Below are 248,223 nucleotides of genomic sequence, written 5' to 3' on the forward strand. Positions count from 1 at the left end.
TTTAAGTTCCTGGGAACCATCATCTCCAAGGACCTTAAATGGGGGGGGGGGGGGCTACCATCAACTCCACGGTCAAAAAGGCACAACAGAGGATGTACTTCCTACAAGCTGGGGAAGCACAATCTACCACAAGCAATGATGGTCCAATTCTATAGGGCCATTGTAGATGTCCTCACCTTCTCCATCCTGGTCTGGTTTGGCTCAGCCACCAAGCACGACACCTGGAGGCTGCAGCAAATCGTCCAATCAGCAGAGAAGATTATTGGCTGTAACATTCCCTCTATTGATGAACTATACACTGCAAGGGCCAGGAAGTGAGCGGGCAAGATCATCTCTGGCCCCTCTCACCCTGGCCACAAACTCTTTGAATCACTTCCCTCTGGAAGGCAACTCCGGACTGTCAAAGCTGCCACAGTCAGACATAAAAACAGCTTTTTCCCACGAGTAGATGCTCTATTCAACAACCAAAATTCTGTAGCCTCCTTTTACTGTGGTATTTTATTTAATTCACATGTTTAATCAACAATGTTTCATTATTAATGTTTAGTTAATGTATCATTCTTAACTGTCACTGTATGTCATGTTGTCACTTGTGGGCGGAGCATCAAGGCAAATTTCTTGTATGTGAATACTTGGCCAATAAACTTATTCATTCATTCATATCATCATCAGCATCTCCTGGTCCACCCATATTGAAGCTACGACCAAGGAAGCACACCAACGCCTCTACTTCCTTGGAAGGCTGAGGAAGTTGGAATGGCCCCTACATCTCTCACCAACTTCTACAGATGCACCACAGAAAGCATTTTATCAGCATATCAGCATCACAGCACGGTTTGGGAACAGCTCCATCCAAGACGGCAAGAAATTGCAGTGAATTGTGGACGCAGCCCAGACCATCACACAAACCAACCTCCCTTCCATCGACTCCATCCACTCCTCATGCTGCCTCGGCAAGGCCAGCAGCATCATCAAGGACCAGTCGCACCCTGGTCGCTCCCCCTTCTCCCCCTCTCCCCTCGGACAAAACGCACACCTCCAGATTCAGGGACAGTTTCTTCCCAGCTGTTATCAGACAACTGAATCATCCTACCACAACTAGAGAGCAGTCCTGAACCACTATCTACCTCATTGGTGACATTCGGATTATCCTTGATCGGACTGTGCTGGCTTTACCTTGCACTAAACGTTATTCCCTTATCATGTATCGATACACTGTAAAAGGCTCGATTGTAATCATATATTGTCTTTCTGATGACTGGATAGCACACATCAACAATGCATGTGATAATAAACTAAACTGAAGTCATGGAAGGTATTGGTGCCCAAGATAGGCTTAAAGGGTCTGTCCCACTAACGTGACTTTTCAGCGACTCTCTTCGACCTTCAAGCTTGAGGGCACTCGACTGAAAAACCTTGGGGTGGATCGACTGCCAGCGATGAAACCGCGAGCGGATCGACCGTGTGCATACGCACACACACGCACAAACAGATCGCAAAGGCGGGGGCCAGGGAAAGCGGGGGAACACTAACTGAAATTCACACCCGTGATGAACAGGAAGGCAAAAGATGGCTGGCACAGTTACGGTAAGTCCTTTAGAGAGGGGGGTGCGTAGAGAACAGGAGAGAAGGGGAGGAGAAGGAGTGGAGACTCTTTTATGAAGCCAGATAACCTGCAATAAAGTTTAGCGGGCATTTAACATTACCGGACAATTTACTTACTCTTTTTTTTCCTCCTTCGAGCTTTACCTTCGACTACCTTTGATTGCCTTCGATTTCCTACGATAGCATTTCGACTTACAATGACCTACCTCGACTAAACCTACAAGTAAAAAAATATCGATTTTTTCCATGGCAACCTTTTTTGCTCGGGCATTTTTCAGCATGTTGAAAAAAACGCCGCGACCTAGCTGAGACCTCGAGTACGCGGGGACTACTCTCGAGCATGAAGGAGAGTTACAAAGACCTCCTAGGACCTCGTGTCAACCATGCTACGAGTATGAGTCAAGGGCAAACTCCTCTAAACTCACCAATTAGGTCGCCGCAGTGGGACAGGCCCTTAAGACTCAGTCCGGACTAAAGGGTGTTGTCGCAGAGAATTTCGCAGTTTTTTTTTTTTTTTTTTTTTTTTTTAAAGAAGTTAGATAGTAAAGGATAGAAAGATGTGAAATATATAGTGTGTGAAGAAAGAGAACGAGTAAATGAAGAAAGTTAAGAGAGAAAATAGTGAAAAGAAAATAAAACAAAAAAGAAAAGGAGATCATTATTTATAATCTTGACCAACCCTCGTCCAGTCCTGAAACAGTTATTTTTTACAATTGTGTTGCACCATATGATTCCAAAAAAACGACGAATGGAGACCAACTCGTTATGAATTGGTCTGATTTATCCATTAGGAGGAATTGCATTTCCTCAAGATGAGCGGTGTCCAACATATTTCGCAGTTAACATGAGGATAAAAATCCACAGACCTAACCACACATTGTGACATTTAAGTTACTTTTGGATAGTCACATGGATATACAGAGAATGGGAGGGGTGTGGATTATCTGCAGGCAGATAAGAGTTGGTCATGTCATCATGTTCGGCACAGACATTGTGGGCTGAAGGGCCTGTTCCTGTTCTATATTCTCCTATACATGGGAACGGCCAACCTGCGACTCGCCGATCGTTTCGCTGAACGCTCACACTCAGCCTGACTTAGCCAACACGATCTCCCAGTTGCCAAACACTTCAACTCCCCCGTGTAGGAAGGAACTGCAGATGCTGGTTTAAATCGAAGATAGACAAAAAATGCTGGAGTAACTCAGCGGGCCAGGCAGCATCTCTGGAGAGAAGGAATGGGTGACATTTTGGGTCGAGACCCTTCTTCAGACTTTAACTCCTCCTTCCCATTCCCACACTCACCTTATCTGGCCTGAGCCTCCTCCACTGTCAGAGTGAGGCCACACACACAATGGAGGGAAAGTACCTTCTATATTTCCCTTGGGCAGCTCACAGTCCAGCAGTGTACACGTCGATTTCTCCAATCTCAAGTAACTCCTCTATTCCTTAACCCTCTATTTCCACCCTCCTCCACCCTAGACATCCAACTAGTTCCACTGTCTGCATCCTTACACCCCTGTTAGAAACTTAGAAACATAGAAACATAGACAATAGGTGCAGGAGGAGGCCATTCGGCCCTTCGAGCCAACACCGCCATTCATTGTGACCATGGCTGATCATCCCCAATCAGTACCCCGTGTTGTTAGCACATCCTCCCCAGCCAACAATGGACCATTATGGACTCCACCCTTCCTGCAGCCACCTGTTGCCAGTCCTGTTTTGTTCTGGCCTATCTTTCAGTCTGAAGAAGAGTTCTGACCCAAAACTTCACCTAGTCCGTTTTCCCCAGAGATGCTGCCTACCCCGCTGAGTTACTCCAGCACTTTGTGTCTATCCTTTGGTATAAACCAGCATCTGCAGTTCCTTCCTATATGTGGCTCGGCCTCACATCAGTAGCACCATCCACCACAGGAGATATCGTGCTGTGAACAGCCAGCTCATCAACTCACCAGTCCTTGAGGGCATCTGAACTGCAACCCCGCAGCAGGCCAGGAATCAATGTGAAGCAAGGTGGCGCAGCGGGTAAAGCCACTGCCTCATGGCGCCAGAGACCCGGGTTCAATCCTGACCTCGGGTGCTGTCCATGTGGAGTTTGCATGTTCTCACTGTGACCGTGTGGGTTTCCTCCATGTGCTCTGGTTTCCTCCAACATCCCAAAGATGCGGCTTTGTAAGTCAGCTGGACCTCTGCATGTTGCTCCTGGTGTGTAGGGAGTGGAGGGTCCACTTCTCCGAGGATTGTCACCTTGTTGTGGTGGAGAAGCTTGTGTGGACCTGAGATCCTGAGAGCGATGCCGTCTGGAGCTGTGCTCCTGGTAGGGCCACACATGGCGGTAAGGTCAAGGGGGAGGTCTCTGACAAAGAGCCAATCCAACCAAGACCTCAACGGTGGAACAGGCGGAGGACGATGGCTGACCTTAGTGGAGCGTCACAACGGCTGGGAAGGCGGATGAAGGCTGCGGCAGTAAAGGGTCTCCGGTCGTCTTGGACTCCAACCACTGGATCCTGACCCAGATCTGTCAAGGACCGTGGGGTGGCTGTCTGTGCACCAGTCTCCCCACGTTAAACAAAGTCACGCACAGGCGTCCTCCATATAGGGAATAGCACCCTGGAGACACCCATGGTCAGCCACGACCGGCGGGGACCTAAGAAGAAGTAGGGAGTGGATGAGGAAGTGGGATAATGTAGAACTAGTGTGTACTGCTGTGGATGATCGATGGTCGGCACGGACTCGCCTGTTTGCCCGCTGTATCTCTAAACGAAACTAAATCTAAACCACGTCAAGCAGATCCCTTCCCACCATCAAAGGCATTGACATCAGGCACCGCCTCAAGATGGCGGCATCTACCATCAAGGATGCCCACCATCGGGCCGCGCCCTCTTCTCACTGCTACCACCAGGCAGGAGGTACAGGAGCCTGAAGTCCCACACCCACCATATTCCTTTCCTCCAGAGATGTTGCCTGTGTTACTCCAGCATTTTGCGTCCATCTTCTGTTCCATGTTACACTCTTGCTCACCAACCATTGCAGTTGCGGGGAAGACCAGTGATTACCAACGGGACGGGGAGCGTATGCTCCTGCCTGAACAAAACATCCTCTCAGTACCTCCCAGGCTGTAGAAGGCACGGTGGCGTAGCAGTAGAGTTGCTGCCTCACGGCACCAGAGACCTGGGTTCGATCCTGACTGGGGGCGTTATTAGTTTTAGTTTTATTCTATCAGATATGCAATGCGGAAACAGGCCCTTTGGCCCACCGAGTCTGCGCGCACACTAACACTATCCTACACACACAAGGGACAATTTACAATTATACCGAAGCCAATTAACCTACAAACCTGTACGTCTTTAGAGTGTGGGGGGAAACCAGAGCACCCGGAGAAAACCCACGCAGGTCACGGGGAGAACGTACAAACTCCGTAAAGACAGCGCCCGATTGATTGATATGTGGCGATGTTTGCTCGATCACCCTGATACCATACGTGACAAATCCAGCAGGTTAATGAAACCATTCTGTCATTCTCATAGAAGTACACGTAGATGTAATTGTAAGTTGCACAGATAGGGTAGACAGTCACAACCTTCTCCCCACGATGGAAATATCAGATTCTAGAGGGCCTTAAATTCTCTAAGGTGAGAGGGGAGAAGTTTAAAGGCTAGTTTATTTTTACACACAGGGTGGTGAGTGCCTGGAACGCGCTGCCAGGGGTGGTGGTGGTGGCAGATACGATAGTTTAAGACACTTTTGATAGGCACATGGATATGCAGGGAATGGAGGGATTGCAGGCAGACAAGGGTTTGGCTTGGCATCATGTTCGGCACAGACATTGTGGGCCGAAGGGCCTCCTCCCTGTGCTGTACTGTTCTATGTTCTACATTCTATTCTGTTATATTGCTGCAGAAACAGGCTTATGGCAACAGGCAGTTGTTCTGTGATAGAGAGTGACAGAGAGCGGCCAATGTTAGTTTAGGTTATCATCATCTGATGTAGCGAGGTACAGTGAAAAGCTTTTGTTGTTGCGTGCTGTCCAACCAGCAGGAAGACAACACAATAAGACTATTGGGCAAGTTGGGCTGAAGGGCCTGTTTCCACGCTGTATTACTCCATACATGATTACAATCAAGCCTTCCACGGTTTACAGATGCAGGATAAAGGGGATAATGTTTAGTGCCAGATAGTGTCCAGTGAAGTCTGATTAAAGAAACATATAGAAACATAGAAAATAGGTGAAGGAGGAGGCCATTCGGCCCTTCGAGCCAGTGCCGCCATTCATTGTGATCATGGCTGATCGTCCCCTATCAATAACCCGTGCCTGTCTTCTCCCCATATCCCTTGACTCCACTAGCCCCTTGAGCTCTATCTAAGGATATTCAGGACTGCTCTCTAGTTGGTGAGAGGATGGTTCAGGTATCTGATGGGGCATCTTGTTCAGCATGGACTATGTGGGCCAAAGGGCCTTTTTCTGTGCTGTGTGACTCTTTCACTATGCGGAGTAATCTCAATGAAGCTATTCCACCACGGTAAGTCTGGATTCAAAGTCCGACACCCCACAAAGTCCCAAGTCTATTTCATGTTGCCACTCCCTGTCTGGGCTATGTGGCGAGGCAGCATTGTATGTAAAAGAGGAACTAGCTGCTAAGGAACTTACTCCCAACTTCAAGGATGTTTTTGGAAGGAGGAATTTATCACATTTCTTACAAATATCAAATGTTTCTCACAGAAGTCGAACCGCTACGATGATCTGGGTAAACATTAAAAAGAAAAATTCAGCTGCTTTGCTGTGGAATCCTGCTTTATATAGTCATAGTCATGCAGCACGTAAACAGGCCCTTCAGTCCAACTCATCCATGCTGACCAAGTTACACCATCCCATTTGCCTGCGTTTGGCCCATCTATCTATCTATATACTTTTAAAACTCTGTGTGTGTATGGCATTTTTTTGCCCTTTGATTCGTTAATCCGCCAAAACCACACGCAAAAACGCCGAGATTTTTACCATTTCGCTAGCGATTTCACTTTTACATTCGCTCATCCACTCGTCATCAAATTTCGTCATTTGTCTGTACACATTTTTAATAAAATCCTTTCCCCCCACTCACTAATTTTTTCGCCTCCTGCTGGCCAGCGACCACAACGTCTGCTGTCGCCCCGCTCTCCTCCATAAACGCCGACATTTCTCTCATTTCGCTAGCGATTTCACTTCCTCCCCTTCCCCCCCCCCCCCCCCCCCCCCCCCCCCCCCCGGCCCGGCTCTGTCATGCTGGCCGAAGCCAAAGATTGCCTGCTCCCCCCGCTGCTTTTTCCATGATGTCAGGCCGCCCCCCCCTTGCAACCGTGCGTTGCGGGAACAGACCCAACGGGTCTGCACTTGGTCTAGTCTTACAATAAATATCTATTGTAGATATCCGGTACCTCTCTTGTATTTAGCTTCTCCAAGCTCTATCACCAAGATTAAGGAGTTGAATCGAGGATTGGGTGTGATTGTTCTCTTCTCTTCTTCTTTTTATCTTTTCTTCTAAGCTTCTTCTTCTCTCTCTTTTCTTCTTCTTCTTTCGTTCTTCTTTCTTTCTTTCAGCTTCTTCTCTTCTTCTCTAGAAATAAAGAACTGCCTCTCTCTTGTATTTAGCTTCTCCAAGCTCTATCACCAAGATTAAGGAGTTGAATCGAGGATGGTGTGATTGTAGAAATAAAGAACTGCAGATGCTAGTTTATACCAAAGATAGACACAAAGTGATGGAATCTACAAGAAAAATTATTCACCAGAATCACTGTTTCAACAAGGCAGCCAGCATCATCAGAGACCCACACCACCCTGACCATGCACTCATTTCACCCCTGCCATCGGGTAGAAGGTCCAGGAGCCTGAAAACTGTAACGTCCAGGTTCAGGAACAGCTTCTTCCCGACAGCCATCAGGCTGTTAAACACAACAACCTCCAAATAGGGTCTGAACTATATTAACCTGGGGACATATTTACTTGTTTTACTTTTTACATTTATATTTGCACTATTATTGTCTATTTATTTGTCCGTTTAATTTTATATACACTGAACTTTTTTCTTATTTATTGTGGGTTTTATGGAGTATAGCAGTTGGACTGCTGCAAGTAAGAATTGTATTGTTTCTTACAATACGATACGATAGAACTGTATTTATCCCAGGAGGGAAATTGATCTGTCAACCGTCATAAAACACAAGATCCATAAAACGTGAAATTAAAGTGATAAGTGGAAAAGGATTGGGATATGCAAAGATTGGGGGGGGGGGGGGGGGGGGGGGGGGGGGGGGGCAGGGGGAGGGGGGGGGGAGAGTCAGTCTACCCCACGACAGAAGAAGGAGCAGTTATAAACTGACTTCAATTTATAGAAGCCAATGAATCTACAAACCTGCACGTCTTTGGAGTGTGGGAGGAAACCGGAGCACCCGGAGAACGGGGTCACACGGAGAATGTACAAACTCCGTGCTGACAGCACCCGTAGTCAGGATCGAACCTGGGCCTTCGGCGCTGTAAAGGGACTGTCCCATTTTCACGACCTAATTCACGACCTCAGCCGAGTTTGCCCTTGACTCATACTCGCTGCATGGTCGTCACGAGGTCGTAGGAGGTCGTAGGTAGGTCGTGATGCTAGTCGTAGGTACTGGTGGCATCAAGTACGTCGCGGCGTTTTTTCTAGCCTGATGAAAAATGTCCACGAGTAAAAAAGGTCGTGAATTAGGTTGTGTAAGTGGGACAGGCCCTTAAGGCAACAGCTCCACCGCTACAAGGTCACAACTCCAAGGTTGGCAAAAATACAGCAGAACAAACACATTTATAACTTATTACATGTTAAAAACATGTATAACTTGTTTATATGTTATACTATATATATGGGGTTTTTTAAGTGTTAGTTAATATATAGGTAGCTGCTTTTTGCATGCAGAGATATTTATTGTAAGTTGGTATATTTAGTTAGATAGCTGGATAATACTTTGGCTTTGGGCTTGGATTTCAGAGTTGAGCGCTTGTAGCACAAGTACTATGTGTTTTAATTGTAATTTAAACATATTTCCTGATATGACTCACCCTTTTTGGTACTCAGATCTTGCATCCATATGATTGGCATTCAAACCGACCAAATGAAGAGAATGAGACTTTAATCATTTGTCCAGATGCTCTACCTTAATTCCAATAGGTTTCCTGTGTTTAGTTTTACGGTACAGCAGGAAAGTAAGCGTGCAGGTACAGCAGGCAGTGCAGAAAGCTAATGGCATGTTGGCCTTCATTACGAGAGGATTTAAGTATAGGAGTAAAGAGGTCCTTCTGCAGTTGAACAGGGCCATGGTGAGACCACATCTGGTGTATTGTGTGCAGTTTTGGTCTCCTAATTTGAGGAAGGACATTCTTGCGATTGAGGCAGTGCAGCGTAGGTTCAAGAGGTTAATCCCCGTGATGGCGGGACTGTCACATGAGGAAAGATTGAAAAGACTGGGCTTGTATTCACTGGAATTATGAAGGATTAGGGGGGATCTTATAGAAACATATACAATTATAAAAGGACTGGACAAGCTAGATGCAGGAAAAATGTTCCCAAAATGTGGGGGGAGTCCATAACCAGGGGCCACAGTCTTGGAATCAGGGGTAGGCCATTTAAAAGTGAGATGAGAAAAAGCTTTTTCACCCAGAGAGTTGTGAATTTGTGGAAGGCAGTAGTGGCCAAATCCTTGGATTAATTTAAAAGAGAGTTAGATAGAGCTCTGGGGGTTAGCGGAATCAAGGGATATGGGGAGAAGGCAGGCACGGGTTATTGATTGTGGACAATCAGGCATGATCACAATGAATGGCGGTGCTGGCTCGAAGGGCCGAATGACCTTCTCCTGCACCTATTTTCTATTTTTCTATGTTTCTATGTACAGTGGCTTGCAAAAGTGTTCATACCCCTTGAACATTTCCACATTTTGTCACGTTACAACCACAAACGTAAATGTATTTTATTGGGATTTTATGTGATAGACCAACACAAAGTGGTGCATAATTGTGAAGTGGAAGGAAAATGATACATGGTTTTCAAATTTTTTTACAAATAAAAAACTGAAAAGTGTGGCGTGCAAAAGTACTCAGCCCCCTTTACTCTGATACCCCTAAATAAAATCCAGTGCAACCAATTGCCTTCAGAAGTCACCTAATTAGTAAATAGAGTCCACTTGTGTGTAATCTAATCTCAGTATAAATACAGCTGTTCTGTGAAGGCCTCAGAGGTTTGTTAGAGAACATTAGTGACAAACAGCATCATGAAGCCCAAGGAACACACCAGACAGGTCAGGGATAAAGTTGTGGAGAAGTTTAAAGCAGGGTTAACTGACAGGCCGGGCAAGGAGAACATTGATCAGAGAAGCAGCCAAGAGGCCCATGGTAACTCTGGAGGAGCTGCAGAGATCCACAGCTCAGGTGGGAGAATCTGTCCACAGGACAACTATTAGTCGTGCACTCCACAAATCGGGCCTTTATGGAAGAGTGGCAAGAAGAAAGCCATTGTTGAAAAAAAGCCATAAGAAGTCCAGTTTGCAGTTTGCCACAAGCCATGTGGGGGACACAGCAAATATGTGGAGGAAGGTGCTCTGGTCAGATGAGACCAAAATTGAATTTTTTGGCCTAAATGCAAAACGCTATGTGTGGCGGAAAACTAACACTGCACATCACCCTGAACACACCATCCCCACTGTGAAACATGGTGGTGGCAGCATCATGCTGTGGGGATGGTTTTCTTCAGCAGGGACAGGGAAGCTGGTCAGAGTTGATGGGAAGATGGATGGAGCCAAATACAGGGCAATCTTGGAAGAAAACCTGTTAGAGTCTGCAAAAGACTTGAGACTGGGGCGGAGGTTCACCTTCCAGCAGGACAACGACCCTAAACATACAGCCAGAGCTACAATGGAATGGTTTAGATCAAAGCATATTCATGTGTTAGAATGGCTCAGTCAAAGTCGAGACCTAAATCCAATTGAGAATCTCTGGCAAGACTTGAAAATTGCTGTTCACAGACACTCTCCATCCAATCTGACTGATTTTGAGCTATTTTGCAAAGAAGAATGGGCAAACATTTCAGTCTCTAGATGTGCAAAGCTGGTAGCGACATACCCCAAAAAGACTTGCAGCTGTAATTGCAGCGAAAGGTGGTTCTACAAAGTATTGACTCAGGGGGGCTGAATACTTTTGCACGCCACACTTTGCAGTTTTTTATTTGTAAAAAAATGTGAAAACCGTGTATCATTTTCCTTCCACTTCACAATTATGCACCACTTTGTGTTGGTCTATCACATAAAATCCCAATAAAATACATTTACGTTTGTGGTTGTAACGTGACAAAATGTGGAAAAGTTCAAGGGGTATGAAAACTTTTGCAAGCCACTGTAAGATACTGCTTCAAAACAGGCCCTTCGGCCCACCGAGTTCGTGAAGACCATCGATCACCCGTTCACACTAGTTTTTCCGTGATCCCACTTTCCCCACACACTGGGCTGTGTTTTGAACTAAAGTCAAACTTCAAGGCTCACACTGGGGTGAACCTGCTGTTTTTTGTGATGACAGGTGAACTGAGACTAATCTTTAATATAATTTCTCTCTCTTTAAACAGTCTTTGACGCCACATTAGTCAGAGAGAATTTCAAAACTCTCAACAATGTGGCGGTGAGTGTGGAGTCAGGAATGAATGAGAAAATCGAGGTCAACAGTTTGAATTTTCCTCATTTCCTGCCTCTTTTCCATTCTCATTTTCCTTTCTATTGTGAATACTGCCTCTTCAGGACCGGCACGGTGGCGCAGAGGTAGAGTTACTGCCTTACAGCGCCAGAGGCCGGATGCTGTCTGTACGGAGTTTGTACGTTCTCCCCGTTGCTTCGGTTTCCTCCCACATCCTAGAGGTTAATTGGCCTCAGTAAAATTTACAAATTGTCCCCAGTGTGTAGGATAGTGTTAGTGTGCGGGGATCGCTGGTCAGCATGGACTCGGTGGGCCGAAGGGCCTGGTTGCGTGCTGTATCTCTAAACTAAACTAAACTAAGCTAAACTAAACCATAACGCATTGTGTACTGAGGAACTGCAGGTGCTGGTTTAAATCGAAGACACAAAATGCTGGAGTAACTCAGCGGGACGGGCAGCATCTCTGGAGAGAAGGAATGGGTGACGTTTTCAGTCGAGACCCTTCTTCAGACTGATGTCAGGGGACTGGGCGGGGCAGAGACCCATTAATAATATTCATTAATGTCCTATTCGTTACAATCAATAGACAATAGACAATAGCTGCAGGAGCAGGCCATTCGGCCCTTCGAGCCAGCACCACCATTCAATGTGATCATGGCTGATCATCTCCAATCAGTACCCCATTTCATTTAAATTAATTTAATTCCATGAATTTATCATCCTGCATCCCAGCAACTCTGTACTCTAACAATTTGTCATGGGAAAACTACAGAACAGGTGACAATGGAGACTATTTGGGATTCTGGCACCAGTCTGAAGAAGGGTCTCAACCCGAAATGTCACCTATTCCTTTTCTCCAGAGATGCTGCCTGACCCGTTGAGCATTTTGTGTCTATCTTCAGCTATCCACATGGCGTTTACCCAATTCATTAGCTCCACTGATCGAGATGACTCACTTCACAAAAACTTTTCCGAGATAGTGGAATTAGTCAGAGTATCTCCAAACCATCAATACATCAGGCCAACAGTCTTCCAAATCCAAAATGCATCACAAAAAGGCCACAAGTCATAGAGGCAGAATCAGGCCATTCGGCCCATCGAGTCTACTCCGTCATCAATCACGGTTGAAGGTAGACAAAAATTGCTGGAGAAACTCAGCGGGTGCAGCAGCATCTAGGGAGCGAAGGAAATAGGAAATATTTCCTTCCTATTTCTCGCTCCATAGATGCTGCCGCACCCGCTGAGTTTCTCCAGCAATTTTTGTCTACCTTCCATTCTCCAGCATCTGCAGTTCCTTCTTGAACGTCAAATCACGGTCGATCTATTTTACCTTCTCAACCCCGTTCTCCTGCGTACTCCCCTTGTGACGAAAGCTAGCGGTTGTCAATAACAACAATCTGCATCCTTGGAGTTTGCTGCGCCATCTAAAGTCATCCACCTTACCTTCAGAAGACCCCGACCCACTTTACTCACTCCAGGGTCCAGCATTAGCCTAGGGAGCAAAGCAGACAAACCGACACCTTCCTCTGCACTTGTTACATGCCAGTAGCAATGTTTTCAAGCCCTTGCGAGTGTAGAATCAATAAAAGAAGTTGAAAGATATAATCACCTGGTTAACAAATAACAGTAACATCTACTCATTACCTTGTGTGAGCTTAATATTAATCATTTGTAATTGGCAGGTTCCAGAGTTACTGGCGGGCATTCATCACGGAACACACTGATCGATCTTTTATTTTTGTTCATTCTCTGGGCTAGCATACGATGAGCGTTTGTCGGCACTGGGCCTCGACTCGCTGGAGTTTAAAAGGACGAGGGGACACCTCATTAAAACTCACCGAATAGTGAAAGGCTCGGATGGAGTGGATGTGGAGAGGATGTTTCCGTTAGTGGGAGTGTCTAGGACCAGAGGGCACAGCCTCAGAATTAAAGGATGTTCCTTTAGGAAGGAGATGAGGAGGAATTTCTTTAGTCAGAGGGTGGTGAATCTTGTGGAATTCATTGCCACAGAAGGCAGTGGAGGCCAAATCAATGAATATTTTAAAGGCAGAGAGAGATAGATTCTTGATTAGAACGGGTGTCAGGGCAGGACCGGATTTAGATGAAGAGAGGCCACCCACCCCTTCCCCCCCCCCCAGAGGCCCCAACCCCCCCCCCTTCCCAATCCCCCCCCCTTCCCAATCCCCCCCCCCTTCCCCAATCCCCACCCCCCCCCCCCCCCCCCGCCCCCTTCCCACCCCCCACCCCTTCCCAATCCCCACCCCCTCCCACCCCCCCCCCTACCCCACCCCTTCCCAATCCCCCCCCCCTTCCAAACCCCCCACCCCTTCCCAATCCCCCCCCCTTCCCAACCCCCCCCCCTCCCCCCACCACGACGAGTACCAGGACTACCAGACAGCGACAATGTGAAACTTTTAGATCCTACTGTATGTTGTCATTAAACAGTTGGTTTTAAAATACATATTGGATTCATCACGGAGTGGGCGATGCCTTACCTGGATCAGTTTGAGGCTCTGGAGTGTTGGGCCTGCAGCAGGGATGGGGGTTGGGGCAGGTGAGTGGACTGAGGCCGAGGCGATGTCTGGTGGAGGGGTGGTGGGTGGTCAGGGGGGAGGGGGGTATGAGGACTGTAGTGTGGGTGGGGAAGAGCTGGGGTCACATGGTTTGTGGGGAATGGGGAAGACCCAGTGGAGCAGCCACTGAGGGGGACTGGCACTAGGACCCAGCGCAGTCAAACCCAGGGGAGTGGGAATCTGCAGCGTGGAAACTTCAGGCCCGGTGCTGAGTCCAGGCTGCAGGTAAGGCGACAGCTGCGGGCTGTTGGAGGGCGGTGGAGTGGCCAGGGTCAACGGGCAAAGAGTAGGAGGTCCCGGTGGGCGGATGGTCGGTGAGGCAGCGAGGTGAGTGGGGCCCCCCTAGATCTCGAGGCCCTAAGCTTAAGCTTGTCTATCTTATACGTAAATCCGACCCTGTGTCAGAGGTTATGGGGAGAAGGCAGGAGAATGGGGTTAAGAGGGAAAGATAGATTGGACGATGGGCCGAATGGAGTAATACTGCTCCTGAACATGAACCTGGTGCTGAGCAGTTAGTCATAGAGTTATACAGCACGGAAACAGGCCCTTCGGCCCAGCTTGCCGATGCTGACCAAGATGCCCCATCTACACTAGTCCAACTTGCCCGGGTTTGGCTCACATCCCTCAGAACCATTCCCATCCCTCACGATACTCTCCAGTAACTTGCCTCCCACAGAGGTTCGGCTCCACTGGTCTATAGTTCCCAGGGTTTTGCTCCAGCACTTGTTAAATAGAGGCACCACATTAGTCACCCTCCAGTCTCCAGTCTCCCATACGATACGCTAGAACCGTATTTATCCCAGGAGGGAAATTGATCTGCCAACAGTCATAAAACACCAGATACATGAAACATGAAATTAAAGTGACGAGTTGAATTCCAGCGTACCGGTGAGCTGCTGCCTGCAGGCGGGAAGCTCGGGAGCCGCCGAACTTGGCCCCCGAAGACGGCAGATCGGTGGAGGAAGGAGCCGCTAGCGATGGTGGGTGCGAGGAGTGGGCCGGCAGGAAAGCGAGCGGGGATAAAGCCCCCACGCCTTCACGGTTAGCGGCAAGAGGCGCCCCGTGACACAGTGCCGTCGGCCATGTTTTGCGGGCTGGAAGAGTCTGTGTTCTACGTGTACATGGAGTGTGTGAGGCTGCAGGGGCTGCTCCTTGCCTTCTGGCTGTACTTCACACCCACCATCCTCATCTTTGGACACCCTGTGCGTAGGGGAGGGGGTGGGCTGAAGATGTCCTGGTTGGGTTGCTCCTGGGCCTGGCCAAGCTGGCCATCCGTGAGTCACGGCGCCAGGCGGTGGAGGGCTCTGCCCGAGCCGGGTTCCCGCCCCTTTCCGGGGTTGCGTCCCGCGGCGGGTGGTGTTAGAGAGGGACAAGGCGCTGTCCACAGGCACCCTGGGGGATTTCCGGGACCGCTGGGCACCGCGGGGGTTAAATGCATCCCTGACAACGATTGTAACATAGTTGTATAGGAGTGTAACATTTAAGAATATTTGTTTTAGACAATTGGGTGATTTTGTATTGTGGTGGTGAGTTTGTTTTGTATTGTATATATTATTGCAATCATTGATTACATTTATTTTATTTTCTTAAAAGAGGCTCCAGCGAGGAGAGGGACATCTGTTTGCGGGCCGGGCTGGTCGAGGGCGACTGGAGGGGCCGCAGCTTATGTGGGCATGTCTGGATCAGGGGTGCTCCAGTACATCCAGCATGTGGACAGGACTTTGGACTTTCTCTATGTCTTATTAAAATGGCGCCAGAATATGGCGATGGGCGCAGTGCACACGTGACAATAAAGAACCATTGAATCTTTGCTCCAACATTATGCTCCACACGCATTTCTCCCACAATCCCGCCCTTCCTCGCATCCCCTTCCACCCACCCTCCCATCCTCCAGCTTCACAATTCACACCGCTGCCCTCCCAATCCCCTTTTGGCTCCTTCTCATCTCCAACCTTTGTCCAACCATCTGCCCCTCGAGCCTGAACACAATGCTACGATCCATCCACCACTCGCCGGGCTTTGTCTGATTCCCAGCTCTCCCCCCCCCCCCCCCCCCCTGGGGTGGCACGGTGGCGCAGCGATAGAGTTGCTGCCTCACACCCCAGGGAGCTGCGGTCGATCCTGACTGCGCCTGCTGTCTGTACGGAGTTTGTACCTTATCCCCCATGTAACCGCAAGGGTTTCCTCCCACACTACAAAGGATGTTTCCACTGGTGAGAGAGTCTGGGACCAGAGGTCGTAGCCTCAGAATTAAAGGGCGCTCTTTTAGAAAGGAGGTGAGGAGGAACTTCTTTAGTCAGAGGGTAGTTAATCTGTGGAACTCATTGTCGCAGAGGGCTGTGGAGGCCAAGTCAGTGGATATTTTTAAGGCAGAGATAGACAAATCCTTGAATTCTTTGAACGGGTGTCTAGGGTTATGGGGATAAGGCAGGAAAATGGGAATAGATAGATAGATAGATAGATAGATAGATAGATAGATAGATAGATAGATAGATAGATAGATAGATAGATAGATAGATAGATAGATAGATAGATAGATAGATAGATAGATAGATAGATAGATAGATAGATAGATAGATAGATAGATAGATAGAATTTATTTGCCACACAACCAGGGTCGGTGGAATTTGGGTTGTCAGCAGCGACACAATAATAAAGAACACACAATACACAATAAAACTGTAACACAAACATCTACCACAGCATTCATCACTGTGGTGGAAGGCACAACACTTGGCCAGTCCTCCTCCATTTCCCCCCCCGTGTACAGGACCAGAGTCCAGAGTCAGTCCAGGATCGGCTCTTCCTCACCGGAGACCGCGGCTTTAAGTTGGTGTAGGCCGCAGGCTGGCGGTCGGGATTTAAAGTCCCCGCCGCAGCCAGAAGCACCGTAGACTGCAGGGCCGGCGGTCGAAGCTCCCCTCCAGGGGTGATGGTGAGTCCATGCCGGCCCCGCGGTAGAAGTTGGCCGCGGGCCGGCAGTGGTGGCTTCTTCTTCCCCCCTTCCCCTGGTCCCCCACGAGGGATCCCGGGCTGTAGACGCCACACCAGCTGGAGCTCTGCAGACCGCGGCTTCAGGCTGCCGGCTGCCCCGGGCCAGCGAAACGGAGCGCTCCCCTCCAGCGAGCCCCAGCGAGGGCTCACCCCGCCACACCGAGAGTCCACGCTGCCCGCCCGCTGAAGCCCCGAGTGCGTCTCCGGGGCCATCCTTGATGTTAGGCCTGGAAAAACCTGTAAGCAGTTTCCCCCCCCCTACCCCCCCCCGCACCACCCCCACACAAAACACACCGAGAAACACCAAACACATTGGGGAAAGTCCAGGACAAGGGGTCACAGCTTAAGGATAAGGGGGAAATCCTTTAAAACCGAGATGAGAAGAACTTTTTTCACACAGAGAGTGGTGAATCTCTGGAATTCTCTGCCACAGAGGGTAGTCAAGGCCAGTTCATTGGCTATATTTAAGAGGGAGTTAGATGTGGCCATTGTGGCAAAGGGGATCAGAGGGTATGGAGAGAAGGCAGGTACGGGATACTGAGTTGGAAATAAACTTGACTTGACTTGACTTGACTTGACTTGGATGATCAGCCATGATCATATTGAATGGCGGTGCAGGCTCGAAGGGCCGAATGGCCTACTCCTGCACCTAATTTCTATGTTTCTATGTTTCTATACTTTAAAACATACTAAAAAAAATTAAAAAGTTGAAAAAACTAACGTGCTGCTGACATGGCTGACATGACAGCGCCCCCTACATAGGAGGTAGTGATCAGCCATGATTGAATGGCGGAGTGGACTCAATGGGCCGAATGGCATAATTCTCCTCCTATAACTTGTTAACATGTGAACAACACTGGAGTAACTCAGCGGGACGGGCAGCATCTTTGGATAAAAAGAATGGGTGACATTTTGGGTCGAGGCCCTTCTTCAGACTGAGTCAGGGGAGAGAGAGAGAGACGCAGAGATGAGGAAGTGTAAGGTGTGAAAGCAAGACATCAAAGGGGAAGCTGCGCAAGGAAAATGTAGAATAGATCATTATTAGCTCGGAGAAGGTGACGTCGAAGCAGCAGGGAAAATTCAATCAGGGGGCAATGAGACTGGTGGGTGGAAGGGGGAGGGGGGTATGGAGAGTGAGGGAAAGAAAGGGTTACTTGATGTTAGAGAGTCAATGTTCATACCGCTGGGGTGTAAGTTGTAAGGTGAGGTGCTGTTCCTCCAGTTTGTGCTAGGCTTCAGGCCCAGGACAGAAAGGCCAGTGTGGGAATGGGAGGGGGAGTTAAAGTGTTTGGCAACCGGGAGATCAGGTAAGATTGTGACGGAGAAACATGTATCCTTGACAAAAAGTACGGTTCCGTGTTTACAACGACGCAGTCCAATCCTGAAACGCCGCACGTTCCTCCCTCTGCAGTTGCTGCTCCACTGCAATCCTTCCAGCTGCTTGTTTTTTGCTCCAGATTCCTGCATTTTAGTTTAGTTTAGTTTAGTTTAGTTTATTGTCATGTGTACTGAGGTACAGTGAAAAGCTTTTTGTTGCGGGCTAACCAGTCAGCGTAAAGACTACACATGGTTACATTCGAGCCGTCCACAGTGGACAGATACAGGATAACGTTTAGTTCAAGATAAAGTCTGAAGAGGGCCCTGACCCAAGACGTCACCCATCCTTTTTCTCCAGAGATGCTGCCTGACCCATTGAGTTACTCCAGTACTTTGTCTCTAAGTTCGATTTAAGATAGTTCGAAGGACTCCATTAAGGTACAGTGAAAAGCTTCTGTTTGCTTGCTATCCAGACAGAGAAAAGACTATATATGAATCAACCATCCACGGTGTAGAGATCTAGGACAAAGGATACAACATTCAGTGTACGATACAACATTGGAGTCTGATGAAGTCCGATTAAAGATAGATCAGTGGTCTCCCATGAGCTTGTTGGGAGGTCAGGAACACACTGTAGCTGGTGAGAGGATGGTTCAGTTGCCTGATAACAGCTGGGAAGAAACTGTCCCTGAATCTGGAGGTGTGCGTTTTCACACTTCTGTACCTCTTGCCTGATGGGGCAGGGAGGAGGGAGTGACCGGGGTGAGACTGGTCCTTGATTATGCTGCTGGTGGCCTTGCCGAGGCAGCGTGAGGTGTAGATGGAGTCAATGGAAGGGAGGTTGGGTTGTGTGATGGTCTGGGCTGCGTCCACAATTCTCTGCAATTCCTACAGCGCATCTGTAGAAGTTGGGGAGAGTTGTTGCTGAACAAAGGAAATGCTTTCTTGGCCTTCGACTCAATACGAGTGGTCCAGGAAAAGTCGTTGGTGATATTTACTCCTTGGAATTGGAAGTTTGCAACCGTCAATGCAAACATTATCCCCGCCCCCCACGCCCCACCGCCACCTTTCCAATCCCCCCAAATAGAACAATTGACCTGCATTTCCTAAGCACAGCCGTCAGTGAAGGTTGTGACCCAGTTGTGAAGGGCCTGTCCCACTGTACGAGTTCACCCAAGAGCTCTCCCGAGTTTAAAAAAAAATCAAACTCGCGGTAAGTACGTAGAATGTACGTAGCGGGTACGTCGGAGCTCGGGACGTCCCTTAACGGCTCATAACGCTAACGGCCGGTACTCGGGAAACGCGGTAAGCTCGGGAAGACTCGTGAAGATTTTTCAACATGTTCAAAAAATGTCCACGAGAGCCCCGAGTACCTACGAGCGGCTATTACAGTAATTCTCCGAGTTCAAGTCAGGGGAAACTCGGGAGAACTCTTGAATTACCCCGTACAGTGGGACAGGCCCCTTACATTGTGTTGAGCGACACAAGCTGAGCTTTCTCCCGCACAAGCCAATACTTTGAGTGGGTTGCAAGGTTTGTATCGTGTGTGAGCTGGTGAGAGGTTGGTGAGAGTTGGCAGGGACATGCCGAATTTCCTGAGAAAGGTCGGAGAGAGACAATGCGGAGAGTATTGGGTGAGACACAAAACGAGGATTCACCCACATGCTCATGGATGTTGCAAATCGACTGATTATTTGATGATGTGGAAGAAAATCGCCCAGTGTCTGAGATAAGGAACGAAATTGGGCACAAGCATCATTCATCTCATGGTTGATTGATGACTAGACACATGTTGGAAACAGGCCCTTCGGCCCACCGAGTCCATGCCGACCATCGATCGCCCGTTCACACTAGTTCCACATTATCCCACTTTCTCATCCACTAACCTACACACTCGGGCAATTTACAAAGGGCCAATTAACCTGAAGAAGGGTCTCGACCCAAAACGTCACCCATTCCTTCTCTCCAGAGATGCCACCTGTCCCGCTGAGTTACTCCAGCATTTTGTGTCTATCGTCAACCTACAAACCTGCACGTCTTTGGGCTGTGGGAGGAAACCGGAGCACCCGGAGGCAACCCACCAGGTCACGGGGAGAACGTGCAAACTCCACACAGAGACGGCACTCCGAGAGTTCGGATGGAACCCGGGTCTCCGGCGCTGAGAGGCAGTGGCTTTACCCACTGTAAAGCCGCGCGGGGATTTGACTGTATGATAAGTGACTGCTATTATTGACACCAGTGTTGAGTCATTGCAGATGGAATGCTTTGGAATTCCCCAAACAGAATTAGTGGCCGATAAAACACAAACTTTGGATTAAACCCAATGTTAGAACTGTTTCCATGTAACATTCTACATTGATCTAATAGAGGTGTATAAAATCAGAAGAGGAATAGATCGGGTAGACGCACCAAGTCTCTTGCCCAGGGTAGGTGAATCGAAAACCAGAGGACATAGGTTTAAGGTGAAGGGGAAAAGATTTAATAGGAGTCAGAGGGGTAACTTTTTCACACAAAGGGCGGTGGGTGTGTGGAACGAGCTGCCGGAGGAGGTAGTTGGGGCAGGAACTATCGCAACGTTTAAGAAACATTTAGACATGTACATGGACAGGACAGGACAGGTTTAGAGGGATATGGGCCAAACACAAGCGGGTGGGACTAGTGTAGCTGGGACATGTTGGCCTGTGTGGGCAAGTTGGGCTGAAGGGCCCGTTTCCATGCTGTATCACTCTATGACTCTATGATTGTTAAGGGCTTGGACACGCTAGAGGCTTGAAACATGTTCTCGATGTTGGGGGAGTCCAAAACCAGGGGCCACAGTTTAAGTCAAAGTAAGTCAAAGTCAAAGTAGCCTTTATTGTCATTCAGACCTTTTGTTGCCTTGCAGTCATACATATAATAAAAATGAGATAAACACACAATAAACACAAATTTAACATCCACCACAGTGAGTTTACCAGGCACCTCCTCACTGTGATGGAAGGCAAAAATATTAAAGTCCTTGTCTGTTCCCTCCTTGTTCTCCCTCTGCTCCGAGGCGACCTGAGCTGCCGATCCTCCGCCGATCCTCCCCCACTGCCGCCGGAACCCACAACTGCCGCCGCCAGCTCCGCTGTTAGGCCTGAGCGCAGACGGAGACGGACACGGGGGTAAGGACAAGAGGAGTCGCATCCCCCCGAATGAAGAGACCAAAAACACGTTTCTCCCCCTCCCCCACCCACCCCCCACATACACAACATAATAAAATAAAACCAAAAATTAACTAAAACAGGACAAAAGAACAAACAAAAAAAGAAAAAACAAACGGACTGCAGGCGAACCGCAGCTGCTAAGGCAGCGCCGCCATCTTGGAATAAGGAGAATAAGGGGGAAGCCATTTAGAACGGAGACAAGGAAACACTTTTTCTCACAGAGAGTGGTGAGTCTGTGGAATTCTCTGCCGGAGGCCGGTTCTCTGGATGCTTTCAAGAGAGAGCTAGATAGGGCTCTTAAAGATAGTGGAGTCAGGGGATTTGGGGAGAAGGCAGGAACGGGGTACTGATTGGGGACGATCAGCCATGATCACATTGAATGGCGGTGCTGGCTCGAAGGGCCAAAGGGCCGACTCCTGCACCTATTGTCTATTGACTATTGGTAAAGCAGCAGTAGCTCGATTACTAGGGCAGAACAGTGCACACTGAGTGCTGTGACTACAGCTAACGAACCTCTCTACCTCCATATCAGCCCAGTTTTCCCATTGACCCTGTTGAGAAACATTGTGCAACGACAAATATAAACTGCACAAGGACTATTTCAAAATAAGCTTGATTTATTGCCTTTGTTCTGCTTTGTGGCACTGATTAGATAAGATAGGTTTCTAAGGTCAATTAAAAGCATTCCTGATACGAGTGCTCGTTGCCAGCCCGTTTGCTTCATTTTATTATTCTGAGATTCTTTTGATTTTTCACATTTTTTCCTTCACCGCCTGCCTTTGCAAATCACTGATTCCACAGACACCAAATCGCCACCCAAGCCCAGACCATGACTCGTATGGGGCCCAGCTATGTCTGAAGAAGGGTCTCGACCCGAAACCTCACCTACTCCTGTTCGCCAGAGATGCTGCCTAGCCCGCTGAGTTCTCCAGGTTTTTGAGTCTACCTTCAGTGCAAACCAGCGTCTGCAGTTCCTTCCTCCACATTATTTGAAACATATAAGATTGTTAAGGGTTTGGACACACCAAAGGCAGGAAACATGTTCCCGATGTTGGGGGAGTCCAGAACCAGGGGCCACAGTTTAAGAATAAGGAGTAAGCCATTTAGAACGGAGACGAGGAAACACTTTTTCTCGCAGAGACCTTTTCCCACAGACTCACCATCCAGAGTGGTGAGTCTGTGGAATTCTCTGCCTCACAACTCCCCGTTCACTCATCCCACCCCCTCCACAGGTACCTTCCCCTGCAACCGCAGGTGATGGAATTATTATGTACCTGGGAATCGATCTGACGAAGGGTCCCACCCCGAAACATCAGCTGCCCGTGTTGGTCAGAGGAGCTACCTGACCCGCTCAGTTACTCCAGCATTTTGTGCCTTTCTGTTCCTTTAAAGCTGCATCATGGTTTCCTGACCATTTCCGTTGTCGCCTAGTTTTAGAGATACAGTGTGGATAGACAATAGACAATAGGTGCAGGAGTCGGCCATTCGGCCCTTCGAGCCAGCACTACCATTCAATGTGATCATGGCTGATCATCCCCAATCAGTACCACGTTCCTGCCTTCTCCCCATATCCCCTGACTCCGCTATCTTTAAGAGCCCTATCTAGCTCTCTCTTGAAAGTATCCAGAGAACCTGCCACCACCGCCCTCTGAGGCAGAGAATTCCACAGACTCACAACTCTCTGTGAGAAAAAGTGTTTCCTCGCCTCCGTTCTAAATGGCTTACTCCTTATTCGTAAACTGTGGCCCCTGGTTCTGGACTCCCCCAACATCGGGAACATGTTCCCTGCCTCTAGTGTGTCCAACACAGTCCCGCCACCCCGGGAATTAACCTCGTAAACCTACGCTGCACTCCCTCAATAGCAAGAATGTCCTTCCTCAAATTAGGGGACCAAAACTGCACACAATACTCCAGATGTGGTCCCGCTAGGGCCCTGTACAACTGCAGAAGGACCTCTTTGCTCCTATACTCGACTCCTCTTGTTATAATGGCCAGCGTCATTTGATTTCTTCACTGCCTGCTGTACATCCCCTTTTCCCAACTTGACGCAATTTAGATAGTAACCTGCCTTCCTTTTTTTGATACCAAAGTGGATAACCTAGCATTTATCCACACTAAACTTCATCTGCCCATGCTTCTGCCCACTCCCCACAACCTGTCCTAGTCACCCTGCATGCTCATAGCATCCACCTCACAGTTCACACTGCCACCCAGCTTTGTGTCATCTACAAATTTGCTAATGTTACTTTGAATCCCTTCATCCAAATAATTGATGTATATTGTAAATAGCTGCGGTCCCACATAAGGGCCGAACATGGGCAGGTGGGACTAGACGGGGCATTTTGGCTAGCAAGGGCAAGTTGGGCTGAAGGGCCTGTTTCCGTGCTGTGTTACTGAATAAGAGAATGCTGGTCTGAATCATTCGCAGTACCTTGTAGTTAGATACACAGTCTAACATTGTCTACAAACACTCATCAGCCCTGAAGTAACGGCAACATCTTTGTGGTTGAGAACAGCATTGGAACCGCAATATCTGTGAAACAAAATCAATTCTGCAGCAAGGCACCAGCATCCACCAAGGTGGCAACACCACACTGACTAAAGAATTTCAGCAACGCTACAGACCTGGAGATAAGTATCGTGTGTGTGTGTGTGTGTGTACTGCGGCAAGCACTCCGATCTCAAGGCGGAAAATGGTGCAAATAGCAATAAATTCCCAAACTTTGACATTATTGATCCCTCTTAGTTGGAGCTGAGATCTAAACTATCGCTGAGCACAAGCCCGCAACAAGATCGTTTTATTTTCTCTAGCCGAGCCATCCACATATTCAACAATCTAATAACCGGTCTCGATCCAAAACGTCACCCAGTCCTTCTCTCCGGAAATGCTGCCTGTCCCGCTCAGCTACTGTGTCTATCTTCCAAATGAGAGTTCAGCTTAGTTTAGAGATGCATTGAAGTTTAGGGAACAGGCCCTTCGGCCCGCCGAGTCCATGCTGACCGACATTAGCAATCAACCTACGTCTTTGAGATGTGGGAGGGAACCAGAGCACCCAAAGGAACCCCACGCGGTCACAGGGAGAACCTGCAAACTCCACACTGACAGCAGTAAAGGTCAGGGTTGATCCTGGATCTCTGGCGCTGGCTCCTGCAGCTTAAAAACCCTGGAGAAATGGGGAAGATGCACAAGCAGTGATTCCTGTTCAAAAGACTCAATAGTCAAGAGAGTGATTTATTGTCATGTCCCAAAACAGAGCAATTCAATTCTTCCTTCCTCGCAGCAGCAGAACAGATATGTGAACATCGTATGAGCAGGAAGGAACTGCAGATGCTGGTTTACACTTAACATGGACACAAAGTGCTGGAATAACTCAGCGGGTAAGGCAGCAACTCTGGGGAGAAGGAATAGGTGACGTTTCGGGTCGAGACCCTTCTTCAGACTGAAAGTCAGGGGAGAGGGAGTCTAGAGATATGGAAGGGTAAGGTGTGAACATGGTACTCTGTCATTTATTGTCCCAAGATTGCTATAAAAAATGACGTCTTGGAACGTCGGATAAAGGAACAAATTGCTCCAATGTGATGCGCTATATGGTGATACAGTGTGGAAACAGGCCCTTCGGCCCAACTTGCCCACACCAGCCAACAATGTCCCAGCTACACTAGTCCCACCTGCCTGCGCTTGGTCCATATCCCTCCAAACCTGTCCTATCCATGTACCTGTCTAACTGTTTCTTAAATGATGGGATAGTCCCAGCCTCAACTACCTCCACCGGCAGCTTGTTCCATACACCCTTTGAAAAAGTTACCCCTTGGATTCCTATTAAATATTTTCCCCTTCACCTGAACCTATGTCCTCTGGTCCTCGATTCCCGTACTCTGGGCAAGAGACTCTATGCATCTACCCGATCTATTCCTCTCATGATTTTATACACCTCTATAAGATCCCTTTCATCCTCCTGCGCTTCAAGGAATATAGACCCAGCCTACTCAACCTCTCCCTGTTGCTCACACCCTGTAACCCTGGCAACATCCTCATAAATCTTTTCTGAACCCTTTCCAGCTTGACAATATCTTTCCTATAACATGGTGCCCAGAACTGAACACAATATTCTGAATGCGGTCTCACCAGCGTCTTGTACAACTGCAACGTGACCTCCCTTCTATGCTCAATACTCTGACTGATGAAGGCAAATGTGCCAAAAGCCTTTTTGACCACCTTATCTACCTGCGACTCGACCTTCAAGGAACCAAGTCCTAGATCCCCCTGCTCTACAACACAACCCAGAGGCCTACCATTCACTGTGTAGGTCCTGCCCTTGTTCGACGTCGCAAAACGTAACACCTATATGGTACAATAATCTGGCAAAACGCAACTTTCCAACTTGAAGTCACCTCGTCGAGCCACTGTAAGTGTTCCCGCTGCCATGCTGCAAGAGTCAACACCCACGTCTCATGGAGGAAGAAAATTAGTGACTCAAACAGAAAAAAAAACGCATTCCATTATTAGTCATGGACTATTCTACCTATAGAAACATAGAAAATAGAAATTAGGTGCAGGAGTAGGCCATGAGCCTTCACCGCCATTCATTATGATCATGGCTGATCATCCAACTCAGACCCGTACCTGCCTTCTACCTCTGATCCCCTTAACAAGGGCCACATCTAACTTTCTTAAATATAGCCAATGAACTGGCCTCGACTTTTGCGGCAGAGAGTTCCAGAGATTTCACTGTCTGTGTGCAAAGTTTTTTTTTTTAAAGATGCCATTATCCTTAAGCTGTGACCCCTTGTCCTGGACTTCCCCAACTATAAAAATTTTATCTAGGTCATTTTCTTTTAACTCAATTTTGTTGGCTGCATTTTTTTTTAAATTGCATTATAAGTGGGTTGAGTTTGTCCATCCGGACATCGCTGGGCACAGCAGTAGAGTTGCTGCCTTACAGCACCACAGAGCCTGGGTTCCATCCTGACTGTGGGCGTTTGTACGTTTGTATCAATCCCCAGGGCCTGATGGTCTGCATCCCAGGGTACTCAAGTAGATGGCTCTAGTAATCATGGACACATTGGTGATCATTTTCCAATGTTCGATATATTCTGGATCAGTTCCTGTGGATGTTATCCCACTTTTTAAAAAAGGAGGGCAAGAGAAAGCAGGGAATTATAGACAGGTTAGCTTGACATCGGTGGTGGGGAAGATGCTGGAGTCGATCATTAAAGATGTAATAGCGGCACATATGGATAGCGGTGACGGGATCGGTCCGAGTCAGCATGGATTTATGAAGGGGATATATTGCTTGCCTAATATTCTGGAATGTTTTGAGTATGTAACAAGTAAAATGGATAAGGGAGAGCCAGTGGATGTCGTGCATCTGGACTTTCAGAAAACCTTTGATAAGATCCCACACAGAGATTTGTGGGCAAAATTAGAATACATGGTATTGGGGGTAGAGTGCTCACCCCATCGACCAGAGGGGAGGGAGTTAGAGTCAGAGGGCCGGCGGGCAGACCAGCTGCGGGAGGGAGTGCACGGCCTCGACGGGGGAGTGGCCGCTGGAAGCCCTGCAGCAAAATGGCGGTGGCACGGGCACATCGCGACGCCCCGCGTCTCCCAAGAATTGGAGAAATAGCGACAATTCCCCTACCTGTCTCAAGGCTGCTCACACGGAGCAGTCTTGTATCCCTTTCATACAGCCGACAGGAACTTCTGGACTTCGGTTCCTGCGGCTGCAACAACTTTCTGGGCGATCTCCGTCTCGCTCCTGAGCTCGTCAGAGCACGGAGCACCGGAGCCGCGGGGCTGGAGAACGCCAGCGGAGCAACCTGGGGCTCGGCTGAACCGGGGACAAGAGGCCGAGCAGGTGGACCGCACGCGGCCTGTAGTGGCAGAGGGCACAAGGCGACGCTTGGCTAAGCTGACTCGGCAATGTTGCCTGGACAACAGGCCTTCACGGCCAGATTAAGAACTCTGCAACTATAGCAACTAGAACTTAAAAATGGCGTCAAACCTGCGACTCCGTATGCTCAGCGCATCACCACCATGCACGTGTACTGTATCTGAGGTGCACGTGACTCTGGGAGGGGTCGTGTTTTCTCGTGGTTTCTGGGCTCTGCCCTTCACTCGTTGTGAGACCACCGTTGTGGTCAGTTGCGTTTCAATGACAGAGTGTCTAATTGGTGAATCCGATTCTGAATAAATTTGATTTGAACCCACCGACGATTGTTTTTGATTCTCAGTTCTCCCCGGCGGGAGTCCCCGCTACTTCCTGCATTCCAGAGTCTGTCCAACATCAACCCTGTAGACAACACCCCTCTAATCCATGCACCATTGTGGTCATCCTCCTCTCCAAAGCCTCTGTGTCTTTCCTGTAATGGGGTGACCAGACCTGCACACAATACTCCAGATGCTGCCTAACTGAAGTCCTATAAAGTTGCATTATGACTTCCTGATTCTTACACTCAATACCCTGAACTCTGAGAGCACACATTCCATATGCCTTCTTTACCACTTTATTGTAATTGTAATTGTAATTGTAAATCTTTATTGTCATTTCCTGAGTATTCGCATACTCAGAGGAAACAAAAAAACGTTTCTCAACCAGTGTCCATTCAGTTTTCGTTACAAAATAAATAGCAATTAAAATTAAAATACATGTCATGAACAATTTAACCCTCTAATAACATTCAATAACATTCAACAGCCGGTCCAAGAATTGGAGAAATAGCGACAATTCCCCTACCTGTCTCAAGGCTGCTCACACGGAGCAGTCTTGTATCCTTTTCATACAGCCGACAGGAACTTCTGGACTTCAGTTCCTGCGGCTGCAACAACTTTCTGGGCGATCTCCGTCTCGCTCCTGTGCTCATCAGAGCACGGAGCGCCGGAGCCGCGGGGCTGGAGAACGCCAGCGGAGCAACCTGGGGCTCGGCTGAACCGGGGACAAGAGGCCGAGCAGGTGGACCGCACGCGGCCTGTAGTGGCAGAGGACACAAGGCGACGCTTGGCTAAGCTGACTCGGTAATGTCGCCAGGACACTCTACTTAGACCAGGGGTCGGCAACCTATGGCCCCAGGGCCAAATGCGGCCCATAACCCGAAACCACCCGGCCCGCAGGCGCATTTTGTTTCCCGTAAACATCCGGCCCGTCGATCGCCTGCCCCGAGCGCGGCCGAGCTCCGTCTGTACCGCGTCCTGCGTTGCCGCCGGCACGGCTGGACACCTTCTGTGAATACGTTTAAAAAAGAACAGATGCTCGAAAAATCAAGGGGAGACAAAAATGCTGGAGAAACTCAGCGGTTGAGACATGCAAGGATTGCACGAGGCTGCCTCACCCGCTGAGTTTCTCCAGCATTTGTGTCTACCTTCTGTGGACACGTGATTTGATGCCAGCCATCCGGGGCGGGATCCATGTGTACACGTGATAGATGTGGCCCGCCATCCGCTCACAGACATGTGTCCGGGCCCCTGTGCAGAACAAGGTTGCCCACCCCTGACTTAAGGGCCGGTCCCACGCGCATGCGACTGCATGCGGCAAGCGTGACCTAACATGGTCGCTAGAGCTATACGGCCTCGCGAGGCCGGTCCCACTTCAATCGCCGGAGCCGTATGGAGTTGTGCGGAGCTGGTCAACGTCGCGCGGGGCTCCGGAAAACTGACAGTGTTCAAAAATTCCGCGCAGCAACGGCCTGCCGGCCTGCAACCGCATTGAGGCCGTACGCACCGCCTCGACGGGCATACGTCATGCGCGAACTTCTCGCGGACTTCGCTCGAACTTCACGTCACTCACTCGACCTCTGCGCGGCCCCCACTTCTGGTTTGGTCGCGCTTGCCGCATGCAGGTCGCATGCTCGTGGGACAGGCCCTTAAGACTCTGTAAAACTAGTCTAAAACCCATTCTTAGTCACGTGTGTGACCACAAATATGAAAGATTGTGGCATACATCTCTTCTAATTCTGAAAGCATTACAGGTATACTGTTTTGTACTGTATTTATGATTCATATTTTTTTGAAGATTATCGTGAAATGTTTATGTTATGCCGACAAATGTTTGTTTTCGGTCGTGCGATCTCACACGGAAGTATTTTTGTCAGAGCTCAGTTTTATCTTACAAACTGTGAATTTTCAAAAGCTAGAATGGTCATATCTTTAGCAGACACACATTATAGTTCTGTGGGTGGGGAAAATAGCAATGAATAAGATTAGTCTCTCACAAGAGTTTTTAAAAACGTTATTACATTCTGTGATGCCGTCTGGTCACGTGTGTGACATTTCGGTTCACTTTGCAAACAATGTCCCACATATTGTCTCCGTGTACGACTCCTATGCACTTGTACTGTATCTGACATGCTTATCTAAGATGTATCTAATGCTCAGATGCATCTAAGTATATATTGTAATACTTGTACTGAACTGGATACAAAAGTGAATTTCACTGTACGTCGATACATGTGTGAAATAAAGTATCAGTAAAAAACCTTGTTGCACCTGCTGGCCAGTCAAATCATGCCGTACATGAGGACGACGAGGAGTGCAAAAAGAGATAAGAGAAAAGAGTGCAGAATACAGTGTTACTGCTACAAAGAAAGTGCAGGCAAAACAAAGATGCAAATGTTGGGCCAAAGGAGGTTGGGAGATCAGGAATAGTCATACAGGACCTTGGAGAGACCACATGTGGTGTCTTAAGGGCCTGTCCCACTTGGGCGTCATTTGTGCGTCATTTACGTCACATCATTTACGTGTCACAACGCACGATGCGTGCATGGTGTGCATTACGTGCGCATGGTGCGTGGTGACGTAGGCAGTGACGTGCAGGCGCGCACGTCCGCCCCAGGAATTTGGGATGTACAAAATCTTTGCGCGCCATCTGCCCAAGTGGGACAGGCCCTTTAGGTACACTTTAGTTCCTCATACTCAAGGGAGGATACACTTGTCTTGGAATCGGTTACAGCATGGACTCTAGATTTCTGGGAGAAGGAGTGTTTGACCAAGATTGGTAAAAGATTTAAAAGCAGTGATCTCACACCAGCCTTCATCACAAGGGTCATGGAGTTAAAAGATTGAACAATTTGGCAAGACCTCACCTGGAATACAGCAAGTGGTTTTGGTTTTCATTTGTAACAAATAATATTATTGCATTGGAGGCAGTGCAGAGAATATTCCTCGAGTTGTTTTCAGGGATGGAGAGTCAGTCGTTGTCATCCAGCACGGAAACAGGCCCTTTGGCCCAGCTTTCCCCTGCCAACCAAGATGCCCGATCTATGCTAGTCCCACCTGCCTTGTGTTTAACCCACATCCCTCTAAACCTCTTCTACCCATGTACCTGTCCAAATGGTCCAAATTCAAATGATAGTACCTGCATCAACTACCCCTCTGACATCTAGTTCCATTTACCCACCAGCCTCTACATGAAAGAGGTGCCCTTCAGGGTCCTATTCAATATTTCCCCTTTTACCTTACTATGCAATCACGACTGATCTTATAACACGTGGGGGATGCAGGTGGTGGAGGTAGGTGGGACTAGTGTAGATGGGACATGTTGGTCGGCGTGGGCAAGTTGGGCTGAAGGACCTGTTTCCACACTGCAGGACTCTATGATGGAGCAACATGCTGAACAACTAAATATTCAATCCCGATTCTATGCTCTGGGTCAAAAGAAACCTAGCTTTGTTATAAAGTTGGTCTGATGGTCCACCCAGTGGCATTAGGAGGAAGAGCAACTTCAAAATCAAATTTCAAACTTCAGTCCAAACTATTGTCCATTCACATGTATGGTATTCCTCTCCTATTTTACTTCGGAGTGTGAGTGACTACGTGAAGAACCCGCCGGGACGCATGCGTGTCATATCGCTACACGCATTGCGAAACGACAGGCGGGGTGGAACGACGTTCCCCCGCAGCGGCAAGTTTAAAAGCCGGGACCGACAGGTAAGTGGTTACTCTGTGGTCATTATTGTTCCCACACTGTTTCATACTTGCTCCAACTTGACAGACTCCAGGAGATGGAGTCTAGTCACTATGGGTCATACATAACACCCACAGCAGCACCTTACGTAGGGCTGCACAGTGCATCTCCCTCGTCAGAGGGGAGTACTGGGGGTCAATTCTGGGCTGACCCCGAAGAGGGGTTTGCCGAACAAACTACAAGTGTGCATGGGGTGCAGGAAGGAGAAAATCTACTGGACATGGTGTATAAACTACATACAGCCGGATCAGACTGGAAGAAACCTAGAACAGAAACTAGCTGCCAGCATTGATTTCCTGTCATTCAAGCAACTACAGGAACAGGCTGCGATGGACACCACTGCCAAATATCTGGCACCAGGAAATTGCGTATCCCTGAATGTTCCAGTCGTGAATAATTGTATCTGGAAACACGTCGGAGCAGGAGTTAGAAGCCTGGATGTCAAGCTCCAGAAAATACTAAAACTACTAACAGCAGGGATCACAGCATTCGCTCGCACAGTGAATGGGAAGGAAATGTCGCAAGAACAACAGGATGCACTGGCACTATTCTACAATACGCAGTATGAAATCAATAGTATCAGAAAGAGTGCCATCCGACCTGCCTTAAATCCAAAATTTGCAGGCCTGTGCAAACCTGGAGACACAAAGCCACCAATATTATTATTTGGGGGAAACCTGTCCAAGCAGGTTAAGGAGCTCGATGAGGAGGCAAAAACCCTGGGGCTCATAAAGGCGACAACAGCAAGGACCTCCCACAGCCAAAGACAGCACCCTTACGCACCCACCAGCAGAACAAGAGAAGCTGGTGAAAGCTCAAAGGCCGGGTACACAGGACAGCGGTCTTTTTTTGGCCATGGCCCAGACCTTTGTGGAAAATGCGCAAACCCCAAACCAAAACCCAAACCCAAACACCGGCGCCTCAACCTCCTTGAAGACAACACAGGAAGAAGTAAACCTTCCACTGGTAACCATGGAGGTAGGTGGGTCTGGTCCCTTACAAATTATAGGAAGTGTGGATAATACACATATCGGTGGAAGATTACACTTCTTTTGGGATGCATGGAGTACATTAATTACAGACACTTATATCCTAAACAGTATCCAGGGATATACCATTGAAATTGTGCACAAAAATAGCCCCCCAGTTCAGCATGTAACGAACCGAACGTTCGTACTTTCACGAAAAGAAAAATTAGAAGCACATGCTGAACTGGTGAGACTTCACGCAAAGGGGGTAATTGAAAAAACCCAACATGATTCTCTGGAATTTGTGTCTAATATCTTTACCAAAAACAAAAAAGATGGTGGTTGTCGCATCATCATAGATTTGACCAAATGGAATACATATGTGCAATATATTCATTTCAAAATGGAACCCTTTGTTACTGCCAAACAATTGATTTCCAAAGGCTACTTCATGGCTAGCATCGACTTAAAAGATGCTTACTATTCAGTGCCTATACGGACTGACCACAGACGTTATTTAAAATTCAACTGGATGGGGCAGCACTGGCAGTATAGAGCTCTACCAAATGGATTAACATCAGGCCCCAGGCTGTTTACAAAAATTTTGAAACCAACCCTAGCGTTTCTTCGGAAACAAAAACATATGATCATGGCCTATCTAGGTACTGATTGTAGATGATCAGCCATGATCACAGTGAATGGCGGTGCTGGCTCGAAGGGTCGAATGACCTACTCCTGCACCTATTGTCTATTGTTAATTGTACCTCGCCACACGTAACAAAAAAATCAAACTAAATATTGACAATCCACAATTTTGATGTTCTGCCCTCCTTTGAGAAAATAAAAGAGAACAAGGTTATTCTTCATTAAAATAATCTCAAAAATCTTACAGGTGGGGATTAGTGATTAAATGTTGCAGTGCATTGTTCTACGGACCAGGAAGATCTTATTTCTAATCAGTGACTTGAATTGAAATTGAGACACAGTGTGGAAACAGGCCCTTCAGCCCACCGAGTCCATACCGATCCCCGCAACCTAACACTATCCTACATACACTAGGGACAATGTACAGTTTTACCAAGCCAATTAGCCTACAAACCATTACGTCTTTGGAGTGTGGGAGGAAACCGTAGCACCCGGAGAAAACCCATGCAGGTCACGGGGAGAACGTACAAACTCCGTACTAATAGCACCCGTGGTCAGGATGGAACCCGGGTCTCTGGCGCTGTGCCAACGTGCCCACCCTCGCCATCTCTTTGCTGACCAGGGAAATCACTGGCAAGGTTTGGATTTATTTTCACTTTTATAAATGCATGAAGCAAACAACCACTTTATTGAAAGAAATAATCTCATTTAATTAGTAACATAAATATAGAATTAAATTGAAAAGTGGCAAACATTACATTATGCGCATAAACTGAATGCAACCAAGATGGTGTGGAGTTACATTAAAATGTTACCAGTAGATCAGACAGGTAGATAAAATGTTACCAGTGAATCAGGCATAGAACAGAATTTGGATGAAGCATCAAAGTGCAAGGAATAATGTTTGGGCAGCTTTGAATCCACTGGTATTTCTGTGCAACAAATTAGGTGGCTTGTGATCTCTTTTTCATAAGAGAATTTAATTAATGCGCTGTCATCTGTACTTGACTGTCATGGAACACATTGAACCTTCAAATCCACACTAAAAATATATTAATTGACATTGCTTTTTTTTTTCACACCTCAGAATATCCCAAAAACGCTTTGTAGCCGAACTGTTTTAAAAGTGTGGAGACTCAAGAAACTGCAGATGCTGTAATCTTGAGCAAAGCACTAAACGCTGGAGGAACTAAGGGGGGGGGGGGGGGGGGGGGCAGGCAGCACCTGAAGAAGAGTCCCAGCCCAAATCGTCGCCCGTCCATTTCCCACCCCAGATGCTGCCTGACCCGCTGAGTTCCTCCAACACTTTGAGTTTTAGTTCAGAAGTGTGCTCAATGTTGAAATCTACAAAAGGCAGTGATTAAATTCATAAACAGAAAGGACTCGTAAAGAGCAACAATGACGTTGATAGGTATTCTGCCTCATGGATAAATATTAGGCAAAGACCTCCAATGTTTCCTAAATTACAATCAATACATATATTGCAAAGAATAACTACACAATTGGACCCCTGCCCAAACTCAAATTATATAGCTCGAGGCAAGTACTAAAGCACAAAGATATCATTGTGCGTTATGTTGTAAACATGTTATTTGAAAACCACAAAACGATGGTGATGATAATTCATACTGCAGTCAATATTAGGATTCCTGGTGATATAGTTTGGTCCAAAGATAAGCTTTTGCACGTTGCAAAAGCTTAGTCCTTTTCAGCCAAAGAGTTGAATGAGTAAACTCATTGGAAAAGTGACTAGTTAAAGGCATTGTTTCCACTACTTGAGAAATTGGGAGGCGATTCCTCATCAACTTGCTGGAAAATGGAGGGAGATTCCGCTCATCCTTGTCTTGCCAAACTACACACACAGGAGAAGTCGATCGGAAAGTTTCAACGGATTTAGGTCAATTTTCAAGAGAGATTTATCCAGGAACTCTTGTTGGCACAGGAGATGCAATGGGTCTACTCTGTCATGTCTTCTGCATAATCTCCCCTCCACCACAGAGCTTTGCTCAGTAACTTTCGAGGATTCTTCCGCAAGCTTTAATCTCAACGTTCCTGATGCTTGTTGGGGAAGGGGGTAGTGGGAATTGTGTTGTAGCTGCAGTTGATGCTGGAGACCACATATATGTAATATTACTGTATTGCTGTTAACAGATGAATATGGTTTGGAATCCAGAATTGTTCAGGGGGGAACAAGAGCAGAAAGACCAGAAGCTTTCTCACAGGGTGGGTATGTGAAGGATGAAAAGATTTAGTGGTCCTGATCAGACACACAACTGGAATTGTCAGCTCTATCATGTGAAGAACCTGCTTAACTCGATGATGCCATTTCCCTGGTATGCAGCCCCATCAAAGTAAACATGACATCGGAACAGTTTGGAGCTCGAGGTGGTTTTTATGAAATTTGATGATACTTAAGCAAAATGCCTTGAGGATGTCTTTGCTACATTGGATGCGCAATGTCAAATGGTACAGCAGTAAGTAGTTTTGACCAGAAATTGTGAAGTTTCACGATTTTTTCCAATTCAGAGAAAGTGCCCATAAGAAAATAAATCACTGGCTAAAACAGAGAGAGTAAAAACAAGGAACTGCAGATTCTGGTTTACGAAACAAAAGGCATCAACATGCTGAAGTGCTGCAGCTCAGCAGGTGAGGCAGCATCCATGGAGAACATGTATAGATGATGTTTTGGGTCGGGACTCTTCTTCAGACTTGGTCTTCATCTTCTGCAGATTCAAGGGTCCCGACCCAAAATGTCATTTGTACATTTTCTCCGGAGATGCTGCCTGACCCGCTAAGTTACTCCAGCACTTTGTGTCTTTTTTTCCACTGGAAAAAACAAGTGTGCATAAGAGATTGATCAGTTGGTCTGTCACAAGTTGCTGGAACTATAGATGTTGTGGGCTTGACTGTTGAGGTTTATCGTGAGGAGTAGAGATAGTGCAGATAGCTGCAGTCTTTTCTTCAGGGATGTCATTCTAAAGCTAGAGGCCTAGGTTGAAGGTGGATGGGGAGAGATTTAAAGGAGAGGTGAGGGTCAAGTATTTCACGCCGAGGATGGTAAGCATACGGAACAAGCGGCATGGGGAAGTGGTGGAGACGGCTACAATTACAATTAAAAAAAAACCTTTTAGACATGTATGCATATATAGAAGAGATTTGGAGTGATTTGCGAGACTGCTCAGACAGGCACTGACCGAGTTGGGCTGAAGGGATGGTTTGTGTGTTGTATAACTCCATGTCTAAAACTCTACATCTGTGAAAAAGGAACGTGGTTTAACTCTGCCTCAACTCTCAATATCTGTCATCTCCTAAAAGTTGTGAGTTGTTGGTCAGTGTTGGTCCAAAATTGGGACTCTCTCGTGACAGAAATCTGTTTTTGTTGGGCTGAACACGCCAAGTAGCTAACACTGACACTGGATTGCAATCTTGGATTTGGATCAGTATAGATGAGAGCAAGTTGCAGCTGCTGAGAGCCCTCTACAACAGGTACTACTTTATAGAGTTCAAGAGCAGCTCTTCTTATGTACATCGGACATTTGGCTTCAACCTTCCTATGGCAGAAACCCATGTGGAGCTACAACCTGGCTTCTGAAAGAGATCTACAACAAACATTGATTGAAAAACAAGGATGAAAAATGGCACCAAGTGCTGGAGTAACTCAGCGGGTCAGGCAACATCTCTGGAGGACATGAATAGGTTTCTGTCGCCAGTTCATGTTGTATTCTGAACGTCCTAACCCAAAAACGTCATCTATCCATGTCCTCCTGAGATGATGCCTGACCCAGTGTTACTCCAGCACTTCGTGTCTTTTTTTTTTTTGCAAGCCGCCAGCATCTGCAGTCCCTTGAGTCTACGATGCAAAGTTGAATGTGCTTTCAATACTCACATGCAATTTGAGTGCAAATTTATTTTCATTTCCTTTAATCCGACTTTTAGGTTTGAAGAACGCCTACTTTCCAAAAGAGACAAGGATTCAGCTTACTGTACGACTGAAATCCTAGTGTTTGTTATAGTGGGAGTGAAAGGGCAGTGTTGATCCAATAGGGGTGACAAAAACAAACATAAATAGAAATGCAAACTGACCCGTAGCCTAACAATAATGAGGACAGAGCTTAGATACACAATGAAAATATTCCATTCCACAGTACACCCACCTACTCTGAATACACTGTGGCACTTCAAAAGACATTTCAGTTTATTCTGTACTCCACCCACACTTAAAAAAAAAAAAATTGTCAAGGAGGTGTTATTACTAATGACGGTGTCATGTCCATCTCAGAGACCCTGTGTGACATTGAGCACACCCACATCAGCTTAGGCAGAAAGTGAACTGACCTCTATTTGGTTTATAACATTAGAAGCCGACCACCAACTGCACAGGTTCAGCTTTGCTCCTCTTTCTCAGTCAGGCCGACAGTAGTTCTGAGTCAATTTCCATCGGGGGGGGGGGATGGGGGGGATGGGGGAGTACACTTACTGGAACCTAGCGAGGAGTGATCGCCTCTGGGAGACTTGGAAAGAAATCTGGAAGAAACATGGACAAATCTGGAACAAACACAAGGGTGAAAAAAGACACAAAGTGCTGGAGTATCTCAGCGGGTCAGGCATCATCTCAGGCGAACATGGATAGGTGACATTAGGTGTCGGCACCCTTCTTTAAACACAATGCTTACAAATGTCATCTAAATATTTGACCGAAGGTTGGCCTATTCATGTCGTGGTCTGCAGAAATGTGATGACCCAAAACGTCACCTATCCACGTCCTCCAGAGGTGATGCCTGACCCGCTGAGTTACTCCAGTGTCTTTTGCGTTTGTAAACCAGCATCTGGTTGACCAAGGTCACTCTTGGCTTTCAATCCAGCCACCAGCTAACACAATCCCAAATCCTCAGTGGTTAGAAGTGGAGGAACCATTGTTATATCCAATCCCACCACGTGTCGTTAAAATACAAGCTAATATCAGGCATTGCTGTTGAAATAATGCAATGCAAATTACATCCAGCATATAAGCAGGCATAAAGTGGTGATAGCCCTTAAAGGAAGCAATTCTCACGCCTCGGTAATTTTTGGACCAGTCTCTGTCTGCATGGGTTCCACACAATGTTTAAAAATGTCATCTAAATATTTGACAATCATCTCCCTCTCGTCAAGAGCCACGTCTTGCAGGCTGTTTATATTCTGGACGGCTTCCTGCAGCATCCTGGCTCTATCCTGTGGGTCTGACTGAGTCATCGTTTCATCCGCCTCCACAGCCGACGTCATGAAGCGCTGAACAAAAACTCGCATTAAGTTGCCTTTGACCGACAGAGTCTTGTGGATGCAGGGCATGTCTTCGGCAGAGACGAGTCGCAGGAGGTGGAGCAGGGTCTGGCAGATCTGAGTCCGCAGGCTGGCGCAGTATTTAAACTCCAGGAAGTCCTCCGTCTCCTCGCTCTTCTCCAAGGCCAGCACCAGGGCGCTCCAGATCTCGCAGAACTGCTTGGTGTCGCCGTAGCGCTGGCGGGAGTCCGGGATGGCAAGCGCCGTGGCTGACTTGATGCGCACTTTGAAGTTTTTGCAGGTTTTTACCACCGACGTCAAAGCACAGAATGCCTGCGGTGCCCAAGAGGCAGAATCTGTAAAGAAGAATCACAATGAGGCAACAGCAACACACTGGTTTATGTTCATAAATGATAGGAGCAGAATTAGGCTCTTCAGCCCATCGAGTCTATTCAATTATGGCTGATCTATCTCTCCTCTTGAGGGAATGCGAGCAGCCGGAAGTAGTTGTGCATGTAGGCACAAACGACGTGGGTAGGAAGAGGAAGGAGGTTCTCCAACGTGAGTACAGAGAACTAGGTAGGAGGCTGAAAAGCAGGACTTCTAGGGTGGTCATCTCTGGGTTACTTACCATATAACCATATAACCATATAACAATTACAGCACGGAAACAGGCCATCTCGACCCTTCTAGTCCGTGCCGAACACATAATCTCCCCTAGTCCCATATACCTGCGCTCAGACCATAACCCTCCATTCCCTTCCCATCCATATAACTATCCAATTTATTTTTAAATGATAAAAACGAACCTGCCTCCACCACCTTCACTGGAAGCTCATTCCACACAGCTACCACTGAGTAAAGAAGTTCCCCCTCATGTTTCCACGTCAACTCTGTCTATCCCTCTCATCATTTTAAAAACCTCTATCAAGTCCCCCCTTAACCTTCTGCGCTCCAAAGAATAAAGCCCTAACTTGTTCAACCTTTCTCTGTAACTTAGTTGCTGAAACCCAGGCAACATTCTAGTACATCTCCTCTGTACTCTCTCTATTTTGTTGACATCCTTCCTATAATTAGGCAACCAAAATTGTACACCATACTCCAGAATTGGCCTCACCAATGCCTTGTACAATTTTAACATTACATCCCAACTTCTATGCACTTCCAGTACCTCGTGCTAGTGAGGGTAGGAACAGGGAGATAGGGGATCTGAATGTGTGGCTGAGGAGTTGGTGCAGGGGGCAGGGATTTAGATTTCTAGATCACTGGGATCTCTTCTGGGTTGGCCTGTACAAAAGGGACGGGTTGCACCTTAATTGGAGGGGGACCCACATTCTGCAGGCAGGTTCGCTAGTGCTACACGTGTGGGTTTCAGCTAAACAGTGGGGGGGGGGGGGTGGAGTCAACAACGTGGAAGCGTTAACAACGTGCAGTTAACGGGGAAGAGAGTGTAGGAAAGGTCACGTTTAAACTAACAGGGCAGGGAGATGGGAACCAATGCAGGAGACAGAGGGCCATAAAAGGAGTACAGAAGCAAAAGGTAGAAGGGAGAGAAGAAAAACAAACCTGAAAGCTTTGTGCCTTAATGCGAGGAGCATTCGTAATAAGGTGGATAAATTGAATGTGCAGTTAGTTGTTGACGGATATGATATAGTTGGGATTACGGAGACATAGCTCCAGGGTGTGACCAAGGCTGGGAGCTAAACATTCAATATTCAGGAAGGATAGACAGAAAGGAAGAGGATGTGGGGTGGCATTGCTGGTTAAAGAGGAGATTAATGCAATAGCAAGGAGAAACATTAGCTTGGATGCTGTAGAATCTGTACGGGTAGAACTGTGAAACAGACAAGGGCAAAAAACGCTTGTTGCAGTTGTGGACAGACCACCAAGCAGCAGTAGGGAGGTTGAGGATAGCATCAAGCAGGAAATTAGGGATGTGTGTAGCAAAGGTTCACCAGTTATCATGGGTGACTTTAATCTACATATAGATTAGGCCAACCAATAGGTAGCAGCGCTGAGGAGGAGGATTTCCTGGAATGTATAAGGGATGAGTTTTTAAACCAATATGTAGAAGAACTGACTAGAGGACAGGTCATCCTAGACGGGGTATTGTGTAATGAGGAGGGATTAGTTAGCGATCTTGTTGTGCAAAGCTCCTTGGGCAACGGTGACCATAATATGGTGGAATTCTGCATTAGGATGGAGAGGGACATGGTTAATTCAGAGACTAGGGTCCTGAATTTAAAGAAAGGAGACTTTGAAAGTATGAGACAGGAATTGGCTAGGATAGGCTGGAAAATTATACTTAAAGGGTTGACGATGGAGATGCAATGGTAAAGATTTAAAGACCTCCAAAAATTCATCATCTGGTGAAAAAATAAAACGGGAAAGGCGGCTCAACCGTAGCTATCCAGGGAAATCGAGGATAGTGTTAAATCCAAGGAAAAGGCATATAAATTGGTCAGAGGAAGCAGCAAACCGGAGGACGGAGAAATTTAGAATTCAACAGAGTGGTTAATTAAGAGGGGTGGAAAGAGCATGAAAGAAAACTTGCTGGGAATATAAAAACATGACTCTAAAAGCTTCTTTAGATATGGAAAAAGATTAGTGAAGACAAATGTAGGTCCCTTACAATCATAGACAGTTGAATTTATAATGGGGGGAAAAAAGGAAGTTAAACGAGTATTTCATTATGGAAGACATATACAATCTCCCAGAAATACTAGGGGAACGATGATCTAATTGGAGGGAGGAACTGAAGGGAATCCACATTAGTAAGGAAATGGTGTTAGGTAAACTGTTGTGACTGAAGGCAGATAAATCCCCAGGGTCTGATGGATCTCAAGGAGATGGCCCGAGAAATTGTGGATGCATTGGTGATCATTTTCCAATGTTCTCTCGACACTGGATCAGTTCCTGTGGACTGGAGGGTCGCCAATGTAACCCCACTTTTTAAAAAAGGAGGGAGAGAGAAAACGGGGAATTATAGACCAGTTAGCCTTACATCGATAGTGGGGAAGATGCTCGAGTCGATTGTTAAAGATGTTATTGCAGCGCATTTGGAAAGTAGTGACAGGATCGGTCAAAGTCAGCATCGATTTATGAAGGGGAAATCGTGCTTGGCTAATATTCTGGAATGTTTTGAGGATATAACAAGTAGAATGGATAAGGGAGAGCCAGTGGGTGTGGTGTATCTGGACTTTCAATAAACCTTTGACAAGGTCCCACATAAGAAATTAGTGTGCAAAATTAGAGCACATGGTATGGGGGGAGGGTATTGACATGGATAGAGAACTGGTTGGCAGACAGGAAGCAAAGAGTAGGAATTAACGGGTCCTTTTCAGAATGGCAGGCAGTGACTAGTGGGGTGCCGCAAGGCTCGGTGCTGGGACCCCAGTTGTTTACAATATATATTAAAGATTTAGACAAGGGAATTAAATGTAACATCTCCAAGTTTGTGTATGACACAAAGCTAGGTGGCAGTGTGAGCTATGAGGATGATGGTATGAGGCTGCAGGGTGACTTGGATAGGTTGGGTGAGTGGGCAGATGCATTATAAGGATAAATGTGAGGTTATCCATTTTGGTGGCAAGAACAGGAAGGCAGATTATTATCTGAATTATGTCAGATTAGGAAAAGGGGAGGTGCAATGAGACCTGGGTGTCCTTGTACATCAGTCACGGAAAGTAAGCCTGCAGGTACAGCAGGCAGTGAAGAAAGCTAATGGCATGTTGGCCTTCACTGCGAGAGGATTTGAGTTTTGGAGCAAGGAGGTCCTACTGCAGTTGTACTGGGCCCTGGTGAGACCACACCTGGAGTATTGTGTGCAGTTTAGGTTTCTTAATTTGAGGGAGGACATTCTTGCTATTGAGGGAGTGCAGCGTAGGTTCACCAGGTTAATTCCCAGGATGGCGGGACTGACATATGATGAAAGAATGGGTTGACTGGGCTTGTATTCACTGGAATTTAGAAGGATGAGAGGATATCTTATAGAAACATATACAATTCTTAAGGGTTTGGACAGGCTTGATGCAGGAAAAATGTTCCCGATGTTGGGGGAGTCCAGAACCAGGGGTCATGGTTTAAGAATCAGGGGTAGGTCATTTAGGACTGAGATGAGGAAAGACTTTTCTCCCAGAGAGTTGTGAATCTATGGAATTCTCTGCCAGAAAACGGTGGAGGCCAATTCACTGTTAGCTGGATTTAGAAGTTAGATTTTGCTAACTAGAAGCTAGATTTAGAAGTTAGATTTAGCCAATTCGCTGTTAGAAGTTAGATTTAGCTCTTAGGGCTAAAGGAATCAAGGGATATGGGGGAAAAGCAGGAACGGGGTACTGATTTTAAATGATCAGCCATGATCATATTGAATGGCGGTGCTGGCTCAATGGGCTGAATGGCCTACTCCTGCACCTATTTTTTCTATGTTTCCCTCTCAACCTCATTCTCCTGCCTTCTCCCCTTGACACCCGTACAAATCAAGAATCTAACAATCTCTGCCTTAAAAATAACCATTGACTTGGCCTCCACAGCCTTCTATGACAATGAATTCCAACAGATTCACCATCCTCTGACTAAATAAATTCCTCCTCATTTCCTTCCTAAAGGCACATCATTTTATTCTGAAGCTCTGGCCTCTGGTCCTAGACTCTCCTGCTAATGGAAGCATCCTCTCCACATCCACTCGATCCAGTCCTTTCACTATTCGAGAAAGACCTTGACTTTAGATGTTAGATCTTTAGACTTTTGAGATGCAGTGAGGAAACAGGCACTTTGGCCCAACAAATCTACGCCAACCAGCGACCACCCTGTATACTAACAATATGCTAAACAGCAGGGACAATTTACAATTTTACCAAAGCCAATGAACCTATAAACCTGTACGTCTTTGGGATGTGGGAGGAAACCGGAGCACCCGGAGAAAACCCACGAGGTCACAGGGAGAACGTACAAGCTCTGTACAACCAGCACCCGCGGTCAGGATCCAACCTGGATCTCTGGCACTGTGTGGCAGCAATTCTATCGCTGCACTGGAAAGAGGGGAAAGCTCAAGAGAAGGGGAAAGAGAATTGCGTAGGCAATGTACTGAGTTAACAGCTGAACATCCAGTGATTACAACATGACTTGCAGTTGGCCAAAAGTTGCATTATTTACAACGTCACTTCAAAGATAATTTTTTTTTAAAGACGCCACGAGATGGAGCAGTCCTTAAACAGTCTGAACAAGGGTCTCGACCCAAAACACCATCCATTCCTGCTCTCCAGAGATGCTGCCTGTCCCGCTGAGTTACTCCAGCTTTTTGTGTCTATCTTCGGTTTAAACCAGCACCTGCAGTTCATTCTTACACACTAGATGGAGCAGTTCAATGCAGTACCCTGTCATTGTCTTTTCAACCTCTCCAACTCTACCAGATTCCTTCAACTGGATCAAAATAAAGCCACTGATGTGCAATATCTTTGTGACACCACATATCCCATGGTGTAACTTTGAAGAACACATCAACATTTGGACAGGTACATGGACATGAAAAGGTTTGGAGGGATATGGACTAAATGCGGGGATATGGTCCAAATGCGGGCAAATGGAACTAACTTAGGCATCGTGATCGGCATGGACGAGTTGGGCCAAAGGGGCTGTTTCCGTGCTGTATGGCTTTATGACTCTCTCCCACGGGGGAAGTTATTCCAGATGATCTGACCAATATTTATTCATCAATCAATGTCAGTGAAACAGATTATCTGACCATGAATGATTTGTGGGAGCTTGCACTGTGCAAATTGGCTCACGCATTGCCTACAATTAAGCAGAGTCTACATTTCAAAGGTACTTCCTTGGCTATAAAGCAACTTAGAATATCATGAAACTAATATGAGGGGCACCATAGACATTTAATTTAGATATTTCACTATAATTAAGTACTCATTTCATCTCCTTCATGTTATGGACGTGACTATTATATAGAGTCATTGAGACATACAGCACGGGAACAGCCCATGATGACCAAGCTGCTTCATCTACATCCTCATCAATATTCATACCACTGGGTTACAAGCTGCCCAAGCAAGGAACAGAATCTCAAATTTTGTTTGGGTAACTTACAACCCAGTGGTATGATTATTGATTTTAACTTCAAGTAACCCGAACACTCCCTCTTTCCATCCCTCCCCCATCTAAGTCACACCAGATTCCCGTTCACATCTAGCACACAGCTAACAATGGCCGGCTTCCGTTATTATCGTTACTTTTTTGCAGATCTTTCATTTCATCAGTTCTATATCTCAACACATCACTGTCAATATCTCTCGTTTCCCTTTACCCTGACTAGTCTGAAGAAGGGTCTCGACCCGAAACATCACCCATTCCTTCTCTCCAGAGATGCTGCCTGTCCCGCTGAGTTACTCCAGCATTTTGTGTCTATCTTCTATAAGGTCACCCCTCATCCTCCTTTGCTCCGAGGAATAAAGTCCTAGCTGCTCAACTGACTTCCACAATTAATCCTGTAGCAACTTAAAATTAATTTACGTCTACTTGCTAACTTGCTAATCTTGTAGCAACTTAAAACTAACTAACTGAACTCTTTCCGGTTCAGCTGCACGGTTAGAGTCACAGGCTTTTACAACAGGGAAACAGGCCCTTCAGCCCAATTCGCCCATGCCAACCATGATGCCTCCATCTAAGCTAGACCGATTTGCCGCATTTGGCTCAAATCCCTCTAAACCTTTCCTATCTATTAACCCGTCCAAGTGCGTTTCAAATGTTGTCATGGTACTTGCCTCAATTACCTCCTCTGGCAGCTCGTTCCATATACTCACCACCAGAGTGAAAACGTTTCCTCTCAGTTTCCTATGAAATCTTGCCCCTCTCACCTTAATGACATGCACTCTCGTTCTTGATTCCCCCACCCAGGGTAAAAGACTCGGTGTATTCCCCCTTTCTATTCCCCTCATGATTGGAAACACCTCTATAACACCTCTTCCTCCTGTGGTCCCAGGAACAAAGTCCCAGCCCGCCCATCCTCTCCAGTCCTGATAGCTCAGGACCTCAAGTCCTGGCAACATCCGCGTAAATATGAAGAAGGTCACTTGGATTCTCAGTAAATTGTTATGATCTCGAATTCTATGCCTGACCGCATGGTGGAAGCAGACAATTAGATGTTTTCAAAAAGGAATTCAGTAAATACTTGAAAGGGGAATAAAAGTGTATGGTTTATTGGTAAATGGGGACAAGTTGGAAATCTTTTTCAGAATAATTTTCACAGGCACAGTGGTGGGAATAGATTTCTTCTGTGCTATAATGAAGCTATTCACTATTCTACAATGCCGTTTGCTCCACAGGACATCACTAACATTTACCTTTGCTGTTGGAAAGTCTGCCTGGGAGTTGCACTGAAAACCACATCAAACAATTGTCAGCTGCAGAGTTTTAGAACGAGGCGAAGAGCGTTAAGGTCAAAGCCGGTACAGACAGAGTACATACCGAGCGGAATAGCTGGATTTTTGAACATATTCCCCAGAGCGTAGCATGCGTTCCATCGCACTTTCATGGTAGCCTCACTCAGAACAGTGCGGATCAAGGCTTGGATTGATTCTTCAATGCCGGGCTTGAACTGGGTCTTGGAGATGTGGTGAGGCTGAAGGAAATGCAGCAGGTTTCCCAAAGCCCTCACTGCGTTGCTTTTTACCTGGATCGTGGAAGCAGATTAACATTCAGTACATAGAGATTCACGAGGTGCTAACTCACGCCATCAGTACCGTATATCATGCAAGGAACAGTGAAATGAGGCAGAGATAGAGTAGATGGTCACATTTATCGCTTTATCCAAGAGTGGAAATATCAAATACTAGAATGCATAGCTTTAAGGTGAGAAGATGGGCAAAATTTAAAAATGATGTGCAGGACAAAGTGACTGCTAGGAACACACTTTGGGGAGAGGTGGTGGTGGTGGCAGATATGATAGTGGCATTTAAGAGGCTTTTGGATAGGCACGGGGATATGCAGGGAATGGAGGGAAATGGATCTACTTCTTGCGTATGGCAGGCAAGGCAAGGCAAGTAGCACCTTTCAAACAACAATGTAATTCAAAGTGCTTTACATAAAACATTATAAGCATTGGAAAGAAACACATAGGAAATGACATTTAGATGTAAAACGATTATTAGATTATTCAGATAAAATAATTACAAAATTAAATAAAATATTTAAAATAGAATAAAACCAGGAATAGAAGTTACAGTGCAATATAGGTAATTAATAAATTGTATTGTTTGCTGAAAGGCAGCGGCAAACAGAAAAGTCTTCAGTCTAGATTTAAAAGAGCTGAGAGTTGCAGCAGACCTGCAGTTTTCTGGGAGTTTGTTCCAGATATGTGGTGCATAAAAACTAAATGCTGCCTCTCCATGTTTAGTTCTGACTCTGGGGACACAGAGCAGACCTGTCCCAGACGATCCGAGAGGTCTGGGTGGTTCGTAGCTAAGCAGAAGATCAGAAATGTATTTTGGCCCTAAACCATTCAGCTTTGTAAACCAACAGTAGTATTTTGAAATCAATTCTTTGAAAGACAGGAAGCCAGTGTAAAGACCTCAGGACTGGAGTAATGTGATCTACTTTTTTGGTCTTAGTGAGGACTCGAGCAGCAGCATTCTGAATTAACTGCAGCTGTCTGATCGACTTTTTAGGGAGACCTGTAAAGACACTGTTACAGTAGTCGAGCCTGCTGAAGATAAATGCATGGACAAGTTTTTCCAAATCCTGCTGAGACATAAGTCCTTTAATCCTTGATATATTCTTTAGGTGATAGTAGGCTGACTTTATGACTGTTTTTATGTGGCTGTTGAAGTTCAGGTCTGAGTCCATGACATTAAAGTTGTTCGGCACGGACTTGTAGGGCCGAGATGGCCTGTTTCCGTGCTGTAATTGTTATATGGTTACTCCTAAGTTTCTGGCTTGGTTTGTTGTTGCACAGCCTAACGTTGAAGAGCAACTTGTTCTATTTGATCTTATTTGATTGTGCACGCCGGGTTGATTGCATTCGTCAAAACAGGGCGGGCCAGTGAAGGTTGCAATCTCCCACCCCGATATGGATCATGTGCAGGCAGATAAGAGTTGGCCTTGGCATCATGTTTGGCACAGACATTGTGGGCCTGTTCCTGTCCTATGCTGTGTAGGAAGGAACTACAGATGGTGATTTACACCAAAGATAGACACAAAATGATGGAGTAACTCAGTGGGTCAGGCAGCATTTCTGGAGAAAAGGAATAGACCTGAAGAAAGGTTCTTACCCAGATTGTCACCTGTTCCTTTTCTCCAGAGATGCTGCCTGGCCCGCTGAGTTATTCCAGCACCTTGTGTCTATTTCCTATCAACAACTAGAGCGCAGTCCTGTACTCTATAAGTTCTATGTTGAAAGGAGGGAATTTCTACACTGGTTCTTGAGTACTTTGGACTGATTGGTTGGATGTGCAAAGCTGAATCAAGAATGAGGCAACTGCCAAAACAAAGACCCATCACTTCTGGTAGAGCTGTATTGCCAAATATTGCCAGAGACCCCGGTTCGGGTGCTGTCTGTGTGGAGTTTGCACCATTCTCCCTGTGGCCGCATGGGTTTCCTCCCACATCCCTACAAAGTGTTGGTCTGTGGGCCAATTGGCCTCTGCCCCTAGTGTGTAGTGAGTGGATGAGAAAGTGGGATAGCATAGAACCAGTGTGAGTATGTGATCGATGGGCTGAATGGCCTGTTTCCATGCTGTTTCTTCCAATAAATCAGTGCTCCCAGATTCTCAGCCCTCCTATTAGTTGAAACAGTTACACCCGACCTATAGCACAAAGCCTTACTTCACCACTTTTCCTGCCTGAACTGAACCATCTTATCAACAACTAGAAAGCGGTTCAAAACTACTATCTATCTTATTGGAGACCCTCAGACTATCTATAATAGGACTTTACCTTGCACTAAACGTTATTCCCTTTATCTTATATCTGTACACTGTGGACGGCTCAATTGCAATCTTTTCGCTGACCGGATAACACATAACAAAAAAGCTTTTCACTGTACCTCGGTATACGTAACAATAATAAACTAAACTAAATCGCAGCGGTAGAGTTGCTGCCTTACAGCGCCAGAGACCGGGTTCGGTCTTGACTACGGGTGCTGTCTATACGGAGTTTGTTCGTTCAGCCCGTGAGCTGCATAGGTGTTCTCTGGGATCTCTGGTTTCCTTCCACATTCTAAAGATGTACAGGTTTGTAGGTTAATTGGAGAGGTATAATTGTAAATTGTCCCTGGTGTGTGTGTAGGATAGTGTAAGTCTATGGGGATCGCTGGTCGGCACGGATAATGTGGGCCGAAGGGCTGTTTCGCGGTACCCTAAACTAAACTATATAACCATATAACCATATAACAATTACAGCACGGAAACAGGCCATCTCGGCCCTACAAGTCCGTGCCGAACAACTTATTTTCCCTTAGTCCCACCTGCCTGCACTCATACCATAACCCTCCATTCCCTTCTCATCCAGATGCCTATCCAATTTATTTTTAAATGATACCAATGAACCTGCCTCCACCACTTCCACTGGAAGCTCATTCCACACCGCTACCACTCTCTGAGTAAAGAAGTTCCCGCTCATATTACCCCTAAACTTCTGTCCCTTAATTCTGAAGTCATGTCCTCTTGTTTGAATCCTCCCTATTCTCAAAGGGAAAAGCTTGTCCACATCAACTCTGTCTATCCCTCTCATCATTTTAAAGACCTCTATCAAGTCCCCCCTTAACCTTCTGCGCTCCAGAGAATAAAGACCTAACTTATTCAACCTATCTCTGTAACTTAGTTGTTGAAACCCAGGCAACATTCTAGTAAATCTAAACTAAACTAAACCTTTTTTTTTAAATCAATCCTTTACCTTCTTTTGTCTACATTAACATTTATGGAATATTTGTCTCACATTTTATGATACCAAGTTCAAGGAATTTGCTTAATTTCATCATGATGGATTTTCTTACTCTGATGATACTGCCTGATCTGCTGAGTATGTCCAGCATTTTGTGTGCACATTTCAGATTCCCAGCATCGGCAATTTATTGATTTTCTTTTACTGTAGTAAATCTTGCTCATAAAAAAGCACTAAATGCCTTTAAGCAGTCTATTATAATCTGTCTGTTCCGACAGTGTGTTCAAGAAATCTTGCAAATTTGTAACATGCTCCTCAATTTGGAGCTAAAAAGGGAAATTGTGCAATTGAAGACTGTTTTGCAGCACCAACAATGAGTATGACTTCAGGGCAGCACAGTGGCCAGCGGTAGTGCCGTTGCCTCACAGCGCCACAGACCCGGCTTTCATCCTTGACCTGGGTGCTGTCTGTGTGGGGTTTGCACGCTCTCCCTGTGACCGTGCGGGTTTCCTCCGGGTTCCTCCCACATCCCTACGACGTGCAGGTTTGTAGGTTAATTGGCCTCTGCAAATTGCTCCCTGCTATGAGAATGCAGGGTGATTAAAATAAGCGGAGTCAGGGGATATGGGGAGAAGGCAGGAACGGGGCACTGATTGTGGATGATCAGCCATGATCACATTGAATGGCGGTACTGGCTCGAAGGGCAAAATGGCCTACTCCTGCACCTATTATCTATTGTCTATAGTGTGTAGGAAGTGGATGAGAGTGGGAATAACATAGAACTAGTGTGAATGAGTGATCCATGGGCCAAAGGGCCTGTTTCCACGCTGTATCTCGATACTAAAACTAAACAAAAATGGTCTCATCTCTAAGCACATTCTTAAATCAATGTTAATACACAGCTGGTAGTTTGCCCTCGGCAGTGATCCTGGTGAAGGTATTGTTTTAGAATACCAAGAATGGTTTTAAGACTGCAAAGTGAAGAGTGAGAATTAGACTACATGAATACTACACACACAAATATCAATGATAAAGAATCATACAGATAGACACTGAATAAATACCAGCAGATTAAAGAGCGATTAGTCATAGAGTACCACACTGTGGAAGCAGGTGCTTCTGCCCAACATGTCGACCAACATGCTCCATCTACACTAGTTCCACCTGACTACATTTGGCCCATAACCCTCTAAACTTACCCTATCCATGTACCTGTTTAAATGTTTATTAAACGTTGCAATAGTACTTACCCCAACCACCTCCTCCGGCAGCTTTTTCCATACACCCACCACCCTGTAGAAAAGTTACCCCTCAGTTTCTCATCAAATCTTTCCCCCCCTCACCTGTGTCCTCTGGTTCTCGATTCCCCTACTCTTGGCAAAATACTGTGTTTACCCATTCTGCTCCTCTCCTGACTTTGTACACCTCTACGAGGTTACCCCTCACCCTCCTGTGCTCCAAGGAATAAAGCCCTAGCCTGCTCAACGTCTCCCTATAGCTCAGGCCCTCGAGTCGAGACTGTGCAACAGTTTCCCACCTTGTCTTTATCGTGGGATGCATGAGTTGCTGATTTCAACATTTTAAGAAGTAGGACATCGGAGAGCTCTTCCTGAAAGTCTCGGCCCATGGTCTCCCTGCGAAGGCGGAAAGTGATATTAGTGAATCCCTACAGTACAACCCATAAATATTAATATGCCAAATTATCCAGAATAACATTCACAAGACCAACTGTTGTTGGTTATACTAGACATGCACTATATATTTTAATCTTTAAACTTTAGAGATACAGTGCAGAAACAGGCCCTTTGGCCCACCAGGCCCATGCCGACCAACATCAGTCCGTCCACTAGCAATAACCAACGCATTAAGGAGAATTTTACATCTTACCAAAACCAATTAACCTGTACATCGCTGGAGTGTGGGGGGGGGAAACAGAAGCACCCAGAGAAAATCCACGTGGTCAGGGGGAGAAAGTACAGACTCCATACAGACAGCACCCGTAGCCAGGATCGAACTCGGGTAATCTCCTTACTTTGGCAAACATCCTAGCTACATTTCAAAAGCAGAATTGTACAGCACAAGAAACAGGCCCTTTCCCGCACCGAGTCTGCACTGACCAACAAACACCCATTAACGCTCATCATTTTTTCAATGTTTGTATCAGGAGCTTAACTAAACATGGAACCCTAATTCTGAACACTCGAGAATATCAATGATCTAGGTAATTACAGTTTCACTACATCATCCCAGGGCTATGTTTTCATTAAAAACCTTTAGGCTTCCCATGGCAGGGTGGTGCAGCGGTAGAGGTGCTGCCTCACAGTGCCGGAGACCCAGTTTCGTTCCCGACTACGGGTGCTGTCTTGCACATTCTCCCCGTGTCCGCGTGAGTGTTCTCCGGGTGCTCCAGTTTCCTCCACATTCCAAAGGCATCTGAGACATATGACAATAAAACACTCTTGACTCTTGTAGGTTCATTGACTTCTATAAATTGTCCCTCGTGTATAGGATAGAACTGGTGTATGGGAGATCGCTGGTCGGTGTGGACTGGGTGGGACAAAGGGCCTTTTACCATGCTGTACATCTAAACTAAACTAAACTAAACATCCAGGTTCTCCATTCTCACTTAACATGCACCAGCCAAGAGACTTTGAACTTCCTACAATCAGATACCGGCAGGTGAGCAATGGGGATTGAGTGTGTGATTATTTTTATATATTGATTTTTAAATATTGTGGGTCGCCTACCAGAGTAGCTTTTATTGTTTATTATTAATTACCTCTAAACCGAGGAGGTAGCTAAGAATCGACCAAGATGGCAGTCTGAATTTGTGGCTTATCTTTGACTCAGATTTCCTTCTCGAGTCACGGTACTTAAGTTCCATCTTCACGTGATGCTGCTGCTTAATTCAGCAAACCCACGATTTGGAATACTTTGGACTTCAGAAAAATAGCATGAGAACAGGCCCTTCGGCCCACTGAGTCCAGGCCGACCAGCAATCACCCCGTACACAAGGGACAATTTACCGAAGCCAATTAACTTACAAACCCGCACATCTTTAGAATGTGGGAGGAAACCGGAGCACCCGGAAAAAGCCCACGCGGTCACAGAGAGAACATACAAACTCTGTACAGGCAGCACCCGTGGTCTGAATCAAACCCGGGTCCCTGACGCTGTAAGGCAGCAACACTGTGTTGCTCCACTGTGCTGCTCCACTGTGCTGAGCACCGCTGGTATACACTCCAACCTCTAACACAGCCCTAACACAGTGGGGATATACAGTGGGTAGACAAAAATGCTGGAGAAACTCAGCGGGTGCGGCAGCATCTATGGAACAAAGGAAATAGGCAATGTTTCAGGCCGAAATCTTTCCTCAGACTCTGCCGGGGCTGAGTTTCTGTCCACCTGCTGTTTCCAACAATTTATGCAAGCGATTTACAGGTAAGGAATGCATGTCGGATACATACATGTTAGCGATCAAGGTGTCAGTGAGATTGGCCAGCGACCAGGCTGCCTTGGTGCGAACATTCAAGGACTTGTCATCCAAGGAAGTCAGGATGGCATTTGCAGTGTCAGCGACAAACATCACATCCTGTTGCACAAAGAAAGTAAAAACGTTGTTTCTAAAGTGAAAAGGTGTTAGTTTGCTTTCATTTATACCTTTAAAGAACTGAACACAAAGTAAAGTAACCCTTCATTATGACAGACCATTGGGGAAGGAAGTGGTGTCCGTTATAGCCGGTTGCCCGCTGTAACTCGTAAGGGATAATCGATTCAAAGTAGTGGGAAGAAACAACAGCAGTTGGTTAATACACCACAGGACACAGTGCTGGAGTAACCCAGCGGCTCAGGCAGCATCTCTAGAGAACAAGGATAGGTGACATTTAACACAGTGCTGCAGTAACTCAGCAGGTCAGGCAGCATCTCTAGAGAACATGGATAGGCAACGTTTCACACAGTGCTGGAGTAACTCAGCAGGTCAGGCAGCATCTCTAGAGAACATGGATAGGTGACGACGTTTCAAACAGTGCTGGAGTAACTCAGCAGGTCAGGCAGCATCTCTAGAGAACATGGATAGGTGACGTTTGGGTCGGAATTCTTCTTCAGATTCTGGGATTAGACCTGGAATCCGGGTGAATTGATGGCCCCGGCCTGCTGATGGCTGGGGACAGACGAGGATCGGCGGAGTCATTGGTCGCGGCCCGCAGGTGGCTGGAATGTGTAAGGGTCGGTGGCGGGCGTGGTCTGGAAGCAGCCAGAGAGGAGCTGGCAGAAAGTTGGTAGGTCGGTCCACTATAACCAAAATCCGTTATAAAGAGGTCCGTAAAAACGAGGGTTTACTGTTTGACAGGCAATCCCCAGATAACATGCCAGATTGCATCCAATCCTGTCAACCATTTGCACTTGCCCACTTAATTTTCCAGGGTCCCTGCTCAACTTTGTGATTCCATGGATCTAGAAGTACAGGTGCATGGTTCCTTGAAGGTCGAGTCGCAGGTAGATAAGGTGGTCAAAAAGGCTTTTGGCACATTGGACTTCATCGGTTGGAGTACTAAGTATAGCAGTTGGGAGGTCATGTTTCAGTTGTATAAGATGTTGGTGAGGCCGCATTTAGAGTATTGTGTTCAGTTCTGGGCACCATGTCATAGGAAAGCTGTTGTCAAGCTGGAAAGAGTGCAGAGAAGATTTTCGAGGATGTTGCCAGGACTAGAGGGTGTGAGCTATAGGGAGAGGTTGTGTGGGCTGGGACTTTATTCCTCAAAGCACAGGAGGATGAGGGGAGATCTTATAGAGGTGTATAATGAGAGGAACAGATCGGGTAGATGCACAGTCTCTTGCCCAGAGTATGGGGAATCGAGGACTAGAGGACATAGGTTTAAGGTGATGGGAAAAAGGAATCTGAGGGGTAACTTTTTCCACACAAAAGGTGGTGGGTGTATGGAACCAGCTGCCAGTGGAGGTAGCTCAGGAATGGCGTAGAACATGCCATTCCTGTTACCAGCGTGCTGGCTGCAGAATCTTGCAGTGTGCAAATTGACTGCGACATTCACCACATTACAACAGTGATTCAAATACATTGGCTGCTTCGTGACAACCTAAGCTGCGAACAATGCAGTATAAATAGAAGATGTTTGTTTGCTCTACCAACTCAAATCCATTAGGGCATGGACTGGATTATTAACAATGCATTTGGAATAACTAAAGTAGGAAATAGCATTTGTATTTTCACAGGGGAGGTTGATGGCCTTCATTATACCTAATCCAGTATGTTTATGTGTCACACAGAAACAGTTTATTACTCACTGTGTAGAAACACGTTGAAGAGTCAAGTATTTGCCAGCAGGAATATGCATTGAAACACATTATTCTGCAATATTTGAAACTGATTATCCAGTTATATAGCAGCAGATATTTTATGCACGATTCTTATAATAATCCTATCCCTTGTCATGCATTGCAAATTTTTCATTAAATCAATGATCCAGATTTTAGCTGGATTTCTTCGACTATTGATGAAGCTCTCACCAGGGTCTCCTCTATATCCCGTGACTCTGTTCTCACTCCCCACCCCCCCACTCATAACAAGGACAGTCCCCCGTGTCCTCACCTTCCACCCTGCCAGCCGTCACATACAACAGATAAGCCACCGACATTTTCGCCACCTCCAACGGGATCCCACCACTGGCCACATCTTCCCATCTCCTCCCCTTTTGGCTTTCCGCAGAGACCCCTCCGTAACTCCCTGGTCAATTCGCCCCTTCCCACTCAAACCACCCCCTCCCCTACTACTTTCCCTTGTAACCGCAGGAAATGCTACACTTGCGCTTTACCTCCCCCCTCGACTCCATCCAAGGAGCCAAGCCGTCTTTCCAGGTGAGGCAGAGGTTCACCTGCACCTCCTTCAGCCACATTTATTGCATCCGCTGTTCAAGGTGTCAGCTGCTCTACATCAGTGAGAACAACAACTCCACTCAATTAACGTTAACCAACCTGATCTCCCGGTGGCCCAGCACTTCAACTCCCCCTCCCTTTTCCGAATCGGACCTTTCTATCCTGGGCCTCCTCCATGGCAGAGTGAATCCCACTGCACATTGGAGGAGCAGCACCTCAAATTTCGCTTGGGCAGTTTACACCCCAGCGGTATGAACATTGACTTCTCCAATTTTAGGTAGTCCTTGCTTTCTCCCTGCTTCCCCTCCCCTTCCCAGCTCTCCCACAGCCTACTGTTTCCGCCTCTTCCTGCTCCCCACCCCCACATCAGTCCGAAGAAGGGTCTCGACCTGAAACTTTACTTATTCCTTCGCTCCATAGATGCTGCCTCACCCGCTGAGTTTCTCCAGCATTTTTATCTGCCTTCGATTTTTCCAGCATCTGCAGTTCTTTCTTAAACATTTTGTCTACCTCAGATTTTAGCTACATCACTTCCCCTTTTCCATTGGAAAGTGGTTAAAGTCAGCTGTGGCAAAGCTGCTGCCTTACAGCACCAGAGATCAGGTTCAATCCCGAACTTGGGCGCTGTCCATTTGGAGTTTGCAGGTTCTCCCTACGAGGTTTCCTCTGGGTGCTCTGGTCCATGCTTTAAACTAAAAACTTTTTTCAGAGATACAGCATGAAAACAAGTCCTTTGGCCCACCGAGTCTGCACTGACCAACTATCACCCCATACAATAACACTATCCTACACACGAGAAACAGTTAAGCTATTTTACCGAAGCCAAATTACCTACAAATTTGCACGTCTTTCTAATGTGGGATAAAACTGGAGCACCCAGAGAAAAGCCACGTGGTCACGGGGAGAAAGTACAAACTCCATACTGACAGCACCCGCAGTCAGTGTTGAATCCCGGTCTCTAGTGTTGTAAGGCAGCAATACTATCGCTGCACCACTGCGGTGCCAAACTCTAAAACCTCTCCCAGTTTTCATGAGGCCAGTTTTACCAAGAATATCTGAATCGTTCGATCTACAACATCTGCTGTTTTTCTTGAGTCTGGATTTGCATGAAATATCGGGAAACATATTTCGGGAGTTGGGAGGTCATACGGTACCATACTATAGAACTGTCTTTATCCCAGGAGGGAAATTGATCTGCCAACAGTCATAAAACACAAGATACATTAAACATGACATTAAAGTGGCGTGGCAAGTCCAGGATTGGGGATGTGCAAAGATTGCGAAGGGGGTGGGGGGTAGTGAGAGGGGATGGGGAGTCAGTCTACCCCACGACAGAAGGGGGAGGTGCTGTACAGTTTGAAAGCCACAGGGAAAAATGACCTCTTGTGGCGTTCGGTTGCAGTTGGATAAGATGTTGGTGAAGCAGCGTTTAGAGTATTGTGTTCAGTTCTGGGCACCGTGTTATAGGAAAGATGTAGACAAGTTGGAAAGGGTACAGAGAAGATTGACGCGGATGCTGCCACGACTCGAGTCTGATCTATAGGGAGAGGTTGAGCAGGCTGGGACTCTATTCCTTGGAGCGCAGGAGGATGGGGGCGATCTTATAGACATGTATAAAATCATGAGGGGAATGAATCAGGTAGACGCACAGAGTCTCTTCCCCAGAGAGGGGGAATCGAGAACAAGAGGACCTAGGTTGAAGGTGAAGGAGGAGAGATTTTAATAGGAATCTGAGGGGTAACATTTTCACACAAAGGGTGGTGGGTGTATGGAACGAGCTGCCGGAGGAGGTAGTTGAGGCTGGGACTATCGCAACATTTAAGAAGCAATCTATGAAGAAGTACATGGATAGGTCAGGTTTGGAGGGATATGGGCCAAATGCAGGCAGGTGGGGTGAATGTAGATGGAGCATGTTGGTCGGTGTGGGCAAGTTGGGCCGAAGGACCTGATTCTATGAGTGTATTTGTGTCTGTAGGAATCAGTGGCCTGAATCACTCTATGCTCCACCCTGCAACTTGCTGTGTATGGGGGAACTTCCAACAATTAATATGTACACATTATAACGCATTACCTACTAATATATACATAGAATTAAATGTACAAGAGGGATGGTTTGCTGACCTGTCGGAGCGAGGGGAAGAGGATGTAAACGCCCAAAGCTCGCACCGCAGCTGCTTTGACCAAGGGGTGCTCGCTGTGATTAAGTCCGAGCAGCACTGTGATGCACAGGATCTGATTTTCATTCTAAACAAAAAGGATTTGGTTAGATCAAAAGCTGAAACCTGGAGTTACACAGGCCCACTCTTGGGGAAACCCATCAATAATCATTGACCAAAGGTAGACAAAAATGCTGGAGAAACTCAGCGGGCGCAGCAGCATCTATGGAGCGAAGGAAATAGGCAACGTTTCGTCCCGAAACGTTGCCTATTTCCTTCGCTCCATAGATGCTGCTGCACCCGCTGAGTTTCTCCAGCATTTTTGTCTACCTTCGATTTTCCAGCATCTGCAGTTCCTTCTTAAATAATCATTGACCACTCGTCATAGAACGTAGAACAGTACAGCACAGGAACAGGCCCTTCGGCCCACAACGTCTGGGCGAATAAGATGCCAGTTTAAACTCTTCTCCTCTGCCTGCACATGATCCATATCACTCCATTCCCTGCATATCCATGTAGAAATCCGAAAATCTCTCACACATCACCATCGTGTTTGCCTCCACCTCCACCACCACCACCCCCGGCAGCACATTCCAGGCACTCACCACCCTCTGTGTTAAAATACTTGCCTCGCAGTGTGGTGGGTGCCTGGAACGCAGGTTAGTAAAAAAAAAACTCACAGAAGGACACACACACACACAAAAATTTACCACACACCACACCTTATCTAAACACAATGGAGCTAGATTGATCAACCATTCTTACTGGCAGGCTGTTGAAGGCTTCTGGCAAAATTGAGGAGATGGCATCGCAGGTGCTGGTCTGGAGCGTAGAATGTTCATCATTTTGTAAAGCCCCAGGCAAAGGACCATTCAACATCCTGGACCAGAAGGTCACAACCTGCAATGACAGAGATCAGCTTCATATGGAAAGTCGTTACAAGACCAGTGAGGAAGACAAGTCCGCAGAATCCCTGCAGCATTTCTTTAGTTTAGTTTAGTTTAGAGATAAAGCGCGAAAACAGGCCCTTCAGCCCATCGAGTCTGCACTGGCCAGCGGCCCCCACACATTACCTCTATCCTACACAAGCTAGGAACAATTTACATTCGCATTTACACCAAGCCAATGAACCTACAAACCTGTACGTCTTTGGAGTGTGGGAGGAAACCGGAAATCTCAGATGATTTTAAAATCATGAGTGGAATAGATGCCATTTAGGGGTAGAGGGATACATGCTCAGAGTCTCTTGCCCAGGGTAGGTGAATCGAGGACCAGACGACATAGGTTTAAGGTGAAGGGGGAAAGATTTAATAGGAATCAGAGGGGTAACGTTTTCACACAAAGGGTGGTTGGTGGGTGTATAACAAGCTGCCTGAGGACGTAGTTGAGGCAGGGACTATACCATCGTTTAAGACACAGTTCAAAGGTAGACACAAAATGCTGGAGTAACTCAGCGGGACAGGCAGCATCTCTGGAGAGAATGAATGGGTGACATTTCGGGTCGGGAACCTTCTTCAGACTGATGTCAAGGGAGTGTGCAGGACAGAGATAGAATGTAGTTGGGGACAGTAAGACTAGTGGGAGGACTGGGAAGGGGGAGGGGATGGAGAGAGGGGGAAAGCAAGAGCTATTTGAAGTTAGAGAGGTCAATGTTCATACCGCTGGGGTGTAAGCTGCCCAAGCAAAATACGAGGTGCTGTTCTTCCAATTTGCACTGGGCCTCACTCTGACAATTGAGGAGGCCCAGGACAGAAAGGTCAGATTGGGAATGTGAAGGGGGAGTTAAAGTGCTGAGCAACTGGGGGATCGGGTAGGTTAAGGCGGACTGAGCGGGGGTGTTCAGCAAAACGATCGCCGAGCCTGCGCTTGGTTTTGCCAATGCAGAGAAGTTGACAACTGGAACAGCGGATACTGTAGATGAGGTTGGAGGAGGTGCAAGTGAACCTCTGCCTCACCTGGCAAGATTGTCGGGATCCTTGGATGGAGTCGAGGGGGGAGGTAAAGGGACAGGTGTTGCATCTCCTGTGGTTGCAGGGTAAGTACCTGGGGAGGGGGTGGTTTGGGTGGGAAAGGACGGGTTGACCAGGGAGTTCTGGAGGGAATGGTCTCTGCGGAAAGCAGAAATGGGTGGAGATGGAAAGATGTGGTCAGTAGTGGGATCCCGTTGGAGGCGGCAAAAGTGTTGGAGGGTTACAGGGGCTTGCAAAAGTGTTCATACCCCTTGAACTTTTCCACATTTTGTCACGTTACAACCACAAACGTAAATGTATTTTATTGGGATTTTATGTGATAGACCAACACAAAGTGGCGCATAATTGTGAAGTGGAAGGAAAATGATACATGGTTTTCAAATTTTTTTACAAATAAAAAACTGAAAAGTGTGGCGTGCAAAAGTATTCAGCCCCCTTTACTCTGATACCCCTAAATAAAATCCAGTGCAACCAATTGCCTTCAGAAGTCATCTAATTACTAAATAGAGTCCACTTGTGTGTAATCTAATCTCAGTATAAATACAGCTGTTCTGTGAAGGCCTCAGAGGTTTGTTAGAGAACAATAGTGAACAAACAGCATCATGAAGCCCAAGGAACACACCAGACAGGTCAGGGATAAAGTTGTGGAGAAGTTTAAAGCAGGGTTAGGTTATAAAAAAATATCCCAAGCTTTGAACATCTCACGGAGCACTGTTCAATCCATCATCCAAAAATGGAAAGAGTATGGCACAACTGCAAACCTACCGAGACATGGCCGTCCACCTAAACTGACAGGCCGGGCAAGGAGAGCATTGATCAGAGAAGCAGCCAAGAGGCCCATGGTAACTCTGGAGGAGCTGCAGAGATCCACAGCTCAGGTGGGAGAATCTGTCCACAGGACAACTATTAGTCGTGCACTCCACAAATCGGGCCTTTATGGAATAGTGGCAAGAAGAAGCCATTGTTGAAAAAAAGTCATAAGAAGTCCCGTTTGCAGTTTGCCACAAGCCATGTGGGGGACACAGCAAACATGTGGAGGAAGGTGCTCTGGTCAGATGAGACCAAAATTGAAGTTTTTGGCCTAAATGCAAAACGCTATGTGTGGCGGAAAACTAAAACTGCACATCCCCCTGAACACACCATCCCCACTGTGAAACATGGTGGTGGCAGCATCATGCTGTGGGGATGCTTTTCTTCAGCAGGGACAGGGAAGCTGGTCAGAGTTGATGGGAAGATGGATGGAGCCAAATACAGGGCAATCTTGGAAGAAAACCTGTGCAGAGGTTCATCTTCCAGCAGGACAACGACCCTAAACATACAGCCAGAGCTACAATGGAATGGTTTAGATCAAAGCATATTTAGATGTTAGAATGGCCCAGTCAAAGTCCAGACCTAAATCCTATTGAGAATCTCTGGCAAGACTTGAAAATTGCTGTTCATAGATGCACTCCATCAAATCTGACTGAGCTTGAGCTATTTTGCAAAGAAGAATGGGCAAAAGTTTCAGTCCCAAGATGTGCAAAGCTGGTAGAGACATACCCCAAAAGACTTGCCGCTGTAATTGCAGCGAAAGGTGGTTCTACAAAGTATTGTCTCAGGGGGGCTGAATACTTTTGCACGCCACACTTTTCAGTTTTTAATTTGTAAAAAAATTTGAAAACCATATATCATTTTCCTTCCACTTCACAATTATGCGCCACTTTGTGTTGGTCTATCACATAAAATCCCAATAAAATACATTTACGTTTGTGGTTGTAACGTGACAAAATGTGGAAAAGTTCAAGGGGTATGAAAACTTTTGCAAGCCACTGTATATGCTGTATGTGACGGCTGATGGGGTGGAAAGTGAGGAAAAGGGGAACTCTGTCCTTGTTGCAAATGGGGAGAGGGGGAGCAAGAGCGGAGCTGCGGGATATCGAGGAGACCCTAGTGAGAGCCTCCTTTATAATGGAAGAGGGGAACCCTCGTTTCCTAAAGAATGAGGATATTTGTATGGAAAACCTCATCCTGGGCGCAGATGCGGCGTAGACAGAGGAATTGGCAGTAGGGGATACAGGAAGCAGGGTGGGAAGAAGTGTAGTCTAGATAGCTATGGGAGCCAGGAGGTTTGTAGTAGATTCCGGTCAATAGTCTGTCTCCTGTGATGAGTAAAGAAGTTCCCCCCTCATGATACCCCTAAACTTCAGTGAGATGTCCCCTTGTTTGAATCTTCCCTACTCTCAGTGGGAAAAAGCTTTTCCACGTCAACTCTGTCTATCCAGGTTTTTACAAACTCTATCAAGTCCCCCTTTACCTTCGAATAAAGCCCTAACTTGTTCAACTCTGTCGTAGTCTAGATAGCTATGGTCCCAAGTTTGTAGTAGATTTGATCCAGTGCAGATGGAATTTGAGTGCAATGGAAATTAGTGGTGAAGTTGATGAAGTTGGTGAGTTCTGCATGGGTGCAGGAGGCAGCACCGATGCAGTCATCAATGTAGCAAAGGAAGAATTTTGGGAAAGGGCCAGTGTATGTCTGGAACCGTGATAGTTCAACATACCCTACAAAGAGGCAGGCTTGGCTGGGGCCCATACGAGTGCCCATAGCTACGCTTTGGATTTAGAGGAGTTGAAGGAGAAGTTGTTACAGGTAAGGACCAGTTCTGCTTAAGAAACAGTTCGACAGGTACATGGATAGGACAGGTTTGGATGGATGGGGACCAAACACGGGCAGGTGGGACTAGTGCAGCTGGGACATGTTGGCTGGTGTGGGCAAGTTGGGTCGAAGGGCCTGTTTCCAAACTGTGTCATTCTATGACTCTATAAAACCCACGCAGGTCACGGGTAGAACGTACAAACTACGTACAGACAGCACCCGTGGTCGGGATTGAACCCGGGTCTCTGGCGCTGAAAGCTATGTAAGACAGCAACTCTACCGATGCACCCCTATGTTGGACAAGAGCATTGGGGTTTCATGGGTCCCCCTCCAGTGAGGTCAGTCCTACGAGGGTGGGTGCTAGGAAAAACATTGTAAGAAAAAAATACGTTCAATGTGGTCAAATCCATTGTAACATGTCACGAAGCAGTCAACTTTTCTATTACATTGTCACAGCAAATTGTCACGGGAAAATGGTACCTTGTTTCAACAGCCATTTAAAGGATAGTAAATTATGTCAGATATGACATGAGCTGACATATTTGACAGTAACGGAGCAAGTGAGAGATAGATAATGGAAACAAGGAACAACAGATGCTGGTTCACCAAAAGAAGACACAAAGTGCTGGAGTAACTCAGCAGGTCAGGCAGCATCTCTGGGGAAAAGGACTGTTAAGACTGAAGATGGGTTTTGAGTCTGGACATCCTTTTTCTCAAGAGATGCTGGACGTTAGTCTCCAGTTATCTTCGGTATAAACCAGCATCTGCAGTTCCTTTCTACCCGTGATAGGTGGATACAAATGCGGGGGGGGGGGGGGGGGGGGGGGGGGGGGGGGGGGGTGAGGTGATTGGCAGATGATTGGACAAAGAACAGAGATGAACAGACAAATGACTGGGAGAGAAGGAGAGAACTTGCCTGAAATGTGAAGCTAGCCAAAAGGATAGAGATAGACAAAAAATGCTGGAGAAGCTCAGCGGGTGAGGCAGCATCCATGGAGCGAAGCAATTGGTGACGTTTCGGGTCGAGATCCTTCTTGAAGAAGAGTCTCCACCCGAAACGTCGCCAATTCCTTCTCTCCATGGATGCTGCCTCGCCCACTGAGTTTCTCCAGCATTTTTTTATCTACCTTCGATTTTTCCAGCATCTGCAGTTCCTTCTTAAACAAAGGGATAGAGGTGGCAGGGGACAGTGGGGAGAGGGGAAGGGGAAAGAAGGGGCAGAATTATGGGAGGGGCACTGAGTGAGGAAAAAGCTGGAGGGGGGGGGGGGGGATGGGAGGGAGGGAGGGGGAAGGTATGTGTTTGTAGGTTAATCATCTAAAATTGGAGAATTCAATGTTCTTGTTCCGTGGGTTGTAAACTACCCAAGCGGCATATAAGGTGTCGTTTGCATGTCGCCTCTCCCTGGCAATGGAGGAAGCCCAGGACAGAAAGGTCAGAATGGGTAGATAGACACAAAATGCTGGAGTAACTCAGCGGGACAGGCAGCATCACTGGAGAGAAGGAATGGGTGATGTTTCGGGTTGAGACCCTTCTGTGGGAATGGGTAGGGGAATTAAAATGGTTAGCAACCGGGAAAACCCCCTAACGAATCGAGCACAGGCGTTTGGCAAAACGGTTATCTAGTCTATGCTTAGTCTTGCCTTAGTCTTAGTCATTGGCAGCCACATCGGGAGGGTCCCTGGATGGCTGTGAGGAGGAGGGATAGGTTTTACATCTCCTGTGGTTGCAGGGGAAAATACCTGGAGAAGCTGTGTTTGGGTGGGAAGGAATGAGTGAACTGAAGAGTTGTGGAGGAAGCGGTTTGTATGGAAAGCAAAAAGGGGCGAGGATGGTAGATGTGACTGGTGGTGGGATTACGTTAAACACCAGGCCATCGTCTCCCAGATCTTTACCAATCTCATCACCTCTGACAATCTCTCTCCACAGCCTCCACCTTTATTGTTCCACAGCCCCTGTCTATCTGCTCGTGCCCTATAGAACTCATCTCCAAATATATAATTCCAGCCTATCCTCCCCACTTGTCCAGTCTCTTGCAACCTACATATGAGGTACCTCACATTCCCTTTAAATGTTCAATTGCTTTCTATTTCTAGGCCCCCATAGCTTCATCCTTACCATGGACATCCAGCCCCTTTAGACCTCCATGCCCCACCAGGAAGGTCTCAAGCCTTCCTGTCCTTCCTTGAACACAGATCCAGTCCGCTCCCTACTAACACTCTCCTCCAACTTGCAGAACTTATCCTCACCCTCAACAACTCTCTTTTGTCTCCTTTCTTTCTTCAAGTTAAAAGTGTAGCCTTGGGCACTTGCATGGGCCACAGCTATGCCTGCCTTGTTGTTGGTTACAGTCCTTGTTCTAAATGTACACTGACACCAACTCCCAACTCTATCTCCGCTACATCTACAACTTCATTGGGGCTGCCTCCTGCACCCGTGCAGAACTCGTTGATTTCATTAACTTCACCATGAATTTTCACCCCTTGCCCTCACATTCATCTGGACTATATCTGACACCTCTCCCCTTTCTTGATCTCTCCGTCTCCACCACAGGGGTCAGACAATCGTTGACTTCTATTATAAACCCACCGACTTGCAAAAATGCTATCCCCTACTCTCAATTTCTCCATCTCTGTGGCATGTGCTCCCAGAAGTTTATCATTCTAGGACATCCAAGATACCCATTTCTTTAGTAAGCATGATTTTTTCCCTCCTGCTGTCATAGATGGATCCTTCACCCTCGCCTACTCTGTGTCCCGTAGTTCTGCTTTCGTTCTCCTTCCCCAGACTGAACAAGAACAGATTTCCTCTGGTCCCTAGCTTTCACCCCACTAGCCTCCGCATCCAACATATCCTTATCTGACATTTCCGTCACCTTCAATGTGAACCCACCACCAGTGCCTTCCCGCCCTTCTCTTCTTCTGCAGAGACTGCTCCCTCCACAACCCCTTGGTTCACTTACCCCTTCCCATCCAAATTACCCTCTCCCTAGGTACTTTCTCCAGCAACTTTCTCCTCACACCTCACCATTTCCCCATTCCCCGACCCCCCCCCACCTCATCCATCTGAAGCAGGGTCCGGACTCGAAACATTACCGATCCACGTTCTCCAGAGATGCTGCCAGACCCCTGAGTTACTCCAGCACTTTGTGTCTATCTTTGGTATGAACCAGCACCTGCAGTTCTTTGTTTCTACATCAATACCATCCTCGATTCATTTCCTTACTTGTCTAGGTGATAAAGCTTGGGGAGGTCAAAATAAGGACAGATGCTGGAATTGTGAAACAAAAATAGTATGCTGGAAACACTCAGTGGGTCGGGCAGCATCAGTGGGCTGGGAGCCGAGGGTCTTTATCCTTGAAATGTGAACTCTACTTCCCACAGATGCTGCCTGCTCCTTTTATAGATAATGACATACCTGGGTAACGGGCACTCGTTGACACTGGGGTGTAGGTGAGTCTGGTTTGTGTTGTTGGACAATCCCTGAGCCAATCTCCTCCACTAGCTGAAACGACACAAGGTATTCATCAAAAGACTATAGGCAATGTGTTGCAGTTTTGCCTCCGTGTGGGGAAGGTATCACACTTTAAAACCATTGATGCACTGTCTCCTTCAAATGTGATGCGTTGATTTTCTCAGCAGAACTGAAGGTATTGATACTCATGGGCACTGAACATCAGCAGATACGTGGAGAGAAGGAATGGATGACGTTTTGGGTCGAGACCCTTCTTCGGAGACTGAAGAAGGGTCTCGACCCAAAACGTCACCCATTCCTTCCCTCCAGAGACACCGCCTGCCCCGCTGAGTTACTCCAGCATTTTGTTTAAATCAGCATCCTTCTTACACATCAGCAGATACATAATAGCCAAACCTAATGCCAACCCCAGAGCACTTTACCAATAATCACGGGGTAGCTATTACTTGGTAATCACAAGTAAAATATGTAGTCCATTTCCTCTCTCCCAACAGTGCTCTGCGATCAATTTTACATCCCAATTATTGTTCAGCTAATGACCAAGAGCTGTCGGGATCTCAAGTCCAGTCCAATTTTAGTCGGGTCCTATCTCAAGGTCAAGTTTCAGGCTGTTGAGCCAATGGCTTGAATTGTACTTCATTGCCCCACATACCGAGATACAGAGAAATTCCTTTTTTTTGCATGACAATTCAGTAAAATCTTACTAGACATAAGCACAATGATACTAAGTATAAGAGGGCAAATATCGTAGATTAGACTTGGAATAGGTGTACAAAATCATGAGAGGAATAGATCAGGTAAACACTCAGAGTCTCTTGCCCAGAGTAGGGGAATCAAGAACCAGAGGACATAGGTTTAAAGTGAGGGGGGGGAAGGATTTATTAAGAACTTGAGGGGCAAGTTTATTCACACAAAGTGTGGAGGATGTATGGAACGAGCTGCTGGAGGAGGTAGTTGAGGCATGTACTATCGCAATGTTTAAAAAACATTTAGATAGGAATACGGATAGGATAGGTTTAGAGGGATTATGGGCCAAATGCAAGCAGGTAGGTCTAGTATGGATGGAACATGTTGGTTAGTGTGGGCAAGTTGGGCCAAAGGGCCTGTTTCCACGCTGTATGCCACTGTGACTCTAACATGGTGGTGGAAAAGACTCGAATGAAGTGTTCTTCCCTTGCTCTCATTGTGCCATGCAGTCCTAATGAATAGATCATCATTAAATTATTTCCATTCTGCATATTCTCATATCCCTACAATATGCATAGGTAATGCCACTGAGTCTCGGCTCAGACAAGTAGCCGATAATTTTCTCAAAGGGCCAATTGGCCTCTTCCTGCACCTATTTTCTATAAAGGGTGAAAGCTGTTTGCTCTTTGTCAGGGTCCTACACGAAATTAGAGTTTAACCCGTCAATCACTTCCAGGCCAGCAAGGACATTGCTAAAAGCTTGCAGTAAATCCAGCACTCTGGTTAAAAGATGTGTGATGTTTATAAAACAGACTGAAAGTAGAAGGGTGATGGTGACACAAAATGCTGGAGAAACTCAGCCGGTGATGCAGCGTCAATGGAGAGAAGGGATTGTGTCTACATTTTGTGTCCACCTTCAATTTTACCGGCATCTGCAGTTCTTTCTTAAACATGCCAAAAGTGATGCTGATTTTACACTGATCCGCTGTGGAAAATCATCGGGCAATCTTGCAATTCTTCCACAATTATTATTAGTTTGTGCTGAAGTTACAACAGTTGTGCAAGTCCATGAGATTTATTGGGAACCTGAGGAGTAATGTTTTTTTACACAAGTCAAGTCAAGTCAAGTCTATTTGTCACATACACATACGAGATGTGCAGTGAAATGAAAGTGGCAATGCTCGCAGACTTTGTGCAAAAAGCAAACAAACAAACAACCAAACAAACTATAAACACAATCATAAACACACACATATTCTTTTACATATTAAATATTGGAAGGAAAAACGTTCAGTAAGGTTAGTCCCTGGTGAGATGGGAGTTTACAGTCTGAATTGCCTCTGGGAAGAAACTTCTTCTCAACCTCTCCGTTCTCACAGCATGGCAACGGAGGCGTTTGCCTGACCGTAGCAGCTGGAACAGTCCGTTGCATGGGTGGAAGGGGTCTCCCATGATTTTATTGGCTCTGGAGTTGCACCTCCTGATGTATAGTTCCTTCAGAGGGGCGAGTGAAGTTCCCATAGTGCGTTCGGCCGAACGCACTACTCTCTGCAGAGCCTTCTTGTCCTGGGTAGAGCAATTCCCAAACCAGATGGTAATATTTCCGAACAAGATGCTTTCCACAGTCGCTGAGTAGAAGTGTATAGAATGAACTGCTGGAGGAGGTAGTTGAGGCACGTACTATCGCAATGTTTAAGAAACATTTCGACAGGTACATGGATATGATTAGAGGGATATGGGTCAATGCAGGCAGGTGGGGGTAGATAAGATGGGGCATGATGTTCGGTGGGGCAGATTGGGCCGAAGGGCTGTATGATTATCTGACATGTGAGGGTTGTTTAAAGACCAATTCATGGAAGTTCAGAACCAGCAAGTTCCGCTAAGGAGGAGGGATAAGGATGGCAAAGTAAGGGAACTTTGGATGACCAAATTTAAGAATAAGGAGTAAACCATTTAGAACGGAGATGAGGAAACACTTTTTCTCACAGAGAGTGATGAGTCTGTGGAGATCTCTGCCTCAGAGGGCGGTGGAGGCAGGTTCTCTGGATGCTTTCAAGAGAGAGCTAGATAGGGCTCTTAAAAATAGCGGAGTCAGTGGATATGGGGAAAAGGCAGGAACGGGGTACTGATTGGGGATGATCAGCCATGATCACATTGAATGGCGGTGCTGTCTCGAAGGGCTGAATGGCCTACTCCTGCACCTATTGTCTATTGTCTATTGTCAAAGAGGTCGTAAATTTGGTCAAAAAGAACAAGAAAGCACATGCAAAGTTTAAGAGGAAGTCTGAAGAAGGGTCACAATCCAAAACATCACCCATTCCTTCTCTCCAGAGATGCTGCCCGATCTGCTGAGGTACTCCTGCATTTTGTGTGCCTACCTTCGGTGTAAACCTGCATCTGCTGTTCCTTCCTGCAAGTTTTAAGGAGGTATGTGAGGCAAGTTATTTTTATATACGGAGGGCAGATAGTGGGAGCCTAGAACACACGACCGGGGATGATGGTTGAGGCACACACGCTAGTGGCTTTTGGATAGACATGTGGATATGTGAGAATGGGGGGATATGCATTACATACGGGCAGATAAGTAAGGGTGCCAAAGGTCATGGGGAGAAGGCTGGAGAATGGGGTTGAGAGGGGAAAATAAATCAGCTATGAACAAATGGCCGAATGGGCCGAATGTACTAATTCTGCTTTGATCTCATGATTTGATCTTGGCATCAAGTTCCGCACAAACATTGTGTGCCAAAGGGCCTGCTGTTATGCTGTGCTGTACTGTTCTATGTTCTTCCATGTTCTAAATGATGCAGACATTTTCGCAAAAAGTCTCTGCATTCAGTATCATGTCGCATACTTTAAAAAAATGAATGAAACAATTATCAACCCTCATCCATAAAGAAAAGACAGGCAAAGTTAGCCTTTGTGTCCTCCTTACCCGGGCTCCATGCAATTGAATAGATGGATCCTGTTCTTCCATGCATAGGCAAGCAACTTCCTCCAGCTCCAGCAAGCTGGTCTGGGCCATTGTGAAATATCCCTTGACAAGCAGTGCCAACACCTTCAATCAACAAATAGAGAAAGCAGTCATATTTTCATCTCTATGCGTCATTGACAAGCCAAGGCAGACAATGCAGGAACAATAAACACTGTGTATCCACATAGCACCACGTTTAAGCTCTCTTGGATACAATGAACTGCAGACACTGGTTTACAAAAAAAAGTCAATGTGCTGGAGTAACTCAGCTGGTCAAGCAGCATCTTTAGACTTTAGACTTGAGATACAATTCAGAATCAGACCCTTCGACCCACAGAGTCTGCGGCGACCAGCAATCACCCCGTACACTAACACTACCTTACACACGAGGGACAATTGAACTATTTTACCAAAGCCAATTAAGCTATTAACATGCACATCTTTGGATTGAGGCAGTAAACTGGAGCACCCGGAGAAAACCCACGCGGTCATGGGGAGAATGTACTAATTCCATGCAGACAGCACCTGTAGTCAGGATCAAAACCTGGCGCTGTAGAGTCAAGAGTGTTTTATTGTCATGTGTCCCAGATAGGACAATGACATTCTTGCTTGCTGCAGCACAACAGAATGTGTAAACATAGTACATAACGGGAGATAAAAAACATTCAGTGTGTGTATACACACACGCACACATACTAAATAAATAAACAAATATAGTGCAATAATAATAATAATCTGTTATAGTTCAGAGCTTATTTGCTGTCGAGTTTAATAGCCTGATGGCTGCAGGGGAAGAAGCTGTTCCTGAACCTGGATGTTACAGTTTTCAGGCTCCTGTACCTTCTTCCCGATGGCAACGGTGAGATGAGTGTGTGGCCAGGTTGGTGTGGGTCCTTGATGATTTTGGTTGCCTTTTTGAGGCAGCAACTTCAATAGATCCCTTCGACGGTGGGGAGGTCAAAGCCGGCGATTGGCTGGGCAGTGTTTACAACTTTTTGCAGTTTTTTCCGCTCCTGGACGTTCAAGTTGCCGAACCAGGCCACGATGCAGCCAGTCAGTATGCTCCCTACTGTGCACCTGTAGAAGTTCAAGAGATTCCTCCTTGACATACCGATTCACCGTAATCTACTCAGGAAGTAGCTACCACTGTGCCACCCTTTCTGGAGGGCATGGACGGGCATTCAAGTTCTCTTGTTACTTCTCTTCGCAAGGATCCCATTGCCTTCTCCGTTTAGCTACAAGATGATATCGCAAAATATATGCTCTCTAAAAGTAATTTATACTGTATGACTGATACAAGTGCCTCCTTGTACATGGCAACGTGTCCTTCCCCCACACCGATGAAAATAACTCTACATCCACCCTCAGGGTCTGATATATTTGGATAAGGTCATCCCTCCTTCTCAAGGGAACATCTGCAACGTGTCCTTTCCCCAGAATTGAATTTATCAGAGAGAATATGACACGGGCAAACAGAAGAAAGAGCTAAAGATTTCATTCATAATGAACTTACGTTTAAAACTAATAGCCAGTTCTTTACGATTGTGTTGAGAGTTAATATTGTCACAAGTAGCAAGGCACAGTGGAAAGCCTAGTTTTGCATGCTGTCCAACCAGATCAGATAATACTACGCAGATAAACCTCATTATAAGGGATCGTGGAGGGGAGGGTGGCATCTGTTATTATCGATTGTCCATTATAACCGAGCAAGGGAGGGGGTTGGGGGGTAAATCTGTATATTATTGAAAAAATATCCAATAAACATACACTAAAGATAGACACAAAGTGCTGGAGTAACTCAGCAGGTCAGGCAGCAGCTCTGGAACAAAAGGAAGGGTGACATTTCGGGTCGAGACATTTTCTTCAGTCTGAAGAAGGGACCCAACACGAGACGTCACCCATCCTTTTTCTCCAGAGATGCTGCCTGACCTGCTGAGTTACACCAGCATTTTGTGTCCATCTTTGGTATAAACCAGCATCTGCACTTCATTGTTTCTAACACACACTGAACAAGACATACAATAAACAGGAAAGTTAATAAGTTAAAACATAAAGGCTACCATGATCTGGTAACGGGGGGTATAAAATAAACTTTTAAAACCAATAAAAACACGGTTGGTGTATCCTTTTTTGCGGAGTTTTGTGTTACAATAGAGCGATTGATTTTCCTTTCTTCTTTTTTTTCTTTTCTTTCTAGGGTCTTATTTATTTTCTTTACTTCCTTCTCTAATTCCTTCCCTAAGGGGTTCTCTTCTCCCAACACTTTCCTGCACCTTCACGATTCTTGCTTACTTTCCTTACTTCTTTTATTTCTATCTTTTTTAAAGCTCAAAAAATGAAGTGGTACAACATAATGTAATAAGATATATGCGATGTATTAATGTAATTTACTGTACTGCTAATAAAAATAAAATGTTTAAAAAAAAAATAAAAATAAACAGGAAAGGACACAAAATACATCATACTTCAAACATTGTAAATACATTTTAAATAGTTAACGTACAGTAATTTAATTTACAAAGACTCAGTCTGAGACTGAGACAAGGGTCGCTGCAATACCTTAGTGGTCACTCTGTAAAGCAAATAACTTGGTCCTTTGTTCCCGAATCGAATGGACACCTCGGTCACTATAGATTCCATAGAGATGTAGGGTCGTACAGCATGGAAACATGCCCTTTGGCCCAACTTGCCCATACCGACCAACATGTGCCATCTACACTAGTCCCACCAGCCAGTGTTTGGCACATACCCCTATAAACCTGCCCTTGTGGCGTCAACTGATGGTGAGACCACTTGCGGTCGAACCCTCGCCCGTGGTTACGAGGGCTGTCATGTGATGCGTTGGGTTAAGGGGAGTGTCCTGCTATACAAGCAGATCTCACCTGGAGATCATCAGTGTACAGGTAGCTGAGCTCGAGACAACACCCTCGCTCAGCAACAGCAGCAATTACAATATGCTAGAGGATCAAACATCCATGTACACCAACCATGTAATGTCTGATTGGTGCCGCTACACCCTATCCATATACCAATGTTTCTTAAACGGTGCGATAGTATCTGCCTCAACTACCTCCTCTGGCAGCTCGTTCCATATATCCACCACCCTTTGTGTGAAAAGGTTACCCCTCAGGATGCTATTAGAAACATAGAAAATAGAAAATAGGTGCAGGAGTAGGCCATTCTGCCCTTCGAGCCTGCACCGCCATTCAATATGATCATGGCTGATCATCCAACTCAGTATCCCATCCCTGCCTTCTCTCCATACCCCCTGATCCCTTTAGCCACAAGGGCCACATCTAATTCCCTCTTAAATATAGCCAATGAACTGGCCTCAACTACCTTCTGTGGCAGAAAATTACACAGATTCACCACTCTCTGTGTAAAAAATGATTTTCTCATCTCAGTCTTAAAAGACTTCCCTCTTATCCTTAAACTGTGACCCCTAGTTCTGGACTTCCCCAACATCGGGAATAATCTTCCTGCATCTAGCCTGTCCAACTGCTTAAGAATTTTGTAAGTTTCTATAAGATCCCCCCTCAATCTTCCAAATTCTAGCATGTACAAACAGAGTCTATCCAGTCTTTCTTCATATGAAAGTCCTGCCATCCCAGGAATCAGTCTGGTGAACCTTCTCTGTACTCCCTCTATGGCAAGAATGTCTTTCCTCAGATTAGGAGACCAAAACTGTACGCAATACTCCAGGTGTGGTCTCACCAAGACCCTGTACAACTGCAGTAGAACCTCCCTGCTCATATACTCAAATTAAAGTTTCCCCGGGCATCATTCGTCCACTATAACTGAAATCCGTTGTAAATAGGTCCGTAATAACAATAGACAATAGGCAATAGGTGCAGGAGTAGGCCATTCGGCCCTTCAATACAGCACCGCCATTCAATGTGATCATGGCTGATCATCCCCAATCAGTACCCCGTTCCTGCCTTCTTCCCATATGCCCTGATCCGCCATCTTTAAGAGCCCTATCTAGCTCGCTCTTGAAAGTATCCAGAGAACCAGCCTCCACTGCCCTCTGAGGCAGAGAATTCCACAGACTCACAACTATCTGTGAGAAAAAGTGTTTCCTTGTCACCGTTCTAAATGGCTTACCCCTTATTCTTCAACTGTGACCCCTGGTTCTGGACTCCCCCAACATCGGGAACATGTTTCCTGCCTCTAGTGTGTCCAACACAGTCCCGCTACCCCGGAAATTAACCTCGTAAACCTACACTGCACTCCCTCAAAAGCAAGAATGTCCTTCCTCAAATTAGGGGACCAAAACTGCACACGATACTCCAGGTGTGGTCCTACTAAGGCCCAGTACAACTGCAGAAGTACCTCTTTGCTCCTATCCTTGACTCCTCTTGTTATAAAGAGCCCAATCTAGCTCTCTCTTGAAAGCATCCAGAGAACTTGCCTCCACCGCCCTTTGAGGCAGAGAATCCCACAGACTCACAACTCTGTGAGAAAAAAGTGTTTTTTCATCTCCGTTCTAAATGGCTTACTCTTTATTCTTAAACTGTGGCCCCTGGTTCTGGACTCCCCCAACATCAGGAACATGTTTCCTGCCTCTAGCGTGTCCAAACCCTTAACAATCCTATATGTTTCAATGAGATCCCATCTCATCCTTCTAAACTCCAGAGTGTACAAGCCCAGCTGCTCCATTCTCTCAGGGTAGGTTGTACATAAATACAGTCCAGTCAAACTCAAGTACAAGAGATGAGGCGCAGAGGGAGAGACAGCTCTCTACGTAATGCGCTGTGAACGGGTCTCACCTGCAGTGCCTCCACTCGTACTGGAGAAGCTTCATACGAGTTGCTTGCTGTTCCCGTGCCAGTGTCACTGTCGGAGTAAGGCTCGTACTTCGGCACGGTGATGATGGAAACGCACAACTGGATCAGCCAGCAGAGCTCCTGCACTGGGCTTTCCGGGACCTCCTTCTCCCGTTCACGGTTTGCACCTTGCGAGGGTTTTCTCCAGGACTCGGCATCACTGAGGCGGTGGGGGGTCCCCGACCCGCTGCTGGAAAGGCCGGGGGAGCTGGGCTGCTGCAGGAGCAGCTGCACCTCAGGGAGAGGGGCCTGGACGGAGAGGATCGCCCCGAGCAAGGTCAGGCTGCACACACGCACGTTCACATCTGAGGTTCAAGGAGGGAAAAGGGCAAGGTCATTCTTATGGTCAAAGGCGTGGGTCTCAGATAGCGGGTTACACAGCATCTCTGGAGAAAAAAAAGTGGTGACGTTTCAGCTCAGGATCCTTCTTCAGACTCATTGTAGTGGTGGAGGGTGCTGTCTGTATGGAGTTTGCACGTTCTCCCTGTGAGCGTGCTGGTTTCCACCGGGTGCTCTGGTTTCCTCCCTCATCCCAAAGACGTGTGGGTTTGTGAGTTAATTGGCCCTCCGTATATTGCCCCTAGTGTGTAGGGAGTGGATGAGAAAGTGGGATAACACTGGACTGTTTTGAATGGGTGACTGACAGCCAGGTGTGCATTCAGTCGGCTAAAGGACCTGTTTATACGCAGTCTACCAATCTACCAAACCCAACGATTATAAAAACGTCAATACTTTCAACTACTATAACAATTGCCCCGTTGTGTATTATAACAAAAACTACATTCATAATTAAACAGCTGCGACATGCTTTCTAATATCCAGAGGGCAGTGGCTGTGGTACAACAGTAGATTTGCTGCCTTACAACGCCAGACACCCTGATCCTGACTGCGAGTGCTGTCTGTACAGAGTTTGTATGTTCTCTCCATGACCACGTGGGTCTTCCCTGGGTGCTCCAGTTTCCTCCCACACTCCAAATAAGTGCAGGTTTGTAGGTTAATTGGCTTCGGTAAAAATTGTAAATTATTCCTCGGGTGTAGGATAGCGTTCATGTACGGGGATCGCTGGTCGGACCTACACACACACACACGAGGGACAATTTACAATGACACCAAGCCAATTAGCCTACAAACCTGTATGTCTTTTGGGTGCGGGAGGAAACTAGAGATCGTGGAGAAACCTCACACAGGTCACGGGGAGAACGTACAAACTCTGCACAGACAGCACCCATAGTCAGGATCAAACCCGGGTCTTGGGCACTGTAAGGCAGCAACTCTACCACTGTGCCACCGTGACGCCCTGCCATTTCAATTCGCTGTCCTTCCTCAGCCTTCTCCACTGCACAGTATAGTAGAGGACATAGATTTAGGGTGAAGGGGCAAAAATTGAAGAGATGTGTAGAGCAAGTTTTTTTTTTTTTTTTTTTAAACAGAGTGCCTGGAACGCATTGATGGGGGTCCGTTGCTGGAGATCCGTATGTATGTATTGAAATAAACAGACGCACATACCTCTGAAGCAGGTGTGGGGTTTAATCTGGTTCCAAACACGGGTAAGAAGTCCTGGTTTGAGGCGATTGTAGGGCACATTGGTTACCAAATTAGCAAGACACTGGTTAAAAAATAACAAGGAAAATTGAAGATCACTTCACTGAAATGAAGCCTCAGCAAAATAAATTGTAAAGATTAACCTTCTCAATACTGCATTTTGATTGTCGCACCAAACCCCCAGATCACACTCTGAACATGACTCTTCTTCAGGCTGTGGGGTGGTGGGGGGGTTGAGGGGAAGTAAGGTGGGAGAGAAGTGGAAGAGGACAAAGCTCGGCAAGCGATAGGTGGAGGGGGATGCGTAGATGGTTGGTCAAAGACCAGAGATGCAAAGATAAAAGTGTGAAATAAGGAGCTAAGGCTGGAAGAGTTGTAAAATGTGAAGCCAGAGGGAGATGAAATGGGACGGGGAGAGGGGGAAGGGAAGGAATGAGCATGATACCAGGTGGGGCACAGGGAAGAAAGAATTGGAGAGGGTGGGGGCAAGGGGGCAATAGAAGGGGTGTGGGTGGTTGTTTGTCGATTAGTTACCTAAAATTGGAAAATTCAATGGTAACACCATTGGGTTGTAAGATGCCCAAACAGGTAAGTTTTTCCCGGTTTGAATGGCGCCTCGCTCTGGCAATGGAGGAGGCCCAGGACAGAAAGGTCAATTTGGGAATGGGAGGCGGAGTTAAAATGGTTAACAAACGCAAGTGTTCAGTGGAATGGTTGCTCAGCCTACGCTTGGGCTCAGGGAGGCCAAGGAGGCCACATCGGGAATACCAAACGCAGTCGGAAAAGTTAGAGGAGGTGCACATGAAACCACTGTCTTAATTGGAAGGAAAGCTGGATCCCCCTGGATGGAGGCGAGGGAAGATGGACAGGTGTTACATCTCCGGCAGTTGCAGGAGAAAGTACCTGGGGAGGGGGAGGTTTGAGCGGGGAGGGATGGGAGAATGTGAAAGGACTGGCAAAGAAGGAAACTACACTGGACTGACACATTAACACAGGGCACACATCGATTGATAAGCCGCCACGTTTTACATGGTGGAAGGGACGTTTCAAACCAAAGAGTGAAACATATGCTCCGTTTCCTACAGTCAAAACCAGCTCGACAACCGATGAATCAATTGATCAATAATGGGATGGAATACTTTGTCACCTGTGACTAGGCATAGTGAGATTCTTTGCTGCATCCCCAATGCAGCTACCTGCGGCACTGACAAAGTTACAAAGCACGCCGGTTCCCCCATTTGTTCCCCCCCCACTACCCTGATAGCGGTTCCCACACGCCGGATCCCCAATTGTCCATTGTTCTCCGCCCACCTCCCTCACGGCAGAAATAATCACTTCAGGCTGCTGTAAGAATAGATATCGTTTACCTTGATTATCTGTGTGAGCGTCTGTGGGGAGGATTCCGCCACCAAGGCGAGCAACAAGCATCTGTGAAGCTCACGGATGCTGGAGGCCAAGGTGGCCGAGAAAGGTGTGAAGGCTCTGCGATGATCATTGGTGTCTTCTGCGACAGACAGGAAGTGCTTCGACCCTTCCAAGATGGCCGACAAGACTTGGAGGGATCCAGCGCGGACCTAACCAACATAAATTTAACATTTTCAACAGCTCGTTCTTCTACTTGGTCCTCAGCACTTATCTGCAAGCCATACAGAAATACAAAGTAACGTTTCGGGTGGAACCCTTCGTATAGTCCAAAACGTCACCTGTTCCTTTTCCCCAGAGACCCTGCCTGACCCGCTGAGTCACGCCAGCATTTTGTAAACGATACAAGATATATTTATTTGTCACATGTACCAGTTGGCATAGTGAAATATGATCACCATACAGCAATACAATAAAATAAAGAACACAACACACAATAGAGTTCAACATAAAACATCCCCACACAGCAGAATCAAAAGTTTCCCACTGTGAGGGAAGGCACCAAAGTCAGTCATCTTCCTCTGGTGTTCACCCATGGTCGGGGCCTCTGGAGCCCTCCGCAGTCGCCGCTACGGGCAGCCCGCCGCTCAGGCCCGCTCGCCGGGATATTGGAACTCCGACGTCGGATCGGGAGGCCAACCTCAGCGGCTTGGACCTCCAAATCGGCCGCATCCCACTGGAGTCCGCAGTTCCCGACGTCCCCAGGCCGCGCCGGGCAGAGATTCACGCTGGCGGCCCTCGACAAAGGGCCCCAGGGGCTCCGCGATGTCAGTCAGCGCTGGTCGCGCTGGGAGCTTCGCGAACCACAGCTCCGCGATGTTGGAGCAGCGGGTCCAATGCTCCGGAGCTTCAAACGGCGATCCAGGTAGGTATCGCCCGCTCCACGGTGAATCCAGCGCCACGCCGCCGCTGCCGAAGCTCTGGTCCGGTTCCCGGTCTCTGGTAGGAAAGGCCGCTCCGATCCAGCTGGTAGGCCGCGAGGTGAGGGGCGAGGACGCGACTCGGAGAAATAGTCGCATCATCGCCAGGAAGCGACTGGAAAGCGGTTTGCCCCTTACCCCTCCCCCACATAGAAAAACGAAAGAATCCCCAAACAAAACTATTTTGACAAACTAAAATTTAAAAAAAGATAGAAAAAACGGACAGGCTATTGGCAGATGGGGCCTTCAATGCAACACCCCTAGTGTCTATTTGCAATATGTATATACATTGAGGGCACAGATCATCCAGTCATACAGCACGGAAACAGGCCATTTGGCCCAACTTGTCCATGCCAACCAAAATGCTCCATCTGAGTGAGTCCATTTGCCTGTGTTTGGTCCTACGTCTAAACCTTTTCTACCCATGTACCTGTCTGAGTGTCTTTTAAATGCGATTATGTTATCTGCCTCATCTACCGCAACGTATAAGGTTTAAAATGTTAATCCGCATGCATCTCAAATTGCTGATAATTAGAGAAACATTGGTTCACGACCCACAAAAAGGCCAGAATTCCACAAACTCAGTTTTTGTGTGGGTTATCGCTGACTAACTGAACCCTGTCAAGAAGGGTACCCCCGTAGTTAGAGAATAGTGGCAGCATGGTGGTGCAGCTGGTAGAGTTGCTACCTCACAACGCTAGAGATCCAGGTGCTGTCTGTGTGGAGTTTGCACATTCCCCCAGTGACCGTGTGGGATTTCCCCAGATGCTTCTGGAGATTAGAGGCACATTTGGTTAGCAGGAACAGGATCGGTCCGAGTCATGGATTTACGAAGGGGAAATCATGCTTGACTAATCTTCTGGAATTCTTTGAGGATGTAACTAGGAAAATGGGAAAAGGAGAGCCAGTGGATGTAGTGTACCTGGACTTTCAGAAAGTCCCTCACAGGTGATTAGTGGGTAAAATTAGAGCACATGGTATTGGGGGTAGAGTGTTGACATGGATAGAAAATTGGTTGGCAGACAGGAAACAAAGGGTAGGGATTAACGGGTCCCTTTCAGAATGGCAGGCAGTGACTAGTGGGGTACCGCAAGGCTCAGTGCTGGGACCGCAGGTATTTACAATATATTAATGATTTAGCTGAAGGGATTACAAGTAACATTAACAAATTTGCAGATGACACAATGCTGGGTGGCAGTGTGAATTGTGAGCGTGGGCGGAAATCCCGGGGTGGCCAGGGTGTCACGTCCCCCTCATGTTTTGAGAGGTGGGGGACGATCCCCCCCATGTTTTGTAATCCGGATTTTAAAACTCGGTGAAATCTCCACTTTCCGCGAGACAGTGAGGTCTATGGGGCTGATTGGACGAGAGAGACGTCAGTCAGCAGGCAGTGGGGGGGGGAGGGACCATGATGATTCAGCGCGAGGTTTGGAGGAGGGAGATGGCAGTCAGAGGCGGAAGTAGGGGGTAGGACTGAGGATAGAGCGCGGTGATTGAAGGAGGGAGACGTCCTGGTGGAGCAAAGATCATAGAGCGGAGCTTGAATCGGCCCGTTTGCGGGGACTTTCATCGCCCAGCCTGGTGCGGCTTAAAATCGGCCGCGGGATCTTCCACCGCCTCGCGGTCAAATTGCTGCGTCGAGGCGATCGAGGCTCCTGATGTTGAAGCCCCCGCCGGGTGATGAAAGGCCCCACGAACGGGCTGATTGAAGCCCCACGATTCGGGGCAGACAAAGCTGCTGTTGCTGGAGTTCGGAGTCGGTCACCAACCAGGTAGGATTCCGATGTTACCGTCCACAGGGCCCATGGCCGAAGCCTCGCGTGTGTGTGGGAGCGCGCAGTGCGCATGCACGCATTCAGCCGCCAATAAATTGTGCCCCCACCCCCATGTTTTGATAGTGATTTCCATGCCTGACTGTGAGGAGGATGCTATGAGGATGCAAGGTGACTTGGACAGGTTGGGTGAGTGGGCAGATGCATGGCAGATGCAATTTAAAGTGGATAAATGTGAGGTTATCCACTTTGGTAGCAAAAACAAGAAGGCAGATTATTATCTAAATTGTGTCAAGTTGGGAAAAGGGGAAGCACAATGGGATCTGGGGGCCCTTATTCATCAGTCAATGAAAGTAAGCATGCATGTACAGTAGGCAGTGAAGAAAGCGAATGGCATATTGGCCTTCATAGCAAGAGGAGTTGAGTATAGGAACAAAGAGGTCTTTCCGCAGTTGTACAGGGCCCTAGCGAGACCACACCTGGAGTATTGTGTGCAGTTTTGGTCTCCAAATTTGAGGAAGGACATTCTTGCTATTGAGGGAGTGCAGCGTAGGTTCACAAGGTTAATTTCTGGGATGGCGGGACTGTCATATACTGAGTGAATGAAGCGGCTGGGCTTGTATACTATGGAATTTAGAAGGATGAGGGGATCATTGAAACATATAAGATTATTAATGGTTTGGACACACTAGAGGCAGAAAATATGTTCCCGATGTTGGGGGAGTCCAGAACCAGGGGCCACAGTTTAAGAATAAGGGGTAAGCTATTTAGAACGGAGACGAGGAAACACTTTTTCACACGGAGAGTTGTGAGTCTGTGGAATTCTCTGCCTCAGAAAGCGGTGGAGGCCGGTTCTCTGGATACTTTCAAGAGAGAGCTAGATAGAGCTCTTAAAGACAGCGGAGACAGGAGACATGGGGAGAAGGCAGGAACGGGGTACTGATTGTGGATGATCAGCCATGATCTCATTGAATGACGGTGCTGGCTCGAAGGGCCGAATGGTCTACTCCTGCACATATTGTCTATTGTCTATTGCTTTGATTTCTTCCCACATCACCAAGGCGTGTGGGTTTGTAGGTTATTTGGCCTCTCTAAATTGCCCTCAGTGTCTAGGGAACAGATGTGAAAGTGGGATAACATTCAAATGAATGTGATTAGATAGATAGCTAGATACTTTATTGCCACATGTACCTAGGAGCAGTGAAAGGCTTTGTTTTGCATACAACCTAGTCAGTACACAAGTGTCACCATGTTTTGTAGCCGTCAAAGTTACTAAAGTAGCAAACAGTCCCGCCGCATGTGACTGCCTCCTCCCCCATCTGGTTCCCCCTTGCTCCTTGTTGCACCCTTCTCCCACTGGTCTTGGCCACTCCCACATCCCACCCGGTCCAACTTTGTTCTGTTAGTTCTCGGCGACCCTCCCCCCGCCAGATCCCCCATTGCTCTCGGCGGCCCACTGCCGGGTCCGGCTGATCGAAGAACTTGTCACCGCGCTGTATCTTTCATTCAATCAATCAACAAACTCCCACAGTTTCCACTCGTGATGATTATACACTGTTGTTTAACTTGCCCTGCAGGCAAACACAGCTAGATAACTGATGCATAGAGTCATGGGGGAATAGAGCATGGAAATAAGCCCAGTAGCCCAACAAATCTATGCCAAACACTTCTTTTCACTTATATACACGGGTCACATTTTAAATTCTCCCATTCTTATGAATTTCCCCCAGTTTCTACCAATTACCTGGAAGAAAGGTAATTTATAGTTTACAGAGTGATTTAGGCCATTTGGAAAAATGGGCTGAAAGATGGTAGATGGAGTTTAATGCTGATAAATGTGAGGTGCTATACCTTGGCAGGACAAATCAAAATAGGATGTACATGGTAAATGGTAAGGAATTGAAGAATACAGTTGAACAGAGGGATCTGGGAATAACCGTGCATAGTTCCTTGAAGGTGGAATCTCATATAGATAGGGTGGTAAAGAAAGCTTTTGGTATGCTAGCCTTTATAAATCAGAGCATTGACTATAGAAGCTGGGATGTAATGTTAAAATTGTATAAGGCATTGGTGAGACCAAATCTGGAGTATGGTGTACAATTTTGGTCGCCCAATTATAGGAAGGATGTCAACAAAATAGAGAGTACAGAGGAGATTTACTAGAATGTTGCCTGGGTTTCAACAACTAAGTTACAGAGATAGGTTGAATAAGTTAGGTCTTTATTCTCTGGAGCGCAGAAGGTTAAGGGGGGACTTGATAGAGGTCTTTAAAATGATGAGAGGGATAGACAGAGTTGATGTGGACAAGCTTTTCCCTTTGAGAATAGGGAAGATTCAAACAAGAGGACATGACTTCAGAATTAAGGGACAGAAAGTTAGGGGTAACATGAGGGGGAACTTCTTTACTGGTAGCGGTGTGGAATGAGCTTCCAGTGGAAGTGGTGGCAGCAGGTTCGTTGGTATCATTTAAAAATAAATTGGATAGGCATATGGATGAGAAGGGAATGGAGGGTTATGGTATGAGTACAGGCAGGTGGGACTAAGGGAAAAAAGTTGTTCGGCACGGACTTGTAGGGCCGAGATGGCCTGTTTCCGTGCTGTAATTGTTATATGGTTATATGGTTATAGTTGCCAATAAACTTACAAACCCGCACGTCTTTGGAATGTGGGAGAAACCCGAGCATCCAGAGGAAGCCTATTCACAGAGAGAATATGCAAACTCAACACAGACAGCACCCCAGGTCAGGATCGAACCTGGGTCCCTGGCGCTGTGAGGAAACAGCTCTATCAGCTGCACCACCATGCTGCCCTTCTTTAATCTTCCTTCTTTCTTTATTATCCAATTTAATTTGAAACTAGATTCAAACTACAAGATGTAAAGACAATATAAAAACTCGTAAAGTAAGAGATCAAATTAATGTCCAATGAAGGAGTAATTAATAGGAATTAATTCCAGGCTGACAAGTCTCCGATCGACTAAATCTCTATAATACTACAAGTCGTTGTGTGTGAGAGAGTGTGTGAGAGAGTTAGAGTGTGAATGAGAGTGTGAGTGAGAGTGAGAGTGAGTGAGAGTGAGAGTGAGAGTGAGAGTGAGAGTGAGAGTGAGAGTGAGAGTGAGAGTGAGTGTGAGAGAGTGTGAGAGAGAGGGAGAATCTGGTTAATTCCTATTTTCTTCCAAACACTAGGCCGCAGCCTTCCCATTTTCACACATCCTACTCACATTTTTCCTGTCGAGTCGATAAACATCTTCCCGTCGCATTCCCACCAATAATTCCGGTTATTAATCGTGTAAAGTTTTATAAACAGCCCGAAAACTCACCCATTTCAGAAAAAAAACCCCCGAGTGATGTCACAATGCACTCGCATGGCAGGACGGGACACTCCAGGAGGGAGGAGTACTCCAGCGCTCGCGGTGAACGAGGAGTGGTGGCAGCTGCCGGCGCCCGACTGCCTGGTGGGGAGGGCGGTGCTGTAGCTGGGGTGAAGGTTGAGCACGGGGCTTGGGATGGGGCCGTGTCTGGGGCCGAGAAAGAAGCCGCCGCTGTAACCAAGGACGAGCTTGGATCCGGGGTCAGGGACGAGCCCGGAGATTAATTCGGGGCCTGGACTGGAGCCCAGGCGGTGGCCGAGCTGACAGCTGGCGTCTACAGCCGGGCCCAGTCCTGGGGCAGGGAATGGAAGTGAGGGGAGTATGAGGGAAATGAGGAGGTAGCGGGAGATGGGGAGGGATGGGAGAGGGAGATGCCCCCTCCCTATTACCCTCACCCCCACCCTCTCTACCCACCCCCACCCTCTCTGCCCCCCCCTCCCTCTCTACCGCCCCTCCCTCTCTAGGGACTGAAGAGGGAGGTTGAAGAGGAGGAGGAGGGAGTGCTGGGGGATGATGAGAAATGGGCCGCGCCTGCGCAGTTGGAGGCTATGCGTGAGTGGTGCAGTATTGCGTTGGGGGAAACGGGTGAGTGGTGGAACCTTGCGTTGGGGGAGCACTTGGTCTTGTAGTAATTCTAAGACACTGCTTGCCTTACAGTCAGGGGAATCACTTTGAAGGAGCAGTTCCTTACCTTTGGTGATGGATCTTTTAAAGCAATGGTCATCAAGGACACAGCTTGTGGGCTTCCGATGCCAGGAACATCTGCAATGAATGCCGACCAGTAGCCGTGAAGAACTTTCTTCTCTATTGATTTTATAGTTGAAAGGAAGCAGGCTAAAGCACCCTGGCGGACCTTTCCCTGAAGTGATCTAGAAAGACAAAACAAAGATTTTGAGAATCTGCTTTTATTCCCTCCTTCCAGTATTTCTCCTTTTATTTTTAACAGTTTAATTTATTGTCACGTGTACCGAGGTTCAATGAAAAGCTTTTGTTGCGTGCTAACCAGCCAGCGGAAAGACGAGGCGTGATTACAATCGAGCCATTCACAGTGCAGAGATACATGATATGTTTGGTGCAAGGTAAAGCCAATAAAGTCCAATCAAGGGCAGTCGAGGGTCCCCGATGAGGTAGATTGTAGTTCAGGACCGCACTGGTTGTGGTAGGATGGTTCAGTTGCCTCATAACAGTTGGGAAGAAATGTCCTTTTCTGTCCTCTTCCACTAAAGACGCAGATCAACAGAAACACCACAGCGCACACATTGAGAATGTAAGCACAAAATGAACTTGTGTGTTTAGACACGTGTTTAGCAAGCCAAGCTACTTGGCAGGAATGTCCCACTGGTAGAACATAGAAGAGTACAGCACAAGAACAGGCCCTTCGGCCCACAATGTCAGTGCTGAACATGATGCTAAGATCCACACGATGAGCCTGCACATGATCCACATCCCTCCATTCCCTGTATATCCGTGAGCCTATTCAAAAGTCTCTTAAACGCCACTATTGTATCTGCCTCCACCACCACCCTTGGCAGCGCGTTCCAGATACTGACCACAATCTGTGTAAAAAAAACAAAAAAAACTTGCCCTGACATCTCCTTAAACTTTGTCCCTCTCACCTTAAAGCTGAGCCCTCTAGTATTTAATTTTTCAATCGTGGAAAAAGATCCTGATCATAATTTTATACACTTTAATCAGGTCCCCTGCAATCAATGCCGTTGAAAATTCAAAGTCAGCCGTATTGCCATTAAAGGCAATAAACCTGTCCAACCCTGGTCATTCCTTCATCCTGCATCCGTCCAACAGAAGGTACAAAGGCCTGAAATCGCGCACCACCAGACTCAGGAACAGCTGATCAGGCTTCTGAACGGTCCCTCCATAACCTAGGGTACTGTCCAATTCACCTCTAACCCTTTGTCCAAGGAACTGAGGCGCTACAATGCCAAGAACTATATTCTTCACTCTGCATCTTGCTCTTTGCTCTATCTATTGTTCACATTCACAAGTCATGGGAGTACAATTAGGCCATTCGGCCCATCGAACCTACTCCGCCATTCAATCATGGCTGATCTCTGCCTCCTAATCCCATTTTCCTGGTTTCTCCCCATAATCCTTGACACCCAATCTAATCAAGAATTAGTCTGTCTCTGCCTTAAAAATATCCACCGCCTTGGCCTCCATAGCCCTCTGTGGCAATGAGTTCCACAGATTAACTACCCTCTGACTAAAGAGATTCCTCCTCACCTCCTTTCTAAAAGAGCGCCTTTTAATAGTAAGATTAAACGAGAACTTACCAGTTTGAAGTTTGATCTGTATTTTATGAGGAGTTACGATGAGGGATTACGTGAAGAACCCGTCCAGCACGCATGCGCGACATACTTCAAAGCAGCGGTGTGGAATCACAGGAAACACAATAATTGAAATAAACATAGCAAAGAAAAGGAGAACTAAAAATACCAGTTGATCTCTATAATTGAGGGTAGGAGCGGAGGGCACGTAATCCCTCATTGTAACTCCTCATAAAATACAGATCAAACCGCAAACTGGTAAGTTCTCGTTTAATCTTACTATTTTACTTTGGAGTCACGTGAGTGACTACATGAAGATTTTAAAGCTCTGTGATTTCAAACCGTGTAACAGTTCATTCTTCACTCGCTGCTGAAGTCATTCGAGGGAGGAAGTATGTTATCGTAATCAACCATGAATCTGTTTGTAAAACAATAATGGTGTTATTAACAATAACAAGACCAAAATGCTTCCCCGAGCTTAAATTATATATTTGCAGATTCTAATACTTTTTCTGCAAACAATACAGGTTCTGCCAGCGGTTTGTTATAAAAGTTTGGAACGTATACTCCCTAGACCACCCCGCTGTAGCCAGGATGTGGTCCATAGGCACGTCCATCCTCTTAGTCACCAATGTGGATGCTGCCCTGGTGGAGTAAGATTTATACACGTTAGTATTTACTCCAGCAACTCCCAGTACCTGCTTGAGCCATCTTGAAATAGTTTGGCTCGTCACCCGACCATGAGGTTTCTTGTGGCTGACCCATAAGGCTTTTTCTCTCCCTCGGGGATTTCTTATTGTGTCGATGTAATTCAATAAGTGGGTCATGACACATAACCGTGGTTCAGGTGGGTATGCCCAGAATTCCATGACTGGACCTGATGTTCCTGGTCTGCTCTGTTTGACCAGCCCCTGAATGGTAAATGTGACACGGTCTGGTGTTATAACCATATTGTCCAATCGTAGTAGATGGAGGACTGGACACTTTGTGCTGAGACAAGGCCATCAGCATGACAGTCTTCAGGGTAGGCTGTTCCAGGGTGAGGGTCCTGGCTGGTGACCATCCCCTAAGGTACGTCAGGACCACACTGACATCCCAGATTTGGGTGTACCTAGGTCTGGGTGATTAAGAGTTGAATATGCCTCTCCTGAGTTTGATCACCGGCGGATGGTACCCTATGGCCTGTTGTCCTGGTGCCTGAGTTAAGTAGGCTGACAGAGCACTTCTGGCTGTATTGATGGCGCAGTAGCCGAGTCCTTCATATGGTGAAGACCTGCCAGGAACTCCAGTACAGGTTTTGTTGTAGTTGAATATGTAGTTCCTGTATTTGAACAGTATCTTCCCACTTCTTGATGTTCGCCAAGTATGTTCCCTAGTGGATATGCGATGGGATGCTGTCATCGTGTCGATAGTGCTGTCTGACAATCCACGCCCAGCAGTGGTCTTCCCAATTCTGCAACCCAGGCCCAGCAGTGTTTTTTTTCAAATCTGCAACACAGTAGTTTAATTTATCGTGGCATGGGTGGCTTATGCCTGAAACTGGGTGAGTTGATAAGTCTGGGCTACTGGGAAAATCATTAGGGTTTTAATGACCATGTCGAGGAACACTGGGAGCCATGACTGTGGGTTTAGTCGGGTACTATCAAAATACCTGAAGAAGAGTCCATCTGTATTTTGTGCAGTACCTGACTGATGAGGTCGTAGTACCTGACTGATGAGGTAGAAAAGGGGAGAACATAGAGATTAGATTCCCCCCCCCCCCAGTTCAGCGGGAATGTATCCATTGCCGCTGCTTCAAAGTCTGGTTTCATGCGACATACATCAGTATGTGGTGATTCAATTGGAATACAAGGAAATCGATATCTGGTGTTCCATATTGCTTTGTATTTTCAGCAAATACTTTGGTTTAATACATCTGTTTACAGTATATAGCTCACCTGGTAGGTAAGTTGCTGATGGTCAAATATGTTTGACAACATACAGTTACCAATTGTTAAATAAATTGTCACATGATATCGATTTTATTCCAGCCAAGTGGTTTGGTATATGTCACCACTGTGATGTTGTTAATTTATAAACGAACATGCAAAATGGTCACTACTGAACAATATGCTTTTACCAATAGAACGTACTCAATATTTCCAACTAGGTTTTATGCCCAGTGTCTATGGTGATGACGACTCCAGATTAGTCCATTTGCCACCATGTTCTGGGTATGGGTTATTTTATTTAAACACTAGCACCTTAGCTGTAATGGAAAGGTTCAAGTAGCTGGTAATGCTGCTACTAATTCCCAATTACTCTTGCCACTTTGTTGAATGGTTGGTTGATTGTTACCATTCATTGTTACAGGTTGTGCCATATGCTGACTCCTTTTGGCAATGTTATAGATGAGTGGGTAGAGTTAATTGAATACCAGATAGTCAATAGTTGTGGATGGTGTCAACGTAGATTTATCTGGATTGTTTGACAGAGCCCAGGCTAAATAAGTTTTAGTAGCCAATGCTGCTGATTTAGCTATTTCCATGGATTTGTCTATCTTTAATATCATAGAGACATGCCATGACGATATGTTCCTTAATAGTGTCAGGGCTGGTTTGAATATCTGGAAACAGTTTTGGCTCATATTAGGCATTGTCAATAATTTATACTGCCATAGTTGCCCCATCCAGGTAAATTGTGGTATCTCCGAAAATCTTTTATGAATGGGTACGGAATAGTATGTATCTTTTAAGTCGATGTCTACCATAAAGTATCCTAGGAAATCCATGGTTAGCAGTTACAAGTTTCCATTAAGTGTGTATACCTGGTGAAAATACTCAAGTGGTTAAGTCAATGATGGTGCGACATTCACCATCTTTGGGTTTTTTGGTACCAAAGGTTCATATTAGACTTCTTTATGACCCCTTTGTATATCTTCTCCAGTTAGCTAGTCCCTCATGTTCTTTTTTTTAGTGGAAGGGTAGACCCCTTTGGGGTGCATGCTGAACTGGTGGCAAGTTTCTTAATTCAATTTTTATCCTTGAATATTTTTGGTATATAACTACCAAGTGTGATAGTTCTTCATGCTTCCAACCCAGGTGTGATTCCCCCCCCCCCCCCCCCCCCGTTAGTACAAACCCTTCACCTTTTATGTGATGGTAGGAACCATACTTATCTGTCTTCACTGTTGTTTAGTGGTGTGTTCATTTCTTCGGTTTCTGGTTCCTTGTCTGTAGGGATGGTGTTGTTGGGGGGTGGCACATTTTCCATGGGGCCCGCTCTGGACCCTGGCCTGAAAAGGCTTACGGGGGCTGGCATGCGGGCCCTGAGCTTTCACCAGTACCATTAAGTAGACGCCTCTGCTGGACTAGTGGACGCACTGCTGTCTGGTTTTGTGTGGTTTGCTCATTCCAGGCCCTGCCCTCTTGATGCCGAATATCTTGGACACTTCGTCCAGTTTTTAGGCTTGGTTTGGTAACTTTGCCAGATAGCAGGATCTGTGGTTGTGAGGTCGGCGTTCTCACAGTCCTGTGAATTTTTTAGGTTGAGAACAGGTTTTATGACTTCCTTCGAGAAGTTGCGGAGAATACTGTGAACAGTAGGGTCAGGTGTTTTGCCATACTACCCTGCCCCTCTGGAATGAGCATGCGAAAATGATAGCCGACGTCAGGGGTATCAAATGCAATTTAAGATATTTGGGTTTTTAAATGCCCTGCTCAATGTACCCCCCAATAATGGTGGGCCCCTTGAGTAAATGCAATTTTGGGGAGGCGTGATAAAATCCAACGCCTCATGACTACCTGTCTTGGAGAGGTTTTTTGGAAAAAACGGGTAGTAAGCTGGCCGTCAGTTTAGACTGAAAAGGCCATCTCGCTCGTGGTGTAGCCACGTAGCGGCCACACCCAGCAGCTCTTCCTGATCCTGTACCTCAAGCATACTCCCGATGTTGTTCAGCCAGTGACCCCTCTTCTTGACCAGCCCAGCCCTGGTCGCCATCGATCCCTCGATAAGGGAGATGGCCAGTGCTGTTAGTGCACTGGAGCGGGAGTGTTATGCTCCCTTGGCGAGCTTGCCCCAGCTCCCGAGGCAAGTCTCGCTGGAGTTTTTTACTCCATGACCTTACTCTAGGCTTGGAGAACAGACACTTACTTGCTCTCGGGCGGTAGTTTGAAGTGCCGGTTCCATCTTCCGTGTCTGTCTCCAGCCCGAGGTTTGGTTGCTGACTTTGCTCTAGAGGCTGCCTGCCGTTTTCGGGCGGCATTTCTGCGGTTCTCGGGCGGCGAGTCTCCTTGTCGGGAGTATGCAGGGGTTACCGGCCGGTTTTTGAGTTTCCCTCCAGTCCGCTGCTGTTGGTCAGACAGCTGTTAGCGGACTGGGCATCAGCTCAGTACCCTGACTGTGGACCGCAGCGTGTGCGGTCCAGGTGCCGCCTCTCCCCCCTCCACTGACGGAACGCTCCTTCCCTGGAGTCGAACGGGGGCCGCTTCCCTCTGTTCTGCTTTGCTCTCTCCAGTTTCCCCTGGAGCAACAAAGAGGAGCAAAGTTGTAAATTCGAACCTGTGGGTAAGTACTTACCTAACGGTCCATTCTTTCAGGCTTGTAGCCCGTACGCCCGTACTCCCGTTCGTCGCTATTGCATCTGCGTGAACGCTCATGTCGCGCATGCGTGCTGGACGGGTTCTTCACGTAGTCACTCATGTGACTCCGAAGTAAAATTCTACGAGTTTGAACTGATTGATTTCCCTCAATAACACGGGGAAAATCTGGACGTCTCGGATGTCTAAGGGTCTCAAACTGAGATTCTTCCATGCAACTGTAGAGACCATATTATTGTAGGGGTGTGAGGCATGGACTCTCACTCGAGCACTGTCCAAGTCCCTCGATGGTACCTACACCCGAATGCTCAGAAAAGTTCACAATGTCAGTTGGAGGGAACACATCACCAACGCCCAGCTCTATGGGGAGATTCCACCTCTGACGGAGAAGATCAGCTGGAGAAGGATGAGGCTCGCTGGTCACTGCCACCACCACCAGAAATGCCAGCTATGGGAACCCACCCATGGAAGACGTGACCCGGGATGGCCAATCAAGACGATGCTGAAGACATTGATGGAAGATGTATGTGTAGAGACAAAAGGGGAGCTTGCCAGCTGCATGGAGTACAGAGCTGTGTGGCGCATCCGTCACCGTGCCCGTCGGAAACCAGCGCCACTGCGTCGCTAATGATTTCAACGATGATGAATGAGTGAATTTCTATGCATGGGATATCTGAATTGTTTGGAGAGCATTCAAAACAAAGCTTTTCACTGTACATGTACGTGACAATAAACTTGAACCTAAGACAAGTTCAATGACTTTATTCGAGCTAAATATTCAAATTATGCACGCTTTTATTAAATTAGGAATAGGCATTATTTTTAATTTAGCTATATTCTTAGTCCCAGAAATGTATGCCACCTTTTATAGATGATTGACAGCATTTGGCTTAACTATGTGCTGAAAACTCACAAAATTGTTAAAGAACTTGGCAGATGCCATTGAAAGCATTTTATCGGGATGCATCACAGCATGGTTTGGGAACAACTCCATCTGAGGCCGTAAGAATTGTGGACGCAGCCCAGGCCATCACAAAAACCAACCTCCCTTCTATTGACTCCATTCACTTCACGCTGCCTCGGAAAGGCCACCAGCATAATCAAGGAGCAGTTTCACCCTGGTCACTCCCTATTCTGCCCACCCCACCATCAGACAAAGACACAGAAATGTGAAAACGCACACGTCAGGATTCAGGGACAGTTTCTTCACAGCTGTTATCAGGCAACTAGAGAACGGTCCTCAGCTACTATCTACCTCACTGCAGACCCCCGGATTATCTTTAATTGGACTTTATCTTGAACTAAACGTTATTGTCGTTATCATATATCTGTACACTGTGGGTGGCTCAATTGTAATCATGTAAAGTCTTCCCATTGACAGGTTAGCATGCAGCAAAGGTATTTCACTGTACCTCAGTACACATGACTATAAACTAAGCTAAACTACACTAAACTAGACCAGACGCGAGGCAGATATTTCCACGACCAGGGTACACACTGTCAGGATGAGGCCCGACCATCTAAGACTGAGACCGGGTGAAATTTCCTCACTCAGATGAAGGCGAACCTTTGAAATTCTCCATGCGGATTAGCTGTGGAATTCTAAATCCAGTTCAATTGTGTTTATTCACAGCATCAAGTTATTGATCTCTGGGCAGTTTGGGAAATGAGGAACATGGAGATTGTGCTGGAGAACGGCACTACGGCAGAAAGATCAGCCGCAATTTTGATGGATGACACAGCATACCTGAAGGGCTAGATGTTCTAATCCTGCTCCTATGTCATATATTCATAACTGATAGGAGAAGAATTAGGCCATTCAGCCCATCAAGTCTACTCCACCATTCTATCAATGGCTGATCAAACTCTCCCTCCTAACCCCATTCTCCTGCCTTCTCCCCATAACCCTTGACACCTGTACTAATCAAGAATCTGCCTATCTCTGCATTAAAAATATCCATTGACTTGGCCTCCTGACAACGAATTCCACAGATTCACCTCCATCCGACTAGAGAAATTCCTCCTCTTCTCCTTCCCAAAGGAACGTCCTTTAATTATGAGGCTATGACCTCCAATCCTTGGCTCTCCCATTAGTGGAAACATTCGCTCCACATCCACTCTATCCAAGTCTTTCATTATTCGGTACATTTCAATGAGGCCCCACAGTCACACTTCTAAACTCCAGCCAGTACAGACCCAGTGCTGTGAAATGCTCATCCATATGCTAACCCACTCGTTCCGGAGATAATTCTCGTAAACCTTCTCTGGACCCTCTCCAGCGGCAGCACATCATTCCTCAGATACGGGGCCCAAAATTGCTCACAATACGCCAAATGCGGCCTGACCAGCACCTTATAAAGCCTCAGCATTACATCCCTGGTTTTCTATTCTTCAAATAACACAGGAAACTTAATGCACTAACATTTCAAATTGCTAAACACTTACCGCAGTTTGCTCTGGATTCCACCCTCGGTATCGGAATACTCAGAGTCAGAACTATTTATTTTTTTCCAGGCAGGGTAGAAGGAATTTGAAGTCTCTTTTCCATCCAAGGATGGCACGATGTTATCGGTGAGGCTTAACGTATTGTTTTCTCCTCTCGGTGTCCCATTCTCTGGTTGTTGGAGCGGTTCTGGCTGGGCTTTGTTACTGTGGACTTCCTTTTCATCTTCTGGTTGTTCCTTCTTATTTTTAGATCGAGATTTCTTTTTTTTATGCTTGTTGAGAACAAAAAAAACATAGGAGTGTATTTTCATTTTTAAACAACACCTTTTACTTTTAAGGGGGGGGGGGGGGGGGAGCCTTGAGGGCATCTGCAGCGGCTGGCCTTGCTCACAACTGCGAGAAGAAGATAAGATTGCAGGTAGACACAAATTGCTGGAGTAACCCAGCGGGTGAGGCAGCATCTCTGGAGAGAAGGAATGGATGACGTTTCGGGTCGAGACCCTTCTTCAGACTGATTGTTCGATTAACCTTGTCGATGCCAGAAACATGGCACCTCTTTATGTGCTGCCTCGGTGAGGTCTGCTGTGTGATTTTACTGGATTACATCCAAAACAAAGAATTTCACTGTACCTAGGTACATGTGGCAATGAAGTGTCATTGAATCATTCTGATCGTCCCATCGTCCTCAGACGGAGTTTGGACGTTCTCCCCGTGACTGCGTGGGTTTACTCCGAGATCTTCGGTTTCCTCCTACACTCCAAAGACATACTGGTTTGTAGGTTAATTGGCTTGGTAAACTTTAAAAATTGTCCCCAGAGTGTGTAGGATAGTGATAATGTGCAGGGATCATTGGTCGGCATGGACCCGGTGGGCCGAAGGGCCTGTTACTGCTCTGTATCTCTAAATTAAAAACATTTCCTCATCAGATTTCTCATCTTCAGATGGAATGGAAAACTCAGGGGTGCTTCTTGTTCTAACACTCACCCCCTCCAATCTAAACGATGGGAAATGGATTTGTAAAACACTCCTCCAAAAGGTAATTCTTTCTTCTGACTCCAGACTTTAGACTTTGAAGATACAACATAGAAACTGACCCTTCGGCCCACTGAGTCTACACCTACCCAGCGATCAACCCGTACCCTAGGGACAATTTACAATTTTACTGAAGCCTACAAGCCTGCACGTCTTTGGAGTGTGGGAGGAAACCGAAGCACCTGGAGGAAGCCCAAGTGGTCACAGGAAGAGCGTACAAACTCCGTGTAGACAGCACCCGTAGTCAGGATTGAACCCGGTTCTCTGGCGCTGCAAGGCAGCAACTCTACCACTGTGCCAATGTGCAGCACTGACAGCGTATAATAGCTCTGACGGTGAATATCAGACATGTTAGAGCTGTGAGATTCCAGCTAGATACTGCTCTCTGAAAGAATATCCTAGTTGATTCCACTCATTCTCAGCACAGCCTTTCCAAAGGCAATTTCTAATGGCTTTGTGGGCAACTCAGTTGATTTAACAGCAATCTTGCATCTTCTTGACAGCTATTGATCAAATGAGCACTTGCTAGCTCACCTAGCCACTGAACCATTGATCGAATTCCATCACTATTCTGGACCTCAACACCAATGTCTTGCACACAAGTTCATCTGTTAATGTGTGCATGTGTCTATAAAGATGATCTAATTTAATCAATTCTCCATTAATCTACCAACAGGCGACTTAAATACCAGACACAATGGCTGCTGGTGTGGTCACACCTCACTAATCAGGAACTTAAATCACCCAAGATGAAAATCAAAGATGACAGTTTAAGTCTTCCACCTATTTATCTAATGAAAAATTGATGGATGGGGTAAGTAAATGAACCACAGTTATATTCTGCATGAAAACTAAGGATCATCGCCGACTGGAATAAAATAAGAAAACTAGAGCGTGCTGATACTTAAACCCCTTTGTTGCTCATCTGTGCTTCTCCCCACAATGACTCCATCTCCACTTCACGATATCTCAGGAAGGCAGCCATCATAATCAAAGGCTTGTCCCACCCTGGTCATTCCGTCTCCTTGCTCTTATCTGGCAGAAGATAGAGAAGCTTGAAAGCGCACACCATCAGCCTCTTCCCCTCTGGTATCAGGTTTCTGAACGGCCCTTCCACAAGCCAGCATACAGTCCGATTCACCTCTACCCCATTGCGGACATTGGACTTTGTCTCTGGAACTGGTGCACTACAATGCTGAGAACAATATTCTGCACTCTGTATCTTCCCCTCTACTCTACCTATTGTACTTGTGTTGGACGTGATTGTGCAGGCCCACCAGTGATTTTCCGGCATCCTTGGTTCCACGGCCTTTCCGGATTATCCGTTTCACCGAAACAGCAGAGGTGGTGAGGAGACCAACGGTACTGGAACGGAGCTGAGATACCGGCACATAAAGTCTGCCAGCCCCGGGGGCAAATTGGACCCGCCAATCAGCGAGGGGGGATTTCATGTGCGTTCTCGTAATTCTGTCCGGATTAAAGGAGGTTGATCCTTTGAACTACCACTTGCCAGAAAATCGATGGCGGGCCTATATTTATGTAACGTATTATTTGATCTGTTTAAGAAGGAACTGCAGATGCTGGAAAATCGAAGGTAGACAAAAGTGCTGGAAAACGTTGCCTATTTCCTTCGCTCCATAGATGCTGCTTCACCTGCTGAGTTTCTCCAGCACTTTCAAGTTCAATTTCAAGTTCAAGTGAGTTTATTGTCATGTGTCCCTGTATAGGACAATGAAATTCTTGCTTTGCTTAAGCACACAGAAAATAGTAGGCATTTACTGCAAAACAGATAAATGTGTCCATATACCATGATATAAATATATACACACATGAATAAATAAACTGATAAAGTGCAAATAGCAGAAAGTGGTTATTAATAATCAGAGTCTACCTATTATTTGATCTGATTGGATAATGTGCAAAACAAAACTTTTCACTGTACCTCGGTACACGTGACGATAATAAATCTAAACTCGAGGATAGAGAAGACTCCTTGGTCTATTTGATCACAGTCTTAAGGAATAGAAACTCTGCTGCAGTATATACAAACAGCATCCCGCTGTTTCAGAACGGAATCCAACCACCTATCATGACCAGATTCGTAACTTCAGTGCAGAGAGGGAGGTATTTCCTGGGATGTGTCCTGAACCTGCCCATTTTAGAAATATTAACAGTGATTTAGAGGAAGCTTCTTTCCAGTCAATTAAAAGCGGACCAGACAATAGGACTGTGGCTCTACTGTGAGACTACCAACTGGAAGTTAATTTGTGAAGTGCTCTTCTGCACAAATTTTGCATCATATATACGCTGGCTCAAAGAAATTGCTCATTGATCAGTCAAGTAAATAAATGTCTAATTGTGTTTCTCAAAAATGTCTCAGTGTACATTTGTTTTAGTTATAGAGGTAGAGTGCAGAAACAGGCCCTTAGGCCGACCAGCAATCACCCTGTACACCAGCACTATCCTACACACTAGGGACAATTTACAATTTGACATCTTTGGAACGTGGGAGGAAAGCAGAGCACCCAGAGAAAACCCACACGGTGACAGGGAGAATGTACAAACTCCGTACAGAGAGCATCTGTGGTCAGGATCGTACCCGTGTCTCTGGCGTTGGAAGGCAGCAACTTTACTTACCGCTGCGCCACTTTGCTGCCACTTTACACATTGCAGAACTGAGGCTAGACAAAAAAGATGGAGAAACTCAGAGGGTGAGGCAGCATCCATGGAGCGAAGGAATAGGCGACGTTTCGGGCTGAGACCCTTTTTCAGACTGAACTGTCTTCAGTCTTCAGACTGAAGAAGGGTTTCGATCCAAAACGTTGCCTATTCCTTCCCTCCATAGACGCTGCCTCACCCGCTGAGTTTCTCCAGCTTTTTTGTCTACCTTCCATTTTTCCAACATCTGCAGTTCTTTCTTAAACAGTACTGAGGCTGTAATGTTTTATCCTATAGACAAGCACAACAGTCGCATTCACACCACAAATCTTACTACCAGCATTGGAATGAATAATTATTTAAACTTCATTTCATTTGGTATGTTTCAATTTATGGCAGCATCTGAATATTTAGCTGGACGTTTCATTGTGTGCAGTGCTAGAGAGGGGAACTAACATTCAGTCCACATTTTAATCAATTTTACTATTCCATTGAAGAAAGTGGAAAAGCAAACCAACGGGCTTTGTAATGGGAGGCCAAACCGATATCGAATTTTACAACTTCTCCTGGAGATTATATATTACCTGGTTGGCAAATTACTGCTTTAAAACACTCAACTCTGTGGCACCAAAGACTACTTAAGCTATAAGAAATAAGATTTATGACAAACTATATTTTTAGCATTTTAATGACTATTACTATAGATTACTACTCTGGATCGTAGGATTATAACCGAGAGGTAGAACTTTTCTCCATAGAAGCCCAGGAATACAAATTCTGTTATGTGCGCCCAAGTGGATGACTTCAGGAGGCGAGGGACATCGGTTTGTGGGATGAGCCGGTCGAGGGGTTGAGGCTTACCTGGGCTTATCTGGAACAGCAGTGCTCCAGTACATCCAGCATGTGGACCTTATCTTTTTATAAATGGTGCCATAATATGGCAACTCATGCATGTGTGAGCCATGCAAAAATAATTTCACTGCGCAGTGCATATGTGACAATAAAGAACCATTGAACCACTGAAAATGGAAGGCAATAGAATACAAAGTGTTGCAGTAACTCAGCGGGACAGGCAGCATGAGCTGCCAGGGGAGGTAGTTGAGGCAGGGACTATCGCAATGTTTAAGAAACATTAAGCAGGCACATGGACAGGTTTAGAGGGATATGGGCCAAACGCAGGCAAGTAGGACTAGTGTAGATGGGATATGTTGGTTGGTGTGGGAAAGTTGGGCTGAAGGGCCTGTTTCCACGCTGTCTGACACTATGATTAATTTTGATACATCCAACTACAGGTTTTATATTATTTTGAAACTAAGTAATTACCCCAACTTGTTTCGATGTGTTTGTTGCACTTCCCGTCTGATCTTTAATGGAGGAACTACCTTCATACTGGGGCAGAGGAGCTGGATACAGAACTACAGGAACTTCAATGTTCACGCCAGGGAAACCATAAAACATGTATGTCTGAAAAGAAATGAACAAAGAAAAAATAATACACTTAGTTGAGGAGGTACAGTAAATGTGGATTGCACATCAAGCTAAACATTATCTTCTTAACATAAAATAAAAGGTTGAATGTTAAACAAACTGCCAACAATTACAATTTCCAGGACCAATCAAAGTCCTGGAACAATATTTCAGAAGCTTTAGTTTAGTTTAGAGATACAGCGTGGACACAGGCCCTTCAGCCCACCGAGCCGGTGCCAATCAGCGATCCCCGTACATCAACATTATCCTACACACTAGGGACAATTTACAGATACCAAGTCAATTAGCCTACAAACCTGTACATTTTGGAGTGTGGGAGGTAACTGAAGATCTCGGAGAAAACACACACGGTCACAGGGGGAATGTACAAATTCCGTATAGACAGCATCCGTAGTCGGGATCGAACCCGGGTCTCTGGCGTTGTAAGGCAGCAACTCTACTGCTGCGCCACTGTGCAAGTGACCAGCCTTCAGGAATCCATCATACCCCAGGTAACACAATATGTTCATTCATCAGTGAAACCAAGGGCATATGAATCATCATTTTCATTGTGGATGGCAGGGCTCTGAGGGATGCTGTCGGGTAGAGGGATCTTGGAGGGCAGGTACGTAGATCCCTGAAAGTGGCGTCACAGGTAGATAGGGTGGTCAAGATAGTGTTCAGCACATTGGCCTTCATCAGTCAGCACATTGAGTATAGAAGTTGAGATCGAAGATAGACACAAAATGCTGGAGTAACTCAGCGGGACAGGCAGCATCTCTGGAGAGAAGGAACGGGTGACTTTTCGAATCGAGACCCTTCTTCAGACTCGACCCAAAATGTCACCTATTCCTCTTCAGAGATGCTGCCTGTCTCGCTGAGTTACTCCAGCATTTTGTGTCTATCTTCGATTTAAACCAGTATCTGCAGTTCCTCCAGACACATAGAAGTTGGGATGTTATGCAGGGCTGCCAACTCTCACGCTTTGAGCGTGAGAATCACGCCCTCAAGCAAACTCTCACGCCCTCACGCTGATCAGAAATATCTCACGCTCTGAAGTGAGAAATTCTGTGATCAACGAAAATTGTAAAACTCGGATAAACTGCATGGTGTTGGAGAGCCGGGGCTGAGGGAGGGATGGGAGCAGAACCAGCGGTGGGAACAGATGCTGGGAGCCGGGACTGGCGATGTGTTTGCGGGGCTGGCGTGTTGCTCGCTGAAGCTCTGGCCATGGGGCACTCTGGACAGTGCAAATCCCGGGCCGTCGGGGGCATCGGAGGCGGAGAGGGAGAGAGAGCGGAAGAGAGGGAGGAGAGAGAGAGTCTCTGTGCCGAATTCGCCCAGGTGACCGGCATGGATCAGGCTGTGACTCGGTGCATCCTGGAGGACAACCAGTGGCTGCTGGAAGTAAGTACCAAGCACTGGGTAGATACGGTGGAAGGTAGTGGACTTCAAATGGGGGTGGTTGGAGAAAGCATCCTGCTTGCCTGCTAAATTTTCACTTACTGTAACTGCAGGGAAAATGTTCCCGATGTTGGGGGCGTTCAGAACCATAGGTCACAGTTTAAGAATAAAGGGGGGGGGGGGGGGGGGGGGGGGGGGGGGTTAGGACTGAGATGAGGACAAACTTTCTTCACGTAGAGAGTTGTGAATCTGTGGAATTCTCTGCCACAGAATGCAGTGCAGGCCAATTCACTGGATGTTTTCAAGAGAGAGTTACATTTAGTTTTTGGGGCTAACAACATCAAGGGATATGGGGAAAAAACAGGAAAGAGGTACTGATTTTAGATGAATAGCCATGATCATACTGAATGGCAGTGCTGGCTCGAAGGGCCGATGGCCTATTCCTGCACCTGTTTTCTAAGTTTCTATGCTTGAGTATGTGGCAATAAAACTCGATCACTTGATTTTGAAGCATTCATGCATGGTGGAGGTATAATGTAGTCATAGAGTGATACAGTGTGAAAACAGGCCCTTCGGTGCAACTTGCCCACACCCGCCAACATGTCCCAGCTACGCCACCTGCTTTTGGTCCATACCTCCAAACCTGTCCTATCCATGTATCAGTCTAACGTTTTCTTAAATGTTGGGATGGTCCCTGCCTCAACTACCTCCTCTGGCAGCTTGTTCCATACACCCATCACCCTTTGTGTGGATAAAGTTACCCCTTAAAAAGTTACCTCTTAAAAATACTTCATACAAAAAACATTGAAATCATACTTCTACAGTGCACTAAAACATGATTTTAATACATCAAATTTCAAATAGTTCCTACCCTTCTTCCACACCCTATCCCCACTCGGTTGCTCCACTCCCTCAGGTACCCCAAAGGCCAGTGATCAGTGATCGCACAGCCTCCCCCCTTTCAAAATTGCTCCAATCCAATTTAAAGCATATATATTGCATTCAAGTGTAAGTTAAAAGACTCGCTACAGTATGCACCATATTGCACAATTTCAAGCTGAAAAATGCAAATGTTCCGTACCAATGGGAGGGGGACACCTCCACATGTGTAGAACTGAGTAGGCAAACACTGGCCATTATTTGTCTTTCCCAAAGATTCACTTTCACTGTTGATAAGTCAGTTGGCATGAAATCAGACCAAGAAAACAATTTATTATGAACTTACAGTTATTTACCTTTAGGGCTGCCAGGAGAGTCCCCAGTTGGTCAGCTTGGGTCAAATTAATTCTTCCTGCATTCAGGATGGAATGGATTCCTTTCAGCGCATTCTGCAACAACTGAAACAAAAATTGCAACCAAATCAATTGTCCAGCAAAGACTATATGGATTCAGAATCTGCTTGAAGGCACGAAGATGTGAGAAATAGAGAGAGTGCTTGAGTGAAAGGTGGCCATGGTTCCAGGGCGATGGCGAATGCAGGTTTAAGGCCAACGTTGCTTCAAGCCAAGTCTCTGTCCTGCTCTTGTGACAGATACCAGGCACCCCACAAAGAAGGGAGGGTGCTAGAATGGAGTGGGGGTGTATGTGAAGAAGGGCAGCACAGTAGCGCTGCGGGTAGAGCTGCTGCCTCACAGCGCCAGACACCCGGGTTTGATCCTGACCTCGAGTGTTGTCCTTGTGGAGTTTGCACATTCTCCCTGTGACTGCCTGCATTTCCTCTGGGTGCTCTGGTTTCCTCCAACATCCCAAAGACATATGGGTTAGTAGATTAATTGGCCTCTGTAAATTGTCCCTGGTGTTTAGGGAGTGGATGAGAAAGTGGGATAACATAGAACTAGTGTGAACGGGTGACCGATGGACTTGGTGGACCGAAGGCCTGATTCCATGCTGTATCTCTAAACTGAACTAAAGAACAAGAATTATTCCCTCAGCCATCATGTCCTGGGACTGTCAAGGGTCAGTGGACTTCGGACAAGAAAAAAAAAAGACTATTTTTGATTACTCCAAATCTTCATTAAAAGGTAAAACTATGTTATTTTTTTTTTTTTTTAATATTTTTATTAGATGTTAAAACTCAAGACTGTTTTTATCTCTTTCCGTTCCTTTCTTGTCCACTGGAAAGTCAGGTCATGGAGATTAGTAAAAGTCATTCATTAATTCTGCCGAACTTTCCCTTCTTTAGTTTTTAGTTTTTAGTTTTAGAGATACAGCATTGAAACAGGCCTGTCGGCTCACCAGGTCCCCACCGACCAGCGACCCCCCACACAATACACCAACTAGGGACAATTTTTACATTTACCAAGCCAAGTAACCTGTACGTCTTGGACTGTGGGAGAAAGCCGAAGATCTCCTAGAAAACCCACGCAGGTCACGGGCAGAATGTACAAACTCCGTAGACAGCACCGGAAGTCGGGATTGAAACTGGGTCTCCAACGCTGCATTCGCTGTAATAATGGATGGGATTTATATAGCGCCTTTCTAGATACTCAAGGCGCTTTACATCGCATTATTCATTCACTCCTCAGTCACACTCGGTAGTGGTGAGCTACTTCTGTAGCCACAGCTGCCCTGCGGCAAACTGACGGAAGCGTGGCTACTAATCTGCGCCTACGGCCCCTCCGACCACCACCAATCATTCACACACATTCACACACATTCACATGCAGGCAAAGGTGGGTGAAGTGTCTTGCCCAAGGACACAACGACAGTATGCACTCCAAGTGGGATTCGAACCGGCTACCTTCCGGTCGCCAGCTGAACACTTAGCCCATCGCGCCATCTGTCGACCCTGCTGTAAGGCAGCAACTCTACCGCTGCGCCACCGTGAACGCCCAGGAAAAACTGACTGGATACAATTCACAGTAGTTCTATGTTGTCCCACATTCTCATCCACTCCCTACACACCAGGGGATACATTTCAATTAGTCCCAGACACTTACAAGTTTGTTTCTGTTAATTTTCTTGTAACTTTGTGCATGTGCCCGACAAAGGCAAACACATTCACTAACTGAGCCTTTTTCCACCAGAATGATTTAATTAGTTTAATTTATCGTCACATGGACCGAGGTATAGTGAAAAGCTTTTTTGTTGCGTGCTATCCAGTCAGCAGAAGGACAAAGGGTCTCCACCCGAAACGCCACCCATTCCTTCTCTCCAGATATGCTGCCTGTCCCGCTGAGTTACTCCAGCATGTTGTGTCTATCTTTGGTTTAAACCAGCATCTGCAGTTCCTTCCTACACAGCAGAAAGACTATACATGATTACAATCAAGCCAGTGTACAGATGCAGGATAAAGGGAATGTGTAGGAAGGAACTGCAGAAGCTAGTTTACACTGAAGAGAGACATGAAGTGCTGGAGCAACTCAGCAGGTCAGGCAGCATCTCTGGAGAAAAGGGACAGGTGACATTGCGGGTCGGGATAAAGCGAATAACGTTAGTGCAAGATAAAGTCCAGAAAAGTCAGATTAAAGATGATCCAAGATTAAAGATGATCCAATAAGGTAGGTGGGAGGTTAGGACCATTCTCCAGTTGGTGTTAGGATGGCTCAGTTGTCTGATAACAGCCGGAAATAAACCGTCCCCAAATCTGGAGGTATACGTCTTCACACTTCTGCACCTCTTACCTGATGGGGGAGAGAAGAGGGAGTGACCGGGGTGAGACTGGTCTTTGAGAAGAGGGAGTGACCGGGGTGAGACTGGTCTTTGATTATGCTAGTGGCCTTGCCGAGGCAGCATGAAGTGTAGATGGAGTCAATGGAAGGGAGGTTGGTTTGAGTGATCTAGGGTTGAGTTGAGTTGATCTTGCGGTCTTAGATGGAGCTGTTCCCAAACGTTTACAAACTGTAGCTGGTTACACCTCTGTTGCAGCACAACTAATCTATTCTTCACAGGTTTTGAAAGATGAATTGATTGAAAGATGCAGCATGGAAATAGGTCCTTCAGCCTACCGAGTGTAGAGCTGAGGAGCTACAAGGCGCTGGTCAGGCCGCATTTGGAATATTGTGAGCAATTTTAGGCAGCATATCTGAGGAAGGATGTGCTGGCTCTGGAGAAGGTCCAGAGGAGATTTACAAGAATGATACCAGGAATGAGTAGGTTAACATATGATGAGCGTTTGATGGCACTGGGCCTGTACTCGGTGGAGTTTAGAAGAATGAGCGGGGACATTGAAACATACAGAATAGTGAAAGGCTTCGATAGAATGGATGAGGAGAGGATGTTTCCACTAGTAGGAGAGTCTAGGACTAGAGGTAATAGCCTCAGAATTAAATGATGTTCTTTTAGGAAGGTGATGTGGAGGAATTTCTTTAGTCAGAGGGTGGTGAATCTGTGAAGGCCGTCAGTGGATATATTTAAGGCAGAGATAGATAGATTTTTGATTGGTACAGGTGTCAGAAGTTATGGGGAGAAGGCAGGAGAATGGGGTTAGGAGGGAGAGATTGATTAGTCATGATTGAATGGCGGAGCAGACTTGATTGGCCAAATGGCTTAATTCTGCTCCTATCACATGATGTTATGAGTCCTCACCAACCATCGATCACCCCTTCACACACTGAATCAATGTAATTCCACTTTCTCATCCACTACCTACACACTGGGGGGTAATATTTACAGCGGCCATTTACCCTACAAACCTATACGTCTTTGGAAACCAGAGCATCCGGAGGAAACCCACACAGTCACAGGGAGAACGTGCAAACTCCACACACACAGCACCCGAGGTCAGGATTGAACCTGGGTCTCTGGCGCTGAGGCAGCAGCTCTACCAGCTGCCCCACTGTGCCACAGGTATCCTGAAAGTTTGGAAATTGGACAAAAGATGTCACGAGCACCACTGCATTCATCTCAGACGGTCTTATATTTAATTGTAGAATGACCCATTAATTAAGGCATAACTTAACTCGTCACCATTTTAACACAGGTCAGTCTCACTGCTCGAAATGAGTTACTATTACAGTCAACCCATATTGCTGTAAAAATATTTCATATCAAATTCCAGTTAAAGTCCTTGTGCATATCGACAGACAGATGATACACTTTGGAAGATTATTAATACAGAGAAAGCTTTTCATCGCATCTTGGGTACTTCCCTCAATCTATGAGAACAGAAACATTGTGAACTGTTTGCTGAGTAGAGGTGAAATCAGAGCAACGGAGTCAACTCAGAAGACGCCTGGCTGTTGATATTGTAAATCTAAGGTGCTGCAACATTGCCATGACCCAGGATTTCTCACATCTCAGCAAATCACCAAAAAGACAATGAATGGAAGTCAGACAGAAATGCTGGAGAAACTCAGCGGGTGCGGCAGGATCTATGGAGCGAAGGAAATAGGCAACGTTTCAGGCCGAAACCAAGGGTTTCGGCCCGAAACGTTGCCTATTTCCTTCGGAGTCTGAAGAAGGGTTTCAGCCCGAAACGTTGCCTATTTCCTTCGCTCCTTAGATGCTGCCTCACCCGCTGAGTTTCTCCAGCGTTTTTGTCTACCTTCGATTTTCTAGCATCTGCAGTTCCTTCTTAAACATGAATGGAAGTCACGTAGCTTTCTATAAAATGGTGGTAATGACAGCAGAATTAACAAAAATGCTACGCATTCATAAGTACTAGGAGCAGAATTAAGCCAACTGTGCCAGCGTGCCATCCCATTACTTTTACATACATTTTTAAAAAGAAAATCAGAGCAACAAGCTTAATTTTCTGTAATTTAGGACTTGCGACTGATAGGTGCTGAATATAACTCACAGCTAGCAATACACATTGCACGGATTAAGAATCATTATTTGGTGGTGCGCACTTTCTAACTTCTGCAACTTCAGCTGGATAGGAGCAGGGTGAGGAAGGAATGACCAGGTTGGGACAAGTCTTTGATTAGTGGCTGCTTGGCTGTGGCAGCGTGAAGTGTGTTTAGGGTCACAGGTGGGAAGTCTAGTCTGGTTATAAGTGATAGGAGTAGAATTAGGCTATTCGGCCCATCAAGTCGACTCTGCCATTCAATCGTGGCTGATCTATCTTTCCCTCTTAACCCTATCCTCCTGCCTACTCCCCATAACTCCTGACACCCGCAGTAATCAAAATGTGATGTGCGTGATGGGCTTGGCAACCTTTCAAGTGTATCTTAGTGGTGGAAACAATAATAAAATGTAAGAAACAATACCTGCCATAATGGGAAGACATTCATTTGAAGCCTTCTATTTAACCAGGTGAGAAACCCTGCCTTGTTTAAGTGTTATCATCATGCTAAAGGTAGTTTCAAGGCAATATGGACAAGTGGGTGGGGAGGAAGTGGGCAGATGGAATGTAATATGGAGAGAAGACATCCATTTGGTGCACATAACAAATCTGTCATAAGTCACTGTGTTCAAGAAGGAACTGCAGATGCTGGAAGGTCGAAGGTACACAAAAATGCTGGAGAAACTCAGCGGGTGCAGCAGCATCTATGGAGCAAAGGAAATAGGCGACGTTTCGGGCCGAAACCCTTCTACAGTCTGAAGAAGTGTTTTGGCCCGAAACTTCGCCTATAGATGCTGCTGCACCCGCTGAGTTTCTCCAGCATTTTTGTGTACCCGTCATAAGTCATTGACTGTCCACATACAGGTTAGACAAGCAATTAAGAAGGTAAATAGTATGTTACCCTTTACTACGGAGGGTTTGAATACAGAAATAAGCACACCTCATTGCAATTGTCTAGGGCCTTGGTGAGATGGCACCTGGAGTACCATTTACAATTTTGGTCTTCTTATGAACTTGCCACAGGGAGAGTTTAGCACATAGTGTTTAAGGATCTAGAAACCTATATCTTCTATACATCCTCTCTCATCTCCATCCAGGGACACCAGCAGTCCTTCCAGGTGAGGCAGAGGTTCATGTGCACCTCCTCTAACCTCATCTACTGCATCTAGTGTTCCTGATGTGGCCTGCTGTACATCGGCGAGGCCAAGCGTAGACTCAGTAACCGCGTCACTGAACACTCGCTCGGTCATCTAGTTGCTCAACATTTTAATTCCTCTTCCCATCCTATACTGACATTTCTGTCCTGGACCTCCTCCAATGCCAGAGGGAGGCCATAGGCAAACTGGAGGAACAACTCTTTATTTGTGTTCATTCAAAGAGATTAACAGATCTCTGAACTTGTAAGGGAATCAGAGGGTGTGGGGAATCTATTGCCGCTGAGGTAACCCGGCCTTGACCTTAATAAAAGGCATCGCTTGAAGGGATGATGGCCTACTCCTGCTCCTATGTTTTGTCCTACACAAATGCCAACTAATACAACTTAAACATAAATACATAATTGAATCTTAAAACATACGACTTGTTTACCTTACAAACTGTAACATCATCAACATCAGGAGTCTTTGGGTTCCTCAATACATTCAAAAACGTCTGCAGAGACACTACTTTGTACTGTTCCTCCAGGTAAGCCTGTCCAGGTACACTATCAACAAGTGATGGAAGAAAATTGTAAAGATTATTGCTGGGGTGTGGATCTTCTGAATGTTTTGTTCCTAGAACATAGAACAGTACAGCACAGGAAGAGGCCTTTCAGCACACAATGTCTGTGCCAAACATGATGCCAAGACCAGCTTGCACATAATTCATATTCTTGCATATTCGCGTGCCTATCCAAACGTCTTTTAAATACTTAATGTTTAAGAAGGAACTGCAGATGCTGGAAAATCGAAGATAGACAAAACTGCTGGAGAAACTCAGCGGGTGAGGCAGCATCTATGGAGCGAAGGAAATAGGCAACGTTTCGTGCCGAAACCTTCTTCAGACGAAGAAGAAGAAGAAGAAGAAGGGTTTCGGCCCAAAATGTTGCCTATTTCCTTTGCTTCATAGATGCTGCCGCACCCGTTGAGTTACTCCAGCATTTTTGTCTACCGTCTTTTAAATACTACTGTCACATCTGCGTCCACCACCACCTCTGGCTGTGTGCTTCAGGCACCTACCACCCTGTGGGAAAGCATCTTCTTTAAACTTTACCCCTCGCACTTTAAAGTTTTATCCTTTACTATTTCCATCCTGGAAAAAAGGTTCTGACTGTCTACCCTATCTATGGGTCTCACAATTTTATATACTTCTATCAGGTCACCTTGCAACCTCCGGCATCCCAAAGAAAACAATCAACGTCAAACCAAACTCTCCTTGTAGCTAAAACCCCCTAATCCAGGCATCATTGTGGTACCCTCTCCAAAGCCTCCACAACCTTCCTATATTGGGGCAACCAAACTGCATGCAATACTCCAAATGCAGCCTAACCAAAGCCCTATAAACCTATATCATGACTTTCGGATACCTATGGGCCTGTCCCACTTAGGCAATTTTTTCGTAGTCATAGCAGGTCACCGAAAAACCGGTGACTGGACCCCCCCTACGACACTGTCCAAGACAATGTCTACAATAACCTACCACCTGGTCGACATCAAGCTACGGCAAGCTACCAACAACCGGCGACCCATTAGGACGACCACACCTACGACAACCTACGTCGGCCACAACTGAAGACAACTGAAGACAATTCAGTCGCCGATACCCGTCGCCAGTTGACGTAGGTTGGAATTCACCAAAGTCAGCACCGGTGACAACCTACGACACCTGGCAACAACCTGCGTCACCCGGCGACAGCACCAACGTCAGGCTACGATCCTTGGCATGAAGCCCACGGGCGCCGACCATCACCGAAAAGTTTTGAACATTTCAACATCCAGTGGCGACCAGAAAAAAGGTACAACTCTTTGGGCGACTGAGGAGACCATACAGGCGACACCCCGGCGACCATGTGGCAACAGCCTGTAGTCGCCTAAAAAAATCTAAGTGGGACGGGCCCATTATACTTGATTTCCTGCCAAATACAGGCAAGCATATTCCATCCCTTCTTTACCACTCTATCTACTTGTGTTGCCTTTTTCATTACTATAATAAAGCTAGTGCAATTAAAGTTTATTCCTTTTTCATTAAAGTAAGAGAACTCTTCAACAATGGTTATATTATGATTGCGTTTTTGACATAGTAGTTTGAAGTGAATCAGCTAAGGCTGTAGTATTGGTGAGAGGCTTGGAGATGGGTTGGGTTAGTATCTGAGGCAGCACTATTGTCCATCTGATTTCTGGACTATCACATAAGCAAAACTAAGCTTAACGTCACCTACAACCATCCTTTAAACACAACACTCCCTTCCCCATCAACAAAAAATGCAGAGGGTGAAATCACCCTCCACCATCAGTGCAGCGAGGCCCAGTAAATGTGCAGGACAAATTACCAACAGTTTTTCCTAAATCAACATGGATGCAACAGCCAAAAAGGCATACCATGACTCTACTTCCTCAAAGGCTAAGGAAGTTCAGCATGTCTTCAATAACTCTTTCCAAACCACTACAGATGTGCCATAGAAACATCCTATTGGAATGCATCACAGCTTTCTTTTGGCAATATAGTTGAATGTAGCCCAGGCCATCACACAGACCAAAGATCGACACAAAATGGTGGAGTAACTCAGATGGTCAGACAGCATAGAAACATAGAGTGCGAGAGTAGACCACCAGGTCCGTCGAGCCCGCACCGCCATTCGCTCATGGCTGAACACTAAACAGACACACTTACCCACAAACAGTAGACACAAGACACAGAACACAAGACACTACCCTCCCCTTTATACCGCTATCACCCCTCTCCACCCCAAGAACCTCGTGATCTCCTGGGGGAGGCAAAAAACCGGATAAAAACCCAGGTCCAATTCGGGAAAAAAAATCCGGGAAATTCCTCTCCGACCCCAATCCAGGCGATCGACACTTGTCCAGGAGATCACTCAGGTCTTACTATACTAACCATACCTAGGTCCATATCCCTGCCCTCTCCCCGTAGCCCCTTATCCCCTTGGCAGCTAAAAAACCATCTATTTTAGTCTTAAATATATTTAAAGTTTCTGCTTCCACTGCTCCCTGGGGCAGTGAATTCCATAAATTAACCACCCTCTGGGTGAAGAAGTTCTTCCTCATCTCAGTTTTAAAAGAGCCCCCCCTTATTCTGCAACTATGTCCCCTAGTTCTAGTTTCCCCGATCATCGGGAACATCCTCGGTGCATCCACCCGATCAAGGCCCCTCACGATCTTCAGCATCTCTGACAAAGTGGACCATCCTCCCCACTATCGACACAGTTATAGTCAAGGACCTTTTTCACCCAGTCATAGAGTGATACAGTGTGGAACAGGCCCACACCGGCCAACATGTCCCAACTACACTACGCATTTGGCACATATCCCTCCAAATCCATCCCATCCACGTAGGTCATTTGAATGAGCAGATGCAAGGCAGATGCAGTATAATGTGGATAAATGTGAGGTTATCCACTTTGCTGGCAAGAACAGGAAGGCAGGTTATTATCTGAATGGTGTCAGGTGATGAAAAGGGGTAGTACAATGATCCCTGGGTGTCTTTGTACATCAGTCACTGAAAGTAAGCATGCAGGTACAGCAGGCAGCGAAGAAAGCTAATGGTATGTTGGCCTTCATAATGAGAGGAGTTGAGTATAGGAGCAAAGTGGTCCTTCTGCAGTTATACAGGGTCCTGGTGAGACCACACCTGGAGTATTGTGTACAGTTTTAGTCCCCTAATTTGAGGAAGGACATTCTTGCTATTGAGGGGGTGCAGCGTAGGTTCACGAGGTTAATTCCCAGGATGGCGGGACTGTTATATGATGAAAGAATGGAGCGACTGGGCTTATATTCACTGGAATTTAGAAGGATGAGAGGATATCTTATAGAAACATATACAATTGTTAAGGGATTGGACACGCTAGATGCAGGAAACATGTTCCCGATGTTGGGGGAGTCCTGAACCAGGGGCCACAGTTTAAGAATAAGGGGTAGGCCATTTAAAACTGAGATGAGGAAAAACCTTTTCACCCAGAGAGTTGTGAATTTGTGGAATTCTCTGGCTCAGAAGGCAGTGGAGGCCGATTCATTGGATGCATTCAAAAGAGAGTTAGATAGAGCTCTTAGGGCTATCAAAATTAAGGGATATGGGGAGAAGGCAGGAACGGGGTACTGATTGTGGATGATCAGCCATGATCACATTGAATGACGGTGCTAGCTCAAAGGGCAGAATGGCCTACTCCTGCACCTATTGTCTATGTATCTATGATATATTTTTCTCTCATATTTTTCTTTTTACATTACCTGTTGTACACTTTACACTGCCTGTCATACTTGCGTATCATCTGATTCTCCTTAGAAACATAAAAAATAGGTGCAGGAGGAAGCCATTTGCCCCTTCGAGCCTGCACCGCCGTTCATTGTGATTATGGCTCTTCATCCACAATCAGTAACCCATGCCTGCCTTCTCCCCGTAACCCTTGATTCCGCTAGCCCCTAGAGCTCTATCTAACTCTCTTTTAAATTCATCCAGTGAATTAGCCTACACTGCCTTCTGTGGAAGAGAAGGCAGTGGAGGCCAAATTCATCCACAAATTCACAACTCTCTGGGTGAAAAAGTTTTTCTCATCTCGTTAGTATAGTATGATTTGACTGGGCAGTATGCAACCACAATGATAAACCAATGCCATTGGCAATACCTCTCCAACCACTCGCATAGGAAAACCTGCCCATTCCAGGCAACCTGCTATTCTTTCTCTGCACTACTTCCAGGGCATTTACACCCTTTCTTAAATAAAGACAGTTATACAAAGTGCCCCTGATATTATCTCTACAATGTCCTATATAACTGAGGCATAACCCCCTTGCTCATTATCCAATTCCCCAAGCAATATACAAGAATCTTCTTTTCGCTTTTCTTTTACAATGGTGGCGCGTCGGTAGAGTTGCTGCCTTACAGCGCTGTGCCAGAGATCCGGGTTCAATCTGCACGGAATTTCTACATTCTCTCCCGTGACCTGCATGGGTTTTCCCCGAGAACGTCAGTTTCCTCCCTCACTCCAAAGATGTACAGGTTTGTAGGTTAATTAGCTGGGTATAAATGTAACAATCGTCCCCAGTGTAGGAGATTGTTAATGTGCGGGGATCGCTGGTCGGTGCGGACTCCGTGTGCGCCGGAGGGCCTGTTTCCGCGCTGTGGCTCAAAAGTAAACTAAACTACTTCCATCTCGTCTTCAGCGACTTGCGAATAGCACGCTAGGATAGCTAACACTCTCTGCATATCAGACCTATGCAATTGCTCACCAGTTAGATAATATGATTTTGTTAGTCTTCTTTCCAAAATGAACAATTCTGCAGTTCCTTCCTACACAAATTTCACATTTTCCCACATTATATTTTACTCCTCTTGCCCATCTTTGCCAACTCAGTGTAACCTTTTTAATGTCTTCTTCACAACTTACTTTCTTATCTACCTTGGTGCCATTAGACATGTTAACAACCATGCCTTTGGTTTCTATCCAAGTTTAGTTTAGTTTAGAGATAGAACGCAAAAACAGGCCCTTCCGCCCACCGGGTCACACCAACCCCGCACACTAAGACTACCCTACACACACGAGGGAAATCTATATTTATACCAAGCCAATTATCCTGCTTTGAAAAAAGTGAGTCCAGGAGTCGACAACATCGCCCGCGTGCCCCGGAACTGGCTGCAGTTCCCATATCCCTCGCTTCCCCGGGACTGGGAGAGACAAAGACACAGAGAGACACAGAGAGAGAGAGAGACAGAGAGAGAGAGAGAGACAGAGAGAGAGACAGAGAGAGAGAGAGAGAGAGAGAGAGACAGAGAGAGAGAGAGAGAGAGAGCAGAGAGAGAGAGAGAGAGAGAGAGAGAGAGAGACAGAGAGAGAGACAGAGAGAGATCCCCGCACAACATCCAAATTCCAATTAAAATCTGGCTTAATATATTTGACAGTATAATCCAGCCTATTGCGCTTTATGGTAGTGAAGTATGGGGTCACCATAGTTATAGTAAATGGGAAAAACATACAACGGAGGCCCTGCATGCGGAATTTTGTTGGAACATCCTCCGTATCCAAAGGAAAACACCAACAAACGCATGTAGGGCGGAACTAGGCAGATACCCACTGATAATAAATATCCAGAAAAGAGCACTACATTTTTGGAATCACCTTAAATCTAGCCCCCCAGATATCCTCCAGTTTAAAGCCCTTCAAACACAAGAGGGGAACCCAGAAAAGAGCTCCCTGTCAGTTGGTACTGAGACTAACTACCCCTATTCAGTTAAACCCTATCCAGTTAAACCCTGACCGGCCTCAGATCAATACTGACCCCCAATCACCAGTTAGAGTGAACCAAATTATCAAACAATGTAAAGAAACGTATTTGGAACATTGGGATAAAGAAACTAAAAGCCAAAGCAGATTAGAATGTTACGATTATAAATTGGCAGACTACCTCTCAACTGTTAGAGACATAGAGCAGAGACAGACCCTCACCAAATACAGGTTAAGTGACCACTATTTGGCAATTGAAAAAGGAAGACAGAAGAGATTCTGGCAACCAAGAGAAAACAGAATATGCAGCCACTGTTTGACAGATGAGGTTGAAACAGAGGTGCACTTCCTCCTAAAATGCAAAAAATTTGACAAAACAAGGAAAGCATACTTTGACAAACTCAGTGTGGCAACCCCTGATTTTAAAGAACTAGATGATACGTCAAAACTAAGAATAATCCTTGGCGAAGGAAATACGGCACATCTTGGTGCACAATACGTAACAGCATGCCATAACCTGAGAGATGGTGAATGACAAACATGCACATATGTACGCACACACTAATTGATATTAACTAACAGTAAGAAATTAACATTGAATTGCTAAACTTGCTATTGTGTTGAGCTGCTTACAGCGCAAGAACGTGTATGTACAGGGACATATCTATCCATGCACTGTAGACTTGTATTTATACTTATGCATTTTAAATATGTATGTCATGTTTTATACTTTGGCAATATAACAATGTTTTTTTATCATGCCAATAAAATTTTTTTGAAAAGAGAATTGAATTGAGAGAGAGAGACAGAGAGAGAGAGAGGGGGAGAGAGAGACAGAGAGAGAGAGAGAGAGAGAGAGAGAGAGAGAGAGAGAGAGAGAGAGAGACAGAGAGACAGAGAGACAGACAGAGAGAGACAGAGACAGAGAGAGAGAGACAGAGACAGACAGAGACAGACAGAGAGAGAGAGGAGAGAGACGGAGAGAGACGGAGGCCGAGAGAGAGGTGGAGAGAGAGTAGAGGGGAGAAAGGGGGGGAGAGAGGGGGAGAGAGAGAGAGGGGGAGAGAGAGGGGGGAGAGAGAGGGGGAGAGAGGGGGGAGAGAGAGAGAGAGTTGCTGGCATGATCCCCCCCTCCTCCCCCTCCCCGCAGCTCCTGCCCTTTGTGCAGCCCAGGTCGTGCTGACCTGGGCCAGACTCCCCACTGTGAAAGGAAACTCCCCCCCCAGAGAGGCGCTGTAGATAGGAAGCAATTGGGATGGACGGATATTGCTGATGTGCCCGCTATAACTGAGTAAAAGGTGAAGCGATCACTCAGCAAAACTAGTTGTTTTCAAATACAACATTATTTTTTAACAGCTGAAAATGTATTTTTGTTACTATAGCTAAAAATACCAAAGGCTGTTTGTTACATTGTTTAAGGGAGTATCATTGCACAAGTGTCGATAGAAGCGGTTGCTTGTGAATTTCGATGGCCTCCTGCAGTGCAACTAGCAGCCGGTATTCTTCAAGAGGCAGTGGTGTGTGATTATGGTGGGGGAACTCAATCCACTATAGCCTGACATTTTCACATGCCCATTTTAGCTGTTTTGTTTTATTCACCCTGGTCATCCCAGGTCAACAGGCTTTTATTGGCATATCTTTCATTTTCGTGGAAGATACCTAGAGTGCACTTGAACCATCTCTTCCTTAAAGGCTAGCTTGGTTCCGTTACTTTTAATTTACCCAGTCCTATTAATTTACCCCGTTGAGACTGTCCCTTCTCCAGCTGACTATTTTTTACCTTTTCAGTCCAACAATTTTCATACCTATTCTAAACGTTATGATACGATGATCTACCGCTGCGCCAACATGCCACCCGGCTCAGTAAATCTGCTCAGTAGAAAACACCTTTCAAATTCTGCATCAGACAACACATATTTCAGCAGGGACTATAGGCCTGCAGTTGTCAAGGAGCAACATCAAAATGTAATCATAACTTGAAACAAAACAGAAATAATGTGTTTGATATGTCCAGGTTACAAACCAATAGTATGAACATTGAATTCTCCCATTTTAGGTAACTAACCTAAAACAACCGTTTCCCTTTCACTGCCAACATCTCTTCCTCTGGCCTCACATTCCGTGCCTCTTCTCTCCTTTGCCTTTGTCCACCCATTCAACAGTTAAACCACAACCATCTGTTCTGAGAGACTTCCGAGGACAGCACACTGGTGTAGTTGGTAGAGCTGCTGCCTCACAGCACCAGAGACCTGGGTTTGTTCCTGACTTTGACTGCTGTATGGGTGGCGTTTGTACATTCGTCCTGTGACCACATGGGTTTCCTCGTGGTGCTGTGGTTTCCTCCCACATCCTGAAGACAAGCAGGTTTGTAGGTTAATTGGCCCTCTGTAAATTACCCCCTAGTGTGTAGAGAATGGATGAGTATGTGGAATAACATAGAACTAGTGCAAAATGGCAATGGATGGTCAGTGTGGACATGATGTAGAAACAAAGAGCAGCTGATGCTGATTTACACCAAAGATAGAAATAAAGTGTATGAGTAACTCAACGGATCAAGCATCATCTCTGGAGATACTGTCTGACCCATTGAGTTACTCCAGCACTTTGTGTCCATCGTCAGGGTGGATTTGGTGGGCCGAAGAACCTGTTTCCACGGTGTATCTGTAAACAAAACAAAACTCAGGTATATGTCTGAGATAACTTTCAAAATGCATTGTGTCCAGCCTGATCATCAGATGGAATATTGCATTTTGACAGGTTGAAACAGTGCATGGGAGGGACATAAACAATTTCATTCTTTAGTTTTCAATTTAGAGTTACGGAGCAGAAAAAAGCTCTAAGGCCCACCAAGTCCACACCGACCATCGACCCCTGTACACTAACTCGATCCTACACACTAGGAATAGTTTTCAATTTTTACCAAAACCAATTAACCTGCAAACCTGTAGGTCTTTGGAGTGCGGGAGAAATCCGGAGCACCCGGAGAAAACCCATGCGGTCAAGAGGAGAACATACAAACTCCGTACAGTCAGCAGCCGTAGTCAGGGTCAAACCCGCATCTCTGCCGCTGTAAGACAGCAACTCTACCACTGCGCCACCGCGCCGTTCTGCTATGAATGCATCTCCCACGAGCCAACAATAAAGAAGGTTTAATAAAAATGATTAAATATAGATGTCCCTGAAATTCTAATTTTCTTTCTGCCCATCCATCAATGAAAATAAATCACTGGCCAATGAGAGAGAAAAAAAAAATAGGGCTGAAGGATTTGGTTTCGGTTTAATAATTCTACGAAAAGAGCAGGAGGTCTACCTGAGACAGAGATTAGCCATGCAGTACACAGCTGCCCTCCGCAGGTCCACATCTGACTCTGTCGGTGCACTCAGTTGCAGTAAGATGCCATTTTTTCCAAGTAGGTCTGGAAGGAACTAGAAAAAAACATTTTAAAATACATCTCACATTTATCATCAACCTTAACTATTACAGGTTTGTGTTGAAGGTCTTCAAAGTAAAAGGAAAAAAAGTCCAACACCAATTTTCCAGCAACTGGTGGTCCGGCACCTCCTAATCTGGACAAAATTATGAGAGCGCACCTGAAATCCCCCCTGGGACCGGGGACTCTGGTGCCGACGACTCACCTCACCGTCGCGGAGCTGGCCGAGTCCGGAGCGGGTGGAGCGGTGGTGGAGCACTGCTTGTGCTGCGGCCCGACCTCCGGAGATTTGGAGGCTGCAACTGCGGGTCTGGCGGACGGCGGCACCGGGAGCCCGCGGGTCCCTGGAGGAAGACCACTTTTCAGGGCTCCTGCAACGGCGACTTCTCCCGCCCAAGTTGCGGGGTTGAAGAGCTCTTGGAGCGGGGCCTGACGTCACCGCCCCGCGCGGCTTGGAATGGCCGCGGGACTCTGCGAGCGCCCGCCGAGGGCTCTAACACCAAGACCCAGTGTGCGACCTCGCACCACCCGGCGTGGCTTTAATGGCCGCGGGACAATCGCCATCGCCAGCCGGGGGCTTTGACTTTGACTCTGACATTGGGGGGGGGGGGGGAGAGTGCAGTGGAGAGATAAGTTTTTTTGGCCTTCCATCACAGCGATGTGATGGATGTTTATGTAAATTATGTTGTGTCTTGGGTCTATTTGTTTGTAATGTATGGCTGCAGAAACGGCATTTCGTTCGGACCTCAAGGGGTCCAAATGACAAATAAATTGAATCTTGAATCTTGAAAGTCCCCCCGAAAATGTGGCACCTAGGCCGGGGGAGGCGGCTGATCTCACCCTCATTGGGACTTCTGCAGCCGATCAGCGGGTGGAATATGCCCCCTGCCACCGGGGCACTAGAACTCTGACCAATCCAGAGCCGGCGGATCCATTCCCATAGCCGAAATCCTAGGGCGACTTTGCTGCCGGTATCTCAGCTCCCCGGCAGCCTAGATCAGAGCTGCCAAGTTTTGTCAGAGCATTTCAGTATTCTAGTACCTGAAAATCAGTATTTTGCTGAGGAAATCAGTATTTTTACGCGGTGCCATTTTGCTGAAATTTTTTTTTTATATAATGGGCAGTCATACCCATGTAAGAGTACAAGAATGCATAACTTTGCTACCGTAGAACATAGAACATAGATAATAGGTGCAGGAGGAGGCCATTCAGCCCTTAGAGCCAACACCGCCATTCATTGTGATCATGGCTGATCGTCCCCTATTAATAACCCGTGCCTGCCTTCTCCCCAAATTCCTTGACTCCACTAGCCCCTAGAGCTCTATCTAACTCTCTCTTAAATCCATCCAGTGATTTGGCCTCCACTGGCCTCTGTGGCAGGGAATTCCGTAAATTCACAACTCTCTGGGTGAAAACGTCTTTTCTCACCTCAGTCTTAAATGACCTCCCCTTTATTCTAAGATTGACATCTTCTACACACCGTACTTGACAGTACAGTCACTGCCATCTCTTTGTATACAGCTGTTTGAACGGATGCTTCCTGCTTTTAGCACCAGATGATAATGTAGAAGCCATTTTGGAAGCCTCCCTCTCCCTCCCTCACTCTCTCTGCCCCCTCTCCTCCCCCCTCTCTCCCTCTCTTCCTTCCCTCTTTCCCTCCCATCCTCCCTCTCTCCCTCCCTCATGGCTTCCTTTTTTTCACCCTCCCTGTCTTATTCCCTCCCTCCCTCTCACTCCCTCTCTCCTTCTCCCAGTCTCCCTCCCTGAACAGTCTGTGACCCATAGCGCTGTGGCCATAGCGCTATGCGTAAAGCCCATAGTGCTATGTTTAAAGCCCATAGCGTTCCAGCTGGTAACGTTATATTTAGAACCCGACAACTCTGTTTAAATTCCCATGCGTTAAACTGACAGCGCTGTTTAAACCTGGAGCGGGACAGGCAGATCAAAGCTTACAAAAATAATCATCCAGATCTTGAAATTTAAAGAACTAATAGATTTAATCTGCTATCATTTTTAGAGGTACAGCATGACTTTTTATATCCTTGCATTTTTTAAGCAGCAAGATGAAATTCAGCAGGACTATTTTTAAAAAATCTGTATTTAACAACGCAAAATCGTACATCCGCATTCTTATCGCATTTCCGTACAAAATACGGAAAATTCGTACTACTTGGCAGCTCTGCTAGATGCACCGATCCAGGATTCTACTCAGAGGCCCACATCAGACGGCGGGCGTACCCGTCCAACCACATTTGTGTCAGATTTGGCAAATCTCGGGTCAACGGGGTCTGGCCCGGTAGTCCAGCCAGGAAATTGTGACCTTGACCCCGCGGGCGGTGCCGATCACACTCTCATCGAGACTGCCGAGGGCAACTCGTTAACCGGTGCCCAGGCTGCCCTTGCAACAAATGCAAGTTTTGCTGTAAAATTAATTGACACTAAATGTATGTTTTATTTAAGTTTCTAGCATTCCATGGCGCTTTAGAGACACGGGAGTGGCATATTTAGTGGGTTAGAGGTGCATTGTAGTAGCATTATTACGTGACCTCTGTTGGTCTGGCTAAACGGATATTAAGGCCCTGGAACCAAGGGTGCCGGAGAATTGGTGGTGGACCTTTACAAGCGCCAGTCGGCATTACCACAGATTTTGAGCATTTTCAATGTTTTTCTCAATCTTGAAAACTGGCTGATGAGGAGTTCGATGACATTCATTATGATGAGCAGGTGAACGCGGCAACGGTTTTATTTAAACTGAAACCGAATGTCTTTGTTTCCCATTTTTGCTGAATGTCCGTGTGCCGGCTCTTTGATGCTTCTATCAATCAGTCCCCACGCCCTTATGTTCCCCGTCGTTGTGGATTTACTTTTACTTTTCTCAAATAAAACAGCTTTCACAATCCTTTCACATTACTGATATATTTCGCTGTGCAAGGTAATTTCTCCACATCTCAGCAGGTGGCTGAGGGGTGATCTTATAGAGGTGTAAAAAATCATGAGAGGAATAGATTGGGTAGATACACAGAGTCTCTTGCCCGGAGTAGGTGAATCGAGGGCTAGAAGACGTAGGTTTAAGGTGAAGGGGAAAAGATTTAATAGGAATCTGAGGGGTAACTTTTTCCACACAAAGGGTGGTTGCAGTATGGAACAAGCTGCTAGATAAGGTAGTTGAGGCAGGGACCATCACAACATTTAAAACACAGTTAGACAGGTACATAGATAGGACAGATTTGGAGGGATATAGGCCAAATGCTGGCAGGGGGGACTAGTGTGATGGGGACATGTTGGCCAGAGTGGGCATATTGGGCTGAAGGGCCTGTTTCCACCCCGTATGACTCTATGACTCCACTTCTGTGCCACTGCATGACGATGACTTTATACACATTCAACAGATCAGGATACTCGCCTGCAATTTCCCTCATCCAGATAGATCTCCTTTACACCACCTTAAACATAACAGGAGATCTGCAACATATCTTTGATCCTAATTCAAAAGCACGAACATACCTTCTGGCAGCGTGGCCCATTGCCGTAGACGAGAGCAGCCACCGCCTGCAGTATTTCAACATGAGTCCAGGAGTTGCACTGCTGTAGGGCTCGGATGCAGTAGGAGAGGAGTAATTCCAAGCTCTGTTCATCCACTGTTACCTGAGAGAAGAACAACCATACATCTCACATCTTGGCCAATATTCGGCCTCAAATGAAAATAGCTGACCATCCGTGTTACACACAAAGGTAGACAAAAGTGCTGGAGAAACTCAGCGGGTGAGGCAGCATCTATGGAGCGAAGGAATAGGTGACGTTTCGGGTCGAGACCCTTCTTCAGACTGATGTGGGGGCGGGGGAGGGCAGGAAGAAGAAAGCAAGAGGCGGAGACAGTGGGCCGTGGAAGAGCTGGGTAGGGAAGAGGAAAGAGGGAGAAAGCAAGGACTACCTGAAAGTGGAGGTCAATATTCATACCGCTGGGGTGTAAACTACCATCCATTACACACATCCATTATCCATTACACAAATGATAGTTTCCCGAAAGAGATACACCTACTCCATAATTATCCTATTTACTATTTACAGCAGAAAACTGCTGAATCGTAGATAGATCTTGGGATCCGTGTGCAGAATTCGTTAAATACAAGTTCAGTTTAGTTTCGAGATACAGCGCGGAAACAAGCCCTTCGGCCCACCAAGTCTGCGCCGACCAGCGATCCCTGCACATTTTATACAATCCAACACACACTAGGGACAATTTACAATTCTATCAAGCCAATTAACCTACAAATCTGTCTGTCTTCAGAGTGTGGGAGGAAACAGGAGAACCCGGAGAAAACCCATGCAGGTCAAGTGAAGACTCCGTATAGACAGCACCCATGGTCAGGATGGAACCCGGGTCTCTGGCGCAGTAAGGCAGCAACTCTACCGCTGTGCTACCATGCCCCCCTGTTATTAAAGATTGTTCTTCTTCCATTCTTTCTTGAATATTAAGTCTTAACAACCACTAACACTAAAGTTGGTCCTGAAGGAGGGTCTCAACCAAAAATGTCACCTGTTCTCTAGAGACACTGCCTGTCCTGCTGAGTTACCCCAACACTTTATGTCCTTTTTGTAAACCAGCATATGCATTTTCTTAGTTCAACAAGTTGGTTTCTCAGTTTGATCTTGGGGGATAATCCTAATTTGGTGACCTCTATTTATCATTACTACTTGGAAAAATATGACCAGTAACCTTTGAGCTGTAAAGGCAGCTTATGTCGAACTAACTGAGTTGTTCTTCTTGTGGTGATTACTATTATGGTGGACAAGGAACGAGTCTATGGATGTTATTCATATTTTGTTTAGTTTAGTTTAGAGATACAGTGCAGAAACAGGCCCTTCGGCCCACAGAGTCTGTGCCGACCAGCGATCACCCTGTAGACTAGCACTATCCCACACACACTAGGGACAATTTACAATTTTTACCAAGCCAATTACCCCTAAAATCCAGTACGTCTTTAGAGTGTGGGAGAAAACCAAAGCTCCCGGAGAAAACCCATGCAGGTCACGGGGAGAAAGCAGACAGCAGCCGTAGTCAAGATCGAACCCGGGTCTCTGGCGCTGTAAGGCATCAACTCTACCAGTCGGCCACCATGCCGCCATGAAGTTTCAGGAGGCAATCAATAAAGTTCCACATGTGAGATGGTCTCAAAATTGAGAGCATTTTGAAGTGGAGACAACCCGCTGGCCTACGCTGCGAACAGATTAGGAGTTAGAAAACGGTGGCATAATGTGATGGCTGCTTTCATCCCCAGATTTAGTGAGGGGATTCCAATTTTCATTGTATTTAATACCGAACCACACATCAAAGTTAAATGTCACTGCAAGCAAGCAGATCAACAAATATACGGTTGCAAGGAAAGGATATTGATGGATCAAGTAAAATTATGGCAGATGGAAGGTGATATGATATGAAGAAATCTGAGGTCACCCACTTCAAACCTAAAGATGGATTAGAGTAATTTATAATTGAAAGAGGCTTGAGAATTGCTGAATAGCAGAAAGATCGTGGGGTCCGTGTACAGAATTCATTAAGTTCAAGATATCATTAAAAAGGTTTGTGCTACTCCTTGCTTCTGGGAGAAAGCTACGCTACAAACGTGCAAAGCTGATTCTTCGACCACATTTGCAATGGTACTGGGTACTTCTTCTTCTTTCGTGTGGCGTGCACAGCCTAAAGTTGTTGGACAACTTGTTCTATTTGATCTTCCGTTTGTGCACGTCGAGTTGATTGCATTAGTCAAAACGGGGCGAACCTGGTGAAGGTTGCAATTTTCCACCCCGTACTGGGTACTGCATCCTCAGTAAAGAAATATTGGCCATGGAGGGAGTGCAGTGCCATAATATTGGAATAATGCAAGAACTAAAGGGGGTCGCATTATAAAAAGAGATTGCATATCTACTGTGTCCGCTGTTCAAGATGTGGACTCCTATATATTGGCGAGACCAAACACAGGCTCGGCGATCGTTCCAATGAACACCTCCACTCAGTTGGCCTAGGCCTACGTAATCTCCCGGTTGCTAAACACTTGAACTCCCCCTCCCACTCTCATCCTTACCTTTCTGTCCTGGGCCTCCTCTACTGTCAGAGTGAGGTCACACACAAATTGGTGGAACATCATCTCATATTTTGCTTGGGCAGCTTACAACCCAGCGGTATGAACATTGATTTCCCTACCTTCGTAACCATAGAGAGGCACAAAAAGCTGGAGTAACTCAGCGGGACAGGCAGCATCTCTGGAGAGAAGGAATGGGTGGCGTTTCAGGGGGAGACCCTTCTTCAGGTTAGAGATAAGGGAACTGGAAGATATAGGTGATAATGTAGAGAGATAAAGAATAATGAACGAGAGATATGCAAAAAAGTAACGAAAAAGGCCATTGTTAGCTGTTTGTTAGGTCTGCTTCTTATCGAGTCCACACACAAGATTAGAAGTTGTTCAGCCAGAGCTGAACACACTTCTCGGCATCTGTACACAATGGTGTCTGTCTTGTCGCTTCTTGTGCATCTTGTGTGTGGTGATGGAAAGATTGGCGGAAACAGGGCCGCGACGTGAATGCTCTTTCCTTGACCCCGTTTGTTAGGTGAAAAGGAGAAGCTAGTGCGACTTGGGTGGCGGAGGGATAGAGAGAGAGGGAATGTCGGGGCTTCCTGAAGTTAGAGATATCAATATTCATACCACTGGACTGTAATCTACCCAGGCGAAATATGAGATGCTGTTCCTCCAAATAGCGTTTAGCTTCACTCTGACAATGGAGGAGAACTAGGACAGAAAGGTCTGTGTGGGAATGGGAAGGAGAATTAAAGTGTTTAGCAATCGGGAGATCAGGTAGGTTCAGGCAGACTGAGCGAAACGATCGCCCAGTGTACGTTTGGTCAAGCCGATTTATGAGTGTCCACATCTGGAACATCGGATGCAGTAGATGAGGTTGGAGGAGATGCGTGAACCTCTGCCTAACCTGAAAGGACTGACGGGGTCCCTGGACAGAGTTGAGGGAGGAGGCTTTTCCTCTCTCTGTCCCTCCCCCGTCCTAGTTCTCCGATTAAATATTACTGATTAAATATCTCTGAGGATATGACATGGGCATCACACGCCTCAGCACTCGTGAGTAAGGCAAGGCAGCGCCTGTACCACCTCAGGCAATTGAGGAAATTCAGAGTGTCTCTGAGGATCCTCCAGTGCTTCTACGCAGCGACGGTGGAAAGCATCTTGTCCGGGAACATTACCATCTGGTTTGGGAATTGCTCTGCCAAGGACAAGAAGGCTCTGCAGAGAGTAGTGCGTTCGGCCGAACGCACTATGGGAACTTCACTCACCCCCCTGCAGGAACTATACAACAGGAGGTGCAACTCCAGAGCAAACAAAATCATGGGAGACCCCTTCCACCCCTGCAACGGACTGTTCCAGCTGCTACGGTCAGGCAAATGCCTCCGTGGCCATGCAGTGAGAACTGAGAGGTTGAGAAGGAGTTTCTTCCCAGAGGCCATTCGGACTGTAAACGCCTATCTCACCAGGGACTAACTCTACTGAACGTTTTTCCTTCCATCATTTATTATGTAAAAGAATATGTGTGTTATGATTGTGTTTATAATTTGTTTGGTTGTTTTGTTGTTTGTCTTTTGCACAAAAGTCCGCGAGCATTGCCACTTTAATTTCACTGCACATCTCGCATGTGTATGTGACAAATAAACTTGACTTGACTTGACTTGTCATATTCCCCTCAGCTAACAATGAACCATTCTACATTTCCTTATCAGCATCTGCTTAGATCTGTCGTTTTCACACAGCCTTCCGACTCTCGACTCCCTCTTGGTCTGAAGAAGGGTCTCGGCCTGAAACATCACCCGTTCCATCTCTCCAGAGATGCTGCTGTCCCGCAAAGTTATTCCAGCATTTTGTGTCTATATTCTTTTGGATATTTCTAAAGATGTATTCCCGTCAGAACATAAACTTAAAGGGTCATCAACTTAAAGTCCTTATAGGGCCTGTCCCACTTGGGCGTAATTTGCGAGTCATGCAGGTGGCGCGCGATGATATTGTGAAACCCATAATCCTGGGGATGTCATGTAAATGACGTGCAAATGACGCCCAAGTGGACAGGCCCTTTAGCTGATTAATGTATTACAAAGAACAGTTCCCCTTTCAAAGAGATAAACCATTTCTTCTGGTGGTGGGGGGGGTTGCTTAAAAATCAGGTGTAGGAATGAACTGCAGACGTTGGTTTATACCAAAGATTGACACAAAGTGCTAGAGTAACTCAGCAGGCCAGGCAGCATCTCTGGAGAGAAAGACGTTTCGGGTCGGAACCCTATTTCAGACCTTGTCTAGAAATCAGATGCTTACATATCAGAGCTTGTCCATTTACATTCTAGTGACATCAGAAATCTCTTCTTCACACAATAGATAATGTTATGAATTTTGTTCCTCCAGAAGCCAGACGTTGATGATTGTTTGTTAGAAATGGGATATTATGAACATAGACAAAGCGAGTAATTAAAGCCAAGATACAGAACAGCTATAATTTAGACACAAAATGCTGGAGTAACTCAGCAGGACAGGCCGCATTAAGTGTCTATCTTCGGTTTAAACCAGCATCTGCAGCTAAAATTTTTCTTCCTACAGCTAAAATTTAGTTTAGTTTAGTTTAGAGGTACAGCATGGAAACAGGCCCTTCGGCCCACCGAGTCCACGCCAACCAGCAATCCCCGCACACTTTTCTACACAAATTAGGGACATGTTTTACCAAACCAATTAACCTACAAACCTTTGGAGTGTGGTAGGAAACTGACCCTGGGAAAATGCACGCAGGTCACAGGGAGAACGTACAAACTCCGTAAAGACAGCACCCATAATCAGGATTGAACCTGGGTTTCTGGCTCTAGAAGGCAGCTACTCTACCACTGCGCCACCGTGTATGGTGGAACACTCTTAAGGGGCTGAACGGCCCACCTTCTTGTGTTCAATGCCTCTCCACATGGTAGAAATGACTTTTCTCATTCCAATTTAGTTTATGAGTTACTCCTTGACTTCCAGAACATAAAAGTCTAAGATCACAATTAAGGCCAGTAGCTCGCATACATTTACAGATCTTATATCTCCAATTTGAATACATAGGAACACTGAATTTATGTTTTACAGTATTGTCCTGAATGCATATTCCAATGCCATCAGATTCTGTGCCTCCCTTTCCATGGCCTTCTTATAAAACTGTTTACTGTAATCTCTTTGGTGATGGCTGATAAGTTGCAAATGTCCACGTGACAGGTATTTCAAGCAGGTGGCCATTATTCAACCACAGAGTCACACTCATATTGTGCCATACATTCATGTTCAAACATTTCCAGGAGAATTCACCGGACCAGAACCGGATCTGTTTCCTCTTCATCGGTTGACAGAGTTATTAATACCAATTCAACATTTTATTTAAGTTCATACCTGCAAGCGGTTGAGCAAATGATGGATTAGTTGGCACATTTTGCTCACCAGATGCTCCTGGTTTAACTGGACAAGTCGACAGGCTTGGACAAGCAGCGAACACACATCCTACAAGTGGAAAGTAAATTAATGAGACTTCTTTCTGCAGACATTGAATTAGTTTTCATTGTTGATAGGTCATTTATAATTGGTACATTTGCCAATTCAAAAATCCATTAGAACATTATTAAGGCAGCATGATGAACTACCTATCCTACGCATTACTCTTGTATTGAGGGGCTTCTTACAGTTTCACCTTATATTTAGCCGTCAGCATATCAATAGATTTCATACATTTTTCAGCAGCTGGATCCAACTTATCTCCGTCAGAATTTAAACTGGAGTTTTCCAGTTTTAAACTTCTCTACCAGTTGCTATCTTATGCACTGCTTAACATGTCTTCTTAACTATCTCCTTTACATTGGAGACAACAAGCATAGACTAGGCGGTTGTTTTGCTGAACATGTGCTCGGCCCGCCAAGGCCTGCTGGATTTTCCAGTTGCCGACCATTTCCATTCCCATTCCCACATTGAACTTTCTGTTCTGGGCCTCCTTCATTGTCAAAGTGAGGCCACACACAACCTGGAGGAACAGTATCTCATTCCGCTAGGGTATCTTACTACCCAATAGTGTGAACATTGAATTCTCCAATTTTAGGTGACTATAATGAACAAACACATCAACACCTCCGCCCAGCTCTTCCCTATGTCTCACGTGGATATGCACCTTTTTCACTACGATCCTGCCCACTTTCACCTACTCCCCTTCTACCCATACTCTTTCCTCTGGCTTCACATTTCACGCATCTTATCTCCTTATCTCACAGCCTTTTGTCTTTTCATCTCTGGCAATTGTCCAATGATCTGCCAATGAAACCCCTCCTCCACCCCCTTCACCTGCCTGGCTGGGTTTGTCCCGTCCCCCCTCCCCCCCCCCCCCCCCCCACCACCTTTTCCACCTCCCCCCCACCCCCACACAATCAGCCTGATAAGGGTCCCGACCCAAAATACCACTTATTCATGCAGAATTAAAGAACAGCTGGTTTATACCAAAGATAGACATAACATGCTGGAGTAACTCAGCGGGACAAGGAGAATGGGTGGGGTGCAGCGGGAAGGGGGTAAGAGGTACTATTTGACATTGGAGAATTCAATGTTCATATTGTTGGATTGCCAGCAACCCAAGCGGAATATGAGGATTGACAATAGACACAAAATGCTGGAGTGACTCAGCGGGACAGGCAGCAAGTCAAGAGTCAAGAGTCAAGAGTCAATTTAATTGTCATTTGGACCCCTTGAGGTCCAAACGAAATGCCGTTTCTGCAGCCATACATTACACACAAATAGACCCCAGACACAACATAATTACATTTTACATAAACATCCATCACATAGCTGTGATGGAAGGCCAAAAAAAACTTATCTCTCCACTGCACTCTCCCCCCCCCGATGTCAGAGTCAAAGTCAAAGCCCCCGGCTGGCGATGGCGATTGTCCCGCGGCCATTAAAGCCACGCCGGGTGGTGCGAGGTCGCACACCGGGTCTTGGTGTTGGAGCCCCCGGTGTGCGCTCGCAAAGTCCCGCGGCCATTCCAGCCGCGCGGGGCAGTGGTGTCAGGCCCCGCTCCAGGAGCTCTTCAACCCCGCAACACGGGCGGGAGAATTCGCCGTTGCAGGAGCCCCGAAAAGCGGTCTCCCTCCAGGGATCCGCGGGCTCCCGGTGCCGCCGTCCGCAGACCCGCAGTAGCAGCCTCCGACTCAGCAGCAGCAGCGGCATCGGCAGCAGCAGCAGCAGCAGCAGCAGCAGCGGCAGCGGCAGCAGCAGCGCTCCTCCACCGCTCCACCCGCTCCGGTCTCGGCCAGCTCCGCGACGGCAACGGTGAGTCGGCACCAGAGTCCCCGGCTTCTTCCCGTTGGAGGCCGCTCCTCGTTGCGGCCCCAACGACAACGGAAACCCGACGAGAAAAGGTCGGGTCTCCAGTGCAGGGAGAGATTCAAAAGTTCCCCACCCCCCCCCCATCCCCATCCCCCCACACCCACACCCCCCAACATAAAATAACAAAAACTACATAAAAACACAGACAAAAAATAATAAAACGCGGACAGGCTGCAGAGGCCGCTGCTGACCAGAGTCGCGCCGCCTACCAGCATCTCTGGGGAGAAGGAATGTGTGACGTTTCAGGTCTAGACCCTTCTTTTGGAGATTAGAAGGTGAAAGGGGGGGACCTCATTGAAACTTAGAGAATAATGATACAGATATAGATAGAGAGGATGTGGAAAGGATGGGAGAATCTAGGACCAGAGGTCATAGCCTCAGAATTAAAGGGCCTTCTTTTAGAAACGAGGTAAAGAGGAACTTCTTTAGAGGGTAGTTAATCTGTGGAACTCATTGCCACAGAGAGCTGTGGAGGCCGTCAGTGGATATTTTTAAGGAAGAGATAGGCACATTTTTGATTAGAACAAGTCAAGGGTTACGGGGAGAAGGCAGGAAAATGGGATTACGAGGCAGAGATCAGCCGTGAATGAATAGCAGAGTAGACTCGATGGGCCGAATGCCCTTATTCTACTCCTATAACTTGTGTGTATGCTCCTTTCCCCTCCTTCGTACACTCAACGTTTGTGTTAAATTTTTATTGCGTATTGTGTGTTCTTTTTTATTGTACCACTGCTGCAAGTTCATTTCATTTAACTTTATTGTGCACGTGACGAATAAATCTGACTTGAAACTTGAAACTTGAAACCCATTTACGACTCCCTCATTTTCCTTTTACTCCCCGCTCAAACCTCTCCCACCCCCCGTTCCCTTCCATTTATATCCCTCTCGTTGGCTTCACCTTTCACTCCTCTTCTCCCCGCATCTGACACTCTTCGTCTCCTTTTCACCTCTAGCCTTTATCACTACTTACTCCACACATCCGTCAATCACAACAAAACCTCACCCGTATCCACCTAACACTTGTGTCCACGAAGGAACTGCTGATGCTGGTTTACACCAAAGATTGACATAAAATACTCAGCGAGTCAGGCAGCATCTCTGGAGATAAGGAGTTGGAGACGTTTTGGGTTGAGACCCTTCTTCAGACAGAGTCAGGGGAGAGGGAAACTAGAGGCATGAAGTGGTTCAGAACAAATCAGAGCCGGCACCTATGACCAAGGAAAGGTGGAGCCCACAATGGTTCATTGTTGGCTGTGGAAAAAGTGATAACAAAGGGATATATGGATGCAAATCGCTTATCCACTTAGCACTTGCCAGGCTTTGACCCACCCCACCACTCATTTCCACCTTTCTCCTCCACACCACTGTCTGAAAAAGGTTCCCGACCCAAAACGTTATCTGTCCATTTACTCCACAGATGTTGCCTGACCCCCTGAGTTCCTCCCACACTTTCTGATTTTGCTGGCACTACAAGTACCCGACCGTTAACCATACTCTTGGTTTCCTGCTCTTCAGCTAACTCCCTGATCAGATCAATAACTTGGCCCTTGTGTTAGGTATGTTACAAAACCTACCTGAATCGTTGCTGAGAATCTGCCCCAGGCCGTGTGTGTGATTTTGGCGCTGTTTTGAGGGGGCGGGTTTCAAACGTGATTTTTACTAGGCTGTTGCAATCGAAAATGTTCAGCCTAGTAAATCGTTAACGAAAAATCGCTGAAAGACCCCGTCGCAAAAGGTATTATTAGTTTTTATGGCCTTGTATAATAGTTATAGTAGTTTAAAAATCACTCTCTCAACCCGCAACTTCTCGCAGCCCCAGGGTTTTATAAAGCAAACAATTAAAGGTATGTATCTTATTTTTACATTAAAGGGCCTTCTTAAGAACCCTGTATATAAAGTTTTCTATAGCGAGTAGCTCATTTTGGGTCTCTTTATATCCCGCAGAATTTTCTGGGCATTTAAGGGCACAAATCCAGCGCAATGTGAACGATCTAAACCAGCGCGTTCACAGGAACCCACTAGAAAGCCGATTTAAAATGGACTTTAATTTACAGCAATTGAACACTAAATTCCTTCCATTTGGCCTATAAATTGATGTAAATGAGATTTAAAAATCATGTTTTATGGTGAAATATTTGTGAATATTATTTTGACACTTAGGCTATTTAAAAATGTTAATCATTTATTAAGAAATGGATAGATGTTTACATCTAGTAATTGAAGTTTGAAATTAGCTACAATTGGGTAACTAACTAATTATATGCTTTAATTTCAGGTCATCCAAGTAAGATTATTTTATATTTGTTTCAGAATGCTTCAATCTATGATAACTGAACATTTCATTCAGTTCTCTTAATTTTTAAGAAGGTTATGGGCTTTTGACTGTCCATGATCACAGCTTTTTTGTTATGTCCATAGAAAATCAATAGGGAACAAGATGCTAATTTCCGAGTATGAAAATGGACATAACTTTTTTATTACTTGAGATATGAAAGTGAATTAGGTGTCAAATTAAACTTTTTTTATGCTTTATCTGATGGGATAAATTGCAGACTTGATTTTTTAAATCTCAAAATGTTGTAACATTGCTACTTGTTTATGAATGATCCACAGCAACACACACATTATGAAGATTATTCTTTACTCCATAGGCAAACAGGAACATTCAAACAGCCAGCCATTCTCATCTAGCTCCGCTGGCTTGTGAGAGAGAGCGAGCTGGCTGACCTTGCTAGTGTATGGCTGTGTAGTACCGAAATACCATGTAAAGGGTGGCATGCAAATATGCGTAGTGGAGATTATAAACGGTATGAATTAATAAGGGTTCCAATGTAGGTTTCATCCATTAATTTTACTTCGGAGTCACGCGAGTGACTACGTGAAGAACCCGTCCAGCACGCATGCGCGACATGAGCGTTCACGCAGATGCAATAGCGACGAAACGGGAGTACGAGCGCTCCCGCTACAAGCCTGAAGGAATGGACCGTTAGGTAAGTACTTACCCACAGGTTCGAATTTACAACTTTGCTCCTCTTTGTTGCTCCAGGGGAAACTGGAGAGAGCAAAGCAGAACAGAGGGAAGCGGCCCCCGTTTGACTCCAGGGAAGGAGCGTTCCGTCAGTGGAGGGGGGAGAGGCGGCACCTGGACCGCACACGCTGCTGTCCAGTCAGGGTACTGAGCCGATGCCCAGTCCGCTAACAGCTGTCTGACCAACAGCAGCGGACTGGAGGGAAACTCAAAAACCGGCCGGTAACCCCTGCATACTCCCGACAAGGAGACTCGCCGCCCGAGAACCGCAGAAATGCCGCCCGAAAATGGCAGGCAGCCTCTAGAGCAAAGTCAGCAACCAAACCTCGGGCTGGAGACAGACACGGAAGATGGAACCGGTACTTCAAGAGCACTACCGCCCGAGAGCAAGGAAGTGTCTGTTCTCCAAGCCTAGAGTAAGGTCATAGAGTAAAAATCTCCAGCGAGACTTGCCTCGGGAGCTGGGGCAAGCTCGCCAAGGGAGCATAACACTCCCGCTCCAGTTATCGAGGGATCGATGGCGAACAGGGCTGGGCTGATCAAGAAGAGGGGTCACTGGCTGAACAACATCGAGAGTATGCTTGCGGTACAGGATCAGGAAGAGCTGCTGGGTGTGGCCGCTACGTGGCTACACCACGAGCGAGATGGCCTTTAAACTGACGGCCAGCTTACTACCCGTTTTTTCCAAAAAAAAACAACAAAAAAAACCTCTCCAAGACAGGTAGTCGTGAGGCGTTGGATTTTATCACGCCTCCCCAAAATTGCGTTTACTCAAGGGGCCCACCATTATTGGGGGGTACATTGAGCAGGGCATTTAAAAACCCAAATATCTTAAATTGCATTTGATACCCCTGACGTCGGCTATCATTTTCGCATGCTCATTCCAGAGGGGCAGGGTAGTATGGCAAAACACCTGACCCTACTGTTCACAGTATGCTCCGCAACTTCTCGAAGGAAGTCATAAAACCTGCCCTCAACCTAAAAAATTCACAGGACTGTGAGAACGCCGACCTCACAACCACAGATCCTGCTATCTGGCAAAGTTACCAAACCAAGCCTAAAAAACTGGACAAAGTGTCCAAGATATTCGGCATCAAGAGGGCAGGGCCTGGAATGAGCAAACCACACAAAACCAGACAGCAGTATCTCCACGCGTCCATCAGTAGGTGTCTACTTAATGGTACTGGTGAAAGCTCGGGGCCCGCATGCCAGCCCCCGTAAGCCTTCTCAGGCCAGGGTCCAGAGCGGGCCCCATGGAAAATGCGCCACCCCCCAACAACACCATCCCTACAGACAAGGAACCAGAAACCGAAGAAATGAACACACCACTAAACAACAGTGAAGACAGATAAGTATCGTTCCTACCATCATATAAAAGGTGAAGGGTTTGTACTAACGGGGGGGGGGTGGGGGGGGGGGGAATCACACCTGGGTTGGAAGCATGAAGAACTATCACACTTGGTAGTTATATACCAAAAGTATTCAAGGATAAAAATTGAATTAAGAAACTTGCCACCAGTTCAGCATGCACCCCAAAGGGGTCTACCCTCCCACTAAAAAAAAGAACATGAGGGACTAGCTAACTGGAGAAGATATACAAAGGGGTCATAAAGAAGTCTAATGTGAACCTTTGGTACCAAAAAACCCAAAGATGGTGAATGTCGCACCATCATTGACTTAACCACTTGAGTATTTTCACCAGGTATACACACTTTATGGAAACTTGTAACTGCTAACCATGGATTTCCTAGGATACTTTATGGTAGACATCGACTTAAAAGATGCATACTATTCAGTACCCATTCATAAAAGATTTTCGGAGATACCACAATTTACCTGGATGGGGTAACTATGGCAGTATAAATTATTGACAATGGCTAATATGAGCCAAAACTGTTTCCAGATATTCAAACCAGCCCTGACACTATTAAGGAACATATCGTCATGGCATGTCTCTATGATATTAACGACAGACAAATCCATGGAAATAGCTAAATCAGCAGCATTAGCTACTAAAACTTATTTAGCCTGGGCTCTGTCATACAATCCAGATAAATCTACGTTGACACCATCCACAACTATTGACTATCTGGTATTCAATTAACTCTACCCACTCATCTATAACATTGCCATAAGGAGAGTCAGCGTATGGCACAACCTGTAACAATTAATGGTAACAATCAACCAACCATTCAACAAAGTGGCAAGAGTAATTGGGAATTAGTAGCAGCATTACCAGCTACTTAACTTGAACCTTTCCATTAGAGCTAAGGTGCTAGTGTTTAAATAAAATAACCCATACCCAGAACATGGTGGCAAATGGACTAATCTGGAGTCGTCATCACTATAGACACTGGGCATAAAACCTAGTTGGAAATATTGAGTACGTTCTATTGGTAAAAGCATATTGTTCAGTAGTGCACCATTTTGCATGTTCGTTTATAAATTAACAACATCACAGTGGTGGCATATACCAAACCACTTGGGCGGAATAAAATCGATATCATGTGACAATTTATTTAACAATTGGTAACCGTATGTCGTCAAACATATTTGACCATCAGCAACTTACCTACCAGGTGAGCTAAATACTGTAAACAGACATATTAAACCAAAGTATTTGCTGAAAATACAAAGCAATATGGAACACCAGATATCGATTTCCTTGTATTCCAATTGAATCACCACGTACCGATGTATGTCGCATGAAACCAAACTTTGAGGCAGCGGCAATGGATACATTCCCGCTGAACTGGGGGGGGAATCTAATCTCTATGTTCTCCCCTTTTCTACCTCATCAGTCAGGTACTACGGCCTCATCAGTCAGGTACTACACAAAATACAGATGGACTCTGCTTCAGGTATTTTGATAGTACCCGACTAAACCCACAGTCATGGTTCCCAGTGGTCCTCGACATGGTCATTAAAACCCTAATGATTTTCCCAGTAGCCCAGACTTATCAACTCACCCAGTTTCAGGCATAAGCCACCCATGCCACGATAAATTAAACTACTGGGTTGCAGATTTGAAAAAACCACTGCTGGGCCTGGGTTGCAGAATTGGGAAGACCACTGCTGGGCCTGGATTGTCAGACAGCACTATCGACACGATGACAGCATCCCATCGCATATACACTAGGGAACATACTTGGCGAACATCAAGAAGTGGGAAGATACTGTTCAAATACAGGAACTACATATTCAACTACAACAAAACCTGTACTGGAGTTCCTGGCAGGTCTTCACCACAATGAAGGACTCGGCTACTGCGCCATCAATACAGCCAGAAGTGCTCTGTCAGCCTACTTAACTCAGGCACCAGGACAACAGGCCATAGGGTACCACCCACTGGTGATCAAACTCAGGAGAGGCATATTCAACTCTAATCCCCCAGACCTAGGTACACCCAAATCTGGGATGTCAGTGTGGTCCTGACGTACCTTAGGGGATGGTCACCAGCCAGGTCCCTCAACCTGGAACAGCCTACCCTGAAGACTGTCATGCTGATGGCCTTGTCTCAGCACAAAGAGTCCAGTTCCTCCATCTACTACGATTGGACAATATGGTTATAACACCAGACCGTGTCACATTTACCATTCAGGGGCTGGTCAAACAGAGCAGACCAGGAACATCAGGTCCAGTCATGGAATTCTGGGCATACCCACCTGAACCACGGTTATGTGTCATGACCCACTTATTGAACTACATCGACACAATAAGAAATCCCTGAGGGAGAGAAAAAGCCTTATGGGTCAGCCACAAGAAACCTCATGGTCGGGTGACGAGCCAAACTATCTCAAGTGGCCCAAGCAGGTACTGGGAGTTGCTGGAGTAAATACTAACGTGTATAAATCTTACTCCACCAGGGCCGCATCCACATCGGTGACTAAGAGGATGGACGTGCCTATGGACCACATCCTGGTTACAGCGGGGTGGTCTAGGGAGTATACGTTCCAAACTTTTATAACAAGCCGCTGGCAGAACCTGTATCGTTTGCAGAAAAAGTATTAGAATCTGCAAATATATAATTTAAGCCAGGGGGAGCATTTTGGTCTTGTTATTGTTAATAACACCATTATTGTTTTACAAACAGATTCATGGTTGATTACGATAACATACTTCCTCCCTCGAATGACTTCGGCAGCGAGTGAAGTATGAACTGTTACACGGTTTGAAATCACAGAGCTTTAAAATCTTCACGTAGTCACTCACGTGACTCCAAAGTAAAATAATAAGATTAAACGAGAACTTACCAGTTTGAAGTTTGATCTGTATTTTATGAGGAGTTACGATGAGGGATTACGTGCCCTCCGCTCCCACCCTCAATTATAGAGATCAACTGGTATTTTTAGTTCTCCTTTTCTTTACTATGTTTATTTCAATTATTGTGTTTCCTGTGATTCCACACCACTGCTTTGAAGTATGTCGCGCATGCGTGCTGGACGGGTTCTTCACGTAATCCCTCATCGTAACTCCTCATAAAATACAGATCAAACTTCAAACTGGTAAGTTCTCGTTTTAATCTTACTATTAATAAGGATTCCACAAGCTTCCAGTTTGGCTAAGAGTGAATGGAAAACAAAATGAAAGCTGCAGTTGTTGGAAATCTGAAATAAAAAAAGCAAATGTTAAAAATATTCAAGTGACATCCTTGGAGAAAGAATATAGATAATGTTTCAGGTTGATAATTCTTCATCAGAACTTATGGACTTTATTTATTGCCTTCTAGAAATTCATTCTTATTCCACTGTCCACTACTTTAGTCACTGAGAACATAGCATACAACAGCACAAGAGCAGGCCCTTCGGCCCATAGTGTCTGTGCCAAACATGACGGCAAAATTAACTCTTAGCTACCTGCACATAATCCATATCCCTCCATTTCCTGTGCATCCACATGCCTATCCAAAAGTCTATAAAATGCCACTATCATATCTGTCTCAACCACCACCCCCGGCAGCACGTTCCAGGTACTCACCACTCTTTATGTAAAAAACCTGCCCCCGCACATCTCTTTTAAACTTTGCCCTCTAGTATTTGATTTTCCAGGAAAAAAGGTTCTGACTGTGTACCCTGCATTTGCCTCTCATAATTGTCTTCAAAGAAATTATTTGGGGTTATCAGGCCTTACCTACTGTTACCTAATCCATGCTGGCTCTCCTTGAATAACTTAACATTTCAAGGGATTTATACTCTTTTAATAGTAATATCCTGATCATGAATGTTGTAGAGTCATAGAGCAATACAGTGTGGAAACAGGCCCTTCGGCCCAACTTGCCCACATCGGCCAACATGTCCCAGGTGCACTAGTCCCACCTGCCTGTGTTTGGTCCAAACCTGTCCTATCCATGTACCTGTCTAACTGTTTTTTAAACATTGGGATTCCTATTAAATCTTTTCCCCTGCACCTTAAACCTGTGTCCTCTGGTCCTCGAGTCACCTCCTCTGGGCAATAGACTGTGAATCTACCCAATCTATTCCTCTCCTGATTTTATACACCTCTAGAAGATCTTCTCTCATCCTCCTGCACTCCAAGGAATAATGTCGCAGCCTACTCAATCTCTCCCTATAGCTCAGACCATCTAGTCCTGGCAACATCCTTGTAAATCTTCTCTAAACCCTTTCCAGCTTGACAACATATTTCATATAACATGGTGCCCAGAACTGAACACAATACTCTAAATGCGGCCTTACCAATGTCTTATACAACTGCAACTACAACTTCCCATTGAGGTCATGTTAACTGAGTAGTTTCTCTCACAGAGAAGGCAGGAGAGAGACTCCTCCTTCTAAAAAAAAAATGGAAAGACAATGGCAATTTTTTCAAAGCATGCACTTACTCCAACCTTTCATTCGGTGCTCTCCATGTGGCCTCATTTATATTGGCGAGACTAAGTGTAGCATAGGCGACCATTTTGCTAGATATTTGCACTTGGTCAGCCTCAGCCTGCTGCATCTCCTAGCTGCTAACTATTGTGGACACAAAATGCTGGAGTAACTCAGCGGGACAGGCAGCATCTCTAGAGAGAAGGTATGGGTGACATTTCGGGTCGAGACCCTTCTTCAAACTGATGTCAGGGGAGAGGGAGATACATAGATAAGGAAGTGTAAGGTGTGAAAACAGGACAAAGTGGATGATATCAAGGAAAATGTAGAGTAGATCATTGTTAGCTGGGAGAAGGAAACAACAAAGCAAACAGAGATAAAATGTAGTTGGAGACAGTCAGACCTGGTTGGAGAACTAGGAAGTGGAAGAGATGGAGAGAGAGGGAAAGCAAGGGCTACTTGAAGTTAGAGAAGTCAATGCAAACCATTGTAACAACCCTTCCCATTCCTATGGCAATCTCTCTGCCCTGGGCCTCCTCCATTGTCAGAGTGAGGCCACACATCAACTGGAGGAACAGCACCTCATATTCTGCTTGGATAACATAAAATGGTATGAACATTGAATTCTCTCCAATTTACACCTCCCCCCCTCCCCCCCCCCCCCCCCCCCATTTTACCAGCCTCCCTTGCATTGCCCCACCACAGGTCACACCCATTTCTCCAACTATCCTGCTACACTTCCTCCCTGTCCTTTCCACCTATATCCCCCCCTCTGGCTTTGCTTCTCACTCCTCTTGTCTCCTAACACTCTTTTCTCTCCTTTTCATCTCAACTTCTTCTCTCCTTATCTCCCCATCTTCTTCCCATCTCTGACCTTTGTCCTCACATTTGTCAATTAAACACCCCCTCACCAGTACCCACCCATCACTTGCCGAGCTGTTCCCGCCTGCACCTCTTTTCTAGCTTTCTTCCCCCACTACAATCAGTCTGAAGAAGGGTTCAGACCCGAAAACATTACTAATCCATGTTCTCGAGAAATGCTCCCTTTTTGGGGGGGTTTTCAGTTCCTGTATAAACTGCGCAGTGCCAACTCACGTGGAAATTATGGGTTAACTCGTAAAATTGTGTCAATACTATTTTGGAAAGTAAATAAATTAGGCCTAAGCCAGTCCATATTAATGAGCTGCAACGCCTTTGTACGTGTGATGCCTTCATCAATCATAACACCGTGTCCAACTTGCATGATCTGGGAAACAGTTTGTTCTTGTATTATTGATTTTAAACTGCAGAATCACAGTGCAATTGAGATTTTCACTTTTAAACAGAGATTTCAGCTGCTCATCCGGCCACCAATTTTCCAGCACCCTTGTTTCTAGAGCCTTGCCAGATTATCCAATTGTCCAAACCAACAGAGGTCACGGCCTCCGAGAGGAGTCCGACGGTAACGGAACGGTCTGCCTCGGCCGTCGTGAAGCCGAGATACTGTCCTCAAAGTCGGCCACAGAAGTCAGCTATGGGAACAGATCTAGCGGCCCAGGCCGGCTAGAGTTCCAAAGTTATCTGGCCGCAGGGGGCAAATCCAACCCGCCGATCGGCCGCGGAAGTCCTGATGAGGTCGAGATTGACCTTCAATCAATCAATCAATTAACTTTATTTTTCTGTTAGGAACTTTGTTTTCTGCAGCCATACAACAAAAAGAAACTTTTACAAGACACACAACCAACCCAATTCATGCGGACATCCATCACAGTGAGCATCTTCCCCACTGTGATGGAAGGCTAAGTCTTCTCTCTCCCCTGCTCTCCATCCTCTCCCGATGTTAAAGCCCACGGCGGGCGATGACAAGTTCCACAGCCTTTAAAGCCGCGCTGGGCGACCTTCTCACCGGCCTAGGCGCCACATTTTCGGGGGGGGGGGGGGGGGATCCTGGGGGGGGATGTATTCCCTCCTATCTTGCGACTTCCAGGGGGTGTTTCGTGCGCCCTCCCATAATTATGTCCGGATTAAAGTATCAGTTGTCGGAAAATCAGTGGTGGATCTGTACTAAATTCCTTGTGAAAACATTCTTGTTCCCGACAACATATGTTCTATACATTGTGTGATTTGTCACATGTATAGTTGAAAAGTTCTAAGAATATTCTAACAATTAAGGTGTTGGTCTTTTTTCAACTTAACTCCAATTCAAAACCTGCTGACTTGACTGTTGCAATATTGGCACATAACTGACCTCTAATAACATTCTGTAAGAAATGAAACTTTAATTAATTTTGACGGGCTATGCAGCCAGTCTAATTTTTGTTTTGAGATCTGGGTAAGTACAGTGAGAATGGTTCAAATCAAAGGAATCCAACAGATATATTTTAGTTTAGTTGCACTCATGACTTACACTGTGAAAAAGCCTCAGGCTAGTCAAGTCAAGAGAGTTTATTGTCATGTGTCCCAGATAGGACAATGAAATTCTTGTTTGCTGCAGCACAACAGAATAGAGTATGCATAAATACAGAACAGTTCAGTGTGTCTATATAGCATAGATCATACATATACACATAAATAAACAGATAAAGTGCAATAGGCTGTTATAGTTCAGGGTTTGTTTGATGGCGAGTTTAATAGCCTGCTGGCTGTGGGGAAGTAGCTGTTCCTGAACCTGGATGTTGCAGATTTCAGGCTCCTGTACCTTCTACCTGATGGCAGCGGGGAGATGAGTGTGTGGCCAGGATGGTGTGGGTCCTTGATGATGCAGGCAGCCTTTTTGAGGCAGCGACTCCGATAGACCCCCTCGATGGTGGGGAGGACAGAGCCGATGATGGACTGGGCAGTGGTCACAAATTTCTGCATTCTTTTCCGCTCCTGGACGCTCAAGTTGCCGAACCAAGCCATGATGCAACCTGTCAGCATGCTCTCTGCTGTGCATCTGTAGAAGTTCGAGAGAGTCCTCTTTGACATACCTACTCTCCGTAATCTTCTCAGGAAGTAGAGGCGCTGATGTGCTTTCATTATAATTGCATCAGTGTGCTGGGACCAGGAAAGATCTTCGGAAATATGCACGCACAGGAATTTGAAGTTCTTGACCCTTTCCACGTTGATATAAACGGGATTGTGGGTCCCTATCCTACTCCTTCCAAAGTCCACAATCAGTTCCTTGGTTTTGCTGGTGTTGAGGGCCAGGTTATTGTGCTGGCACCATTTGGTCAATCGGTCGATCTCACTTCTATACTCTGACTCGTCACCATCAGTGATTTGTCCCACAACAGTGGTGTCGTCGGCGAACTTGATGATGGAGTTCACACTATGACCGGCTACGCAGTCATGAGTATAGAGTGAGTACAGCAGGGGGCTGAGCACGCAGCCTTGAGGCGCTCCCGTGCTGATTGTTATCAAGGATGACCCATTTCCACCAATAAGGACAGACAACGGTCTGTGGATGAGGAAGTCGAGGATCCAATTGCAGAGGGATGCGCAGAGACCCAGATCTGAGAGCTTGGTAACCAGCTTGGAGGAGATGATTATATTAAATGCTGAGCTGTAGTCAATGAATAACAGCCTGACATATGAGTTTTTGTTGTCCAAGTGGCCCAGAGCGGAGTCTTGACACTTTCTCATGTTGGGCGAAGGGTCGCTTTCCATGCTGCATCTCTAAACTAAATTAAACAACCACCCTACCAGGAAACTATTTTTATACGACTGCAATTGCAAGCTTGGTTTAGTTTACTTTAGAGATACAGCATAGTGCCAGCAGTACTTGTCACACCAAACTTTGAATTACCATGGACCCCTCATAGTTTCTGCCTGTGATCATAATAGTCATGTGATTTAGTTTAATTTAGTTAATTTAGACATACAGCAATAGACACGTGCCCTTCGGCCCACCAAGTCTGCGCCAACCATTGATCACCCGCACACTGGTTCCATGTTATCCTACTTTTGCATCCTACACACTAGGGGCAATTTATAAAAGGCAATTAACCTGCAGATCTTTGGAATATGGCAGGAAACCAGAGCACCCAGAGAAAACCCACGCGGTCATAGGGAGAATGCACAAACTCCACACAGGCAGCACCCCTAGTCAAGATCGAATCTGGGTCCCTGGAGCCGTGAGGCAGCAGCTCTACCAGCTGCACCGCTGTGTTTCCAGTGCTGCATGTTTATCGTGGTGTGTACAATAGATCTTCTGCAATTTGCTGGCTTATTAGTTATGTAGCACCTGCTCCTCTGCTCTGGGTACAAGAGACAGACAACGTATGTGCGCCAACATGTTGTGTCAGTATGGTAAAGTATAGGATGCAGCAATTACCCAGAGCAAATTTCTGACTACAGGTTTACTTCACATCATTCCAAGTACAACCCAAGTCTGAAGGCAGGGCCCATATAGAATGAAAACAGAATTGCTACTGTAGGATATCACCAAAGTCAGATCATTCATGTGCTGGCAAATGTCACCAGAAACTGTCCAGTTGTGTAAATGTTTTATTGTCTTTGCTCAATAAAATGAATACGGAGCACAAAATGCTTTGAGATATTTTGACTTGAAAGGCATTATACAAATGCAAGGTAGACAAAAATGCTGGAGAAACTCAGCGGGTGAGGCAGCATCTATGGAGTGAAGGAAATAGGCAACGTTTCGGGTCGAGACCCGAAACGTTGCCTATTTCCTTCGCTCCATAGATGCTGCCTCACCCGCTGAATTTCTCCAGCATTTTTGTCTACCTTCAATATTCCAGCATCTGCAGTTCCTTCTTAAACATACAAATGTAAGTGCTATTATAATCTAACCACCATAATAAAATCTCCGAAATGAATGGAGAAAAATCTCATTTTTTTAATATTTGGATGGGCACATGGATATGTCAGGAATGGATTGGTATGGATCATGCACAGGCAGATGAGATTAGTTTATCTTGGCATTATGTTTGGTACTGATATTGTAGGCCAAAGGGCCTATTTCTGCGATATAACTTTCTATGTTCTATAAGGTTCCGAATTTGGAAAAATAAAAGCTAAAATATCACTGAATACAATCCTCCTTCCTAACCCTCTTCCAAGGACAAATGCACACCATCTTGGGAAAATATTAGATTGGATGTCAACTCAATGAACTCTGTTGACTGGATATCTTGCAAGATCGCAGCAGGCTCCATTGAAATAATAGCATCAAGGCTGCATCTTAGAGTACAGATAATTAGATTAGAACGAGCAAACATTGCAATTTCTGAACAGCAATCATGTTGCTGAACAATGTTTAACGATAACACCAAATGTTTGCATGTTATGCCTGTAATTATTTAAAAAAAGTCTCCAAACACTTTATAGAAACATAGAAACATAGAAAATAGGTGCAGGAGGAGGCCATTCGGCCCTTCGAGCCAGCACTGCCATTCATTGTGATCATGGCGACCGTCCCCAATCAATAACCCGTGCCTGCCTTCTCCCATATCCCTTGATTCCACCAGCCCCTAGAGCTCTATCTAACTCCCTGTTAAATCCATCCAGTGATTTGGCCTCCACTGCCCTCTGTGGCAGGGAATTCCACAAATTCACAACTCACTGGGTGAAAACGTTTTTTCTCACCTCAGTCTTAAATGGCATCCCCTCTATTCTAAGACGGTGGCCCCTGGTTCTGGACTCGCCCAACATTGGGAATTTATAACAGCAGAATCAAATATTAATTCTGAGTCAGTAAAATTACAGTTCCAAGACAAAAAGGATTAATACTGTCAAGTTGGCAAAAAATGTTTTTAAATTATAATTTTCATGCACAGAAGGTGTCTATTTGCCCATTAGTCCATGCTAGCTTCCCGTACAGCAATCCCTTCAGTTTAGACTTTTGGACTTTATAGGTACAGTGTGGAAACAGGCCCATCAGCCCACCGAGTCCGCACCGACCATCAATTACTATACCTAGCACACTAGCACTAGCACCACCCTACACACTAGGGACAATTTACGATTTTACCAAAGCCAATTAACCTTCAAACCAGTGCGTCTTTGGAGTGTGGCAGGAAACTGGAGAACCTGGAGAAGACCCACACAGTCGCCGGGAGAACGTACAAATTCTGTACAGACAGCACCTGTAGTAACAAACTCGGGTCTCCAGCACTGTATGGCAGTAACTCTACCGCTGCGCCAATGTGTCGCCCTTGCCCCATTCCATTGCCCCATTCTCTCCCAAGTGCAATCAACTTTTCTCCCTTTAGATGCCTATTCAATTCCCTTTTGAAGCCACCAAACAAAGTATGTTTCTGAAACTCTACAGGCAAGTTAGCATTATCAAGCTCTAATACGTTGTGTATGTTTGACAATCTAAACCCAGTTACTCGGAATAGCCTGCAACATATTTATGCAAAAGGGACCACGATCCAGAAAGAAACATAAATAATAAAATCAGGAAAATAAGAACTATCTTAGCAAATTGATAGTCGGGTCTGCAAATGGACCACGAGCCCATTCTATTCACATGAAAGTGTGTGATATGAGGGAAGCTCTGAATGCAAGAAAAAAAAAATGGGAGAACTGCAAGAAAATTGACCCGTCTAAATTGCCCCATTATATAAATGAGTAGTTGAATCTGACGAAGATGTTGGGAGAATAAAAAGTAGGATTAACATGGAATTGGTATCAATGGGCAAATTATGAAAATTAAATGAAAACTTAAAAATAAATCTCCACACAGAAAGGTAAAAACAGATTTATATATTAAAAACAAATGACAATGTTCACCCCATTAACTACTAATTTTCAGCATGTCAGCATCAAGGGTAGTTGCCAACTGATATGGACTCAGTGGGCTTGTTTCCATGCTGCACCTCTCTACGATTCCATCATTCTAAAATTTACACACATAAACAAGAGATAAAAAAAAGATAATGCAGAGCACACATTACCCTCTGCACTAATTAAACCGTTCAATCATCGAGAAATACATGATGAAACCAAATAACTACACTTCCACCATAGCTGTGTATGACTATATAAACTCTGCTACAAGGCCACATGGTCATATAGCTATTCTAGCAGTAACACAAGTGCAACCTTGCAAAGAAAACTAACAAGAACAAACTAAAACTATTTGTTTTTATTTCTCACAGATGCACGATATCTAAACTTACAAACATGTAGATAAAATTATAGATTTATTGGTGCAAATATTAAGCAGCCTGGAATCATTAGCTAATCATAAGGTTTTCCAGCATGTCAGCCTCGGCTTATCAGAACTAATTAAAGTTACCAATCCACCTACTGTTGCTACTTTAAGACCCACTTTAAAACTTAAGTCTTTGAAGAAGCTCCTTATGTCTATTATTATGAACCATGATGCCCAGTTAAACTAATCTCCTCTGCCTCATATGATCCATATCCTTCCACCCCGCATATCTAAGTGCCTATCTAAATGCCTAAATGTCTCTATCTAAATACCTAAATGTCACTATCGTATCACCACCACCTCCGCCACCTCCCCTGGCAACACATTCCAGGCACTCACCACTTTCTGTGTAGAAAAACTGCCCTGCATATTTCATTTAAATGTTCCCCTTCTGACCTGAAAGCCAAGATTCAAGATTGAAGATTCAAGAGAGTTTATTGTCATGTGTCCCAGATAGGACAATAAAATTCTTGCTTTGCTTCACCACAACAGAATATAGTAGGCATGAATACAGAACAGATCAGTGTGTCCATATACCATTATATAAATATATACACACATGAATAAATAAACAGATAATGGGCTATAATGTTCAGAGTTTTGTTTGAGTTGAGTTTAATAGCCTGATGGCTGTGTAGCTATTCCTGAAGCTGGACGTTGCAGTGGGGGGGAGGAGAGGAGGAGAAGAGGGAGGGGGGGGTGAGAGGGGGAAGGTGGGGGAGGGGGGGAGGAGGGATAGAGGGTGAGAGTGAGGGGAGGAGAGAGAGGGGTGCTGAGAGGGGGTGAGGGGGGAGGGGGTGAGGGGGGGTGGGGAGAGAGGGAGGGGGGATGGTGGAGGGAAGAGGGTAGGGGGTGTGGAGGGGAGGGGGGAGAGAGGGGGGAGGAGGAGGAGAGGGGGGGAGGAGGGAGGGGGAGGGAGGAGAGGGGAGGGGGGGGAGAGGAGGGGGGAGGGGGGGGGAGGGGAGGAGAGGAGAGGAGAGGAGGAAGAGGTGGGAGGAGAGAGGGGAAGAGGAGAGGGGGGAAGAGGAGAGGGGGGAAGAGAGGAGAGGGGGGAGGGAGAGGAGAGGAGGGGGGGGGGAGGGGAGAGGGGGGAGAGGAGGGGGGGGGGGGGAGAGGGAGGGTGTGAGAGGAAAAAGGGAGAGAGAGAGAGAGAAATAGAGGAGACGAGGCGGCGACAACAACTCCTTACCGTCTGTCGCCGACAGGATGGGTCGTGTGGTCCAGAATACAACGCGGGATAGAGGGGAGGAGTGAGGGGGAGAGGGGGGGTGCTGACAGGGGGGTGAGGTGAGGGGAGGGGGAGAGAGGGGGGGAGCAGGAAGGGGGGAGGGGGGGGCGGACGGAAGGGGGGAGGGGGTGAGGAGGGGAGGGGGGTTTAGGGGAGGGAGGAGGGGAGGGGAGAGGAGAGGGGGAGGAGGGGAGGAGGGAGGGGGGGGGGGGGGGGGAGGGAGGGGGGGAGGAGAGGGGGGGGAGGAGGGAGAGGGGGGAGGAGGGAGGGGGGGGGGAGAGAGAGGGGGGAGAGGGGGGAGGAGGGGGGGAGAGGAGGGGAGAGGAGAGGAGGGGAGGGGGGGAGGAGGAGAGAGGGGAGAGAGAGAGAGAGGGGATAGAGAGAGAGAGAGAGAGAGTGTGAGAGAGAGGGAGGGAGAGAAGGGGGGAGAGAGAGGGGGAGAGGGGGAGAGAGGAGGGGGGGGGAGGGGGGAGATGGGGGGGAGGAGGAGGGGGGGAGAGGAGGGGGGGAGAGAGAGAAGGGGGGAGGAGAAGGGGAGAGAGGGAAGGAGAGAGGGAGGTGGAGAGGGGGAGAGGGAGAGGGGGAGGGAGAGGGGGGAGGGGGGGGGGGGGAGTGAGAGGAAGAGGGGGGGATAGAGAGGAGAGAGAGAGAGTGGGGGGGAGAGAGAGAAAGAGAGAGCGATAGGGAGAGAGAGAGGTGGGGAGAGAGTATTTTCATTTTCAAACCACATTAACGGTACTTACTCACAGTTGTGTAGACGTTTGTGCAGTGTCATTCAGAGCTCAGAGTGCCTCCAGCTTGCAGAGACTGATTGAGGCACACCACTTCCTGGTTTTATAGTCCCTCCCCCTCCCTCCAGCAGGGGCAGCAGAGACAATGGTGATTTTTTTAAAAACATTAATTTCTCTCTGATTTTTCATTGATGGGAAAAATACTCTGGTCCAGGAAGGCAGACGTGGGCTCTGATCGAGGTGGCCAAAAATGACGGCCGTAGGTGGCGGCGTTCTCTCGGAAATCGCAGCACAGTGGGCCAAAAGCGGTCAAGATCAGACTTTTAGTAACATAGATAACTGAAACTTTTCTCTACCTTACAGTGAAATTGTTTGAGATAAACCATCCCATTTTATACTTAATCCATTTAATTATTTGTTATTCTTGAAAGATGAGGTGTGATCTCTGAAGTCAACCTCACTGGTGCATATAATTTGATTGATTGAAAGATAGAGCATGGAAACGTGCCCATCGTCCCGCTGAGTTTACAGCGCTCATCGATCACCCATTCACACTAGTTCTATGTAATAAGTTGCTACTGACGGCAAAGGATCTTTCTCAGTGCATCTGACCACCACAAATTTGTTGTACTCGGAGTAAAAACATGTCATGTTCACTCCAACAATTACATTTTGCCTTTTTTACCCAAACAACTGGCCCTGCCTTACTTGAACAAACCCTAAACAAACAGAAGGTGATTAACGGAAAACTCGAGGTATGGAAATTAGGATTGGATTTTACTTTTCTGAAAGAAATGTTGAGAAACTTTGCATACCCGAGGCACAGAGATCAACAAAACTTGCTGAATTTTCTTGCTGTAATGAATCCAAATGTATGTTCAAGTTTTACATATCCATAAAGCAGACTACCTATTTTAATGAAAACCAAACAATACAACTAAAAATTCAATTGATGCTAGAAATCAGATATAAGAAAAGAAAATGCTGAACATACTCAGCATTACTGAGGCAATACAGGTAGAAAGGACAAAAAGAAAAGATGCAATTACTCCAATGGGATTATAATAGAGCCCCCCCCCCCAATAGCCAGCAGATGGAGGAGAAGAAATATAGACAGGTTACTGAAAGATGCAAAATCAACAAGGTTGTCGTAGTGGTGACCTTAATTTCTGCAATATTGTCTGGGTCCTACTTAGACATGGACGGAGCATCATTTATTTAGTTTAGTTTAGTTTATTATTATCACGTGCTTCGAGGTACAGTGAAAAGTTATTGTTTGCGTGCTATCCTGTCAGAAAAATGACTGTACATGAATACAGTCAAGCCGTCCACATAGTACAGATAAAGGCTATAACATTCAGCGTAAGATATAACACCGAAGTCCGATTGAAGATAGGTCAAAGGTCTCCAATGGACAATTAGAAGGGCCAAAACGTGCCGTGGAATATCATTGGCAAATCAAATTTTAAAAATCCCAACGCTTTTTATATATAAATTAAAAACCAAAAGGTAACCAGAGAGAAATTAGGGAATTTGTGCATAGAATCAGGGGATGTAGCTGGGGTACCAAATGCGTACTTTGCATCTGTATTATCCAAGGAGAAGGACATCGAGGAGAGTGAAGGTAGACACAAAATGCTGGAGTAACTCTGCGGGTGAGGCAGCATGGAGGAGAATCAGATCAGCGTGGGGAATACTAATGTGCTATGCCAGAGAATTGAAAATCAAGAAGGAGATGGCGTTGCGACCATTAAGGTGGTTACATTCCAGGTTATTAAGAGAGGCAAGAGAAAAGATTGCAAGGGACTTAATGAGGATCTTTGTATTTTCTCTTGTCACAGGCAAAGTCTCAGAGAACTGGAGAGTAGCTATTTTTTAAATTTTGTATAAGGAAAGTAAAGATAATCCCGGAAATTATAATATAGTGAGGCCCATGTGAGGAGTGCAGGTGGATGAGGGGTGATCGTATAGAGGTGTATAAAATGGTGAGAGGAATAGATCAGGTGATGCACTGTCTCTTGCCCAGAGTAGGTGAATCGAGGACCAGAGGACATAGGTTTAAGGTGAAGAGGAAGAGATTTAATAGGGATCTGAGGGGTAACTTTTTCACACAAATGGTGGTGGGTGAATGGAAGAAGCTGCCAGAGGAGGTACTTGAGGCAGGGAGTAAGCCAACATTTAAGAAACAGTTAGACAGGTACATGGGTAGGACCGGTTTGGAGGGATATGGACCAAACACAGGCAGGTGGGACTAGTGTAGCTGGGACATGTTGGCCAGCGTGGGTAAGTAGAGCTGAAGGCCTATTTCCACGCTGCATCACTCTATGGCTCTATAACTCGATGGTGGAGATAAAGATAGCTACATAAAATGGGTAGTGAATTGGCAGATGTAGTTTAATCTGAGCAAGCGTGAAATGTTGAATTTCAGGAATTCGGAAAAGTATACAATTAATACATTATTAATTCCTTATGAAATACCTCATTAATTAACCCTGAAATTGGCAACACATGTAGCTGGAGTGGTAAAGAAGGCGTATGGAATATTTGCCTTCATCGGTCGTGATGTTCGGTATAAGAGTTACAAAGTAATGTTGCAACTTTATACGACTGCATTTGGGGCATTATGCGCATTTCTGGTTGCCATCTTACATTAGCATAGTGAAAGGCTTGGATAGAGTGGATGTGGATGTGGAGAGGATGTTTCCACTAGTGGGAGGGTCTAGGACTAGAAATCATGGCCTCAGAAGGACGTTCTTTTAGGAAGGAGATGAGGAGAAATGTCTTCAGTCAGGGAGTGGAATTATTTGCCACAGAAAGCTGTGGAGGCCAAGTCAGTGGATATTTTTTAAAGCAGTGATAGATAGATTCTTGATTAGTACAGGTGTCCGTTTATGGTGAGAAGGCAGCAGAATGGGATTAGGAGGGAGAGATAATGGATGGGATTTATATAGCGCCTTTCTAGATACTCAAGGCGCTTTACATCGCATTATTCATTCACTCCTCAGTCACACTCGGTGGTGGTGAGCTACTTCTCTAGCCACAGCTGCCCTGGGGCAGGCTGACGGAAGCGTGGCTGCTAATCTGTGCCTACGGCCCCTCCGACCACCCACCAATCATTCACACACATTCACACGCAGGCAAAGGTGGGTGAAGTGTCACCCTGGGTAAAGGTTCTGACTGTTTCCTCTATCTAGGCCTCTCATAATTTTATATACTTTTATCAGGTCTCCCCTCAATCCCTGGTGTTTCTGGCGAAGTGTCTTGCCCAAGGACACAACGACAGTATGCACTCCAAGCAGGATTCGAACCGGCTACCTTCCGGTCGCCAGCCGAACACTTAGACCATTGCGCCATCTGTCGCCCAAGATAGATCAGCCATGATCGAATGGCGGAATAAACTTGATTGGCCGAATGGCCTAATTCTATTCTTTATGACCTTATGATTACAGGAAGGATATTGAGGCTTTGGCGAGGGAGCAGAAGAGGTTTACCAGAATGCTGTCTTGAATTGGGAATGTTAGTTATAAGGGGAGGTTGGACAAACTTGGATTGTTTTTTTCTGAAACACCAGGGATTGAGGGGAGACCTGATAAAAGTGTATAAAATTATGAGAGGCATAGATAGAGGAAACAGTCAGAACCTTTACCCAGGGTGGAAATGCCAAAGACTCGAGGGCACAGCTTTAAAGTAAGGTGAGCAAATTTTGAAGGAGATGTCCGGGGCAGGTTTTGTTTTATATAAAGAGTGGTGGATACCAAGAACATACTGACAGGTTATGTTGGTGGCATTTAAGATCCTTTTATAGATAGGTATATGGATAAGCAGGGAATGGAGGAATATGGGTCACGAGCTGTCAGAGATTAGTTTAACCTGGCATCATGTTCGGAATGGATATTGTGGGCCAAGGGGCCTGTTCCTATGCTATACGTTCTTTGAGCTCAGGAGGCAGCATTTGGAGAAAGAGAAACAAAAATTTGTCAGGTAGGAGAGTCTTTGTTCTGAAACGTAAACCATTTATGGTTCATGGAAAATTTATGGCCTAGTTTAGCATTGAGGTACATAGAATAAGTAGAATAAATATACCTAGGATAGAACATCTGGAGTATTGTGTACAGTTTTGGTCTCCTAATTTGAGGAAGGACATCCTTGTGATTGAGGCAGTGCAGCGTAGGTTCACGAGATTGATCCCTGGGATGGCGGGACTGTCTTATGAGGAAAGATTGAAAAGACTAGGCTTGTATTCACTGGAGTTTAGAAGGAGGAGGGGGGATCTTATAGAAACATATAAAATTATAAAAGGGCTGGACAAGCTAGATGCAGGAAAAATGTTCCCAATGTTGGGCGAGTCCAGAACCAGGGGCCACAGTCTTAGAATAAAGGGGAGGTCATTTAAGACTGAGGTGAGAAAAAACCTTTTCACCCAGAGAGTTGTGAATTTATGCAATTCCCTGCCACAGAGGGCAGTAGAGGCCAAGTCACAGGATGGATTTAAGAGAGAGTTAGAAAGAGCTCTAGGGGCTAGTGGAGTCAAGGGATATGGGGAGAAGGCACTCATGGATTATTGATAGGAGATTATCAGCCATGATCACAATGAATGGCGGTGCTGACTCGAAGGGCCAAATGGCCTCCTCCTGCACCTATTTTCTATGTTTCTATGTAGCATTGAGCACAATTCTGTATTCCAGATTTCTGGAATAAAATGAAAACTTTGCAACCCTGCTAGACGTTGACTGGGCCACATGTGTTGGGCCATGAGTAAGCAGCCAATTGTCACCAAATTCACAGGTTCACATATGAAGAGCGGCAGTCACATGGAATCCCATAAGGCCATGATTCAAGAGCTTCAGTATGTAAGTGGCATGGGTGGCACAGTGGCGCAGCGGTAGAGCTGCTGCCTTACAGCACCAGAGACCCGGGTTCGATCCTGACTACGGGTGCTGTTTGCACGGAGTTTGTACATTCTCCCTATGACTGCGTGGATTTTCTCTGGGAGCACTGGTTTCCTCCCACACTCCAAAGACGTGCAGGGGTGTAGTAGAAGGGTCTGAAGAAGGGTCTCTACCCGAAACGTCACCTATTCCTTCTCTCCCGAGATACTGCCTGTCCTGCTGAATTACTCCAGCTTATTGTGTCTACCTTCAGGTGTGCAGGATAATTGGCTTTGGTTAATTGTAAATTGTCTCCCGTGTTTAGGGTATGGGGATAACCGGTCTGCGAGGACTCAATGGGCCGAAGGGCCTGTTTCCAGGCTGTATCGCGAAAGTCTAAGATCTAAGCCAAAGGGAATGCAATAAACTTTTTCCCAGACAGAGGACTGAAAGATAAGTCATCTCAAGTTTGCAAATCACTGAGATCTGTGTGGAATGCTTCCAGTGAAGGTGGTGGAGGAAGGTTCGTTGTTATCATTTAAAAATAAATTGGATAGTTATATGGATGGGAAGGGAGTGGAGGGTTATGGTCTGGGCGCAGGTATATGGGACTAGGGGAGATTATGTGTTCGGCACGGACTAGAAGGGTCGAGATGGCCTGTTTCCGTGCTGTAATTGTTATATGGTTATATGGTTATATGATAAGTCATCTCAAGTTTGTAAATCACTGCTCCATTGGCTGCATTTGATCATACTGATGTACAGGAATTATTGGGGGGGGGGGAAATTGATGTCTGCATGGCTGCAAATCTATTGCACTAACGCTATGCAAACATCAGCTACATACAAGGCAAGATCTGGCATGCCACTGATTCAGTGAAATTTAAAGGCTTGTTTATCCTTTGAGATGATCTATAAGATCAGTATAAACTGCAATACCAACAGGATATTTCAACTCAATATTAACCTAACTTTATGGCTGATTTATCGCCATTAGTGAAGTAATGGGCCAGTCCCACTTAGGCTACTTTTAGGCGACTGGCGACGACTGCCATAGTCGTAGCAGGTAGCCGAAAAACCGGCGACTGGACCCCCATTCGACATAAAATTTGAAATGGAATCATTACTTTAACAACAAAAAAAAACCGAGTCAGCACCGGCGACAACCTACATTAACCTGGCGACAACTACGTCAGAAGTGTTGGTGGATACCGATGGTGGCATACAGGCGACACCCCGGCAACCATGTGGCGACAGCCTAGTCGTCTAAAAAATCGCCTAAGTGGGACAGGCCCATAATGGTTTCTGAGACACAGATTAGAAGGCATTCGACAATGCAGTCAACCTGAGAGGTTACATAATGTAGTCAATTCCTCTGGAACTGTAGTTAGTTTGCATTGTGTAGAAAGGAACTGCAGATGCTGGTATATACCATAGATAGGCATACGGTGCTGGAGTAACTCAGTGGGTTAGGCAGTCTCTCTGGAGAAAAAGGATGGGTGACGTCAAGAGTCAACATTGTCATTTGTCCCAGATAGAACAATGAAACTCGTACTTGCAGCAACACAACAGAATATGTAAACATAGTACACTGTCAACAATATGATAAATGAGGAATAAAGTTCAGTGTGTGTATATTTGCACATACACACACATAAAAAACAATCAATAATAGTGCAAAAAGACAAAACCTATGCCCCAGTTCGATGATGTTTCAGGTCGGGACCCTTCTTATTGCTCAATACCGCCATTCTCACATCTGGAACTGAACAAAATTCACATTAACTACCAGATAACAGAGAGAAGGGTACCATGGAACTGCCGGTCACCAGGAATCAATATATAATTTTATTTATAAATTTTCCTCCAAAAGGATATAAATATTTGCAATGACCCTGATGTTTTTGATTCCTCTCAGAGTGCTGTGATCCACATATATGTTTTCATTTGATATAAGGACCAAGAGAAAATGAGTCCTTGTGTAGGAAAGAACTGCAGATGCTGATTTAAATCGAAGGAAGACACAAAATACTGGAGTAAAGGGCCTGTCCCACCAGCATGCGACCGCATGCGGCGGGCGCGACCAAACGTGGTGGCTTGAGGCGTACGGCCTCGCGGGGCCGGTCCCACTTCCAACCGCGGAACCGTCTGAAGCTGGTCGCGACATCATACTCACCAATCAGCTGGGCAGGAGGTGGGCCGACTGAATTTGGACGTCGCACGGCGTTGGGTGGTTACGTCATTACGCAACGGCACGCCGGGCGGTAACGTCATCGCGCCACGCCACGCGCTCGGCGTACACCGTCAAGACGCTGCGTACGGCCTCAATGCGGCTGCGGGCCGACGGGCCGTTGCCGCGCAGGATTTTTGGACAGTGTCCGTTTTTCGGAGCCCCGCGCGATGTCCGGACCAGCCCCGCACAACTCCATACGGCTCCAGCGATCGAAGTGGGACCGGCCCCGCGAGGCCGTACGGCTCAAGCGACCACGTTAGGTCGCGCTCGCCGCATGCCGTCGCATGCTGGTGGGACAGGCCCTTAACTCAGCGGGACAAGGCAGCATTTTTGGGGAGAAGGAATGGGTGACGTTTTGGGTCGAGACCCTTCTTCAGTCTGAGTCCTTGTTTGGAACTGCACAAACCGCAGTAAACACATTTAAATTAATCTTTGGGGAAAAAAGACAAATAAGAGCAATACCCACAATTATAATCTGATTGATTGCAGGCTGCAGTTTTAAAGGCAACCTGAAGATCAGAGGTTCAAATCATGACAGAAAGCTATGAAATTAATTCAATTCAATTCAATTCAACTTTATTGTCATTGCACAAATACGAGTACAGGTATAACGAAATGCAGTTTAGCGTCTGGTCATAATGCAAGATAGTAGAAATAAAAATACTGGTTAACAATGTGTGGACTGTGGATGAATTAAACTGGTACATAGGCAAATAAATGTATACAAATGGGAGAGTCTAAAGATAGCTAGCGACGGGACTGTGAGTTCAGCAGTGTGATGGTGTTGTTGAAAAAGCTGTTCCTCAGCCTGCTTGTGCGAGACCTGAGGCTCCTGTACCGCCTCCCTGATGGGAAGAGGGCAAACAGTCCATGGTTAGGGTGAGAGGGGTCCTTGATGATTTTCCCGGCCCGTCTCAGACACAGTTTGCGGTGGAGGGCATCCATGGCAGGGAGCAGGGCACCGATAATGTGCTGAGCGGTTTTCACCACCCGTTGCAGTGCCTTCCTGTCAGCTGTGGTGCAGCTGCTGTACCATAACGTGAAGCAGGTGGTCAGGATGCTTTTGATGGTACAATGGTAGAAGTTGGACAGGATCTGGGGGGACAGGTGAGCTTTCTTAAGCCTCCTCAGAAAGTAAAGGCGCTGCTGCCCCTTTTTGATGAGTTTGGTGGTATTGAGGGACCAGGACAGATCCTCTGAGATGTGTACCCCGAGGAATTTGTAGTTGGAGACGCGCTCCACCTCAGTCCCGTTTATGTGGATGGGGGTATGTCTGCCACCTCTGGTCTTCCTGAAGTCAACGATGATTTCCTTCGTCTTCTTAGAGTTGAGGACGAGATTATTATTGGTACACCAGGGTGCCAGGTTCTGGACCTCCTCCCTGTAGGCTGATTCGTTGTTGTCCCTGATCAGTCCTACCACCGTGGTGTCATCGGCAAATTTTATGATGGCGTTGGAGCCATACTTAGGGATGCAGTCATGGGTGAAGAGGGAGTAGAGGAGAGGGCTGAGCACACAGCCCTGTGGCACGCCGGTGTTCAGTGTTAGAGTGGAGGAGGTGAGGTTGTTGATCCTAACAGACTGTGGTCTGTTGGTGAGGAAATCCAGTGTCCAATTGCAGAGGGAGGTGGTGATGCCAAGTCCGCTGAGTTTGGTGATCAAGCTGGCGGGGATGACATTATTGAATGCGGAGCTGAAGTCGATGAACAACAACCTGATGTAGAAGTTGTTGTTGTCCAGGTGGGTCAGGGCACAGTGTAGGGCCGCAGATATGGCATCCTCTGTAGACCTGTTGGGCCAGTAGGCAAACTGATGGGGGTCCAGTGTGGGGGGGAGGCTGGCTTTGAGGTGAGCCAAGATCAGCCGCTCAAAGCACTTCACGATGACGGGGGTGAGTGCCACTGGGCGGAAGTCATTGAGATTCCCTGAAGCTGACTGTTTGGGCACTGGCACAATGGTTGAGGTCTTGAGGCAAGTAGGGACGACACCCTGGGCCAGTGACAGATTGAAAATGTCAGTGAAGACCAGGCATAGTTGTCCAGCACATGCCCTGAGCACACGCCCGGGGATGCCGTCGGGGCCGGCAGCTTTGTGCTCATTCACTTTGCTCAGTGCGCCTTGTACAGCAGAGGTGGAGAGACTGAGGGGTTGTTCGTTCGGGGGTGGGGCAGCTTTGATGGCTGGTGTTTTGTTGTCCCGGTCAAAACGAGCATAGAAGTTTTTGATTATTTCAATAAATCAAAAGAATATGGAATAGAACAGGTGATTCTCAAAGAAATGACAGCACTAATGGTCAAGGAAAATGGTGAACCTTTAGAGTTTAGAGATACAGCCGGGAACTGGCCCTTCAGCCCACCAAATCCACGCCGACCAGTGATCCCCGTAAACTAGCACTATCCTACACACTGGGGACAATTTACAAATTTTCCAATTAACCTACAAACCTGAACGTCTTTGGAGCGGAAACCTGTATGCTTGAGGGAAGCAGAGCACTCGGAGAAAACCCACGCGGTCACAGGCAGAACATATAAACTCCGTACAGACAACACCCGTAGTCAGGATTGAACCTGGGTCTCTGGCGCTGTAAGGCAGCAACTCTACCGCTGTCACTGTATGTCGTTGTCACTTGCGGGCGGAGCACAAAGACAAATTCCTTGTATGTGAATACTTGGCCAATAAACTTATTCATTCATTCATTCATTCACCGCCATGCTGCCCCAAAGCTGGTGGGCTACGTGTGTTTATTTCGATGCAAGGAGTATCGTGGGTGAAGCAGATTAATTTAGACCCTGGATTAATGCTTGGGACTATGATGATGTGGCCATTACGGAGATGAGGCAGCAAGCGGGACACAACTGGCAGTTCTACGCTCCAGAGTTTCAATGTTTCAGATGTGATAGAGGGAGGTAAAAGAGGTGAAGATCTGCACTACTATTCAGGGACAATGTTCTGGACCAGCCATATTAAACCAACGACCAAAAAAGCACACCATGTATTGTCTTTCCGCTGACTGGTTAGCACGCAACAAAAGCTTTTTACTGTTCCTCAGTACACGTGACAATACACTAAATTCAAACTCAAAGCGGTGCTCAAAGAGGTTCATCCATATCATCTCATATGGAAAAATCTCAAAGCTAACAAAGGTGCAAGCGCTCTAATGGGAGCGTACTATAGCCCCCCCCCCCCCCCCCCCCCCCCCCCCATAAGCCAGGGGGGAGATAGAGGGACAAATATGTAGACAAATTGCCGGAAGATGCAAAAGCAACAGGGTTGCCATAGTGGGTGATGTTATCTGACGAGGACCAACAGTGCAAAAGGCTTAGATGGGCCAGAATTTGTTGGGTGGATCGAAGATGCTTTTCTAAAACAATATGTGGATATCCAATTCATGGAGGGTCCATACTGGATATAGTGATGGGAAACAAGCCTGGCCAGGTGACTGGTGTTTCAGTGGAAGAGCATTTTGTGGTTAGTGATCACAATCCCCTGTTTTAAGATTACTTTGAACAGATAAATCTGGGCCTTGTGGGAAGGTATTAAATTGGAATAAGGCAGAATACAACGCTATTCGGCAGAAGTTAAGAAGAGTAACTTGGGAGCAGTTGTTACTGACCTAGTCCACATCCGACATGTGGGGGTTGTTTAAAGGTCAGTTGAACAGTTTAGGACCAGCATGTTCCAGTAAGGAGGAGGGATAAGTAGGGTATATTAAGAGAACCTTGGATGACTGAAGAGGTTGCAAATTTGGTCAAAGCATGCAGAGCATGCAAGGTTTAAGATGATGAAATCAGGCAGTGCCTTTGAGGAATATAAAATGAGTAGGAAATAACAAATGTATGCTATTAAAAGGGCCAAAATGGACCATTTTATTCGGCCATTATTTGACAAGTCAGATTAAGGACAATCCTAGGGCTTCTTATACCTACATTAAAACAAGAGTAACCAGGGTGAATATAGGACCACTCAAGGATAAAGGAAGAATTTGTAGTTTGAGTTTGGAGATGTAGGTTAGCTACTAACGAGTATTTTGCATCTGATTCACCAGTGAGAAGGACATGAAGGGTAGGGAGATTAGATGTGGCCCTTGTGGCTAAGGGGGATCAGAGGGTATGGAGAGAAGGCAGGTACGGGATACTGAGTTGGATGATCAGCCATGGTCATATTGAATGGCGGTGCAGGCTCGAAGGGCCGAATGGCCTACTCCTGCACCTAATTTCTATGTTTCTATGTTTCTATTGTGGAGAATACTAATATGCAAGGGCAGTTTGAAATCAAGGAGGAGGTGGTGTTGAGGCTCTCGAAGAGCATTAAGATGGATAAATCCCCAGTTAAGTTGGTTAGTAAGTTTGCAGATTGCTGGAGTTGCGGACTGCAAAGGCTGCCAAATTATAAAGTAGGATATAGATCGATATAGATCGACTACAAAAATGGATGGATAAAAATGGCAGATGGAGTTTAATCTGAGCAAGTGTGAGGTGTTGCACTTTGGGAGGCCAAATGTAAGAGTAGAGTAATGGCAAGACCCATAACAGCATTAATGTATGGAGATATTTTGGGGATTCAAGTCCATAGGTCCCTGAAAGTAGCAACACAAGTAGACAGAGTGGTAAAGGCAGTCTATGGTATGCTTGCCCTCACCGGTCGGGGCATTGAATACAAGAGTCAGGAAGTCATCATGCAGCTTTATACAACTTTGTTTAGAGGTCATTTGGAATATTGGAATGCAGACGGTGTAGAAGAGATTTACCAGAATGCTGCCTGGATTAGAGGGTATTAGCTACAAGCAGAGGTTGGTTAAGTTTGGATTGTTTTCTCTGGAGCATAGGAGGCTGAGAGACCACATAGAAATATATAAAATTATTAAAGTCATAAATAGGATAGACAATCAGAACCTTTTTTCACAGGCTGTAAATGTCAAAGACTAGAAGGCACAACTTTAAAGTGAAAAGAACAAAGTTTAAATATGATGTGCGGGTCAAGTTTTTTTTTAAATTAGTGTGATCTGGAACCCCACTGCCAAGGGCGTCGGTGGAGGCAAATAAGAGAGTGGTGTTTAATAAGATTTTAAATAGGCACATGGATATGCAAGGAATGGAGGAGTGTGGATCCTGTGTAGGCAGACAAGATTAGTTGAGCTTGCAATCATGTTTGGCACGGATATTTATGAGCCAAAGGGCCTGTTCCTGTCCTGAACTTTATATGTTCTATCTACAAATCAACTATTTTACTCTCATCTGCAAATTTACTAATCGTGCCTTGTCCATTCACATTCAAATCATTGTAATAGTTGACAAATTACAAGATAGATGACAAATAGCACTGACCTCTGAGGCATTCCACTATCACCACTGGCCTTCCTAGCCATTTTATTGACAGGTTTAGTTTTAGTTTAGTTTAGTTTAGAGATACAGCATGGAAACAGGCCCTTCAGCCCACCGAGTCCGCACCGACCAGCGATACCCGCACATTAACCCAAGCCTACACACGCTAGGGGAAATTTACACTTATACCAAGTATACAAACCCAAGCCAATTAACCTACAAACCTGAACATCTATGGAGTGTGGGAGGAAATCCCCCACACATTCACGGGGAGAACGTACAAACTCCGTACAGTCAACACCCGTACTCAGGATCGAACCCGGATCTCCGGCGTTGCAAGTGCTGTAAGGCAGCAACTCTACCGCTGCGCCACCGTGCAATCTCTGGATTAAAAAGTCAGTTGTTCAAGTCAGAGATGAGAAAATTTTCACTTTGGATTCTCTTCATGAGCGGACAGTGAATGCTGTCTTGTTGAGTGCATTCAAGGCTGAGATCAATAGTTTTTTCAGCAGGGAACTGGAGAACATGGGGATTGAGTGGAAACGTTGATTTGGAAGCACAGAATTAATCATGACCTCACTGAATAGTGCAGCAATTTGCCTGCTCATATTTCTATTTATTTAGTTAAGTTTAGAGATACAGAGCGGAAACAGGCCCTTCGGCCCACCGGGTCCGCGCCAACCAGCGATCCCCGCACATTAATACTATCCTACACCCACTAGGGACAATTTTTACATTTACCAAGGCAATTAACCTACAAACCTGTTCGTCTTTGCAGTGTGGGAGAAAACCGAAGATCTCTGAGAAAACCCACGCAGGTCACAGGGAGAGCGTACAAACTCCATACAGACAGCACCCGTAGACGGGATCGTACCCGGGTCTCCGGCGCTGCATTTGCTGTAAGGCAGCAACTTTTTGTGGGAGAGCAGAGTTACAGAAAGTTTGAGGAAAGAGAACATCAAAATAACAGCATGGACTGATGGCCACACACCATCAGAAAGAAAAGAAAAATAAACCAGGATAACAAGCAGATGTGCAAAATCAAGTGATGGAAGCATGAAAAGCATCGTAATTTCGAAAGGATTAGAAAAAATGGAAGCAGATAAAGATCAGTGGCTCTTTCCCAGTGACATATTGTTCTGATCTCTTGCAGCCTACATATTGCACACTAGCACAGCAGTCCCATTTCACGGGTTTTGCTAATGGTACAGAGCAGGCGTATAAATAAAATCTTGAGGTGTTGGAAACTATGGAATATTTACTGTAATATACCAAATTGTTCTTTTTGGGGAGCATCATCATTGAAAACATTGGTGTATTTATGATCAAAATTAGTACAAGAACCATCCAGAGTCAGGGAATCATAGAGATATACAGCATGGAAACAGGCCCTTCGCCCCACCTTGACTATGTTATCCAGGTTATAAAATATTATCTTTTTCACCAGGACAAGCCCCAATGTTATCCTCTCCAAACTGTATTTTAATTTCTTCCTGTTACATTTTCTCAAGACAGTGATTACACGACATATAGTGTATGCAACTCTATAGGACTTTGGTTAGGCCACATTTAGAGCATTACATGCAGTTCAGTTTAGTTTAGAGATACAGCGTGCTAATCGGCCCTTTGGACCACCAAGTCCGCACCAACCAGTGATTCCCGTACACTTACAAAATTTATAATTGTACCAAGGCAATTAACCTACAAACCTGTACTTCTTTGGAGAGTGGGAGGAAACGGGGTGAATTGGAGAAAACCCACGCAGGTCATGGGGAGAACGTAGAAACTCTGTACAAACAGCACTCGTAGACAGGATCGAACCAGGGTCCCTGGTGCTGTAAGGCAGCAACTCTACTACTGCACCAGCGTGTCATCCTTTTCCGGTTGCTCCATTACAGGAAACTTGTGTGGCTTTGGAAAAGGGGGGTGCGGAGGAAGGTTACCAGAATGCCACCTGGTTGAGAGGATTTCAGCTACAGGGAAAGGTTGGATAGACTTAGATTGTTTTCTCTGGAACGGCAGAGGTTGAGGGGAGACTAAAGATAGACATAAAAAGCTGGAGTAACTCAGCAGGTCAGACAGCATCTCTGCAGAAAAGGAATCGGTAACAATTCGGGTCGAGACCCTTGTTCAGACTGAGAGTCAGGGGAAAGGGAAACGAGAGATATAGCCCACCAGCAGGCCGGAGCGTTCTCTCAGCTGAGTTCCAGGCCCACAGTCTAGATAGCTATATAAAATTATGAGAGGCATAGATAGAGAGGCATAGATAGCGTAGACAGTCAGGAAACTTTTCCCAGGATGGAAATGTCCAACACTAGAGGACATGGATATAAGATGAGAGGAGGAAACTTTGATGGAGATGTGCAGGGCAAGCTTTTTTTACATTCTTTTGTGGTATTAAGAGGCTTTTATTTAGGCACATGGAAATGCAGAGAATAAAGAGATATTGATCATGATCAGGCAGATCAGATCAGTTTCACTTGGCATATGTTTGTCACAAACATTATGGCTCGTTCCTGTGCCATACTGCTCTATCTCTATACTTATAAAACTCTGATCTTGGATACTGGCAGAAGCCATGGTGAGCTTAGAGTGCACGGCTGGCAGTTCAAAAGCTCCATATTTCTGAATGGAATAAAGACTTATGTTTCAATATGTATGTTGTAGTGGATCATTTACAAACATGTATTTATTGTGTGTGTGTTTGTGTGTAATCACATCTACGCGGTAACGGTAAAATTTTTACATAGACATTTTACGTAGACATTTTTCCCCTGAAGTCCAAAATCACCTTATCTGAAAATGTCATGCTTTATTTCTCGAGTTATTAATGAAAATGTTCAAAAATCTGACAAAACGTTGAATTTAAAAACGACTGTCTTTCGCTGATGATGTCACAATGGGTCTGTGTGCCTTCTTCCTCTCGCTGCGAGTGACGTCACCCCCCCCCAACCCCCCTCCTCCCCCCCCCAACCCCCTCCCCCCCTCCTCCCCCCCCCCCCCCCCCCCCTCCCCCCCCACCCCTCCCTCCCCCCCCCCCCCCCCCCACCCACCCTCCTCCTCCCCCCCCCGTTATTCAAAAGACGCCACCGCAGATGATGTCGGGCCCTGGACTGAAGACCAAAGATCATAGCTGAAGACTGCTGCGGCCCAACTCGCAGTTCTTTGGTCGACGCATGCCCGCCCACCGCCACGCTCAGGGTCGTGTCAGCACATGGTGGGGAGGTTGCTGCCTCTCTCTGCCTCTGTCCTCTCTCTGCCTCTGCCTCCGCCTCCGCCCTCTGTCCGCGCCCCCTGCCCTCAGCCTCTGCCCTCTGTCTCTGCCCCTGCCCTCTCTACCCCCCTCCCTCTCCTTCTCTAGCCGCGCCTACAAGTTGGGGGCTATGCGTCAGTGGCTAAGGCGGGGATGGGGTAAAAGGAGGGAATGAATACTATTAATATATTATCAAGGGGTTGGTTAGTGTGTGTGTGTGGGGGGGGGGGGTTGTTAGCATGTGTGTGACGCCGCAGGCCGCCCCCCCCCCCTCCTTGATAATATATTGAAGGGACAGGACCCAACGGGTCCCACTTGGTCTAGTGGTCTATAAGTTTCACGAGGCCAAAAACTAATTTTCTCTAGAGAAATTGATATTCGAAATACATATCTCTAATTCTCCATAAATTATTCATTCCATTATATTCCTTAAATAGTTATTTCTTTACATAAAATGGAAGGCCATTCCTCCCCTTATGTCCACGCTAGTTTCTCTTTTTCCAATCTGTTCTTATGATTCTTGATTTTAGATGACTGTCTGATCCATCATCAAACTCCTATTTTCCAAGTTGCACAATAATCAACCATCCAGTTGTGCCGGTGCCAATGTTTTATGAGGGCTCGTCATGACCTCTTTGCTTTTGTACTCTATTTATAGAGCGTGGGATGAATGCCTATGCTTTTTAAAATCACTTTCTGAATCTATCCCCTTCTCCCAATTCCTTCGTCTACGCCGCATCTGCACCCAGGATGAGGTGTTCCAAACCAGGGCATCGGAGATGTCCTCATTCTTTAGTGAACGGGGGTTCCCCTGTTCTACTATAGAGGAGGCTCTCACCAGGGTCTCCTCTATATCCCGCAGCTCCGCTCTCACTTGCCATCCCCCTACTCGTAACAAGTACAGAGCCCCCTTGTCCTCACCTTCCACCTTTCCAGCCGTCGCATGCAACAGATAATCCTCCGACATTTTCGCCACCTCCAACGGGATCCCACCACTAGCCACATCTTCCCATCTCCTCCCCTTTCTGCTTTCCGCAGAGACCGTTCCCTCGGTAACTCACTGGTCAATTTGTCCCTTCTCACCCAAACCACCCCCTGGTACTTTCCCTTGCAACCGCAGGAAATGCCACACTTGTCGCTTTACCTCCAACCTCGACTCCATCCAAGGACCCAAGCAGTCTTTCCAGGTGAGGCAGAGGTTCACCTGCACATCCAACAACCTCATCTATAGCATCCGCTGTTCCAGGGGTCAACTCCTCTACGTCGGTGAGACCAAGCGCAGGCTTGGCGTTCGCTTCACCCAACACCTCCGCTCAGTTTGCAATAACCAACCTGATTTCCCGGTGGCTCAGCACTTCAACTCCCCCTCCCATTCCGAATTCGACCTTTCTGTCCTGGGCCTCCTCCATGGCCAGAGTGAGTCCCACAACAAATTGGAGGAGCAACTCCTCATATTTCACTTGGACAGTTTATACCTCAGTGCGGTGAACATTGACTTCTCCAATTTCAGGTAGTCCTTACTTTCTCTTTCCTTCGCCTCCCCTTCCCAGCTCTCCCACAGCCTACTGTCTCCGGCTCTTCCTTTCATTTTGCCGTCCTCCCCCCTGACATCAGTCTGAAGAAGGTTCTCGACCCGAAACGTCACCTATTCCTTCGCTCCATAGATGCTGCCTCACCCGCTGAGTTTCTCCAGCTTTTTTGTCCATCTTCTGAATGTAGCCTGCCACTTTAAACCAACTATGCACACGCCCCCTAGATATTAATGATCTTGTAACCCTTTCAGTTTTTTGTTCTCTAGTTTAAATGCGTGTTCATATTTTTCCCCGCACACATAACACGTGACAATTCTCAGCATTAAATTTAATCTGCCATCAACCCATTCCACCAGTCTGTCTACATCTCCTTGTCGATAATTATTCCGTTTATTGTACGTTATTTACCTTAGCATCAGTTTTAGTTTAGTTTAGTTTAGTTCAGACTTATGGCACGGAAACAGGCCCTGCGGCCCACTGAGTCCGCGTAGACCAACAATCCGCATATACTAATGCTATACTACACACATTGAAGACAATTTACAACCTTTGTACAATCCTGTACGTCTTTGGAATGTGGGAGGAAACCGGAGCACCGGGAGAAAAAAACCCATTCGGTCCTGGGGAGAACGTACAAACTCCGTAGAGGCTGCACCCATAATCAGGATAGAACCCGGATCTCTGGCGCTGTAAGGCAGCAACTCTACCGCTGAAGGTTTTGAAGTGACCCAACGAATGAGATAAAGCAATTGTACACCATGCATATCCCAATATCAAAAAAACTAATTGGTTCATTATCTCCTTAAATGGGCAAACTTGCATTAACTTCCTTTTAAATTACTCAAGCACGTTACATCACATGTCACAGCACTGAGATATTTCACCAGGTTACAATTATAACTTAACTGTACTTACTGCTGCTACTGAAACAAATGCCACAGCCTAGAAGACAATTTGATCGAAAGGTCATGTTCCAAATTCATGAACAGAATGTACAATTCACTTTCCATATCCTTTCATGTTGAGATCTTATTTCCCAGTTGTTAACCACCCTCCAATCATTTAGATTCATAAAGTCATACAGCATGGAAACTGCCCTTCAGCCGACCAAAAGTCCCTATCTAAGCTAGTTCCCTTTGCCTGCATTTGGTCCATATCCCTCTGAAACATTCCTATCCATGCATCCCTCCAAGTGTCTTTCAAGTGCTGTTAGTGTACTTGCCTCAATTACCTCCTCTGGCAGCTCGTTCCATATGCCCACCACCCTCTGAGTGAAAAAAGGTGCTGCTCAGTTTCCTATTAAAACTTTCCATCTTAAACCTATGTCCTCTGGCTCTTGGTAAAGTACTCTATGCATTCACCATATCAATTCCTCACACGATTTATACACCCATTGCCCAAGTTACTATGTTTCATCCAACTGATAAATCAAACCATTTTAACATACTACACATGGATTGAAGCATTTGCTGATAACTTCAGTGTAATCACTTAAAAGCAGCAGGAATTGTAACATGGCAAGACATCTCACAACACTATAATTTTATGCAATTTCTATCTTATTAACACCATCATTTGTTGAGAAGTTTGACACATCCACAGTAGCTTTACAATAAGATTAAGTCTTCCAAATAAACAAAATAAAAGCAACAAATTGTTAACCAGCAGTTATGCAGAGAAGACATGGGTGTCTTGTTTATAATGTTTAATAGTTTACAATCATTGCTAGGTTAAGGGAGGAGGAGATATACTATGTAATATAGTATAATATAATAGAGGAGGATATTTACTAGGGATCCCACTACTAAAGACCATGCAGCAGACTACATTTGAAAATGGATTTGTTTGTAGCATTGGTTATACTATAAATATTCAGCACAGTAGCGCAGTTGGTAGAGCTGCTTCCTCACAGCGCCAGAGAAGGTCCAATCCTGACCTTGGGTGCTGTCTGTGTTCACTTTATGCGATTTCCCTGTGACCGTGTGGGTTTCCTCCGGGTGTACCAGATTTGTCCAACATCCCAAAAATGTGAAGGTTTGTAGGTTAATCAGCGTCTGTAAATTGCCCGTAGTGTGTAGGGAGTGAATGAGAAAATGTGATAACATAGAACTAGTGTGAGCAGGTGATGAAATGGTTGGTGTGGACTCAGTGAGCCGAATGACTTGTTTCCATGCTGTCTCTCCAAACTCGTATATAGTAACCCTCGTTATTATAAACCTCTTTATAATGAATTTTGGTTATAGCGGACGGACATACCAACCCTCACCGCCAGGCCGGGCTGTCAAAGCCGCCTCCCCGACCGCTATATGGCTGGACTGCTGACATAAACACCGGCCAGCACTGCCACACGGGCCGCATCCAGGCCGGATCTACCAACCTTCATCACGAGGACAGGCTGCCGACGCAGGTCTTCACCGCTTCTCCATCAGATTCCAGGCCAGATCTACTGCCGCCACCTCCTCACCCACTTCCAGGCTGCGCCTGTCTCCGCCACTGTCGATCCTTACCCATACTCCAGCTGCCTGCAGGCCACGACAAATAATTCCACCCATCCTCGCTTCTCCCACAGCCACCAGCAGGCAGCGGGTGTCAACTCACCTGGATTCCAGGCCCAGTTCCAGATCGAGAGTCTGAGGAATGGGTCTCTACCCAAACCATCCATGTTCTCCAAAGATACTACCTGACCTGCTCCAGCACTGTGTCCTTTTGTGTATTAGTTTAGATTAGTGATACAGTGCGGAAACAGGCCCTTTAGCCCACCGTGTCCGCAAACCAGCGATCTCCGTACACTAACACTAACCTACACACACCAGGGACAAATTACAATGTTATCAAGCTAATTAGAATGCAAACCTGTACGTCTTTGGAGTGTGGGAGGAAACCAGAGATGCCGGTGAAAACCCACAAAGGGGAGAATGTACAAACTCCGTACCGACAGCACCAGTAGTCAGGATCAAACCCAGGTCTCTGGCGCTGTAAGGCAACAACTCTGCGCCAACATGCCGCCCTTAACCAGCATCTGCAGTTCTTTGTTTCTTCTACATGCAATGAAACTCTATACTGGAACTGGATAATCCCTTACTTTGTTATAGCGGACAATCAGCAATAACGGACACCATTCTCCTCTCCTACGGTCCATTATAATGTTTACTATGTTCAAGAATTAAAATCAGATTGAGCCCACCAAATCTATGCCAATACCTTAGTGGATATATTTAGTTGAGCTTATTGTCACAGTGAAAATGCTTTTTGTCGCGTGCTAACTAGTCAGCAGAAAGGCCATATATGATTACAATTGGGCCGTCCACAGTGCACAGATAGAAATTCTTACTTACAGCAGCACAACATGGTACTTTGTAAAATCCATAATAAACAACAAAATTCAGTATATACAGATTTAAAAAATAGACAAATGAATAACCAAACCAATCTCTGTCCAACTTCCAATTGAAACCCCTGATGGATTCTGTTTTTTAAACCAATTCTGTCAACAATCGCTTCCTCGCGATTCCAAGGACTTTATGTTAAGACCTGTGTTATTATTTTTTTTTAAACGTCTTTCGTGGCCTTAGGGCGATCTAGACGGCTTAACCAATAATGTTGAAAGGTGAAGTTAGACACAAGTGCTGGAGAAACTCCACGGAGCGAATGTTTCGGCCCGAAACGTTGCCTATTTCCTTCGCTCCATAGATGCTGCTGCACCCGCTGAGTTTCTCCAGCACTTGTATCCACCTTCGCATCTGCAGTTCCTTCTTAAACACAATGTTGAAAGGTGTTCAGGAGTCTCACCTTCAAGCAGGTAAGAAACTCCTGGATGAGGATCGCGAGTTTGGGATTGGGGGATAATGTCCACACTAGGTCCTATTTCTCGGACCAACCCAAGTAGTCATATATTTGACTGCGGCAATGAAGCACATCCATAACTGCAGCAGGAGGTGAGTAGGTGGTTATATTTAGCCGCTGCCTGTCACACACGCTGTCAGCCGGGCCCTTACCTCGCGGCTTATGCTGGAATGGCTGAGGTAATTCTCCGAGATGAGCTGATCGAAGACCAGGTTCACCTCGGTTTTGAAGTTCTCGCTCTCCGAGGCCCTGATGGTGAAGAGTTTGTTGCGGAAGCGGTTGAAGTCGCTGCTGGGGTGGGTGGTCACGCCAGCCGCCGCCGCCGCCGCCGGCTCCCCGTGGCCCCGCTCGGCAGCCATGGCTCGGCGCCGCTTCCGGCAAGCAGGCCTGATCTCCATGGCAACGGCGCACGCTGCACGCTTTCCGAAAGGACTCTTTCCGGGCCCCTCAAAGCCAAGAGGGGGTCCTTTTCAGCTAGCATAATAATAATAATAATGTTTATTTATATAGCACTTTTCAACAAAACCAGTATTTGAACCAAAGTGCTTTACAGAGATTGATTAAATTAATTGAACAGATCAAATGTCAATAAATCCATACAAAACAAAAAAGAGAAAAATAAAAAAAGACACAGAACAGTACACTATAGAAATCAACATGAAACGTCCCCTCACAGCAGAATTCACTGTGAGGGAAGGCACTAAAAATATCCAGTTTGTAAACACAGTACCCTCGGCGAAGCTGGATCACGGCGTCAACATTCTTCAGATGAACATAATAAAAACAAAAAAATCATTATTTATTTTTTTAAAACACAATTTAGTGCAAAAAAGCTCCAAATCCCCAGTGCAGCCAAAGATGGGTTGCATTGCATAGTTCAGTTTCAGTTTAGTTTATTGTCACGTGTACCGAGGTACAGTAAAAAGCTTTTGTCGCGTGCTAACCAGTCCGCAGAAAAACAATACATGATTACAATCGTGTGCATACAATTGTAAATACAGTGAGTACAGATACAGGATAAGGCAATAAAGCCAGCAAAGTTCAATCAAAGATAGTGTGAGGGTCACCAATGAGGTATATAGTAGTTCAGCATTGCCTCTCTGGTTGTGGGAGGATGGTTCATTTGCCTGATAACAGCTGGATAGAAACTGTCACTGAATCTGGAGGTGTGCGTTTTCACACTTCTATACCTTTTGCCCGATGGGAGAGGGGAGAAGAGGGAGTGGCCAGGGCACGACTATACCTTGATTATGCTGCTGGCCTTGCCGAGGCAGCGTGAGGTATAAATGGAGTCAATAGAAGAGAGGAGGTTGGTTTGTGTGATGGTCTGGGCTTCATTCACAATTTGCTGTAATTTCATGTGGTCTTGGATGGAGCTGGTCCCAAACCAACATGTGTTGCTTCCTGATAAAATGCTTTCTATGGCGCATCTGTAGAAGTTAATGAGAGTTGTAGGAGATACCGAACTTCCTAAGCCTTCTAAGGACATTTGGACAGGTACATGGAGAGGAAAGGATTGGTGGATATGGGCCAAACAAGGGCAAATTGGAATGGCGTATTTGGGGCACTTTGGTCGGCATGTACAAGATGGGCCAAAGGCCCTGTTTTCTGCTGTATGACTATGACATCTTGGTATGCTGGGACAACACAGTTGCCCACCTCTTCACAAAATGTGGGTCCTTGTCATGGTTCATCACAAACAGTTTGGTTACAGAAAACACTCCAATCCAAGCTGTACCTTGGGACACACTCGGAGACTAACATCACGTGCTGCTGGAAGACCATCAACTAAGTCAAAGATGCTCTCTGGTCTGCCTGAAACTTGCCAATCAGGGAATGTCACGGACTGGGCACTCCAGACTGCAGGAGTATGTGCTGAGGGACACATTTAAGCTTGGTGCAGCCAACAGCAAGATTCTTTGGGGAGGACTACAGTCTCGGGTTGTTCCACACCTGAGCATCGAGTCAAGAGTGTATTATTGTCATATGTGCCAGATAGGACAATGAAATTCTTACTTGCTGCAGCACAACAGAATATGTGAATATGTAAACATAGTACATAACGGGGGAAGAGAAAAAAAAGTTCAATAAATAACAAATATGGTGCAGTAATAATATAGTCTTTTGCAGTTCAGAGCTCAGAGCATATTCGTTGATGTATTTAATAGCCTGATGGCTGAAGGGAAGAAGCTGTTCCTGAACCTGGATGTTACAGTTTACAGGCTTCTTCCTGATGGCAATGGTGAAATGAGTGTGTGGCCAGGATGGTGTGGGTCTTTGATGATTTTGGCTGCCATTTTGAGGCAGTGACTATGATAGATCCCTTTGACGGTAGGGAGGTCAAAGCTGGTCATGGACTGGGCAGTGGTCACAACTTTTTGCAGTCTTTTTTGCTCCTGGACGTTCAAGTTGCCGAACCAGGCCATGATGCAACCAGATCAACCACCTATTCACACTAGTTCCATGTTATCCCACTTTTTCATCCACTCCCTACAACTAGGGGAACAGAGGCCAATTAACCTCCAACCCTGTAATTATTTGGGATGTGGGGGGAAACCAGAGCACCCAGGGAGAAACCCACGTTGTTACAGGGAGAACACTCAAACTCCATACAGACAGCACCCGAGGTCAAGATGGAACCCGAGTCACTGGCACTGTGAGGCAGCAGCTCTACCAACTGTGCCACTGTGCCATGAACTATGTCATCAAGAACTGAGTTACTCCAGCACTTTGTGTCTTTCTTTGGTATAGACCAACATTCACAGTTCCTTGTTTCTACTGACTATGCTGTTTACTAGAATGGTATAGAATAAAAACACTAATTCATAGGAAGCCAGCGATAGCATCTATAATTTAAAATTGTTCCCGTTCTCAATACAAATTATTTTCTGCCTGTACAACTTTTATTTCCCACAACATATGTATTTCTTTTTTATTACAGTTATTTTTTGGGTTGCAAGAAATGAACGCAAGCACATTCACCTAATATTTTCATAATCATAATCATAATACTTTATTAGCCAAGTACGTTTTACAACATACGAGGAATTTCATTTGCCATACAGTCATACCAATAAAAAGCAGCAGAACACACAAAATACATTTTAACATGAACATCCACCACAGTGACTGGAAAGGCGAAAAAACGTTTAATCTCTTCTCTTCTTTGTTCTCCCACGGTCGGGGGCCTCAAGCTTTCCGTTGACGGGACGATCTTGGCTCCCATAGCCGGCGGTCGGGGTGATCAAGCTGCTGCATCGGGGGGGGGGGGGGGGGGGAAATCCCAGCTCCCCTGCACCAGGCAATTTGACCCCGGGTCGGGGCTGGTCGAAATGGTCGAAATCTTCTGTGCCATTTGGAGCTCCGATGGTAAGTCCACGTCCCCACGGTGAGGCTCAAAGTCAGTCCCGAGCAAGGCCGCCAGCTCCATGGTAATAGGCCACAGAGTGATCGGGGATACGATCCGGAAAACAATCGCATCTCGGACAAGGTTTCTTTGGTGATGTGAGTTCAGTGGTACTTTATTGTCACATGTCATAGAGTAAACCGCATGGAGACAGGCACCTTGCCCATACCATTCAAGATTCCCCATTTACGATAGTCCCACCTCCCCACGTTTGGCTTCTATTCCTCTAAATCCTTCCCATCCATGTACCTGTCCAAATGTTTTGATTCTAGTCCCTGCCTCATCCACCTCTGGCATCTCATTCCATACACTCACCACCCACTGTGTGAAAAGATTGCCCCTCAGTTTCCTATTAAATATTTCCCCTCTCCCATTGAACCTATGTCCTCTGGTGTAGGAAAGAACTGCAGATGCTGGTTTAAAATCGAAGATGGACACAAAATGCTGGAGTAACTCTGCAGGACAGGCACCATCTCTGGAGAGAAGGAATGGGTGACGTTTCGGTTCGAGACCCTTCTTCAGACTTCATTTTGTGTCTATGTCCTCTGGTTCTTGATTCCCCTATTCTGGGTAAAGGACTCTGTACATTCACCCTATCTGTTCCCTCCAGTTTTTATACACCTCTATAAGATCACCCCTCAGCCTCCTGTGTTCCAACAAATAAAGTCCTAGCCTGTGTAACCTCTCTCTATAGCTCAAGCCCTCAAGTCCTGGCAATACCCTTGTACATGTACCAAGGTACAGTGAAATTCTTCTTTTGCATACAGTTCAGTAACAATCTTACGATACATTGTTTAAGTGAGAACTGTAGATGCTGGAAAAATCAAAGGTAGATAGAAATGCTGGGGAAACTCAGCGGGTGAGACAGCATCTATGGAGCGATGGAATAGGTGACGTTTCGGGTCGAGAAGAAGGGTCTGAAGAAGGGTCTCGACCCGAAAGATCACCTTATCCTTCGCTCCACAAATGCTGCCTCACCCGCTGAGTTTCTCCAGCATTTCTATCTATCTTACGATACATAGTCACAATCATACTTAAGCACAAGACTGTAAGACAGTAGGTTACAATGAGGCAGTACACAAGAGTTGCCACATTTCTGGCACCATCTTGTCAAGTCGAGTCACATTTATTTATTTGGCACATTTAAAAAAAAATTCTCGTTGACCAAAGTGCTTTACATTTGTTATAAGAATAGTATACTCAAGCAAGCTACATACATATATACACATAGCCCTCGCTCAAAGGACGTCAGGAAAGGCTTGGGGGCTTCTTGTACCTTCAGAATTGTTTAAAAATATTAGAGTTTTAACTTGGCCATAAAGGCTGTTTTATTCACTGACTGAGATTGTGAATGATTTTGCATGCTCCCAAAAGGAGACTCTGATTTTTTTTTTAAACAATACTTTATTCATAATATACATAGTAAATACTACTGGGCCATTTCTTTCTGTGCATTATTTGTAGCATTGATTCAATGCACTCTCTTCCAATGCGTCCACGCCATTCATGTTTCCACCTTGAACAATGCACCCATAAAGCATTTGAGACCAAGATTTTAATGTTATTTTTCGCCTGCTGTTACATTGGACCTGGTAATATGGTCATTGGTAATATGGTTTAGGTTTATTATTGTCGTGTATACCAAAGTACAGTGAAAAAATGTGTTTTCTATTCTATCCTATCAAATCAGACAATATTATACATAAATGCAATCAAGCTAAACTCAAGCATAATAGGTAGAGCAAGGGGGAAGATACAGAGTGCAGAATGCAGTTTCATCATTGTGTGCACCAGTTCCAGAGACATAGTCCAATGTCCGCCATGGGGTAGAGGTGAATCGGACACCACTCTAGCTTATGGATGGACCGTTCAGAAGCCTGATAACAGAGGGGAAGAAGCTGTTCTTGAGTCTGGTGTTGTGCTTGCAAGTTTGTATCTTCTGTTCAACGGGAGTGGGGAGAAGGCGGGACAAGTCTTTGATTTTATAGTGGCAGCTTTTCTAAGGCAGTGTGAAGTGCAGATGGTGTTAATGGCAGAGAGTCTGGTCTGTGTGATGGACGAGGCTACTAACTGCAATTTTTTGTGGTTTTGGACTGTTCCCAAATCGAGCTGTGATGCAACCTCACAGTATGCTTGCTGTGATGCACACTTTCAAGCTTCTTTCAAGCAGCTGATGATCGAAGCCCCCCCCGTCGGGGTGATCGAAACTCCCGCATCGGGGCGGTTGAAACTCTCTCCGCGGCATGGAGCCCCTGAGTCGGCCTCTTCTTACCAGAGACCGCGGGCTTCACGATGTGAAAGTCCACAGGCCCCGCGGTTGGAGCTTCGAACCCCGGCAAAGGGATCGCAAGCTCCGTGATGTTAAAGTCCCGCAAACCCCGGCATCTTGGAGCGCCCAATCAGTCTCCAGGAAAAGGCCGCCAACTCCACGATGTTAGGCCGCAGTGCGGACGGAAATACGATACGGAAAAAAATTGCATCTCTTTCGAGGTAAGAGATTGAAAAAAACAGTTTCCCCCAACCCCCTCCCCCCACCATAAAACAAACCAAGGAACACTAAAACATACTTTTAACACATACTAAAAATAACAAAATGAAGAAAGAACAGACAGATTGTTGGCGAGGAAGCCACTGCTGTTGGCGCCACCCGGTGACACCAGGTAACAGCCTTTGGTGCTGTCTGTGTGGAGTTTGCACATTCTTGCTTTAACTATGTCTACTTCCTCCGGGTGCTCTGGTTTCCTCCTCCATCCCAAAGATGTACAGGTGTGAAGGTTAATTAACGTCTGTAAGTTGCCTCCTCAGGTGCAGGGAGTGGATCAGAAAGTGGAATAACAGAGAACTAGTGTGAACGGGTGATAAATAGTCAGCATGGACTCGGTGGGTTGAAGAGCCTGTGTCCATGCTGCATCCCTAGAAAACTGGAAATTATCAAATGACAAATTAAATAGTTACTTTTTTATTTTGTTACATATGATTTCAGTGTTTTTAACATTTTCACATTCCATCCAGATTTGCAAAATAGGTATCAGTGACTCACATTTACAATTCAGCTGACTGCTGACATGATTTAATTCCTGTAGCTATGAGTTATAGATTCTGGAAATAAATACTGATAAGTGTTATTGAAAAGATGTGAAGATTGTTGAGTTCAAACATGTTAATATGCTAATATGTTTCTTGTATCGGGCACCATGGTAACTGGAAATGGGTCTATAACCTTATGGATTTTGTAGTGTCATTTTTTGTAAAACAATATGCAAACAGGCTCACTAATAGCAGTGCAAGTTCATCCACTGAGAAACTGAACTACAGACCAGAACAACCCATTATTGATCCGAATGTCTGCTCCTGTAACTGATTGGACTAAGGAGGGAAAATTGGCTTCAGTTTATACTCCTAAATGCTTGTGAAGAATCCAGTCCTGGAAATAAATCATCGTGGATGTTGTATGCTATCCAGGTCCTCTGACTAGCATAAATATTCCTTCTCCTCACTGTGGCTGTAGTTTATAAGATTGGCATGGTACCAGTCAGTAACTCAACAAGGTTTCTGAAGAAGGGTCTCGACCCGAAACGTTACCCATTCCTTCTTTCCAGAGGTGCTGCCTGTCCCACTGAGTTACTCCATATTTTGTGTCTATCTTCAAGGTTCCTGTCAACTTACTCCTCTGTAATTCTGGGTTCTAGTACCGTTCTGAGTTGAGTTTTTGGTTCTCGGATGGGAAGAAAGTCAAGGGGCAATAAATAGTTCCAGCACTAGCAGGCGATGTGGAATGGAGAAAAAAGGTTTAATCTGACTTTCTCAATCCCATGTAATGATCCATATAAACCATATAACCATATAACAATCACAGCACGGAAACAGGCCATCTCGGCCCTACAAGTCCATGCTGAACAAATTTTTTCCCCCTTAGTCCCACCTGATCGTACCATAACCCTCCATTCCCTTCTCATCCAGGAAAAATGATACCATGGACCTGCTATTCCAGGGAGCTCATTCCACACCGCCACCACTCTCTGCGTAAAGAAGTTCCCCCTCATATCACCCCTAAACTTCTGTCCCTTAATTCTGAAGTCATGTCCTCTTGTTTGAATCTTCCCTATTCTCAAAGGGAAAAGCTTGTCCACATCAACTCTGTCTATCCCTCTCATCATTTTAAAGACCTCTATCCGGTCCCCCCTTAACCTTCTGCGCTCCAGAGAATAAAGACCTAACTTATTCAACCCATCTCTGCAACTTAGTTGTTGAAACCCAGGCAACATTCTAGTAAATCATCTCCCTGTAGGAAACCATGGACTGGGCAGGTGAACTTTACCAGAGATGCACATGGAACCAGGCCCTTCGGCCTACCGTGTCAGCGATTACAATTTCTACTGAAGCCAATTAACCTACAAACTTGTACATCTTAGGAGTGTGGGCAGGAAACCAGAGCACCCAGAGGAAACACATGGTCACGGGGAAAACGAACAAACAGCGCAGAGGTGATAACGAAGGGATACAAATAGTGAACTAGTAGAATGACTAGGGTGGGGGAGGGGAGGGACAGAGAGGGAATGCAAAGGTTACTTGAAATGAGAGAATTCAATATTCATAACACTGGGTTAGAAGCAGCCCAAGCAAAATATGAGGTGCCGTTCCTCCACTTTGCGTGAGGCCTCACGTCGACAGTGGATGCGGCCCTGGACAAAAATGTTGGTATGGGAATGCGAGTTAAAATCTTTAGCAGCCAGGAGATCACCTAGTCCAAAGCAGACTGAGCATAGATGTTCAGTGAAATGATCACCCAGTCTGCGCTTGGTATTTCTTCAACAACCCAATGTCTTTTCCTCATTACCTCCCTTCTCAGCCCCTTACCCCTTTGCTCACCTTTACTCCACGATGATCCCACACCCACTATATTCCATTGCACCTCAGTGTCAGGCTACTGGCTGTTGGCTCACCCAACAAATCTGTGGCTAACCATCTTCAAGGGTTTCTTCCCATTTGCTCTCCCCAGTCTCAGCAATTGAGCCTAGAACCTCTCCCTTAAGATCTTTTTTTAAAATTACGAGCAGAACTAGGCCATTCAGCCCTTCAAAGTCTACTACGCCATTCAATCATGGCTGATCTATCTTTCCTGTCAACCCCATTCTCCTGCCTTCTCCCTGTAATCAAGAATGTGTCAATCTCTGCCTTAAAAATATCCATTTAGTTGGCCTTCATAGACGTCTGTGCCACTATATTCCAGACTCACTGACTAAATAAATTCCTCATCTCCTTTCTAAACGTACGTCCTTTTATTCTGAGGCTGCGCCCTCTGATCCTAGACTCTCCCACTAGTGGAAACAGCCTCTCCACATCCAGGCCTTACACTATTTGGCAAGTTTCAATGAAGTGCCCCCCTTCCCCCCCACCCCCCCCCGCCCCCGCCCGTATATCAGCCTTGTGTATTTTCCTCAGAATACCAATTTGCAGTTTCTACATTGGATGAGGTTTTACATAGCAATGTAATTCCCATATACTGTGCCCTCCATAATGTTTGGGACAAAGACCCATTATTCATGGGCCATGGAACCGGTGGGGCTGGGGGGGGCTGCAGCCCCTCCACTTTTTTTAGCGAGACATGCTTCATAACCCCAAATTATTCGGCCCGCAGGCATATTTTTCTCTTCTTCTGAGGACCTCCGACATCCAGAATCTCAGAACAAGCGCACAGTGAGCGCGGCAAAACCACGACCAGCCGTGTCGGAATCAGACTGCCCCCCCCCAAAACCCTCCCTCCCCTCTGCTCAACGGCCAGTCACAGCGCAGTCGAGATATGGGGCAGTGAACGAAGTGCTGTGATTAGCTGCCGAGCGGAAGGGAGGGAGAGTCGGTCCCGAGTGAGAGAATCAACCCGAGAGAGAGGGGGGGGGGGGGTAATGGGGGAATGGGGGATATCCCCCCACTTTTTGAGTTGGGGGATGGCCTGTAATATCCCCCAGTTTTTGGAGGTCAAGCAACAACAAAAAAAAATAATTGTGCCACCCTCCACCGTCTCTCCATCACCGAATATCCCCGAGACCGGTGATCAGTAATCGCTCAGCCCCCCCACTTTCAAAACGTTCCGTGGCCCCTGTCATTTATTTATTTGCCTCTGTACTCCACAATGAGATTTGTAATAGAAAAAAAATCACATGTGGTTAAAGTGCACATTGCCAGATTTTAATAAAGGCCATTTTTATACATTTTGGTTTCACCATGTAGAAATTACAGCAGTGTTTATACATAGTCCCTCCATTTCAGGGCACCATAATGTTTGGGACACAACAATGTCATGTAAATGAAAGTAGTCATGTTTAATATTTTGTTGCATATCCTTTGCATGCAATGACTGCTTGAAGTCTGCGATTCATGGACATCACCAGTTGCTGGATGTCTTCTCTGTTGATGTCCATGAATCGCAGTCTGCTTTGGATCTTGGGCAGTTCCTTCTCTCCTCTATACTTTGCTCTTACTAGTTAATCTTCGTCTCAACTGTCCACAAGACCTTTTTCTAGAACTGTGGTTGCTCTTTTAAGTATTTCTTGGCAAATTGTAACCTGGCCATCCTATTTTTGCAGCTAACCAGTGGTTTGCATCTTGTAATGTAGCCTCTGTATTTCTGTTCATGAAGTCTTCTGCAGACAGTGGTCATCGACAAATCCACACCTGAAGAGTGTTTCTGATCTGTCGGACAGGTGTTTGGAGATTTTTCTTTATTATAGAGACAATTCTTCTGTCATCAGCTGTGGAGGTCTTCCTTGGCCTGACAGTCCCTTTGCGATTAGTCAACTCACCAGTGCTCTCTTTCTTCTTAATTAGGCTGTGGGCCGAGGGTCAAAAATGTGTCTAAAAATCAACTTTTGTGACCCATGTCTCGTAACTAAATGAAATTTTGCACAGATTTAGATAAAATATAATTGAGAAGGAAGTCATAACTCGTCAGTGCCAAAAATTGCACATTAAATAATTAAACTGATTAGAAAATGAGATCGAAAAAGTAATCGCCATCGTGTCCAATGCCCATATTACACCATGGGGGACCTATTTCCGTGTTGCCGTCTTTTTAAACCATATATATAGTATAATAATTCTATATCTATATATAACTTGTGAATATGACTGTAATCATATATAATTATGTATAATTATATTATATAAAAATAGTATAATGAATATAATTGTGAGTGTTCAAGTTCAAGAGTTTATTGTCATGTGTCCCTGTATAGGACAATGAAATTCTTGCTTTAGCACACAGAACATAGTAGGCATTTACCACAAAACAGATGTGTGTCCATATACCATGATATAAATATATACACACATGAATAAATAAACTGATAAAGTGCAAATAACAGATAATGGGTTATTAATAATCAGTTTTGTCCGAGCCAGGTTTAATAGCCTGATGGCTGTGGGGAAGTAGCTAGTCCTGAACCTGGTTGTTGCAGTCTTCAGGCTCCTGTACCTTCTACCTGAAGGTAGCAGGGAGATGAGTGTGTGGCCAGGATGGTGTGTGGGTCTTTGATGATACTGCCAGCCTTTTTGAGGCAGGGACTGAGATAAATCCCCTCGATGGAAGGAAGGTCAGAGCCGATGATGGACTGGGCAGTGTTTACTATTTTTTGTAGTCTTTTCCTCTCCAGGGCGCTCAAGTTGCCGAACCAGGCCACGATGCAACCGGTCAGTATGCTCTCTACTGTGCACCTGTAGAAATTTAAGAGGGTCCTCCTTGACAAACCGACTTTCCGTAATCTCCCCGACAAGAAAATGCCTAACCCTAACCCGCCCCCCTTCCAGAGCTGCTCTCGCAGCACGTCCACCTCGGCCAGCATGCCCTTCTGGTGGTGATGATGGCGGGAAGTAGCACTGCCCTACACGCCGCCGGGGCCGACTTTAACACCACCATAGCGCCGGCTCCGTCAGACCTCCCACACGCTTGCTGCAACACCGGCTTGCTGACCCATGGAGGTCAGGCCCAACTCTCACCACCTGCCGGAGGTCCGGCCCGACCGACCGCTCTCACCACCCACCACAAAATGATCAGCATTACCTTTATTCCTTGGCCATGATCCCACGGTCCTCGCTGCCTAGCGACCATAAAATAAAGCGCATGATTGGTCAATTTGCGTCCAACCTCAATGTCAAACATGCATTGATTGGGCAATTACCACTCAGAAAATGAGGTTTTTCTCATATTTTTAAAAAATTTGCAGGTTTTGTTCTTGACGAGTTTCAGGTATGATTATATAATATATATCTCTGGGTGAAAAAGTTTTTCCTCATCTTCGTTCCAAATGGCTTGCCCCTTATTCTTAAACTGTGGCCCCTGGTTCTGGACTCTCCCAACATCGGGAACATGTTTCCTGCCTCTACCGTGTCCAAACCCTTAATAATCTTACATGGTTCAATAAGATCCCCTCAATCTTCTAAATTCCAGAGTATACAAGGCCAGCCGCTCCATTCTCTCAGCATACGACAGTCCCGCCATCCCGGGAATTAAGCTGATGAACCTACGCGGCACTCCCTCAATAGCAAGAATGTCCTTCCTCAAATTTGGAGACCAAAACGGCACACAATACTCCAGGTGTGGTCTCACTAGGGCCCTGTACAACTGCAGAAGGACCTCTTTGTTCCTATACTCAACTCATCTTGTTATGAAGGCCAACATGCCATTCGCTTTCTTCACTGCCTACTGTACCTGCCTCCATGCTTACTTTCAGTGACTGATGAACAAGGACCTCCAGATGCCATTGTACTTCCCCGTTTCCCAGCTTGACACCATTTAGATAATAATCTGCCTTCCTGTTTCTGCCACCAAAGTGGATAACCTCACATTTATCCACATTAAACTGCATCTGCCCACTCACCCAACCTGCCCAAGTCACTCTGCATCCTCATCACAGTTCACACTGCCACCCAGCTTCGTGTCATCCGCAAATGTTACTTTTAATCCCTTCATCTAGATCATTAATGTATATTGTAAATAGCTACGGTCCCAGCACCGAGCCTTGCGGTACCCCACGAGTCACTGCCTGCCACTCTGAAAGGGACCCGTTAATCCCTACTCTTTGTCTCCTGTCTGCCAAACAACTTTCTATCCATGTCAGTACCCTACCCCCAATACCACGTGCCCTAATCTCCTATGTGGGACCTTATCAAATGCTTTCTGAAAGTCCAGGTACACTACATCCACTGGCTCTCCCTTGTCCATTTTTCTAGTTACATCCTCAAATTCAAGATTAGTCAAGCATGATTTCCCCTTTGCAAATTCATGTCCACCTTAGTGAAGACGGATCCAAAGTACCTGTTCAACTCATCGCCCATCTCCTTGTTCCCCATAATAAATTCACCTTCTTCAGTCTTCAATGGTCCAACTTTGGTCTTGTAACTATTTTTTCCTCTTCACATACCTAAAGAAGCTTTTACTACCCTCTTTTTTTTTAAATTCTTGCCTAGCTTACCTTCGTACCTCATCTTTTCTCCCCGTTTTGGCTTTCTAGTTATCTTCTGTTGTTCTTTAAAAGTTACCCAATCCTCTGGCTTCCCGCTCATCTTTGCTATGTTATACTTCTCCACTTTTATTTTTATACTGTCCCCAACTTCCCTTGTCAGGCTAGTGTTTGGGGACCTGTAAATAACTCCCATTAGGGTCTTTGTACCCTTACAGTTCCTCAGTTCTATCCATACTGACTCTACATCTCCTGATTCTATGTCACCTCTCGCAAGGGACTGAATTTCATTTCTCACCAACAGAGCTACCCCACCCCATCTGCCCACCTGTCTGTCGTTTTGATAGGACGTATACCCTTGAATATTCAGTTCCCAGCCCTGGTCCTTTTGCAGCCATGTCTCTGTAATTCCCACAACATCATACTTGCCAATTTCTAACTGAGACGCCCTTCTTGACCCAAAAGGTCACCCATTCCTTCTCTCCAGAAATGCTGCCTGTTGTGCTGAGTTACTCTAGCATTATCTATGGTCAATCAGAAGTTCATTATTCAAATCTCACCAAAAAAAGCATAGAATTAGAAAAGCAAATAAATAAATCTAATTTGTTCAATGCCTTGCAACATAACAAAGGCTTTCCACACACAGTTGTGGTCGGGCGGAGAGGGACATTGTTTAGCAGCCCATCCAGTCGATGACAATGGAGGTAGTCCTGCAGCAGCCTAGGCTTACCTGGACATGGGGCATCCAGTACATCCAGCATGCGGACTGGACTTTTATTTTGTGAATGGTGCCAACATATGGTGATCGGTGCTTGAATTTCACTGTGTGGTGCATATATATGTGGCAATAAAGAACAATTGAATTGAATGCTTTTTCTACTGCAAGTTCCTTTTGGAGCAGGCAGCAACGCAGGTGAAAGGATGGCAACTCTTTCCAAGAATATCGACTGTAACTTGCCCCTTTGTTGTCAAAAAACAACTCCAGATCACTAAACGCACAGATTGCTTCATTCTGATTTTCATTATATGCTATTCAACTCTGAGCTTTATTCTTTTGCACAAAAAGATCGCCACAAGGCGGATGGTCTTACCAGAACAACATTACAGAGTAACTGTGCATAAATGAAAATGTATTTTAGCTGTCAACTTGCTTTGATACATTGTAAACCGCCTGAAAGTAAAGAGCTGCATAGCACAAATTCGTTTAAACTCCCTTGCCCTGTAACCCAATAATGATTCTCCATTTTATGTTCTAAACACCTTATTCCAGTAAAGTAAACATCTTATTCCAAAATTCTCCATTTTGTGACTGACATTAGTTAATGCGCCTTTTCACCCATCCCAGAAATCCTCTCCCCAACCAATGCTAGCATGGAAGGCAAATCTGCTATTAATAATCCTACAGTTGATTGAATGATGAGACTTGGACTTGCTTTGTTTTACTGAACATTTATTAGACTAATGATTGCTTTTTTTTTTACAGATAGCTTTGAAATTTATACATGTTGAAATCCAAAAATTATTAAATAAACCTTTATGCATCAGGGAGCAGTAACTGAGAGTTCGACAGGGTTCACGTTTAAATCCATTACTCTCCCCGATATGCAGAATAGTCTTTTCTTAAATAATACAGATGGGGAAAAAAAAGACAATGAGAATACAAATAAATCATGTTATGTAGCCCCTTTGTACAGCTGATCCTGTGGAAACCAATCTCAACCCCTAAGCAGCTTAATGATCTTTGCAATATACATATTAAATTGGTTCAACCCATTGAAAGACAAAGCACAGAGGAATGAATGTGCTCCACACATTGACTACCCCTTCCACATCCACTTCAATCTAAAATAGGCTTGTGAACATGTGTGAACACCACCATCTCCTCATTTCCCTTCATTCCTACCTTGGGAGTTGGATCTAATTGTAGACCACTTGAATGCATTTGAAGTTACCCACCCAATGTCATCTCTTCACCAGGGGAATTAGGATGGACATCAAGTGCTGATACTCACATATGGTTGAAAAGGTGGATGGAAGGTTCAAGCTGGCAGTATTAATACCTTGCATTCAAATCTAAGCAAGTTGCTACACTGCAATAAAATCTTGAAGATTACAGTTACCCCAAAGATTAGTTTACAGTAGTGTACAGTCCCTTTTAATAAGCAGGGGGAAAAAAATCATACTTGCAAAATCTGATTACACTCCAAGATAGCCACAATGGTCAAGAATGGAAATTTTGTTACTTCTAATCATAAGCTACAAAAGAGACATCAAGACAACTTCCATAACTGACAGAGGTCTGACACTTTCCATTTATTGGCAAATACATTAAGTTAGCTCAGATGCATGAACCAGGATTGAAGCTTTTCCATGCTTTTAATCATAAGCTATGTACATACAAATAAATACACACCAGGATAAGAGAAGTGAAAAAATTTAGATTTCATAGACATCATTTGGGAAGACATTTAATATAAGCACCTTGCATTGTTTACATATTTGCTTATATCAAAGATCAGTTTGCAACCTTTTAGTGTGCTACAGGTGGGAAAGGAGGATAGTTTAAGAATGGACAAAACACCACAGACAGTTTGGTGAAAATCCTCCCTCAACGTGCAAAACGGTGGGGGGGGGGGAGGAAAAAACAAAAATAGGATAACGGACAACTTGCCTAAGTGCTCTACATTTCAGAGTAGCTTTTGACTGTTGTAAGTTTGACAGTGATCTTTTAAACTGAAGGCTTCTTCACATTTGGCAGATTACAGCACAAGGAAAAACAAGTTGGTTTTGTCCCAATTAAGGTGCAATCAAACCATTCTCGACATTTCTGGCAGGCCAGCCATTTCATGTTTCTATGTAGCGGATTTTCTTTAAACCTACAAACCTTACCTAGCCACAGAATATTGATGTATCAAATCCCATAACCTTTTCTGACAAAGGAAAAAAAAAAGTGGCAATACAATAGCTATCTTCTGCTATATGAAAAAAAACTAAATGAAAAGCAATAAATATCTCACACCCAACACCTGCAGTGCTACTGCATTCTTCTGTGTACAAAGAATTGATGTGGGGTAAGGTAGTTTGTAGGTGTGTGTGTGTGTGTGTGTGGGTGGGGGGAGGGGAGGGGAATGGGGGGGTTAAAAGAGTGGAGGGGTGTGGAGAAGAAACGTGAAATGAGTTTCTGAATGAAACAAAATAAAAGATACTCTGGATAGATTTCTAGCAATCCAGGTCTTCAGGCAGAACCATTCCAGGTATTTTGTTAATATTTAAAGGCCACTGTTAACCATTTCAGTGCAATGAAAAGAAAGAAAAAGCCTTGTGGGCGTTAAAGCAAGTTTACTGCTACATATACACAGAAGATAAAGTCCATGCAGCCTTTTAGCCATTAAAGGGACTGTGGCTCCTACCGTCAGTGCACAAGTTCATGTTTATCCCCCTTTCTTTTTTAGCCTGACTTGAATAGAAGAATTGCAACCTGACCCAGGTAAAAATAGATGAAATGTTTTGTTTCATGCGTGACATAACTCCCGAAGTTCCTGCCAACTATGCAGTGCCAGGTAGGATTGTATTTCTTGTCAAATTCCTGCAAGAGATTAAAGATTTCACATTAGCCATCACAGCATTATCACATGCACAACTGCTGAAAGCTTACCCACATTGGCTAAGGCTAGAACAGGATATACCAGGTACAATGGCAACAACTGAAGGTTACAGTTCAACAGATGAAAACCAAAGTCACACCGACAATAATGCTGAAGCTTCATAAGGCACTGATCAGACCACATTTGGAGTAGAGCAGGCAGTTTTGGCCCACATAATTGGAAGAAGGATGTGTTGGTGTTGAAATGGGTCCAGAGGTAGTTTACGAAAATGATCCCACGATAGATTGGGTTAACATCCGAGCGTTTGGGCCTGTATTCACTGGAGTTTAGAAGGATGGGAGGGGTTGGGGGGAAGGGGGACCTCTGATACTCAGCGAACAGTGAAAACCTGGATAGAGTAAATGTAGAGAGGATGTTTCCACTAGTAAGAGGGTCTAGGACCAGAGGCCATAGCCTCAGAATAAAAAGCAGATGAGAAGTAATTTCTTTAGTCCGAGGGTAGTCGATCTGTGGAATTCATTCATTGCCACAGATGACTGCAAAGGCTGTCAATGGATTTTTATTTATTTATTTATTTATTTATACAAGGTGGAGCGTGACAGATTCTTGATTCGTGAGGTGTCAGCGGTCATGAAGTGAAGGCAGGGCAATGGGTTGAGAGGGAAAGATTGATCAGCCATGATAGAATGGCAGATTAGACTCGATGGGCCGAATGGCCAAATTCTGTTCCTACAATTTATGAACACGGGCATATGGGCCCAGAATATAACATTGAATGCTCCAATTTTATGTTAACTGTATGGATCGATGACGATGGGAAGAGAAAACTGGCTGAGAAGTGGGGGTGGGGAAATGCCTAGCAAGTGATAGGTGGATAAAGGGGGGGGGGGGGGGGGGGTGGTTAGCAGATGGTTGGACAAGATGAAAAGACAAAAAGTGAGGTAAGGAAAGAGGCAAAAACAGTGACTACAAGAGGCATGAACTATGGGCTACAGTTGTTCATGGGTCGGAACATCAGATGCTGGTTTACACCGAAGATAGACACAAAATGCTGGAGTAACTCAGTGGGTCAGACAGCAGCGCTGGTGATTAGTGTGCAAAATTAGAGCACATGGTATTGCCATGGACAGAGAACTGGTTGGCAGACAAGAAGCAAAGAGTAGGTCCTTTTCAGAATGTAGGCAGTGACTAGTGGGGTGCCACAATGCTCAGTGCTGGGACCCGTTATTTACTATATTAACGATTTAGACGAGGGAATTAAATGTAGAAGGATGAGAGAGGATCTTATAGAAACATATAAAAAGACTTAAGGGTTTGGACAGGCTTGATGCAGGAACAATGTTCTCCATGTTGGGGGAGTCCACAACCAGGGATCACAGTTTAAGAATAAGGGTTAGGCCATTTAGGACTGAGATGAGGAAAAACTTTTTCATCCCGAGTTGTGAATCTGTGGAATTCTCTGCCACAGAAGACTGTGGAGGCCAATTCACTGGATGTTTTCAAGAGAGTTAAATTTAGCTCATAGGGCTAATGGAATATAGGGTTGGGAAAAAGCAGGAACGGGGGAGAGGGGGATGATCAGCCATGACCATATTGAATGGCGATGCTGGCTCAAAGGGCCAAATGGCCTACTCCTGCACCTATTTTCTCAGTTTCTATGAAAGGGAATTAGCGACGGTTCGGGTCGAGACCCTTCTTCAGACGGGAGAAGGATCTCGACCAGAAATGTCACATTCCCTTTCTCCAGAAATGCTGCCTGACCTGCTGAGTTACTCCATCATGTTGTATTTATCTACAGTTATTCATGTTACCCTCCCCCCCACCATCAGACTTCAGCTGGGGGCAGGACAGCAAGGTGCAAGTTGGATGAAATGGATGGGAAGAGGAGGAAAAAGAGGTTAGGCTTGGCAAAATTATCCTTACACTATAGCTCATCGTCCAAGCTGAAATGTGTGTCCATTGAGCATGTTTGTTGTGGACCGTCAGCAAACCAGACGTGGAGATGGTTGGTGGGGGTGGGCAAAAAGATCATTTCCACTCTGTATCACAATAGATGGTGAGGCAGTGTAGATACCAGCACTCATACAGACCAAGAGAATCACCCCTTCCCACGGAGGCACAGAATGTTAGGCCATTTAAAAAGCTTGGCATTATTTGGGATTAATTCTCCCATAACAACAATGCTTCCAAGGTGACTTTGTAATTGTGGAAGGAGGAGGCATGGGGGCAGGGGGGACGGGGGGGGGGGGAAGACATAACAACAAAATGTGTCCCCTCTTATCTTCCTGGAGGGCGTGCAATGTGGTCCCATTTCCCTTGAGAAGGTGAAACTTTTTTAGATGTGTTAATCTGCTGACAAAGGAGGATAGGCTTGGCTAAATTATCCTTACACAATAGCCCATCACCCAAGCTGGAACACGTGTGTGAATCGAGCACGTTTCATTTGGGCTGTCAGCAAACCAGGCATGGAGACGGCTGGACTGGGTGGGTCAATGGAGAGGTCTTTTTCCATTCTGTACATCTTAAAAGCTCTAGAAATAGATGGAGGGGCAGTGAAGATACCAGCATTGTTATTCAAGAGAACCACACCCTTCCACCCATGGAGGCAAAGAATAAGAGGGTATAGGCCATTTTCTGCCACAGATGGTAGTCGATTTTCTGCCAATTCTCAGCCACAGAAGGTAGTTGAGGCCAGTTCATTGGCTGGATTTAAGAGGGAGTTAGATGTGGCCCTTGTGGCTAAAGGGATCGGGAGTATGGAGAGAAGGCAGGTATGGGATATTGATTTGGATGATCAGCCATGATCATATTGAATGGCGGTGCAGGCTCGAAGGGCCGAATGGCCTACTCCTGCACCTATTTTCTGTTTAAAAGGCGGCCATTATTATGAATCGTTTCTCCCATCACAACAATGCTTCTCCAGATTATTTTTAATATGGGGGGGGGGGGGGGGGGGGGTGCACAATCAAATATGTGCTGAGGATAGACAGGTCAGGCAGCATCTCTGGAGAAAAGAAATAGGTGTTTTTTTTGGGTCGAGACCTTTCTTCAGTCCATCTGAAGAAGGGTCTCGACTGAAACGTCACCTATTCCTTCTCTCCAGAGATGCTGCCCGACCTGCTGAGTTACTCCAACTGAAGACTTTGCCTCCATCACAGTGAGGATGTGCTTGGTGAACTCACTGTGGTGGATGTTTAATTTGTGTTTATTGTATGTTTTGTTATTATTGATTCTGTGTATGACTGCAGGCAACATACTTTCGTTCAGACCAAAAGGTCTGAATGACAATAAAGGACCTATCTATCATCTTGTGTCTAACAGCATCTGCAGTTCCTTTCTACACAAATATACAGTGCTACTTTCCTGGAGTCAGTCATAGTGTCTGAAACAGGCCCTTCGGCCCAACTTGCCCACACCGACCAACACATCCCTTCTACACTAGTCCCAGTTCGGCTCCTGTCCAATATACGCTCGTCCTATCTATGTACCTTTGCTTCTTATATTGCGATAGCCCCGCCTCAACTTCCTCCTCCGGCAGCTTGTTCCATACACCTACCACACTTTGGAGAGTGTGCAATCAAAGTGTTCCTATTTCCCTTGAGAGAGTGAAACGTTGTCAGTGGTGTTAATCTGCTGACAACACTAGCATTTGTGAATCAATTGTTGGCTGGTGCCAAAACCCGTTTCGGACCGCTGCCTTGTGTGGAGCATGAGCGACAGGGCCGCAATAATCAACAGTATTTATAAGCATCTGCAAAAGCACAGTTACGTCATTGTAGACCTGGTCAAGCTACCCGGTTTGTTTCTGGAGACACCCATGTCGGCTCCCTCGAGAAAATCCTTCTCCAAAGTCCCAACTGTTGACTGGACAGTATCAAGATAGGGCATTATATGTCGTGTGATTGTCAAAGACATATCAATCGAGAATTAACCGAATGGAATGTAGATGCTGGTTTACACCGAAGATAGATACACAAATCTGGAGTAACTCAGCTGGTCAGGCAGTATCTCTAGAGAGAAGGAACGGGAGAGAAGCACCGAATAGCGGTGGTCTTCCATATTTCAACAAAGTCTCAGCCGCCACTGTATAACACTCGAGAGAATTTACCTTTTTGATAAATGCAGCAATGTCCTTTTCGATATTATACTTCTCCATCGCCTGGGTCGCACAGTCAACCGCGTCCTGCTGCATATCCTCGGACATATCAGCATTTTTAATCACCGCTTTCCTATCGGACATCGTGCCTACAACGTTAAGGGAAAAAAAAAACATACCGCATCTAAACATCCCGTTTCCACCTCAAGGGTAAAGAGAGCACGCATGATATACAGTACTCATGATGCCTCGCTAGTCTTTTATTGTTAAAGGAACCGGTTAAATGTGTAAAACCGGTTAAAAGAGACAGATTTTGTTAAACTTCTACATTTAACCCTCGATTGAACCGAGCCGGTCCAGCCACGAACACTCATTTTTCCAAAGGTAGACAAAAATGCTGGAGAAACTCAGCGGGTGCAGCAGCATCTATGGAGAGAAGGAGATAGGCAACGTTTCGGGCCGAAACCCTTCTTCATGCTCCATAGATGCGGCTGCACCCGCTGAGTTTCTCCAGCATTTTTGTGTACCTTCGATTTTCCAGCATCTGCAGTTCCTTCTTAAACAATAATTTTTCAAACTTCCTGCGGCTTGGCTTGAGGCACCAGACGCACTCTGCATTACACCCAGAAATGGTTACAGCGCGCACACACACACCCCTACTTCTCTCCCCCCCCCCAAACTCGTCACCCACGCAGGAGACGACAACGGGGGGAACCTCCATTTGCAAAAAGACAACAACAGGCCGGAAAATGGCACGCAAGGCAAGGCAAGGCAAGGCAAGGGGACATGTCGGGATTTCAGCAAAAGCCCGCTGGGGCGGAGTGGAGATAAAATGTTCATTGTGACACGGGTCACAAACGACGCGCTTAAAACCACTGTCGCGCCCCAATGTGGATTGTATTAGGAAGAGGAGAAAAATAATTATCAACGGGTTTAATCGTCTGATGTATCAACAGCCACAAGCTATGACAACCGAAACGATGAAAATTGTTTTGTTTTAATATCCAAATGTATTATATTTTTTTAATATCCAAAAAAAATACTGCATTAAATGTAAGCCTTGCTTCGAATACTCGACTCCTCCCGAGAAGGGTCACCGATAGCTCAAAAAGGTGCACGTTCGCGATCAAGCGGTGAAAAGAATCCCTCAGAGATTGGTCTCTTCGATTTGAAGGTGGAGTCCTGCGATTTCTGCAGAGAACCAAGACGGTCCCATCCCCCCCCCCAACGCCGTCTGAGTTCATTCTCGCCTCTCCACGAAATAAAAAACCCAATAAAGAAAACACCATGCACCTACTGCAATCCAAACTTTATTCAGTCACGTTCCTTGTAATCGAACTGATGGGTTTGGACCAACTAACCCGAATTCAGCGAATACAACTCTCCCTCCCCACAGCGAACAACTGCTCGCTGCAGACTCACGTAATGCCGCGAGTGAGCGCAATGAACACGCTTCCCCTCCTCGCACAGCGAGTTTCCAAGACGTTCCCCGGCACGAACATTATGCAATGCCTGTCATTGCCTCCCCAGACCCGACGGGGAGGGGTGGGGGTGGCGGGGAAATAAGGGGGGGACCTGCAGCAGATACGCGTATTTTGCATCAACGCTTTGCAAACGCAGTCCCTTTACAAAATAGAGCTCAGGTCATTTTAAGGTAACTTAAAACCTGGTGGCCGAGGCTAAATGGAATGCACAGTGAGAATAAAATCAACGCTGAGAAAAATAACCACATATATATATATATATATACATACATATATATATATATGCCTTGCGGGAGATTATCTCACCTTCCCCAGTACTGGTCTCTCCAGTGAAGATGTGCTTTTGTTTTTTTTAATTCCCCCGTAGCCGCTTTCACCCCGGTGCAATCTGCTGTTTAGTGACACCCCGCCCCTTCCGTGTCCTCTTCAAATACCGCCCGCCCTTCCGCAATGGTCGAGCCGCCTGCCTCCTCCATTGGCTGACACCGCCCCGTCCTCTCGCTCCTTGCATTTTCCCCTTGCCTGTGTATTCCCACATTCTGTTTCAACCCACAATGCAGAGCACTCGGGGAAACTTGCTCACCAAATTCACCAAGTCAGGGAACTTGCAACAGGCAAGTGAAGTCCCCGAGCCGAAGCGAAGCGAAGCGAGCGGCTCTTGGTTCTTGGCTCCTCCAAAATATTTCAAATGGAATTTAAACTGGAGGTTGTGGAGGGGGCAGGACTTAAGGCAGAAAGGGTTTTTAGGAAGAAAGAGCTGCCTTAAATTTAGTTGCATCTGGTTGGGTAACTATGGTAGGGTGAAGATTATTCCATGCTTTAATTGTGCGGGGGAAGAGCGAATTGCTGTACACATCTGTCTTGGCAGCTGGAATCTCAAATTGGATCGAATGCCCACTTAGTGCGGGTAGACGGACACAAAATGCTGGAGTAACTCAGCCTCTGTAAGGCAGCATCACTGGAGAAAATGAATGGCTGACGTTTCGAGTCGAGATCCTTCTTCAGACTGAGTTACTCCAGCTTTTTGTGCCTACCTTCGGTTTAAATCAGCGCCTGCAGTTCCTTCCCATACACTTAGTAAGGGTGTCAGGGGTTATGGGGAGAATGGGATTGAGAGGCAGAGGTAGATCAACCACAATTGAATGGCGGAGCAGACTTGATGGGCCAAATGGCCTTATTCTGCTCCTAGAATTTATGAACTTAAGAAGAAGCAATTTACTCGTTCCAAAAAAAACAAAATGCGTGTGTTTAGTTTAGATACCGTGCCTAAACAGGCCCTTCGGCCCATAGAGAGTGCACCCAGCAGCGATCCCCACACACTAACACTATCCCCCCCACACACACACACACACACGAGGGACAATTTACACTTATACCAAGCTAATTAACCTACAAACCTGTACGTCTTAGGACTGGGAGGAAACCGAAGATCCAGGGGAAATCCCACCTGGTCACGGGAAGAACATGCAAACTCTGTTCTTCCCGTGACCAGGTGGGATTTCCCCGGTGGGACCAGGTGGGACAACACCCACTGTCAGGATTGAACCTGGGTCTCTGGCGCTGCAAGGCAGCTGCGCCACTGCGTTATATTAACTTGGCTTAGGCTGACAAATCGGCTGGGAGTTGATTGCAGAACAAGATCCAGGTTTAATGTGGGGGCAGCAATATTTGCAAATGCAGTAGCGTTTCATATGTGGCGATCAGCTTTGCAGAGACAAATTATCTAATCGCATTGCTAACACCAGTTGCTGGAGTAACTCAGTGGGTCAGGCAGCATCTGGAGGAAAAGGGTGGCGGTTGTTCGATGTGTTTGCAACAAGCGAGGTCTCAACCAAGGTGAGGTGGGGAGTATTTAATAGGAACCCGAGGGGCAACATTTTTACACAAAGGGTGGTAGGTGTTTGGAATAAGCTGCTGGGGGAGGTAGTTGAGGCAGGTACTGTCACAATGTCTAAGAAACGTTTGGACAGGTACATGGATAGGTTAGGTTTAGAGGGATTTGGGCCAAATGCAGGCAGGTGGGACTAGTATAGGTGGGGCATGTTGGTCAGCTTGGGCCGGTTTCTATGCTGTATGACTATGAGGAAGTGGAGTGCCAAAGTTGTCCTCAGTCTGCTGGCAGAGGAGGTAGGGGAGAACAAAAGGAGTGTTATGGAAAGTGTGGAGATCAGGAGATTGGATGACACAAGTGGTAACAGTGCCAACTGAAAGAGTTCCAGGGTCAGTTCCACAGTGGCACAATGATATAGCAGTTCATGTTGCTTCTTCACGGACCTAGGATCCTGGAATTGATGTGAATCTCAGGTGCTGTCCTGAGGAATTTGCACGTTCATCTTAAGTGGTTTCTCAAGTTTCCTCTCACATTCCAAAGATGTGCTGGTTGGTTAATTTCATTTATTGTCACGTGTACCAAGGTACAATGAAAAACTTTATTTGTTGTCTATGATCTGCAATGTTCTCGCCCATTCGACTACCTTGTCCAGCTCCCCTGATGTCATTTACATGCTTCTCCCTACTCACAATGCCACCCACTTTGTATACTCATAAAACAAAAATGTGACCATATGAAAGTCTCTGCCAAATATTACCAGCTGGGTCTGAGCCAGGGTGTCAGAGGTTATGGGGGCAAGGCAGGAGAATGGGGTTGAAATGGAAAGATAGATCAGCCATGATTGAATGGCGGAGTAAACTTGATGGGCCGAATGGCTTAATTCTGCTCTTTATGAACCAACAATAAACTTGAAAGCGCGCACCACCAGACTCAGGAAGAGCTTCTCCCCCTCTGTCATCAGGCTTCTGAATGGTCCTTTTATAAGCTTGGGTGCTGTCCAATTCAACTCTACCCCATTGTGGTCTATGGAACAGATATGCTACAATGCTGAGAACTATATTGCACACTCTGCGTGTACCCCTTTGATCTGTCTGTTGTACTTGAGTTTGATCTGATTCTATTTATGTATAGTGTTATCTAATCTGTTGGAATAGCTTGCAAAACAAAGCTGTTCACTGTAACTCGCTACACACGACAATGATAAACCTCATCCCAGGTCATAGTCCTTCAAGCTGAGAAGGATCCACTCATCCCCACTCTTTGCTTTCTGTCCAATCGCCAATTCTCAATCCAAGTCAGCATCTTACTCCTGGTTGCATGTGCTTTAATCTTGTTGACCATTTCCCTGTGAGGAACCTCATGAAAAGCTTCCTGAAAATCCAAATAAACCACATCAACTGTCCTCCTTTATCCATTCCACTGATCACATCCTCAAAGTCCTCAAACATTAGCCCTTTCGTAAATCTACTCCGATGCTGCTGAATCCTATTATTCTTTACAAGGTGCTGGAGTAACTCAGCGGGTGGGGCAGCAGCTCTGGACTGGGTAGGCGATATTTCAGACTGATTGTATTTGGGGGGAGAAAGCTGGAAGAGAGGTAAGGATGGGACAAAGCCAGCCATGTGATAGTTGGATACAGGTGAGGGGATTTGATCGGCAGATGGAGAAACATAGGCCAGAGATGAAAATAAGACAAAAGGCTGTCAGATAAGGAGGGAAGAAACATGCAATGTGAAGCCAGGGTCAAGAGTGTTTTATTGTCATAGGTCCCAAAACGGAACAATGAAATTCTTCCGAGCAGCAGCTCAACAGATATGTAAACATAGTACTCTGTAAAACCCATAATAAACAACAAAATAAGTTCAGTGTATATAAGGAAAATAAATAGACAATAACAGTGCGAAATAATGCCCGTGTCTATTCTAGTTTGGAACCTATTTGGAGGACTGGTGATGTGTACTTTCAAGCTTCTGTACCTTCTGCCCAACAGGAGTAGGGAGAAGCAGGAACGACAGCGTTGGGACAAGTCTGATTATATTTGCTGCTTCTACGAGGCTGCGTGCAGTGTAGATGGAGTTAGTGGTGGGGAGGCTGGACTGTATACATCTGGCCTACATCTACAACTCCCTGCAATTTCATGCTGTTTTGGGCAGAGCTGTTTCCAAACCACAAAAGACATGAGTGCTACCGGTGGGTAGTCATTGGGGCATGTCACTTTGTTCTTCTTGGGCACCAGTATTATGGATGTCATAAGTGATAGGAGTAGATTTAGGCTATTCGGCCCATCAAATCTACTCCGCCATTCAATCGTGCTGGTCTATCTCTCCCTCCTAACCCCATTCTCCTTCCTTCTCCCCATAACCTCTGACACCCGTACTAATCAAAAATCTTTCTATCTCTGCCTTAAAAATATCCACTGACTTGGCCTCCACAGCCTTCAGTGGCAAGGAATTCCACAGATTCACCACCCTCTGACAAAATAAAATTCTCCTCATTTCCTTTCTAAGTCATGTAATTTTCAAGCAGGTGAGGCACCTCGGACGGTAGCAGAGAGAGGCTAAAGATGTCCGCCACAGCTCTTGATGCAGGGTCAAGAGTCAAGAGTGTTTTATTGTCATGTGTCCCAGACAAAACAATGACATTCTTACTTGCGGCAGCACAACAGAATATGTAAACGAGAGTGCTCTGTGAATGAAAAGTCTGGCACATTGGCGCAGCGGTAGAGTTGCTGCCTTACAGCGGCAGAGACCCAGGTTCGATCCTGACTAGGGGTGCTGTTTGTACAGAGGTTGTACATTCTCCTCATGACCGCGTGGGTTTTTCCGGGTGCTCTGGTTTCCTGCCACAAACCACAGATTAATTGTCAGTTAATTGGCTTTGGTGAAATTGCAAATTATCCCTAGTGTGTGTAGGATAGTGTTAGTGTGTGGGGATCGCGGGTCGGCACCAACTTGGTGGGCCGAAGGGCCTGTGTCTATGCTGTATGTCTAAAAGTAAACTAATACTGAAATAAAGTTGCACTACTGCTACACACTTGTACTGTATCTGAGATGCTTGTCTAATATGTATCAAAGTGCTTAGATATAGTGATACTTGTACTGAACTGTGTACAAAAAATAAATTTCACTGCACCTCGATACATGTGGCAATAAAGTAATTAAAAATAAAAGCAATTAAAATGTTATTTTGACACAGCGATTAAGTGAACAATGTGATAGATAGTGGTGGGGGGGGGGGGGGGGGGGTAAGGTCTGATTGGCAGAGACTATGTGTGAGAGAAGGAAACTTCTTCTTGCGTGTGGCGTGCACAGCCTAAAGTTGCAGGGCACTTGTTCTATTTGATCCCTACCTCCCTTGTTTTATTTGATCTTGTTTGTGCGCGTCGGCTTGATTGCATTTGCCAAAACAGGGTGGACCGCGTGAAGGTTGCAATCTCCCACCCCAGAGAAGGAAAGGAGAGGCAGGAATGTAGGTGGAGGGGGGACTGGGAGAATTTGGTTTGTATCCAGATAGGGACGAGAGGTTGAGGGAGGGGGGGAGGGGGGGGGGTGTTTGTTCTCTTCACAATTCATGCCTCCTTCCATAATCACACACTTTTTGTCTTTTCATCTCTAGCTTCTGTCCAACCCTCCACTAATCATTTCCCTATCACGTAGTTGGAGTAACTCAGCGGGACGGGCAGCATCTCTGGAGAGAAGGAATGGGTGACGTTTTGGGTCGAGACCCTTCTTCTGAAGAAGCTCTGAAGAAGGGTCGTAACCCCTAACGTCGCCCATTCCTCCTCTCCAGCGATTTATTATTGTTTGCTTATTTGTTGTGTCAAGATAACATTTTAATTGCAAAATATTTTTCAATGGTTCAATTCTTCTGAAGAAGGGTCTCGACCGGAAACGTCACCCATTCTTTTTCTCCGAAGATGCTGTGCCTGTCCCGCTGAGTTACTCCAGCAGTTTTTGTCTATCTTTAGTATAAACCAGCATCAGCAGTTCCTTCTGACACAATAACAAATCGTTTACCAACTCTGTAACATGTAACAAGGCAGTCATTCAATGATTACAATGTTAGGTCATTAAAGCAAAGTTTATGTGGTTTATTGGGTCAACAAAACCTGTACATTGAATTAATGTTTTAATGCTGCTCGATGTTTGTAATAAAAATAACAACATGTTTTCCCCTCATTATTATGCTATTGCTGTTTTGGTAGAAGACTTGAATGGAACAAAAAAATTGTGTCTAATTACAAAGCGAAGGGCCTGGAAATAAGGGCTGGAGAAGTGATAATAGAGAATATAGAAATGGCAGATTGATTTAATCTTTTTGCATCAGTCATCATTGTGGACACCAGCAGCGTGCCAGAAATTCAATAGATAATAGACAATAGACAATAGGTGCAGGAGTAGGCCATTCCGCTCTTTGAGCCAGCACCGCCATTCAATATGATCATGGCTGATCATCAACAATCAGCACCCCGTTCCTGCCTTCTTGCCATATCCCCTGGCCCCGCTATTTTTAAGAGCTCTATGTAACTCTCTCTTGAAAGCATCCAGAGAATTGGCTTCCACTGCCTTCTGAGGCGGAGAATTCCAGGGATTCACAACCCCCTGTGAGAAATGTTTTTCCCCGTCTCCATTCTAAATGGCTTACCCCTTATTCTTAAACTGTGGCCCCTGGCTCTAGGCTCCCCCAACATCGGGAACATGGTGTCAGAAGGTGGAAAAGGTGCTTGGGAAACTGAAAGGTCTGAAGGTGGATGTCACCAGGACCAGATGGATTACACCCCAGCACTCTGAAAGAGGTGGCTTTAGAGATTATGGAGGCATTCATGTGATCTTTCAAGAATCACTGGAGTCAGAGGTGGTTCCAGACGATCGGAAAATTGCAAATATTACTCCGATGTTCAAGAAGGGAACAAAGAAGAAGATTGGAAACTGTAGGCCAGTTAGTCTGACTTCAGTGGTTGGTAAGATTTTACAGTCCATTATAAAGGATGATATTTATGAGTACTTAGAAGCACACAATAAAATAGGCGTTGTGAAAACGGGTCTGAAGAAGGTGTCTCGACCCGAAACGTTACCTATTCCTTCGCCCCATAGATGCTGCCTCACCCGCTGAGTTTCTCCAGCATTTTTGTCTACCTATGAATTTGTGGAAGGCAAACCTTGCCTGATATACCTGTTGGCATTATTTAAGGAAGTAAATAGCAGCATTCTTATAAACCTCCTCAGGACCCACTGCAATACCAACATATCCTTCCTCAGATCTAGGGCCCAACAATGCTCACAATACTCCAAATGCAATCTGACCAGATAAAGCCTCAGCATTGCATCCCTGTTTTTGTATACTAACCCTCTGGAAATAAATGCAAACATTGCATTCACTAGTGGGAGAGTCTAGGACCAGAGGCCATCGCCTCAGAATAAAAGGGTGTACCTTTAGAAAGGAGATGAGGAGGAATATATTTTGTCAGAGGGCGGTGAATCTGTGGAAATAGTCAGTACTATTTACTTCCTCAAATAGCAGCATAGACAAAGGAGAGACAGTGGATGTGGTTTGCCTGGATTTTCAGATGGTCTTTGATAAGGCACCACATGTGAGGTAGCTATAGAAGATGCGAGTCCATGGTATCAGAGGGTAGATACTAGCATTGATAGCAGATTGGCTGAATGGCAGAAAGCGAGGAGTGGCAATAAAGAAAGTTTTTTCTGGTTGGCTGCCAGTGACTAGCGGAGATCCGCAGGAGTCAGTGCTGGGGCCGCTACTCATCACGTTGTATATCAATGATTTGGATCAGGAATTGAAGGCTTTCTGGCCCAGTTTCCAGATGATACAAATATAGGTGATGGGGCAGGTAGTGTATAGAAAGCAGGGACTCTGCAGAAGGACTTGGACAAGTTGGGAGAGTGGGCTGAGAAGTGGCAGATGCAATATAGTGTAGCAAAGTGTGGAGTCATGCATTTTGGTAGTAGGAATAAAGGCGGAGACTATTGTCTAAATGCGGAGAGAATCATGAAATCGGTGGTGCAAAGGGACTAGGAAATGCTGGTGCAGGATTCCCAAAAGGTTAATTTGCAAGTTGAATCGTTAGTAAGGAAATGCAGTGTTTGCATTCATTTTGAGAGGGTTAGAATACAAAAACAGGGATGCAATGCTGAGGCTTTATAAGGCATTGGTCAGATTGCATTTGGAGTATTGTGAGCATTTTTGGGCCCCATATTGGAGGAAGGATATGCTGGTATTGCAGTGGGTTCAGAGGAGGTTTACAAGAATGATCCCAGGATTTATTGGGTTAACATATAATAGTAAGATTAAACAAGAACTTACCAGTTTGAAGTTTGATCTGTATTTTATGAGGAGTTACGATGAGGGATTACGTGAAGAGCCCGCTCAGCACGCATGCGCGGCATACTTCAAAGCAGCGGTGTGGAATCACAGATAGACACAGTTATTGAAGTAAACATAGTAAAGAAAAGGAGACATCAGTTTATCAGTTTGACCCATATTATTGAGGGTGGGAGCGGAGGGCATGTAATCCCTCATCGTAACTCCTCATAAAATACAGATCAAACTTCAAACTGGTAAGTTCTCGTTTAATCTTACTATTTTACTTCGGAGTCACATGAGTGACTACGTGAAGACTTCAAAGCTCTGTGATTTCAAACCATGTAACAGTTATTATTTCACTCACTGCTGAAGTCCTTGAGGGAGGAAGTGTGTTATCGTAATCAACCAATGAATCTGTTTGTAGAAAAACACAATGGTATTTTTTAACAATACCAACAAAGAAATTAAATTGCTCCCCTGGGCTTAAATTAAATATTTGCAGTCTGTAACAAAAACATTTCTGCAAATAAAGCAGGTTTTGCCAACGGCTTATTATAAAATTTCTGAACGGTCTTTCCCCCGACCATCCTGTTGTAGTCAGGATGTGGTCTATAGGCACGTCCATTCTTTTGGCCGTCGACGTGGATGCTGCCCTGGTGGAATGAGATTTGTTCATGTTAGTGCTTATCCCAGCAGCTTTTAGCACCTGCTTGAGCCATCTCGAAATGGTTTGGCTCGTCACCCGACCATAAGGTTTTTTATGACTGACCCACAAGGCTTTTCATCTCCCTCGAATATTTTTGGTTGTGTCTATGTAGGATAGTAAGTGTGTCATGGCACATAACCGCGGTTCTGGCGGGTAAACCCGGAATTCCACGACTGGATTAGGTGTTCCTGCTCTGCCCTGTTTGATAATTCCCTGGAAACCACAGAGATCTGGTCTGGAGCTGTGAGCGTGCTGTCCAGTCGCAATAGGTGTAGTGACTGGACCCTCTGTGCAGCTACAAGTGCCATCAACATGAGTGTTTTGAGCATAGATTGTTCCAGGCTGAGGGATCTGGCTGGTGGCCATCCACTGAGGTATGTCAGGACCACACTGACATCCCATGCATCGGTGTACCTTGGTCTAGGGGGTTAGAGTTGTAAATACCCTTCGTTAGTTTGACCACCAGCGGGTGGGACCCCATGGCCTGTTGTCCTGGAGCTGGTTTTAAATAGACAGGCAGGGCAATTCTAGCTGTGTTGATGGCTCTGTAGCTGAGTCCTTCATCGTGGTGAAGGTTCGCCAGGAATTCCAGTACGTTGGTAACTGTAGCGGTTGAGTAGGTGGTCCCTGTATCCAAGCAGTACTTCTGCCATTTTTTGATGCTGGACAAGTGCTGTTTTTTAGTGGATGTTCGGAGGGATGCTGACATGGTGTCGACGGTTTGTTCTGATAATCCCAGTCCCAGAAGTGGTTTGTGCAGAATCTGCAACCCAGGAGTTTGATTTTTTCATGGCATGGGTGAGCTTTCACCAGTCCCATATGGTAGACGTCGACTGATGGACGCGATGGGGTGCTGCTGCTTAGGAATTATTGTTTTTGGTTTGCTCGTCCCGGGCCTGCCCTCATGAGACCGAAAGATTTTTAAGGCCTCTTCCATATCCTTCATATGCTTTGTGAGGTTTTTGCCAAAGAGCAGTGGGTCTGGCTCAGTGGCTGGGGTATGCACAACCCCGCAAATTTTGGTTTTTATGGCAGGTCTTATGATTTGTTTATGAAGGTTGTGGTCATCTCGATATTGGTCCACGGAACGAGCAGACGATGTGATGGCTGACGTCAGGCTTTTAACGGCCTCCTGCATGTGGGGCTGCCACGTAGCGTCCACCACACCTAGCAGCTCTTCCTGTTCCTGCACCCCTTGCATACTCCCGAGATCTTCAGCCATCGTCCCCTGTTCTTGACCAGCCCAGTCCTGGTCACCAAAGCTACCCTCGGGTAAGGAGGAAGCAATGGACAGTGCACAAGACACTGTGGAGGGAGTGCCTGAACTCCCCCTGCGAGAGCGCCCCTCACGAAGCGCGTCTTGTTGGAGCACCTGCTCCAGGAGCTGCTCCAGCGGCTCAGGCGGCTGTCTCTTCCCCCGTGCGGGTGGAGAGACGTCCCCGTCCGACAAGTCGGAAGCCACCGGCTGGACGCCTCTTCCGTGGCTTTACTTCCAGCCCACTGCTCAGACGCTAGCGGGACTGGGCTCGGCACGGTGTCGGGGATGGCGGAGCGCCCGGTAAACCGTCCTACCGCCTTGTTGCTGCCCCCCCCCAGATGGAACGCTCCTCCGTGGAGTCGAGCGGGGGACAGGTTTGTTCAAGAGCCTTTCTTCTCTGCCTAAAAGCAGAATGCTCCCTGTGAAAGAAACCCCAACCTCAGAGCTTACCTGATGGTCCATTCTTTCACCTGTAGCGGGAGCGCCTGACTCCCGATGCGGCCGCTGTTGCACTGCTGAACGTAAATGCCGCGCATGCGTGCTGAGCGGGCTCTTCACGTAGTCACTCACGTGACTCCGAAGTAAAATGAGCACTGGGTCTGTACTCGCTGGAATTTAGAAGGATGGGGGGGTGGGGGAACTGATTGTAACATCGAATAATGGAAGGCCCGGATAAAGTGAATGTGGAGAGGATGTTTCCACTAGTGGGAGAGTCTAGGACCAGAGGCCATCACCTCAGAATAAAAGGGCGTACCTTTAGAAAGGAGATGAGGAAGAATTTATTTAGTCAGAGGGCGGTGAATCTGAATCTGTTGAATTCATTACCACGGAAGACTGGAGGCTAAAAGCCCTGTCCCACGGTACCTGTTCATTCCAAGAACTCTCCCGAGTTTGCCCTGATTCGAACTCAGAGATTTACGGTAATGGCTCTCCTCATGTTGAAAAATCTTCACGAGTCTTCCCGTGCTTACCTGCCGTTAGTGAGTCTTCCCGAGTATCTGCCGTTAGCGCTAAGAGACGTCCCCGAGCTCCGACGTACCCGCTACGTTCATTCTCCGTGCTTACCATGAATTTGATTTTTTTTAACTCGGGAGAGCTCTTGGAATTAACTCGTACTGTGGGACAGGGCTATTAGTCGATAGATATTTTTATGGCGGAGATTGACAGATTCTTGATTAATATGGGTGTCAGGGGTTTAGGGGAGAAGGCAGGAGAATGGGAGTGAGAGGGAGAGATAGATCAGCCAAGATATCTGGTATCCATCTATCTGATTGATCAGGTAGATCAGCCAAGACTTGATGGGCCGAATAGCCTAATTCTGCACCTAGCACATGAACATTAAATAAATGCCGATGTGATATCTATTAAAGCATTATTTAAAAAATTAGTCATCTTGTTTTTATGAATGAATAAATTGCAAGTGGATTATTAGTTTTTCACACATTAGGTTACTTCAATCCTATCTAGATTGGAAATTCTCTTTTTATCCTGATTGCAAATATTTTTAGTGCAAATGAATTTGGAAAATCTCAAAGCAGTTAGCAGCAGACAAAGGCTGTGGCATCACTCACTCTAAATTTGGCCTTGTGAAACGTCACTGCATGGCTGGCTGGAGTAACGGAGGGAGGGGTGTTCGAACAGGTGCAGTAGGTGCCACTGTTGTGAGATCAGTAGGCTATTATTGCAGACCAATGAGCATTTTATGCTGCGTTTGACCACTCTGTGACCTTATCACAGCACTTGTTTCAGTTCAGTTTTGTGTATTGCCACACGTACAGAGGTACAGTGAAAGGCTTTTGTTGCTTGCTATCCAGACAGCAGAATGACAGTACATGATTACAGTTGAGCATTTATAGTGTACTAGACTGAGTGTAGACCCCCAATGCAAATTCCACCACTCACCCGTTCCCCCAACGCAAGATTCCACCACTCAGCCCCCAACTGCGCAGGCACGGCTCATTTTTCCTCATCCCCCAGCACTCCCTCCTCCTCCTCTTCAGCCTCCCTTTTCAATCCCTAGAGAGGGAGGGGGTTAGAGAGGGAGGGTACAAGGAGACGGGAAGAGAGAGAGGGGGAGGGAGGTAGTGGGGTAGAGAGGGAAGGGGGTAGAGAGGGTGAGAATGAGGGTAGATGGGAGTGGGTAGAGAGGGGGAGGGAGGGAGTGTAGACATGGCAACTACCCTCCCAACCCCCTCCTCACCTCCGCAGGATCTTTCCCCTCTCCACCCCACTCCCCACCCCATCTGCTCCTCATTTCCCTCATGCTCCTCCCCTCACTCCCATTCCCTGCCCCAGCACCTACCCAGGCCGTAAAGCAGCGCTAGGGCCTGCACCTCAGCCTTGGCTGTAGACTCCAGCCGTCAGCTCGGCCACCACCTGGGCTGCAGTCCAGGCTCCTCCTTGGTTCCAGTGGCGGCTTCATTCTCGGCCCTGGTCAGGGCCCCATCGCAAGCCCCGTGCTGGGCCCTCACTCCAGCTCCAGCACCACGCTCAGCTCCAGCCCAGGCCCAGGCCCAGTCCCCGGGCTCGGCCTGCGGCACTACGCTCCGCACCAGGTACCGGGTGGCCGTCGGGCGCCGGCAGCTGCCACTCCTCATTCACCGCGAGCGCTGAAGTGCCCCTCCCGCCCAGAGTGCCCCATCCTGCCTTGCGAGTGCATTGTGACGTCACTCCGATTTTTTTTTTCCCCAAAATGGGTGAGTTTTTGGGGCTGTTTTTAAATTTTAAAAGATTAATAACTTCGGAAATATAGGTGGGAATGCAACGGGAAAATGTTTATCGCCACAACGGGAAAAATGTGAGTAGGATGTGTGAAAATGGGAAGGCTGCGACCTAGCGTTTGGAAGAAGATAGGAAAACCAGATTGACACATCGTGGGCACAAACAAGACAAAAACTTTTAGTTATATAGAGATAGAAACATGATAAGGGAATAACGTTTAGTACAAGGTAAAGCCAGTAAAGTCCAATCAAATATAGTCCGAGGTTCACCAAAGCGGTAGATAGTATTTCAGCACTGCTCTCTGGTTGTGGTAGAATGATTCAGTTGCCTGATAACAGGCATTTAACATAGGAATTATTAACATGGAAACATGTTCATCTGGGATTGCCAACAAACCTGAGACCCCAAAAGGATGCTGTACTTGGAGAACAAGTGATGTATAGGAAGGAACTGCAGATGCTGGTTTAAACTGAAGATAGACACAAAAACTCCCCGTTGGATTGCAACCTTGTCGTGGTCGGGGAGCTTGTGTGCCTCAGTGATCCCTAGAGCTACGCAAGCGGGAGATTCGTCTCCTGTTAGGGTCTCCCATGCTGGACAGGTCGAAGGGTAGAGGCGAAATGAAGAGTGATCAATTGGTCCTCCAGGTTGGAGGTTGAGCACAGGGCTAACAACCCTGTCTCGTAAAACAAATATGTTACGGAAACAGCAACTGAAGGAATCGACACGACTGAGTGGAGGACCTTCGTTGCTGCCCTACATGCCAGGAGGCAAAATAGGCAGTAAGTAAGTAAGTCAGTAAGTAAGACACAAAAAGCTGGAGTAACTCAGTGGGCCAGACAGTATTTCTGGGAAAAAGGAATAATTGACGTTTTGGGTGGCCAGCTTTTTTGTGACTATCTTGAACAATTAATGTACATGGATGAGCACAATCTGGCCAGATGTCATCTCCCCAGTGCCCCCCCACTGCTGCCACTACACTTTAGGACCCATTCTCTAGGCTGCGTCTGAACAGGCAATACACATGGGATAGACTCAGCGGGTCAGGCAGCATCTCTGGAGGAAGAGGATGGGTGACGTTTCAGGTCAGGACCATTTTTCAGACTGAGTCTAAAGAAGGGCCCCAAACTGAAACATCACCCAGCCTTTATACCAATAGATGCTACATGACTTGCTGACCAAAGATCATAGAGCGGAGCTGACTTACTCCAGCATTTTGTGTCTATCTTTGGTATAAACCAGCACCTGTAGTTAGAGTCGTAGAGTGATACAGCGTGGAAACAGGCCCAGGAACAGGGTTCAACTTGCCCTCACCGGCAAACATGTCCCAGCTACACTAGTCCCACCTGCCCATGCTTGGCCCATATCACTCCAACCCTGTCCTATTCATGTACCTGTCTAACTGTTTCTTCAGTTTAATTTTTTTTTAAATAAACTCATCCAGGGATTCACTTGATCCCAACAGCCTATGCCTGTCCCATGCATCATTCTTATTTTTGACCAATGCCTCAATTTCCCTCCTCAGCCAAGCTTCCTTGTGTTTGCCTGCCTTGCCCTTCACTCTAACAGGGACGTGTGTATCCTGAGCTCTTGTCAGCCCACTTTTAAAACCATCCCACTTGGCTGATGTTCCTTTCTCCTCAAACACCCTGCTCCAATCAACTTTCTCCCATATCCTCAAAGTTGGCCTTACCCCAGTTGAGCATTTTAACACGTGGGCCCTCTCTGTCCCTATCCATAACTATCGTAAACCGAATCAAACTATGGTCACTGATCCCAAACGGCTCCTCCACGAACACTCCAGTCCCTTGGTCTTCCCAATTTCCCAAGTTCTTTGTTTCTATAATCACATGAGCCTGATACCATAACGATTGACCTCTGATTTATTTCTCCTCCTCAAAATTCCACCACCCAACATTGTCCCAGTCTGAATCATTCTTTCCATTCCATGATGTTCCCTTCACTGATATACATTCCACTGAATGTTGTACTATATATCCTGTATCTGTGCACTGTAGCCAACTTGATTGTAATCATGTACAGTCTTTTCGCTGACTGGACATCACGCAAGCAAAAGCTTTTCACTGTACCTCGGTACACGTGACAATAATAAACTAAACTAATCTAAATGACCCTAACCCCTCCCAAATTTCTATCAAAGTGCCAGGTTCCAAAATGCTTTCCCTCGCTCTCCATCCCACCCCCTTCCCCGTTCTCCGACCAGTCTGCCTGTCCCCAATGACATTTTATCTCTGTTTGCTTTGTTGTTAGCTTCTCCTGGCTAACAATGATTTATTCTACATTTTCCTTGATCTCCAACCCCTTTGATGCCTCATTTTCACACCGTCCACTTCCTTATCTCTGTATCTCCCCCTCCCCTGACTCTCAGTCTGAAGAAGGGTCTCGAGCCGAAACGTCACCCATTCCTTCTGCCCAGAGATGCTGCCTGTCCCACTGAGTTATTACAGCATTTTGTGTTTACCTTCGGTTTAAACTAATTCCGTCTGACACATCCAAAATTCTCTTGATGTCCCATCCTTACCTTAATCGTGACCCTCAATGGCATATTTGATGAGCTCAGTGAACCGAAATACCCGTTTCAACGTTGTATCTCTAAAGTCTAAAGAAAAAAGATCAGACAAGCCAATTTTTAATTTCAAAAATAGTTTTATTACAATACGTTTCATAACCTTGGGATCTTTGTTAGATGGTAATAAAACATTTGCCCGGAATTGTTGAAGTATATGAGAATTTCCCATTGGTGACACTCTATTGAAATACAATAGAGCGGAGATCATGCATCCCTCTGTATTTGGTCTCTGCAGTACTGGCCCAAATTGTCCGACCTTTAAGATGTCATCAGCTGAACTCTCAGCTGCTACACAAGTCACCAGACTCCGTCTCAACTCACTTCTGCAAATTATTGGTATTAATAGAAAATAAAGATTGTCACCATTTTTTTGTTATTCAGGCCTTAAATTGTAGTTACACTTGAAAAGAAGATATTTTCATTCCAATCACACGTGGCACAGAGCTGCTGCCTCACAGTGCCACCAACCCAGGCTCAATCCTGACCTCGGGTACTGTCTGTGTGGAGTTTGCTCGTTTTCCCTATGCTTTGCGAGGTTTTTGCCAAAGTGGGTTTCCTCCCACATCCCAAAGTCGTGTGGGTTTGTAGGTTGATTGGCCCTCTGTAAATTGCCCCTAGTGTGTCGGGAGTGGGTGCGAGTTGGAGCGGGTGATCGATGGTCTGGGTGGACCAAAGGTCTTGTTTCCTTGCTGTATCTCTGAAAACTAAAAAAAACTTAAATCATTATTGCAATGTTAAACTAAAGCAACTATTTTGTTTTATTTAAAGATTTTCAATCATAGGAAACTAATGTTAGGTTCTTTCAACCTTTTAGTTTAGTTTAGAGATACAGCACAGAAACAGGCCCTCCGGCCTACCGAGTCCACACCAACCAGTGCTCTAACACTATCCAACACACACTTGGGACAATTCACACTTATACCAAGCAAATTGATCGATGTGGTAGGAAACCGGAGCTCCTAGAAAAACCCACGCGGTCACAGGGAGAACGTACAAACGCCATGCAGACAGCACCTATAGTCAGGATCGAACCCAGGTCTCTGGCGCTGTAAGGCAGCAACTCTACCGCTGTGCCACCGTGCTTCTACACCCTATCGAAAATAAAACTAAATAATTCTTCTAAACAAGGCATGTTTTTAATTGTCAGTATTGACACATCGAATTATGGGGAGAAGGCAGGCACGGGTTATTGATTGGGGACGATCAGCCATGGTCACAATGAATGGCTGTGCTGGCTCGAATGGCCTCCTCCTGGACCTATTTTCTATGTTTCTATGAATGAAAGGTAAATTGGGCATGTTGGGAATAGGGCGTAGGGAAAGATGGTTGTTGGCTTCTTTTCCTGCAGCTTTCCAACAGACCAGGAAACATTGACAGTGGAACACAAACTAAATTCATGTTATCATAAGATCATGTGATAGGAATAGAATGAGGCCATTCAGCCCATCGTCTACTCTGCCATTCAATCATGGCTGATCTATCTCTCCCTCCTAACTCCATTCTCTTGCCTTCTTCCCATAATCTCTGACACCCGTACTAATCAATTATATATGGGGCAAGATATAAATTTAGAATATCCATATAATTTTATATGTCTTACACGGAGAGACAGTCATACATCATAGAAAGTGGCCCTTCAGCCCAACGTGTCCATGCTATCCAAAAATGCCCCCATCTAAGCTAGTCCCCCCATTTGCCTGTATTTGGCCTATATCCCTCGAGATGTTTCCTATCCATGTACTGTCAAAAAGTATTTTAAATGTTGTTATAGTACCTGCCTCAACTACCTCCCCTAGCAGCTCGTTCCGTGGACCCACCACCATCTGAGTGAAAGGTTCCTTCACCTCACACCTTAAACCTATGTCTTCTGGTTCTTGATTCCACTACACTGTGCATTCACCCTATCTATTTCCCTCATGATTTTATATGTGACTTGTTAGAGAGAGAGCGAGAGGGAGGGAGAGGGAGGGGGAGGGGGGGAGGGGGAGAGAGAGACAGAGGCAGGGAGGGGGGGAGAGTGGGGGAGAGGGGGGGGAGATAGGGAGAGAGGGAGAGAGAGAGGAGGGAGAGAGGGGAGGGGGGGGGGGGAGGGAGATAGAGAGAGAGAAAGAAAGAGGGTGGGGGAGAGAGAAAAAGAAAGAGGGAGAGAGAGAGAGAGGGAGAGAGAAGGGATGCACTTTCATAAAACCCGCCGCAGCATCCAGCAATCCATCCAAGTTTCATTTGTTGAAATAATAAAATATTGAATCTCTCGATACCTAAGTTTAACTATTCTTTGAACAAGTACAGACCACTTGAAGCTCCCATCAGCTGGCCCAGCCCCTTTTTTAGCCTGCTGTTCCTTGACCCATTTCTCAGTAAAATCAGCACTGAATGACTCAGCATTCACTGCTCTCCAGGGTGAAGTGTTCTAAAGATTCATCTCATCTCACCCCACCATCACAGGAGAAATTTGTTCCGCATTCCAGTTTAAAATGCAGGAGAAGTCGTCCAGCGACTGTGTCCCCCTCATTGCCAAGAGGGGGAATAGATGGGGTGAATGCACAGTCTTTTACCCAGAGTAGGGGAATCAAGAAGCAGAGGATTAGCTGAGATGTGGTATCTTGGTCGGTTTGGACATTTTACTTTGTAAACGGTGCCACAATACTGCGACTGTGCATTTGTGGGCTGTGCATATGTGACAATAAAGAACCATCAAACCATTGACGGGCCAAAGGGCCTTCTTCCGTGCTGTATGTGACACTGGAGGTGACTTTTTTGGCATTCTGGATGGATGAGCTGAACTTAAGCAGAAAATATAACAAAATAATAAGAATATAAGAAACAGTAAGAGTCCATCTCATATCTGCTCTGCCGTTCAATGAGACGAAGGATCATTCCCAAACTCATGCCGATTTTCCAATGCTGTTCCAATGTTCTTTGAATTCCCAAATTCCTACAAACGCACTTTGATTGCACCCACCATCAAAGGGATCTACAGGAGGCGCTGCCTCAAAATGGTAGCCAGCATCATCAGAGGCCACGCTCTCATTTCACTCCTGCCATCGGGAAGAAGGTACAGGAGCGTGAAAATGGTAACGTCCAGGCTCAGGAACAGCTTCTTCCCTACAGCCATCAGGCTATTAAACACTACAAGCTCCAAATAGGCTCCGAATTACATCGATTTGGAGGATATACACAAAAGGCTGGAGTAACTCAGGGGGTCGGGCAGCATCTCTGGAGAAAAGGAAAACATGACGTTTCGAGTCGAGACCCTTCTTGAGACGATTATCGTGTGTCTCTCTTCGGTTTAAACCAGCATCTGCAGTTCCTTTGTGCCTTTTTGTGCCATTATTGTTTGTTTGTTTTTGTTTGTATGTATGTGGGTGTTTACGTATATACATATATACACACACACTGAACTTAATTTTGGTTATGATATTGTTTACAGAGTACTATGTTTACATATTCTGTTGTGCTGCTGCAAGAAAGAATTCCACTAAAACACTTCTGACTCAACACCTGAGCATCCAGACCTCTCTGGGTTAGATATTACTCACAGCCCCTTTGATTATTCCAAGACCAGCAGTGAAACCAGATCCTTAGTTAGGGAACATAGGTTTAAAGTGAGAAGGGAAAGATGGAATAGGAACCTGAAACGCAACCCTTTCGCACAGAAGGTTGTGGAGATGTGGACTGAGTTGTTAGTTGAGCCAGATATGATAACAGCATTTAAAAGACATTTGACCATGTTCATGGATAAGAATGGTTTAGAGGAATACTAGACTAGGTGGGAGCTGTTGGGTCCCATCACATGGGAGGCCTGGTCCCCCAACGTAACCCGTTCCCCAACGCAATATTCCACCACTCCCCCATAGCCCCTAACTGCGCAGGAGCAGCTCAATTCCCCTCATCCCCGAGCACTCCCACCCCTCCTCTTCCTGTGTGGGGGGGGGGGGGGGGGGGGGGGGGGGTGGGGTGTCTGGCAGAGGGGGCGTGTGGGGATGGGAGGGGAGGAGGGTTGTGTGTGGACAGGGAGGTGTAGGAGGGGGGGGAGTTGGTGGGGTGTGGGAGGGTGGCTGTGGTGGAGTGGGGTGTGTGGCGGGGAGGAGGTGTGTATGTGGGCTGGAGGGGGTGTTTGTGGTAGGGGGTGTGAGTGTGTGTGTTGGGGGGGGTGTGTGTGTGTGTGTGTTGGGGGTGTGTGTGTGGGTGTGGGTGGGTGTTTAGTGTGTGTGTGAGTGTGTGTGTGTGTGTGTGTTGGGGGTGTGTATGTGGGGGGTAGGTGTGTGTGGGCAGGAGGGTTGTGGGGGGGAGGGGTGTGTGGTGGGGGGGGGGAGGGTTGTGGAGGCGGGGTGGGGGGGTTTGTGGGGCCGGTGGACTTGTTGGAGCGGGGCGGGGGGGTGTGTGGGGTGGAGTTGTGGGGGTACAGTGGTGTGTGGGCGGGGGGGAGAGGGTGTGTGTGCGGGGGGGAGTGAGCTCGGAGAAAAGACGGGGGAAGAGCCATGCGGGAGAGGGGGGCATCACGAGGGAGGGGGAGGAGTCAGTGAGGGGGACCAGGGGAGGATTGGCTGGAATTGGCGATGCGATGGGGACTCACAGTGGGCGCTGGTCGCTGGTCGCTGGTCGTTCTCCTTAGCCGGTATCGGAGTCTCCGCTTTCCGTTTGGCGATATCAGCGACATCTCCGACTGGGCTGGGCTGGGTCGGGTCTCTGACGCTGGGCTGCTCGACACTGGGCTGCTCGACGCTGGGCTGCTCGGGGCAGTATGTCATTGAGGCAGGTACTATCACAATGTTTAAGAAACATTTGGACAGGTACATGGATAGGACGGGTTAAGAGAGATGTGGGCCAAACACAGGCAGGTGGGACTAGTGTGGACGGGACATGTTGGTCGGTGTGGGCAAGTTGTGCTGCAGAGCCTGTTCCATGCTGTCTGACTCTATGGCTCTATTACAAGAGTGTCCCATGGGAAAACATCCGAACAGCATGTAACCTGTCAAGCCACATCACAGTGCGATATTTCTCGAGCACTCTCTGACACTCCAGGCTAGAGGACTTATCTAATAACACGCCTGCTCGTCCCAGGAGGGCTTTGTGCTGTGACAATGACATGATAAATGTCAGGTGTGGACACAGGGAACTGCAGATGCTGGTATCTTGCATGGAACACAAAGTGCTGGAGGAACTCAGAGGGTCAGGCAACATCTCAGGAGGGAAATGGATAGGGCACGTTTCAGGTCGGGACACTTCATCAGTCTGAAGATGGGTCCCCATCCCAAAACGTCACCTATCCATGTCCCGCACAGATGCCGCCTGACCTGTTGAGTTACTCCAGCACTTTGTTTTCTGATAAACAAGCCAAACTAAACACAGAAAATGCTGGAAAACACTAAGGTCAGGCAGTTGAGAGAAACAGATTAATAACCCTGTCCCACGGTACGAGTTCATTCCAAGAGTTCTCCCGAGTTTGCCCTGATTCGAACTCGGAGAATTACGGTAATGGCCACTCGTCGGTACTCGGGGCTCTCGTGGACATTTTTCAACATGTTGAAAAATCTTCACGAGTCTTCCCGTGCTTATCTGCCCTTAGCGAGTGTTCCCGAGTACCTGCCGTTAGCATTACGAGCCGTTAAGAGACCTCCCCGAGCTCTGACATACCTGCTACATTGATTCTCCGTGCTTACCACGAGTTTGATTTTTTCGGGAGAGCACTTGGATGAACTTGCACCGTGGGAGGGGGCTATTACTTTGCGAGTTGAAGAACTTCCGTCAGAACAGGGTAGCACGGTGGCGCAGCGGTAGAGTTGCTGCCGTACAGCTTCAGAGACCCGGGTTCAATCCTGACTACAGGCGCTGTCTATACGGAGTTTGTATGCTCTCAGAGTGACCACGTGGGTTTTCTCTGGGTGCTCCGGTTTCCTCCCACATTCCAAAGACGTGTGGGTTTTCTGGTAAATTGACCGGTAAAATTGTAAATTGTCCCTCGTGTACACGAGGTGGTCAATGGTCGGCGCGGACTCGCTGAGCCGAAGGGCCTATTTCTTGCTGTATCTATGAAGTCTAAAATCTAAAGTAAACTGGGTAAAGAGAAAATAAGTTGGAGTATGTTGGGGAGGGATGGAGAGAAATGCTGGGCGTTGTCACACTCAGAGAGAGACAACTCAGCAACAGGCATTTTGTCCCTCGGGCCACTACTCACCCTACTTCAACTCACCCACCGTTCTCTCGCCTCTGGCTCTGAAAGTAAGTTGAAAGTAATTTAAAGTTTCTCTCAGAGTCGTACTCACACAGGGTGGACACAGGCCCGTTGGCCCATCTTGCCCACGCGAACCGACTGGTCTAACACGCAGAACTATTATTTTATATAACCAGAAATAATTTATTCAATTATTTACAATAATATGTACAGTACAAAATAAATCAAAACAAAACCCTCCACCATAATACGTCAAGCAAAAATTCTTCCATACTAAGTAAAACATTATACAACTATATCACCATCCTTATTAAGGATGCATTCCAACCCCCGTGGTCCCGGAAATCCCCCAGGGTGCCCGTGCACAGCGCCTTGTCCCTCTCTAGCACCACCCGGGCGCAGACGTAACCCTGGATTAGGGACAGGAAGAGCCCTCTTCCGCCTGGCACCGTGACTCGTAGATGGCCAGCTTGGCCAGGCCCAGGAGCAACCCAACCAGGACATCTTCAACCCTACCCTCTCCCCTACGCACAGGGTGTCCAAAGATGATGATGGTGGGTGAAAAATGCAGCCAGAAGGCAAGGAGCAGCCCCTTTAGATATTGAAACAGTGGCTGCAGCCTCACGCACTCCATGTACACGTGGTACACAGACTCTTCCAGCCCGCAACAGTGGCGGGCGGCTGGCGAGTGTGTGAACCGCGAGAGAAACAGGTTGCAGGGAACACCTCGGTGCAATACCCTCCACCCCAGGTCCCCAATGTAGAGGGGGAGAATCCCTGCATACAGGGACCCCCACCGGGGGCCCCCCTCGCGACCGGTGCAAGTTTCTTGCCGGGGTTTTCAAATATGGATTGCCATTAACTTTAGTGTATCTTAGGAAACAAAGAGAGAAGAATGGAATTTGTGTACAAATGATGTGGCAAGTACATTTCTTGATGCTATATGTTTTTGAATACCGTATTTCCCGGGGTGGGGGTGGGGGGGGGGGGGGGGGGGGGTAGTTCCTTTCACAGCGTATGGGGAGTCTAGCCAGGGGTAAAGAAGGGTCTCGACCCGAAACATCACCCATTCCTGAGTTACTCCAGCACTTTGTGTCTTTCAGATTACCAAATGGTTTCAGTTTCAACCACTTTTACTCGTGCTTCTTAGTGACGGTTCTCCCTCCAAAAGTTAGCACAATATTTGAATGAACATCGAGCTGCTCCTGCACTGCACCAGGTAAACTCACTTCTATAGTTGGTTAGTGTGCCGAGCCTGGAGCTTTCCTGGGCTTACCTGGATTGGGGGAGCTCCAATACATTCAGCACATGGACCGAGGTTTGGACTTTGGACTTTTTCTTTCCTTTTATAAATGGCGCCAAAATAATGCGACGGGTGGAAGAATTTGACTGTGCAGTGGACACATGACAATTAAGAACCCATTAAACTTGCACTGAACCTCGCAGGGATCTTAACATCAACCACACATACTTTGCATTGTTAGTGCTGTGTGGCGTGGAAGACAGGAGTTGGGTATCTTTCAGCCAAGATTCAGCTCTCCCAGGTAAGATTAGTATCTTTCAATTTTATCTGTATGGAGTTTGTACGTTCTCCCCATGACCTTTCTCCGAGACCTCTGGTTTCCCCCCACACTCCAAAGACGTACAGGTTTGTCGGTTAATTGGTGTGGTAAAATTGTAAATTGTCCCTAGTGTGTGTAGGATAGTGTTAGTGTGCGGGGATCGCTGGTCGGCACAGACTCGCTGGGCCGAAGGGCCTGTTTCTGCACTGTACCTCTAAACTAAACTAAACTAAACCAATCTAAAGTAAACTAAGTTAGGCACAAAACATTGGCTTTTAATTAGTGCTTACCCAGCCAAACAGACACTTATGTCAAATCAAGACACAAAGTCTCTCATAAATCCATCCAGTGATTTGGCCTCCACTACCACAGAGGGCAGTGGAGGCCAAATCACTGGATGGATTTAAGAGAGGGTTAGATAGAGCTCTAAGGGCTAGTGGAATCAAGGGATATGGGGAGAAGGCAGGCACGGGTTATTGATTGGGGACGATCAGCCATGATCACAATGAATGGCGGTGCTAGCTCGAAGAGCCGAATGGCCTCCTCCTGCACCTATTTCCTATGTTTCAATACAAGTGCTGGAGTAATGCTAGAATTTGTGAATATTTGTGTCTTCAGATTCTGAAGAAGGGTAGTGATCCGAAACGTTACACCAGCACTTTGTGTCTTTTTTATGGTAAAGCAGCATCTGCAGTTCCTCGTGTCTCCACTTCTGTCAAGTCCTTCCTCTGACATCAATCAAAGCTGGTTACACCCTCAGGAATTGTGTGGGTTAAATCAAATGTTTCAATTTAGATACAAAATTACCATGTAATATATGATAAAGCATAGATGTTACCTACTCTGCATGGAGGATGTTTAGTTGATACACTGCAGGTTCACACATAGAGAGCTCCCAGCTGAATGAAATACCAGAGGAGCCCAGAACTCCCTGAAGTGCACCTAAGTTAACATGTTTTACTCAACTGCAGCAGTAAACCTATTTCAGATATTATTTATTGGTTGTAAAATGTTGTGGGATATTCTCAGAGCACATCTGTTTTACTAAAGTGCGTTACCTCTTAGCGTCATAGAGTGATGCAGCATGGAAACAGGCCCTTCAGCCCATCTTTGCCATGCCAACAGATACCCCAACTACGCCAGTACCATTTGCCCGTGTTTGGCCCGTATCCTTCTAAGATAGGCACAAAGTGCTGGAGTAACTCAACGGGTCAGGCACCATCTCTGGAGAAAAAGGATGGTGATGTTTCCGGTCTTGAGCCCTTCTTCGGACTGAACTGGTTGAAGAAGGGGTTTGACCCGAAACGTCATCCATCCTTTTTCTCCAGAGATGCTGTCCGACCCGTTGAGTTACTCCAGCACTTTGTGTCTATCTTCAGGAAAGTTATTCGTCAGTTGAAAACTGTCTCCTTTGAATTGGAATGAACTTTTGATTTTACTTCGGAGTCACATGAGTGATTCCGTGAAGACCCCAGCCCAGTGCGCAGGTGCGGCATAATCGCACAGCTGTGCACACACGGCCAGCGGGAGTCGGCGCTCCCGCAAACCAAGGAACGTGAGGTAAGTACCTACCTTAATCGGGCCTTGTGGTTTTTTGCTCCAGGGGGAGCAAAGCAGCAGAGGAAGTGGCCCCCGTTCGACTCCAGCGAAGGAGCCGACAGTGGAGGGGGATAAGCGCAACCGGGACCGCACAGGCTGCGGACCGCTGCAGGGAGCTGCGCTGATGCCGGTCCGCTGAACAGCTGTTTGGTTAACAGCAGCGGACCGGAGGGAAATTTAAAAACCCGACCGGCAGCCCTGCAGACTCCTGACAAGGAGAATCGCCGCCCGGGAACCGCTACAATGCCGCCTAAAAAACGGCAGGCAGCCTCTAACTACAGGTAAGACAAAAACCTTACCAAAAAATACAGGTTCTATAGGAATCAACTTCCTCCAATACTGGAACAGGCTGGAGACAGCAAAAACAAGTATGTCTGTCTCCCCAAGCCAGAGGAGGTCATGGAGTTACAAAACCTCCAGGAAAACGAGGGGTCACTGGCTGAATGCCAAGGGAGCTGACACTCCTACCCCAGTGCTATTGCACTAGCCATCTCCCTTGTCGAGGGATTGATGCGACAACGGAGTTTGAGCTATGCCTCCTCCAATTTATAGCACACCCTTTTGCTCCCTCTTTTGAGGCTAGCTAAGGAGGCCAGGGCTGGGCTGGCTTAAACGCTGGGCAGGCGGACGAGAACAGGAGTATGCCAGGGGAGCAGGATCAGGAAGAGCTGCTGGGTGTCGTGGGCCACTACATGGCTCCTCCACGCGACCATCTTCCCAAACAAAGCCCTGCAGGAGCAGGCCTTTCTAGAGGCAAATCTGCAGGCAGCTGGGTCAGCAGACTCGCAGACAAGAGCTAAAAGCAGCGAATTCTGAAGCTCCTAACAGAAGGGTCGAGATGTCACCGCCTTTGCTCGTTTCCACGGATCATACTCACCTGGCAGGCGAGACGCCATGATCACCAAGGTGGTTCTCCCAGGATGAGGCTATCCCGTTGCACTACGAGTGTGCTGACGCCTAAGATGTTCCCAAATTTGGGATACTCGACTGACATTTGTGCATATAAGACCTGCCCTCAACCCCAAATATACGGGGCTATATACAAACCGCTGCTGCGGGAAGAGAGGCAGCTAAACCTGTGCGCCTCATGAGGGCAGGCCATGGAACGAGCAGGACATCGCATCCAACACCCAGCTGGCAGCACCCCTCGGCATCCACCAGCAAATATCGAACAAGGACTGGTGAAAGCCTGGCGACCGCTTCACATTACCCCCAAAGTTCTTTTTAGACAGGGGCCCAGAGCGGAGCCGTGGGAAAATGCGCCGCCCCACCGACAGCACCAGCATACCAGCAAAACTAAGCCTTCATGAAAAAACAATGAACATGGAGGTAGGTAGTCTGGTTCCTCCCAGTTTACACAAAATAAGGGTGCTCTACTAACTGCGGGGGGGGGGGGGGGGGGGGGGGGGGGGGGGGGGGGGGGGGGATTTACACTTGTTGATTAAAGCATGGGGTGCTGTCACAAATAACTAATATATACTCAACAGTATTAGTGGATAAAAACTTGAATTCAAATTGGGCATATTACCGCCAGTTCAGCAATGCGCCCAAAGGGCATTTTCTCCCTCTAAGAAAGAGAAGCGAGAAGGTCAAGCTGAACTAGAAAGGCTCATTACAAAACGGATCATGGGAGTAAACATGAACCATTGGAATTTGTATCAAATATATTCACCAAAACTACAAAAGATGGTGAATGTAGCATCATCATTGACCTAATATCACTAAATAAATCTGTTGAGTATATACACTTTAAGATGGAGACGTTTTTTGTCACTGCCAGACATCTGATCTCCAAAGGATACCTTATGGCAAGCATTGATATGGAAGATGCATACTATCTTATACCCATACACTAGGATCATTGTAGATACCTAAAAATTTACCTGGATAATGGACATCCCGGTTAGGGCAACAATGGGAGTATAGAGCATTCCCAATGGTCTAACCTCAGCCCTAAACTATTACAAAAATATTAAAAATAGCCATGAAAATATTAAGAAAACAAGCATAATCATGGCGTATATTGGATGATATCCTCATATTAGGGGAAACAAAGGAATTAGCTGTGGCAGCAGTTCTAGCTACGAAACAGCTCCCTAAAGCACTGAGGTTCATCCCACGCCCAGATAAACCAGAATTGAAGCCGTTAACTACCATGGATTATCTGGGCTTCAATATCAATTCTATCCATATGACTGTTACTTTGCCAAGGTGCTTGGGTCACTATAATCAAATCATGAATGTACCCACTGAAGCTATATCACAATTACAGTGGTGGGCAGACAATGTTTGGCATAGTTTTCAGCCCTATTATTATCACCAATCCTAACTTGGTTATTAAAAACCGATGCCAGTACTTTAGGCTGGGGAGCAACTAACTCCATATCCAGCACAGGTAACAGATGGACCAATTCAGAATCATCGTTACTACACACACCGGGCATCAACTATTTGGGATTGGTGATCGCCTATTGGGTTAAAAAGCATATGCATTTCAAATGCAGCACGTACATATGCGGTTACGGATTGATAATACTATGGTGGTGGCTTATATCAACCATATGGGGAGCATAAAATCATTATCGTGCAACAAATTGGTCAAACAGATCTGGCAATGGTGTGTCAAAAGACATTTTAACTATCAGCTGCCTATTTCCTAGGAAGCTAGAACACAGTGGGAGACACCACGTCACGGGGGAAAATTTATGATAACATTGAATAGATGTCAAACCCAAAATATCTGCTAAAGGTATTAAGCAGTTTGAACGCCAGATATCAATTTGGTTGCACAAGACGGAATCACCAGTAACCTATGTATGTGACTTAGGAACCAGATCAGAGGCAGCAGCGATAGATGCCTACACGCTGGAAGGGGGAATTTCTGCTTTGCTTTCCTCCCTTCTGCCTCATCAGTCGGGCACTTCGCAATACAGATGGAATCTGTCTCCGAGATATTGAACGTGCCCGACCGGCCTACATAGCCATGGTTCCCAGTTCATCACGACATGGTGGGCGAGTCACCTATGGATTTCCCTAGTGGACCATGGTTGCTGACTCAACCCAGTATCAGGCATAAGCCACCCATGCCATAAAAACATCAAACTCCTGGGTGTAGGTTTTGAATAGACCTTACCAGGGACTGGGATTATCCAAATGAACCATTACCACCATGTCGGCATCCCTGCGAACAGTCACCAAGAGCAAACATGGGAAAAATACTGCCACGACGCAGGGACAACATACCAAACTATTCAACCACTGACGTATTGGAGTTCCTGGACCATCTACACCATGATTAAAAGGTGAGTTACAGTGCCGTAAATACAGCATGAAGCGCCTTGTCTGCTTATCTAAAAACAGCAGGACAGCAGAGCATGGGATCCCATCCACTGAAGATAAACTTATGAAGGGCAATTATAATAATAAGCCCCAAAAACCCAGGTATACCCATGTATGGGATATCGGTGTGATATTGACATATCTCAGAGAATGGCACCAGCCAGATCCCTCAGTCTTGCTCAAACTATGTTAAAAACGCTCATGCTTATGGCTCTCGTATACGCTCACAGAGTCCAGTCACTCCATAAAACTAGACTGGATAACATGGTGATTACCCCAGACGCATCACGTTCATCATTCTAGGTCTGGTAAAAACCTAACTCGCAGGTATATGGGACTAGGCGAGATTATGTGTTCGGCACGGACTAGTAGGGTCGAGATGGCCTGTTTTTTTCGTGCTGTAATTGTTATATGGTTATATGGTTATATGGACCAGGAACGCCCAATTCACTGGTGGGATTCCGGGCCTACCCACCAGAGTCCAGGTTGAGTGTGGTGACCCATCTACAACAATATATAGACACAACCCACAATCTTAGAGGGAGAGGAAAGCCTATGGGTCAACCACAGAAACCCCAAGACGGGGTAACGAGCCAAACCACTTCAAGGTGGCTCAAACAGGTACTGAAAGCTGCCGGAATAGATAATAATACATTTAAATCCCATTCCACTAGGGCAGCATTGATATCAGCGGCTGAACGAATGGACATCCCGGTTGACCACATTCTCAATACGGCAGGATGGTCAAGGGAAACGACGTTCAGAACATTTTTTATTGTAAACCGTTGATAAGCCTGATTTAATTGCAGAAAGAATATTACAAACTGCAAATATTAATTTAAGCTCAGGGGAGCTATTTATGTTGTTATTGTTAACAAATACCTTTCTGTTTCTTGTGAAAGCAGATCCATTGGTTGATTACGATAACACTTCCTCCCTCAAAAACTTCGGCAGTGAGTGAAATAAAAACTGTTACACGGTTTGAAATCACAGACCTTTGAAGTCTTCACGGAATCACTCAAGTGACTCCGAAGTAAAATAGTAAGATTAAACGAGTACTTACCAGTATGAAGTTTGATCTGTATTTTATGAGGAGTTACGATGAGGGATTACGTGCCCTCCACTCCCACCCTCAATATATAGATCAAACTAATAAACTGATGTCTCACTGATCTTTACTATGTTACTTCAAATATTGTGTCTATCCTGTGATTCCACACCGCTGCTTCGAAGTATGCCGCACCTGCGCACTGGGCTGGGGTCTTCACGTAACCCCTCATCGTAACTCCTCATAAAATACAGATCAAACTTCATACTGGTAAGTACTGGTTTAATCATACTATTATACTGCTCTGTATCACTTTGGGAGTTTAACACATAGATCAGGAGAACAGGCCCTGCAATCCACAATGTCTGTGCCGAACATGATGTCAACACCAACCCTTATCTACCTGCTCATGATCCATGTACCTATCCAAAAGTGTCTTAAATGCCATTGCCATATCTGCCTCCACAAGCACCACTGGCAGTGTGTTCCAGGTACTCACTAACCTTGCCTTGCACATCTCCTTAAAACTTTGCCCCTCTCGGTTTAAAGATGGGGCGGCACGGTGGTGAAGTGGTGGAGTTGCTGCCTTGCAGCGCCAGCGATCCAAGTTCGATCCTGACTACGGGTGCTGTCTGTGCGCAATTTGTACGTTCTCCCCGTGACTTTCTCCAGGTCTCTGGTTTCCTCCCACACTCGAAAGACGTACAGGTTTGTAGGTTCATTGGTTTCGGTGAATTGTATAATTGTGCCAGCGGGCGAGCGAGCGAGCATGGACCAAAGGACCGTGAGTTGGGCCGCCGCAGTCTTCAGCTATGATCTTTGGTCTACAGTCCAGAAGGCACGCAGACCCATTGTGAGCGAAAGACAGTCGTTTTTAAATTCAAAGCTTTGTCAGATTTTTTAAACATTTTCTTTTTTTTTTTTTTTTTCTTTAATTAATTTTTATTACAAGTACAGTAAATTACAGTAATACACATCACATATATCTTATTACATTTGTTGTACCACTTCGTTTTTTGAGCTTTAAAAAAGGTAGAAATACAAGAAGTAAGGAAAGTGAGCAAGAGTCGTGAAGAGCACCCCAGGTGAAGCTCAACCATGTACTGTCCCACCAACGGACACGAGTCCAGAGCCCAACCAGCCACAGTCAGTGGTAGAGAGGAAGATGGAAGGAAAAAAGCCGAATGGAGCAGTCACTGGCTGTGGCTGAAGAGAAAATAAGCTGTCTTGGCTGCCACGTGACCATCTAGAGGCTAACCGTAAGACACACACCCAGGTCTGATCACCCTGCGGTGGGCCTGCCTCGACTCAGGGCGTCTTGGGATAAAAAGCTGAAACACCCAGTGACGTTTTGGTACACAACTGAAGATGTGTCTGATTTGTAGCAAAATCACCTAATGGTCATCCCCAAATGTCAATTGTGGTGAAAAACCTTGGGGATTGTAACATTCAGTCCTACTAATCAATCAATATGCATGTCCTGCTGAGTTATTCCAGCATGTTGTGTCTACCTTGTGTCTAGTTCTTTCTTATACATGTATGCATGTTGTTGGGCTTATGAACAAAATAAGTAGTACACTCTGACTGCAATGGCAAGTTAATGCATCATTTAAATGGGCGCATGTTAATAGTGAACAAACATTTTTTCAGAGTTTATTGTGGCGAACTCCATAGGAAGCTGTTAATGAATGAAATCTTTATTGTCATTTTCCTGAGTACTCACATACCCAGAGGAAACAAAAAAACGTTGCTCAACCAGTGTCCATTCAGTGTGCAGTAAAAAATAAATAGAAATAAAAATACATATATCATGAACAAATTAAACACTCTACTCTCTACTAAACATCAACAGGCGTTCCGATCGGCAGCGGCACAACAGTGGCTCTGCTGCAGTGTGTCCAGGTTGGTGGTTGGTGCGCGATACTTGGCAGGGGGCAAAGTGCGTTTATCAGTCTTATAGCCTGCGGGAAGAAGCTGAGGAGCATCCTGCTGGTTTTGCAGCTAATGCTCCTGTACCTCTTCCCAGATGGCAGGACGGAGAAAATGTCATGCGATGGGTGGTAAGGGTCTTTGATGATGGAGATGGCTCTGCTGATACATCTCTTCCTGTATATGTCCAGCAGGAAAGGGAGTGGAGCACCAATAATCCTGCTGGCGGTCTTCACAATCCTGTCCAGTTGGTGCCGTTCGTATGCCTTGCAGCTCCCGAACCAGGAAGTGACGCCGTAGGTTAATGTGCTCTCGATTGTCCCCCTATAAAAAGTTCGTAGGTGTGTAGTGGGGGGACCTGCTTTCCGTAGTCTTCGGAGAGGGTGTAGTCGCTGCTGGGCTCTCTTGACCAGTGCTGTGGTGTTGGTCGTGGACGTCAGGTCATCTGACAGGTGGAGTCCTAGGAACTTCACGCTGCTGACCCTTTCCACATCAGCTCCATCGATGTGCAGAGGTGTATGGTGTTGTTTTCCCGCCCTCCTGAAGTCAACCACCATCTCCTTAGTTTTCCCCACGTTGAGAATGAGGTTGTGGGATTTGCACCATCCTGTGAGCAGCTCCACCTCCATGAAATGAATAGCTGTCAGTGGTCAGTCTATAAATTATATCAACATTACTTGTGCTTTGAACAAAGATCAGAGTTTACTTGGCTACATCCTCTTGAGAACTATGAATCAGGTGGACGCAGTAAGTTAAGCCGCTTGGGAGAGATCTACACATGCAAAGAAGATCGACTCATCCGTGAATGGCAGCTGCCGTAGCATCACTGGTTGCTCCCGATCTACGGACAAAAACATCGGGGTTTTTTGCACAGTCCGCAAACATTGCCACTTTTCATTTCACTGCACATCTCGTATGTGTATGTGATGAATAAACTTGACTTGACTTGACTTGACTTGACGTCTATCTACTGGCTGGCATCGCTCTCCCTGACATCAGGAGAGCTGTCGCAAGTAGGACAGAGCGTCTGAAACAACTGACAGACCACAGGCACCCATTACACAAACATGTGCTCCCTCCTAGGCGGTTAAAATCCCAGAAGAGCTTCCTAATCAGCGTCACCCCATTGGAAACAACACCAACTGAAACTCGCCTACAGATGTGGAAGAACAGACCAGCCACTGTCCCTATTTCCACCAAGATGGGCATTCCAGCAGCAGAGCAGTATGCCCACACCAGCTACCATTTTGTTACCAAAGGAAATAGGCAACGCTTCGAAATCCCAGAAGAGCTTCCTATTTCCAGCGTCACCCCATTGGAAACACACACCAACTGAAAACTCGAACCGCCTACAGATGTGGAAGAACAGACCAGCCACTGTCCCTATTTCCACCAAGATGGACATTCCAGCAGCAGAGCAGTATGCCCACACCAGCTACCATTTTGTTACCAAAGGAAATAGGCAACGCTTCGAGCCGAAACCCAAAGGGTTTCGGCTCGAAACGTTGCCTATTTCCTTCGCTCCATAGATGCTGCTGCACCCGCTGAGTTTCTCCAGCACTTTTGTCTACCTTCGATTTTCCAGCATCTGCAGTTCCTTCTTAAACACCATTTTGTTATCACCAGGTGCTGATGAGCACCGGCTGAACTGGAGATGTCTCAACCGATCAAGGGCGACAATGCACAAATGGTGCTAAATCGAGGGTACAACAACCTGTGACTGTGGCACACAGACCCAGACAATGCAACACCTACTGCAATGCCCATTGCGGGATAATCCATGCACTACCGCAGACCTTGCATTCAACCCTCCAATAGCGCAACGATGTGTACAGCAGTGACGTGCCACTATAGAGCATAAGGACACGAAAGAAGAAGAAGTGAGTTAAGGTAAGTTAAGTTGTCAGATCCTTTCATGGTGAAGCCATATTTTTCACTTGGTTTAGTTTAGTTTAGAGATACAGAGCGGAAACAGGACCTTCGGCCCACCGAGTCCGCACCGACCAGCGATCCCTGCACATTAGCACTATCCTACACACACTAGGGACAATTTACATTTATACCAAGCCAATTAATCTACAAACCTGTACGTCTTTGGAGTGTGGGAGGAAACCGGTGCAGCCGAAGAAAACCCACACAGTCACGAGGGGAACGTACAAACTCCGTACAGACAGCACCCGTAGTTAGGATCGAAGCCGGGTCTCTGGTGCTGTTAAGCAGCAACTCTATCCATACCCATCACTTGACATTACAGTGACAGTATCCGAGGTGGCTTGTCTCTCACTTTGTTTAACCTCACATCCCCTGCAATTTACCAAACCAATTTACCAACTAAAAACGTTGATGAGTGCAAGACGTAGATATTGTCTACATGGACTTGAGCAGATAGAAGAGTCTATGTACTTGATAAGGTTCCACGCGGTAGGCTGCTCTGCAAGGTTAGATCGCATGGGATCCAAGGAAAGCTAGCCGACTGGATAGATAGAGAGTTTAAGAAGGAACTGCAGATGCTGGAAAATCGAAGGTAGACCAAAATGCTGGAGAAATTCAGCGGGTGCAGCAGTATCTATGGAGCGAAGGAAATAGGCAACGTTTCGGGACGAAACCCTTCTTCAGACTGATGGGGGGTGGGGGCGGGGACTCTATTCAAGGACCCAAGCAGTCGTTCCAGGTGCGACAGAGGTTCGCCTGCATCTCCTCCAACCTCATCTATTGCATCCGCTGCTCTAGATATCAGCTGATCTACATCGGTGAGACCAAGCGTAGGCTTGGCGATCATTTCGCCGAACGCCTCCGCTCGGTCCGCATTAACCAACCTGACCTCCCGGTGGCTCAGCACTTCAACTCCCCCTCTCATTCTGTATCCGGCCTCTCTGTCCTGGGTCTCCTCCATGGCCAGAGCGAGCAACACCGGAAATTGTAGGAACAGCACCTCATATTCCGCTTGGGGAGTCTGCACCCCGGGGGCATGAACATTGAATTCTCCCTTTTTTGTTAGCCCTTGATGTCTCCTCCCCTTCCTATCTCTCCCTCAGCCCTCGGGCTCCTCCGCCTCCTTTTCCCTTACTCTTCCCCCCCCCCCCTCCCCCACATCAGTCTGAAGAAGGGTTTCGGCCCGAAACGTTGCCTATTTCCTTCGCTCCATAGATGCTGCTGCACCCGTTGAGTTTCTCCAGCACTTTTGTGTACCTTGGATAGATAGAGAATTGGCTTCATGGAAGGATGCAGAGGGTGATGGTGGAAGGTTGTATTTCGGACAGGAGGCCTGTGACTGGTGGTGTGCCTCAGGGATGCGCTGGGCCCATTGTTGTTGGTGGTTTATATCAACGATATGGAGGAACATGTAGAAGGCATGACATTTTTAAAGAGATAAAATGGATGCTTGATTATCGTGGTTTCCATTTTCAAAAAGTTGATGTTAAACATGGGACACAAACATGTCATAGCAGGAGCTAAGTCTTCAGACAGAAACTAGCAACAGGTGCACAGGTTTACTGATGTGCAGACAAATTATTAGATTCATTAATGTCTGCTTTAGTCCTTAAGGTGGAATTTTGCCAGGGGGACAATGAGGCTTAAAGTTCAGTCTAAGTGAACGCTTCATTAATCTCTGTGGCAACAATACTTCGGTGCTACATTTGGCATCTTGGGCAAAGAAACAGAACAATAGCACGTTTTGGAGGCTTGATTACTGTCATTAGCCCAGCTAGAGAGTGTGTTTGTTTGGCATTGAATAAAGAGAGCGTTGGACTGAACAGCCATGTTTCCCCATCATTGAACAGCTGGCCGTTAGCTTAGCCACACACCCGAACAATGACCAATTTCACAAGAGCTGGAGGGTTACTGCTACCCATAGAGTTGTACGATTCACTTCCAACTCAAACAAGCAATGGTCTACGCCTTTGTGACGTTCTCGATCCTTACAGAAACAGGCCTTTCGGCCCGCCAAGTCCATTCTGACTATCGATCACCTGTTCACAATAGTCGAATAGAACACAGAACAGTACAATGCAGGAACGGGATAGATTAGTTGAGTTTAGTTTAGAGATACAGTGCAGAAACAGGTTTGGGCCGACCAGCGATCCCCACACATTAACACTATCCTACACACACAATGGACAATTTACATTAATACCAAGCCTATTAACCTACACACTTGTACGTCTTTCGAGTGTGGGAGGAAACCGAAGATATCGGGGGAAAAAACACGCAGGTTATGGGGAGAATGTACAAACACTGTACACAGCACCATACATGGTTGGACAAAGGCCAGTGACTAAAGCAGAAGGCGTGAGACAAAAGGATTGAAGAGTAGCAAATTGTGAAGCCAGAGGAAGGAATGTGGGTGGAGGGGGAGGGGGGGAAATAGGTTTGAGTCCAGGTGGCAATCATCCTTTCACCTAAATTCCTGGGAACTGTTGTACCACATTTGTTCTTTGGACTTTACTTTAGACTTTAGAGAAACAGCGCGGAAACAGGCCCATTAGCCCACTGAGTCCGCGCTGACCAGTAATCACCCGTACACTAACACTATCCTACACACTAGGGACAATTTTACAACTTACCGATGCCAACCAACTTACAAACCTGTACGTATTTGGAGTGTGGGAGGAAACCTGGAGCATCCGGAGAAAACCCACGTGGTCACAGGGAGGACTTACAAACTCCATACAGACAGCACCCGTAGTCTCTGGCATTATAAGGCAGCAACTCTACCGTTACACCGCTGTGCCGCCCCTAATATTTAACCGTCCTTACATTAGAGATATCCCAATACATCTTTTCTATCCACATACCTATCCAAGTGTCTTTTAAATGTTCTTATAGTACCTTCCTCATCTACCTACTCTGGCATAAAGTGCCAGCGCTGAGTTACTTAGCACTTTGCATCTATCTTCGGTATAAACCAGCATCTGCAGTTCCTTCCTATACATTTTACCTACTCTGACAGCTTGTTCCATATACCTCCAACCCTTTGTGTGAAAAGGTTGCCCCTCAAATTCCTATTAAAACTTGACCCTCTCACCTTAAGCCCATGTCATCTGGTTCTTGTTTCACCTCCTCTGGGTAAAAGACTCGACAATCACTTGAAGAAAGCTGGCCACGTTAGAAAGATCCCCTTGATGCTTCTGCCCAAAGCATCCTCACTTACCCAACTGGACTCAAGCACTCCTCCAAACTAGCAAACAGTCACAAAATATTCACAATCCATATTTAATGAGTGTCAGTAATATTGTGTCAGAAGTGTTGTTTTTTGGAGATCACCGTTTCCTGATCTAAAATATTAAAAGTTTAGTTTAGTTTAAAGATACAGTGCGGAAACAGGCCCTTCGGCCCACTAGGCCCGTACTTACCAGCAATCACCCATACACCAGCACCATCCAACACACTGGGGACAATTTCCAATCTTTACTAAAGCCAATTAACCTTCAAACCTGCACGTCAATGGAGTGTGGGAGTAAACCCAGAGAAAACCCACGCGGTCACAGGGAGAACCTGCAAACTCTGTACAGACAACAGCCGTAGTCAGGATCGAACCCGGGTCCCTGGCGCTGAAAGGCAGCAACTCTACCACTGCGCCACCGTGCCGCATGAAGATTTGCTTCAAATGTAAAGATTATTGGCAAATAACCATCCCACATTTTCTCAATCCAACAAGATGAAAGTTGAAGAATTGTGGTTCATGCCTTATTGATATTAAAAAGTCCTGACCAAGATCTTGTCTCAGTAAGTGTGCCTGTTGATGTGTAGACTTGAGAGACCAGTTGAAAGGAAGAACTGACACCAGTGACAATCAATCAATCAGTGACAGACAACCTCACTGTAACAGACCACGCCGGGCCGGCGATCGATGGCGATGAGAACCATGAAACAACAAGCAACAACCGGTCTACAACAGATTTGGTCCACTATAACCAAAATCCGTTATAAAGAGGTTAAACCTAGCGGTTTGCTGTATTGTGGAAAGGAACAGAGAGTAACGACAAAGCTGTGACTAGTCAGTGGTGGGATTATTTACAATTTTTTGATCTGAGGGAATTGATTATACTCCAAGTTTGCGGATGACTTAAGCTGTAAAGGATGTTGCATTCAAATTTGCAAAAAGGCATAAATGACACCATTTTGGTGGCAAAAACACCAGCACCTAAATCATAAATGATTCTATTGGGACCGGGGTGGGCGAACCTGGGTGTCATGCACCAGTCATTGAAGGAGGCATGCAGGTGCGGCCATTGGTATGTTAGCTTTCATTGCAAAAGGATTTGAATAAACCCAAATTTTGGTGTAGAACAAATTTTTCTCCATTATTATTGCCAAGAGGGAGTGCAGAGACGGTTTTTTGTCAGGACTGTCGTCTTTTTTTATTTTTTATTTTAAGGGGATCTTAAAAAACCTACAAAATTCTTAAGGGGTATTTTGTTCCCGATGTTAAAATATCAAAGCGTAAAGGCCAGATATTTAAGATTCAACAAAATACGGGATACTGAGTTGGATGATCCTCCCGAAAGGCCTACTCCTGCACCTATTTTCTATGTTTCTATGTTTCTATTATACTTTGTTTTCATGTTCATTCTTTTGCAAACTGACCAGCCACAATTAAAACATTAGTGAGTCATGAGGGCTATTTTAACAAAATAATGTACATTTTGAAGTATATCTAATTGAAGTATCTTGGATGTGGCCTTATTAGATTACAGCTAACTTAATGCAGCCTTCCACCCAGCCCTGTTCTAAACACTTCAGTAAGATCACTGAGGCGCAGCAGGAGGAGCTACTGCCTCACAGTGGGGTGACCGGGGTTTGTGTTCCTAACTTAATGCATTTCGTTGTCTCTGTACTGTACACTGACAATGACAATTAAAATTGAATCTGAATCTGAATCTGAACTTCGGGTGCTGTCTGCGAGGTGTTTGCATGTTTTCGGTGCGACCGCCTGGATTTTCTCCGGGTGCTCCCACATTCCAAGGATGTGTGGGTTTGTAGGTTAATTGGCCTCTATTAATAGCCCCCAGTGTGTCGGGGAGTAGATGAGAAAGAGGGGGTAACATTGTTTTGTTTAGTTTAGTGATACAGCGCGGAAACGGAACCTTCGGCCCACCGAGTCAGCGCCAACCAGCGATCACCCCGTACACCAGCACTATCCTACACACTAGAGACATTTTACAATTTTTACCAAAGCCAATTAAGCTACTAACTTGTACGTCTTTGGGGTGTGGGAGAAAACCGGAGCTCCCGGAGAAAGCCCTTGCGGTCACAAGAGAAATGTACAAACTCCGTACAGAGAGCACCCGTAGTCAGGATCAAACCTGGGTCTGTGGCGTTGTGAGGCAGCAACTCTGCCGCTGCGCCACTGTACCGCCCTAAATAGAACGAGAGTGAATGGGTGATCGATGGTCAGTGTGGACACGGGCTGGCTTCCATCCTGTCTATGGTCTAAAAACTCAAAGTAGGCACCAAGAACTCTCTTGGCCTATTTACTCGTTGTCATTCAATTAAAGATGAGTCGCTAACAGATGGCATTAGAGGCTCTGTACAGTTACAGTTCAGACAGCAATAAATAGCAGCTGGAACTCCTACTTACATTGCATCGGGTAATCCCGACACTTGGTTCTATTGTTAATATGTTACTATGTGATGTTACTTCTCTGTAACTTGCTTCATAATTTGTCTGCTATTAGTCCGCCATTTAGGCACAGCTATTAATGTCCTAATGCAAAAGAAACCTTGCAGCGCAGCAGGCTGTGGGCTGATCTTATAGATGTGTGTAAAATCATGAGAGGGATTGATCGAGTGAATGCGCACAGTCTTTAACCCAGAGTAGGAGACTCACAAACCAGGGGACGTAGGTTTAAGGTGAGACGAGAAAGAATTAATAGGAACCCGAGGGGCAACATTTTCATACAGAGGGGTGTGGGTATATGGAACGAGCTGCCAGAGGAGGTAGTTGAGGCAGGTATTAAAACATTTAAAATATATTTGAACAGGTACGTGGAAAGGAGCGGTTTAGAGGAATAAGGAGCAAATGTGGGCAGGTGGGACGAGTGTAGATGGGGCATCTTGGTTGACTTGGGCAAGTTGGGCCAAAGGGCCTGTTTCCATGCGGTGTGACTCTATAATGGTTCGTTGGGCTGTAGAGCATTTGGCTGCTGGCCACATCCCCTCCACTATATTGTATGTGCCTATGTTCCCTTGGAGAGAGAACACGAAGAGGGAGCTTCCTTAATCATTGTGCACCCTAGAAAACAGACTGGAGACACGAGGGCTGCAGATGCTGGAATCTTGAGCATAAAGCAAAGTGCCGGTAGGACTCAGCGGGTCAGTCAGCATCTGCGAAGGGAAATGGACAGATGACGTTTTAGGTTTCGTTTATTTTAGAGATCCTGCGCAGAAGAAGGCCCTTCAGGCCACCGAGTCCTTGCCGACTCGTACACCAACACTATCCTACACACACTAGGGTCAATTTTACATTTACACCTGGCCAATTCACCTATAACCTGTACGACTTTGGAGTGTGGGAGGAAACCGAAGACCTCGGAGAAAACCCATGCAGGTCATGGGGAGAACGTGCAAACTCCATGCAGACAAGTGCCCGTAGTCAGGATCGAACCCGGGTCTCTGGTGCCGTAAGGCAGCAACTCTACCGCTGCGCCACCGTGCCGCCTTCAGAAAGGTTGGGAGCCTTCCTGAAGACTGGAGCAGACAGGAGATAGCTGGTGAGGGGGAAAGGGTGGGGGCAAGAACTGGCAAGTGAGAGGTGGGCGCAGGTAAGGAGGCGGCGATTGGCAGATGGGCCAGCAGAGGAAACAAAGGGGTGGGGTGATGGGTGTGGACAGCAGATGAGGGGTTAGATGCAGAACCAGAGGGAGGGGTGGTGGATGGATGGGAATGGGAGATGAGGGGAACAGGGGACCCCTACGTGGGCAGGGGCTGGCGATGAGGACAGAGGTGGTGGATGAGGGGAGAGGAACTGGTTGATGGGGGCAGAGACAGTGGAGAGAAAGTTATACGTGAGATACCACGGTAGATGTGAAGTAGAGTTTGGTTTAGTTTAGTTTAGTTTAGTTTGACACAAAGTGCTGGAGTAACTCAGTGGGTCAGGCAGCACCCCTGGAGGAAAGGGATGGGTGACGGTTCGGGTCGGGACCCTTCTTCAAACTCCAGTTAATTTAGTTTACTTAAGGTTAGCTTAGTTTAGTTTCACATGTACCGAGGAACAGTGAAAAGCTTTTTTCTTGCATTCTATCCAGTCAGCAGAAAGATTGTACATGATTACAATCAAGCTGTCCATAGTGCACAGATACAGGATGAAGGGAATAATGTTTAGTGCGGAATTAAGTCCAGTAAAGTCCGATTAGAGACATTCTGAGGGTCTCCTATGAGGTAGATGGGAGGTCAGGACCACTCTGTAGTTGTTGACTGGAATAGAACTGAACCATTCAGTTGCCTGATAACAGCCGGGTAGAAACTGTCCCTGAATATGGAGGTGTGTGTTTTCACATTTCTGTGCCTCTTTCCTGATGGGGGAGGGGAGAAGAGGGAGTGGCCAGTGACTCGTCCTTGATCATGCCTTGCCGAGGTAGCGTGCAGTGTAGATGGAGTCAATGGAAGGGAGGTTGGTTTGTACGATGGTCTGGGCTGCATCCACAATACTCTGTAATTTCTTGCCGTCTTGATTGGAACTGTTCCCAAACCATGCTGTGATGCATCCTGATAAGATACTTTCAGCGGCGCATCTGTAGAAGTTGGTGAGAGTTGTTGGGGACATGCTGAACATCCAAAGCCTTCTATAGAAGTAGAGGCGTTGGTGTTCTTTATAGGCCATTGCTTCTATAGCTGGAGGAAGCAAAAGGAACTGTCCGATAGGGGAGCAGGAGCTGTGGAGAGAGCGTTATACCTGAGAGGACTTGTGTAGATTAGGAGAGAGAAGCGCGTTTGTGGGGGGGGGGTATCGGAAATTGAACGAACCGTGGCGTCACGGAAAGAAAGGTCTCTGTGGAAAACAGAAAGGGGTGGGAAGGAGATGCAACTAGTGGTGGGATCGCAGAAATGTCAGAGAATGATGTGTTGGAAGCAGAAGCCGGTGGGTCGAAAGGTATGGATCAGAACCCCACCTTTGTTCTGTCAGGGCGGAGGTTGTGTAGGCAGGAAGGTGGAGGGAACAAGAGCAGAATTACAGGGACTGGAAAAGGCATGGGTGAGGGCTTCATCCGCAAGTGTGGGGGGTAACCCCATTTCCAGAAGAAAGTGGATAGTTTGGAAGTGTTATAGAGGTGTGTAAAATCATAGAGTCTATGCTGGAGTAGGGGAATCAAAAACCATAGGACATCATTTTAATGTGAGTGGAAAGATTTAATCACAATTGCCTGAGGGCAACCTTTTCACTCAGAGGGTAGTGTGTATATAGAATGGATTGCCACAGGAGGCAGTTAAGGCAGGTGCTATCCCACTTAACAGACATTTGGACAGAAACATGGAAAGAAGAGGTTTAGAGGAATATGAGCCAAATGGGACTAGCTTAGATGGGGGCATCTTGGTTAGCATGGATGTGTTGGGCTGAAGGGCCTGTTTCTGTGCTGTATGGCTTTATTTGATAACAATTCAATTCAATTCAACTTTAATGTCATCGCACAAATACAAGTATGAGTACAACGAAATGCGGTTCGTAACCAAGTGAAGTTCGCATAATCTGGAGGTAATCTACATTTTTAAAGGATGGTGCTTTGTGTAAGTGAGATTAGGTTAGATGGGGCATCTTGGTCGGCATGGACTGAATATCCGTGCTTTATGACTGTCCTACAATGGAGAACTTCATCTTGAGAGCAGATGAGACAGAGATGGGGAACACCAAGAAAGTGATGGTATCCTTGTAAGAGAAAGTGTGGAAGATAGTGTAGTCTAGGTAGCCGTGGGAGTCAATCAGAATCAGAATCAGAATCAGAATGAGATTTTATTCGCCAAGTATGTTTTGCAACATACGAGGAATTTCACTGGCCAGGTCAGTCATATAATTAAAAGCCACAGACTCAAAAACACATTTTAACATGAACATCCACCACAGTGACTCCTACACATTCCTCACTGTGATTGAAGGCGAAATAAAGTTCAAGTCTCTTCCTTTTGTTCTCCTCGGTTGTGGGCCTCGAGCCCCCGTAGACGAGACAGTCTTGACTCCCGTAGCCGCTTCGAGGCGTTCAGCTCCTTCATCGGGGGGTTGTCAGCTCCCGCGCGCCGGGCGATCAAACCTCGCGTTGGGGCTGGTCGAGCCTTCCGTGGCGTTGGAGCTCCCGACTAGCCTCTCCCGAGACTGCAAGCCCTTGATGGTAAGTCCGCAGGTGGGTGCGATCCCAGGCAAGGGATCAGCTCCGATGTTAAGTCCGCGCCCCGCGGTGGGGCTCACGACATTCCGAGGGGGCTTCCAACTCCATCGATGGTAGGCTGCAGAGCCCGGAGAATGTGATCCGAAAAATGATCACATCTCCGGGAAGGTAAGGACTTGAAAAAGGGGTAGGGTATCGACATGGATAGAGAACTTGTTGGCTGACAGGAAGCAAAGAGTAGGAATTAACGGGCCGTTTTCAGAATGGCAGGCGGTTACTAGTGGGATGCCGCAGGGCTCGGCGCTGGGATCCCAGTTGTTTACAATATATATTAACAATTTAGACGAGGGAATTAAATGTAACATCTCCAAGTTTGCAGATGACACAAAGCTGGGTGGCAGTGTGAGCTGCGAGGAGGATGCTATGAGGTTGCAGGTTCACCAGGTTAATTCGCAAGATGGCGGGACTGACATATGATGAAAGAATGGGTCGACTGGGCTGTATTCACTGGAAATAAGAAGGATGAGAGGGGATATTATAGAAACATATAACATTCTTAGAGGATTGGACAGGGTGAATGCAGGAAAAATGTTCCCGATGTTGGGGGAGTTCAGAACCAGGCGTCACAGTTTAAGAATAAGGGGTAGGCCTTTCAGGGCTGAGATGAAGAAAATCGTTTTCACCCAGTGACTTGTGAATCTGTGGAATTCTCTGCCACAGAAAGCAGTGGAGGTCAATTCACTGGATGTTTTCAAGAGAGAGTTAGACTTGGCTCTAAGAGCCAAATTCTTTTTTCTTAAACTGTGACACCTGGTTCTGGACTCCCCCAACATCGGGAACATTTTAGATGATCAGTCATGATCATATTGAATGGCGGTGCTAGCTCGAAGAGCTGAATGGTCTACTCCTGCGCCTATATTTTATGTTTCTATGATGGCAGGGTGAACAGTGGGCCGAAGGCCCTGTTTCTGCACTGTATCTCTATACTAAACTAAACTTAGATCTCTTTACCTCCTAGTTTATTAGTTGGGTGATAAAATGACTTTGATAACAGATTATCTTCTGCAAGTCTACTGGAATGACAATGACTAAGGGGTAAGGAGTGTATCTGTGGTTATGAATTATCTTTGAATGAATAAGCATGGAGGAAAATGGTTAACTTTAACTTAACCCAGCTGGGCGAGAATGAGTGAAAGGTCTGTGACCCAACAGTAACTTGGTCATTGAAATCAGGGATGTATCACATATATTTGCCATTGGGTCAACAGCTTACCTATAGATTTTACAGCATGGAAATCATGCAAAAATGCAAATAACGTGTCCTGTTGGTTACTTACCCCTTTAACTATTAAACCTGAATTGATTTGACATTGGTCCACACAGATCACAAGATGGCAGTTTATTCAACAAAACAAGAGCTGATCCATGCAGAATCTGTGCAACGATAACCAACACGGTGGCACAGTGGTAGAGCTGCTGCCTCACAGCGCCAGAGACTCGGGTTCAATCCTGACCTCGGGTGCTGACTGTATGGAGTTTCCATGTTCTCCCTGTGACTGCGTGGGTTTCCTCCAAGTGCTCTGCTTTCCTCACACATCCCAAAGACGTGCAGGTTTGTAGGTTAATCGGACTCTGTAAATTGTCCCTAGTGGGTAGGAAGTGGATGGGAAAGTGGTATAGCATGGAACTAGTGAATGGGTGGTCGGCATGGACTCGGTGGGCTGAAGGGCCTGTTTCCATGTTAGCATCTTTCAAACAAAAAAACATGTGCAGCATGTTGCACTCGCTGGAGATGTTTCAATAACCCACCAACACCAGTATTGTAGGTGCCACAACATTAGAGTCATGCAGCATGGATACAGGCCCTTTGGACCAACTTGTCCAGGCAGACAAGATGCCCCATCTCAGTTAGTCCTATTTTCCGGTGACAGACACAAAGTACTGGAGTAACTGAGTGGGTCAGGCCGCATCTCTGGAGAAAAAGGATGGGTGACGTTTTGGGTCGGGACCTTTCTTCACACTGAAAGCAGAGGGGAGGGAAATGGAGGGGAGCCTTTTCTTACCTTCATTTCCCACCCCTCTACTTCCAGTCTGAAGAAGGATTCCAACCTGAAATTTCACCCATCCTTTCACTCCAGAAATGCTGCCTGACCCGCTCAGTTACTCCAGCACTTTGTGTCTATCTTCGGTATAAACAAGCATCTGCAGTTCCTTTGTACACTCCATTTGCCAACATTTGATTCATAACCCTGTAAATCTTTCCGATCCACGTACATGTCCAAATGTATTTTAAATGTCATTATAGTACCCACCTCAACTACCTCATCTGGCAGATCGTTCCAAATACCCACTACTCTCTTTAGGGAAAAAATTACTCCTCAAGTTCCATTTAAATGTTTCCCTTCTCACCTTAAAACTGCCCTTGAGTCTTGATTCCCCTACTCTGGGCAAAAGACTTTGTGCATTCACCCTATCTATTCCCTTCATGATTTTATACACCTCGAAAAGATCACCCCCCAGCCTCCTGCACTCCAAAGAATAAAGTCCTAGCCCGCTCAACCTCTCCCTGTAGCTCAGACCCTCGAATCCTGGCAATGTCTCTCTGCACTCATAGAAACATAGAAAATAGGTGCAGGAGGAGGCCATTCGGCCCTTCGAGCCAGCACCGCCATTCGTTGTGATCATGGCTGATCGTCCCCAATCAATAGCCCGTGCCTGCCTACTCCCCATATCCCTTGACTCCACTAGCACCTAGAGCTCTATCTAACTCTCTCTTAAACCCATCCTGTGACTTGGCCTCCACTGGATGGATTTAAGAGTGAGTTAAATGCCATCCTTCCTCTAGCAAACATTATTCAGCCTTGCTTAGTGTCATAGGTCGTCCCTCTCTACCCTTCTCTCCAAATTAACACCTGCTCATTTTGGCAATCGCAAGCCCCCAACTGCAAAGATTCCTCACTCTCCTTCCCAGAACCAGCTCCTTACGTGTTCCTTATTCTGCAAAGTCTATGAATCAGCAACCAGTCAAACACACATTCACACTACTTTATATTTAATTCCTGCTACCTTTTTATAGAGGGATCGAGTACTTGTCATTCCACCTCAGCTTAGAAGAATGTAGCGTAATGTCTCCTAAATTATTTACTCCTCTCTCTGCGGCTCATTTGCAGCCTCTTTCTATTTATAACGGTGAACAGAAAGGTTTAATGAAGAGAGACATTAGGATGTTGGCATCTCAAAAATGGATAAATGGATTTGATCTGAAGAGGGTTGTTATCTAATATAAAAAATAGAAAATGTTGGAAACGTTCAATAGATCAGACAGCAGTGTGGAAAGGGCGGCACGGCAGTGCAGTGTTTAGAGTTGCTGCCTTACAGAACCAAAAACCCAGGTTCGATCCCGACTACGGGTGCTACATGTACGCGATCGTGTAGACTTTCTCCGGGTGCCCCGGTTTCCTCCCACATCCCAAAGACGTGCTGATTTGTAGGTTAAATTGGCTTCTGTAAACTGTCCCTAATGTGTAGGATAGAACTAGTGCACGTGGAATCGATGGTCTGCACACTCGGTGGGCTGAAGGGCCTGTTTCCACGATGTAACTCGAAAACTACAAATATCCTCATTACCATCAAACAGGGCACATTACAGAAGGAGGTAGATCCCTTGTGAAGGTAGCTTCTGATTAGGACGGACATTCCTGGTTATGTTCACTGAAAAGGGAAATGATGTAGAAGAGTCATATTGGGGTTGCATTCACACACTGAAATGAGAGAGCACAGTGGAGCAGCGGTAGAGCTGCTGCCTTACATCGCCAAAGATCCAGGTTCGATCCTTATTACTTGAGCCGTCTGTACAGAGTTTGTATGAACTCCCTCTGACCACATGGGTTTTCTCCGGGTGCTCTGGTTTCCACCCACACTACAAAGACGCGCAGGTTTGTAGGTTATTTGGCTTCGGTAAAAAAAAAATCAAAATTGTTCCTAGAGTGTAGCATAATGCTAAAGGACTGTCTCACAGGCGATTTTTTTGGCGATTACAGTGGCGACAATTTTTGCTGTCGTAGGTTGTGGCCAGGTGTAGTAGGTGGATTCCATTAAAACTAGTCCCTGGCAGTCGTCTAAAGAGTCACCTAAGTGGAACAGGCCCTTAAGTGTACGGGATCATCGCTAGGTAGCATGGACCCGGTTTGCCGAATGCCTTAATTCTGCTCCTATGACTTATGAGAGGTTGGGCAGTCTAGTTTATTCCTGGGTAGACAAAATGCTGGAGTAACTCAGCTGGTGAGGCAGCATCTCTGAAGAGAAGAAATGAGCGACGTTTCATGCCGAGACCCTTCTTCAGACTGATCCTTTATTTAGTTTATTGCTTGGAGTACAGAAGGCTGAGGAGAGATCTTACAGAGATGCCTTTCACCCAGAGTAGGGGAATTAATAACCGGAGAACATAGGTTTAAAGTAAGAAGGGAAACATTTAATAGGAAACTGAGAGGCAACTTTTCCACACAGAGGGTGGTAAGTGTATGGAACAAGCTGTCAGAAGAGGTATTTGGGGCAGGTACTATAACAAATTAAAATACATTTGAACAGGATAGATAAGGTTGAGGTTATAGGCCAAATCCAGGCAGGTGGGATTTGTGTTAATGGGGCATCTTAGTCGGCATGGACAAGTTGAGCCGAAGGTCCTGTTTCCATGCTGCATTACTGCGTTTGGCCCATAGCCATCAAAACCTTCCCTATCCATGTGTCTGTCCATGTGTCTTTTAAATATTATTATATTTCCTGCCTCAACTACCTCCTCTGGCAGCTTGTTCCATACACCTAACACCCTCTGAGTTAAAAAGTTGCACCCCAGGCTCCTATTAAACCTTCTCCTCTCACCTGAAATCTATGTCCTCTGGTCCTTGATTCCTCGACCCTGGGCAAAATACTCTGTGCATTCACCCTATCTATTTCCCTCATGATCTTATACACCTCTATAAGATCAGCTCCAAGGAAATAAAATCTTAGCCTGTGTAACCTCTCTCGATAGCTCAGGCCCTCATGTCCTGGCAATACACTCGTAATGTACCACGGTTTAGTGAAATTCTTCATTTGCGTAAAGTTCAGTAACAATCTTACTGTACATTAGTCACAATAATACTTGAGTACAAGAGCGTAAGGAATAAAGTCCTAGCCTGCCCAACTTCTCCCTATAGCTCAGGCTCTCGATTGCTGGCAACATCCTCATGAATGTATGGGCAAGGGGAGTGGAGAAGTCCCTCCACAGTTGGAAATCAAGAAGTCCGGAGAGGGTAGAAGGCCGGCAAGAGGAGTCCAGGAGGAGAAGGAATGTTAGAGATAGGAGAAGGGTTTGTAACTGAGAGTAAAGGAGGCTTTGCCATACACATAGGTGTTGGAGGCGGAGGCAATGGAAGAAGAGCAAATGTAAGTAAGCCGATTAGTAAATTTGCAGAATACGACTTTAGGTTTTACTTGAATGATACTGTGCAGAAACAAGCCCTTTGGCCCACCGCGTTTGCAGCGACCAGCGATTACCCCATACACTAACACGATCCTACACACCGGGGATAATTTTACCAAAGACAATTGTCCTACAAACCTGTACATCTTTTGGAGTGTGGAGGCAAACCGGAGCACCCGGAGAAAACCCACGTGGCCCAAATCTACTGCTGCGCCACTGGGCCACCCTCTTTTTAAACACAAGCAGCCCAATTTCATTTTCATTACATGTGCTTTCATAAGTGATAGGAGCAGAATTAGGCGATTCACCCCACCAAATCTAATCCGCCATTCATCATGTCTGATCTATCTCTCCCTCCTAACCCCATAATCTCTGACACCTGTACTAATCAAGAATCCATCTATCTCTGCCACTGACTGTCTCCACAGCCTTCTGTGGCAAACAATTCCACAGATTTACCACCCTCTGACTATAGAAATTCCTCCTCCTCTACTTTAATTCTGTGGCTCTGACCTCTGGTCCTAGACTCTCCCACTAGTGGAAATATCCTCTCCACTCTATCCAAGTCTTTCACTATTCTGTACGTTTCAATTAGGTCACCCCTCATTCTTCTAAACTCCAACGAGTACTGGCCCAGTGCCGTCACACGCTCATCATATGTTAACCTACTCATTCCTGGGATCATTCTTGTAAACCTCCTCTGGACCCTCTCCAGAGCCAGCACATCCTTCCTCAGATTTGGTGCCCAAAATTGCTCACAATATACCAAATGCGCCTTATAGAGCGCAGTTTCTCCAAATCAAAGTGTAGTTATGAATAACTCATCAGCCCATGCTACATCAGAACAGAACCACACTATAGGCCCTTCAGCCCACAGTGTCTGTGAAGACTAGGGTTCCAATTGATATTTATTGTATCTGCTTGCCCAAGAACCATATCCCTCCGTTCCTTACCTATTCACGAGGCTAAATGCCTCTTAAACATTGATATCATATCTGTTTCCATCACTTATCCTGGCAGCGCATTCCAGATGCAGTTTAAGGAGACGACTTGTAAATCATCTTTAAACTTTCTCACTCTCACATTAAAGCTATGTCCTAGAGTATTTGACATTTCTACTGTCGATCTTCCCTATCTATGCCACTCATCACTTTACATATTTCTATCGGGTCTTCCTCCGCGTTCCAGAAATAAACAATCCAAATGCGCCCAACCTCAGCTTAATGCTAATATTCTCTACAATGCTGAGAACTATATTCTGCACTCTGCGTCTTCCCCTTTGCTCTACCTATTGTACTAGAGTTTGGCATGATTGTTTTTATGTATAGCATTATCTGATCTGTTTGAATAGCATGCAAAGCTGTTTACCTTGGGACACCTGACAATAAACCTAAACTTAGTCACTGTTTAATGGAGATTATGCTGATCCCTAAGCAATTGGTATTACAAGGTAGGGCAATTCATGGCATAGGAATGAAATTAAATCAAGTGCAGAGGATGTCTCTCGTATCCAAGCATAGCTGGTGGGTCTGCCGTTTAAGCTGAAGACTTGAAAACATTTTTTTTTTAATTTAAACATTATTCAGCAACGATGATTCTTATAAAGGTAGATACAATGGCGGGTTTTCTACAAGTGCTTCGATTTCCTCCCACACTCCAAATACAGGTTTGTAGGTTAATTGGCTGGTAAAATTCTAAATTATCCCTAGTTTGTGTAGGATAGTGCTAATGTGCAGGGATCTGGTGCAGACTTGGTGGGCCAAAGGGACCGCTGTATCTCTAAACTAAACAAGAGACTGCAGATGCTGGTTTACATGCTTTGGAAGTCAGTGGCACAGCTGCGGCCTCACAACGCCACGAGTCTCAGGTTCAATCCCGATCTCAGATGCTTTCTGCGTGGAGTTTGCACGTACTTCTTGTGACATTCTGGGTTCCCACTGATCCAAACAATAAATAGGGTGGCAGACCAATTGTCCAGTGCAAATTCCCCTTGGTGTGTAGGCAAGTGGTGTAATCTAAGAGACTAAAATAAAAGGGAACAATGTAGCACTAGTTTAAATGACTGGCTTATGGTTGGCACTGACTCAGTAGATCAAGGGGCTTGTTTCTGTGTGTATCCAAGGTCCAAGGATTTGTTAAAGCACCACATGACTACAAGTCTCTCTTTAATCACATGTTGTTTAGGTTAGACTCAAAGTGCTGAAGTAACTCAGCAGGTCAGGCAGCATTGAGGGAGAACATGGATAGGTGACTTTTAGGGTCAGGACCCTTCTTCAAACTGATTGTGATAGGGGGTGGGGCTAAGAAAGCTGGAAGAGAAGTGGAAGCAGGACAAACCATGGCAAGTGATACTCACATACAGTTGGAGTTGATATGCAGATGGTTGGACAAAGGCCAGAGGTGAAAAGATAAGCATAAAAGAGTTGTGAATTGTGAAGCCAGAAGAAGGAATGCAAGTGGAAGGTGAGTGAAGTAGGTGCAAGTCCAGGTGCAGTGTAGGGAAGAGGGGAGGAGGGAGGGAGGGGGTGGAGGGGGAGTTGAGGGAAGAAAGTCAGAAGGTGGATTTGGTTAGTTAATCTGAAATTGAATTTGACACTGTTCACACTGTTGGGTTGCAAGCTACACAAGTGGAGTATGCGGTGCTGTTACTCCAACATCAACATTGAATTCTCCGGTGATTAGGTTTATTATTGTCACGTGTACCAAAGTACTGGGAAGAAACTTGTTTTGCATGCCATCCAATCGGAGCAGATAATACTATAGATAAATACAATCAAGTCAAACGCAAGTACAATCGGTAGAGCAATGGGGAAGGTACAGAGTATATTTCAGCTCAGTAGCACATCAGTTCCTTAGACAAAGCCCGATGGCCACAATGGGGTAGAGGTGAATCAGACAGTACTGGCTGATCAATCAGACTAGCTTATGGAAGGACTGTTCAGAAGCCTGATAACAGAGGGGAAGAAGCTGTCCCCAAGCCTGGCAGTGCCCGCCTTCAAGCTTTTGTATCTACTGCCAGACTGGAGCTGAAAGAAGCAATGAGCTAGGTAGGATGTCTGATTTTCCAGGGCAGAATGAAATACAGATGGGAGTCGGTGGTGGGGGAGTCTGGTCTGTGTAATGGACTGGGCTACATCCACAACTCTTTACTATTTCTTGTGGTCCTGGGCCAAGCCATTCCCAAATAGTCAGAGGAAGTGACCCGACCTGAAACGTTACCAATAGTTTCCCTCCAGAGATGTTGCCTGACCCACTGGGTTACTCCAGCACTTTGTTAAAATAAACCTCATCAGACCGCAGGGCCCGTCCATCAGCAGGACCAGGCTCATCAGGCAGCATAACTGGAGAAATAATCGCCGATAGGAAAGTGAATCGAGGCAATGCCTCCTATGCCTTCAAAGTCGGCTGTAGGAGCCCATGGGACACAAAGATTGCTGGACAAGTAGAGGGATGTCTATATTCGAGAACTGCTCCAGTACATCGAGCCTGGGCCAACTGGACTTTGGAAATGGTGCCAAAACAAGGCGATGCCTGCATGTGTAATATATGCAAATTAATTTCACTGTGCAGATACACAAGATACATTTGTTTAAGAGGGAACTGCAGATGCTGGAGAATCGAAGGTTACACAAAAAAGCTGGAGAAACTCAGCGGGTGCAGCAGCATCTATGGAGCGAAGGAAATAGGCAACGTTTCGGGCCGAAACCCTGAAGGGTTTCGGCCCGAAACGTTGCCTATTTCCTTCGCTCCATAGATGCTGCTGCACCCGCTGAGTTTCTCCAGCTTTTTTGTGTAACCCACAAGATACATTTATTTGTCGCATGTGCCAGATGGCAGTGAAATGTGATCACCATACAGCCATACACTAAAATAAAGAACACAACACACGATAGATTTAAACATAAAACATCCCCACACAGCAAAATCTAAAGTTTCCCACTGTGAGGGAAGGCAGCAAAGTCAGTCTCTTCCTCGATGTTCACCAGTGGTCGGGGCCTCCAGAGCCCTCTCCGCAGTCGACGCTACGGGCAGCCCGCTGATCAGGCCCGCTCGCCGGGATGTTGGCTCTCCGACGTCAGGCCTGGACGCTAACCATATAGTCATACAGCATGGAAACAGGCCCATCGGCCCAACTTGCCCACCCCGTCCTGATGCACCATCTGGCCTAGCTCCCACCTGCCTGCGTTTGGCCCATATCCCTCTAAACCTCTCCTGTTCATGTTTCTCAAATGTTGCAATAATAGCACATGTATTTTCTCCTGTACTTTCAACTACCTCCCCCGGCAGTTCATTGCATGCGGCAACCACCCTTTGTGTGAAAAAGTTATGCCTCAGGTTCCTATTAAATCTTTCCCCCTCACTGTAAACCTATGTCCTCTGGTTCTCGATTCCCCTACTGTGGGCAACAAATCTTTGTGCGCCTACTTGAACCATTCCTCTCATGCCTTTGTACACTATAAGATCCACGTGACAAATAAAGCAGCATTTGAAGCATGCTTTTCGTGGAGCTTCTTGTGGAAGTTTGTAAGTCACTGGAGACATGCTAGATTGGGCCAACTGTGCTGTGCGGCTGCAACGCATCCCCCAGCAGCCGCTTATATTGTTGCAGTCTCTTGAGCCTGGCCGTTATAAGTGGTGTAAAGGCAGCATCTTTGGTGTAAAGGCAGCGAGCAGCGTGTCTGTGGGCGACATGGAGCCGCCGTCCGGGTGTCGGGGGAAGGAGATGCCCAAGCGCGCCAAGCACCATGACGTCAGCGCCGCCTCCTCACCCGGGGTTCTTGCGCAGGCACCCCTCCCCCCACCCAAAAAAAACCGTAACATGCACCGTTCCTGCCGGGTGAGAGACGTTCAACGGCATGAAAAATCGGGAAACGTGAAAGAAATCGGTCTGCAGTTGCACAGGACACGTAGGAACAACCGGCTGTGGGATGAGCCGACTTGGAAGAGCCGCACTCTTTTGTTGTAGTGGTGGCGCTCCGCGGGGGCCGGGACTACTTGCGGCCGCCGCACTCCTCGGGACGGAGCTGAGAGTGAGGGGAGCGCCCGCCATTTTGTTGCGATCGCGGGAAGCGTCGGACGGCGGTTGGAACCCGCGACTTGCGCCGAAACATCCATCTCCCGGCCCGTTTCCTTTCGTTTGGCGGTTTAACCAAACTAATTCTCCAGACTGCAGAGCGTGGGCTCCGGCAGAGTCGCGCAAATACTCTCGGCGTTTCTCGCTCTCTCGGTGATCCCATCGGCTTTTTTAGTTTTTACGCACCTACTTGGAGCCGCACCAACCGCCGCGCTGGAGGGGAACGGGATGCAAAACCACAGCGGCGTTATCCGCGGGCCGGCGGGCAACAACGACTGTCGGATCTACGTGGGCAACCTGCCGCCGGACATCCGCACCAAGGACATCGAGGACGTCTTCTACAAGTACGGCAGCATCAGGGACATCGACCTGAAGAACCGCCGCGGCGGCCCGCCTTTCGCCTTCGTCGAGTTCGAGGACCCGAGGTAGAGCAGAGCGGAGCCGGGACCGACCGACCGACCGGGCAGGAGGCGGGGGTCAGGTGTGCGCACCCACCCCCAGTTGGGCACGGCCCTGTGGCCCGGCCCACACCCCGGCCCCCATCACACCCCACCCCTCACCCACCCCCATCACCCCCCATCCCGGCCCCCACACACCCCCACCCCTCCACCCACCCCCCCCACCCCCCATCACACCCCCCCCTCACCCCCCCCCATCCCCCCCATCACACACCCCCCTCCCCGGGCCCCCATCACACCCCCACCCCCCCCCGGTCCCCATCACACCCCCACTCCTCACCCCCGGTCCCCATCACACCCCTCACCCCCCCCATCACCCCCCACCCCCACCCGGGTCCCCACTCCTCAGGGGCCCCCATCACACCCCCCCCCTCACCCGGGTCCCCATCACACCCCGGCCCCCAGGCGCCCTACTCTACTCCCTCACCAGCATCTCTCACCCCCTTCACCATCTCTCCCGCCCCCTCACCCTACCCCCTAACTTTCAAGAGAGAGTTCAAGACACTTGGCTCTTAGGGCTAAGGGAATCGAGGGTTATGGGGAGAAGGCGGGAACTGGGTACTGACTGTCGATGATCACATTGAATGGCGGTGCTGGCTTGCAGGGCCGAATGGCCTACTCCTCCACCTATTTTCTATGTACACCCCGTATCCCCACTCTCCACCCGTCCCCCACCTTCTCTCCTCTTGCTCTGCCCTCACCTCCCGAGCGGGGCCCCCGATATCGCGCCCCCCCCCCTCCCTCCTCTCCCGCGGGAATATTGGCAATGGTGGGGAGGTTGCATCCTTCGTTGCAGCTCGGGGCTCGGCATTAGTGTGTTTTCTCCTTAAAACCAGCCTGAGCTTGGCTTTGCTGCCCGTTGTGTGGCGGGGACCGTGTTGGCTTTCAGCTTTTGAACATGAGTATTCGGTGCAACCTCGTGGTGGACACATCTCCGGGCGGGGTGGTCGTAATATATTTGGACGTAGTTACATTTATCTACTAGTTTACCTCCCGCAGGAATTGAACTTGGTGCAGCTTTTTTTTTAAAGCTTGTTCAAGTTTTTTTTTAAAGCGTGTTACCATAATTAAGGGCAGCCGCTTAAATGAGAGGGCGATCCATTTGTTCAGATGATAAATGTGCTGTCCGTTTAGTTTCAGTTACATTCTGATTGACCTTGTTTCTGTTGTGTAAAATGTTTGGGGTTCCCGAGGACAAGGGGAGGTTTAAACCACGATACGCCCCGCGCTGAAAGATTTATGTGCCATACGGAGCACCACTTCGGCAGTGTTTATCTGGAATGTAACCGACTGGTTGTATCTATTACAGTCTGATCGCCATTTTGCTGCAGAGGGAAAGCGCGCCACGCAAACCCTTTGTTTAGCGGGGATTTGCTGCAGCTCTAAGTGAGAATAAGACCGCATGCTTTGCAGACAAACGTGAGATCAGATTTAACTCAAACAGCACATAGGTTTGATGGCGTGTTACATTATAATAGTGAAGTACTTGTGATTGGTTCTTGTTTTCCCGCGCACTGTGTAGACCACGCGGTTACCCCAAATATAAGACGATTTCATGTTTTTGGGAACATGGAATGATAAAGTTTTGGCCGTACTGCCTTATTTTAAAACTTGGAGCCTGCTCCAATGACTGTTTTGTCAATGTTCACTTGAAATTTGACGTTTCTCTGTATTTACAGAGACGCGGAAGATGCCGTATATGGACGCGATGGTTATGATTACGATGGATACCGTCTGCGTGTTGAATTTCCACGGAGTGGGAGAGGGACTGGAAGAGGGGGTGGTGGTGGTGGTGGCGGCGGCGGCGGCGGTGGTGGCGGAGGTGGTGGTGGAGGTCAAACACCAAGGGGAAGATATGGGCCCCCCTCTAGGCGCTCAGAATACAGAGTGGTGGTATCAGGTGAGTCTGAGATTACAATCCTTTCACTTATTTTTGAACAACATATAATTTTTTTTTAATAACAAAATGGACTTTCCCAGGGCTTCCTCCAAGTGGTAGTTGGCAAGATTTGAAAGATCACATGCGGGAAGCAGGTGATGTATGTTACGCTGATGTTTTTCGTGATGGGACTGGTGTCGTGGAGTTTGTTCGCAAGGAAGATATGAACTATGCTGTACGAAAGCTGGATAACACAAAATTTCGATCACATGAGGTATGTAACCGAATTCTGAAAGGCTTAAGAGATGATGACTAAGAGCCGTAACTTAACTGTTCATTTGGAGCTTCAGGTAAGGCAAAAAATAACCACAAGGAATGGCTTAAGCAAACGGGTTTCTGTTTATGGCTAATACAACAATCTTTGAATCCTTGTGGGAATTGGCCATTTAATAATTGTGTGGGCAAATATACTGTGCTGAGTTTTACAATTTAACCTCTTTGTCTTAACGAAAAGTTTGTGATTAATTTGCAGCACTATCTTTAACATGCCTTAAGTTGCAAGGAAAACTATTCTGGTTGAAAGTCGCCACTGAGTGGCACAAGGACGTAATACTTTACACAAAAAAAAACTAACATAGTATTAGCCTTATTCAGTGGCTTTCCTGGATTACATTTGAAAGTAGTGAACATTTCTCTTCACGTATTCAATAGGGAGAAACAGCATATATCCGTGTGAAAGTTGACGGTCCACGAAGTCCAAGCTATGGAAGATCTCGTTCACGTAGCCGCAGTCGAACCAGAAGCCGTAGCCGAAGCCGCAGCAGAAGCCGTAGTTACTCTCCCAGACGAAGCAGAGGATCTCCCCGCTACTCACCCCGTCATAGCAGATCGCGCTCGCGTAGCTAGATTGTAAATCCATTGCTGGAATTTCTTGTAGAACGCCACTCTTTTCCTTAAATAGAATGGATTCTTTATTTTTAAATCCACGTTAACTTGTTTTATTCAAGTTTAGTACACAATTTAAAATCGATACCGCAAAGAGGGTTGAGTCTCTTTTGTTAACATTCCCTCGTCATTGCTGAGGTCTGATAATTGTATAGATAGAATAGATTTGGAGTTTGGGAAGTTTTCAAAATGGTGTCAACATGACATGAATTAACAGTAAACTGTTGCAGTAATTTGTTAGTTTATACTTCATTTGAATTGAATAAATCCTAATGTAAGAATTGTAGGAGGCTATGTAGATAGGGCTGTTGTGAAACATGTCTGTGAAAACCTTGTGTTGTACCTTATCTTACCTTTTCATGTATCTTCCTATAGACATATCTCAACTGAGGATGGATTAAGCATTCTTTGGATTAAAGGATTGTGGAGCTCATTTCAGTCATATTAGGAATATCAAATCGTTTCTAATTGGAGGAGGAGGAGCAATCTGATCATTTATGGAGGCAATGGTATGACTCCAAGTGCTATTGTCACAATTAAACTTGGCAGTATTGAAGTTGTGCTTCTTTTGTGCAAATGGTTGTATAATCCATGAACTATGGTGTTACTGTGCCGCATTACGAAGTTCTGTGCAGCATCAATACTGCTGAGCTTGCATGTTCTGTGTGACTAGTCTGGCATTGGTTTTCACCATTTTGAGCAGAAGTTCCATTGGTAAACTTTACAAACTTCTAAAAGAATTAAAAGTAAAATGGCTGTATTTCAGCAGTTTGGTTACCTGGATCAAAAATTCATCAATTTAGTGCGTAATACAGTTAAGTGGTGAATTACATGTATAGTACAACTCAATTACTAGATTTCACATGGTAACTAGAAATGAAGGCGTCGATGAAAGTAAAAAAACTGCACCAGTAAATTTTGTTGTTACCGAAGTGCGTGTAGTACATGCTATCAGGGCTTGAATTTATATCCACTAGTCCAACATCATGTCCCTTATTTCATTTACTTTCCAAATAAACCGAGCAGTATCTATAGACATAATTTAATGTAGCTAAGTAAGTGTAAGGCTTATATCATGTGCCCATTCATGGGTCACAATGATGTTGGGTTAGTGAATGCTTAACTACAATAGTAATTTGTCATTTTTAATGGTATTGTGAAATAAAGTTACTTCTTAAAATATGTAACAACGTTCATATTGACTCGGGGTGTGCTGCAGTTTGTGCTGTTCATCTGTCAAAGCATCTGTATATATTGACCAGATGACAGCTATGACTGTCCCATCCCATATAAACCTTGTTGTTTGTTGTATCTAACTTGCCTCCTTTTTTGGTTTTGCTGGTTATTAAAGGTTTGGATTGGAGAGGGCTCATTGGATCCCAATCCTTGGAGCTGGATCTTTGGATTCAATTCATTATGAGGATAGGATAGGGAGGATCATAACATGGATTCATGGAGCGGGATCATATTACCAGGAGCTGTAGGAGTGGATTGCTGCCCCAATCAAACCGTGTATTTGTGGATTTTTTTTGTTTTGTTTGTTATTTTCTGTTTTTGTTTTTTCCCTCAAACCCACAATTGGCTATTCGAAAAGCCCTTCCCTGTTTTTTTTTTTATCAGTTGGAATTCAATGGATGGCCCATGGGATTGGCTGTTTTTTTGTGTGTTCCTTTTGCCTTTTTTCGTAAACGGAGTGAAGCCAGGACCAGGAGAGGTACCACTGGAGCAATCTCTTTGGATGGATTCGGCATTCAGGATTTGGTAACAATTTAACAAGGCTGATATCTAACTTTTTGTACTTTATTATGGGGTGTTTGTTAAAGATATGAATTGGCTGTGCGTTCCAAATTTAAAGGATTGATAAAATCGATCGATTTTTTGGCCCAAAAATATTACATCTTAAGCTTTAATGTTTAACATCCATTTTGACAATAAATTACTTTTTAATTGTATGTTTGGGTTGATAATTTTGTGAACAGATGTCTGGCTTTCATTTTGTGTAATTTTGTCAGGAGCCTTAAGTAATCTCCAAACTGTTCACAACAAATGCTGTAAATAAAATGCATTTTATATATTCCCATTCATTTACAAGTTGTATTACCACATTTATGATGCAAATTAGTATTCTAAATTTTGGTTAATTGACGAGGGTGTGATGTATTGGGCTTACATTTGTTGTACTAGAATCTGCTGGTAGTTTTAAGTTTAGTTCCTTAGTTGGGTACAGTATTGTAATGGAACAACTAACGGAAAAATCAAGATAATCTACAATAGTGTTGTGTAATTCCACCACTAAATTGTTAATCTTTTTCGGAGTAATCAAACACTCTTCAGCTCAAGTATATTAGAACATGATAAAGCGTTTTCCTACTTTTTGTCTAGCAAAAAAAATCTATTGCCAGATGGATGGTGATTTCTAAAACTAAAGATGGGTGGGGTGGTCATTTTAGGATTAATTTGGGTTGATTTTCTTTTTTTGCTCCAGAAAATTGTTACTTTTGTTAACAAAGGGATGGATGAGTAGAAAGTGATGCGTTGCCATTGGTTGTCCCTAAAGCACTTAATTGAGGCGCTGTAGAGACATCTTGTGGTTAGCATCCTTTGTGTGTATTGTATGCACTCTCCTTGAGACATTAGATAGCTTGTACATGATGAGTGTAATGACTAAACACAGTGAGACAAAGAATGTTGTGAATTTTAATAAAGGATCAACAAAGCCGTTGCTGGATTTTTATTTTGCATTTCTTTGCAGCAGAGTATTTTATATCTTCTGACTTGAATCTACATACTTTCTATGTTAACTATGAAACTGGCACCTTTTCTTCATTAAAACATCTTTTACGCTCTTGTTCTTAAGTAATACTCATTGCTTTTGAAATAGGCAAGTACTGCTCACAAATATTTTCTATACACGGCATAGAGTTAAGGGCCTGTCCCGCGAGCTTGCGGCAAGCGCGACCAAAACGGAAGCGGGGGCCGTGAGATCGAGTGATCCCCGCACAGGGCCGGTCCCACCAACATGCGGCGAGCGCGACCAAACTGGAAACGGGGGTCGAGCGAGTGACGTGAAGTTCGCGTAAGGCGTTGAGACGCGCGCGCCCGTTGAGGCAGGCCGTTGCCGCACGGAAATGTTGAACAGTCAGTTTTTCGGAGCCCTGCGTGATGTCGGGACAACTCCATACGGCTCTGGTGATCGAAGTGGGTCCGGCCCCGTGAGGCCGTACGGCTCAAGCGACCACGTCAGGTCGCGCTTGCCGCATGGAGACATGCTCGTGGGACAGGCCCTTAAATCTATACAAAACACATGGTCAGCTTGTGCTACTCTAATATTGTCATTGGTGCCACAGATATCAGCCATGTCTGTTACACCAATTCTGATGTCAAATTTCCATTGAGAATAAGAATTTTATTGCAGGATAGTGAAGCAAATCTGTATTTGGCTTGGACACAACTTGTTCCCAGCGGCTAAGTTCATTACAATGGACATCCATATTTTTATCAATACAAGTTTTGGTCTACGGTGTATCAGAAAATTAAACTATGTTGCCTTGTGCATAAAATAAAGAATTCAAGTCTGAAATGGAAGATGTCATAATATCTTCTCACGATGAGTTAATAGAATAAATCCTGTTTTATTTCTTGTCAGTTGTAAGGTCATGTTATGAGTGGAATTAGGCCATTCGGCCCATCAATTCTCCACCATTCAATCATGGTTGATCTATCTCCCTCCTAACCGTATTCTCCTGCCTCCCTATAACCTCTGATACCTCTACTAATCAAAAATCTATATATCTGCAGTAAAAATATCCACTGTCTTGGCCTTCACAGCTTTCTGTGACAAAGATTTCCACAGATTCACCGCCCTTTGCCTAAATACATTTCTCATCTTCCTAAAAGCATGTCCTTTAATTCTGAGGCTATGACCTCTCGTCCTAGACTCTCCGCACTTTGAGCACTTTCAGCCATGATCATGGCTGATCATCCAACTCGCTATCCTGTACCTGCCTTCTCTCCATACCCCCTGAACCCTTTAGCCACAAGGGCCACATCTAACCCTCTTAAATATAGCATGTTGACTTGGAATCACCGTTAATAGCTATTTCACCCCTGGGACCTGTATCCTAATTATTTTTTTTAGATGGGTGAACAGTTCCCTTTAAATTTGAAGCAAATCTCACCCTTAAAGGGAGGTGAAAGCTTTATGTTCTTTTATGGAGCACAATTAAAGTGCAGGGAGTCTAGGTGGTGGTGGCAGATTGGATTAGATATTAACAGTTAGCAGTGATTATCAGGCAATAGTCTCAGTGAAAGACGGAAACTAGATTACGTAAGGTTGTTGCCTTTGAATAGCACTTCAGTTATTTTAGT

At 46.1% G+C, this 248,223-nt stretch overlaps 3 protein-coding genes and 1 pseudogene across 7 annotated transcripts; 2 read left to right on the plus strand and 2 right to left on the minus strand.

The window, feature by feature from the left end:
- Nucleotides 1-33,940: 33,940 nt before the first annotated feature.
- Nucleotides 33,941-165,978, minus strand: heatr6 (HEAT repeat containing 6). Of its 2 annotated transcripts, none has more exons than XM_055657517.1 (20): nt 165,748-165,978; nt 124,619-124,726; nt 118,665-118,805; nt 115,040-115,155; nt 105,885-105,999; nt 99,805-99,906; nt 97,022-97,162; nt 92,009-92,280; nt 83,393-83,570; nt 76,582-76,788; nt 75,179-75,278; nt 73,616-73,977; nt 68,808-68,930; nt 65,132-65,218; nt 57,878-58,012; nt 57,078-57,200; nt 52,532-52,656; nt 50,602-50,698; nt 45,654-45,858; nt 33,941-38,536 (listed from the first exon to the last, which is right to left on the minus strand). In XM_055657517.1, exons 1-20 carry the CDS (start codon nt 165,952-165,954, stop codon nt 37,971-37,973), a joined length of 3,510 nt encoding a protein of 1,169 aa, XP_055513492.1. In that variant the 5' UTR covers nt 165,955-165,978; the 3' UTR covers nt 33,941-37,970. The 2 variants fall into 2 exon arrangements, with proteins under 2 accessions (XP_055513492.1, XP_055513493.1); XM_055657518.1 differs by lacking the exon at nt 165,748-165,978 and adding an exon at nt 165,542-165,741.
- Nucleotides 165,979-180,741: 14,763 nt separating this feature from the next.
- Nucleotides 180,742-188,094, minus strand: dynll2b (dynein, light chain, LC8-type 2b). 2 transcript variants are annotated; one of them, XM_055657519.1, is made up of 3 exons: nt 187,948-188,094; nt 186,170-186,306; nt 180,742-182,042 (listed from the first exon to the last, which is right to left on the minus strand). In XM_055657519.1, the coding sequence occupies exons 2-3, from the start codon at nt 186,299-186,301 to the stop codon at nt 181,905-181,907; spliced, it is 270 nt and encodes an 89-aa protein (XP_055513494.1). In that variant the 5' UTR covers nt 186,302-186,306; nt 187,948-188,094; the 3' UTR covers nt 180,742-181,904. The 2 variants fall into 2 exon arrangements, with proteins under 2 accessions (XP_055513494.1, XP_055513495.1); XM_055657520.1 differs by lacking the exon at nt 187,948-188,094 and adding an exon at nt 187,455-187,564.
- A 25,179-nt stretch (nt 188,095-213,273) lies between these two features.
- LOC129710906 (U1 spliceosomal RNA) lies at nt 213,274-213,417 on the plus strand (annotated as a pseudogene).
- A 27,109-nt stretch (nt 213,418-240,526) lies between these two features.
- Nucleotides 240,527-246,574, plus strand: LOC129710514 (serine/arginine-rich splicing factor 1). Of its 3 annotated transcripts, XR_008725688.1 has the most exons (5): nt 240,527-240,998; nt 242,711-242,931; nt 243,012-243,184; nt 244,231-244,364; nt 245,207-246,574. XR_008725688.1 is itself a non-coding variant. In XM_055657528.1 (4 exons), the coding sequence occupies exons 1-4, from the start codon at nt 240,802-240,804 to the stop codon at nt 244,243-244,245; spliced, it is 606 nt and encodes a 201-aa protein (XP_055513503.1). In that variant the 5' UTR covers nt 240,527-240,801; the 3' UTR covers nt 244,246-246,574. The 3 variants fall into 3 exon arrangements, 2 of the variants coding, with proteins under 2 accessions (XP_055513503.1, XP_055513502.1); XM_055657528.1 differs by having other exon boundaries at nt 244,231-246,574; XM_055657527.1 differs by having other exon boundaries at nt 240,545-240,998; nt 243,622-246,574.
- Nucleotides 246,575-248,223: the final 1,649 nt, after the last annotated feature.

This window comes from Leucoraja erinacea, chromosome 28 (assembly GCF_028641065.1).
Source record: "Leucoraja erinacea ecotype New England chromosome 28, Leri_hhj_1, whole genome shotgun sequence".
Classification (NCBI taxonomy): Eukaryota; Metazoa; Chordata; class Chondrichthyes; order Rajiformes; family Rajidae; genus Leucoraja; species Leucoraja erinaceus.

Excerpts from the sequence above, each read along its gene's own strand:
- heatr6 (XM_055657517.1), bottom strand. The coding sequence starts at position 165,954 with ATGGCTGCCGAGCGGGGCCACGGGGAGCCGGCGGCGGCGGCGGCGGCT. Across the intron at positions 99,907-105,884 it reads ATGATGTTACAGTTTGTAAG|TTGTTGCAGAATGCGCTGAA; the intron begins GTAAACAAGTCG and ends TTTTTGTTTCAG. Across the intron at positions 45,859-50,601 it reads CATCCCACGATAAAGACAAG|GTAAAAAGCAACGCAGTGAG; the intron begins GTGGGAAACTGT and ends TCCACGATCCAG.
- dynll2b (XM_055657519.1), bottom strand. The coding sequence starts at position 186,301 with ATGTCCGATAGGAAAGCGGTGATTAAAAATGCTGATATGTCCGAGGAT. Across the intron at positions 182,043-186,169 it reads TTGCTGCATTTATCAAAAAG|GAATTTGACAAGAAATACAA; the intron begins GTAAATTCTCTC and ends AATCTCTTGCAG.
- LOC129710514 (XM_055657527.1), top strand. The coding sequence starts at position 240,802 with ATGCAAAACCACAGCGGCGTTATCCGCGGGCCGGCGGGCAACAACGAC. Across the intron at positions 240,999-242,710 it reads GTCGAGTTCGAGGACCCGAG|AGACGCGGAAGATGCCGTAT; the intron begins GTAGAGCAGAGC and ends CTGTATTTACAG. Across the intron at positions 242,932-243,011 it reads ATACAGAGTGGTGGTATCAG|GGCTTCCTCCAAGTGGTAGT; the intron begins GTGAGTCTGAGA and ends GGACTTTCCCAG.